The sequence below is a fragment of the Molossus molossus genome, unplaced genomic scaffold (genome assembly GCF_014108415.1).
Source record: "Molossus molossus isolate mMolMol1 unplaced genomic scaffold, mMolMol1.p scaffold_m16_p_8, whole genome shotgun sequence".
In the NCBI taxonomy this organism is placed as follows: Eukaryota; Metazoa; Chordata; class Mammalia; order Chiroptera; family Molossidae; genus Molossus; species Molossus molossus.
In genome coordinates, this window is record NW_023425402.1 from 49,242,074 (window position 1) to 49,530,431 (window position 288,358).

At 40.6% G+C, this 288,358-nt stretch overlaps 3 protein-coding genes, 1 non-coding gene and 2 pseudogenes across 7 annotated transcripts; 1 reads left to right on the top strand and 5 right to left on the bottom strand.

Moving 5' to 3' along the window:
* Nucleotides 1-31,181: 31,181 nt before the first annotated feature.
* Nucleotides 31,182-31,244, bottom strand: LOC118622097. Its single transcript, XR_004957924.1, has one exon. It is a non-coding gene; the product is annotated as a U7 small nuclear RNA (small nuclear RNA).
* Nucleotides 31,245-37,847: 6,603 nt separating this feature from the next.
* Nucleotides 37,848-37,906, bottom strand: LOC118622098 (annotated as a pseudogene).
* Nucleotides 37,907-43,140: 5,234 nt separating this feature from the next.
* Nucleotides 43,141-175,923, top strand: ATG5 (autophagy related 5). 3 transcript variants are annotated; one of them, XM_036248391.1, is made up of 8 exons: nt 43,146-43,396; nt 49,514-49,679; nt 58,639-58,766; nt 75,287-75,365; nt 91,755-91,917; nt 116,270-116,364; nt 156,705-156,822; nt 173,707-175,923. In XM_036248391.1, the coding sequence occupies exons 2-8, from the start codon at nt 49,572-49,574 to the stop codon at nt 173,841-173,843; spliced, it is 828 nt and encodes a 275-aa protein (XP_036104284.1). In that variant the 5' UTR covers nt 43,146-43,396; nt 49,514-49,571; the 3' UTR covers nt 173,844-175,923. The 3 variants fall into 3 exon arrangements, with proteins under 3 accessions (XP_036104286.1, XP_036104284.1, XP_036104285.1); XM_036248392.1 differs by lacking the exon at nt 43,146-43,396 and adding an exon at nt 43,643-43,664; XM_036248393.1 differs by lacking the exon at nt 173,707-175,923 and having other exon boundaries at nt 43,141-43,396; nt 116,274-116,364; nt 156,705-156,777.
* Nucleotides 67,017-67,583, bottom strand: LOC118621104 (annotated as a pseudogene).
* Nucleotides 175,924-195,560: 19,637 nt separating the features above from the next.
* Nucleotides 195,561-196,125, bottom strand: LOC118621995 (adrenodoxin-like). Its single transcript, XM_036249446.1, is given in 2 exon segments — nt 195,561-196,067; nt 196,069-196,125. Coding segments are annotated over 2 exon segments (564 nt in total).
* Nucleotides 196,126-254,642: 58,517 nt separating this feature from the next.
* On the bottom strand, nt 254,643-276,313 carry PRDM1 (PR/SET domain 1). 2 transcript variants are annotated; one of them, XM_036249207.1, is made up of 7 exons: nt 276,226-276,313; nt 274,448-274,693; nt 267,896-268,015; nt 263,862-264,114; nt 258,001-259,088; nt 257,435-257,563; nt 254,643-257,042 (listed from the first exon to the last, which is right to left on the bottom strand). In XM_036249207.1, exons 1-7 carry the CDS (start codon nt 276,265-276,267, stop codon nt 256,473-256,475), a joined length of 2,448 nt encoding a protein of 815 aa, XP_036105100.1. In that variant the 5' UTR covers nt 276,268-276,313; the 3' UTR covers nt 254,643-256,472. The 2 variants fall into 2 exon arrangements, with proteins under 2 accessions (XP_036105100.1, XP_036105101.1); XM_036249208.1 differs by lacking the exons at nt 267,896-268,015; nt 274,448-274,693; nt 276,226-276,313 and adding an exon at nt 265,168-265,470.
* Between the last annotated feature and the right edge of the window lie 12,045 nt (nt 276,314-288,358).

Genomic DNA, 288,358 nt, shown 5'->3' on the forward strand with positions numbered 1-288,358 from the left:
TGCCTTTGTGCAATGCCCATGGTCTACCTCCCAGATCTAAGACTAATAGGCACTCAGGAGCCTGCCCCTCCCTGGCTGCCGCACGTCATTGTGTTTAGAAGCAGACGGGAAATTGCTACAGCCAAGGAGGACTGCCCATTGCTCCCTGGTGTCCTGCTTCGGTCCCTTCGCAGTGCTCCTGCTTATCTACCTTCGCCGGTGCCCCCGCGCAGCAGTGTGGACGCACTCCTCTGGGCCCTGCCCCCAGACGACGACAGGCACTGGGGCCGCCCACACCCCTTCGGTGGTGCAGTCTGGGGCTAGAGGCCGTCCAGCCCCCTGGGGGTTTCCGCACCCCCCCCCCCCCGGGAGGAAGTGCCAGGGAAGCAGTGCCCCCTCAACAATGACTGGCAGGACTTGGAGTTCTAGGACCCCAATATCTTTCCCCCAGGGTGACACAGCTCTGACCGCCACACTGACAATCGGAATTTCCCAGGGGATTAACCTTCATTTACTGACAGTGGAGATGAGCACAGTAATTTCCCCTTTATTGGCTGGCTTCCCTTTCCGGCTCACCTCGTCACTCCCTACGGGTATTTCCTGAATTCCATCTGTACCTGAATCCTTGCCACGGGGTCTGCTTTCGGGAGAACCCGCTAAGACACCATCTCCCAGGGAACCTCCCTTCAGTAACACTGCCTTTTACCAGATACGGTTTGTAACAGTTAGAATTGGCTGTCATGTAACTGTTGGGGATAACGTGTGTCTTTGTTCATATTTTTCAGTCTCCCCAGCAGCAAGTTGGACTCTCTACACAAGTAGAACATAAAACCTGGAAAGAGATTGATAAAGCTCACTTTATCCTTCCACTGGGTTGTGCTATTTAAGGAAACAGCTGCACAGACTAAATGACTTACCTAAGGTAACACAGCCAGCCAATGGCTGAACCAGGAGCAGAACTGAGATATTTTGGCCTCAAGCCCAAGCCTCATGACAACTACGCCTCAGACCTGTAGAGAAAGCAGTGTGCCATCTCATTAAGTCAAAGACACATTGTGACTACACAGGAGCCAGACGTGGAAAACTTCTAAGTCTTTGTTTTGTCCTGAGTTTTTGTCATTAGTAAGGCCTCCTAGGCTACACATAGGGCTGTCTTCAGATTCTCAGTTTACATTTCATAATTCTATGCTGAGTTAGTAAAATGATGACCGACCAGACAGATGTATACATCTTAAGAGAATCCCCAAAACAGTATTTATGATTCACGCTTCATGCTTTGTGTAAATTAAATGCATGACTATTGCCATTTCCTTTTTTTTTTAAATTTTATTTTTATCCTCACCTGAGGACACTTTTGCATCTATCTTCAGATAGAGCAGGAAGGAGAGATGGGGAAGAGAGAGAGAGAGAAACATCGATGTGACAGAGACACATTGGTTGCCACCTACACGACCCCAATCGGGATCGGGGACAAACTGCAACCAAGGTGCATGCCCTTAGCGGGAACCAAACCCGAGACTCTCTGGTCCACAGGCCAACGCTCTAACCACTGAGCCAAACTGGCCAGGGCGACTATTGTCGTTTCCTTCATTTCTCTTTTGCAACTGCTCAGGATGCACCAAGTTTTTACTCAGAGGGGTTTAGAAACTCTATGTTTGCCAACCTACCTTGTGACTTTGAGGGCTCTCCACTTTTCACCAAGGGACAGTCCTACTGAAAAGGGTGGACATGATGACTTATCATTAGAACAAATTCAGTTTCATATGTATTAGGCATTGTTGTTTATTGTATTTACACCTTGACCAACTTTCCTGAAAAAAATTATAAACTCAAACATGTGATTCAGAGGACTTAGTCAAGAACAAACCTTATGAGGGGAGACAAATTCACTCCTTCTATAAACTAGGATTCTAACTAAGCCCCAGGAGAAGTCAAATGGTTTTACTGAATAACATAGCTAATAAGTAGAGATCCAAGTCTTCAGATTTCTGGTTCAGTTCTTTCCCTAAATTGTTATTATTTATCTTCTTTAAAAATACGGTTTTTTCTTTATTGATTTTAGAGAGAGAAAGGAAGGGAGAGGGAGAGAGAGATGGAAACATCGATGAGAGAGAACAATAACTGGCTGCCTCCTGCATGCCCCCCACTGGGGATTTGGCCCACAGCCTAGACATGTGCCCTGACCAGGAATCAAACTGGCGACTACTTGGTGCATGGGTTGACACTCAACCACTGAGCCATACACACATCTTCTTTCCTGAATTCATCTATATTATTGGTACAAACATCCAAAGGCTGTGATAGAAACAGCTACATTGCCTGATTACAGTCTCCTCTGTGCTAATAAACCATCAGATGCCTTTGGGTGGCAGTCCATCAGCCCTCTGACCACCATCACCAAGCTCTGATGCCTCGGGGGACTTGGTGTGGCCGCCCTGGGTTCCTGTCCTGTGCCCTAGCTCTGGCTTTGGGGTTCCAAAATCTCTTGAGAATTCAATCACAGACTTTTTCAAATCACATGTTCCCAACAGAAATTCCTCTAAGGAGATTTTAAATTGTTCAATACTTGAATTTTCTAAGTGCATTGTGTTTAATGCTATTCAAATTTCCACCTAAGAGAGAAATTGAAGATGCATGTTAGGACCTGAACATGAGGAGCTCGGTCTCGCGGGGAAACAACTTCTGGGCTTTTGTGCCACTGAAGTCGTACAAGTCAGAACAGTGTCTTTGGTTATCAAACTCCAAACATTAAAATGCCCTGGAGACAACAGTCTTTCAAAAGAGCATAGAGTAGGCTAAGAGTCAAACTTCAGGATTCAACAGTCAACCATTTGCTACTTTCAAAATTCCATTATTTTCTACATGTAAAATTTTCTTTAAAATATTATGTTAAGCCCTGGCCAGTTTGGCTCAGTGGTAGTGCGTTGGCCCATGGACCAAAGAGTGTCGGATTCGATTCCAGTCAAGTGCAGGTACCTCGGTTACAGTTTGTCCCCAGCCCTGCTAAGGGTCGTGCGGGAGGCAGCCAATTGATGTGTCTCTCTCATGTCAATGTTTCTCTCTCTCTCCCTCCCACTTTATCTGAAGATTTTAAAATGATAACTAAATAAATAAAATGTTATGTTAAAATTTTAATGTTCATTGCACATCAATGTTTCTTTTTCTTTCTCTCTCTCTCCCCTCCCCCCACCCCTACCGCTCTCTCTAAAATCAATGAAAATATCCTCAGGTGAGGATTTTTTTAAAAATTTAATATCCATAATAGTGTTGTCTTGAACTAGAATGCAAAAATCAGTACCCTACTCAACTAATGAAACAAATATTTTTCAGTCTCCTCTTCCACTTCAATATCGTTTTGCTCCGTAAACTTTACCCATGTTAAATTTTAAAAAGGAAAGAAGAAAGAACACCGCAATAAGCCAGGAAAACTACAAAACGTATTTTTCTCTATCTACTCTGCTGGGATATTTGTGGTGCTGGAGTTGAGAGAGCATCTGCTAAATCCTGGAGTCCTGGAATATAGTCCTAACTCTCATTAAACAATTTCTTGCCTCAACTGGTTAATCTGCATAATGGAGACGACCAATCCTAACTACTTCTCTGAATTACCTGGGAGGCCCATAGGAGCTTCCTCAGGGAAATATGTTGTGTTATAAGAGAAAGACAACCTGGCAGCAGTAGCTGAGAAGGAAATGTGGGCATGTAAGTCCAGCTGCAACAATTCCCCCGGGCGTGGAGGTGGCAGAAGACTCTGAGAAGGAGGCCGTGCAGGGCAGCAGCAACAGGATTCATAGAGCCCCCCACTTTCACCCTGTCACTTTGCAGAGGGACGTGGATGGAGTGCCCCATGCCAGCTTCCGAGCAGAATGCCAGAGACGGAGAGGAATGGACAGAAGAGATAAAGATCACGCAAATGGAATGCTGCCATGTATCTACCCATTTCGGAAAAGACCACAGGGAAAGAGAAGAGAATGTACAGGGCTTCCAGAAAACAGTGGTGAGAACCAGGGGATAAGTCACGGGGTGACGGTGCTTCCCTGCCCGAGGCCTCCCAGTTCCCAGGGCACTTTCACACACCTTTTCAAAGGAGCCTCTCAGCTGCCTGGTTGGGGGCCAGGCGGGTTGCATCATCCCCATTTTATTGGTGAGTAAATTCCCTAAAGAGCAATAAATTTAGATTATTTGCCCAAAGTCACCTCGTTGGCAACTGAGAAATCTAGGAATAAAACCCAAGACTTCTCATTTCTGTATCAGTGGGGTTTTATTATTTTAATATGTTTGTATTGATTTCAGAGAGTGAGGAAAGGGAAGAGAGGGAAACATCAGCTGACTGCTTCCTGCACGCCCCCTACTGGTATTGAGCTTGCAACCTGACCACGAATTGAACCTGGCAACCTCTTGGTGCACAAGACGACACTCAACCAACTGAGCCAACTGAGCCACACGGGCTGGGGGTGGAAGGGGGGGTTGTTTTTGTTTTTTCTTTTCGGTCATCATTGATAAATGGTAAGAAGTTTTTATATTGGATTTTATTTATTATTTATTTATTCATTTAATCCTCACCTGAGGACATTTTTGCATTTATCTTCAGATAGAGTGGGAGGGAGAGAGGGGGAAGAGAGAGAGAGAAACATCGATGTGAGAAAGACACATTGACTGGCTGCCACCCACACAACCCCAACCAGGGCCGGGGACAAACTGCAACCGAGGTACGTGCCTTTAGCGGGAACCGAATCCCGGACTCTCTGGTCGCAGACCGATGCTCTAACCACTGAGCCAAACCGGCCAGGGCTATAATATATTGGATTTTTAAGTACATTATCTTTATTTTACACCTGTGGTAGAATATATTCATAGTAATTCACATTTCTAAGAGCATGAAATATAATCTGAATATCAGATCAACAAAGACACTTCCTAAAACAGATAAAATTTATTTTAAAAGAAAACAGGTACTGGGACACTTGGGCAACCCAGGAGTCCTCGGACAAGCCTCGGCTCTATCAGTCAGGGACCTGTCGGTGATGACTCAGGAACCATGCAGTACATTAGCAGTTGATTTAAAAGATCTGTAAAGTATTAACAGCCCCAGTAAGTTTGCTGACTGCTTTGACATTTATTCTGAAAACGTATAGATTCTGAGATTTAGAAATGAAGCAAAAGCTCATAGTTAACTATTTGCTACATGTTTTGTTTTTCATTTAAAAACTAAGCAAGCTATCACTTATATATGGAGGAATGCTGAAAACATGAAAATAGACTGGGCACATTTCTCTGTTCCTTTACGCAGTACACATCATTCTTTCTCATGTCCTCCCAGCAGCTCTTTGAACAAAGTATAGATAGAGGTCTGTATTATGACGATTCTAACCACTAAAAAGATTCTGCTTCCCTCACCCCAATAGGTCATTCAAAATTAAAACAATTATAAACCCTAAAATGAAATCTCAATATCTTGAAATAAAATAAAATTCTAGGCATGCCCTGGCCAGCTGGTTGGAGGACTGTCCATACTCAAAAAAAAAAAAAAAAGGTTAAGGGTTCAACTCCCAGTCAGGGCACATACCTAAGGTTTCAGATTCAACCCCTGGGTGGGGTGCATATGGGAGGCAATCAATCAATGTTTCCCTCTCACATTGGTGTTTCTCTCTCTCTCTCTCCTTCCCACCCCTTCCTCTCTCTCTAAAAAATCAATTAAAACATATCTTCGGGTGAGGATTCAAAAAAATTCCAGGTATATTCTGGATTTTTTTTTCCTCTCCCTCATTTCTGCTTTGTTGACATTGTAAACACATGTTTAATTGACTAAATAATCTAACATTGAGTACATAGGTTAAGTACTTAGTGCTAGAATGTGTGTGTATGCATACATACAAGACATATCTGTAGATACAGACATAAATATAACTATCAGCCCTGGCAGGTTTGGCTCAGCAATTAGAGTGTCAGCCCTCGGACCAAAGAGTTTTGGGTTCGATTCCGCTCAAGGGCACATACCTCGGTTGTGGTTTGATCCTTGGCCCTGGTTGGGGTTGTACGGAAGGGAACAATTGATGTGTCTTTCTCATATTGATGTCTCTCTCTCTCTCTCTCTCTCTCCCTCCCATTGGAAAATCAATGGAAAAATGCCCTCCAGTGAGGATTAAAAAAAAATATATATATATATATGTATACACACACACACACACACACACACACATATGTATCAGTTTAAAGACTTTATATACATACACAACCACTGTCAGGTGTTCTTTGGAATTCCTTCATCAGTGTTAAAAGCTCTCAAGAATTATCAATCTTCTCAATTCCTTGTATCTCTCAGCCTCTGTCTCATACATGTTTGAATATTATCTCTTCTTCCTTATTATAACAGTTACTATGGAAACTTTTCAAGATTGTAATGGTGAATATTGCAGCTTCTCCAGAAGACAGGATAGTGAGACTCAGTTCCCCAACACTAGGACTTGAACTGGTTTGCCAGTCCATACCCCAGGGCTCACACACAGCAGGCGTCCATAAATGTTTGTTTAATAAATGAATGACCCTAGAACAGTTTCACTCTCACATTTACTCACTTTTCTGAGTGTGGCGGACACAGTCACTGAAGACAATATTTCATGACTGCTTTTGAGAGAGGTAGCATTTGCGCAGTTACTTGAGTTACAAATGAAAGAGGCAAACCTGATGCTTCAATCACCACTATCACTTGATCATCGTTTTTAAAATTAGAGAAAGTCAAAACATAAAAATAAGTAAATAATATTAGAGAAAGTCAATAATAAGCAGAACTGAGCAGAAAGTGTGGCTTAAGATAAAGTAGCACATTTCTAGTTGTACTTTTAGCGGCATTAATGACTATAATAATTCATGCTTTAAAATAAGTACATTAAACACCAGAGCATACAGATTTTTAGGCTAGTATAATGGAAAAAGAAATGTACTCTGCTGTGGCCTGCTGTAAGTTAGTTCTATGTATATAATAATACATATAGTAATTTCTGAGTATTCTTAAATGCAATTTATTAAATCCCTCAAATATATAGCAGTGAAAATAAAATTCAAGTTTGAGAGAAATGGGCACTAGACAAGCTTGCCATCTCCTATAAAGACAAAGATCATTTAAAAGGTTTTCACAATTCTTTTACATCCAACTCTCTAGATCCTGTTTTTCAAGCCAGCAGAATCTCCTATAAACCTGAAGTATTGGTTAGCAGCATTTTCTTTCCTCTTTAGGGCTGTGATTAATCCTTATGCAGAGTGGAAAACACTCACATTTTTCACCTTAGATTCCTTCGCATACTCTGTGAATCATCCCAACAGCATGTAGCGAGACTCTGTGGTTTTTAGAGTAGATTGGAAATCAGGTATAACAAGTTTAGTTAATACTATATGGACTGAGTCATTGATTCTCAGCAGAATGATCTCAAGTCAAGGATTTCCAAAAAATCCAGGTGCACCACGGACTTCCCCATGCACAGAAACTCTTTGATCCTGTATATTCTCCTTCTCTACAATGGGCTGAGGTAGGGTGCAGATAATCAAAAAGGATATATGCTTCCTTCCTGGTTTTTGAGGGTGATCACTCTAAGAGTAAATGGATGATCACATTTCTTTTTTATTTCCTCTCAATTTTTATTAATTTATTTTTGTTACAGATTTTCTCCTTTTTCCCCACTAGACTCCCTCCTCCCCATCCCACCCCCTTTCCCCCCAGCATTGTTGTCTATGTCATTGGTTACACATGCATGCATATAAATTCTTTGGTTTATCCCATCCATCCTGCAGTTTGTCAGTCTGAACCATACTCCTTTCTGTATCTCTGGGTCTATTTTGTTCATCAGCTTATTTTGTTCATTATATTCCACAAATAAGTGAGATCACGTGGTATCTGTCTTTCTCTGATTGGCTTATTTTGCTTAGCATAATGCTCTCTGGGTCCCTCCAGTATGTCTTAAAGGATAAGAAATCTTCCATTCTTACAGCTGCATAGTATTCCATTGTGTAAATATACCACAGCTTTTTTATCCACTCATCTATTGATGGACACTTGGGCTGTTTCCAGATCTTAGCAATTGCAAATAATGCTGCTATGAACATAGGCATACATGTATTCTTTCTGATTGGTGTTTCAGACTTCTTAGGATATATTCCTAGAAGTGGGATCACTGGGTCAAATGGCAAAGCAATTTTTAATTTTTTGAGGAAACACCATATTGTTTTTTACAGTGGTTGCATCAGTCTGCATTCTCACCAGCCCTGTACTAGAGATAAAAATCCTAGAAGAAAATCTAGGCAACAAAATTTCAGACATCATACGCAGCAGAATTTTCACTGATACAACACCTAAGGCAAGTGAAAACAAAGAAAAAATTAATGTATGGAACTATGTCAAACTAAAAAATTTCTGCACAACAAAAGAAACAAGCATCAAAACGGAAAGGGAACCCACTATATGGGAGAACTTAACTGCCAATGATACATTAGAAAGGGGTTAATTTCCAAAATACATAGAATACTCAAACAACCCAACAAAAGGAAGACAAAGAACCCAATTAAAAAATGGGCAGAGGACCTAAATAGACACCTCTCCAAACAGGACATACAAATGGCCATGAGACATATGAAAAAATGCTCAACGTCTCTAATCATCAGAGAGATGCAAATTAAAACGACTATGAAGTATCACCTCACACTTGCCAGAATAGCTGCCATCAACAAATCCTCAAACAACAAGTGCTGGCAGGGGTGTGGAGAAAAGGGGACGATCACATTTCTATTGGATGTGTCTAATATTTAGCCAGCTACCTCCCACGACACACACCCTCTACCAATGGTTCATTCAATGGCCTTCAGTTTTCTCATGGTGCAGAGAAAATATTATGAGCCTTGGGGTCAGAATCCACTCTGCCATTTATTCACTAAATCATCTTGGACAAGCTACTTTTCAGGTTGTGTTCTTTCAAGTGTAAATATGGGGAAGGCAGAGCTCCATGAAGATTAGCTCCAACAAGATAGTGTGAGGATTAAATGAGACACCCGAAAGCAACTGTCACATACTAGGTACTAGATAATTGTTCATACCCTTTATCCTGTTTATTCTTGATAAAAGTTACTTATGTTAATTTATAGAAGAGATTGGGGATTATCTGGCTGAAAAAAATCCTCCTCCTCCATGCCACACCCATTGTCCTCAGAAAACATGCCCAAGCCCAATTAACTGGCTGTCACTTTTGCTGTTTGTTGATCAGTTATCAAGTGGCATGAAGATAAAAATTGGCACTCGTCTTTGTTTAGCATCACTGGCTTTACAAATTTGTGAAATCGCAACCAGGATATGATTACACACAGAGATAAGCAGCCAGGAATCCAACAGCGAGCAAGGAAGGTGATGCATGGGTCCTGAGGAGCTGCTGTGTGGGAAGAGAGAACATGATGACGAAGGAGACAAAGTCTCCCTGCACCTTCAGCAGTATCACCTAGACCCAAGACTGGTTGTCCCCTCATGAGCATAAAAAAGATCTTTTAATAAAAGTGAAATCACAGGGAATTAAGTGCCAACAGTGCACTAGCTACTAAGACTTCTAGTTCAAAGTACTTGAAACTTCTCCCAGGGAGAGGTTAGGACAATCACGAAATGCAAATTGGTAAACGTCAAAACTTGAAACAATGGCAGACATTCAGTCGTACTTTGCCTTTCTCTTGAAAAAAATCCAAAATCTGTTTTTAGACCAGCTTGTTTAAACATGTTTACCAACTCATCTGGGGAACACCAAGGCTCTCGTACGCTCCGATGAAGGACTCCTGATCACTACCTGGGTCTAATCCAGACAAAATTGTTTCGGGTAGACTAAATACTGAAAAAGAACAGTTCTGTAATCCCACCTTGGAGCAACTCTAGTTTCTTGTTTTGCAGATAATAACCACCCAGTTCACGGGGAACCAGTGGAGAAACAAGCCAACACTGCGAGGCAGTGCAGCCGAGAGTGGCGGGCAAGGTCCGGGGAGCCCCCACTGCGCGGGCTTGGAAAGGGCAGCTCGTGGCACGGGGCACTCGTGATAAAGGACACACTGTATGTCAATGTGAATGTCCACAGTTTGCTTCGACTGTCATATCTTTTTCAAACGGCAGATGCAAAAACAATCAAGTTGTGCTTTCGTGGGATATTTATGAATCCATCAGTATTATCGAAACAATTAAATCATAGATAAAATGTATTACATGTCATAGCACCAGCATTCTTTGAAACCCTGTCAAGGGGGTTTTTACATGGGTACAATATGGATACACTCTGTAATTATAAACGACATTTTGTTGTTATGAAATAGGGCATGTGCAAGCTTTAACATTTTTTGAAAACATGAATTATTTGAAGGTGTTTTTTTTAGTTAGTAGGTGAAGTACTAATTAAGCAGACACTCTGAAAGTATTCAATACGTCATAACCAGACTATGGTGTATACATCGGCTGAATAACTAGTAACTCAACTGAGGAATCCGACAGTCTCATAGTTGTTGGTTTATGAAACTACAGGAAGATTTCCAGAGGAATAGTCATCAGGAAGTTAGATGAGTCAGTTGGGCTTCTGTCAAAGGTGGGTAGAGGCCAGGAATGGAGAGGTTACAGTCTATAATCCAAGAGAACCCCAAAGAACAGCTGACCAGAAACCAGAAAACCTGAGGTTTGGTCCTGCTTCCTCCATCTGCATTGCCTTCTTTGAACTTCAGTTTTCTTATCTATAAAATGAGGGTGTGGGCTTACCGCACAGAGCTGTTCTGAGCCTCAGGTGGGACAAAATATCAGCAGTGGTTTATAATCCTTGAAGTGTAAGGTCAACATAAGGTGAAACTTGTATTCGTTGCCAGGGAACCATCGATGATAGATCAGGAAGAAAACCCAAAAGATTCAAGCAGCAGGACTTCGAGAGACTTAAAGTTAGAGCTGCTCCTAGCCTGAGCAGAAACTATAAATTTGGAGGGCCACCTATCTGGCCACTTATCTCTGACCCTGCATTCCGCCCCATGTGCCAAGAGTGTGGGAGAGAAGGGTGTACAAAGGGGGCGCACCTCTGGGTATGCTGCTTCCTGACAAGCTTGAGCAAAAGCCCCAAACTGAGGATCTAGGCACAGTACTTTTGTATGTAACATACACTTCAGAATTTCTGCTTTAAAAGTGTTTTTCTTGCCCTGGCCAGTTTGGTTCAGCAGTTAGAGTGTCAGCCTGCGGACCAGAGAGTCCCGAGTTCGGTTCCCACTAAGGGCATGTACCTCGGTTGCAGTTTGTCCCCGGCCCCGGTCGGGGTCGTGTGAGTGGCAACCACTTGATGTGTCTGTCTCATGTCGATGTTTCTCTCTCTCTTCCCCCCACTCTCCCTCTTGCTCTATCTGAAGATAAAAGAAAAAAAAAAGTCCTCGAATGAGGATAAAATTGTTTTTCTTCCAACATTTTAATGCATTTATACTATTATGAATTTACATATTTTCTCTCCACTATTTAACATAGAAATTGTCCAGTACCCAAAATTAACTTGATGTTCTCTATATATCATAATTTCTAGTTGTCAAATCTAGAGCCTAAATATACTCAGTGTGGGACAGAGATGGCAGATTAACCACAGTGATGTCAATTTGCAGTGATTCACTGCAGGGCTGAAGACCACCAGTGGAGAATCCCAGCCCCAGCTCGTATGAGCTCGGTGATGATGGTCAAATTACCATACCTCTCTGTGCCACGTTTTCCTCAAAATTGGGACAACAATTGTATTTATTTCTTGGGATGCTATGAATGGACCGTAGTGAGTTAATTTGATAAAGCACTTAGAAGTGTCTGATATACATACACAGTGTATGTTAAGTAAACTGCATCTTCCAGTCAAATCTTGATGGGACACAAGGTTTCCATAGACATGGTCTGAAGTTCTCATTATAAACCAAATGTGTCCTCTATTTCCTCATCTTATTCCTAGCACATATTATTTTGCCTCTTGACCCCCAATTACAAGAAAAGCACTATCCAGCTACACCCCCCCCCCCAATATAGAAGCTTATACTACTGCTTATTAACTACTTTGAAAAATTAAAGAAGTAAATTTTGCACAGTGTCTGTTGGCAAAATCTCTTATATGATCTGTTGAGATGACCTTCAGGATGCCAGAACCCTAACTTCTAATAAATGAGACTCGGCTAGTGTCACTGGCTTGAATGGCACATGGCAAGAATAAATACGCCAGCAGCCAGCTCTTTCCACCGCAGAATATTGAGCCAAGCCTAACAACATGTACTTTTACTCATTTAATTGCCGTCTATGGGAAGGTAAGAAACGGAAGGCACTTGTTCATTCTGTTTCATTTCTCTGTGTTAGCTACAGGTTCTACCTGAACTCACCTTATCTATAACTTGTTGGTGAGAGAAGCTGGGGACATGGCGGGTGAACTTTGAATTCGCTGCCTCACTTGTTTGTCCCTGGGTATCCTGGACACTTGGTCAGAATGGTCCCTTGTTAGGAAGGGTCTCTGTCATTGCTTCACTTCCACTGAACAGGCCGATCCAGAAGACGCTCTGTGCTGTAAAGATAGCGCTAAGCAAGTGTTCATTCTCTAGAATGGAGCCTTCTCATAAATCTGACTCCACAGAGGGAGCTACACATGAGCCGAGACTCATAAACTAACTGACCTTTCTGGCTAAACTCCCACAAGTATCAGACATTCATACATACTTTATCTTGAAAACTCACTTCGGGACAAGATATTGAATTCCCATTTCAATCCTCTCTGGGGTAAAAGCCCAGAATTCATTTTTTTAAAGTGAATATATGGAAAGACACCTGTTGGGTGTGCCACGCAGTTCCGTATGAAACTAAAATAGGTTGTTTTTAAATAAGAACACCTCACTTTGAGAACATAGGCGAGTCTGTCTCCTTGACCCGGACTCCAAAACCATTTTGAAAAAGACTGAGTAGACACCAAGTTAGCCACATCCCTGACATAACGACCCTCTTTGGATCTTCAAATCTATCTAAGAAATGTCAAGAATCACTCTTTTTCAGTCTGTAATTTTAGAGCGCGTCGACATCATGTTTATGTATCATTTCAGCCAAGGTTTTCAAACCAGTGTGTCACATTCTATGGTGCCAAAATATGAAAAAACAATTAAACTAATATAATCTCAGGCTTTTGATATTTTAAAGAACCGAAGAAAATGATTTATGCATAATCCTGAGTAAATGATTCTTTTTATTTGTTTTAAATGGCACTTTGAAAATACAAGTTTCCATGACTTTCCTTTTGGTCTGGTATGGGGATATAGTTTTTGATGACCCTAACCTCAAGCAGATCTGGAGCCTTTGATGATTCCTTCACATCAGAGAATAAATTTTCTCATTAATTATTCAACATGAATAAAACTTCTTCATGAGAGAAAAATTTTTTCTGCTTCTTTAGGATAATCCTTCTGACCTCAGTGTATTTAGTTAAATCCTCTATTTCTGCACTGAATGCACCATATGCTCGTTTCTCCATCCTCCACTGGACTAGCTGCCTAGGGATCACCTCTGACGTCATCGTTCTCTCTCCCAGTGCTTCAGACAGAACAAGTGCTCAGGAAATGTTGGTTGAAAAAAAATTTTCTTAAAAATGTGATTGATGCTGTAGCCAGTGTGGCTGTTTGTTGGAGCATCGTCCCGTATGCCAGAAGTTGGCAGGTTCAGTTCCCAGTCACGGCACACACCCTGGTTGCAGGCTTGATCTCCAGTTGGGGTGCATATGGGAGGCAACCAATCAATGTTTCTCTCTCACATCCATGTTTCTCTCTCTTATCAATGTTTCTCTCTCTCTTTCTCTCTTCCTTCCTCTCTCTCTAAAATCAATTAAAAATAACTAACTTAAAATTTTTTAATTGATAATCATTTCAATAACATACAAAAAGGAATTTTTGCCATAGAATTATCTACCATTAATCCTAGAGATCAGATTGCATTGCTTTTCATCAACGGGATCTCTAAGTCTTCTAAATAATAAGTATAACATGAAATGAAGGTTAAGCAGTTTTTCGATAAAGTATTTGATAAAGATTATTCAAATAATCTTCTTACCAGACACAATTTTTTATTAAATAATCACTTTTTTCCTACATGGATATTCCTGAAACGCAACTGATTCCTTAGGTAAACTCAAATTTTAAGACAGATGTATATTTTTAATGTGTTTCATATAGTAAGATGGGTATTTTGAATGAATATTAGGAGTTAGAAAATGATTTTCAACAGTCAATATCTTTGCTACATTGCTTTAATCAATGACAAATAGTAAAGCAGTGATCACTATCTCACTCTTACAAACAAGATTTATAATTGAGCCTGGCTGGTGTGGCTCAGTGGATTGAGCATCATCTTATGGACTGAAAAGTCCCAGTTCAATTCCCGGTCAGGGCATATGGCCAAGTTGTGGGTTCCATCCCCGGTAGGACTCAGCCCTACTGAATCATGCAGGAGGCAGCCAATTGATGTTTCTCTCTCACATTGATGTTTCTATCTCTCCCTTCTCTCTCTCTAAAAAACCAATAAAAGCATACTTAAAGAAAAAGATTTATAAGCAAAAGATAAAGAAGGAAAAAGTAAAGCCAAGCCCAAAAGTTCCACAAATATACAAAAGCATTTACATCACATGTATATGGACTACAAGGATTGTGACTAAATGCATAAAAATAGAGGTGAATAAAGTGGTACAGTGACAGAGATAAGTGGCAAAGAATTATCCTACTTTAAACTTAGACTCCAAAATGACTTCAGGAAAAACATCTCTGGTTTCCAGTATAAAGTTCATCTTTGGCTTCCTAAGTCAGATGTATTAAGACTTGAAGTCCCTGAATGCACCAGGGCTCCCTTTATGGACTAACATGGACGTCCAGATGCTCAAAGGTACCTCAAGGCTGGTCAGACCTGATTACAACTTCTTCTGGGCTTCGGAAGTTGTGTAACTCCCCTTACAAAGTATAAACGTATTTATTAATGCTACTGCTGTTACTGTGACAACAATGACAGTTACAGCTATCACTGCCGCTCTCACTCCTGCGTCCACCTGCTCTGGGCTGGGCCCTGTGCCAGGAGTTTTACACACATAATATCAAATCCTCATAGAGCCCCGGAGGAGAAATGCAATTATTTCCCTTTTGCAGATAAGGAAGCTAAGCTAAAGACTGGGGCTTAACAAAACTTACTGAAATGGCAGAGGCAGATTTCAAACAGTCTGTCCAACACCACAGTCTATGCTTGATTTTTACCGGGTTATCAGGCCCACCCACCTCTTGAGTTTGGCTCTCTTGCAGAAAGCATTAATGTTTACTTCTAGGTTTGGGGTTCAATTCAGTTCCAGAGCGATCATGTCTAATTTATGGCAATGACCTTTGACTAAGTGCCCGTTTCTAATCAAAACAACACTGGGTGCCTTAATTAGGGAAACTAAAAAGGAAGTACCATTTCTGTCATATAGCAGAAAATAAACACAAAATTACTGCTCTAACAGAGGTATAGGCAAGGTACTAATAACAAGAAAAAAAAGAGTAACAACCCCCATTGATTGAGTGCTTCCAATATGCTAGCCACTGTTTTGAGCACTTGACATGCATTACCCTGCTTATTTTCATAACAATCTCGTATGCCCCTTTTGTGGATGAGAAAACTGAGGCACAAAAAGGTTAATAACTTGCCCAGGATGACAGGACTAAGTGTCACAGTAATTAGAAGAACGAGGACTTAAGCCCAGGTAGAGAACCCACAACTCTGAATAAATTGTTTACAAAATAGAGTATAATTCAAAACCCAATAAATGACAGTGTTGCTAATGGCTGCTAAAGAAAGTCTGGCCAGCTCGTCATGCCCTCTCCACACACACCACTGGGCCCTTTGATGGCAAGAGACCAATGAACCAGACAAGAGATGGGGCTGACCCAGGAGGGCAATGGCTCTATTTCCATGAAAAACAGCATATTAACATGTTCGCCAAAACCAAACTGAAGAAAACCTTTAAGGGTGAGCTATAGGGAGAGAGGCAGTGTGTTCAAATTATGTCATGGAAAGAAAGCAAGCAACCATCACTGATTTTTAGAACGTCCACACTAAAAGTTACAAATATTTGCAGACTACAGAAATCTAACATCAATAAACTTTGAATCATTATTGGAGTGGTAAGTTCTAGGAAGAAAAGCAAATTTTCCCCATATAATCTTATTTTTTTCATTAAATCTTTGCATGTATAATAATGATGAGGATGATGGTTTGACATTTACTGAGTTTCTACTTTGTGCCCAGAAGTGTGATAAAAGTTTTACATTAATAACATAAACACTCATTTGATATTTGCAAAAGCCCTACTGAGTCATTACTACTATTTTTCTCCATTTTCCAAATGAAGATACTGAGATTCAGAAAGATGAAACTTGCTCAAGGTCATACAGCCATTTCATTTTTGTTTGATCTAAAGGCCCGTAATATTAATTGTATATGTTCAGAAAATATGTGTGGCCACCCGAAACAAAGACCACAGTAAGCGCTATACCTTCTAGCCAAGTTCCACCACCTCCAAGGCCTGGACAGAAAGGAATGGAGTCACACTGGCCAAAGACGGACCAGCAACCTGTGCGCTTTGACCACTCTCTTTAGACTAGAAACAGGTACACTCCCTCATAAAGCTGATCTAACAAGAAAAATATCCCAAAGACAGACCTGTATGTTTAGTTTTCAGAACATTTGTTAGTACAGAGTTCATGACAGTTCTGAAGGAAAGAACAGAGTGCTTCAAGGTAGAACTATAATATAAGAGGCTCAAGGAAAGAAGCAAACGTTCCTAACTTAAGTTTCCGTCTAAATGTATTTGCATTTGAATAAATTGTCCATAGCTATGAATGATTACATTTTGATAGCCAGGAAATGATGGGATTAGGTCAGATTAAGAACAACAACCATGCAAATGTTTAAAATATTTACTGAGGCAGTATGAAAAATACTTCCAAGTTGAGTACACCATTATTAAGTAACATTTTGTTAGAAATTTCAATTCGTAATTAAGCATGAATACATAAAAATGTATACTATTACAACCAATTACTACTGTGGATGATTAAATGAGAAAAAATAAAATGCCTTCTCTTTAAGCACTTCTCTCCCTATCCCTTCACACATCCTGTACTTGGACCTCCCTGAACCACATGTGCTTCTCAGAAGTACCATGCTCTTCCCAGTGTCGGTGATGCTCATAGTTCAACCTCTGCCTGGAACACCTTGCTTCTCCCCTTTTCCCACCAGACTAAGCCATTTTAGCCATCCTCCTCCAGGAAGCCTCCATGGATTCCCTCCTCTGTGCTAACATCTATCAAAGCATTTATCCCACTGTTTACCTTTTGGTCTCCACAAGAGACCAAGAATTCTTTGATGACAGCACTTTGTTAAGGTATTTATACTAAATGAATGAAAATATATTGCGAAATTAAGACTTTATTAGAAATGAAAGGGAAAATATGTCTATAATGCAAATTTTGCGCAGTTTTATTCTTGTCCTCATTGTTCATAAGGGTGTATTTTAAAACACACACACTGAAGGATTTGCTTAACTCTTTCATTACAAATATTTTATACCTCCAAACCACACAGATATACTGTTACTCCAAACTGATTATTGTTCAACAAATGTATCAATTCAGATAGTATAACTGCATAATTATACATATAGAATAGAGCCACCACAAAATTATGATAAAAAATTTTAAAGCGTAATGACAATTACACTTTGAATAGCTAGGGGCTGCCTAGTTCTGCAGCTGATTCCAATAGAGACAAGCCATTTACCCTTTGGTCTAAGGTTCTCTACCCATAAAATGGGGGTAACCATCCCTGCCACTTCTCCATTTAGAGCTTGTAAGGACAATGGAGATACACCGTAAGAGTGGGGGGTCTTCACAATGAAGGCACCATTATCGAAGGTATTTTATAATCACAAGGTAGAGTTCCTACCATCATTCATTATGGTAACAACCCTTCACCTCTTGCTCTCTTTAGCAGGTTGATAGTGTAGGCCCTTGCGTAAATTCACTGACAGTTCAAATAAAGCCCACGTCGGCGGGCACTAGTTTTCCTCGATGGGGCTTGATCTGAACCAGGAACCGCGAGGGATCTGATCACCTGCAGAGGCCACGACTGAACCCCTCTGGACCCCGTTACACTCGAGCCAGGTGAAACGGATCCTGGGCCTTTGCCCTTCTCCGAGTGGGAGAAGGAGGAGGTGAGCCTGGAGGGCTTGGGCGAGAAGCTTACCTGGCTTCACCGAGGGGCGTCGGGAGCGGGTGTGGAATGAACACCCCACAATCAGCCTGCGGGTGCGGAACGAACACCCCACAGTCAGACGGCGGAGGCTGCTGCTTCTTCTTGGAGCGCCAGATATGGAAAGGGGTGTGCTTCTTGGAGGTCCTGGACGGACTGGATTCCCCGGGGTCGCCTTGAGGTGGCAGCGACAGTGGCATCTTCTTCTTTGCCTCCTCCACCCGCTGCTCCGACGCTGCTGTCCCCGCTGCGCGGCCCTTGTGGAAGAGTACACCTGGGCTGCGGCTCGCCTGCCTCTCCCAGAGCGCCGTTGGTCCCCGCCCCCTAGGCAGGGAGTTAGAGGATGAGGACAGACAGCAGCCTGAGCCCTCCGAGCGGAGGCGGCAGCCCGGCCGCAGCACAGCGCCCCTGCGTGGCGAGGGCGGCACAGGACGCCAGCCTAGGTGAGCCGCAGGTAAGACCCACACAGTCCCCGGCCCTCGGGCCCGCGGCGGCTGCAGGGCAGCGACACCTACTGGAATCCTTGGGAACTGCGTCTCCGGACACTGCATGCCCCTTTCTGGTTTGAGAACCAGAACTGGGTCTGATTTCAGCAACCGCCTCTGGTGCATGTGCCATCATCTGTCTCCTGCGGAGTTGTTGGCCGCCCGCGACCTGTGCCAGGCTAGCAGGATAAGTGGCTTATCCATGAGCCCCGCCTGAAGTAGGATGGGAGAGGCGCATCCCGTGGCCGGGCCACCCCACAATTAGGACGATTCCTCTCTGGCCTTTGGATGGATTGGGCAATATCATGCTGGGTGGCTTCCGTTTCTGTTTGTAAACATGGGTGCCAGCTTCTCATCTCTCCCTTCAAGTGTTCAAATAATAAATTTGTACTTGCATCTCGTTAAAGCACAAAAGGATAGAACACACACACACACACACACACACACACACACACACACACAAGGTAATTAGGTATATTCCCCAGTTCCCAAGGGACTTAATAGGTCCCTCACAGTGAATTAAATGACAGTCCCACAAGGTTATTATTATCCTCTTTACGGTTAATGATTTTCTTTATTAACTTCGCAATTGTAGTTAAATAGCAGAGGCAACTAATATTTAAGCAAAGAAAGCACACGAACAATTATTTGGGGCATTATTAAAGTATAAAGAGCTCAAGAACCAAGCACTGCTTGAAAAGTCATTGAGTACAAAGTCCCTCTCATACTGTAATACCTTCTTTCTTTTCTCTTGAAAGACCCAGCTCGTTCACTCATTGACTCATTCGTTCAAGGAACATTTATTTTTATTGAGTTATTTTCATATTTACATTTTTATCAAGAAATAACCTACCTACAGTTAAAGAAATGCACAGATCATAAGTACATAACACATTTTTACATATTTATGTGGTTGGGGGGTGTAAAATAGTTTTAATGAAGAAGGGTTGACATGTCCCAGAAAATCCACTGTATGTGGCTTTTAAATATACCATTTTAAAAATAAAGAGTATTTCCAAACTTCAGAAGTCTCTCTCCTGTCATGATTCAGTGTCCACCTCTTCTGTAAAAGTTGACCATTATTTCAACCTCTATTACCAGTAACTAATTTTGCCTCTTCTGGAAGTTCATTTAAGTGTAATCACAATATGTAATTTTTGTGTTTGGTTTCTTTTGTTCAATATTAGTCTATGAGGAAAATCCATATTATTACATGTAGTAGTTTTTCATTTTAAAGAAAAATTATTGTGTACTATTCTGTGATATGAATATACCACAATTCATCTATCCATTTTACTGTGGATGGACAATTTAGGTTTCTTCCAGTTTGGGCTATTACAAATAAAGTTGTTATGATGAACCTTCGTAGACATAAGCATTCATTTATTTTGTATATAATATAACCCAGCAGTTCCTAGAGTTCAATCTCTGGATAGTAGAATATGCATATGTTTGGCTTTGGTAAATTTTGCCAAACAATTTTCCAAAATGGTTGTATCAATTTATTCTCCTTTCAACAATGTTTGAAATTTCCAGGTTTTCTACATCTTCATTAACACTTGATGTTATCAATCCTTATCATTTTTGTCTTTCTGATGGAAGTCTAGTGGTATCTCATTGCAATTTTAATTTATGTTCCTTCAAGAAATATTTATTAAAAAACAGCACCAAAAGAAAGAAAGAAAGACAAAACATAAAAACAAACAAACAAAAAATACAAGAAAATAAAAATATGTATTGAGTGCTGATTATTTGCCAGGCCCTGACTTAGGGGAGGAGGATGCCTGACAGACACATAGGTGATATACATTAAAGGGCTGGAGCCCTGGCCAGTTTGGCTCAGCAGTTGAGCATTGGCCTGCGGACCACAGAGTCCTGGGTTCGGTTCCCACTAGGGGCACGTACCACAAACAAAAAAGGGTTGGAATATTGGTAGAGGTATGTACAAGGCATTGTGGGAGTTTGGAAACATTACTACCAGAGCCTGGGAGTTTGGGAAAGAGAAAGAGAAAGAGGAGTGGTCAGTAGGATTTATTATAAAACTGGCCCTTGATTTGAACCTTACAGGGCAAAGGGCCAGCAAGAAAAGAGGGAAGAAAAGGGGAAAGGGAAGCAAAGGGGGAAGAGGGAAGAGAAATAAAAGGAAAACTTATACACACTTGCTCAAATATTTACAAGTTCAGTTATCCAGTCTTCAATTCCTGACTCCAAGCAGAATTCTTCATGACACCTCTCCTTGTGCCACCAGTGAGTCTGGAACATATTTCCATTATCACACTGTTCACCTTGATGGGCATCATTTAGTTACATATCTGTGAGAAACTTAGCCCGTGAGAAACTTAAGGACATTTCTCTCCTTTTTTAATATATATTTTCAGGATATGAATGTCCATTAAGTGAAATAATTAATCAATGAACTGGTATACTAACTTAATTGAACACCTAGAATGTTTCAGGCACAGATCTTTTAGACTGTGCACTTTGCAAGAGCAAAGATCACATGCGTCTTTTTCACTGTATTTTCCCGATGACTAGCATAGGGCATAGCACAGAGTAGGCACTCAATACATATTTTATATGAATATATATACATATACATGTATCACATTAGAACTATTCATGAAAGAGCAGATGCAGTACTTGTGATTAATCTGGTGAGGGAAACAAACAGCCAAATATAATAGAACTTGATAGAATAAAATATTTGTATGATAAAATGTGTGTTTGAACCAAGGTGTTTCTTTTTTTCAGTCATTGCAAAAACAGACCCACTCAGGCTTGTTTAAGAAATAAATTAATTTATCCCAGCATATTAGGTATCTCATAGAATATCCCAAGGGCCAGAGAGCTAGACTTTGAAGCACAAAGAAGGCCAGCCACCCCAGAGAGCTGATCTAGCTGACACCACTCTCAACACCTCAACACTGGCTGCTACGCACCAGCAGCTCCGCCAGGCCACTCCAGAATCAAGGCCTGTCCCAACCACTCTGGACAGAACATCTCCCCGCCTCGTCCCCCGGACACACATACCACTCACTTCTGAAAGAAAAGTTCCATGCAGGTACATCTGATTGGGGAAGCCTGGATCATTTAACAGCTTCCTATCTGCAAGGGACATTGAAGTTTTCTGGGTTCTATCTCAGAGAGATGGAATTCATGTGGCTGAAAATTTGCCAAACATAGCACAGGTCCAGGCAGCCAAAAGCATGAAAGGTGGTCACTGACAAAGGTCAGGGCATAAGGCTATGAAAACAGGGAAGAAGTGATTAACTCTGGAGAAGTCATCAGCAGGGAGGTGGCAGGTCCATGAGCTATGCTGATGAATAAGAGTTTACCAGATGGAAATGAGAGGGCTGGAAATCCAGGAAGAGTAAACAACACGGTCAACCTCAGTGAGGCTGGAGAAAAGGGGGATGGGTGGGGCAGAGGGGCAGGAGATGACGTTGGTAAAATCAGGTGGAGCCAGATTGCTAAGAACTTGGTAAGCCATGCTTTTAAGGAACTGGGTCTTAGCTTTGTAGGCAATAGGGGAAGGACTTGGCTTACATTCTTAAGTAGAGGAGTGACATATGCAAACTTGGTTTTTATAAAGTGTACCCTGAATGGAGTGGAGTCAGGAAAAACTAGTAAGGTGAAACTATTTCAGTAAGTCCAGTCAAGAGGTTGCTACAGGAAGCCAGGTGAGCCCTGGCCAGGTAGTTCAGTGGGTTAAAGCATCATCCTGATATGCCAAGATTGTGGGCTTGGTCCTGGTTCAGGGCACACACAGAAGTCAACCAGTGAATGAATAAATGGGTGGAACAATGAATCAATGTTTCTCTCTCCCTTCCTCATTCTGTAAGAATCAATAAATTTTTTTAAATGTAAAAAAAAAAAAAAGATGTCAGGTGAGAGGTGATGGGAACCCATGCCATTATTATTTTTGTTGCATTTCATTTGTTCAGCACTGTATTCCATAGATCTATCGAAACAAGAGCAAATAGAAATGAATCTTTCAAAAACACCAAGAATAGAATAAATGAATTACAACATAAATTTCACGTCAAATTAGAGGTGTACACTTCCTTTATTGCACGAGATTAAAAGCAAGTACATTTTTAGTTCATTGATATGATAGTAAATATTTCAGTAGTTGTGAGTTTTTGTTTTTGTTATTTATCCTCACCTGAGCACATTTTTCCATTTTCGTTTAGATAGAGTAGGAGGGAGAGAGAGAAAGAGAGAGAGAGAAACATCGATGTGAAAGGGACACACTAAGTGGCTGCTGCCTGCACGACCCAACCAGGGCCGGGGACAAACTGCAACCGAGGTACATGCCCTTAGCGGGAACCGAACGCGGTTCTCTCTGGACCGCAGACCGACACTCTAACCGCTGAGCCAAACCGGCCAAGGCAGTAGTTGTGAGTTTTAACTTTACTTCATAATTGAGCAATTTATTAGTCACTTGAATCTAGAAATACCCTAGGATAAAATTAGGGAGTTGGTGGCTGACTGACATGTCAGAACTAGATGATTCCCATCCTTAAGTAGCTTATCTTTAAGTGTCACAGATAAAATCACTATCTACAATATGGTTTCATTTAGAGTTCAGATGTGATGGTAGCCATAGCTGGACCCTGGCTCTGCTCTGATCTCCCTGATTTCCAAAACCTCTCCACGAATTGTCACAGAACTGGAAAACCAGTGAAAGCCAGAGTCAGCCGTACAGAGCCAGTTTTATCCGACCCTTGCACGAAGTGGGCCTTAAGCCGTAGTTACCCCAATTAGTTAACAGCTAAAACCTATTCTGTTTTAGAAATATATGTTACAACCCTTAAAACATGTATTTTATCAAGGAATCTTTTAACACCAGGAGTGGACACACATTTCCATTGCATCATCTGCTATTGCTTTGAGCTAATTATATATTCATAGTCAACACATATCTTTGTACCCAGACATTTGCTTATAGTTACAAAATTTAGTTGTTCTCCTATCTACATTCAATCAAACCAAATGGCATATGATGATGCTATGATGACAAACATAATTGTCATTAACTTTGAGTCCTTGGAGACACATGCTAAAAATTCTCCCTTTTTTTGGTACATTATTGTTTGTTTGTTTGTTTTTTATCCTCACCCGAGGACATTTTTCCATTTTTTGTTCAGATAGAGTGGGAGGGAGAGAGAGGGAGAGAGAGAGAGAGAGAGAGAGAGAGAGAGAGAGAGAGAGAGAGAGAGAGAGAGAAACACCGATGTGAAAGGGACACATCGAGTGGCCGCCACCCACACAACCAACCAGGGCCGGGGACAAACCGCAGCCAAGGCATGCGCCCTTAGCGGGAACCGAACCTGGGTCTCTCTGGACTGCAGGCCGATGCTCTAACCGCTGAACCAAACCGGCCAGGGCAGGTACATTATTAATATCAGTGCAAACTTGAGAATGCCTAGACAGAGTGGTTTAAGGGTTAATAACACACAGTCTTCACTACATAAAGCCTGTGTACAGAGTTTAGGATTTTTTCATATGGAGATTTAGTGTATTAGAATGATCCTATGTTATGTTTATTTCAGTACATTTAATGGTTGCTAATTTATTCTTCGAGGACAATTGTTTTTTTAACACAGCCAAGAATCAGCTAAAGTCAAATAGGGTGAATTAAAAGTTAGCTTTATTTATAAAAGAATGTGAATTGTTTTTCTTGTGTTTCTTTAACTGGGTTTAAAAGCAATTGCAAGAGTTTTGTTGATGCTTTGATTCATTACATTACTGTTCAACAAGTGTGTAGCCTTCTGGCTTTTCAACTTTGAAGAAGGACAATATATTTTTTATTCCATTATGTTTGTTTAAAAAAGTCACCCAACTTTATAGTTATGTCTTTATGCTACTGGCCTTAATTCAAATAATTCATTTTAGCTATAAAGAGAATGTATTGATACCTTGGTCAGGTTGCTCAGTTGGTTGGAGCATCTGCCTGTACACCAAAAGACTGACCAGGGTTCAATTCCTGGTCAGGGCACATATCTAGGTTGTGGATTGCATCCCTGGTCAGGGTGTGTATGGGAGGCAACTGATTGATTTCACATTGATTTCTCTCTCACATCGATATTTCTCTCTCCCTCTCCTCCTTTCTCTCTCTCTAACGTCAATAAAAAACATATCCTTGGGTAAGGATTTAAAAGAGAGAGAGAAATAATTTACTGGTAATTGGGAGTTAATACTGGAATTTTTCATAAATACATTCTTCAGTCAATCAATAAGCATGGCTCAGGGCACTGCTAGGTGTTATGTAGGACCCAAAACATTCTTTGGGGGTTTTACAGCTAGTTTAATGCATAAGACTAATAAATATTAGATGAAAAGAGGACAAAATAAAGAAGTTGCCGCTTGCCCAGCCAGTGTGGCTCAGTTGTTGAGTCCATGCACCAAGAGGTCGCCAGTTTGATTCCTGGTCAGAGCACATGTCCAGGTTGTGGCCCAACTCCCCGGTGGGGGGCATACAGGGGGCGGCTGATCTACATCCTTGCTTATCAATGTTTCTACCTCTCTCTCCCTCTCCCTTCTTCTCTCTCTAAACTCAATAATAAAAAAAAGAAGTTGCTGCTTTAATGTGTTTTTAATCATTATTTTATCATGATATTGCTAATTTAATGTATAAAAACTAATACCTTTTACTTTGTTTCGTCTATGGCTGCACGTTAGTTCACTGTCACTCCTCTCTTCATAGCTTGTACAAAACAGCTAATCAGGACGACACCCACTCTTGATCTCCTGAAATATTCAGGTTGCTTGATGAGGTCCCATTCTACAACCAAGACATGACAGATTTACATACCACCCAAGTAAAGCATTGCCCATCCAGAGTAAACTGAGAACACTATATAACTCTTCTAGACAAGTGAGGACTTTGGAAGAGATCTCGGCATGATTATAATATAAAGAAATATCATCTGCAATGAAATATTTTCCTTGTTCTGAAAAAGAATTTAAAGCAGGTAAGTAACATATAGATAATATATAGGCAATGGGATGTGTAGGTTGATTTTCCTACTCAAAACATAGGCTACAATTTCATACACTGTAGCAATAGCATTAAAAAGTAGCTTAAATGTTTAAACAACCAGATTCAAACACTGCTTAGCTTGCTACTTATGGGTAATTTATACATGGGAAGATCTACCCCATTCGTTACTGGATTTAGTATCCAGAAAAATCCATGTCAACATGGGCTAATAGTTGTGACTAGATGGATCAATTTAATACAAAAGTTAGTATAATTGCTTTTCCTCCTACTGAAGTGACATTGACTATGATGTACCCATTACCTAAATTATTATACTCTAGATTCAGATCTTAAATACTAGATCTAGATTCAGATCTAGTACCAGATCTTAAATAGACTACCATTTTTTAAATTAGAAGTAAATGAGGAAGTCATGTAGCAGACATGGCTAGCTGTCCACCAGGTATCTATTTCCCCTTCTTCAAAACATTACCCTGATTATATTTGAGGTGAGAAATGTACCCAATTAAAAATACTTAATATCCCAGTCTCTCTTCCAGGAAGGGGTGGCCATTTGACACTATTTTGTCTAGTGAGATACAGGGATGTCCCTGGGAAAGGTTTGCCTGCTTAAATAAAATAGTAAACCTTTGAAAGACAGACGTCCTTAGCCTCCATCTTTTCCATCTTATTTTCTTCTTCCCTTCCAGGTCATAGATGTTATGCCAAAGAAGCCAAATCCATCTTTTGGCCAAAAAGATGGTGGGGTGGGAAGATAGAAGCATCCTGGGATAATAATGCTATCATGGAGTCACTACACCAGCCCTAGATACCTACCTCTGGACTTGTTCTAATATGTAAAATAATACTTCTCTATTTTGGTGGACTATTCTGCCATCTGCAGTCAAAATACCTAGACCCAACATGGTTGCTAAAAAATAATAACTATTATATATGAGATCGAGTAAATAGAAAATATTTTAGAAAAACTTTAATTAATAAATTAACATGAAAACAGGTGAGGGAATCCAATTGCAAGGAGATAAAAGCAATAATATAATAATTAACAATATAATTTTATTAATAATTATTATTGTACTGATTTTTGTTGTTGTTTTTTTATCCTCATCTGAGGACTTTTTTCCATTTTTTGTTCAGATAGAGTAGGAAGGAGAGAGAGGAAGAGAGAGAGAGAGAGAGAGAGAGAGATCGATGTGAAAGGGACACATCGAGCGGCTGCCACCCACACGACCCAACCAGGGCCGGGGACAAACTGCAACCGAGGTACGTGCCCTTAGCGGGAACCGAACCCGGGTCTCTCCAGACCGCAGGCCAACGCTCTAACCGCTGAGCCAAACCGGCCAGGGCACATTGTACTGATTTTTATTGAGTGCTTACCATAAGCTAGGTGCTGTGCTTATGAGATATATGTATGTGTGTGTAATTTATTACTTATAGCAATTCCATTGGGTAGTAACTATTGTTATCCCTATTTCACAGATGAGAAGAATTGAGCTTAGTAAAGTTTAAAACTGTGCCTTTGGTTACACAGCTCATTGGTGGTAGGGCTGAAATTCTTTCTTTCTTTTTTTCTTTTCTTTTGGCTTAGGCAATAGAAATTATTTTTTCACAGTTCTGGAGGTTAAAAGGTCCTCACATGTCACCTGTGTGTGTCTGTGTCCTCATCTCTCCTAAGGACGGTACCAGTCCTATTGGATTAGGGCCCACCTTAAAGACCTCATTTTAACCTCATCATTTATTTAAAGATCTTATATACAAATAATGTGACATTCTGAGATACTGGGGGTTAGACCTTTTACTGGCTTGGGATTCTTAACATCATGCTGTGCCTCTCCCTCACCTTCCCTCCTCCCACAACTCCACGCCCAGATGGGAAGATCATGCTCAAATGTAAAAGGACAAAATAGCAATGTGACTTAGTCTAGGAATAAATGGGCAAGGAGTAGTAGCAAATGAGGTTTGCCCAAAATGGAGTAGAGGAGCATTAGTTCACAAAACAACACCTGTTTTCTAAACGAGCCTCAGATTTTGATACGTTAGAAACAAAAAGCCAGGCAGAGGCAATACGTGATGAACAGATTTCACTGTTAATGCCTAGATGTCTAGTAAATGAGTGCCAGGAACCGAAGAAAAACCCATGGAGGAGGAACCGGAGACTGCCCTTCAGAATTTCTTGATTGAAAAGAGCAGTTCACAAAATTGGACTTTGTTCACACTGGTGTGTATGGATTTTACAAGAGTGAGTATTTGTTCATTCAAGTGTAGTGGTGACCAGGAGACTACTCCTCATAGACCTCCAAATGCTAGCGAGCAGGGCGCAGGCTGGCTCTGAAGTCCACACTTCCCCCTGGCTGCTCACGGCCAATGACGTGAGTGCTGTGCAGACTCTAAGAGGGTCCTATTCCCTGGCGGTGGGGACTCTTCTCACAACTTTGGCTCCAAGATTCTTCAAAATTCCTTGCCCCACCTTTTTTAGGCTACACTAACTGACTTATGGCTCTCCTAGCCATTCCTCTCTCCCTCCCCCTTTTCTATCACAAGGATTTCTCCAAATAACACCTTTACAAATTTAATCCATCTTGGCAGCAGCTTCTGGGAGGACCCAGACTACCACAAGTGATAACTAACTCCCTATAGAAATGCCTCCAGTCTGGACTTCTCTCTAACTCTACATCTTTTTTTATGTTACCACGTTTCCACAAAGATTCTTTGCAGGAGAGCCTTTTTCTGAATGCCTCTGTCTTGGCATGAGTATTAACTAAACATCTCAGCCCCCTCACACACCCTCCATCCAATCAGTCACGATTTCTCCTTCCCATCCCGTTTTCCACCCCACCATGATTACCTTCTCATTTCTCTGTTGACAATAGTAGCTTTTCAGTTGTTCCCATTGCCTCCGGAGACAGCTGCAGTCAAAATACCCTTCATGCAGGGTTTGAGGAAGCTTCCAAAACCACAAATTGATCATCTCACATTCTTAATGGAGATCCTTCAATGTCTCCCCTGTGGCTCCAACAGAACCTGCTTGATGTGACCCCTGGAGAAACTCTCCTGTGGCTCCAACAGAACCTGCTTGATGTGACCCCTGGAGGAATAAATTCCATACCACAACACAACATACACATACTTATACAGGACATGCATACTTATGCACAGCTGAAGTAAAAGTTTTATGAAAGAAATTTATCTTTGCTACTTGGGATGTACTCAGAGATTTTCTATTTTATTCCATTGTATTCTGTTCTGTAACATTCTATTTCACACAAAAACAATTATTGCAAACCACTAAATTGATCTCACATTCCACTAATAAATCATAACTTACAGTTTGAAAAATCCTGGTCTAGAGGAGAAAGTCTAAACTCTTTACCTTGGTTTCCAAGCCTTTTCCTGATATAAGCCCAACAACAATTTTAGCTTCATTCATTTATTCATCACACCGGTAAATAGCCTCTTATGCCCACTACCTGTCAGGCCCTAGGTGGGGGATTAAACAGGGAGTAAAGGCTCAGTGCCAACCAGAGAAGAGAGTGCAGTATTTTATGGAATACTGACCAGTAAACAGTCTATTACCATTCAGTGATAAAGTGAAGGTAAATAAAGACTGCTGAGGCAGCACATAGGAGGTGTTCTTAGGCCATTCTTGGGGGGAGTAGAAAGGACTTCACAGAAGATGAGACCTCTGAACTGATACATAACAGATAAATTGGAGTTAATCAGGAAAAAAAGAGTGGCAAGTAGTGTCCCAGGCTGTTTATAGCCACGGAGACAAAAAAGATAGAACCCTGATGATAATGAAAGTTTCAGTGAGGCTGGAGGACAGAGCTGCGAGACATATGGTAGGAGATGAGGGTGGAGAAGCATTGAACTCCCCGTGGAGGGTGTTGAAAGACACACTTGCTCTCTCAGGCCAGGGGTTTTCAGATCTGTCCCAAGAATCCCATGGGCTCCACGGCGTGGCCCCTGAGGACTGCAGGGAGAGGAGAGATGAAGGTCAAGCAGTCGGTGTTCTCCTTACCCGCTCCAACCCCAGCAGCAGGGCACGATGTTGGCACTCTACATAGAGCACTCTGGGGAGTGTGGAAATGGACTGGAGGAGGGCACCGGACAGGTGCCCCAAACTAGGGGAGTGGAAGTAAGAGGGTTTGAGGAGAGAAGTGGGGAAGAATTCAGAGTCAGGAGAAAGAAAACAGCACTGGTGGTTGAATTCTTGAACAAGTCCTCTTGTTTTACCCTTGCTGTGTCTTCTGTTCCCTTTGCCTAGAACAGGAGTTCTTAATGTTATTTACTTGTTCCTTTTTTTTTTTTTATCCTCATCCAAGAATAGTTTTTCCATTTATCTTCAGATAGAGTGTGAGGAGGAGGAGAGAGAGAAGCACCGATGTGAGCCAGACCCATCGACTGGCTGCCTCCCGCATGACTCCAACCAGGGCCGGGGACGAACCATAACCGAGGTACGTGCTCTTGACTGGAATCAAACCCACGACTCACTGGTCCACCGGCCGATGCTCTAACCGTTGAGCCAAGCCAGTCAGGGCTACATATTCCTTTTTTCGCATTAGGCTTAGATAGTCTGGTCATGGCTATGAAGGTTTTGTTAGAATAAAGTATTTATTTATTTATTTTTATCCTCACCCGAGGACATTTTTGTATTCATCTTCAGGGAGAGAGGGAGGAAGAGAGAGAGAGAGAAACATGGATGTGAAAGAGACACATCAAGTGGTTGCCACCCACACGACCCCAACCAGGGCCAGGGACAAACTGCAACCGAGGTACGTGCCCTTAGTGGGAACTGAACCCGGGCCTCTCTGGTCCGCAGGCTGACGCTCTAACCATTGAGCTAAACTGGCCAGGGCAGAATAAAGTATTTAAATGCATAAATATACATATTCTTTCAAAGAGACTCAATTATATATATATGTAATTATCAAAATATCAAAATATTAGGGAAAAGTTTGAATTGTAGTATGCTAAGTTTTTTATTGATGTAATAAATAATAAGGTCTCACAGTGGGTCTAATACCTACTGTAATTTCAAAGTAGTGATGGGTATAAATGACATTTCAAGAATCTGAGCCAAATGCGATATGAGTTGAATATATCTATATTTCTATTGGTGATAAGGTACAAGTATTGCTAATACTACTCCAGTTTAGGGCCTATATTTATAATTTTTAAAATGCTAAATTTTGAACTGAAGGTTGGTAAAAATAAGGATATAATTGTTTTCCCATTCAAATTCTGTGAACCCCTGAATTTGATCCATGTACCCCTTGGTTAAGAGCCCCTGGCTTAACAGCCCTTTCCTCCTTTGTCCATCTATTATATCCTATTTATCCTCTAAGATTTCTTTTATACATTGTTACTAGTTGCTCTTATTTATTTAATTTTTTTATTTTTTTGTTTTTGGGGCCTTCTGGTAAAGATGGGAAGACCTACTAGACAAATTCAAAAAAAGCTGTAAGCACTTATTTGCTCTTTTTTAAAAACTTATTTAATTACAGTTGATATTCAATATTATATTAGTTTCAGGTGTACAGCATTGTGGTTAGACATTTATATAACTTACAAAGAGATCATCCCATTAAGTCTAGTACCCACCTGACACCATACATAGTTATTACATTATCGACTATATTCCCTATGTTGTACTTTACATCCCTGTGACTATTTTGTTAACCACTAATTTGTACTTTATAATCCCTTCACTTTTTTCACCCAACTCTCCACCACCCTCCCATCTGGCACCTGTCAAAATGTTCTTTGCTAGTTGTTCCTGAAGCTGGGTTTCCATGGCAGCTGTACATGGTCCTACTACGGCCTCAGAGGGACTGTTGCAGTCAGTTGCTTACTTATCTGTCCTCTGACACACTGGAATGTGAGTTCCTTGAAGGAAGAGATTGCTTCTGATACATCTTAGTATCTTGAGTACCTTGCACAGCCTTGAACATAAAAGCCTATTAAGTGAATGAGCACACTGTTCTGTGAGAACACTAATCATCTTATAGATGGCTGCGGAAGGTTAGAGAGTGGGGAGAAATGATACTTTATTGTATCTGTCTTCCAGGAATACAGAAATGTCCTAGTATCGTTGGTGGATAAAAAGACTGTTAGAAAATCTGCCTTGAATAAGGCAGTGAATAAAATCAGGGTGCATAAATGGCAAACAGTAATGTGTGGCCAGCAGAACATGAAAGATTTCTATTTAATTTTGCCCTTTGCTCTAATGGCAATACGGCCGAGATAAACTGTTTTTCTATGAAGAGTAGCTCATGGGCCAGAAGCAGTCTTGGAAACTGAGACCAGTGAAGGGTCAAGCTGCCTGAAGGTTACTTCTTAACTTCAGTAGCTCAATGGTTAGAAACAGAGGCGAGTTTACTGTGCAGCTAAACTTTCAAGGCCCATCAGTAGCGTGGGCCTTTCTAAGACCACCTAATTTTGCGTTTGTAAGTGATTTGTGAGTATGTGTGCTTTCTAAAGAGGACCTCTCAAACTGCATGAGTATTGAGACTCTGGTTTAGATATTAGAAAAATGTAGAATTGTGCACAGCACATTGTATGCTGTGCATGTGTTAACTAGATAAAGAAACTGTGTATACACGGTGAACGTCCTAACCTCCTGACATATAGTATCTTACATTTTCACAATAGAACCCACTCATAACATCTGCAGCATGAACATAAGTGTTTCATCCTTGCTTTTGATTATTCTTCATTCCTTTCCTAACATATGTATGCCTTTCCTTTCTCTCTCAGCCTCTTAAATCGTGCCAGTCCTTTAAAACTCAAGGTAATGAATGCATCTTAGAAACACAGCAGTAGTTGCAGAGTTTCACTTGTAGTGTTTATAAAAACATGAAGAACAAATCATGTCATGTTTGTGGCAGGGAGAGTGCTAAAGGATAAAGATATGGGCTCACTGTGCCGTCAGATTGAGAGGTGAATGTGAAAAGATAATGATTGTAAAATGGGTTTTTCAAAAATTCAACAGTTTTTCTCTGACAGACATTTTTATTAGGTAAACTGAATACCTTAAAAATTTTTTTAAAAAAATTAGGTGTTTTAGCCCAGCCAGTGTGGCTCAGTTGGTTGTGCTGTCCCAGGCACCAAGAGGTCACTGGTTCCATTCTTGGTCAGGACATTGCCCCAGGATGCAGGCTCAATACCCAACAGGGGACATGCAAGAGGCAGCCTACGGATGTTTCTTCCTCTCTCTCTAAAATCAATAAAAACATATTTTTTTAAAAAGTTAGGTGTTTTAAACCATTCTGCTTGTTCCTAAAATTCAGGGAGCCTTTAGGAACATCCCTGGGATGGCAATTCTGACAATTGATGTATGTGGGCAAATTATCTCACAGAAAGGTTTCCCACACAGAGTTGTTGATAAAAGTCTGTATTAAATTTCAATTAGTATATTTTAAAGTAAAGAAAAAGAGAAATTAGCTGTGTAATTAAGCATTTCATTTAAAAATTTTTAATTTTCTTCAAAAAACATTGCACTCTGAAAGACATAACAGAAACTTCATACATGTTACTAGGTGAAAGAAGTAACAAAGGCTCTGCAAAGGCTACATACCTTATGATTTCAACTATATGATTCTGGAAAAGGCAAAACTATGGAGACATAAAAGGATCAGTGTTTGCCAAGGGTTTGGAGGCAGAAGAAGATGACTAAGCAGAGTGCAGACGATTTTCAGGGCATTGAAACTACTCTGTATGATTCCATAATGGTGTTTGCATATCATTGCATATTTGGCTAAACCATGGAATGTGAATCCTAATGTAAACTATAGACTTCGGGTGATTACAATGTGTCAATGTAGGTTCATAGATTGTAACAAATGTACTGATGCAATTCAGGCTTTGTGTGTGAAAACAGGGTGTATGGGAACTCTCTGTTTTGCTCAGTTTTGCTGTGAACCTAAAACTACTCTGAAAAATAAAGTTAATTGAAGTTATTGCCCCTCTCTTAAGTTTAGCATTTAATAACTTAAAAGGTATGAATTTTATTTTTAAAAAGAATCCATGGAGCTATGTATGGGTTTTGATAAACATATGGTCTATGCATAATATAGTAACTATTAATAAACTATGAAATGAAATGCTCTAAAAAAGTACTCTTTCAAATCAAAACAGTCTGGTACTGGCACAAGAACAAGCATATAGATCAATGGAACAGAACAGAGAACCCAGATATCGATCCAAAATAGTATGCACAATTAATATTTGACAAAGGTGGCAATAGCATACAATGGAGTAAAGACAGTCTCTTCAATAAATGATGTTGGGAAAATTAGACAGCTAAATGAAACTGGGCCACCAACTTATACCATACACAAGAATAAACTCAAAATGAATAAAAGATTTAAATGTAACCTGTGAAACCATAAAAATCTTAGAAGAAATGTAGGCAGAAAAATCTCAGACATCATACATAGCAGAATTTTCACTGATACCACATAGGGCAAGAGAAACAAAAGAAAAAATAAATGGGACTACATCAAACTAAAAAGCTTCTGCACAGCAAAAGAAACCAGCATCAAAATGAAAAGGAAACGCACTCTCTGGTTTGTTTGTTTTTTTTTTTTTTTGGTCTTTTTTGGGGGGAACCCACTCCCTGGAAGAACATATTTGCCAATGATACATCAGATAAGGGGTTTATATCCAAAATATATAGAATACTCATACAACTCAATAAAAGGAAGACAAACAATCCAATTAAAAAATGGGCAGAGGACCTGAATAGACACTTCTTCAAACAGGACATACAAATGGCCAGGAGACATATGAAAAAATGCTCAACATATCCAATCATCAGAGAGATGCAAATTAAAACAACTATGAGATGTCACCTCACACCTGCCAGAATGTTGGCCATTAACAAATCCTCAAACAACAAGTGCTGGCAAGGATGTGGAGAAAAGGGGACTCTAGTACACTGCTGGTGGGAATGAATGCAGACTGGTACAGCCACTATGGAAAACAATATTGTGTTTCCTCAAAAAATTAAAAATGGAACTGCCATTTGACCTAGTGATCCCACTTCTTGGAATATATCCTAAGAAGCCTGAGACACCAATCAGAAAGAATATATGCACCCCTATTTCATAGCAGCACTATTTATAATTCCTAAGATCTGGAAACAGCTCAAGTGCCCAGCAGCAGATGAGTGGATAAAAAAGCAGTGGTACATATACACAATGGAGTACTATGCAACTGTAAGAAAGAAAGATCTCTTACCCGAGGGATCTGGAGGGTATTATGGTGAACAAAATAAGCCAGCCAAAGAAGGACAAGTATCACGTGATCTCATTTATCTGTGGAACATAATGAACAAAATAAGCTGTCAACTGAAAGAGATTCAGAGTCATGGAACTAGGGAACAGACTAACACACCTCAGAGAGATGGAGAGTGGGAGGGGCGGGGAGAGATAAACCAAAGAACTTATATGCATATGTGCACAACCAAGGGACACAGACATTTAGTTGGGGAAAGGAGGGGGTGGGGAGCGGGAAGGAAGGCGTCAATGGGGAATATCTGTAATACTTTCTTTTTTTTTTTTAATCCTCACCCGAGGACATTTTTCCATTTTTTGTTCAGTGGGAGGGAGAGAGAGGAACAGAGAGAGAGAAACATCGATGTGAAGGGACACATCGAGTGGTTGCCACCCGCACAACCAACCAGGGCTGGGGACAAACTGCAACCGAGGTACGTGCCCTTAGCGGGAACCGAACCCGGGTCTCTCAGGACCGCAGGCCGACGCTCTAACCGCTGAGCCAAACCGGCCAGGGCTGTAATACTTTCAACAATAAAAAATAAATACATAAATAAAATTTAAAAAGTACTCTTTCAGTCATAACTTCTACTTCTGAACTTTCATGACATTGTTTCCCTTGATTATCCTTTTTGTCCTGATTTGAATTGTTGCAAAATCTCTGTGTAATATTGTTTCCCAGTTTAGGTTGTAAGCAACTCTTTGACTCATGTTTTCCCTACATCCCTGGGGCGAGGGCATTTCCAACAGAGGGAACAGGGTAAGCAAAGGCACAGGGTGAGTGAGGTCAGACAGAGGCCAGGGAATCAGACAGGTGATGTGTGATACAGCTGGCAAACTGGGTTAGGATTAGACCAAGAAATTTAGATTTTTTTTTTTTCTGTAGGCAGTGATGATTGGTTTTTGTAAAACCACAGCAGGGGCAAAATTAGAACTGTGCTAAAGATGATTGCTCTGGCAGCAGATCGTAAATGGGTTGGTGAGGGGGAGAGGAGGCACAGAGTGTAACAAAGGACATAAAAACAACAGCTCCCATTTATGGCACTAGGTGCCAATACTCTGATACATGCTTTATGAGCATCATCCCACATAATCTTCACAATAAGTCTGTGAAGCAGGCATTATCTTTACCTGCATTTTACCTTAAGAACAATGGAGAAGGGGAGACTTGGAGAAGCTCGTACCAGCCAGGTTCTCCGGCGAGCGACCTGTTCAATGGCACAGAGCTCGATGTAACACAGCTGTCGCCATCTTGAAATTCTCTTTCTTAACAAAGGGTCTCATTTTCATTTTGCATTGACCGTGGCGAATTATGTAGTCGGTCCTGGTTGAATGATTTTACCTGTGGCGACATAGGTAATAGATGTCAGATACGGGCCCATGTCCTCAGCTATGCTATGCTGCACTATCTTATGATTCAAGAGCAGAATGCGAAGGAGAGGAAAATGAATTTGAAAGGTATTTTATCAGCATTGAAAAGGTTTAGAAAGTGGGTTTTTGTTTGTTTTTTTTCAAATTGAGATAATTTTGTTTTAGGAAACTTTTTAGGCTTTCACAAGATCTGTTAAGGTAACCAGAGGTTTCCTATTGGGAAACCTTATTACGTCATGGAGGGTGCTGTTAACTGGCCTTGTTGGCTGGGAAGCACTGAGCTTTACATCTGGTCGTTTGTGACATCTGGTGACAACAACATGGTATTGCAAGGATTTATTTTGCTCTTTCAAGAGTGAGGCTGTTCAGGGTTTTTAAAAAAGACTTCCTCTTAACTTTTAAACTTCCTAGGCTATTTTTCTTCTGTACTCATTGAAAAAACAGATTGAAAACTGCCTGACTTATTTGTCCCAGTTTTTTTTATTAATTTATTTTTGTTACAGATGTTTCTCCTTTTTTTCCCCATTGACACCCTCTTCCCCATCCCCCCACCCCTTACCCGGCTCTGTTGTCTGTGTCCATCGGTTATGCGTACATGCATATAAGTTCTGTGGTTTATCTCTTCCCTATTTGTCCCAGCTTTTAATAAGAGCTTTTTATAGAAAAATATTCACATGGGAAGAGTCAAATCATTTTATATAGTATTTCCAAAGAATATATGTCATATTTCTTTAATCCACTCCATCTGTGTAGACAAGAAGATAAAAAGAGCTGAGTAACTATAATCATACGGGTTTATACCACAATGTTTTCAATAGGATCCCACATTTTATCTGTAGCAGTGATACAGTTACATATAGTACATGAGATGGTATTCATAAGGAAAGTGTTCCAAATTTTTACCTTAAAATACATATTCAAATTTTGGGTTTCTTTGCTGTTGTTTAAGAGCTATTTTCACTTTACTAAGCACATGATATGTGAACTCAAGAAATGTTTAAACCACTGAATGACAAAGTGAATAAAAGTCTATCATTAAAGCTCAAAAGGCTCTGACCACGTAGCTCAGTTGGTTAGACTATTGCTCCAATACATCAAGGCTGCAGGTTTGATCTCAAGTCAGGGCACATGCAAAAAGCAATCAATGAATGCATAAATAAGTGGAACAACAAACTGATGTCTCTCTCCCTTTATCACTCTCAAATCGATAATAAAAATATAAAAGCTAAAGGAGTCTATCAAGCTCCTGGATTGACTGCAGAATGCCAATTAAATAAATACAAATGAAATTGTATGACTGTTGAGCATGGAAAGTCTCAAAATAATATTTGAATCCTCCAAATGGTCTCTCACCTCATAGGAGAAAACACTAATAATGTTATAGTATATAATGATCCTATCCCAACTTTCTTTTCTTTTCTTTTTTTAAGGACCTTCTGGTAAAAACCAGAACTGCTAGACAAATTCAAAAGAGCTGTAAGCACTACTATCCCAACTTTCAACCATGTGTTCTTAGAATTGCTTAAAAGTAAAATCTTAGAAGCATAAATATGATCAATTAAATGTGTGTTATGAGCAATTATGTGTTAAATATGAGCAATTAAAATGTGTGTTAAGTTTGTCAGTATAATGCTTCCTGGACTAGTTGTTTTGGTCTTTGTTCAACATTAATATCTACCTATGTGCAAAAAACTGAGGTAGGTAGTGCCTTAGAAATATGAAGAGCTATACAGGAGTGTTAAGTCCAATACCTCTAGTGTCCAGGCAAGTAATTTTATGTCCAAATAAGTGATCGTGTGGGGACAGCAGTAAGGTATAGGGCATGCCCAACATAAACAGGCAGTGGCTGCTCCACTCCAGTGCCAGGTGGTCTTGTGAGCCCAAGATTGTCAGACTCTCAGCATAAGCCAGAAATCTAAATTTTGTGAAATCTGTTACCATTACATTTTTTTAAAGAGTTTTAAAAATATTTTAAGGAGCAAAGAGAATACAGTTGACCCTTGAATGATACAGGTTGGAACTTTGGGTCTATTTATATGTGGATTTTTTCAACAAATATTCTAAATGTATTTTATTTACCTTATGATTTTCTTAACATTTTCTTTTCTCTAGCGTACTTTATTTATTGTAAGAATACAGCATATACTACATTTAACATACAAAATATGTGTTAATGAACTGTTTATGTTTTCTACAAGGCTTCCAGTCAATAGTAGGCTATTAACAGTTAAGTTTTGAGGGAAGTCAAAAGTTATATGCAGATTCTCAACTGCACAAGGGTTGGCACCCCTAACCCTTGTATTATAAAAGGATCAACTGTATACCCACCAATTTTGATAACTCACCAAGACTAATTTCGTCAGGTCTAACTCTCAGGGTCTTTTCAATAGATAGCCACAGCCACAAAGAAATTGAGGTGAGTGAGGATTAATTACTTCCCCATAATCTGGATATGAGATTATAATGGAAGCCAACCTCAAACCAAATTCTGATGCACATAGACATTTATCAAACAAAACAGTTCATCCAACCTCTTATGTAAGCTTGATAAGACCCCCGACCCTCTGCCCTTAAAAGGTGCTCTCACTACCTTCTTGCAAGAAAAGTTCTCTTAAAGCAGATGTAACACCATTCCTGAGGCTGAATTCTATAACACTTATAGAACACAAGAAAATTTAGGGATTGAGTTGCAGGCTTCATGAATTCCTCTACTCTACTCATCAAGGGTGGCAAGAATTTCTAAAATGTTTTATTCAATCCACATATCTTAAATATTGTACTGATAATTTCACAAATTAAATCCCATTTCTAACAGTTATCATACGTTAGAGCAAGCCAAAAAATAAAAACCAATTCCTGACATTTGCTACGCTAACTAGCAAACCATGTGGTGTGGATCAAGATAGTGATAATATACATCCTTGTGATAGCTGCTTCTGGAGTGTGGTCTTTCTGATGCTGGTACCTGATCACGTCTGGAGCATGGAATTCTCAGTCTGGGCAACCAGAACTGAAGCTTAAACTAGTATGTGCCTAATATCACAGTGTGTATGCCAAAGTAGGTTCAAGTGCATTACAGTGTCATTCCAACAGTCCAGTTCTGGCCTGGTAGAACTCCAGTTTACAGCCTCTTATATATAGAAATTTATCCTTGCTTCCTAGGAGTTTCCATTCTAGAATGGAATTATGTGAGAGGAGTAATTTCAGTAAGAATAAAAGGATAGAAGAACAGAAATGTGGTTGTGGTCTGGGAATACAATGCAGAGTGCGCAGCCAGATGGAAGAAGCAACAATGCCTTCCCCGTGCAGATCACAAAACTGGCTTGGAGACAGAATGTAGTAGTGGTGGAGATCCTTGACTGCCAGGCAGGCGACTGTGGGACTCCCACCCTGCTAATGGTAGTTACCTCAATGACTTTCAACTTCCCTTGCTGATAACTCTGAAATTGATGAAGTAGGAAAGGAAACCACTACTTTCTACTTAAACTCTAAGCTATGAGGAAGAATTTGGTTCATAAAGTGAAAGTCTTAGGAACCATAGAAGAAAGCTAATGTTCAGTTTAGTTTATTTCAACATTTACTGAATCCCAGACATTGCGCTGGCATGGGGGATTCAACAAATGATTGAGGGAGCTATGAAGAGCACCTAACCCAAATGGGTTGGATCCGGGCAAACATTCCAACACCTGAAATGAGTCATGAAGAATGAGTGGTATATGTCAAATGAGGAAGAAGGATTGTAGTGATGGGTCTGGTGGGCATGTTAGGCAGCAAGGAGAGTAGGAGCAACGGCATAGAAGCGACACAGCCTGAGTGCACAGAACTACAAAACGTTTTCTACTATTGCTGTTCAAAGTGTAAGGCAGGAGTACCGGGAAATGAGGCTTTAGAAGGAAGAAACCGGTTGATTATGCTAAGAAACTAGGAATTTTCCCAGAAGGAATCACTAAAAGGTTGAAAGTGTCAGAGTGACATGGTTAGAGTGCATTTTAGCTAATCCACTGTGATTGACATTGAAGTCAAATATAGACAGCGCCTGGGGCAAGTGGAGCAAGACTGGGGCAAGAAGACCAGTTAGGAGGTCATCCTACTGGTTTAGAGTGCAGTCAGAGGAGCTAGAGCTGATGTAGTAGAGTTACATTTGATTTAACTAACTCATCCTCTAAAACCAGCAGATTGGAGATAAGAGAGTGGATGGGAGAGTAAGGGCCAGGAGGTAATGGCATTTTAGACTTCATGGGGGTGATAGAGACACAGAGTTTAGGAAAGCAGATTTAAATAAATTTAGAGCAAAAAAATGTTATAGTTCCCATGGCTTTGAGTCTTACAGGTTGTGAAGCATACGAAACTGCAAACTTACACTGAGAAGAAAGCATATTATTAACAGAGACTTTTCTGGAGTCTTTCCTTTGAATCCAGAATTTTGGTGAAAGGAGGACTTTATACGCAAGTTCATACAAGTCAAACAGCTGCCCGAGAGTACCCCAGAATGAGTTACAGCTTGGGGGAAATGGTAAATCCAATGTAAAAGAACTCTTTAAAAGTTATTTTCATTTAAAAAAAAATTGAAAATATGCAGTGCCATTGATTGAGAAAAAATAATGTTAACAATTGGAAATGACAGAGAACAAATATAGAATTCTTATTTCCAAAGTTTTGCTGTAGGAGCATAATCATGAGACGGGCAAGAGTACAACTATTTAAAACTCGACCATATCCAGAGAAGAGATGTAATGTGAGGAATGGCTGAAAAAAGCTGACAGTGCTTATCCCTGAGTGGGTTATGGGGCATGAGAACTACTTTTCATATATGAAGTACTGTCTATTAGAATTGAGGTTAAATATTTCTATTGTACGTTCTAGTCACAGGGTGGGACAGGAACAAGGGGAGGAAGGAAGAGAATGAGGTCAGTTCTTAAAAGTCACATGAAGCTGGATTTCAGTTCAATATAATCATGTTCTTCCTATTAGGTTCTCCATACATAGTTTCCTCCCAACATTTAATTAGAAAAATTTTCAAACATACAGTACAGCAAAGTAGAAAGCATTTTACAGCGAATGCCCATATACTCACCACCTCGATTCTACCATTAACATTTTACTGTACTTGTATTATCACATATTTATCTATCTATCCATCCATCAATCCATCTAATTTTTAGGATACATTTCAGAGTAAATTCCATATAATTTGGGATATCTTTGGAAATCTAGGGCATGTTAATCCCAAGAGCTTTTTTACAGAGGCTAATGGCTACGCGTTGGGGATGCTGTAGAGGGGAATTCTGCATTGAGTCAGTAGAGTGGACCAAACTATTTTTCAAACTTTTGACTGCTACCCACACCAAGAAATTTATTTCACACTCCTAACAAGTGTGTACCACTTACATACTTAAATAATAACTTCAGGAAACATTTTTTTACCCTTAACATGAGTGAAGCATGCCAATATTTTATATTTTATTTATTTTAAAAAGTGCTAGTCATGGCCCTGGCCAGGTAGCTCAATTGGTTAGAGCATCTTCCTAATAAGCCAAGGTTTCAGGTTTGGTCCCCGGTCAGAGCACATACAAGAAGCAATCAATGAATGCATAAATAAGTGGATCAAGCCCTGGCCCATTTGGCTCAGCAGTTAGAGTGTTGGCCTGTGGACCAAGGGTTGTGGGTTCAATTTCCTGGTCAAGGGTTTGTACCTGGGTTGCAGACTAGATCCCTGGTTTTGGGCCGGGTTGTGTGGGAAGTAACCAATCCAACAGAAGTGTCTCTCTCACCTGGATGCTGGCCCTCCCCCCTCTGGAAATTAATGGAAAAGTGTCCTCTGGTGAGGATTGACAAAATAATTAAAAAAATAAAAAATAAAGTTGGGCACTTTATAAAAAACATAAGTGGATCAACAAATTGATGTTTCTCTTTCTCTCTCAAAAAAAAAATTAATTAAAAACAAATTTTTAAAGTGCTAATCATGACCTCCTAACTTGATTTGATGACCCACCACCATTAGGTTGTGATTTGCCATTTGAAAATTATTGGACTAGTCAACCTCCAAGAAGAGTAGTTTTTTAAAAAGAATCCTATGGCTACAACTAGGATTTCTCTAATCTTTCCAATCATCAGGAAGCTGTTTTGAGTCTCAGCACTGTATTTACCTAGCCATAGCTTTACGTTGTATGGCAAGCTTAATGAAGGGAAAACCATTAAATGCCCAGTAAGGCTTCTGGATAGATCTAATTCACTCTTTAGGAGTTAAGTTTACTAATTGCCTGTTTTCACAAACAGGAATTTAGATACTATTGGATGGATGGGAAGACTTCAGTACTCACGTATTTTAGTCTGTTAAATGCGGCTATTTATCTCTGCTGTGGCTCTGTCATAGTTTAGAACAATGAGAAAACAGATATAAAAACACTTTGTAAACCAACGTTTTATTAAAATTCTTCGGCGAAGGCAGGAAAGGGATGCTGCAATCAAGCTCCAAAACTCTCTGCTCTTACAGAACTGTTACATTAACCTCCCCAAATGGCGATGACAACGCCAAAGGGGAGAGACTCTGAGGCACAAGCTGTGAACTCGCCAGGGCTTTGCCCCCACACTCCTGCGCTCCGCTGCGTCCGCGCATGCTCAAGCGCGGCTCCGGCCTCCTCCCGGGGCTGGGTCGAACTCGGAGGGCGGAGTGCGGGCCACGTGGGGTCTCGTGACGTCATCTCCGGGCGCCGAGGGTAACTGGACTTGGGGTGGGCTTCCAGGGCTCTGCGGCGCTGCGGGTTGTTATTTGCTGGATCTCGGAGGGCGGAAGTGCAGCGGGGCTCGGCTCCGACCACCTCGCCGGTGCCTTCAGCAGCTGCGCGGGCTCCGGGGACTCCTGGCTCGCGCCTCTGCGGGGCTGTGTGTCAAGCATCCTGCGCCGCCGCCGGGCCAGAGCTGGGGACCCCATCATCCTCACCGGTGCGGGAAGCCAGAGGAGGAGCCGGCGCTTCTGGTAGGGTGTGTGTGTGTGTCACCCCCACCCCCACCCCCAGAATGAGGAAATGCCCGAAGGAGGAGGGTAGGGAGATGCCAGGTAGGTGTGGTAAGAAGGAGGGGCGAATGGCAGGCTAGAGGAACGCTCCCCCGGGCGGCGGTGGCGGGGAAGGGTGGCTCCTCCGGGGGAGGTGGGGCTGGCCAGACGTCGCCCCCGGATCCCGCGGGTGGCCGGAGGGTGTAGTGTGTGCGGTCTCTCTCGGGGAATACGGCTGTGCCTTACTAAGGTAGGAAGCCCAGGCTCTAGAGTTTAGTTCAAAACCTGCACTTTTCGTGGAACAGTTATTTAAATCATTTATTTCACAGGCAGTTCAATTCTGTCCGAATTCGGTATTTCCTCCCATTTATTTTTTCAACGGCATTTATTCAGTCTCATTTTAATAATGTTTAGTGCTAACAAAGCCATTTTCTGTTGGCAAAGTATTTTCACGTACTTTAATTATACTTAGGATTATTTTCGAATCATACATGAAGAACTTGAGGGACCGAGGGAAACTGGATTGGTTCCAGATTTTTCTGAGGGATGGGAAGGCACAGCAGGTCTTCAGCAAGAGTCCTAATCCAGAGACCATCATACAGCACTGAACTTCCAAGGCCTTTCAGAATTCACTTGATAAATCTCAGAGTTTTGGGGACTGTGGGTACTTTGAACTGAATTATTTGTGATTTCCATAGAAGGACTTATTGGTTGAATTTGAAAGTAAAGATGTTGGGCTGAGGGTAGTATTGGAGGGGAATTTTAGCATTTTGCACTAGATTTAAGTTTGTGCTTTGATCCTCAAAAATGTTCCATGTTAAAATTGGGTAAAATGAACAAAATGGTATTAGATGGATAGAAGTTTTTAGAATAATGCATACACTTCAGGTGTTGGTCAGCTTTATTAATTTAACAAATATGGAGTGCCTGTTATGTAACAGGCACTAAGCAAAAAGTAAACAAAACAATAAAAATCCCTGCCATCATGAAGTTCACCTTGGGGGTAGGAGGGAAGATAACATAAACATTAATTAAAATATGTGTATCAGGTGGTGGGAAGTGCTAGAGAAAAAAAATATAAAGCAATGAAAGGGAATGCTGGTGGCATGCATGGGAAATTGCAGTGGTAGCCTTAGAAGAGGTGATATTTGAGCAGAGACCTAAAAGTGATAAAGAAGTGTGCCTATGAATGTAATGGAAAGAGCCATTAGAGCAGCCACAAAGGCTGGAGTATTCCAGCTAGTTTGGCTGGAACTGAGTGAACAAGTGGGGAGAGAAGTAAAGAATCAAGTCAGAATTGGGTCAGGTCCTGTATAGCCTTGTAGGACTTGTAAGAGCTTTGAATAAAGAGTAAACTGATCTTACTTGTGTTTAAAAGGATCTTTCTGATTGTTATGTTGTCTGTTTACAGCAGGGCAGAAATGAGACCTATTTGTAGGCTGTTGCATATTTCCAGGTTAAAGGTCATGGTGACTTGGATTGGTGGTAATAGTGGAGGTGGTGAGAAATGCAGAGTTTTTTTTGTGTGTTTTTTTTTGACTAGTGTCTAAGCTAGAGTCATCAGATGTGAAGAGGGGTCAAGGATGACCCCAAAATTTAGAGCCTGATCACTAAAGAATAGAGTTAGCACTAAGTAATTTCAGGAAGACCACAGAGTAAATAGGGAGGGGAAGGAGGAAGATCTGAAATCATTAAGTTTTGCAACATGCTACATTTTCAAATGAAATGTCAATATGCAGTAGCTGTTAACGAAACTGGAGTTCAAAATATAAATGTGGGAATTGTTCATGTATAAGTGTCATTTAAAGTCATGGGAGAGCTCCAAAGGGGTGGTTTAAGAACTGAGCCTCGGGGCCTTCCACTTTTGGAGTAGGTGAGTTTTTTTTTTTTTTTTTTACTACTCCTCCAGGGTAGGGTGGGACTGTTCATTAAAACCCTTGTTTAGAATCACTGATATTTAGATACAATGTAGAAGGAAATACAAACCAGGGCCTGAGCTGGGTGAAAGTAGATGTGAAAATTTGAGGAGAGCTGTGATATGAAATGGTGCTATAGGACAGTGGAAGAATAAAAGTGTAATTGTACTGGTTTGGAAAATTTTTTAATTAAAAAACATTTATTTTTCCTTTATTGATTTTTTTTTTTTTTTTTTAGGAAGAGAGAAAGGGAGAAGGAGAGAGAGAAACATCAATGAGAGAGAACATTGATTGACTACCTCCTGCATGCCCATCACTGGGGATCAGGTCCACAACCTGGGCATGTGTTCTGACTGGGAATTGAACCGGCAACCTCTTGGTGCATGGGTCGACCCTCAACCACTGAGCCACACCTGGACTGGAAAAGCTTTTGAAGTAGCTAGTATAACTTTATTTTTATATATTTCTCTATATTTTCCAGTTCAACAAAAATTCCAGAGCCTGCTATGTGCTAATTATGCTAATATTGTGAATAAAAAGGTATCTAGTTTCTGCTGTCAGGGAACTCTCAGTTCAGTATAAGGAGAGGCAAGAGACAGATAAGATAAACATATCTGCAATGCATGGTTATAACATGCTATTATAGAAGTAATTAGATTAGAAGTTGCTTAGCTGAAAGCTTCCCAAGGAGCTGGTGTTAAACCGACTCTTAAAAGAGGATTGAGAGTTTGGCAAAAGAAGAGGGAAAGGATGTTCAAGCAGAGGGGCCATGGAAGCACAAAGAAACCATATATTAAATACATATACCATTTATTAAGTGGCAACCAGATGCTAAACACTAAGAGCTCTCTGAAATTAGAATTATCTTCCATTTACAGATATGAAGTTCAGAGATGTCAGATTTGTTGTCCAAGGACCACACAGCTTATAGATGGAAGTCAGGGTTTAAACCCATGTTAATCTGATATCAAAACCCCTTAACCTACCTACCTTTATAGCCTGCTTTCAGCAATCAAATCTCTTCTGTCCTGTACTTTGTTCCTCAGCCAGTTTTTCACCAACTTCTGTTCTTTCTTGGAAAGACCTCATATCTGTCTCTCATTCCACTGCTACCATTCTAAGTTAGGCACTCATTATTATATGCCCTAGCTGCTAAAATTGCATCCTGGTTATATTTTCTCTGACTTGGGATCTCCTTTTGTGCACTGCTACCAGTTAGTTGTTTTTATTTCATTATAAAACTATGCAGACTCTCTACACTTACTGGATGAAATTGAGAACCCACAGTATTCCATTTAGTATCCTTCATGATCTAGTCTCAGTTTACATTCATAGATTTGACATTAAAAGAATAGTAATTTATTTCTCAGTACTTCATATGTGTTCAGTACTGTGTCAAACACTGTAGTCTCCCCCAGCCCCCAAGAATAGCTTGATGAATTTTACAGGTAAGGAAATTGAGACTTAGTGAAGTGAATTGACTTGCCCAGGACCTTTGTGTGATATTAAGACGTTTCACAATGTCAACTTTTTTAAGTCTACTTCTCCCAACCTAGAGCTTCCAAAAATGTTTGCACATGTACTGCTTCTGCTCATTTGCTGCCTTTGTCGATGCCAGTTTGTCTGCCTAGAATATTTTTCTTCTTCTCTTTGCCTGTCCATATTCTACCCATTTGTCAATTTCCGTGTCTTTTAAAACTCTTCCCTGAACACTATATTAATATTAATACATTAATATTTTACTTCCCCTCCCTCCTTTTTTATGAAAACTCTCTGAAAGTAACATTTCATTTATAACCTTGGACATTGTGGGATTGGAAAACATGTTGGCAATCAGTATGGTGTGATGGAAAGAATATGACATTAGGAATCAGAGACAAAAAATCTTTACTATAAGCTTATAAGTGCTGTAATAGAGGAAAAGAAAGGTGCAGTGAGGAAACAGGTTCTACCTGAGTCATGCATGGAAAGGGTATTTGAGCTGGGTACTGAAGGATGTCTAAGTTGGAAAGAAACAGTGGAGAAGGCTACATTAGGATAAGTAACCACCAGCATGAGCAGAGCCATGGAAAGGACATGAAAGTGCATTGTATGTTTAGTATATTTAGATGTATTACCTTCTGGGCAATGCCTAAGGTTTTAAAAAAGTTGTTATTATCACCATCATTATCATCTTATATGCCCTTGGCATCTGCCACAAAGCTGGGCATATCAAATGATCAAATATTTATTGACTTTATATTGAAGATTATTATCAATGTTCAATGCATAATTTTTAGTTATTTTCCTTTACTTTTATAATTCCTGCTTATATTATATAATGCTTTTTATTATTCTTAGTTCTTGGAGTCTTTAGGACTTTTAAACATTTTTTTGAGATATGCTCTTGTTGGATCTGTAAATTATGATAGATATACTTTATAGAACTATGTATAGGCATTGGTCCAAGTACTTTATATGTATTAATGTAATTTTTATATATTTTATGTGGTAAGCACTGCAATTTTTATTTTATAGATGAGAAAACAGAGAGAAGTTAAGTGACTTAGTTGAGGTCACATAGTAAGTGGTGGAGCTAGGTTTTGAGTCCCAGTGATTTGGTTTCATATTCTACATTTTGAGCCTCCACATCATACCGCCTCTCAAGAGTTCAGTTTTGTTAATGGATATATTTTCATAAAAGTTAAAACACTGGTATGCTGGAAAGAGCACTGGGCTCAGTTCAAGTGAGCAGAGTTCTTATGGTTTGAGTGTTCATTAGTGCTCTTGTTGGGCAGATTTTTTTCACCTCTTTCAGTTTATTTACCTGTAGGTGACATTGCATCCAATTGACCTCCAAGGTATACTTAAGTATAGTGATACAAATTTAGAACCGTAGCCTGGCTGGTGTGGCTCAGTGGTCGAGCGTCGACCCATGCACCAGGAGGTCGCCAGTTTGATTCTTAGGGCACATGCCCAGGTTGTGGACCAAATCCCCAGTGGGGGTATGCTGGAGGGAGCCAGTCAGTGTTCTCTCTCATCGATATTTCTGTCTTCTCTCTCCTTTCCTCTCTCTAAAAAAATAAATAAATAAAAAATAAAGGAAAAAAAAACAAAACAAATTTAGACTCTACTTGAATTTGAATTTTTTTCTCTCCCTGACTAATTTATGGCATTCTTGATGTACTTGGCATTGGTCAGTGGGCAAGAAGAGGGAAAAACTCCTTGAATAATTCAGTAGTAATAGTTGATATTTGGCTAAACAATACAGTTATTTAAAGTGATTGTACAGGATACAGTATGATAAATTATAAATTAGCTAGCTTGTGAAAGATAGAATGTGTGTGTGTGTGTGTGTGTGTGTGTGTGTTTATATGTAGAAGGCTGTTGAATCTCAGTAGTCAGATACCAGCAGTATTTATTTCAGCAGTTACTCAAACAGTATATTGTAGTGTTACCTAGTTGTAGAATATTAGTGCTGGAAGACACTTGGATATTACAGAGGTCAAAAGCTGTATCCTTTTACCATATTCAGAAATTTCTGTTTGCAGATGTAGTGCTGTATTTGTGGTATGGGGAATATTCTGAATTCAGAGTAGAACTTTCACTGTTTCATTGGGTCATAGGATTGTGAGCTAGATTTTCAGAGCAGGTAGGATTTGAACAGATGAGAGAACATACTAGTCAAGGGAGGTGGTAGGGCAGAGAGCAATGTTTTAAGGGACCAGTTTTGTTAGAGGGTTTAAAAAGAAATACAGTAAATAAGATTGGAAATATTGGTGAAACCAAATTATGGGCAGGATGAAATTTAGAATAGGATTAGGTTTGCCAAAGATTTTTTTTTTAAGATCAGAGATGTAGTTTTTTTTGTTTTTTGTTTTCGCCAGAAGGAGAGTCTGAACTATCTGGAATAGAAGTTAAAATATGGGGCAGGAATAATTGTGGATGATATTTTGGAGAGGGCTTAAGTAAAGGGTTCACTTTAGATAAATAAGGCTTGAGAGAATGATGCATCTTATAGTTTCACTTTGGCTGTCGTAATTTTGAACTGGTTACATCTATGAGCCCTTTAAAACAAATTGTATCTGCATTTAGAATTTGTACTGATTTTGGCATTTAGTTTTTCCTATAATCTTTCTTGATTTCAGAGCAGTTTCATTCATCCTTGTAAGGGTCTGATTAATGTTTCTCATTTTATTTTCAGTTTAGCTTTGGTTGAAAAAAGAATTTAGCCTATATGTACTGCTTTAACCACTGGAAGAATGACAGATGACAAAGATGTGCTTCGAGATGTGTGGTTTGGAAGAATTCCAACGTGCTTCACCCTGTATCAGGATGAGATAACTGAACGGGAGGCAGAACCATATTATGTAAGTATGTGGATGGTGTCACATGGGATATCTAACTTTGTTTATTTTTATAAATAAAGCTCTAAGAGCCTGGAGGCTGTTATTCAAGATTTTTTATTCAATTAGTACATGATTATTATGGAAAATTAGAAAACAGATCAGCAAAAAGAATGAAATTAAAATTACCCTAGTCTTGTCACACAAAGGGAAAAACCACTGTTGATATTTGATATGAGACCTTTTTGACTTTCTTTTTTTATGCACATATGCTTAGATATAATGATGGAGTCATAATTTGCTGTTTTTTTATAGGAAGCTATTTTGAAAATAATATGTTCAGATTTGATTTTTTGTCTTTAGGTTGTTCTAAGCAACTATTTGACAATTTATTATAGCTCAGTGAACATACGAACATATGTATGTGATTTCATATGTTGATGAGCTAATATGTAAAATATATTATTTAATAACAAATTGTTGTATATAGACTTGTGGTTTGAGTTAATAATATAAATTATTGTATATAGACTTGTGGTTTGAGTTAGTATATTATCTTTTCTATAAAAGAATGTCAGCTCAGCTGGTGTGGCTCAGTGGTTCAGCATCGACCCATACACCAAGAGGTCACCAGTTCAATTCCCGGTCAGGGCACATGCCCAGGTTGTGGGCCTGATCTGCAGTGTGGGGCATGCAGGAGGCGGCCAATCCATGTTCTCTCTCATCGATGTTTCTGTCTCTCCCTCTCCTTTTCTCTCTCTCTAAAATCAATAAAGAAAACAAAAATTATGAAGAATGTCAAATATCTTCTGAATTTAGCCTGTTTTTTTTTTTGTTTTTTTTCTGAGTGCCCATATAATCAGAACTTAAACATCTGTCAGAAATAATAGTATCCCGCCTGTTTCCTGAATAGCCCCTAATAGACATTGACATTCTTGGTTGTCATTATTTGAGTTTTTTCTTTTCCTATTTCAGGTATACATAATATCGTTCACCCAGGGGGATCTGGAAAAGTGGGAAATGTATTTGTGGTTCTAGACTATTTCTGTTTTGTTTTGTTTTAAGTTGATTTTAGAGAGAGAAGAAGGGAGAGGGAGGGAGAGATAGAAACATCGATGAGAGAGAACATTGATTGGCTGCCTCCTGCATGCCCCCCAATGGGGATGTGGCCCATAACCTGGGCATGTGCCCTGACTGGGAATCAAAACAGTGACCTCTTGGTGCATGGGTTGACATTCAACCACTGAGCCACACCAGCCAGGTGGTTCTGGACTATTTCTTGTTTTACCTTAATAAAGCTTTCCCTTTGCTGTCTCCCTTGCCTGTTTGGAAGGCAGTATTGCTCCTGAGCCTGTTCCAGCTGTGGCAAGTCAGACTGCTGGAAATCTCACCAGTTTCCTTTTCTGCTTTTAGAAAAACTTACGTAAAAACAAAATATAGCTCTGGTTGGTTTGGCTCAGCGATTAGAGCATCGGCCTGCGGTCTGGAGAGACCCGGGTTCAGTTCCTGCTATGGGCACGTACCTCGGTTGCAGTGTGTCCCCGGCCCTGGTTGGGTCGTGTGGATGGTGACCACTCGATGTGTCCCTTTCACATTGACGTTTCTCTCTCTCTCTCTCTCTCTCTCTCTCTCTCTCTCCCTCCCACTCTATCTGAACAAAATATCAAAAAATGTCCTCGGGGGAGGATAAAACAAAACAAAACAAAAAAACAAAATATAGCCATAGTTTGTTTTTAGAAGAATTTTATTTGTTAGATGTATTTTTCTTCTAATTCTTTAATAATATGGATATCATTTATGTTTTGTTTGCAAACTAGAATTTTTTATTTTAATGAAAACTTTTAACCTTGGGTAGCTTTCTAATAGTATATACACAAAGGAATATATGTGTCTAGTTGGTCAAAGTGGCAAAAACTGAGAAATATATAATTTAAGTCTGTTTACTTTTGAATCAGTACAATGTTTGACACACTGCAGTTAAAAATTTCAAGAAAAGAATGCAGTATTCTTTATATGTAAATCTGTTTAAGTATGAAAAGACTGTTGCGAGAACAGTTGTGAGAACTAGAATGTAAGTTGTTTTCTAGTATTTCTGATCGAATTCAAAGTGACAAAAGGTAAGAGGAAGAGGATTGTTTTATCTAATAGGTAATTTTTAAAAAATTCTTCCTAATTTTTCATCCAAAAGAAACTTTGAGTCATTATGATTATATTTTTGAAGAGTATTGGGTCCTATTATTTAATATTACATATTTTTAAAAACTAGGGTTTAACATTATGTAGCACAATCCAGATTTTGCTCTTTAAGTGTACATATACTTAAGTGTGTAAGTTGATAGATACAGGAAGAAAATATACAAAAACATTAGTGGTTAGTCTTACAATTATAGGTGAGCATTTTAGTGCCCACATGGTTTTAGTTCACATGTGTCTGGATATGTAAATTAAGCTTGAAAGTACCTTGAATTGCTTTGGTTTATAATGATAATGGTTTAAAGATTCTGAATGAACTGAGGTAAAAATATGGCCTGAGAACTGGTGTACCTCTTTCCCAGACATTCTCAAAGCTCAGGGTTGTCGCCATGACTTGAAAAGTATGCTTATGGCTCTGGCCGGTTTTGCTCAGTGGTCGGAGCTCCGGCCTTCGGTCCAGAGAGACCTGGGTTTGGTTCCTGCTAGGGGCGCATACCTCAGGGTTGCAGTTTGTCCCTGGCTCTAGTTGGTTTCTCTCTCTCTTCCTTTCTCTCCCTCCTACTCTATCTGAACAAAAAATGGAAAAATGTCCTCAGGTGAGGATTTAAAAAAGAAAAGTATTATGTTTATGTTCACGTGCAATAAGGATAGGGGAGTTGGAATATAGTTTACTTTTATAATGCTTTTTGCTTATTTCTTAGAAAGTAGATTTAATTTAAAATGCCCATTCATACCAAATCTACAAATTAAATAATTATTATTCATAGTCTTCTGTTTCCATTGGAAAAGCATATTAGTGTTAATTTCTTATTTCTGCATTTTGATTTGTTGTCTTCCCATAAATCTTTCAGCTTATGGTCATCCTATCATTAAGAATTATATTCTGTCTTGCCGAGAATGTTAGGAAGAAAGTTTGTTAGAAACTAGGCAGCTTTTCAGTTTTTCTTTTTTCAGTTGTATTCATTTAAACTGTTGCTTTTCATTTAGATAATCTAAGGTAAAAACATACTAATTTGGATTCATATTTTGTGACTTTTACCAGAAGAAATCACACAGTCAGACACATGGCATCATTCTGAGTCCTTTTATCTTTCCTTAGTCAGGTGTCTCTGTTCTTCTCCATTATAACTATTCTCTAAGCCCTGATCTCAACTTTCACCCTTAATAGTGACCTCATTTCCTACTTCACAAACAAAATAGAAACCATGTGATAGGACCTCCTTTAATTTTCTGCCATCAAGTCTGCAAGTCCTATTTGCACTCACACATGTTTATTTCACCTTTTCTCCTGTTACTGGAAGAGGTATCCTTCCTCCTAGGCAAGGTCCAGTCTTGCATCTGTGTTCTGGATCCATCTCCTGCCTTCTTAGAAAGCTGGTGGTTTCTGAGATTCTTCCGTCCCCACTGCTGGCTTCTCTGTTTATTTTACTTTCAACTTCTATCTACAGGCTTCTTCTTTACAGCATTTATATTGTTTTAAATCTTTCCTATTCTAAAACAACCCTCTGTTGACTCATCTGTCTTTCAACCTCTTGATTTCCCTTCACAGCCAAACTTTAAAAAGGTTGTCTATATTTATTGTCTCCTCACCTCCCACCACTTCACTGTAATCACATTTTCACTACTATAGTAGAACTATTCTTGCCAAAATCACTAATGACACCTTTTGTGCCAAACCTAGTTTGGTTTTTATATATATATTTTTTATTGATTTTAGAGAGAAAGGAAGAGGGTGTGAGAGAGAGAAAAACATTGATGAGAGAGAAACATTGATTGGCTGCCTCCTGCACGCCCCCTACTGGGGATGGAGCCCGAATCCCAGGTGTGTGCCCTAAGCAGGAATTGAACTAGCACCCGCTAGGTGCACAGGACAGCTTTCAACCATCTGAGCCACACGGACCAGGGCTCGAGTTTTTGAATTTTCATTTTCTTGAATGAATTGTTGACAGTGTTCTCCATTTTGTGGTACAGTACTGTTCTCTCTTGTCTTATATTCCTGGTTTTGCTTCTACCTTTCTGGGCTTTTTTGTGGTCTTCTTTGCTAGGTTTCCCTCTGCTTGTTCCTCAGTGTTGGCATTCTAGGAGCTTTATCTTTATTATTTTTCACTTTGCTTTTCCCCCTATACCTCTTAATCTACTTTTATGTCTTGAGTATTTTTGTCTTAACAACTCCCAAGATTTTACTGTCTGTCTGGTGGATATCCTCACTTAGATATCTTGAAGGAATTCAAACTGAGTGTGTTTGAAAGTGGACTCATCTTTTACCCACAACAACCTGGTCATCTGCCATATTTCCTTCCTATTTTGGCAAGCAGACCTATCATCTGACTAGTTAATTACTCCTACTAGTGATTAACATGGGATTCATCCTTTGATGCTTCCTTCTCCCATATCCCTGATATTTGGTCACTAAATTAGTCCATCTGATTTACATCTGAAATATCTCAGATTTACTAATCCCTTTCATACCCACTGCTGCCAGCCTACTTCAAACCACTGTTTAAACACTGATGGATTGTGCCTGGCCGGTGTGGCTCAGTGGTTGAGCATTGACCCATGCACCAAGAGGTCGTTGGTTCAATTCCCGGGCAGGGCACATGCCCAGGTTGTGGGCCCAATCCCCAGTTGGGGGCATGCAGGAGGCAGCCAGTCGATGTTCTCTCCCATCGATGTTTCTCTCTCTCTCTTTCCCTCTCTTCCTCTCTCTCTAAAATCAATAAAGAAAAAAACATTTTTTTTAAAACTGATGGATTGCATAGTACTAATTTTCCTGGTAGTCTTGTCCTCTTTCCATTTTCCAGTCTGCAGTTTGTGTAATCTTTTCAAAAAACACATCTGATTTTGCCACCTACCTGTTTAATACCTTTCGTGGCTTTTCGTCATCTTTTAGGATCCTTGATGTAGGTTCTTCATAATTTGGTCCCTTGCTTCTTTAGTACTGTTCTGTCCCAACCCTCCACACTCCTGTCATACTCAACTTCTTATAGTTCCTCAAATGTGCCAGTCTATCTTTTTTATTCACTCCATGCCTTCTTCCAGTTTCCTCTGTCTGGAATGAGTTAGCAGCAGTATCTCTCATCCCAACTCATACTCAACACCCCCCCCACCCCCACCCCCGCCATGTTTGGTTTACTCTTGTTTGCCTTTTGGCTGTTGCCTCAAAACAGACTTCCTATCAAGGCCTTTCCTGAGCCCCTAGATTAGGTTAAATTCCTTTGCTACTTGTTCTTATAACATTCTTTACTTCCTCCTTGAATTAATCACATTTATAATTTTGTTTTTACTGTCTGTCTTCCCTTCTAGCCTGTAAGTTTTATGAGAGGAAGAACTTTCTGTTTCATTCAGTGCTCTATCCTTATTGCTTGGTATGATGCCTCACACATTGAAATGGAACATAATTCTAGTAGATTTTAATTCTAGTTTTGTTATAAATAAGTAAATCTTTAATTTTATAATTGAAAATTGTTAAACAAAATAGGATTTAGCATGAACAAGTAATATTACAGACACCTTTTTCTGAAACATGGTAGATTATACAACTATATAAAACATGTATTCCTTACAAGCTATATAGAAGACAAGGAGTCACTTGTGTCACACTCACTGAGTACTTGACAGTGCTGAGTGAGCAATAAGAGAACACTGAGGGGGCTTAATCCTTTTCATATTAAAAGAACTTAAAGAATCTTGAAGACATTAATGGAAATGAAATAAACCAGGCACAAAAGGACAGATATTTATGATCCATTTATATGAGGTATCTAGAGTAGTTTAAAAGACAGAAAGTAAAAAAGTGATTACCTAGGGCCAGGGGACGAGAAAAATGGGGGAATTATTGTTTAATAGGTATAGAATTTGAGTTTGAGATGATGAAAAGCTCTGGAGATGGATAGTGTTGATGGATGCCACTGACTATACACTTAAAAAATGGTTAAAAGGGTAAATTTTATGCTAGGTATAATTTATCAGGATTAAAAAAAAGAACTTAAAGTGAACCAATGAGATACATTTAAGAAAAACGACTGGTACAACCAGGATGTATAAGGCAGAATGATGTTTTCTTCTTCTTATTTTCTTTTCATTTTTGCCTATTTACATATTTATGAGATACTTTACCTATTTAAAATTTATTAGATAAATTGTATCTGACTTCTCAGAGTTACTATAGATATTTATAACAGTTACAAATTACTCCCATAGGCCAATTTGGAACAGAAGATTCCAACTACATTTCACTGTAGATTCTGTCTGAAGGAGGGGCATTCTTTATTAGTTATTGTTTTTGGCCTTTTGCCCCACTTGAACCATTGGCATCTCTGATTCATTCAGCAAGTATTTGTTGTGTGCCTGCCATAATTTGAGGAGGCACTGGGAATGTAGCAGTGAACAAAACACAAATACTCCTGTCTTAATGGAGCTTACCTTCTAATGTTCCTCATTTCCTTATTGTAAAGAAGTTTTTGTTTTGTGAAAATCATTTGTGAATTTTTCAGCTGCTGTGATCAAACCCTAGGCACGTAGTATAATACTCTCCAAAAACAAGAGCTGATGTCCATACTCATTAGTCCTAATGTGTCTTTCTTCTTACAATCTCTGTAGGTTAAAGGTTAATATCATTGTCTGCAGAACCGATGATGATGATTAAATGCCCAACAGACATTTTAAGTTAAAGTTCTAGGCTCATAATATAGAATTTACTTGACTGATAGATTATATGTATTTATTTTTTAAAAGCTAATTTACCATGCTGTTTTAACTTCTGAGAAACTGTCCATGTTATGTTTGTATTTGATGCTGTTGTTTCTGACTCAAAGGAATCTTTTCTTTGCCATTTATGTAATAGAATATGATTTTGGAAAGTTATTTAAGCTGTATATAAAATACAAGTGATAGTATTTCCTACAAAACAACTAGTGCTTTTTCTTATACTAGCATTAGTTCCTTTTTTCTTTTCCTTCCTAATCACATTTTAGTTGTTTCTTTATAAAAGAGCACCCTATATTCTGTTGACTGCACAATATTATCTGACAGTTTGTTCATAATATTAGTAATGTATGTTCCATGTTGGAGCATGTCTGCCACACTCTCGTACTCTGTAGCCCCTAGGATCACTGTTTTGTTCTCTTTCCTACTTGGAGCCTGTTATCTTGAGCTTTAGTGATTAAATATCATTTCCTTTAACCATAATATTTCTCTTTGTATATATTCCCCAGCCTAGTAATTTTACTAGATTCACTGATCAGAAGACATACATTGAAAAAGCAGCATGAGAAATGATGCAGAGTTAGATGCACAAAAGCAGCTGAAAGAGAACACCAAAACAGTTTTACCAGCAAAAGAAAAAACTTAAGAAAGCAAGAATGGCTAGAGTGACTACTGCGAAGGAGGAAAAGACATGAGTTCTCACCAGTTTTCTCCTTTTATCTGCGATCTTATGTTCTGAGTAACTTTCCTGGGGGAAACCAATGACAGCTTTCACATTAATGCAGTTGAGGCTTTACGTAGCCCAACATTCCCTCCCAGATTTCTCTCTCCAAAGTCCAGGCCCAGCTTCTATAAGGACAGGTTGAGGAAGTTAATTGACAGTGGCAGGATCACCGGTCTACTAGCATTAAACCTTAAGCTTATGCTTTATTGCACTTTAAAGATTTACATGTATAGCTCAAAATCCAGTCATTTTAAACATCTCTCTTTGATTTCTTCATTAGTAATTACCAAAATCTGTTGACAGATCTCCAGACCTTCCACACTTTTCCATTTCTTGATCCCAGTCTCCTCATATAATATTTCCTTAACAGATTTCTTGTCTGTAATCTTACAATCTTTTATGACCAGCTGCTGAAACGTTCCTCACATACTGTTTCTCTTCATGCCATTCTTTTATTCATGGTATCCTTGTTCATCAGATGAAAATTTCTGTTTGACTTTTATTTTTTTATTTTTTTAACTCCTCATCCGAGGACATTTTTCCATTTATCTTTAGATAGAATGGGAGGGAGGGAGGAAGAGAGAGAGAGAAATATTAATGTGAGAGAGACACATTGATTGGTTGCCTCCTGCACAACCCAGACCAGGGCTGGGGACCAAACTACAATCGAGCCTTGACCGGAATGATACCCATGACTCTTTGGTCCGCAGGTCGACACTCTAAACACTGAACCAAACTGGCCAGGGCCTGTTTGACTTTTAAAGATCTGTTGCTGCCATGAATATTTTTAAGCACTTATATTCATTTTTTAAACCTTTATTTTAGCCTCATATTGAGGAGGACAGATCATGTTTTTGTCTTTACATTCTGCATTGCAACTAATCTAATACATGGTAGATTATCAAAACATGAGAAACCAATTGAGAAGTCCTGATTGGTCAATCAAGATATACATTAGAACTGAGTTGATTATCCTCTCAGAACAGTTTAATAATTAACTCGAGTGATTCATATGTTTTAAGTTAAATTTGATAGAAATACTAAGTATCTAAATAGTATGACGTTTGGTTACATTGTTCCTTTATTTGGAGAAAATTATGGAAAGTGTACTTAGATTTGTGTTGCTTATTCTAGGCATTTATGCTATAAGTTGTATTTAAAGTAATGATCTCATAAGAAATTTTAAAACATCTTAACCTTTAGCCTTTGATATGTTATAAAAAACAGTTGACTTTGTGTGGAATATTCAGAATAATGCAAAGAACATGATTGTTTTATCTTAAAATTCAAAAATCTATTTAGGGAGTAATACACATATTTTTAAATAATAAATAAATTTGGTTTTACACATTTTCATTTCAGTTGCTTTTGCCAAGAGTAAGTTATTTGACGTTGGTAACTGACAAAGTGAAAAAGCACTTTCAGAAGGTTATGAGACAAGAAGACATTAGTGAGATATGGTTTGAACATGAAGGTACACCACTGAAATGGTGAGTGCATTTTTCTGTATTACTAAGCATTGAGTATGTTAACCTTAAGAAGGTATAGTGCCCTGAAAGAATTTTTTATTTAAGTTCTATAAAGAAAGAAATCATTGGTCTAGCTCATATAATAGAGTAAATTTTAAACTATTGTTAGATTATTTGATTGAAAATATTTCTGCCTTCCATTTGGATGCATGGGAGACTGGACAGATTTGTATATTTTCAATAGATTTTTATATGGCATAATAATATATTTGTTTAGGTGTTGTTTATTTGCAGATATATTTAAAACCACTTTATAAATAAGTCACTGTGACACTATTCAATTTTGTTTCTCTCTCCAGAAACTTGACAGATCTTTATGCACACACGATTGTACCTTCAGTGTCATCTTTCAAAGTTATGGCCACATTTAGTTGGTCACTGTGCGTAAGCACATCTTATCTAGCCTTGGTTTAGTGTTTAAAATATATTGACTTCCTTTTTATGTGAAAAATTTTGATATATTATTTTTAAGAACTGTATTGAAAATAAACCCTAAATTTGGGTTTATCCATATACAGCTGATATACTTTGTACTTTATTATTGGGAGTTTTATTTGTTGTGCTTCCAAAAGTATTTAATGAAACTGAAGAAATTACAGAGAAAAGAATCTGAAAAAATGGTTATAATTGTTGAAATTCTGCCAAATGGATACAGACTGACTCAAAATTTAAATGAAATATGAAGACTAGAAATAGGTTAAAATGGATTTGCTCTCTGAATCTGGGAATATTAAAATGAGTTTTAAAAGAGACTTAAAGAAAACTAGTAGTAGGTGTTTAATAAAGTGTGGCTGAATCCAAGGATTATTTAGAAATGAGTGAACTTTTGGAACTCACCTTGTGCTGATGAATGAGTAAACTTTTCATGATGGTATAGAAATATACAGGATGATATTTCATATTGTTATGGGTCACATCTATACTCTTTTGAGGTAGTTCTGGGAAGGGATGACAAAGTTCTCTTTAAATTTTTTAATCAAAACAACACTGAGCTTGCCCTGACCAGTGTGGCTCAGTTGATTGGAACATCATCCTGTGCACTGAAGGGACTTGGGTTTGATTCCTGGTCAGGACACATACCCGGGTTGTGTGTTCGATTGCTGGTTGAGGCACCTATGGGAGGCAACTGATGCATGTTTCTCTCTCTCCCCCTCCCCTTCCCCCTCCTCCCCTTCTTTCCTCCTTTTCCTCCCTGCCTCTCTTTATCTTTCCCTCTCTCTCTAAAATCAGTGGAAACATATCCTCAGGTGAGGATTAAAACAAATAGAATACTGAGCTTCATGGTCATGTCATACTCATGGTTTTTGTTTAGTTCTAGACCTCAGTAAAAATAGATAAGTTAGTGTTTTTCTGTATCTTTTTATTTTTCAAAGGAATTGGAGGATTTGGAATGGGAAGGTGGCTTAAAATAAGTATAAAGAGGAGCAAAGATGAGAGTAGTAGGAAAGGAAGGAGGGGGGAAAGATTGTGAGTCAGTAGTAACAGGACATAGCTATCTATATTCTTGACAGATCTATCTATATTATAGTTGGATATTGTAATTATTGATTTATGTGTATTTGTTATAGATTGTTGTAAGAATCTGTGGGACTGACACCAGGCTTTGCTATTTTACCATTGTAAAGCAGGGTTTCCCAACAAGGCTCCTATTGACACTTTGACCTGGATAATTCTTTACTGTGGGGGGGCCACCCTATACATCGTAGGATTTTTAGTGGTAGCCCTGGCCTCTACCCACTAGCACCAGTAAACGTTCCCTCTAGTTATGATGTTTTGTGTGGGGTGCAAAAACACCCCCAGTTGAGAAACTCTAGAAAAGATGAGAAACCTCAATTTAGCTTTTATTGTAAATGATTAAGTTATCATCCTTTAGCTGCTGTTTTAATTTGTCCTGTGTGCAGGTTATTTTTGTATTTGATACGGTTTGTTTTCTGTAGGTTTGTAGTCTACATATGGTATCAATAAATAATGTTTGGACCCATATATCCCTTTTACTACATAGTAATATTTTTGGCTTACATATTTCATATTCCTACTTTGTCAGTATTTATCCCTTGGAATGTCTTTTATTAAAGAGTGAAATTATTTTCCCTTTTAAAGAGCTTATATGAGAGTGATTTGTTCACAGATCTTTGTTTATTTTAGCTTTTGGGTGTTAACTTTTTATACATAGTATCACTTGCATAGTTATGTCTCAATATAAACTTACTGTATTTAATGGCTTTGGGTACAACTTTCCTTTAGTATTGCTAGGTACTCCATATATAAGGAATGAATAACTTCCGGAGGCATGAGTGTAATCCAGGACCTCTGAGCTAAATCTTGATCTTTTCTTTCTTTGCTCCCAATAATAGCAATGTTCTGCTATGTTAAAATAATTATCTTCCTGGTATTTAATTAATTTGTAGCCTGATAGGATAGGATAATCATTTTGGCAGCTACCACTGAAGCGTTGTAGGACTTGGGCTTTTGAGACAAGAGTAGAGGAGCATTATTTTGAGTAGGATGATAACATCTGTCTTACACTTGATTCTTTGGAGTTTTAAATAAATTCCACTGAGAAAGGAAATCAGACAACAGTTGAGACAGTTTATTTAAAGAAAGAAAGTGCATGTATTGATATGCTTTTTCCTATTTATATTTATTGTTATTATAATTGTTTAAATATCTGCCTGGGATGCTTAAGCTGGGGCTTTGTACCTTAAGCTGTAGCATGTAAGAGGTTTTAAGTCATTGATCAAGGAATGGATGACTCTAAATTAGCATCTTTTATTGAGAAAACCAAGGCTAAAATAAATAAAATAACTTGTTCAGATAAGCAAGTAGGACCAGACTTCGAGAGTCTTAGTTCAGGGCTTTTTCCACCACACCTGCTGATATTCTATTTGTCATTTGTTGTTTTCCCCAATTCTATATTTTCTTTCTAATTGCTTATGTTAATTTGTCCATATTAGAATAGAAAACCATTTAAGAGCAGTGTAATACACATAATGAATGCTTAATATATTATTGATTTGTAGAGTGATTCCAAGGAGGTTTTATTTGATTAGTGCTTTATCCTCTACAGTCCTTTAACTTTTTAAAATTACCTGGGAAAGGGAAGGGCTGATCTAACCCAGATGTAAGTATCTCTTTTTTTTAAAAGAGTGATTTGAGTTGATTAGTCAGCAGAGGGTGCTCTAACATTGCATTTTAAGGAGTGAAGTTTCTTGCTACCATAACTCTAGTGTTCAAATTTGTATTTGTTACTTTTATATTAGACTTATTTTAAGGGAACAGTTCATGGTTCTTTTAAAGAATACTTTGGTAGTATGCCTTAATAGTGGTTTAGATCTTAGGCCTTCAGGTACAAAACTTAGAAAAGCTTCCCTTTTTGTCAATTTATATATAAAACAATTCTCTCTAATGGAATATTATTTTGTGTAAATTGGTTTATTTTCAGGACTTGCTGAAAGTAAGAAGTAGAAACTACCTTTTGAATTAAAAAAAAAAAAAAAGCAAATAGTGATGTTGACTTTTCAACAGACCTAGTAGAATAATTCAGAATTTAATACTGTACCTATGTGATTTCAAAAGTAAATTTTAACAAAATAACTTTAACATTTTTTTTTATCCTCACTCGAGGACATTTTTCTGTTTATCTTCAGATAGAGTGGGAGGGAGGGAAGGAGGGAGAGAGAGAGAGAGAGAGAGAGAGAAAGAAAGAGAGAGAGAAAGAAACATCTACTGGTTGCCTCCCACATGACCCTGACCAGGGCTGGGGATGAACTGCAATTGAAGTACATGGCTTTGACTGCAATCGAACCTGTGACTCTGGTATACAGGCCGAAGCTCTAACCGCCGAGCCAAACCAGCCAGGACAATTTTTAACATTTGAATTATAAATAGTATGCAAGCTCTACTCTCTTTAGTCTAATCATTTCTATGAAGTGGTAAATTTCTAGAATTTTTAAAATTATTCTGTAAAGTAGATTTTTGAAATGTAGTTTATTTAACATTTCATACATGTAATAGTCTATTGGTTATTGGTTATTTTTGTACTTTTTTTGTACATAAGTATAGGTTTAGAAAGCTGTAAAACACAGTGCTAGTCTATAGTTTGTACCATAGATAAAGGCAAAATTGCTGCTAATAGTTAAATTACTTTGGTTTACATTTGAGTTACAGCTTTTTCTATTCAATGAATGCAATGAACTTATGAATAGGATGCATTTATTTCAGTGAAATGGAGTGGGACAATAGTTCTCTAGTATATGGGAAAGATTCCTGTCAATGCTGATCTTAGAATACTGGTTTGCTGTCTGACTGTAGATGTTTAGACTAGAACAAGCACCCTTGGCTGACTTCAGAACATATCCATTATTCCAGGCTGAGTGCCAGTTGTGTATATGTATTTTAGCACTAATGAAGGATAAAAAGGAAATAACCTTATGAAAATATTACTCATTTTTTTGAGAATTGAATTTAGAAAAGACTAGAGCAGTTTAAGGGAAAAAAAGAAAATTAATAAAATGAGAAAATAGACCTGACACTAAATATTCTGCTACAGTTTTTTTAGGGCAATCGATTTAACCTTTAGCTAGTTGGATCCTCTCCTGGTATATATTTCAGGTTCAAATCCTCACCATTCCCTTTGCTATTAAATTTAGGTTAGATTGGCAGGAGTAACAATGGCTACAATATGCTTTACTTATAGTTACAGCTTATGTGGTTTCTATGCTGTGGGTTAGGAGCCTCCTTACAAAACTATCTAGAATATCTGTTTAGAGGAGTTGTACAAGTTACTACTTTTTTTTTTTTTTCCCTCACCCGAGGACATTTTTTCATTTTTTGTTCAGATAGAGCAGGAGGAAGAGAGAGAGAGAGAGAAGCATCGACGTGAAAGGGACACATCGAGTGGCTGCCACCCACATGACCCAACCAGGGCCGGGGACAAACTGCAACCAAGGTACGTGCCCTTAGCGGGAACCGAACCAGGGTCTCTCTGGACCGCAGGCTGACGCTCCAACCGCTGAGCCAAACCGGCCAGACAAGTTACTACTTTTTAAATCAGATTATTGTGTAAGAGAAATTTAGTATCTTTAGTTTTTGCTAGTTTTGTTTTCTTTTTAGAGATTTTCTTGCATATTAATAGGTTTATTAGAAACAAGCAATCTTAGAACCAATTAATTAGGATCGTATATTGCTTTGGAGTTAGTATTCTTGCATCAAAATTATTCTGACATAAACTTCTGCATTGAGCCACATATGAGCCATAGGTTAACAATAAAAATAAGTAGAGTTATTTTACGCCTAAGTTTTTATATTTTTAGAATGCTTTTTTATATTAATAATTTGTATTTAAATATAAGTTTTAGAAATGGTAATATTTAAATTTCCATCGTAATTCTTAGTATATCAGGAAAAAGAGCCATAATCATTCACTACTTGACATAAAGGAACTTTAAAATATATGTCATTTTGTAAAAAGCTTAGAGAAGTAAGAATAAAGGAATAGTGTATAACAACTTAATTAGAAATTTTAGTAAGCATTTAAATACAGCAAATTTATATTTTCACTCCATGTTTTCCTAGTTTTGATTTATATAATACCTGAAATGGGCAACATCCTCTGAATAAAACTGACTGTTCATTAGTTGTCATACATTCAAATAGACCTTTCTGTTGAATGACTAAGAGGTTAAGAATGACACATATTCTTAGAAATATGTTTATTCATTCGTTCTTGAGTTCTGTAAAATTATCATCATCTAAAGACACATAGTCGGAGATTTCACGTAAACGATCAATTTTACCATTGTCATTAATATGTCTGCAAAAAAAAATCTTCTTATTTATCTAATGAGTGTGGAATATCTTCCTCTCAAATTTCTTCTCTCTTCTGTTGTAGGTGGAAAATATGACATTTTAAGTTTTCAGCTGTATTAGTGATGGCTAAAAGCGGGCCCAAAGATGGAATCTGCATCCTTTTTTAAACTTTATTTAAGTGTAATGTAATATCTAGGTGACACTGTAAGAAAATGGAAAAAGGATATATTATTGTATCATCCTTCCAGTCTTTATTAGCATTAATTGGAAATAATTGCTAAGTAATGATGAAATAATTCCAAGAAGGTTGAAATAGCAAAATGTTTAGAGGAAAAAACAAGATCAACAAGATCCCATAAAACATTGTAGATTTATAAAAGGGTCTAGTAGATCCATATGGAAATTACTAGATAGAGTAAGTTTTTCATCTTTTTTTTAAAGTGAATTTTCTCTGTGGTGTTTGGAAACCTTTAAGAAAGAATGAAAGTTATAAAGTGTCAAATCTAAAATAAAACTGCTCAGAAGAGAAATTCAGAACCTAAAATTAGGACCATTGGATCTTCATGGTATACTGAGGGTTACTTTGTGGCTGTTTAATTTATGCATTCACAGCTATTACCTACTTTGTTCAAATTCTGTGCACTTAATATTGAGGGTAAAAATCATTGATTGTGTCTTAATGTTTAACTTGTATTCTGACCCAAATAATTATTATTTATTTTTAAAATTGTTTGATTTTCTATGACAAGGATTGCTTTTAAAATAATATTTGATTTAAGTTTAGAATTTCCATACAGTTTCATTGTGTGGCAGAGAATGTGCACAACAGTGCACTGCTAGCTATTTTATGGGATCACTGGTGAATTCATCTAATAGGTCAACTGCTTAATTTGTTAAAGAGATTCCATAATTATATGTGGAGGACTGTATGGAGTTTGGAAAGAAATAGTCTGTTAGTATAAACGGCCACATTGACTCTTAACTTTGTTGTGGAAACCTAAAGGAAACGTTCTTTTTTTTTTTTTTTTTTTTTTTTTTGTAAGTGCCCCTAGCCGCTAGGGCCTAACGGGAACTGAACCCGGGACTCTCTGGTACACAGGCCGATGCTCCAACCGCTGAGCCAAACCAGCCAGGGCGGAACATTCTTTTTGGGTTTGTTTAGTTAATTTTTTATTGTTCACATTATTACAGATGGCCCCTATTTCCCCCCACTTTCCTCCTCCACCCATCATCCCCACTCCACCTCAGGCCTTCACCATACTATTGTCTGTGTCCTTGGGTTATCATATATACATATAAGTTCTCTGGTTAATCTCTTCCCTCCCTCCCATCCCTCCTCCCCTTTGAGATCTGTCAGTTTGTTCCATGCCTCCATGCCTCTGGACCTATTTTGTTCTTTAGTTAATTTTGTTCATTAGATTCCACGCGTAAATGAGATCATGTGATACTTGTCTTTCTCTGACTGGCTTACTTTGTTCAGCATAATACTCTCCAGGTCCCTCCATGTTGTCTCAAAGGGTAAGAGATATTTCTTTCTTATAGCTGCATAGTACTCTATTGTGTAATTGTACCAGTTTTTTTATCCATTCATCTGATGGACACCTGGGCTGTTTCCAGATCTTAGCGATTGTAAATAGTGCTTCTATGAACATAGAGATGCATATATTCTTTCTGATTGGTGTTTTGGGATTCTTAGGCTGTATTTCCAGAAGTGGGATCAGTGGATCAAATGACAGTTCCATTTTTAATTTTTTGAGGAAACTCCATATTGTTTTCCATAGTGGATGCACCAATCTGCATTTCCACCAGCGGTGTACTAGAGTCCCCTTTTCTCCACACCCTCGCCAGCACTTGTTGTTTGTTGATTTATTTATTTATTTATCTTATTATTATTTTTCTAATCCTCACCCGAAGACATTTTTTCCATTTTTTGTTCAGACAGAGTTGGAGGGAGAGAGAGGACGAGAGAGAGAGAGAAACATCGATGTGAAAGGAACACATCGAGTGGCTGCCACCTGCACGACCGACCAGGGCCGGGGACAAACTGCAACCGAGGTACGTGCCCTTAGTGGGAACCGAACCCGGGTCTCTCTCGACCTCAGGTCGACGCTCTAACCGCTGACCCAAACCGGCCAGGGCTGTTGATTTATTTTTAAATACGTTTTTATTGATTTTTAGAGAGGAAGGGAGAGAGAGATAGAAACATCAATGTGAGAGATATATCGATCGACTCCCTCCTACATGCCCTCTACTGGGAATCAAGCCTGCAATCTGGGCACATACCCTGACTGGGAATCAAAACAGGACCTCTCAGACCATGGGATGAGGCTCAGTCCATGGAGCCACACCAGCTGGGCTGTTGATTTTTTTTTAACTAATGTTAGTCTTTATTTTATGCTGAATTTACTCCCAGGCCATAAGTTTTTGTTTCTTTAGTTTCTTCTGGGATCTTTTTCTTCTGTGCAACCTCTTCTTCTGGTTTAGGAACAATCTGCTCTTTCTCAGTGAGGATCATCTCAATGTGGCAGGGAGAACTCATGTATGGGTTAATCCGCCCATGAGCTCTGTAAGTTCTACGGCGCATCTTGGGAGCTTTGTTTACCTAGATGTGCTCAATAACCAGAGAATCTACATCTAAACCCTTAAGTTCAGCATTGCTCTCTGCATTTTTAAGCTTGTGCAGCAAAAACTCAGCACTCTTTTTGGGCCACTGACCCTGTGTCCAGCCCCACTGTTTCACCTGGGCACACCTACCAACTCCACCATTGTAATGAGGGAAAGGTACACACTGCTTCTGTAATGTGACATCCTTCAGATACTTGATGGCTTTTCGAATATGCATACCTTTGATGGCCTGGGTAGTTTCCCGAGTGTTCTTAAAGTGAACACGAAGATTTGAACCTCTTGACTTGCATGATTTTGTGGGGTTTTCTGGGTCAAGTGAATAGCGAACCATTTTCAGAGGTCACCTCTGGCCTCTTTCAGGAAAAGCTGTTTGTTGATTTTTTTTTCTTAATCCTCACCCGAGGACATTTTTCCGTTTTTTGTTCAGGTAGAGTGGGAGGGAGAGAGAGGAACAGAGAGAGAGAGAAACATCGATGTGAAAGGAACACATCCAGTGGCTGCCACCCGCACAACCAACCAGGGCTGGGGACAAACTGCAACCAAGGTACATGCCCTTAGTGGGAACCGAACCTGGGTCTCTCTGGACCGCAGGCCGATGCTCTAACTGCTGAGCCAAACCGGCCAGGGCAGTTTGTTGATTTTTTGATGGTAGCCATCCTAGTAGGTGTCAGGTAATACCTCGGTGTAATTTTAATTTGCATCTCTCTGATGATTAGTGATGTTGAGCATTTTTCCATATGTCTGTTGGCCATCTGTATGTCCTAATTGGAGAAGTGTCTATTCAGGTCCTTTGCCTCACCCCTCCTTTTTTTTTTTTTAGATAGTGGAAGGGAGGAAGTGGGGGGGGGGCATTGATGTGAAAGAGACACATCGATTGGTTGCCTTCTGCACAACCCTGACTGGGGCCAGTAATTGAACCTGCAGCCCAGGTTATGTGCCCCTGAGCGGGAATCAGACCCTCAAACCCTTCAGTCCATGGACCGATGCTCTAATCGCTGAGCCAAACCAGTTAGGGCCCTTTGCCCATTTTTTATTTGGATTGTTTGTGTACCTTTTGTTGAGTTGTATGAGTTCTTTATATAATTTTGGAAATTAACTTGTTGTCAGATGTATCATTGGTGAATATGTTCTCCTATACAGTCGGTACCCTTTTCATTTTTTTGATGGTTTCTTTTGCAATGCATAGCTTTTTAGTGTGGTGTAGTACCATTTGTTTGTTTTTTTCTTTTCTTTCTCTTGACCTAGATGTGTTGGCAAAAATTCTGCTATGTGAGATGTCTGTTTTCTTCCAGGACTTTTATGTTTTCGTGACTTACTTTTAAGTTTTTAATTCACTTTGAGTTTATTCTTCTATATGATGTAAGTTGGTGGTCTAGTTTCATTTTTTTTTTTTTTTTTTTTTGCACATATCTTTCTGATTTTCCCAGCATATTTATCAATGAGACTGTCTTTAAAGAGACCATCTATAAAGAACTCATAAAACTCCATTGTATGCTCTTGCTTCCTTTGTCAAAAATTAATTGACGATAATGATGTGGGTAGATTTCTGGGGTCTCTATTCTGTTTCATTGAATCTATGTGCCTGTTCTTGTGCTAGTACCAGACTGTTTTGATTACAGTGGCTTTGTAGTATAATTTCATAACTGGTATTGTGATCCCTCCAACTTTGCTCTTCATTCTCAAGATTGCTGTGGCTATTCAGGTTCCTTTTAGGTTCCATATACATTTTTGAAATATTTGTTCTAGATCTGTGAAATATGCTGATGGTATTTTAACAGGGATTACATTGAACCTATAGATTATTTTGGGTGGTATGGACATTTTAATGATGTTAATCCAGTCCATGAACATGGTATATGCTTCCACTTGTTTGTATCTTTCTCTATTTCTTTTTTAATGTCCTGTAGTTTTCTAAGTATAGGTCTTTTATCTTTTTGGTTAAATTTATTCCTAGCTATCTTATTTTTCTGTTGTTGCAATGGTGAATGGAATTTTTTGTTTGTTTGTTTCTCTTTCTGAGAGTTTATTATTGGTGTATAAAAAAAGCCATTTCTAGGTATTAATTTTGTATCCTGCTACTTTGCTGAATTTTTAATTAAATTTAGTAGTAATGTGGTGGAGTCTTAGGAATTGACAGTTTTACCTACTCCTTTCCAATTTGAATGTCTTTTATTTATTTTTTTATTTTCTGATCTCTGTGGCTAGGACTTTCAGTATTATGTTGAATAAGAGTGGTAAAAGCAGACAGCCCTGTCTTGTTCTGTTCTTAAGGGAAATGTCTTTAGTTTTTGCTCATAGAATATGATGCTGGCTGTAGGTTTGTCATATATGGCCTTTATTATGTTGAGGTATGATACTTCTATTTCCACTTTGCTGAGAGTTTTTATCAAAAACATGCTGGATTTTGTTGAATGCTTTTTTGCGTCTATTGATATGATCATGTGATTTTTATCCTTCATTTTATTTATGCTATGTATCACATTTATTGATTTGTGAATATTGTACCAGCCTTGTATCCCAAACAAACCTCACTGAATCATGGTGTATGATCTTTTGAATGTATTGCTGAATCCAATTTGCTAATACTTTGTTGAGGATTTTAGCATCTTTGTTCATCAGAGATGTTGGCCTGTAATTTTCTCTGTCTTTTTTGTAGTGTCTGTATCTGGTTTTAGAATTAGGATAATGCTGGCCTCATAAAAAGAGCTTGGAAGTCTTCCCTCCTCTTGAATTTTTTGGAATAGTTTGAGGAAGGTATGTGTTAGTTCATCTTTGAATGTTTGGTAAAACTCATCTGTGAAGTGATCTGGTCTAGGACTTTTGTTTGCTGAGAGTTTTTTGATTACTGCTTCAATTTCATCAATTGTTATGGGCCTATTTTGGTTTTCTAATTCTTCCTGATTGAGTTTGGAAGATTATATGTTTCTAGGAATTTGTCCATTTTGCCCATGTTGTCCATTTGGTTGGCATATAGTTGTCCATAGTATTTTCTCAAAATCCTTTATATTTCTGTTGTGTTCATTGTTACTTCACCTCTTTTATTTGTGGTTTTATTTATTTGGGTCCTCTCTCTTTTTTTCTTGATGAGACTGGCTAAAAGCTCATCAATTTGTTTATCTTTTCAAAGAACCAGCTCTTGGTTTCATTGATCTTTTGTATTGTTTTCTTGTTTTGTGTTATTTTGTGTTTTAGTCTCTATGTCATGTATTTCTGCTCTGATCCTTATTATTTCCTTCCTTCTACTTTGTACTTTTCTCGTTGTTCTCTTTCTAATTCTTTTAGTTGTAGGGTTAGATAGTTTATTTGAGTTTTTTTTTTGTTTTTTGTTTTGAGGTAGGCCTGTAGTGCTATGAACTTCCCTCTCAGGACTGCTTTCACTATGTCCCATAGATTTTGTGTTGTTGTGTGTTCATTTTCATTTGTTTCCAGGTAGTTTTTTTATTTCTTCCTTGATCTCATTAGTAACGCATGCATTGTTTGATAAGATGCTATTTAGCCTCCATGTATTTGAATTTTTTGTATTTTTTTGTTGTAGTTGATTTCTAGTTTCATGTCATTGTGATCTGAGATGCTTGATATGATTTCAGTCTTCTAGAACTTGAAGACTTATTTTGTGGCCTACCATGTGGTCTGTCTTTGAGAATGTTCGATGTGCACTTGAGAAGAATGCATATTCTGCAGCATTTGGATGAAATGTTCTGTGGATATCAATTAAATTTATCTGATATATTGTGTTGTTTAAGGTTGCTGTTTACTTGCTGATTTTCTTGTCTGGATTTATCCAGTGATGTCAGTGGGCGTTCAAGTCTCCTACTATGACTGCATTGCTGTCGATCTCTTCCTATATTGGGTGCATATATGTTTACCAGGATTATATCCTCTTTTTGGAGCGATCCTTTTAGTATTATGTAGTAATCTTATTTGTCTCTTGTTATGAAGCCTATTTTGTCAGATATAAGTATTGCTACCCCTGTTTTTTTTTGTTTCCATTTGCATGGAATATTTTTTTCTATCCCTTCACTTTCATTCTGTGTAAGTTTTTTGTTCTCAGGTGGATTTTTTGTAGACAGCATATATATGGGTGATAGTTTTTTTTGTTTGTTTCTTTCACTTTTATTTTTATTTTTTATTTTTATCTGAATGTATTACAGATGTTCCTCACTTTTTCCCCCATTGAACCCCTCCTCCCCACTCCCGCCCCCCTCCTGCCTTTCCTCACACTGTTGTCCGTGTCCATTGGTTATGCATATATGCATGTAAGTTCTTTGGTTTATTTCTTCCCACCCCCAACCCCCTTCCCTTTGAGGTTTGGCAGTCTAGCAACCAATTTGTACTTCTTAATCCATTCACCTTTTTCACCCATTCCCCCAACACCCCTCTCATCTGGCAACCAACAAAAGGTTCTCTGTATCTATGAGAATGTTTCTGTTCTGCCTGTTCATTTTGTTTGTAGATTCAATTGTCAATAGATATGTATTCATTCCCATTTTGTTTGTTCATATTTTTTATCTTTTTCTTCAAGAAGACCCTTCAACATTTCATATAATAATGGTTTGGTGGTGATGAACTCCTTTAGCTTTTCCTTGTCTGGGAAAGTCTTTATATGGCCATCGATTGTAGATGACGGCTTTGCAGGATAGAGTAATCTTGGTTGTAGGTTCTTGCTTTTCATCACTCTGAATATTTTTGCCACTCCCTTCTGGCCTGCAAAGTTTCTTTTGAGAAATCAGCTGACAGCCTTATGGGAACTCCCTTGTAGGTAATTAACTGCTTTTCTCTTGCTGCTTTTAAGATTCTCTCTTTGTCTTGAACCCTTTGCATTTTGATGATGATGTGTCTTGGTGTGGGCCTCTTGGGGTTCATCTTGTTTGGGACTCTCTGTGCTTCCTGGACTTGTATGATTGTTTCCTTCACCAAGTTAGGGAAGTTTTCTGCTATTATTGTTTCAAATAGGTTTTCAATTTCTTGTTCTCTCTCTTCTCCTTCTGGCACCCCCAAGATGCGAATGTTGGCACGCTTGAAGTTGTTCCAGAGGCTCCTTACACTATCCTCATTGTTTTGGATTCTTTTTTCTTTTTGTTGTTCTGATTGGGTGTTTTTTGCTACCTTATATTCCAAATCAATGGTTTGCTTCTTGGCTTTACCTACTCTACTATTGAATCTGTGTAACTTATTCTTTATTTTAGTTAGTGCATCCTTAACTTCTGACTGCATCCTTCATTTCTGACTGGTCCTTTTTTATGCTCTTGAGGCCCTCCCTAAGTTCTCTGAGGTTCTCACTAAGTTCATTGAGCATCCTTATAAGCAGCATTTTGAACTCAGTATCTGTTAGGTTGCTTATCTCCATTTCTCTTAGTTCTTTCTTGTCCTGGAGTTTTGTTCTGTTCTTTCATTTGGGACCTGTTTCTTTGTCTCCTCATTTTGGCTGCCTCCCTGTGTTTGTTTCTGTGTATTACTTAATGAGAGGTATGGGGCTATCTGAGACCCGATGCTGCTTGTTTAAAAGAATTTAGGAAAACCTGAAGCAGGATCCAAGACAGGCCAATCCTATGGTTAAGCAACTGGCAACAGCTTGGGTGGGCCTGAAAGTTGGGTGGGGCGGGGCCTCAGGGAATCACCAGGGCGGGGCTACCAGTGTGAGCCAGGTTGAGGGAGTCCCAGATATGGTGGCTATTTGCCGCCCCAAGGAAGGGCTCACCAAAGGAACAAAGGCCTCTGACTGCATATCTGTCCAGGAGAAAGCCCCCTCTCCAGCCCTTGCCCCAGTGCCAAACAGCTCGGTTCTTCCCTGTATGTCTCTGGTGCTCCTCGAGCTGCCTCCCCTCCAAGCTTAGAGGGAGTGAGTCCGGTAAGTCCGTGCGCGGGCCCTTTGAGAAGCTGCCTGGGGCTCCAGCCGCGTCAGCCTCCCTGAGCCTCAGTTCCCGCTGGTTTTTCCAGCCAGAAGTTATGGGGACTTCTCTTCCTGGCACTGGAGCCCTGAGCGGGGCACCTAGTGTGGGATGGGGACCCCTCAGTCCTCAGGGAGGACCTTCCCAGCCCTGGTAACCTCCTAATTTTTATCCGCTACATGTGGGTGTGGGACCAGCCCCTCCGCCTCTGCCCCTCCTACCATTCTTGATGTGGCTGCTTCTTTAATTCTGTAGTTGTAGGACTTCCATTCAGTTTGATTTCAGGCAGTTTTGAATGATGGTTGTTCTGTAGTTTAGTTGTAACTTTGTGGTTTGGGGAGGATGCAATACCACGTTTACCTACACCTTCATCTTGACCGGAAGTCATGATGATGTCTTCTTATCCATTTAGCTACCCCATGTCTTTTGATGGGAACATTTAATCCATTTACGTTTCAGGTTATTATTTATAGGTACTTTTTTGTTGCCATTTTAATTTTTTATGTCTATGTTCCTCTCTCTATATATATTTCTTCTTATAACAGTCTTAGCGTTTCTTGCAGTGCTGGTTTGGTGGAATAAACTTCTCTAACTTTGTTTTTTTGGTCTGGGAAGCTCTTTATTTCATTTTCAATTTTTAATGATAGCCTTGCTGGATAGAGTAGTCTTGGTTTCAGATCCTTGATTTTCATTATTTTGAATGCTTCATGCCATTTCTTTCTGGCCTTCTGAGAAACATTCTTTAAAAAAATAAATGAATGATGAGTAAAAATGGTCTATTTTGTATAAGTACAAGACATTATGTAGATCTCGTACAATTTTTAGAGTTCACAGAGAGGGACCAGAATTGAATAAAATCTGTAACTTGTCTCTAGTGAATATTTTTGTTTCTTTATTGTTTTTATTGAGGCCAGAGTTTTCTCTGGTTTTAGAATATCCTGAAGGAAATGTTTTATTATTTAGGTAATCCAAAATTTCCTTCAGTATTCATTTCTATTTATGAAAGACTCGTAATAAATGCTGACTTTTGACTAGAGAGAAGTTTAAGGGTTATTATTAAGAAATACAGTTCATAAGACTAAAGCTCCCTACTATTTTATTTCACTAGCAGGGCGCTCATCCTAAATTCATTCTAAATAAATACATGATCTCTAATGACTGATGACTTTTCCATGGTATATTATATATACATAAGCAAACAAACAGTATTAGTTAATATTTGATTCTTGGTAAGATAATGTTTGGGTCACTTGTTTTGAGGGAAATAAGATGTATTTTCAAATTTTTTTAGTACTTAAATCTAGGAGTAATTCACTGATATATGGGAAGCAACACGGCTGTATAAAACACCAAGCAGTTCTTTTTTGCCTTTTTTGGAATATTATTCAATTATGATCTACTGATTAAGCTAGTTCAGGTTTTTAAAAAGTGGATTTAAAAAATAAGGTTTGTCCATTGAAATCTGCAAGGTTTGTATTATTTTGCTTGTTGCTAAATAATTTGCTTCACTGTGAGTAATGATTATCTTAGGAAATATTCTTTTATTTAAGAAGTGTAAATTTTAAAAAATTTCAGAATTATATTGCAAAAAATATTCAATCATTTTTGAAAAATTTGACCTATTTATTATTCTATGAAAAAAGCAGGTTACAACAGTTTGGAAAAGAAAAGCCTAATTTATATTTAGATATGTATGCATAAGTAAAAGACTAGAAATTTATATATTATAATAATAACCACTAAATATGCAATTGCATGCTCTTGTAGCTGCTCTTCTCAATTCCTAAAATTTTAGATTGTTTTAAAAATAAAAATTTTTAAGCTTTGTAAAACTGGCTGCCCAATATGAATACTAAGATGATAATTAGGTGTTGCAGTAGTGTAACATAACAGTGCTCGTGGCTGATAAAAGGTGCCTTAGCACAATCCCATTATGTACATTGAGGCTGTCCTGGGAAATGAAATTATTAGAAGAAAAACCACCTGGAAATTATACGATATTAGCCCAGGCAAGTTAACAGTATAAAATGTCACCTTTCTGTGCTATGTTGTTAAAGTCCCCTGATACTTGATGTCAAAACGTACTGGAAATTTATTTTGGAGTTGTAGCTATAACTTTAAATATTTATTCTTTCTTAAAATATACTCTTTCATTTTTAGGCATTATCCAATTGGTTTGCTATTTGATCTTCTTGCATCAAGTTCAGCTCTTCCTTGGAACATCACAGTACATTTTAAGGTATAGTTTAAATAGCATTTCCCATTTGTCCCAGTTGTGGTACTTAGTAAGGAGACTTAGAATAGCATTTTTTTTTTCTTTATTGATTTTAGAGAGAGAGGAAGGGTGAGGGAGAGATAGAAACATCAATGAGAGAGAACATCGATTGGATGCCTCCTGCATGTCCCCCACTGGGGATTTGGTCCACAACCTGGGCATGTGCCCTGACCGAGAATTGAACCGGCGACCTCTTGGTGCATGGGTTGATGCTCAGCCCCTGAGCCACACCGGCCAGGCTAGAAGAGCATTTTTTTAAACAAAGTTGTTTTTTGCTTTTCCCATGGCACTTTTTAATTGGTAAGCTGCCATCAGTATTTATCTAGAAAATACTTTTCAATTTCTTCCTAACTCTTGGCAGAACCATTTAAACATTTAATGTATAAATACCTATTTTTTGTTTGAGCTAGATACACTTTAAAATTAAAATATTTTGGGATATTTATATTCATTAAAAAATAAATCTCAAACAGGAAGAACAAAATTCTCATTGTAGATGATGGCATGGAAGTAGGGAAGGAGAAAACTTAAAACTGGGTAACTCTAAGGCCTTTTTGATTGAGAGAAAGGTTAAGAGACAGAAGTCCCAAGAATTGATCTAATTCTGTTTTGAGAAATATTAAATCCCATAGTTTTAAAGAGACAAGGCTAGATTTATTGTATTTTGTCTCAATATTTTATAAAGTGCTGGTCCCTCTTTCCCCTTTTCCTGTCCTGATTCTCCCATCTCCTACCCCTCAAGCAATTTACGAACACCTGAAAGATTGAACTACCTCCACTGTTTGATCATTAGGCATTGATTCTGAAATGGCAATGGATAGTGGGAGGGAGACACATTAAGAGTTTGAAAAGTCATTTAGGTGTTTGATTTGCTTTTCCGTGAGGGACACATTCAAAATCACTGCCCAAAGGAAGTTCACTCATTCTTCCTAAGGTGCTTTCCTCCTTGTCTTCCTGAAATTGAATTTGTGAGTCACTGGAATTTGTTTCTCTATTGTTTGCACTAATGTGCTTTGCACAGTACAGTGTTACCAAAGATTTTACTTACCACAGAACCATACAGAGTGAGGACATGGTTCTGATATACGTGAGTTTCATTTTCCATGGTACCATGCAAAGCAAGGATTATCTGTGGTATAATAATTAAAGTTTAGAATGGTGTGAAGATAAAACTACTTCAAGCATAATAACAGTAGAGGGCCTATATTTCCAATCAAGTCTTTTCCATTATGTTGAAAAATAATTCCAGTAATTAATGTGTTTGTGTGTGTATAATGCTCTCTAAAAGACTGAAGTGTTTGTTAAATATATAATGGCTATGCATTTATTCATTCATTCAACAAATATTGAGAGTCTGCTGTGTGCCAGCCAGGCACTGTTCTAAAGCTTGGGATATATGAGTGAATGACACAAAAGACACTCAGACACTTTATGGTACTTACGTGCTAAGCCCTCTGTAATTATTGATTGAATGAGTTGATGGTTTGTAATAATGATAGGAAAGGCTTAGAATTATTAGGCTTGGTATAGTGTCATGTTCTCAAAGGGACCTATGGACCCATGGGAGTTTCCAAAATCCTGTCAAGGGATTCATGAGGTCAAATCTATTTCCTTAATAATATTAAGATGCCGTTTGCCCTTTCCACCGTGTTTACATTTGTACTGATCTGCAAAAGTGTTGGTGGGTAAAACTTTTGGCACCTTAGCACAAAGCAAGGCAATGCACCAAACTACTGGTATTCTCTACCACCACACACTGACTATTCTGGCTAAAGCAGTACAAATTATTAATTATTATTAATCTTGACTTTTAAATACATGTGTTTTTAAATTTCCTGTGCAGTGAAATAGGAAGTACATATAAAACACCTTTTCTGTATGGCAAATACTGTAGTTGTCCTAAGGAAAAGCATTTGTGCCCTTATTTGAATTGTAAGTTGAACAAGTCACTGTTTTCATGATACATCAATTTTTATTTAAAAGAGACTGATAGACAAACTGTGGTTATTTAGACTTGCGTATTTGCTAGAGAGTTTCTTGAAAATAAACAGTGAGCCTCTCCCTGCAAGTAAAACAACTGACAGTATTTGTTGCCAATGACAAAATTTGAACTTTTAAGGAAAATTAGAATTTTGGAAAACATGTATTTGCTACCATGAGCTTGATAGTTTTATTATTATTAAAATAATTTTTTATAAGATTTATGGTCATTTTAATGAATTCAATTTTTAAGAAATTTTATATAATGAAATGTGTCAACATTTAGAGATTTACATTAACTCAATAAACAAGCATTTTTCCAAATGATTGATACATGATGTTACAAAATCATGTACATGTATAAAGATCCATTCAAAGTACCAGGTTAGGTTTTTGGAAGGCACTCTGTCTTTCTTACAGTGCTTGGGAAGGCACTACCACTGGTCCTGACTGGTACTTGTTCTTTAAGTATACTTGTTTAACTGACAATGCCCATTTCTGATGGGCAGTTTTTTAAATTTTTTTTTGTTTGTTTGTTTGTTTGTTTTAATTTTAAAATTTTTTTTTGGCTTGCTCACAAGCTAATCAAGGTTATTTACCCCAGGGTCTATTATACTTTCAAAGTAGTGTTCAAGCCAATTTGCTCTGGAGGAAGTTAGCTGTCTAATATGAAAGCATTCTAACCTCTAATAACCTAGCTAAACTCTTCTACTGGAATTTTAAAAAAATGTTTAATCCTCACCCAACAATATTTTTCTATTTATCTTCAGTTAGAGTGGGAGGGAGAGAAAGGGAGAGAGAAAACATCAACGTGAGAGGGACACATTGGCTGATTGCCTACCGCATGACCCCGACCAAGGCCGGGGATGAACTGTAGCCTTGGCTGGAATCAAACCTGAGACTCATGGGTCCATGGGCCAGCGCTCTACTGCTGAACCAAACCGGCCAGGACTCTACTGGAATTTTTATATAGATTAAATCTCTTCCTGGTATTTTCTGATAGCTATGCATTTTATGTTTCAGGTAAATTCATCTTTATTTCCATGTCTGCCTCTTGCCTTGATAGCTACATGTCATAGTGTGGCATTCAAATTGGTGGGTTTAAAAATGAGGGTGGGGCCCTGGCTGGTTTGGCTCAGCAGTAGACTGTTGGCCTGCGGACTGGAGAGACCCAGGTTCAGTTCCTGCTAAGGACACATACCTTGATTGCGGTTTGTCCCCAGCCCAGGTTGGGATTGTGTAGGTGGCAACCATTCGATGTGCTTCTCACATCGATGTTTCTCTCTCTCTCTTCCTCCCTCTCTCCCTCCCGCTCTGTCTGAAGATAAATGCAAAAATGTCCTCGGGTGAGGAATAAAAACGAATGAGGGGGGGAGGTAAAGTAATGGTTAAGAACCTGTGCTGAAGGATCAAGTTTAACTTCATTTATGGATAACTGGTGGGGTTCCAGAAACAGACTTGGGTTTTCCAGTGAGAATGGAAACATAGGGAGGTTTTGCTCCTAGTCTCCAACCCCAACTCTGTGATTAGTGTTTATTCTGGTTTGAGGACTGCCTAAAGCCAGACAGTTTTTTCTTGCTAGGCCAAGAGCACTGTTTCTCTCGGGCAGTTCACCATATCCCAGCTTCTTCCACAGTGTGTTGATGACATAGGTCTAAGGTAGCTTTCCTTGTTCTTGAGTACACTTTATAGTCTCTCCCATGCTTCTGCTAGCTGTACTTCCTAGCTATAAATGTTGGTTTTATAGTATCAATCATACAATATTAGTTATCTGTTGCTATGTGACAGATCATCACACATGTAGCGGTTTAAGACAATAAACATCTCAAAGTTTTTGTGGCTCAGGCTTACCTGGACCTTCTTAGGATCTCGCAAGACTACAGTGCAAGTGTTAGCTGAGCTACATTATTGCCTGGAGATTTGAGAACCTGTTTTCAAACTCACTCGGGTTGCTGGCAGAATTCATTTCTTTGTGATTGTAGGACTGAGGGCTGCCAGGTCTTGTGACTGAGCTAGAGGCTGTACTTAGCACCTAAAAGCTGCCTGAGTTACTTGCCATGTGAACTTAACCCAGCATTTCAGCTTATTTCATTTAGTCAACAAAACGAGCCTCTAGAGCTAGTCGGTTAGCAAGACTGGAGTTTTATATAACATGACTTAATCATAGGAGTGATATATGACCTTTACCACATTCTTTTGGTAAATTCAAGTCACAGGCCCTGCTCATACCCAGGAGATAGAGATAATGGAAGGTCACACATACTCAAAGTTTTATGAAATATGGTTTTAGTCATTAACTTATTTATCAAATATTTATTGAGATAATATCTGTTTTCAGCTATGATAGAGTAACTGGACTGGACTTTGTTTTCCAGCCATAAACCCCTATGAAACTTGACAAAATATATGAAGTAGAACTGTTTTAGGCACTGGACATTAGAAAGAAAGAGAAAACAAGGTGAGCTCCATATTCAGTTCATCTGTACTTCAGGGCAGTTTCCCGGCCATATTTTGGGGAGTTGGACTCAGGCAGAGCAAGGAAGTTCTTTTGAGTTGATCATGGAGAGATTGGAGTTCTGGGCTGCTGAAGCAACTAGAACTTGCTAGACAGGTTATCAGAGAAGAGGGACAGACTTATAAGCATGAGTTCCTCAAGAGTACTTGACTGAGGGCTGGGCTACACATGAATAGGTGATATTTCTCAAGGCCAGTGCAGAGTATATGTTAGGGGATTAAGAGTGGGACAGGGCCCTTGATGCCTGGAGATGTTGGATCCCACCTCATCCACAGTAGAGAGAGACATAGTTAACATACTGAGCATTTATCTGAGACATCAGAAAGAACATGCTGTAGGAATAAGGAGCATACTTCAGAGTAGTGTTGGCAAATAATGGCCTGTGTGCTGACTCTGGCCCAGAACTGTTTTTGTATGGCCTGAGATCTAAGGTTGGTTTTTATACTTTATAGTGGCTGAAAAAAATCAATAGAAAAATTATATGTATGGCATGAGAATTTTGTGGAATATATATTCTAGTGACCATAAATAAAAGTTGTAGTGAAATTCAGCCATCTTTGCTAATTCATTTAGATACAGCTTTTGAGCTACAATTGCAGAGTTGAGCACTTGATATAGATGCTTTATATCCCACAGGTACATTTACCACCTGGCCCTTTACAGAAACAGTTTGGCAACTCATAGTATAGGATAAAGATTGGTCAGGATCTGCCCTAATACAGACTAAAAGTTAAGCCTTTTTAGGATCACCAGCTAGAACAAAACTCAACATGAAAGACAGTATAATCTGGAATCCTTACACCATATTCACAATGTCCAGCATATAGTCAACTATTACTAGAGTGTAAATAAGCAGGAAAACTTGAACCATATCTGGGGGAAGAAGTTCTGTTAATAGAAATCGACCCTGAGATAACCCACATTTGGAATTATCTAAAAGTGAATTTAAACAGCTATTAAAAACTCAGTGGCTTAAAGGAAGATCATAAAATTGTGGAGCTGAAAAGAACAATACGTGAAATGAAAAATTCACTGGATGGGCTTAATAGTGAATTGGAGATGGCACGAGAAAGGTTCTGTGAACTTGTAGAAACATACATAGAAACTATTTGATGTGAAGAGCTGAAAGAAGAAGATGGGGGTGAGGGACGGACAGAGTTCCAGCGCCCTCTAGGATAATATCAAGCAGTCTAACATACATGTAATTGGATTCCTAGAAGGAGCAGAAAGAGGGAATAGGCTAGAAAAAATATTTTTAACAAACAGCGATTTAGACTCAACATTTCTTGTTTCAAAGCTACAATAACCAAAACTGTGTGGGATAGACATATAGATTTAGAATATAAGTGAGAGTTCAGATATAAATACATGCATTTATGGGCAGTTGACTTTGTATGTGTGTGGGTGTCAAAACAATTTAGTGAGGGGAAGGAAAGTTTTTCAACAGATGGTACTGGGCCAGCTGGATATCCACATGCAAAAGAATGAAATTGACACCAGAAAAAATAAGTATAAATGGATCAGACGTAAGTGTAAGTCCTAAAGTTTAAAAAATAGTAAATTTTGTAATCTTTGATTAGGCAGTGATTTTTTAGGTAACACTTAAAGCACAAGCAACCAAACAAAAAATAGATAAATTGACTTCAAAATGAAAAACGTGTGTGCCTCAAAAGAAGGGAAATATTTCTCCACAGAATAGGAGAAATATTTGCAAACTCATAAAGGTCTAGTATCCAGGCTATACCAAAAATTTCACTGAATTCAATAATAAAAAGGTAAATGGCCCAATTAAAAATGGGCAAAGGATTTAAATAAACATTGCTCCAAAGAAGATACATAAATGGCCAGTAGGCACAAGAAAGGTGCTCAGCATAATTAGTAATTAGGGAAATACAAAGGAAGACTAGTGAATTACGCCTTCATGCCCACTAAGATAGCTGTAATAAAAAAGTTGGACAATTGTGGACTAATTGGAACTCATATGTTACATGTTACTATTGGGAATGTAAAATGATGCAGCTGCTTTGTAGAACAGTCTGGCAGTTCTGCAAATGATTAAACATAGACTTGTGGTATGACCCACTTATTATACTCATAGTTATAAACCCAAGGGAATTCAAAACATATGTCCACCCAAAAACTGATACATGATGTTCATAGCAGCATTAGTCATAGTACCCCAAAAGTGGAAGCAACCCAAATGCTCATCAACTGATGAATGTATAAATAAAATGTGTATTCATACAACGGAATATAATTTGATCATGAAAAGGAATGAAGTATTGATACATCCTATAGCATAGATAAACTTTGAAACATCATGCTTAGAGAAAGAGAGCAGACACAAAGGCTGCATATTATATGATTTATATATGAAATGTTCAGAATATGCAAATCTGTAGAGACAGTCTATTAGTGGTTTTCAAGGGCTGAAGAGAGGACAGAATGAGGATTGACTGCTTACAGATATAAGGTTTCTAGAGTGATGAAAATATGTAATTAGATAGTGATGTTGCACAACCTTGTAAATATACTAAAAACCACTGAATTGTACTCCTTAAAGTGGTGAATTTTAAGTGAATTGTATATGAATTATATCTCAATTATAAAATAATGGTTGCTAATTTTCCAAATTTGGGAGAGAGAAAAAAAAATCAGTGTGTCTCACAGAAGCGCAGCAAATCTCAAGCAAATAAATATGTAGAAAACTACACCCAGGCAACATCATAATTAAACTGCTGAAAACCAGTTTTAAACAGAAAGTCTTGAAAGCAGCCATAAAAAAATAGGTGAGGGAACAATAAGGTGAATGATGGCTATCTTCGCATCAAACAGTGAAGCAAAAGAGTGAATGGAATGACATCTTAAAGGACTGAAAGACGCTGTAGGCAGGAATGAAGAGTGCTGGCAAATAGTAAATAAATGGTAAATATAAAAAATCACCCCTTTTTACTTTAAAAGAGAAATAACTGTTTAAAACAAGCATAATACAGTTTTAAGGAAGGGTTAATAATGTTGTGTTGTGATTCATCTAAAGCAGTGCTTAGAAGGAATTTAAAACTTTTTCTATAGTAGGAAAACATACTTGACTGATATCAGGAAGGAAAAATGGGATATTGCTACAGATCCAAAGCCATTTTAAGGATAGTAACGGAATATTATGAACAGCTTTATGCCAGCAAATTTGACAAATGGACAAATTCAGTGAAAATGCAGTTTACCAAAACTGACCCAAGAAGTAGCAGATATGAATAGCCCCCTACTGTATAAAGTTGGATTTCTAAAAACAAATTTCTCACAAAGTAAAATTGCTTGCCTAGTTTCATTGGTGAATTCAAATATTTAAGGAATAAATAATATCAGTCTTGACAGACTTTTTATTTTTTATTTATTGATTTTTTGAGAGAGAGGGGAAAGGAGTGGGAGAAAGATGTAGAAACATCGATAAGAGAGTACCGATTGGTCGTCCTCCGCACGTCCCCCACTGGGGACCGGATGCACAACCTGGGCATGTGCCCTGACCAAGAATCAAACCAGCGACCTCCTGGTGCGTGGGTCGACGCTCAACCACTGAGCCACATTGAGTGGGCGATTTTGACAGACTTTTTACAGCCAATAGAAAGGAGGGGAATGTTTTCCAATTTGTTTTACAGGCCAGAATAACTCTGATACCAAAATATTTAAAGATGTTTTTTAAAAAAATTACTCACCAGTATTCTCATGAACATAGATGCAGACACTCTCAGGAAAATACGAGCAGATCAAATCCAGCAATACATGTAAAGGACAATACACCATGACCATGTTGAGATTGTCCCAGGAATACAGGTTGATCAGCTTTTCAAATCTCAGTGAATATAATTCAGCACATTAACAGAAGAAAAGTAGAAAATTTGTATGATCAGATTAAATAAATGCAGAAAACGTTTTTGACAAAATTCAGTATCCATTTGCTATCCAAACGCTTCAGCAAGTTTTTGAATAGACAGACATTTTCTCAATTTGTCAGAGTAAATATGAAAAGCCTACAACCAAAAAATCATGGTAAATGATGCTTTATAAAACTGTTTCCCTCTCAGATCTGGAAATAGGCAAAGTTATCTGCCCCTACCACTTTGATAGGGAGTTTTGCTCTACCGTAAAATAAGAATTTCTAAAAAGGACTGTGTTGTTGAAAAATCACAGAACTTATGGGGAAAAAAAAACCCCAAAACTTCTTTAGTAACAGATGAAAAGATAGGAACCTAATAAAAGGACAATTTTATACATGTTAAATGGTTAAGAAATGCATAAATACGACAAAAAATATGGCACTTTATGTTGAAAAGGACTAGAAATATCCTTGCAGAAATGATTTTTGGAAGGGTTTGCTGTCTGTCATTTGTTGTGAAGTGGTGAAGGGAAGATATCTGAAATTACACAAAAGTGGAACATAGGCTGTGGATAGCTCATAATGTTAATTGAGGTAGCAGGTCCATTTCTGAGGTGTGTCTGTTCTGTGTATTCCTATGTGGCTTGGTTTACCTGAGTGCAGTTTTCTGTGTTCACCTAGTATTTCTTGTGGACAATATTTACGAAAGTAAACATGAAATTCACATTGTTCTAATTGTCCCTTAATATATTTTTCACTTAAACAGACAATTCATATATATAGATATGAACATTTAATATGCATAATAATATACGTTCAGATGGGAATAACCAATTGCACATGAAAACGTGCTCAACATCTTTAGTCCTCAGGGCAGTGTGTATTAAAATCACAGTGAGATATTGCTTCACACTCTAGTGTGACTAAATTTTAAACACTCACAGTCCAGTCCAGCCGGTGTGGCTCAGTAAATTGAGCATCGTCCCATGCATGACTGAGAAGTCGCAGTTCCATTCCCGGTTCAATTCCCAGTCGGGTCACATGCCCGGGTTGTGGGCTTGACCCCCTGTAGGAGGCGGGAGCGTAAATTGTACTATCACTTTAGAGAACAGTTTGGCAGTTTTTAAATAAAGTTAAACATAAACTTACTGTATGACCCACCATGCTTTAAGGTGTATACCAAGAAAAATGAAAACATATTCACAAAAAACTTGAACACTAATGTCATAGCAGTTATCTTAGCCCAAATCAGGATACAATCTTAATGTCTGACAGGTTTTGAGATTAACAGATTGTGGTGTATTCAATCAGTGGTATACTACTTAGCAACAAAAAGGAACTAACTACTGATACTTGCAGTAACAGATGAATTTCAAAAGTGTGATGCTAAGTGGAAGATGTTAGATTACGCGATACTATGGAATATGTTATTCTATTTATATGCAACTATAGGCAAAACTAGTTTCTGGTGATAGATTAGTGATCAGCTGGGTTTAAAATGAGGGAACTGATTGCGAAGGGCACTGAGCAACTTTTGAGGGGTGATAGTATTGTTCTATACCTTGTATGGGCTGGCAGTTGTGCAGTGTCAAATTCATCTAACTGTGCACTTAAAATTTTTGCATTTCACTGCTTGTGAATCATATCTCAGTGAATTTAACTTATTTTTAAGAGTTTATTGAGATAGGACAGAGAGGTGAGAACAGTCATTGTCTCTGCCTTGCGGAGCTTCAAGAGTAGTATGACAGATGAATATAAATGATATTATAAAGTCAAATATAAGGGCTTTGTGAGTTTAACCTAGACTTGGGGTATAAGAGAAACTTCCTGAAGAAAGTGATATTAAAAAGAACTTGAAGATTGAGGAGGATTGGGAGTGAGTGGGTAGGCGTGTAAGTGGTCAAGAGATAGGCAAGTACAAAGAGTTCCAGGTAGAGGAAATAGTTTGTACAAAGGCACAGAAATGAGAGTGTATGGCTGAAAGATTGTTTGAGCAGATGACATATTCAAGAGCTTTGGAGTAGAGAATGGGAGGAGTGGGAAAAGAGAATGGAGTATATGAAATGGGAGTGAGAGATAATTATGCTGGAGAGATTAGCAGAGATGCAGGTCATTCAGAAAACTGAAGTCTTTAGAAGAAGTTTGATTTTAATCCTAAAAGTAACAGAGCAGCTGAAGTGACAAGGTCAGTTTTCATTTTAGGAAGATCACCATGACTTCAAATGTGAGGAATGAATTAAAGGGTGTAAGACTGTGCATGGGAGCCAATTAAGAGGTTTTCAAAAAAGTCAGATAGTTTGTACTGGGAAAGTGGCACTGGGAATGTTGAATGTGAATGGCTTCAGATCTGCTTAGGGTGTTGACTCAACAGAACTTGAGTTGATGTGGAGATGGGGAGAAGGAAGAGTCAAGGGAGGAGATAATTTTACTTTTGAATTTGTTTAAGTTTCATATGCCTACCAAACATATCTACTAGATTAGTGGATATATGGGTTCTAGGGTCATGAGAAGGATCTTGACTAGAGACAGATATTGAGGCTCATTAGTTAACAGATGGTTTGGAAGTAAGTAGGCGTAATGTAACGTGGGTATATGGAATTAAAAAAAGCAAAGAGATCCTAGGTCAGAAACTTGAAAATCAACATTTCAGGAATGGGGCAGAAACAGGCTCTTACATGAGGGTGAGAAAAAATGAGAGGAGAATGAGAAGTGTGGTGACACAGATTTGAGGAAGACTGCTTCAAGAATAGTCAAAGATGTTATTTGATGTTTGGCAAGAGCTTAAAACAGTTAAGGACTGAAAGGTGTGATTGTTGACCTTGAAGATAGCCATTTCAGTGGATTGATAAAGGGTAGCAGACAGAATGCAAGGATAAGTAAGAGCCCAATGCACTGAGTTTAACAGTTGACTCTGAAGGGGAGAAGAGAGAGAGGGCTCTAGCCAGAGGGAAGTTGAGGGTGAGGGAAAGGTTTTGTTTTTTGCTTTGAGGGTTAGTTTTACTTTAAGAACAACTAATAGGTAATGGGAATTACAGAAAAAATGGTAAAGATAATTTACTGAAAGAGTGGGAAGGGTTAATTGGGCTGAGTTTCAAAGATACAAAAAAGTGGGATCTAGAAAACAGGATGGAAGATAGACCTTGCAGCGGTTCTCAACCTGTGGGTCGCGACCTCTTTGGGGGTCGAACGGCCCTTTCACAGGGGTCGCCTAAGACATAACAGTAGCAAAATTACAGTTATGAAGTAGCAACAAAAATAATTTTATGTTTGGGGGTCACCAGAACATGAGGAAGTGTATTAAAGGGTCACAGCTTTAGGAAGGTTGAAAACCACTGCTTAGAATGTACCAGGAAAGGAGGAGGTGATTGGTTGCAGGTAAGTTTGTAGATTGGATTGTGGTAAAATTAGGAGATTTCAGAAAATCAAGGAAGTTTTAACACATTTTAGTGCTGATTTTAGCATTAATACAGTTAACTTCTATTAGCATCTTTTTCATAGTATATTCTTTTCTCATCCTGAAAATGATACTTTGGGAGAAATATTTGAAAATTCTTCTCCCTTTCCATTTCCACATGCACACACACCAAAGTGATTTTGGAAATAACATTTTAGATTTTATAACAGTAAGCCTTTAAACTATTGCCTCATATTTTTCCTGTCAGAATGTTGAATCTACTATTAGAGGTGAGTCAGCAATAAAATCACATTGCTGTGCGTGTTTGCTTGAACTGCCATAACAAAATACTATAGATTGGGTGGTTTAAACAACAGAAACGTATTTTCTCATAGTTTAGGAGGCTGGAAAGTCCAAAATCAAGTCAAGGTCCAGCAGGATTTCGTTTCTCGTGAACACTCTCTTCCTGGTGTTTGTATGGCTGCCTTCTCACTGTGCCCTCACAAAAGACCTTTTCTACTTACTATGTGAAGAGACTGAGCTCTCTATCTTCTCTTTTAAGGACACTAATCCTATTGTGTCAGGGCCTCACCCTTAGAACCTCGTTTAAACTTAATTGCTTCCGCAGGGGGTCCCATCTCCAAATACAGCCACACTTTTTTGAGGGTTAGGACTTCAGTACGTGAATACAAACACTGAGTCCATGATACTGTGTATTGGCAACTTTTGTATTTTCAATGTGAAATTACATTCTTTATTAATCATATGGAAAATGTTTTTTCTGGTTTTCTTTTGTTTTGCTCAATTGTCTTAACCAAGTTTGCAGTATTATTAAAAGATTAAAAGGCTTTTTTTCTCCCCACTTACCTGTTAGGTAGTTTTAGTTTAGTGTTATTTGGTTGTCTCTAATATGTCTGGACATATTCCAAACTGTCTAGGTTAATATTTTAATTAAAGGACACAGGTAATAATATCTAAGTAAATGGAACCTTCCAGGTGATTTTTATAAAAGTAAAATTAGCTTTAGTTTATCAGGCATTCTGACATGGAAGATTAATGAAAGCAAGTAAACCTGGTGTCAAACTCACATTTATTTGCAAGAGTTTGGACTGAAAAGGTAAGCACTTATACACAATTGCTAATATATGTAAGAAGAGATTAGAAATGTAGTGAATTGAGAGTCTGCTTATAATTTTGTTGTAAAACTAGGAAAAAAAGACTTTCCACTCCCATCTCAAGCTACTCATGGAAAAGAGAAACATTTCATGAGTAGGAGCTAAGGGGGCTTTGGCTGAGACATCTGTTACTTTATTCATTGTCACAATTCAGCTGCTGTGGCTGCTTAAACAGATACAGTCGGCCCTCGTTGATCGCGGTTAATCAGTTCCAGACTCTACCACGATAAATGAATTTCCGCGAAGTAGGATTCTTTATTTATATACAGTTGGCCCTCATTTATCGTGGTTAATCAGTTCCAGACTTTACTGCAATAAATGAAATTCTGCGAAGTGGGATTCTTTCTTTATAAGCCGCGATAGAGTGAAGCCACAGTCAAAGCGCATTGAAGCGTGAAGTGGCGAGAGACAACTGTACCTCCTTTTTCTGTTTTCCCTGAGTTCATTTGATGAAAGAATTCAACTCCTTCCTGAATAGAGTTAGAGCATTCTCTGTTGACGGCTAGGTATGCAAATAACTCTTGATAGATTCCCCCTCTTTTGCTGTAAAGACTATTCATTTGTAATTTTCAACTGTCAATTATAGGTGTCAGCATTGGTTAAGTTTAGAAACCTGTAAAGCAAAGGAAGTCTGGGAAAAGCAAAACTTTAGTACTTCCTCTGGTTACAGGAGCCATTGAGGGGTTTAGCCTACTCTGAAGCAATACTAAAAAAAGGTAGGATATTTCTCACTCCCCAACTTCTCAAACAACTGTTTTGAGAGATCCTAATTCCTATTTTCCATAGTCAGCTAATATACAGCTTTAACAAATTCTAACTGTAAATTAAGCTTAATAGGTTTAAATTTAAACTACATGAAAATAATATTTTCTTTAGAATATGAACTTTCCTATTTTCTGCCACTCATTCATAACAGACATGGATAATTAGCAGTGCAGAGAACTGTACAATATCTTGAAGTAGTCTAAATTTATAGATCACATATAACAAAGTCAAAATGTTCTTACACAACTGGTATAATGCTAATTCATTTTAATAGAATTGATATGATATAGATTTAATTCTTTGTTTTGGTCAGGAAGCCAGGGCAGATCCCCTTAATCTAGCTGAATCAAAGCAAATATAGCTGATTATCGAGTTTATTGAGTCAGGGACCCTCTCTCTCAGCCACCCATATCCTTTCCCAGCTTTTACTTTTGCATTTCTCTCTCTCATATTCTCCTTTGCCTTTTCATTTTTATGAAATTTTACAATTTTTAAAATGTTTTAATTGATTTTTTTAGAAAGAGAGAGAGCTAGAACATCAATGTGAGAGAAAAACATCCATCAGCTGCCTTCTGCACGCCCCCTGCTGGAGATCCAGCCTGCAACCTGGGCACTCTGACTCGGAATCAAACCAGGATCTCTCGGTCCATGGGGCCATGCCCAATCCACTGAGCCACACCGGCTGGATGGAAATTTTACATTTTCTTACATTCTTTGCCTTTGTATTCATGTGTCTGAAAACATCCACCTTAGTTTTTTATGGACCTCTAGTTCAAGAACACCACAAGACTGGAATCCCTTTGTACCTAGAGAAACAATATAGTTGTCTCAGCTGTTTCCTTCTGCTCCAGGCAACTTTGACTAGTGGGTGGTTTATGTAGTGGCTTACCTTTTACTCAGCAGAAACTGTGAAATCAGACTCTATGAGAGTAGAAGGAGATGTGACTATTTACTTTTATGTAAAGAATACACTGTAGGAAATAGCTATAGGTTATCAAGTGCCTTTTCTCTTGGTAGGAGGGCATCTACTATAAGTTTTTTAAATTATGAGCTTTCTATGACTTAGGTAATTGAATGTTTTTTATTAATATAGTAATACGAGTAGGCTATGACTAAATGTTATTTTTTCCCACTATTATTTGACTCTTTATTGAAGGACTTACAGAACAAACTCTTTTCCTGTAAAATAACACTCAGATATAATCATTAAGTATTTAGGTGTTATGGAGGAAGTGGTATTGCATAGTGGTTAAGAGGTGGGACTCTGAGTCACCCTAATCCTAGCTCTACCACTTGCAAGTTATATGACTATCCACTCTCTGAGCTTTAATTTTTTAAAAATCTGTAAAATAGCAATGACATTAGTGTTTACCTCAAGGGTTATTATAAAGTTTAAATTATAATCATATAAAAAGTCTTAGCACAATGTCACATATGTGTTCAGTTAGAGTTAGCTATTGTTTTCTTCTTTTCAGTGAAAAGTTCATTAGTCATCTCATTTGCATAACTGCTTATCTGACTTATGATCATTGTCTCAATTGCCTGAAAAATTCACTAAAGGTATATCAAACTGTTTTCCAAAGTAGTTGTAACATTTTACATTCCCACAACGGTATGGGATTACATAATGGTATAAATTTAGCTATTTAACCTTAAAAGTTGCATTTTAACAGATTCTTAAGCTCTAATTGACCTGTAGCAAACTATACATATTAAAAGTGTATACTTTGATAACTTTACACCACAATTTATGTATTTGTATTCATATACATAAATGTTGACATTTAGGTTGTTTCCTATTTTTTGGATGTTGCCAGTATAACTGCTGTGCACATTCATGATCAAGTGTTTTTGTTGTTTTTTTTTTTTTTTTATCCTCACCCGAGGATTTTTTTCCATTTTTTGTACAGATAGAGTGGGAGGGAGAGAGAGGAAGGGAGAGAGAGAGAGAAACATCGACGTGGACACATCGAGTGGCTGCCACCCGCACAACCAACCAGGGCTGGGGACAAATTGCAACCGACGTACGTGCCCTTAGCGGGAACCGAACCCGGGTCTCTCCAGACCGCAGGCCGACGCTCTAACCGCTGAGCCAAACTGGCCAGGGCCATGATCAAGTGTTTATGTGGAGATACATTTTTTGTATCTTGGGTAAATGCCTAGTTGTAGAATAACTGGATTGGCCCACAACCTGGGCATGTGCCCTGACTGGGAATCGAACTGGCAGCCTTTTGGTGCATGGATTGACACTCAACCACTGAGCCACACTGGCCGGGCTTTGTTTACTTTTCTTAAACTATCAAACTGTTTTCCAAAGTAGTTGTAACATTTTACATTCCCACCAACAGTATGTGAGTGTTCCAATCCACATTCTTGCCAATACTAGGTATGGTCAGTTAGAAAGCTACTTTTAAAATTGTAACTCATATATTTTTTTTCATGTTGTTATAAGCATGTCATGTAAGAATAGGAAGAGGTATAAAATACACCTTTATACATGTAAATCTTTAGTTGTACTGAAGTCTCTGTTGGGAAGGTAAGAGATGGTTTACTAAAAATATTGGAAAATATGATAAGCTAATTTTATACTGTTTTATGTATATATATATATATATATATATATATATTTTTTTTTTTTTTTTCCCTTTGATAGAGTTTTCCAGAAAAGGACCTTCTTCACTGTCCATCAAAGGATGTAATTGAAGCTCATTTTATGTCTTGTGTGAAAGAAGCTGATGCTTTAAAGCACAAAAGTCAAGTAATCAATGAAATGCAGAAAAAAGATCACAAACAGCTCTGGATGGGATTACATAATGGTAAATATAGCACGGTTTAATTTTAGAATATCCCTTTATAAAGTATGAAGTAACTATAATTCTATGAGTAATTGGTATATCTTAGTATTGGTGGTACAAGTTCAGGTTCCAGTCTCTAAGCACAAAATTTTGCAAAAATGTTACCTATAGTCATCCCTTGCATTGTACCCTTCCAACATCCCTCTCTTCCTGGATTCCCCAGGGCTAAACTGATTGCTTTGCCCATAACGTATGACAGTAGGAGAAAAAATAACAGTGTCCCAAGAATATGGTTCTAATTTTATTTGCCATGGTATGTAGTAACTGAATAATTACAAAAAGTACAAACTTTATTGCCAGCTCTTCAGTCCACAACTTATTATGCAACGATATATATACATCATGATCAATGATCAGTCACTTCATTTCTTTCAGTGTTTATCATTGAATTGTCATTAATGCATCTGTTTTCATCCACAGACAGCAAAGCATGTAGTTTTGTTACCTCTGTGTCTCCAGTGATAAACCCATAGAACATTTTAGAACACTAAATAATAAACTAAGAAAGGTAAAAATGAAGCAAAAAAAAAGAAAAAGTGATAATTCTGGGAGTGAAATTTAACAGAACATAATGGAATTATAGAAGACACAGCTGAGTGAGAATGTGGAACACTATTGGCATTTGAGAGAGTTTAGATAGCAGCCAGTGGAAATTAGAGAAGGTGAACTTTTCCACATAAATGTGGAAAGTGGTTGTAATGAAAAGAATGACGTTATCCCAGAGGAAGTGATGCTGGCAAAATCTCATTAAAGGGACAGCTATTTCATGGCATTGAAAGTGCAAATGGTACTATGTTAGAAATGGATCCAAACTTGGAGATGAGTATGACAATTTACCACAGTTTATGAAAGTTGCTTGCTGGTTAAGTTACATGTCCAGGAAGCAAGCACTATTCAAACATGCTTAAGGCGTTTTGTTTTGTTTTGTTTTGTTTTTACAGAGAAGTAAAACACTTTAAATCTCCATGTTTCTAATGTTTTAAATTACTGTGCATTAAATAAATACTCGTCATACTTACTTTTTTCATTTTTCTGTACAGTTATAACCATCAGAAATTTTTTTAAATTAATTATTTTATTTATTTTATTTTTGTTACAGATGTTTCTCCTTTTTATCCCCATTAACACCCTCCTCCCCATCCCCTCCACCCTGTCCCTGGCTTTGTTGTCCGTGTTCATTGGTTATGTGTACATGAATATAAGTTCTATGGTTCATCTCTTTCCTCCCCCCAACACCCCCTCTTCTGAGGGTTGTCAGTCTATACCCTACTTCCACGTCTCTGGGTCTACCCTAGCCTATTTCTCAGACTGTATGTTTATTATATTCCACAAATAAGTGCGATCATGTGGTATTTGTCTTTTTCTGCTTGGCTTGTTTTGCTTAGGATAATACTTTCCAGGTCCCTTCATGTCATCTCAAAGGATAAGAGATCTTTCTTACAGCTGCGTAGTACTCCATTGTGTATATGTACTACAACTCTTTTATCCATTCGTCTACTGATGGACACTTGGGTTGTTTCCAGATCTTAGCTATTGTAAATAGTGCTGCTATGAACATAGGGGTACATATATGCTTTCTGATTGGTATTTCAGGCTTCTTAGGGTATATTCCTAGAAGTGGGATCACTGGGTCTTGTTTTGACAATTTTGTAAAAATCACAGAACAGTCATAATTTTCCCAGTAACTGCTAAGATCACTTTGCATGTTTACATCTTGCATGGTCACATTTCCAGTCCCATACTAGCATGCAAAGCAAGGACTGCCTACATTCTGTCCACCTTTCATAGTTGTTTTTGGATAGGGAGTTAGTCCAATATAAAGTACTCTTCCATAGCAACTGTTAGAATAGAAAAGAAGTGTCTCTTCCCCACCTCTCCCAAAAAAGTATAATTTTTAAAAAATGTAATCCAGTTTTATCCTCTGGACTATATTATTACCATGTCAAAAAGGGATTCATAGTTATTTAGTTTTACACTTTCATTATGCAAAGTACAGAGTATTGTTCGACTTCAGTATACAAAAGGCACATATTTTATGACACTGTGTACTGATTTCTTTTAAGTTTCTTAGATTTGACCAGAGTTACATGGAGTTGCTCCTTAGTTTCATATTTGTACCTCTGGTATTTATCAGCTAGATTATTGCAGAGGCAGGGACCAGGCCTTTTTACCTCATTTATATTACGGAATATACACATTTTTATTAAATGATTACGAATTTACAATCCCATAAGGTATACTGTTCCCTTTTCCTTGCTGGCTATTTGAAGATGAAGTGGCATTTTAGGAGACTTATGAATCAGAAGATTGGCTGAATGGAAGAAGACAGGAATCTTCTAAAGAGAAAAGGGATCTGAGAATAATTTTGCTTCAGAATTGAAGTAAATAATTTAAATAGACATTTAAGTAGATGTTCGTAAACTCTATTGTCAATGTGATGCGTCAGCTATAGAGAGCTTCTCCATAAGCAGAGGATTCCAAAGAAAGATGGGAAATGTTTCATTTGGGTTATTAGAAGATTGGGTGTGGAGGGTGATGGTTAAGAGTTGTGAAAGCAAAGGCCTGGTTTTTAGTTATTCGCTCTGCTAGTAGCTTCTTAGGGCAAGTCACTCAGTTTTTAGCTTTTGTTTGTTTATCTGTAAATCAAGAGAATACCTATTTCTCTTATAGGAATCTTTAGAGGCTTTAGTGAAATACTAGTACAGTTTACGTGAAAGTGTTTGAAAGGAAGCAAAGCTGTGTTGATAAAAAGAATTATCAAGAAGTCACTTTGAGACTAGAACTGGGGGCTAGCTACCTGTTTCCATAAATAAAAATTAGAACCCTGTCATACCCATTCATTCAGGTATTGTCTATGCCACTTTCATGCCACAGTGACAATTAAATAGTCAAGACAGAGACTATGTGGCCCACAGCCTAACACATTTGCTACTTTTGTTGACCCTTTTAGAAAATAATTGTCAGCTAATAGAAGGTTGACCAAACCAACATCTCATATTTATCATTGATCTAAAACATGACTCAAAATGTCATTATAATGTTATGTATCATACTTAGTCTAATAAACTGCCTTCATTGTTGTTTTTTAGAACAAATTTTTTTTCCTGGCCAGGTGGCTCAATTGATTGGAGCGTCATCCTGTATACCAAAAGGTTTCAGGTTCCATTACTGGTCAGGGCATGTACCTAGGTTTCAGGTTCAATTCCCAGTCGGCATGTGGGAGGCAACCGATAGATGTCCCCCCTTCTTCTCTTTCCTTCTCTCTCCCCCTTCTTCCCTCTCCCTGTTCCCCCAAAAATCAATAAAAACATATCCTTGGGTGAGGATTTAAAAAATCTCCCTCCCCTGTTTTTGTTTTAGCTCATATTATTTATTAAATTAAATTTTATAAATTGAGTTTTATTAAATTCAGCTTAACATGGTATGTGGTTAAGTAGATTTTATTCCATTTTTATATTAGCTATAAAGTATTTTTGTAGCTATTATGTTCAGTTTTGTTTGTACTGGTATTGGGCTTACTCAAAATTGTATGTCCAGTATCCTGATACTGGAGACCTTGATAGTTTATTTTCTATTTTTTTAAAATGAAAATATTTAGGACATTTTTAAATGGGTAAAGGTTGCTTGTAGAAAATGTTATTATCACGCGGCCATTGTGGCTCAGTGGATTAAACGTCGTCCCATGGACTGAGAGATCCCGGTTCAATTCCTGGTCAGGGCACATGCCCAGGTTGCAGGCTCGATCCCCAGTAGGGTGTGTGCAGGAGGCAGCTAATCAGTGTTTCTCTCTCGCATTGATATTTCTCTCTCTCTCCCCCTTCCTTTCTCTCTAAAAAATCAGTTAAAAAAAGAAAAGAAAATGTTATTATCTACATTAAAGTAAATTGGTGAAAGGTGGGTGTAGTAATTAATTTGTTCCTCTGTGTAGAATACTCTTTTCCAACTTTTTTGTCTATGTAACTTCTAATGTTTTATTTATTTGTTTTTATCCTCACCCGAGGACATTTTTCCATTGTTCAGACAGAGTGGGAAGGAGAGAGAGAGAGAGAGAAACATCAACGTGAAAGGGACACATTGAGTGGCTGCCACCCACACCCCCAACCAGGGCCGGGTACAAAGTGCAACCGAGGTACATGCCCTTAGCAGGAACTGAACCCAGGTCTCTCTGGACCACGACGCTCTAACCGCTGAGCCAAACCAGCCAGGCTCTACAAATGTTTTAATGCTCATCTTTTTTGTCACCTTCTTTGTGAAGCCTTTCCTCTTTTGTTAGCCAACAAATATTTACTGAGCATCTGACATGTGTCTGACACTGCTAGGAGCTAGTAATCACCCAGTAGTGAACAAACACGAACCCTGCCTTCGTGGAGCTTACAGCCAGCCAGTGGAGGCAGAACTGTTGTTTTCTTACTGTCGTGGCTCCTTGTCTATTTATATGCACTTTGCTCTCATATTTCATCACACTCTGGAATAGTCATAGTTTATGTATTCTGCTAGAATATAAATTTCTCTTGGTTAGACTACATTACATATTTTGATATCCCCAGCACCTACTCTAATCTTAGGCATAGAGTAGACAAAATAAATACTGACTGGATGACTCCCTTTATTTTATTCCTTTCTCATACTATAAGGAAGTTATATTAACAGCTTTGAAAAAAATAGTTTAATAGTAATATCAAATAGTGAAAGTACCTTGTTTGAATTTATTTACTGAAATAGATTTTATGTTTCAGATTTTTTTCCATCTAAAAGAAAGTCCTATTAATTTGTGAAGTCAGAGATATTTCACCTTTTGTTTAGTATAATTGCAAATTGGTCAGGATTGAGACATATGAGATGGTAAATTTATTTATTGAGAACTGCACCTGTAGAGCATAACAACTAAACAACGATTTAAACAATTTTTGAATACTTTCAAATGCTAATTTTAATTTTTCAGATCTCTGTGAAAGAGAAATAAGAAAAGCTTTTGAAACCAAGAAAACTCATTTAAGACATACTTTGCCTTTCAGTGTTTTTCATGGGTTTTCATTTTAGATAAAGAAGTATTTAGCTTCCCTGTCTAACAGAATTAGTGACCACCAAAAAAGAAAGAAAAGAAAGTGCCATTTTTATTACTTATGAGGCAGTTGTCACATGTGCAGGCCGTTTTCTATTAAATGTCAAGTTGTTTTTCTTATCAGCTAGAGATTTGAGGAAATCTTAAAAATATTTTTAGTATGAGTTAGTTTTCAATCTTAATTTTCTGTATTTACTAAAAAAGAAAAGATGGTATTAAATAAATTCCATAGACCTTCAAATAAATGCTAGCTTTGACTGCTAAATATGTTGAATATATACATTTTTTTAAAAATGTGGTTAATCTCTTTGAGCCAAGTAATGGTTTAAAGAAATTAATTATTTTGTAGTATATCATTCTAACTTAATGGTTTTTAAGAGGAAATAGTGATTAGCTAAAGATCATTTTTATAACAGGTTATAACATTTTGAAAGTACTTTTGCTTGGTAGGTGATGTAAAAGATAAATGGAGTGGTTCTAGGTCTTTGGAAGCTTGTCTGATAGAGACAGTTGGCTTATAATTAGATTACTTTGTTTTTATCAGTGGCATATAATAGAATAAATATTTGACTGGGAATCTTGCTCAGAGGAGCATTGGACCTGATCTTGACTATCTCTTTATCATTTGTGTGGCCATGGTAAGTCACTTTTCTCTGCAAGCCGGAGTTTCCTTATAAATGCAAAGGTGTTAAAACCACGCAAGACTTAAAATTCAAGGACTATAAAGTGGTGATCACATATATCTGAATTCTGATGATTAGATATTCTCATTGGATTCCAGAAGGACTTCTTGGAAGTATAATTAGTGTCCATAATTTCTTGTTTTCCCTTTCTCTCTTTCTCCCCCTCTCTCTTTTTCCCTTTCCTTCTCACCCTTTTTTCCTTCTCACCCTTTTTTCCTTCTCACCCTTTTTTCCTTATCCCTTTTAAATAGGACGTAGGTGAAAAGTAATAGATAATTTGCCAGAAATACGTGGTGTCATAGTAAAAAGACTACTAAAACAGACATGAGATTTTTGGACTCAACTCTCTAAGAGTGATGATGTAGAATATGATGTAAGAACTCATCTTGGCTGCTGAATGAAGAAAGGGAAACAAGTGGAAATGAACAGGCTAGTAGTTCCAGGAATAAGATGATGTGGTCTTTAGTGTAACAGTGAAATGCTCTGCCTCTCTTACTCCCACCTTGTTCAAGCCTGCTTTGTTCCCATGGCCTTCAGGCTGATAGCTTCTGCTTAGTCTTGCATATAGACACGGTAATCATGAGAGGAATTCTCTTTGTGGCTTGAGTTTTACAAAAACAGTCCCTTACCAGAGGTTTCCTCCACTGAGGAGATAAGGGAAGTATGTACAAAAAAATAATGATTGTTTATCAAAGATTTGCAGGAACCTCCTGCAAAATCTTCCTCAGACCCCAGATATCTGTGGTTGTCAGTCACCTCTTGCCCTCTCATTTCCCCTTCCCTTGACATAAAAGAAGCCTGAACTCTGTGCTTTTGGGAGATGGACTTGAGGATTAGGTCTCCCATCTTCTCAGTTGATGACTTCTCAATCAATAAACCTTTCCTTACTCCAAACTCTGATATTTTAAGTTTTGGCCTTTTGAAGCACCGGGGTATAGGAACTTTGGACTAATAATAATAGTAGAGATGGAGAAAAGTCAATAAATTGGGCTACTTTTGGAGGTGGAGTTGACAAAACCTATTGTTGGATTGTATGTAAGTTTAGGGTGAAAGAGGAAAGAATCATTCCTAGGTTCTGATTTGGGCAGCTAGTTGGATAGTGATGTTTTATACTGGGACATGAAATAACTAGACAGAGAATAGGTTTGGGATGGGGAAAAAAGCCTAATCGACAACGACAGCTTTGAGGTCAAAAGTTTGAAATGTTTCTGAGACATTCATGTGGAGATGTTACTGAGTTATGTGCTAAGTATTGTGTGTGCCAATAGATGGAGAAGGCTTAATAGATTTGAAGCAAATGCTGCAGCTTCTAATTTCATAGTTGTTTACTTTCACAGCAAGTGCCATCTTGATTTCATCTTTAAGGTACGACAGTTACTCTTAGTGATACAAGGCAGTGAAACATGGATCAGCCTCTTATATCCTGGTTGTTTGGCAATTCTTTATATCCACTAACCATCATGTGCTTTTCTTTCTGCATATGTGTGGCATCAGGAATCTACAACTTTGAGAAATTTGCTTAAGCAAATTTGTAACCTACTTGAGCATTCGATTAAGTTCTACTGTGGAACAAACAAGCATTTTGCTATATTACATGTTTTAAATCAATGTCTCAGTATTCCACTTTCTGTAATTACAAATAATGATAGAAATCTAAAAAGTTTCTACATTGGCATTTCAATATAAAGCCATAAAGATACTTTGTCAGGCTTCTGGAGAAATATTGCTCTTGGAAATTACATGATTTAAGTTAATAAATTTGTTAATAATTTGGATCATAGTCTCTTCTTACAGTGCTTTGGGTATAGTTGTCAGTGAACGTCATAAATGATAAAATTTGCTGAAAACATTTTAGATAGTATTTCATAATATACTGCAAATTATACTAACATAAGTTTATTGGAAAGAGTCCATTAATAACAGTGAATGGTCACATGTTCCAGAGTTCATCATTGATAGGGAATACATTTTGTATGTGAGATTCACTTGATATATGTATAAATCTATATGACTAGATTGATACTTCAGTCTGAACCCTGATTAGTAATTGAAAATACTTTCAATGAACTCATCTTGCAGCAATACAAAGGTTTAGTTGGTAATGTCCTTTTCAACAAAATTTCAAACCACCTATAGTAAAAGGACTATATTATATCTTTTATTTATATTTGATCCAGTTAAAAAACTTTTCAAAAATGTATACTTTCTAACATGCTGTCTTTTTTTGTTTGTTTTTTCTAAGTTTGAGAGGGTTCAAGAAGCTTTCGCTTGTGAATATTGGTATACTATGTAGAGGAAATGCAAAAAAATATATCTGATCAATGATTTTCACTCTTGGAGTCATGAACATCATTACTATATGAATTTACAGCAGGAGTCCTCCTTTTCGCCTTAAAAAAAGCATAGGCATATGTATATATGCAAAAATAGTTTAACTTGTTTTTAACTTTTTTAAATTTAAGTATAATTGACATTTAACAGTATATTAGTTTCAGGTGTGCAACGTGATTCACTATTTGTATACATTGCAGAAATGATCACCAGAATAAGTTTAGCTAACATTCCTCGCCTTACATAGTTAGAAAAAAATTTTTTTTTGTAATGAGAACTTTAAAGATCTACTCTCAGCAACTTTCAAATATGCAATACAGTATCATTAACTATAGTTAGCATATGATACATTATGTTCCCGGGACTTATTTTGTTACTGGAAATTTGTACCTTTTGACCCACTTTACCCATTTCTTTCACTCCCCCACCCCACCCCTGACAACCAACCACCATCTGTTCTCTGTATCTATGAGCTTGTTCTTTTGTTTTGTTTCTTAGATTCCACATATAAGTGAGATCATACAATATTTGACTTTGATTCATTTCACTTAGCATAATGCCCCCCGAGGTCCATTTATGTTGTTGCAAATGGCAAGATTTCTTTTTTTTATTGGCTGAATAATATTCCTGTGTGTGTGTGTGTGTGTGTGTGTGTGAACACACATACATACCACACTTTCTTTATTCATTTATTGATGGACACTTAGATTGTTTCCATATCTTGAATATTGTAAATAATGCTGCAATGAACATATATCTTTTCACATTAGTGTTTTTGTTTTCTATTTCCGATAAATACCCAGAAGTGAAATTGCTGAATCATATGGTAGTTTTGTTTTTAATTTTTAGAAGAACCGCCATACTGTTCTCCCTGGTGTCTGCACCAGTTTACATTCCCACCAACAGTGCATAAGGGTTTTCTTTTCTCCACATTCTCTCCAACACTTTTTATTTCTTATCTTTTTGGTAATAGCCATTCTGACAGGTGTGAGGTTATAGTTCATTGTGATTTCAGTCTGCATTTCCTTGATGATCAGTGATATTGAGCATCTTTTCATGTACCTGTTGGTCTTCTGTATGTCATCTTTGGGAAAATGTCTCTTCAGATCTTCTGCTCATTTTAATCAGATCAGGTGTTTTGTTTTTGCTTTTGAGTTATATTAGTTCTTTATCTGTTTTGAATATTAACCCTTATCAGAAATACCGTTTGCAAAATATTTTGTCCCATTTGGTTGGTTGCTTTTTTGTTTTGTTGATGGTTTCTTTTGCTGTGCAGAAGCTTTTTAGTTTATTTTTGTACTTTTATTGCTTCAGCTTTTGGTGTCAAATCCAAAAAATCATTGCCAAGACCTATGCTGATATATACATATATGTATATATAATTTAACTTATTTTGTTTTGAATGTTTTGTTTCAAAACTTAATTTCATGTTTCTCCTTAACAGAACAGAAAGCCAAGATGTATTTATTTTCCTAATATTCTTTTGTTTTTTCCTCTAACTCCTCATCACTTTTCTCTAGACCATTGTTTCTCAGAGTGTAGACATCAGGCCAGAAGCATCAGCATTACCTAGGAACTAATTAGAAATGCATTCTCACCCTGGCTGGTGTGGCTCAGTTGGTTGAGCATCATCCTGTGCACCAAAAGGTCCCTGGTTCAGTTCCTGGTCAGGGCACATGCCCACATTGCTGGCTCAATTCCCAGTATGGGATATGCAAGAGGCAGCCAATTGATGTTTCTCTCACATCGATGTTTCTCTTTCTCTCCCTCTCCCTTTCTTTCTCTGAAATCAGTAAAGACATACTAAGAGAGAGAGCATGAAATGCACTCTTGACCAACTTAATCAAACTCTGGGGTAGAACTCAGCAGCCTGTGGTTCAACAAGCCCTCCTCCAGGTGATTGCAATGCACTAAATTTAGTTTGAGAACCACTGCCCTGGAGCCATATTTCTCAACCTTGGCATTATAGATATTTTGGACTGGATAATTCCTTGATGTTGGAGTGGGGATGGGGCTGTCCTATGCACTGCTGGATATTTGAGAGCATCCCTATCCTCCACCCACTCACTAGAGGCCAGTAGCACACAACTCCACACTCTCAATTATGATGTTAAAAATGTCTCTAGACATTGCCAAATATCCCCTCAGTGGCAGAATCACCCCGTTTGAGAACCACTGCTCTGGAGAGAGGTGCTGTAGAATTAATGGATAAAACCGCCTCTCCTTTGGAGTAGCAGTGACCAGTTATTGGATCCCCACATTCTGTCCTAGGCATTTTTCATGAATTACTACTGTCATCACAACAGCCTTGCAAGATATGTTTGAAAGTGTAAAGCCTGGGGCAACCCATTTATGAAGTTTCTCATCTGTTCACCCGCTCAGGCCTTGAGAACTAGTATGTTCAGTTGTTATAATGACTCATTTAGACCATATTTGGAGCTAAATTGTTTAAACAAAAGGAATTTGGCATATAAACAAATTGATGTTATTTTAACCAGTTAACTCTTTCTTATATGTAAACTTAGCCATAATTGTTTCTGGATGGTGGGGTTTATTTTGTTTTGTTTTTTTCTGAGGTGACTGTTAAATGACAAATGAATCAATAGTCTGCTGTTGTTTCAGTAAGACTAACTGTGCTTACATTTTTGAAGCAACATGTGTCTTCTATATTTTTCCTTTTCCTTCTTTTGCTTCCTTTCATCTTCCCTCTCCAGCTTTCCTTGTGGCACTTGATCTAGTTCTACATATGTTAATAACACGTATTCTGTCTCTTACCTCATTTAAATTTACCTAGTCTCTCACCCATTCATTTATTATCTTTCTGGGGTCTGGATGGCCAAATAAACATTTTAACTCAACAATCTGTAACCAATGCTGGCCAGCATATGACGTTTTCCCAGGTACCTATGTAATGTGCTTTTTAACAAAGACATGGAAATTACTTTATTGAGAATTTCAGAATTCAAAGCTTCTCCTCTCCTACCCCACCCCTGTGACATTCTGTTTATTCCATCTCTGCTTAGGCAGACTGACTTAGTTACTGTGAAAATGAGTTCTGGATGTCAGAATTCTCTATATTAGTGATGTCTTTTCCTGAATCAAAGAAGTAAGTGCAGTTCTATAATAGTGTTAATTTCTTGTTATTCATTGCCTGTCTCTTACTGCTTTAAAAACTAGAATATTCAGAAATTCTTTGATGTGAAAATCACACTTAAATATTATTAAATTGTGCCAGTGTTTTAATTAACATTCAGAGAGCTGCAAGATTTTAATCCAAACACTAGAAAAGAAGCAGCCCATTAAAAAAATGAGTACAAAATAAACAAATTTGTTCATCTAAGATGTAGCGTGTTCAGTCAAGTTCTGATTATTATCTTCAAAGTGGCTTTCTACTTAAGCATTTCTTCCCACAGGGTCCATTTAGGATTCAGACTACTCTTGATTCCCTGGCTTTTTTTTTTTTTTATCTAGCTTATTTCTATCAACAGTAGACAGATATCAATAAAATATTTCAAAGTATTTTTTTAAATATGTTTTATTGATTTTTTTAGATAGAGAGGAAGGGAGAGAGAAGATAGAAACATCAGTGTGGGAGAGAAACATTGATTGGCCACCTCCTGCACACCCCCTACTGGGGATGGAGCCCAAAACCTGGGCATATACCCTAACTGGAAATCGAACTGGGAGCTCTCTCAATTCATGGGACGATGCTCAATCCACTGAGCCACGCCAGTTAGGCTCTCAAAGTATTATTAATTGGAATTAATTTCCATAAAAGATTTAAGCAACAAAATTTCCATTTATTTCAAATTACTGTAAGCCATACTTAAAACTAAACCTAACAATTTTGTGGCTGTTTTTCTTTAGCTTCTTGTTTTTATTAAAATACTACTTAATTTTTCTCGTAGGCTTGTTAATGGGAAAAGCTTTACATTTAGAAGTTCTCCCCACCCCCAATATTTTTATCTACCAGTTACACTCAAAGAATGTTTTACTACACACAAAAGAACACTATGTGAGATTCAGATATTTGAGTTGTAAATGAGTAAGTTAAGAAATCCAGGTAGAATAATTTCAAATTTTAATAACTTTGTTCTTGATTTTACTGTTAGAATTCTTAGAAATCCTGATTAACTTTTTTGTACCTTATTGAATCCATGATGTATATCACGTATTACTAAAAGCTATTTAATACATTTACAATACTGTTTAACCCAAAATAAATTTATTATGGGGAACAATAATATATATGCCTATTTTTTTGAGGTGTGTAGAATTTATGTATCAATTTTGTTTTGGCAGTGAATGAGTTGTTAAGACACATTAATTTTGTAGTAAATGTCACTTGAATAATCCTAATGGCTAAAATTTGAACTATGATTTTTCAGTTTCACTCATCATTATCCTTGTCTGTTTTTTAAAATCCTCACCCGAGGATATTTTCTCATTTATCTTCAGACAGAGTGGGAGGGAGAGAGAGAGAGAAACATCAGTGTGAGAGAGACACATCAACTGGTTGCCTCTTGCATGACCCAGACCAGGGCCAGGGATTGAACCACAACCAAGGTACGTGCCCTTGTCCGGAATTGAACCTGTGACTCTTTGGTCCGAAGGCCAGTGCTCCAACCGCTAAGCCAAACTGGCCAGGGCTATCCTTGTCTTCTTTTAGAAGGTAGTTCCTAACTGAGGGATGTTTTCACTTGATTATCCCTGGTTTGAATGAACCTGTTGAAGCAAATCATATTTCTGCAGCAATGACTACTAACAGTTCAGTTTTGTCATCTGTAACTGCCAAAAGAGATAAAATTAATTAAACTACTGTGGTGGCTAAAAAAAGTTACTTTGCCCTCCACTTTAAGTTCTTCTACCTGGGCTAGTAACCAAATTAACAGGAGAAAATGTACAAAGTGTATTACTATATGAATGCACATTTGGGGGTACCATATAAAAATGAGACCGCAGCCTGGCTGATGTGGCTCACTGGATTGAGCATAGTCCCATGCACCAAGAAGTTGCTGGTTTGATTCCTAGTCAGGGCACATGCCTAGCTTTCAGGGTTGACCCCCAGCAGGGGCATGCAGCCAATCAATGTTTCTCTCTCATTGATGTTTTTCTCTCTCTCCCTTTCCCTTCCCCTCTCTCTAAAAATCAATAAAAACATTTTCTTAAAAAGACCCCAAATGCTTTGGGCAGTTGAGGTTTATATGCCATTATGGACAAAGGAGAAAGGGGGCAAGGGGTCTGAGATTTCAAAGAAATAGGCAATTTATGAGTACCTGAGGCAGAACACAGGTGGCAGGCAAATTCTTGCTAGGCCACCCTGAAACAATGGACATGGCGCATCTAGCTACTAGGCCACTACCTGGAGACTGCCTATCTAATGGTGTAAGGTGGATATGCTGTTCCCATTCCTGGAGCAGGCCTTTCCATCTGAATCTCTTGGGCAGGAAAAGGGGTAGAGGAAGGGGGTTAAAGAGTCATGCTGAGTCTTGTTTCTTAATAACCAGCTTAAATTACTATCACAAAAGGCAAAGTTTTGGGGTGGCAAAACTTTAGTCCCCTTCATTATACCTGACACTACCATGAATTTTGAAGTATAGAACTTGGGAATATTGATAATATGAACATTCCATTCATGGTTTCCCAGATTCTTGTTAATCATAAGTTATTGAATTGACTTAACTTGGAGTTTTATCAAGCTAATAGTGTTTTTATTTATAAATGTAACTGGAAGTTTTCTGTGTTATGGTAGCATTCCTAAGAGTCTACGGCTCGATGATTTCAGGCAAATCATTTATCTGCTTTGAACCACAGTTTCCTCCTATGTAAAATGCTGTGAAAAATCAATGTAAAAACCATACTGTGTTTTTAAAATGTCTAAATTCTGTTCAGATGTGGTATTAATAAAATGATCTCTGAGGTCCTATTACGATCAGAGCCCACAACATTTTACTCTAGCATCACTTTAGCCTTGTTTTGTTTAGTGCCTTTTTTTTTTTTTTTTTTTTTACCTGCCTAAACCTTTAACTTGCTTTCTGGCATCTGTCATTTGGTCATCTGCCTTTGAGGAGATGTGGGTGGGGTGGAGAGGACTTGAACCATCAAGCTCTATTAATTTCAAAATGAAGGACCAATCAGACCTATTAAAATTTGTGATAACTTTATGTATATCAATTTGGCTTTCCCAACTACATATTAAGTGAAGATAAAAGCCTATTGTATGTGTGTTCTATTTTGTTTGTTTTTGTTTTTTAATTCTCTAGAGCTCCCAGTACTCAATTAGGTACATAATTTGAGCAAATAAAGTTTGATAGATTTAACTCTGTGCAAATCTACAAAGTAAAAACTGGTTTAAGCACACTTTTCCTTCTGTCAGCTGTTTTTCTTTTCTTTGCCTAGAATTAAGCTAAATATTCATACTATGAACTATTTGCAAATTGGGAGCATTTTTTTGTTGGTTTGATTGGTTTAAAAAATTTTTTTTATTCTTCACTCGAGGATATTTTTCTGTTTATCATCAAATAGAGTGGGAGGGACAGAGAGAGAGAGACAGAAACAGTGATGTGATAGAGCCACATCAACTAGTTGCCTCCTGCATGACCCGACCAGGGCTGGAGATGAACTGCAACCAAGGTATGTGCCCTTGACCAAATTGAACCTATGACTCATTAGTCCGCAGGCTGACACTCTAACTGCTGAGCCAAACCAGCCAGGGCTGGGAATGTTTTTTAAAGAGATATTTTTCAGCCTTGGCTGGTTTGGCTCAGCGGTTGGAGCATCGGCCTGTGGTCCTGAGAGACCCGGGTTCGGTTCCCGCTAAGGGCATGTACCTCGGTTGCAGTTTGTCCCCGGCTCTGGTCAGTCAGTCGTGCAGGTGGCAGCCACTCGATGTGTTTCTTTCACATCGATGTTTCTCTCTCTCTCTCTCTCTCTCCCTCCCACTCTACCTGAACAAAAAATGGAAAAATGTCCTTGGGTGAGGATAAAAAAAAGAGAGAGAGAGAGATATTTTTCATGTAACCACCATGGATAGATTAGGTGAATTTGAAATAGAACAGAATTTACCTGGAATTACATATTTACTAAATTCTTGCGGTGTCCCAGGCCTGTATACTTTCATATGTGTTATATCAGTGATTCCTCAGAAGAATTAAATAAACATTATCAACTTTGAAAATGAGGAAATGAGCTTACAGAGCTAGTAAGAGGTGGATCAGGATTTGAACCTAGATCTCTGATTCTAAAGTGAGAGTATTTTTCATTGCACCTGCAGGTTGTTAACTCTGGCTACATATTAGAGTCATCTTAGAGCTTCCCAAAAGTATAGTTGCAGGGAATCTGAAATAATTGGTCTAGGGTGGGAACCTGACATTAGTGTTTTTTAAAGCTCCTCAGATAATCAAAATGAGCACCTAATGCTGAGAAATGTTGCATTACTTACTGCATCTCTAGTGAGTAATTATTAATAGGACTTTCTCCTTTACATTTTCTCATCAGAAGCTTGAGGGATTTGTATTAGAAATGACAATATCCTGCATAATAAACTGCAGAGAGACAGTGAATATAATGGAGTATCTATTTCTGTGTCCATCTTTAAAAAATTATAATAGATTTTTATTTTTGTCTTATGACTTTGGAGTACTCTCTGAGTGAGTGAAAATGAGCTTGATTATTCCTTAAATTTATTTCTGGCCCTCTGAATTTAGGAAAGTGATAAGCTGTAATTTAGCCTAAGAGGAAAAAAATTTTCTCAATTTATAGTAGTTTTGAAAGGTAATAAATCAGATTATTGGTTATAAAGCTGTAGGTGATTTACACAGGAATACATTTAGTTAATTAGTCTTGGCTTGCCACTGTACTATATATAACTCTGTAAGTCACTTTGGCAAATAAGATACTTTTTAAAGATTGTCTTTTAGAGCAAGTGAAGACTACAGTATAATTGAAGATTAGTTTTCTTGTTTATTTTTAACATGAACACATAGAATAAGTTGAATTTTTGTGTGTTTTTTTTTACATTGTGAAATTTTTGAATTTTGGATTTTTTATGTTGTTACTGGCCCTATTTCAAAATAAGTTTGAAATAAACTTTACTTAATTAGTTGGAATACTGTAATTGAATTCTGTCTACTTAAAAATAAAGTCAATTACTGAATTGACTTGGAATACATTAAAGATGTTATAACTCGCAGTAATGGTTTATTGGCTTGTGTTGTTGAAATTGAAATTTACAGCCTGTTCTTTTTTTTTTTTTCCCCCAATACTTGATGAGATTAATTTTCTTTAAGTTTCCAGTGGTATTTTTTTTAACCATTTTATTATTTTTTTTAATCCTCATCCGAGGACATTTTTCCATTTTTTGTTCAGGGGGGGAGAGAGAGAGAGAAAGAAACATTGACATGAAAGGGACACATCGAGCGGCTGCCACCCGCATGACCAACCAGGGCCGGGGACAAACTGCAACCGAGACACGCGCCCTTAGCGGGAAACGAACCCGGGTCTCTCTGGACTACAGACCGACGCTCTAACCGCTGAGCCAAACCGGCCAGGGCTTTTTTAACCATTTTAAAGTAACTGGTTTTGACCGGCTCCATTCATAGACTGATGCTATAAAGGTATAACAATTGTGAGTCTCTTCCCAGATGAATAAGAAACTTCATTTTTTGAACTCTGCTCTTCCCTAATATTTTAAGACATGTTAGGGGAGAGAAGGGTTGAGAAGGAGTGATCATTAGATCTGAAAGGTAGTAGAGGTGGAACTCAGACTAGCCTGCCAAGACTGGAGGATTCCTCAGATGTTAACTTAGATGTTCTTGGATCATCATTCCTGCCCCCACTACTATTTCATAATATGGCTGGAGATTGATGCAGTTGAAATTGATAGAAGGTAAAGGGCAACTAAATTGTTCCCACAGAGTGACAAAATAGGGTCCTGTATATAGTTGAAAGGGGTGGAGGAAGCAAAATGGAACCTGAAGGGAATTTGGTGTTGTCAAGTTTTGCAGCTGGATTGAGCTATGGCTCTTACACATCCCACCATGACTGGCAAAGGCCATTCCATTGCATTACTCCAGGAGGCAGCATTCACATAGAATTTGATGTGAATGGTGCAAACTCCCTGGCCCAGAGCCAGACTGAACACTTCAGCAGTCTTGTGATGATGGGGTTTTAGCAGATTTCCATGCTGATTTTGACCTTTCATTTACCTTGTTGCTAATTCTAGAAGCTCAGTATCTTCGACAGCCTGAGAGATACTGAGACACTTAATTGTAGTAGTACTTTGTGCCAGGTACCATTGTAAGTATTTTGCATATATTCATTAATTTTTTTTTATGACTTTATGAATATATATATTATTCTTCATTTTACAGATAACAAAATTGATACACACATTTTAAAAGTAGCTTGCTGAAACTCAGATATTAACAAATGGCAAATTTAGGACACAAACTCAGGCATTGTGGCTCCAGAGTGTCTGCTTTTTCCACCGTGCTATGTTACATTTGGGGCTCCTTTTTGTTTTTCCCCATTTGCTAAACCAATCATTAATTTAGTTATAGAATTGTTTAACAAAAGTTCATTAGCATGTACTTTGTGCCTGGAACTTTATAGAGCTGAAAACAAAGACCTTGCCCTCATGAAACTTATATTTTAGTTTGGGGAGAGACAATTAGGGTAATTTCAAGTAACTATAAGTTTTTAGAAGAAAACAGAATAATGCTTTAGCTGCAATTATGAGGGAATCTCTGAAGATATGACACTTCTTTGAGACTTGAATGGTGAGAAAGAAGCAGCTGTGTGAAAATTAGAAAAGTGGGAACTCCAAGCTACTAAAACTGTGATGGGGAAGAGCTTGGTGTTTTCTATGGACAGAAAAGAAAAATAGAGTGACCTGGAGTTTAGTGAGTAAGCAGATTAGTAGGCAGTGAGATCTGAGATGAATGCAGGAAATACTGCATTCCAAGGAGATGAGAGGCAACTGAAAAGAACCTGCTTCCTGGGATGAAAATATTTTATTACTGACATTATGATTGCTTGCATGCTGAGTTTGGGCAGGGACCAATTTGCCCCAGTTGCAGGCAATAAGAAGATGCAGTGGATTGTTTTTTAAAGTAATGATTCTTGTACTAAACTTGAAATAACCATATTATTAAAGTACATCATAAAGTATAATTCCTTATGATTCATTAGAAAAGTGTTTGGAAATTTATTCATTAATGATATGATTCAGTTTATATTTTAAAAGCACATTGTTGGTGCTACGTAGCGGAGATACAACTGGAAGGGCAGAAACCAGTTAGGAGGCTGTACAATGGTTCAGTTGAGAGATCATAGTGATTTAGATGAAAGTTGTAGCAGTGAATACAAAGAGCCTCAATTGCACTCTAATATATATATATATCGATTACTCTCTTTGACGCCAATTTTCCATGCTGTAGCACTTCTTCTTCTTTTTTTTTTTTTTAGAGCAAAAAAGTAAATAAATGTCTTAATTCTGAGACAGTGATAGTTCAGGTCAAAATTTTACTGGAATGCATGGTTTTTGTTTTTGTTTTTTTCTTTATTGATGTTAGAGAAAGAGAGAGGAAGGGAGAGGGGGAGAGAGAGAGAAACATCAATGAGAGAGAACAGCAATTGGCTACCTCCTGCATGCCCTCTACTGGGGATCAGGCCCACATCCTGGGCATGTGCCCTGACCAGGAATTGAACTGGAGACCTCTTGGTACATGGGCCGATGCTCAACCACTGAGCCACACCGGCAGGGCAGGGATGCACGTTTTATTACTCTTTTGATTCACTCAAACAACCAATTCCCAGGGACACAATCCTACGCCAAGATGAATGTTTATGTACAGGATTTAAGGATTAGCCTTCTCCAGGATTAGCACTCCTCTCAACCGAATGTAGAGTCCAGCTGCTGGTCCTGCCTACTTCTGTCTTCATGATGAATTTTCAGTGGGCCTTTGAAGCCTTTCAAGGCTTCTTTGCTCCAGTTAGGGCCTCCCCACGGCTATATCTCAGTAACTTTAAACCTCAAACAGAAGGGTCTATACAGATGTATAGTGTAGTTCTGTTGAGCAGCATCTAAGCACCAAGGGGTGTGCTGCCAGAGAGAGGGTTCAGCCTAACTGTCCTATTAACATAAGATTCTCGAATTTGATTTGACTCAGAAGACAAATGATTTTGAAATTACAGGTCACCTTTGTAATGCACCTGCATTAGGTACCCTATCAGTGACTGCTGTTTCTTTTTTTCCTTTCTAGTTTGCTTTTCAAAGGTGTCTAACATTTAGCATATGAAGAAATTAATTCAATAGATCTATAATTGGATATGCTGTCTGTTACATATTTTGAAAGCTTCAAAATATGTATATGTAATATACAAAATATGTATATTACACAGTCACATGTAGTGATGTAAGTAGTAATGTTGATAAATGCAAATTTTGTGAAGAGTGGGTTCCCTTCATAGTGATTTTCAACCATTTGCTTTTCTCTTCAAAGAAAAGCTTAAACTTTGTGTTTTATGTGCAGTCATGTTCTGATACTTATTTGGGATGCTGTAAATCTGTTCATTAGACATTAAAGAGCAGGAAGTAGATAGTGTGTGCATGTGAAAGCCATTTTACCCCTTGTCTATAGTTGGAAGGTTTCAGCCAACTTCACCACATTAGTGAATGAGGCTGAGTAGCAGTCCCGTAGATGTCCTCCGTGTCTCTTGTGGGGGCTTTTAAATACATGTATTATTTGTGATGTGAGAATGTTAAAAACTCTTCAGTTCTTAACTCTCATAAAGTTCAAGTGAAAGAATAGATGCATCCTTTAAAATTGCCACTTTTTTTCTTCAGTTTTTTCTAGGTGAGGAACAAAGAATAACATGTGATTGACCTTATTTCTAATATGCTTCTTAAGGAGATCTTTGATTTAAAAAATTTTTTTCTGACCCTGGTCAGGTGGCTCAGTTGTTTGCAGCATCATCCCATACACTAAAAGGTTGTGGATTTGGTCCCCGGTCCGGGGCACGTCCGGGAGGCAACCACTCAATGTTTCTGTCTTTCTCTCTCTCTCTCTCTCCCTCTCCCCCTTCCCTTCCTAGCTCTAAATATATCCCTGGGTAAGGATTGAAAAAAAATTTTTTTTTCTGGATTTTTAAAAATTTCCAGCACCAGTATAAAAGCTTAATTCAACAGAGTGAGAAAAATTTGGTGGCCACCAGGGTTTTGAAGAGTTTTCTTTTTAATATCTTTAAAAAAAAAAGATTGACTTTTTACAGGTCAGTCCTTCAGTTTTGTGATCCTTGATTTGGTAGCTTTCCTAACAAATGTTAAGTGTAAAAAACAAAAACCATTTCATCAGTCACATTGCTAATAGCTCTGGCAAGAAGTGTGTAAGTTCTCTTCTCCCATTCTTTGAATAGGTTAAGTTACTGATAGTTGTGATTTTCTCCTCCTTAGTGGTTTACTTTATTGTTTTAGAATTAGGACTAATTTAATTTGACAGTTGTTGAAATTGATGTACATTACTTACAGTTATAGTTTAAAAAATGAACAACTAAAACCATCATGCTTCTTTTACTTATAAGTACTGTTTTATGGCTAGTAAGATAAATAATTAATTTTACTACTTAATTAAAATAGCATAGTTTTGATTTTCAAAGTATTGCTTAGTAACAAATCAGTATATTCTTGATTCATTAATATCTAGGAAGGTAGCAATGTGTTTTTCCATTTATCTTCAGATAGAGTGTGATGGAAGGAGAGAGACACATCGATTAGTTGCCTCCTGCACCACCCCAACCAGGGCCAGGATCAAACTGCCGCCGAGGTATGTGCCCTTGACTGGAATTGAACCCAAGAGTGTTTGGTCTGTGGGCCGTTGCTCTAACCACCAAGCCAGACTGGCCAGGGCACCTTTCTGTACTTTTTGTTGTATATTTGTATTTGCTTTCCTTCCTTTAGTCCTATTGACATTTTAAGTCAGACAATTTTTGGTTGTAGGGAGCTGCCCTGCGCATTCTGTGGTGGTTAGCAGCATCCCTGGCCTCTACCCACTGGATGCTTGTAGCACACACATACAGTTTCGACAACCAAAAATGTCTCCAGACCTACGGGAAGCAAAATCTTCTCTGATTAAGAATGACTGCTTTAGCCCGTGTTTATTTGCTGTTTTTTCCTGTTAGAAACAGTGTAAGACTTTTATTTTACTATAAAGTTTTTCTTGTGCTTTTTAACAAGTTCTGTCTTAATAAAAGAGGGTGTCTTAAATAATTATAAAATTTTGTGTTTAGAAGAGGCATTAGAAGCTCTTTCATCTAACTCCTTACTTTCATCTCTTAGGAAATTAGGGTAGACTTTTCAGTTGATTTGTTTCTGATCACTTAGCTGCTTATTTGCAGACCCAGAATTAGAACCCCAAATTTTCAATGAAAAGTTCTGTACGTAGTATTCTGTTATTCATTCTTTGACTCAAGGGCATATATATGCATGCATTGTAGGTAGGTGCTAGAGATCATTAATGATGAGCCAGTGAGTAAAATTTCAGGACTGCATGAAGAATCATTTTATTCAGCTGTCACATTTTTGCTTAATACTTAATGGAAGGAGGTACTTTTTAAAAAACGTTGATAGAATAATTGATTAAAAAATGAAAGTACTGTGGTCAGAGGGGCTCCTTTTAACATTAAGTTACAGTTTTGTGGTTGCAGCTATTGAAACGGTTATAGACTGAGTCAGAAACCAAGTGTCTGGTCTTAGTTCTGAATTAAAATCATAACAACCTGAAACTTCGCTGTCATTTGTGAAATTGCTCCAAAATAACTGGATTCTAAATTCCATGACCTACCAGATTTGACTTGGAGATGAGAGTAGAGAAAGCCCAGAGTCTTCTAGGACGGGGGTATAAGAAGAAAAAACTAAACTTTATTTTTTAAAATAATTTTGATGGCCTAAGCAGAATGAATAGACTCCCAGTAAACTGGATTGAGACGAATCTAATAGTAGAGAATATGCTTTGGTACCAAACTGATCTGAAAATCTGGGACTATTATGTGCTTTACAGAGATTTGATTTTGAGAGAAATTTCTGAGGAAAAAATAGTTTATTTTAATACCTAAACTATTCTTCGTGAGTTAAGAGTTTACAAAACAATGCACAAGCCCAGCCAGTGTGGCTCAGTGGATTGAGCATTGTCCCATGGACGGAGGGGTCCTAGTTTGATTACCGGTGATGGCACATGTGTGGGTTGTGGACTCGATCCCCAGTAGGGGGCGTGTAGGAGGCAGCTGATCAATGTTTCTCACATCGATGTTTCTCTCTCTCTGTAAGAAATCAATAAAAACATCTTATAAAAAACAAAACAACAAAAAATAACAATGCATAGGATGAGGAAAAATTATTTGCTTATCCTTTATCAGATAAGGAACTTGTATTCTGAATACATAAGGAGCTCTTATAATACACAACAAGCAAACAAAATTTTAAAAAGGGACAAAAGATTTGATAGACACACCTCCAAAGAAGATATATAAATGGCCAGTAAACAAATGAAAAGATGCTCAGCATAAATTGTCCTTAGGGAAATAAAATCAAAATTATAAGGAGATACCACTTTGCACTAGGATGACTATAATAGAAAAGATAGACAATAACAAGTATTGGCATGGATGAGGACAAATTGAAACCCTTATACATTCTGCCAGGAATGTAAATTGGTGCTGCCTCTTTGGAAAACAGTTGGAAAATTCCTCAAGACATAGGTACCACATGGCAGATATATACATAAGAAAACTGAAAACATGCATCCACACAAGAACTTGTACATGAATGTTCATAGTAGCCAAAAAGTGGTAGTAACAACCCAAATGTCCCATGAACTGATGAATGGATAAACAAAATGTGATATTTCCATACAATGAAATATTATTTGGCCATAAAAGCAAATGAGGTTCTGGTACATGCTATAGCATGAACCTTGAAAGCATAGTCTGGAAAAAAAGAGAGAGAGAGAGAACAGATGTAAGAGACTATATATTATATGATTCCATTTATATAAAATTTCTGGAATAGAATAGAAATTAGTTTTTTCCAGGGGATGGAGGAGAGGGAAAGGGAATAACTATTAATGGATATGGATTTTTGTGGGGGATGATGAAAATTTTGTGAAATTAGATATTGGCAATGGTTGCTTAACGCTGAATATACTAAAAAATACTCAGTTGTACACTTCAAAAAGATTACTTTTATGGTATGTGAATTATAGCTCAGTAAAGTGGGTTTTTAAAAAAATTGAACCTGAAAATTTAAAAAGCTATTGTTTAATCAGATCATGTTTCTTTAAATATTTCCTATAATTTTCTCTTTTTTTGGTATTTAATGTTCACTGTGTTTGGTATTTTGACTTTATTTCTTTAAGCATGTGCTAGTAAAAATTTAGGTCACTTGAAGCTGTTGCCTTTATAGTTTAAAATATGTTTTTATTGATTTTTTTTTTTTTTTTAGGGAGAGAGAGAGAGAAACATCACTGTGAGAGGGAAACATCTATCGGCTGCCTCCTGCACACTCCCTACTAGGGATCGAGCCTACAACCCTGGGCATGTGCCCTGATCGGGAATTGAACCAGGACCTCTCAGTCCATGGGAGATGCTCAATCCACTGAGCCACATCAGCTAGCCTGTTGCATTTATAATTTAGACAGTAGGAGTAGAACAGAGAAAATCAAGACATTCATCCCTCTCTGATGTTTTTTGCCTTGGTAACATGGGCAGTCATAATCTGTTTAGGACTTCTCTTAAGAGAAAAAATATCTGTGTGAATTATCTAGGAAAAGGAAGCAATAATGTAGAAAATTAAATTTATAGCTTGCTTTATATTTAGTTCCAGAAACATAAGCTTAAGAAAAAAATAATATATCAATGATTCCCTAGCCTGGCCGGTGTGGCTCAGTGGTTGAGCATCGACCCATGCTCCAGTTCAATTCCCAGTCAGGGCACATGCCCAAGTTATGGGCCTGATCCCCAGTCGGGCATGCAGTAGGTAGTCAATCAATGTTCTGTCTTGTCGATGTTTCTCTCTCTCTCTCCTTCTCCCTTCCTCTCGTTCTAAAATCATTAAAGAAAAAAATGTTAAAAAAAAGATGACGCCCTTTCAGAAACTTCTAAGAGGTAGAAATCGAACAGTTTTCATCTCTTCATGTGAGGTATTAAATTATAATGTTCATTTTTAATGAATTTATCTTTACAGACAGATTTGATCAGTTTTGGGCCATCAATCGGAAACTTATGGAATATCCTGCAGAAGAAAATGGATTTCGTTACATCCCTTTTAGAATATATCAGGTATGAAGTTACGTTTTAACTTATGAAAGTCTCAGACGTCTTACTTCTTGAAGCACTCTAGTCCAAAACTCTGTATAGTAACCGAATAGTATTTCTTAGGGCTTTCCAGATTTCTTTCTTTTGGTGACAATCAGATGAGAGACTGCACTGAAATATTTGACTCATACATAGTTGATCTTCGATATTCACAGATTCTGTATTTGCAGATTTGCCTGCTTGCTACAATACTCAACAGTGCTGTCCTAGACATGTGCAGAGGGACGAAAAACTTGATTTGCCCAGTGCACACATTCTCAGTATTACTCTGTCTTCTTGTATCTGCTCTCATATTGAGAACAATTTTCCTAATCTGTTTAGTGCCACATTTTTTACATTTTGTGCTTTTTTGTTGGTTATTTTGATATTAAAAAATAGCTTCCAAGCATAGTGCTGAAGTGCTGTCTTTTTACAGAAACACACAGAAAACAAGGTTATATATTGATTAGTTGAAGAACATGTGACCAGAGGTTTGCAGTAACCCAACCCTGTATTTCCCCTTGGAGCAGTGATTCAGTATTGCTAATTCAATGTTTCTGGTGACTTTGTAAATAGCTACCACACATAAGAAGAATCAAGCCTGGCCGGTGTGGTTTAGTGGTTGAACATTGACCCATGCACCAAGAGGTTGCTGGTTCAATTACCGGTCAGGGCACATGCCCAGTTTAGGGGCCCAGTCCTCAGTGTGGGACATGCAGAAGGCGGCCAATTCATGTTCTCTCTCATCTGTGTTTCTATCTCTCTCTCCCTAAAATCAATAAAGAAAATTTAAAAAAACAAAAAGAAGAAGAATCAAGTGTATTTGTTTTAGAAAGTGAGTCTTCATTGTTGTTTAACAAAATAGATGGTGAACGCTCCTTACAGCAGCACATTGTCATGAGGTAAAGAAACTGTTTCTGTAGAGTACTTTAAAACTCCTGTGTGTTCCCCAGGTAGCAAATAGTAAAAATTTGTTGAATGAATGATATTCCAGAAAGCATTACCTATATGAAAAAGCAGTTAAGAATAGGAATTGAAAACATATTATCAAAGGCATAGGCTCTAATCTAGCAGAACTTCCATTCAAACTCCAAGAGGTGGTGTCATAATGTCTCTTTGTAGCCATTTTCAGTATCCACAGTCTTTGTTCCTAGTTACTTTGATAGCTATTTTAAAATATTTTATAGAGCCATCATGATATAGCTGTGTGTTCAAAGAGGAAACAAGTTGTCTAGCTGAAAATAAGTAAACAAAAATTCCAGTATAATCAAATAATGAAAAATCTTTCTGCCTTAAATAAGGTTACTTTTCATTGATTTTGTTAACATAAGGACAAATAGACTATATTTAAATCATAGATTCAAAGTTTGTACGATAGGAATAAAGTGAGAAAAATGTTCAATGGAATAAGACCAGGTTATCTAATTAGCCACACTGCTTCTTTTTTTAAAATAGGAAAATAAAATTTAATTCTGCAAGTCTTTGTTAAGCAATTATTACACAGTGGGTCTGGAAATACTATAGTTTGTCTGTTTATCTTGTATCATGAAGAATCTGAGGCAGTGTACAAGAGTATATGATCACAACATAGAAAAAAATTCAAGTTTAAAATCAAAGCTACAGAAAATATAAAATGGAAACTTGACATAAAATTACATAAGCTATGAATAAATGAGACCCTCAAATTTATTAAAATTGACCTGCAGACTTGACCTCGAGCTTTTTTGTGACCAGATCAAGGGGGGGAAATTTGATGAGGTACAATGTACCACCCTCCACTCCCCCCTTTCCCAGTGAAAACCTACTAGGTTGTCAGGGAAGCAAAGAAATTTTATTTAGAAGAGATGGGGCAATATCCTTTGTATCTTACCTACAGTAAATAAAAAATAATAATAATAGTTTTCATAAAGCTATTTCCTAAAGTGTCACTCAGTGATAAATAAGGACAATGTATCTATCATAAGCCATGGATCATCCATAGTGTAATAAAGAATTGGTGAAGTAATGAGATGGCTAAGACAGAAAAGGTTTTTAGGTTATTTTATGGAAGAATCTATCAATCAAATAAGAAGGAAAATAACTGATGGAGCATGACAGTTGAGGATTGGAATTAACTAGTAAAGGTTAACCCAACAGAGGAGGGGTTTGCAGAGAAGTTTTAAGGAAAAGGAGGGGAAAAATTGTTGCTGGTCATATGGGAAAGTCTGTCTTCTCTGTAGAGCAAGGAGTAAACCATCTGCTGAGAAGAGGGGTCTAACAGTTTTGGCAACTGTTCTGTTCCAGTGGCCAAGTAGAACAGTTCCTATATTTGCTTTAAAAGCACTCAAGAAAGACTGCAGGAAGCCTAGTTGTATTGAGAGAAAAAAAATATCTCACATTAGATGAACCTGTACTCATCACCTAGGTATTCCTTAAAAGAAGCTTTAGGAGTTATTTTACAGAACTGGATTCAGTAGTAATATTCTTTAGTTATTCCACAGAGAAAGGCCAAAATAAGGTCAGATTTTATGAACCAAGTATAATATTTATAGTGTGCAAGATTCTTTATATAGTCTATAAATCTCATAAGGATTTCTTCACCATCACTGACATAAATATTGGTGACTAAAATATGGATTGAAAACAATAACAGGTTATCATAGAATTTTAGAGTAGTTCTTAAATTTTCTGAGTGTCCCTGGCCGGTTTGGCTCAGCGGTTAGAGTGTCGGCCTGCGGTCCAGAGAGACCCGGGTTTGGTTCCTGCTAAGGGCACATACCTTGGTTGCAGTTTGTCCCTGGCCCTGGTTGGTCGTGCGGGTGGCAGCCACTCGATGTGTCCCTTTCACGTCGATGTTTCTCTTTCCCCCTCTTCCCCCCTTCCCCCCTCCCCCTTTCCCTCCCACTCTATCTGAACAAAAAATGGAAAAAAATGTCCTTGGGTGAGGATAAAAAGAAAAAAAAATTTCTGAGTGGATTTCAGTTTTTTTTTAAAGCAGCAGTCCACTTTGGTTCTGAGCCCCAGCCAGGTGGCTTAAGTTGGTTGGAGTGTTGTCCCATACACCAAAAAGGTTGTGAGTCGATCCCCAGTTGGAACACCTGTGGGAGGCAACCGATTAATGTTTCTCTCTCTTCTCTCTCTCTCAAATCAGTAAACGTATCATATTCTCGGGTGAGGATTAAAAAAGGGGGGAGATGGATGGGGACCAGTGGGGTTGACTTGGGTGGCTAGACTATCCTGTGGCCAGTAGTTGTAGCATCAAATATTTATGGAAATTATGAAGCACAGTGTGAAAATGACCTCTCTCTAGGCCTATGCAAGTTCAGTACATTGCCTAAATTAGATCGTCCTTGATTTAGTTAGCCCCTAGGATACACTAATAGTCTCAACATGCTAGTAATATCTTTGAGGTAAAGTCAGATTAAAAAAAAAACAACCTATGTAGTAGGGTCCTGGCTCAGTTGGTTGGGCACTGTCCTGTGCACTGAAAGATTGCTGGTTCGATTCCCAGTCAGGGCCCATGCCCCATTGCTGGCTTGATCCCCCAGGGGACAGCTTATCAGTGTTTTGCTCTCACATTGATGCTTCTCCCTGTCTCTTCTTCTCTCTAAAAATATTGAAAAAAGAAAATCTATGTAGTAGGATTTAGCATAGGGTTTTGTACACTGTAAGTGCTTCATAAGTACTTATTTAATTGAACCCTGAGGTATTAAAAGCATCTAGGATCACATAATTTTAAGGCTGAAAAGGACTTTATAATTCAAAACTGAAAATGCAGAATTTCCTTGATTTTAGATGTATGGTGATTTTAACAAGGGCAGTACCATTGTAGCAGTTGAAGAACATAAAACACTTCATTTATTTACTTAAATATGTTTTTATTAATTTTTTTTTTTTTAGAGAGGGAGAAGGAAGAAAGAGATTGAAACATCGATCAGCTGCCTCCTGCACGCCCCCTACTGGGGATTGAGCAAGCAACCTGGGCATGTGCCCTGGCTGGGAATTGAACCAGGACCTCTCAGTCGGTGGGACAACACTCAGTCCACTGAACCACACTGACCGGGCCACAAAACACTTTGCAAACTAACTAAAATGATGAGAGAAGTATAGGAACAAGTGGGAAAGGTTGGAAGGATTGCATAAAAAAACATGCATGATCAGGATCCCAATTTTGCTTATTCACTTAATAGAAAATTATATTGACCACGTTTTGATTCACTTTCCTAGTCTGACAGTTTGTGCCTACATGTAAAACCTCACTGAGTTCAGAAAGTTGTACAATACTTGAGACAAAACAATAAAGTAGCCCTGGCCGTTTTTTTTCAGTGGTTAGAGCTTCGGCCCGTGGACTGGAGAGTCCTGGGTTTGGTTCCCACTAGGGGCACGTACCTTGGTTGCAGTTTGTCCCTGGCCCCAGTTGGGGTCGTGTGGGTGGTGACCACTCGGGTGTGTCTCTCTCACGTCAATGTTTCTCTCTTCCTCCCTCTCTCCCTCCCAGTCTATCTGAAAATAAATGCAAAAAAAAAAAAAAAAGTCCTTGGGTGAGGATAAAAATAAAAAGAATAAAGCAGTTGCCCTTGGGGGGTAAAAAAGAGTTGTTTCCTAGAAAGAGCACTGAACTAGAAGGGAGGCTTCTAAGGCTCTGTGGGAGGCATGACACTGCACCTGTGTATCCATAGGAGGTTACTCAGCCTTGCTAGGCCTTTGTTTCCTCATCCATAAAACGAAGGGGGCATGACGGAGTGGAGTCATACATCTGGTTGCAGTTGTTCTTTAAAGAAGCCATATGACCGTTTATATAATTATATCAGTGATGCTCTTGTTTAAAACATTTAAACTCCTGGCTTCAGAGCAGATTGATCATTTTTATAACAAACAGTCCTTTTCTTTATGGCACTGTTTGACTCAAGTCCTTATGTTGCTGTATGACTTATTAAATCACTTCTAAAAATGAAATTTATACTTTTCAGTGGTTCATCTTGTGAAGGCAGAGTAATTGTTTTGTTCATGCTGTGTGTCGAGGGTCTGAAAAGTCCCTGGCATGTAGTAGACATGTGTAAATATTTGTTAATTCAGCCCTGGCCGGTTTGGCTCAGCGGTTAGAGAGTCGGCCTGCGGTCCGGAGAGACCCGGGTTCGGTTCCCACTAAGGGCACGTGCTTCGGTTGCAGTTTGTCCCCGGCCCTGGTTGGTCGTGCGGGTGGCAGCCACTCGATGTGTCCCTTTCACGTCAATGTTTCTCTCTCTCTCTGTTCCTCTCTCTCCCTCCCACTCTACCTGAACAAAAAAATGGAAAGATGTCCTCGGGTGAGGATAAAAAAATATATATATATTTGTTAATTCATTAAATTGTTCATTAATAATTAATAGTTAATTTGGGGCTATTCTATTATACCATGACCTCCATAGTAATGTGCTGTAATGCATTCCCAGAGTTTAGCAAAGTACAGTGGGTCCTCGTTTATTGCGGTTAATAAATTCCAGACTCTACCGCGATAAATGAATTTCCGCGAAGTAGGGTTCCTTACTTATACAAACCGCGATAGAGTGAAGCCGCAAACATTGAAGCGCAAAGTGGCAAAGGATGACTGTATCTTATTTGCGGAATAGTTGAATAAAATATATCACTGACTCTGAAGACATCACCAAAAGGGAACGTTCCAAAACTGATTTGAGATATATACCTCCCAGCACTTATTTGGATGGTTAGATTCTGGCATTTATATTTAACTATACTGTGGTTTCTATATTGTAAATACTTCAAGTTGCTATAGGAAAAGTGTGTTATACCATTACTTAATATAGGAATTATTATTAGAATAATAGTGTAGATGTACAGAATGTAGGTCTTCTTTTTCACATCATTCTTTTCTGGGGAAAATTGTCAGCTGTACTATACCTCTTACTGTGTGGTGTCATAACACAGAGGATTGAGAAAGAATGTGACAGAGAGGGAGGGGGGAGAAAGAGAATGTGTATAAGAGAGAGGATGGTTTTTTAAAGTTCTATAATTAGATAGAAAGTGGGAGCTAGAGAGTTCTTAAAATTTGCTTGACAAAACGTGGCTGCCAGGTGGGTTAGGGCAGAGCTTGCCTGAACTGTGTCAGGATAGTATTTTTTCCTCAAATAGGAGGAGACAGAGCCTGAAGTTTTCAATTGACTTATATAACTTTCTTGTTGGCTTTACCCCTTTCCACTTTGGTTCTTTCTTAAATTTGTTTACATTTTAGAAATGAGATATGTAAGTGAATATAAAAATTTAGAAGCCTTAGTTTTTGCCATGGTTCATTTCCTAGCCTTTTCAATTCCCTATTTTGTATTTTCAGTTGTTCATCCTTGCCTTAACCAAAGGAAGGGGGCTCTGCTTTCCATTCTCCTAATTATATGATCTAAATGCAATACAGAGTTCTGATGCTGGCTCCTTTACAGCTGATTTGTTTGTATGTTGACAGATTCCATTGATTTATGTAGCTTTTACTTAAGCTGCATTTTGATTAATCTGTACCTTTTTAACATACTGTACATAAATCTCTGTACTATTTGAGACCTTAAATTAGTAAGTAAGTTTAAATAGGACGTGAAAATGCAGGTTTTTTTAATAAGATAAATGAGGGGCATAATTTTGATAAAGTACTAATTTTTTCTTTGCAGAATCCTAATAGAATTCCTCTGTGGCAAGGGGTAAAAAGGAAGGGCACTGAGCATGCTAGAGTGAGGCCCATTTTATCTTTTGAAGCCTCGAAACTATCTGTTATGATGATACAGGATCATTATCTTATTTGATATAGAAGGAAACTGCAGCTCAGGGACTTTTAAGTCACTTGCTCAGGAGCACACAAATGAAAAATGGAAGAGCTAGAATTCAGACACAGGTGAGACAAAGTATGATTTTATTTATAAAAATTAAGTGTATGGGCCCTGGCTGGTTTGGCTCAGTGGTTAGAGTGTTGGCCTGCGGACCAGAGAATCCCGGGTTTGATTCCTGCTAAGGGCACGTACCTCAGTTGCAGTTCGTCCCCGGCCCTGGTTGGTCATGCAGGTGGCAACCAGTTGATGTGCCTCTCTCACATTGATGTTTCTTTTTCTTCCTCCCCTCTCCCTCCTGCTCTATCCGAAGATAAATGCAAAAGTGTCCTCGGGTAAAGATTAAAAAAAAAAGTGAAGTATAACTTGACCAAATAAAGTTGATAGAAACCTAGAAAATCTCTAATTGGTGATACTATTTAAAGGCTCACATTGGTACAGATTGTTAGAAAACGTTAGTTCTTTTTCATCTTAATTCAATTATCTTGGGCTCAAAATGACTATAATCTAGTGCAGAATTTTAGTGGTAAAAGTAAAATAAATTCAAAAGTAGTCTAGTGGCCCATTACAGACCAAAACGTGTCATTTACATAACAGTTTAGTTTGGTGTGTGAGTTTCGGGTCTGTGTTCCTGAAATCCAGGTGCTTCATATTAGCCAGTATTCTAGAGATGAGGTTAATGGCAGGGAGTGTTTCAGAAATGGAACTAAAATGTTATTTAGAATAGTATGTGTAAACAGATGGTGATTAATGAAGATATCTGTTAAAAAGAGTGTACAATGACTGTGAATGAATATTTGGCACATTATTTATGTTTTCCAAGAAGCAATGAATTTATAAATGTTAACCTGCCAATGTACTTTATGTAAGAAAAGTTTGTCTTATCCATTCATTAACTCAACAAGTGCATTTACTCACAAATATTTGCATGCTCTGCCCTGTGGCCTACAGCTGGTGATTAATATCATATATCACCCCATAGAGTTTATAATCTAGAGGTAGAAAGCAGCTAATCAAATTAGGTATATAAACAAATGTAAAATCACGGCTGTGATTGGTGCTGTGAAGAAGAGGCATATAGTGCAGTGAAAACCTACTTCCACCAAGGGGAATTTGATCTGGTTTCGGAGGGCTCTTAATGAAGTGTTATATCTCTTGAGATGTGGTAAACAGGTGGAATTAAAGGTAGTCAAAGAGTGATGAAGACCTCTGGGCATGTTGTAAATATGAGGACAACCTGTTGGTCTTGAGCACAGAGTTTGGGGATGGGAATAAGGCTGCAGAAGTAAAGGCCAGACCATATTAAGAATGTTTTCTTTATCCTGTAAATATATTTTAATAATTTGAATATCTGTTTGTATTGATGCAGTAAAGAATATTTAATCATCTACTTTGTTCTGTATATTATTCTAGAGGTTAGAATTAAATTCAGAGAATGCTTTTAGGAACAATATACCAATATTTTTAGTTTAAACAAAAACATGAAGCTGATAAACAGTGCTTGTTTTCTGGTAAAGTTAAAGTGAGGGCAGTAGAAATGTGTGGCAAATTATGGCATTGTTTGTTAGGGTTCCTCCTCCCTTTCATTGTTTTCCATTTTAGTTAATATCTTGCAATATCATCTAACAGAAAGGCCAGAAGACAAGAGGAGGGACTTAAATTGGGCAGTAAACAGAATATTATTGCTTTTAATTTTATTTTTTGGTCATTTCAAAAATAAACATTTAGTAGTTTGTAATATATTTTGAACTGTGCAGAGATACTTAATATCTTTAGCAGATTAGAATGTAAATATTCTGTTCCACAGCTTATTATATGTTAATTATTTTGAGAGTTGTTTAATAATATCTTTCTTTAAAATAAAAAATATTGTTGTAAAGTACATATAACATAAAATTTACTTTTTTAGCCATTTATAGGTGCACACTTCAGTAATGGTAAATACAGTGACATTTATTTATTATTATAAATACAGTTGTGCGTCCACTTTCTAAAAACACTTCTCACCTTGCAAACCAAAACTATACCCTTGAAACAACTATGAATTTGAGTACTTTACTTCATATAAAAGTTAAATCATGAAGTTACTTTGTGTGATTTGCTTATTTAACATGTTGTCAAGGTTCGTCCATGTTGTAGCAAGTATATATACATATCTGTATATATATACATACATACATACACACACACACACACACCACATTTATTCATCAGTCAGTGAACAGACACTAGGGTTGCTTCTACCTGCTGTAAACTTTTTATATTAGTCAGGATTGTCCAGAAAACAGAACTAGCAGGATATGGAGAGAGATTTATTTTAAAGAATTGGTTCACATGATTGTGGAGGCTTGGTGAACCCCAAAGCTGATGGGCGAGGTCAGCAAGGTGGAGACTCAGTGAAGAGTTGCAATTTGAAATGAAAGGCAATTTGCTGGCAGAATTTCTTCTTGCTCAAAGGAGGTCCATCTTTGCGTTATTAAGGCCTTCAACTGATTGGATGCGGCTCATCTATATTATGGAGGGTAATCTGCTTTATTCAAACCAAGTTCACCAGTTTAAATATTAATCTCATCCAAAACACATCTTCATAGAAACATCCAGAATAATATTTTACCAAGTGTCTGGATACCATGCCCAACCAAGTTGATATAAAAGTAACCATTACAATGGTGCACAAATATTTCTTTGAGATCCTGCTTTCAGTTCTTTAGAGTAGAATTCTATATCATGTGGCAATTTTATTTTTAAGTTTTTGAGGAACTGCCATGCTGTTCTCTATAGCGGCTTCACCATTTTACAGTTCTACCAACATTGCACAAGGGTTCCATTTTCTGTGCATTTTCACCAACATTTGTTATTTACCTTTTTTCTCTTTTTATAGTAGCCATCCTAATGGGTGGGAAATAGTATCTTATTGTAGTATCGATTTGCATTTCCCTACTATTAGTGATGTTCAGTATCTTTTTATGTGTTTTTGGATATTTATCTTTGAAGAAATACATACAAAGGCTCTTTTTTATATGTAAGTCTTTAATTTATCTGGAACGTATTCAAGTCTTTTACCCATTTTTAAAATTGGATTGGGTTCTTTTGTTTTTGGATTGTAGGACCCAGTTTCTTATTTTTTAAATATGTTTTTATTGATTTTTTTTTTTTTTTTTTAAGGGAAAGAGAGAGAGAAACTTTGATGAGAGAGAGAAACACTGATTGGCTGCCTCCTGCACGCCCCCTACTGGGGATCAAGCCCACAACCTGAGTATGTGCTCTGACAAGGAATTGAACCAGGACCTCTCAGTCCATGGGACAACACTCAATCCATTGAGCCACACCTGTTGGGCCCGGTTTCTTATTTATTTATTTATTTTTAATCCTTACCTGACAATATTTTTATATTTATCTTCAGACAGAGTGGGAGGGGGAGAGAGAGAGAGAGAGAGAAACATCGATGTGAGAGAGACACATCAATTGGTTGCCACAGCTACATTATATTCAGTCAGTGGTATACTACAACATGTTCAGTATGCCCTATTGATAAATTAATTTCCAGTTTTCCATTTGTTTCCAGTTTTTGTCACCACAAAAGTACTGCAGTAAACAGCATTATATATGTATTCTTTTAGGTCTATAGATAGATACCCAAGAATGGATTTTTGAGTCAAAAGGTAGAGATTATATAAATTTTGAAAAAGACAAAAGTTTGTCAGGTTACTTCCCAAAAATGGGTGAATCAGATTTCTACCAACAGGATATGAAAATATGTTTCTCTCCTTATATCTCTACCAGCAACAGGTGTTATAAGTCTGACATATAAAGAGACAATCTCATTGTTACTTTAGTTAGTATCTCTCACACCTAGTAAGTTTACACATCCAGTCACCTTTGTTGTCCGTGTGGATTTGTTTTCCTGTAAATTGTCCCAGGTTTTGTATTTTCTTTGGGGTTATTAATATTGTTTTATAAAAGATTATTTTTTTATATACAGGGTGGGGAAAAAGAAGGTTTATAGTTACAATACAAATAAATAATACAATAATTAATAATACAAGAATAAACTGTTTCATGTACTCACAACTGTAGACCTACTTTTGCTACTCCTGGAATATTAACCATTTTTCTTTAAATCACTTTGTAAGAATAATCACAAGAAAAATCAAGATTTGTCTTGATTTTTATAGTATCTTTATTTAAAAAGGTTTTAAACTCTTTATATAGCCACTTATATCTTTTTCTTCATTGTGTATGGATTTCTTTCTTTGTTAAGAAGGTCTCTCTCCCCATATAGCTAGCTGCAGGTTATACATAGTTTTCTTACCTAGATTTTCTTGGAAGATTTATTTATTTTTATATATATATATCTATCTTTAATTCATCTGGAACTTATTTTTTAAAACTGTGTGAGATATATAAGGATACAGCTTTATTTTCTTCCAGGTGATAGCTGGCTGTAATAAGATCATTTATTATATAAACTAAAGGTTGGCAAACTTTTTCTTTAAAGAGCCAGATAGTAAATATTTTCAGCTTTGCAGGCCAGATGGTCTCTGTCGCAACTGCATAACTGTAGCTTGAAAGCAGCCATAGACAATTTGCAGATGATGGGCATGGCTGTGTTCCAATAAAACTTGATTTACAAAAACAGGCAAGGGGCACAATTTGGCTTTCAGGCCATAGTGTATTGACTCCTGATATAAACTATTCTTTTCCTATTTGATAAAAATGCCACCTCTGCTTTACATTAAAATAGTTTTGACTACTGGGATCTGTTTCTGGACTATGTGTTTATTCTTATGCCAGCATTATTTTTATGTGATTTAAGTCTTCTGATATATGCCGGGGAAATTCACCCCCTTTTTTCACCCTTTTCATATTTATTCCTTTTTTTTTTTAATCCTCACCCAAGGACATGCTTAGAGAGATGAAGGGAGAAAGAGAAAAACATCGATGTGAGAGAGAAGCATCGATTAGTTGCCTTCCATACGCTTCCTGACTAGGGATGGAACCAGCAACCTTTCGGTGCGTGAGACTACACTCAACTGAGTCACTCTGGCTAGGCTTCGCGTTTATTGTTCATCATTCATTTTTCCATTTTACTTTTCAAATCATTTAATTTCTCACAATGTCCTATTCCATTTTAAGTAGAAAAGCATTATATTTCTATTTAATTTTGGTAGAATTTACCTTTCTCTGTTACTAAATCTTCCCACATAAGAACATGACACATCTTTCTTATTTCCAGATTTTGTTTTACGTTCTTACAGATTTTAATGTTTTTTTCAGATCAAATCTGGAGATGTTTATAGCTCCCTCCATGTAGACCCTGCCTGCCTGCTCACCTCAACAGCTGCTGTAGCTCAGGAGAGCTGCTGTGTTAAGTGGGAGATAGAATTGGGAGTAGAGAGGAGAAGGGGAATTACTAAGCTTCCATGCTCCCAGAATCCCCTCCATATCTAATTGTTAGTGGTTTTTATATAAAGAATTATGTAACAGTAATCCTTGAAGAAAGGTGTCTAATTCTTAACTCACACCCTAGCTGTAGAGTAGGATGCTAAGATTATGTTCGACATCTGGGCTTAAAAAACAGGTCATGGAAGTTTTGCTCAGCGGTTAGACTCGGCCCTCGGACTGAAGGGTCGTGGGTTCAATTCCCAATCAAGGGCATGTACCTGGGTTGCAGATTCGATGCCTGGCCCTGGTTGTGCAGGAGGCCCAATTGATGTGTCTCTTTCCTTCCCTCCCTTCCACTCTATCTAAAAAAAACAATGGAAAAATATCCTTGAGTGAGAATTAGCAACAATATATATATATATAAATTTTATACCTTAGTAAAGTTTTTGAATTAGGTAATCAGTCAGATTATGGACTTGGGAAGAGATCTAGGAATTTCTTTTTCTTTTTTTTTTTTTTATCCTCACCCGAGGACATTTTTCCATTTTTTGTTCAGGTAGAGTGGGAGGGAGAGAGAGGAACAGAGAGAGAGAGAGAGAGAAACATCGATGTGAAAGGAACACATCGAGTGGCTGCCACCCGCACAACCGACCAGGGCCGGGGACAAACTGCAACTGAGGTACATGCCCTTAGCGGGAACCGAACCCGGGTCTCTCAGGACCGCAGGCCGATGCTCTAACCGCTGAGCCAAACCGGCCAGGGCAAGAGATCTAGGAATTTCTTACATGATGATTGCATACAAACTAAATCAGCATAAGCCTCTACTTGTTAGATTAGGTTCTTACGATATGCTTAGGTTCTGAAATTTTGTTTTTAATTGTTTTTATTGTTTATACCTTAACATTAAAAAATAATTCTCTGCTGCTTGGTTTGAGTTTATTTATTATCCTTTTTCCTAGTAGAAATTGCAGTTAACCTCTTTTATAATTTTACTTGATATTAAAAGTAATTTTACTGTACTTTGTATTTCAGTCATCAATTTCTGGTCCTAACTTGACAATAATCAGAATAGTATAAGAACAGTTCTAGTGTTATATTAGTTGTCAGACAAGCTTGTCTTAATTTTCTTGTAGTTAAACTATTAAATTGTTTTCCACAGTATAGATCTGAAATCTTAAGTACCTTCAGCGTCACAAGGTACTGATGAGGAATTGAAAAGAAGTTACTATATAGATAGCAGTAAACATCTAGAATTTTAAAAAGATATTTGACACTAGAACAAAGAATTTCCATTTAACCTTAAATGTAAAATCTTATATGAAATTTACTCAGATATTCTAATTTTTTAAGTATAATTCACATACCAGAAAATTCACCCCTTTAAAATATACAATTTTAATGTATTCACAGAAGTATGTAACCATTACTGCTATCTAATTTCAGAATATTTTCATTACCTCAAAAAGAAACCCCATCCCCATTAGTAGTCACCCCAATTCCTCCTCCCCTGCTCCCCTGGCAACTGCTAATTTACATTCTATCTCTATGTATGTGCTATTATGAACATATAAGTGGAATCATATCATATGTGTCTTTGTTTCTGCTTTTTTTTCACATACCATAATATTTTCAAGGTTCATAACATCTTTTAGCATATACCTCATTCTTTTTTTATGACTGAAAAACATTCCATTGTATGGACAGTACCACATTTTGTTTATTCGTTCTTCTGTTGATGAACATTTGGTTGGTTTCCACCTTGGAGCTATTATTAATAATGCTACTATGAACATTTGTAAATGTACAAGTTTTTGGGTGGACATGTTTACAGCTTTCCTGAGTATGTACTTAGGAGTGGAATAAGAGGGTCATATGGTAACTCTGTTTAACCTTTTGAGGAACTGCCAAACTTTTCCAAATTGGCTATGCCATTTCACATTCCCACCAACAATGTATGAGGGTTTTAGTTTCTCCGTATCCCTGCCAACACTTGTACATCTTTTTTATTATAGTCTTCCTAAGTGAATATGAAGTGGTACCACATTGTGATTTTGATTTGCATTTCCGTAATGACTAAGGATGTTGAGCATCTTTTTATGTGCTTACTGGCCATTTGTGTATTATAGAAAAAATGTGTCTTTAAAACCTTTGCTCATTTTTAAATTGGGTTGTCTTTTCATTGCTGGGTTGTAAGCGTTGTTGCTTTTTTAATATATTCTGCATACTAAACCTTTACTTGATATATGCTTTGCAAATATTTTCTTCGATTTTGTGGGCTCTTTTTACTTTCTTTTTAAAAAAATTTTTTTTTATCCTCACCCGAGGACATTTTTCCATTTTTTGTTCAGGTAGAGTGTGAGGGAGAGAGAGGAACAGAGAGAGAGAGAGAAACATCGATGTGAAAGGAACACATCGAGTGGCTGCCACCCGCACAACCAACCAGGGCTGGGGACAAACTGCAACCGAGGTACGTGCCCTTAGCAGGAACCGAACCCGGGTCTCTCAGGACCGCAGGCTGACGCTCTAACCGCTGAGCCAAACCGGCCAGGGCTCTTTTTACTTTCTTGATGGTGTCATTTGAAACACAAAAGTTTTCAGTTTTGATCAAGTGTCCTGTTCATTTTTTCTTTGGTTGCTTCTGTTTTTATGTTATCATATCTAAGAAACTATTGCCTAATACAAGGTGGTGAAATTTTTCTTCTAAAGTTTTAGTTTTAATTCTTTTGTTTAGGTCTTTGATTCATTTTGCATTAACTTTTGTATATGGTGCAAAGCAGGGTGTCCAACTTTATTCTGTTGCATGTGGATATGTATTCTAGTTCTCCCAGCGTGATTTGTTGAAAAGACTTCTTCCCTTCATTGGATTGTCTTGACACGCCTGTTGGAAGTGAATTGTCCACAAATGTATGGATTTATATCTAGACTCTCAATTTTATTCCATTGATTTTACATGTCTATTCTATGCTATTACCTCACTATCTTGAATTCTGTAGCTTTGTAGTAAGTTTTAAAATCAAAAAGTATGAGTCCTCCATGTTTGTTCTCTTTTTCAAGCTTATTTTGTCTATTCTGAATTTTTTTTTCATTTCCATATGAATTCTAGGATCGGTTTGTAAGTTTATGCAAAAAAGGCAACTGGGATTTTGATAGCAATTATATTGAATGTGTAGATCAGTTTGTGCAGTATTGCTATCTTAACAAACAATATTAAGGTCTTCCAATCCATGAACAGTTTTTTTTCCCATTTAGGTGTTCATTTAGTTTCAGTTATGTTTTATTATATTTGGATTATTCATTGCTAGTGTATATAAGTAATATTTTTGTGTATTGATCTTGTATCCTGCAGACTCATTGAGCCTGTTTATTACCTCTAATATTTTGTTTTGCTAGTTCCCTAGAATTTTCTATGTGGATCATATTACTACAAATAGAGATAGTTTTACTTCTTTCTTTTCAGTGATCTTCCTTTCCATTTTTGAATGCCTTTTATTTCTCTTTCTTGCCTCATTTTCTTGACCAGAGCCCCTAGTTATAGTGCCAAAATAGAAAGGGAAAAGGCATCCCTGTCTTTTTTATCTTAGAGGGGAAAGCTTATAATATTTTACTGTTGAGTATGATGGCAGCCTGTACCTTTCTCATTGATGCCCTTTTTAAGATTTAGTTCTCTGTTATTCCTATTTTGAGAGTTTGTGAAGATTTAACATCAATAAAAGTAATAAATCTTCAAATGATTGGTGGAATTCACCCATGAAGCCATCTGGTCCTGGGTGTTTCTTTGTGGGCAGTTTTTTTTTTATTCGTTTGCTTGGTTTTTTTCTTTATTTTCTTTTAAATTCATTTTTGTTAAAGATGTTTCTCCTTTTCCCCCCATTAACACCCTCTTCTCTGTGGGCAATTTTTTAGATTACTAATTCAATCTTTTATTTGTCATAGATATGTTCAGATTTTTTACAGCTTTTGACAGTGTTCTCATTTCTCTTATGGAAGAAGGGATATTTGAGGTTTTTACTCCACCATTTCTGATGACATCACCACTTAGAATGATTCTTAATCTTCCAATTAAGGTGGACTTTGTAGAAATTTGAGGAAGAGAATAAACACCGAGGAGTTTTCTAAAATTAAAAAAAAAAACCAAATATCTATTCTTTCTATTTCTAAATATAAGAATTCTAGCTCAGTATTTTGCTTAAGAACATGAACATTACTATAAATGAGAGATGATTACTTTTTGTAAAAGTCATATGTGTTTTTATTATTTTGGAATTTTCTTCCATATAGTTTCTCTGATAAATTGAAATTTTGAAAATTTGGAAGAGTTGAATCTATAACATTCATTGATGTAGTGAGTGTTGATTGGGGAGTTCACTGGATCTTAATTTTATCATCTGTAAAAGAGGAATAATAATATTTTATGTAGTTATGAAGGTTATATGTAATTCTTTCAATACAGTGCTGTGCCTGGTACATAGTAAATTTGCAAATTACTTGTTGTATTGTTATTAGCTGTTATTGACTTAAATCATCACAGTTTTGCTGTTAATTATATTATCAGTAACAATGATGGCTTGTCCTGTCTCCTGTAGGCTTTTATTTTTATGATTATAAAATAGTCATAAATAGCTCCCTGCACTTATCAGTGTATTTCTGATCTTAGCATATTCTTCTCTGTGAGGCTCTGTTTGGTCCCCAAAATTTGTTTCTCATCACTACCAAATACATAACCTACTCTTTCTATTTCAGTTCCCTATTTCTTTACCACTTTCCTTCAGGTTCCTAGACTCAATTAGTACCTTGGAATCATTTTTTATCGTTTCCTAGAATTGTGTGTTGTAATGTACCAAAACCATTTGTATTTATCCCTTTCTTGCCATTTGCACCTTTATTTCCTGGTACTTAGATTTTCATATAACACAGCTAGTCCCACCTAGATACCATCACATGTTGTTCCCCAAACATGCTTCATATTTCATTTTCTTAACAATGTTCACTCCTTCTAGGAATAGCCTCTACTCCCAGAATGCTTCTAAACTTACCTCAAATGTCACCTACCTCAAGAAATCTTTCTTGATTTCTTCATATGTACTCCAGCCCTTCATGTTGTATAAAAAGTATTTCTTCTTTCTCTTAACATTGTCTTAAAACATTTCTGTCTAGCTTTTATTATGGCAAATGTAATTATAGGATATTAGAACCTAAGGAAGTCTTTGGGAATTATCTAATTTGATCTCCTAATTTTAGATATAAGAACTTGCACAAAGCTCTTACCCAGTCTTCAGCTCGGTGTTTGGTAGCAGAGATGAGAGAACTTGGGTCTTGAATTTCCAGCCTAGTTATTTTTTTATGTACAGCATTGTAATATAATGTAGATATTTCTTAACCTATTCTGCAATATTTTATTGTGGATTTGTTGAAATCTATGTAGTTTCTCCGTAAGCATTAACCTATGAATTCTTGGAGAAGAAAGAATTGTTTCATTTCTCTTTATATCTTTATAGAAGTTTCTCAGACTATTTGCTGCTCGAATAAATAAATGAACTGACGGATAATACTTTGCGTTAATGTTAATATTCTCTTTTTAGTGTTTATATTCTTAATGTAAAACTCAAATGATATTCTCTACATATGCATCTTTTAAAAGAAATTGGTAAATTGAGACCTGTAGGGGGCAGCCCAACACAGCAAGTTTTGATTGCCCTGGCTAAATACAAATAAGCTGGAGCTACTACTCTCTGAGATGGTTTTAGATTTAAATCTCTTCCTGTGTGGATTTTTGAAAAATGAAAGCAACTATTAATTATTAGCTTATTTGGCAGGTATGTTTTAAAGCAGTTGTCATGTATAGAAATGGGAACTTTTTGATGCAAATAATTTGCTGATTTTAAAGTGTTGGATGAAAGCAAATAATATTTATTAGAGGTTTTAAAATTTTGCATTATTAATTTCAAAATAACACAGATAATATGATAGTAAATGTTTTCCCTAATGTAGTGCTAGAAAAATGAAAGTAATGCCAGATTATTAACCCAAACTACTTAAGTTATTATAAAATGAAATCAGTATTTTCTCATTACTATTTTATTGTACTAAGTCATTGCTTCAATTAATATTTCCAAGACAAAAAATATTGCTGCTAATTATAGACAAATCATGATAGTAACTAACATTTATTGAGTAATTTACTATGTGCCAGATACTGTTTTAAATATTTTTACATGTATTCATTTTATTCTCACTATAGGTCTCTGTGACATGTGGCTAGTACTGTCCGCATTTTATAAATGTGGTAATTGAGATAAAGGTTGGTTATGGAAACTTGCTCAGGGTCACTGAGCTTAGTAAGAAGAGCTGGGATTTGAACCCAGGCAGTATGACCCCAGAGCCCACACTCTTAATGAGTATTCTCTTTGATATATTGTTAAGTGTATTACTTTTATTTTCTTACCCTTTGTATGATAACTTTCTATACACATCAGTCTCTTTATTGTTCTACCTTTTGGGTTGCTTTCTGCCTTTAGTTCTTTTTTTCTTCTAATAGAGAAAATGCACAGACAGAAAAAAACATTAACAACCTGCCTTTAGTGTGAAGAGATTGAAACAGATAGCTAAAATTGTGGTTTTCTTTCTATTTAAATTTACAAAATATTATTTTTCTAATTACCAGTTAAGCACTTTTTAGTAACCATATAATGGTGGGGGAGGAGACATCTATAATACTTTCAACACTAAAGATAAATTAAAAAAACAAAACACATGAACTCTCCAACTTAGAAATAGAATGAATTTTACTCCCCATAGGTAAGCATGTAGTACTATGGGGTAATCTTAGAAGCCGAATTATTAAATACCTCATTTAAAAAGAGATGGATTGCCCTGACTGGTATGGCTCTGCAGTTAGAGCGTCAGCCCATGCACCAGAAGGTCTTGGTTTTGACTTCCAGTCCAGGGCACACCTGGGTTGTGGGTTCAGTTCCTGGCCCTGGTCAGGTCATGCGGGAGGCAACCAATTCATGTGTCTCTCTCACATCGATATTTCTCCCTCTCTCTCTTCCTCCCTCCTTCCCTCCCTCCTTCCCTCCCTCCTTTCCACTCTTTCTTAAAATCAATGGAAAAATATCAGGTAAGGATTAACTACCTAACTAAATAAGTAGATAAGTAAATAAATAAATAAATAGATAATAAAAAGAGATTGATTATCACAAGATGGTCTTAATTATTTCACTAAAAAAGGATTTTTTAGCTTTCTCAATTTTTGGTTATAGTGAGATGTTAGTGTGTTTTTATAGTATTCTAGCATATGTAAAAATTAACCTTACTGTTGGTTATTGGTATGTATTTTCTTTTTTATTCTCTGTTTTTGATATTTTAACCTCTCCTTATTACATCTTTGAAACTATGAGTACATATAGTAAAAATGAGTTAGACTCCAATTGGTCAGCTTGAAATTTAACAGAAGCTTGGATTAAATGTGAAGTGGCTTAAAAAGTTATAACTGTTGACATAAGTGAAAACAGAGCTGTTCATACCTAAGTACTCATCAATAGCATTTGTATTACAAAATAAGATCTTAGTATATAACTCTTTTAAGAAAATACTTTTTAGTTAAGTTCATTTCTTGGTTTATTATTTATTAAGGCACCTCAAATTACAGTTAATATTTGAGTTTTTTTGGAGGAATTGTCAACCCCAGGAATAACATGCCAGAGATAACCTATTTCTTAGGACAGTCAGCCAGTGTTTGCTGCTGCCTTAGTGATTGACTCACAGTCTTCCCATCTTTCCCTAACTTTCGCTAACCTGGATTTTAGATTCCCGGTTTACTGCTGGCCTGATGAGGTCTTGGCAGTTGCAAGCCTAAGTTTAGTTCCTGTACAAAGAATGTTTATTCCTTCAACTACTATTCAAAAAGAGCTCTAAGGCCCAAATTGGTTTGTGTCACAATCACATTTTTTTTTTTTTTCAGTCTCTTTTCACCTCAAAGAATGCCAGCATCCAGAAATGGTGCCCGTTAGGGTGGTTATTTAATCTGTTGACAATTTCATGGTGTAAGAAAATTTGCTTAATCATCTGTCTATTCCAGTAGTGAAAACTACCTTCTGATTTTTTTTTTCTGTTCTTCTCATAAATGATTTTCATATAACATGCCAGAACACACAGCACCTGTCTGTTAAGATCAGAATTACTAGGCTTTGATTCTTAGTAGTGGTTCCTTCTTTTGGGTAAATATGAGAGTTGCTTTTGATCTAGTTACTCATACTTTTAAAATAACTGCTTGCTAATAATTTCAAGTAGGTAATCTATAAGATGGTTATTTAGGAATATTAGAAGAACAAACCAATTAAATATACAAAAGCCAATAACCTATTCTTTATTTCTGACCTGATCCAGGAATATTTTGTTCGACATTCCATATTCTGGTAGCATACTCTTTGATGAAATATTTGTCTTAGTTGTTGGGCCATACTTGGTTTGTTTTGTTTTTAATTTTTAAGGTTTTGTGGGGAGTATATAATACTTTTGTTTTTGTGATCCATACAGATTGTTTATAATAATTCAAGTACTAAAGAGATTATATAAATACAGGTATATATGATATGCATAGATACATTGATGTGTATATTATCAATTATATTGATAATACATAGATACAGGTATTGATATAAATGTTTGGAACTCCTCAAATCTTTAGACAAATTGCTGCTTTTGCAGATTGTGATATATTAAAATGTTAATTCTCAGTTAAGAAATATAGCTTTGTTTAAACAATCAATTGTATTATCTTACTTTGATGCCTTGGGAGCATTTTACAGAGTACTGTATATCTTGTCTTAAACAGGATGTATCTCTCAAAGGTCTGCTTCAAAAAAGGCTATAAATTTAAAGGAGGGTCAGTGCTGGTTCAAAGAGCCACTGTTCGAGTGTATTGCTGAGGGGATAGGGGTAGAGAGAGGTCTCTATCAATGGAATGATGAGTCTGATCATAATTAAGTTCAGCAGAATCTGATCTACATTTGGAAACCATATTTGAGTAAACCATATGTCTACCTTGGGTGTGATCTTTTCATGAAAGTCACCTGTCTGCATGCATATGTTGTGACACATTTATGTATAAAACATAAATTAATTAAAATTATACTAGTTGTGAAATTATATGGCTTAGTAAGCTGAAGATTTCAAATAATGATTGAGTTCACTGATGAGTGATTTGTATATTAGATATGTGGCTGAGTTAATGTGCACAAAACTGAGAAATCAAATTAATGTATGTTACTTAGTCTTGAACTTCATTTAGCCATGTTTTTTACAACATATTAAACTTGGCCTCAGAACACTGTAAATGGAAATTATGTTTGAAATGTAGAAAGTTAACATACATTTAAAGAAATAGTGTGTTTTTAAAGCTAAAGACTCAGAATTTCAGTGTAATGCTTATTAACATTTTGTATAAAATTCTCAAAGCATAGATAAAAGGAATGTTGGTTATTTTGTGTGAAAGGAAAGAATTTCTCTTCTTTTAGTCTTCCTTCTTTTCCCTTTTTTCTTTTCCTTCTTCTTTTTTTCATCTTTCTGTCCCACCTTTCCTTCTTTACACAGTTCTTCCTTTTCCCTGCCTCACTAATCTGAAGAGTGTCTTTACTACATACTAAAGCACTTCCTATTTTAATTAAAGTTTTGAAGTTTATTTTAAAAGCAGAGCTCTGCTAAAGGAAAAATACCTCTATTAGCTTACATTTAAAATCCTTTTCATCATGATGAGGGTAATTATCTGTTACTTCTAAGAAGTAAGCCATAGCTAATTTCTAACTCTGTGTATGTACATGTTTAAAGTAACTTAGAATCAGCTTGGGACAGTTCTGACGTCTGCTTATGTAATGCATCATCTGTACTCTTCACTAGGTGTTCATTTTAGCTACAGATGCTTCATATAAAACAAGGTAGCATGGCTTTCAAAAGGATCTACACATCAAAGTGTAACTTGAACTCTGGTTTCTACATTGAGGAATCTTTAATGGAGGAGAACTAACAAATTTGCTTTTCTCCCTACCACATTATCATTTTAAAGTTTTAAAAAATTTGCACTTCCACGCTTTCCTAAGCCATAGCCATGTAAATGAATAGTTTTATTACATTGGAGTGTTTTAACAGTGCTCATACTAAATATTATTGTAATCATTCTGTGTAATAAGGAAGGTTACCTTTAATTGTACTTAATTTTGAGGAATAATGATGCTGTTTTTGGAACAGTTAATAAAACTCCTTAAATAAAGCACTGTCTTTAAGTTGGAAGAACACACTCTTGCACTCATTTTGTAGTTTGGTTAATAACCATTCATGAGGCCAAAGTTATCATGTTTTAAGACCTGATTCCTAAGAAGACTTTAAATTAAGTGTAGTGATTATAGCTTTTAGCCACACTGTATCCTCTTTTTGCTAATGAATTCTTCAGAGCAGAATGCTTCTTGTTCAACCCCCTCACCAGTCTTCCTTTTCTCAGATGGATAAACTGTCACTTAAATTACACAAGAATTAATCTTTGATATATACAATCCTCTTCATACCCTATTTAAAACTCACTACTTCATTGTACTAAATAGCAACATATTTATACTATTTTAAAACTTTCATTATCAAAAAGAAACTACTTTGACTTGATGAGTGGTGATGTTAGATTATCTTGAAATAAAATGCTGTTGAGAATATCAGCCTTCTTTGAATTCTGTAGACAGCCTTTTCTTCATATACTGTGTTCTAAAAATTTGATTTTTTTATGGAGAGACATGTATTATAAATAATAAAATTATTAGAATAGGCCATGTAATTAATAATAAAATTAAGCTATGATATTAGTACTGTAAAGCCTAACTGCATTTTAAGTATTGTTTCTGTATCATTCCACATTCTAACTCAAGAGTCGGAAAGAGGAAGAGTTCCTCTTACTGTAGAGTCTGTCCTCCCCATTTTGGTCACAGCAGTGTGGGTGGGATCAGAGCTTCCAAGCTGGTAAGGAAGGAAGTAGGACCATGAGGGGTTCCTTTGCAATACTGAGTGGTAGAGAGAGTTCTGGGAAAGCTCAGAAACAGTAGACATAATGAGCCTACAATCTGGACAGTACTTTATCAATAAAGACATTTTATTTTTATGGTCCAGACACTGCATTTGATTACTTATTATTGTTACATTCTAAATCCATTTTTGTAAACCTCCCTTTTAAACTAACATTTTATAATTTCACAACTTCTTGGCTTCATTTTAAGTGTCAGAACATGAGTTTTAAATATGTTTTGGTAAACAATTAAGGCAACGTTATTTAAATTCCCACAGACAACTTTAAAATTGCCATGATGCTATACAACTTCTTAAAGACAAACCTGTAATTTTTTTCAGTTGATGAGAACAGAAGTATTTCTCTGATTATTTTTTTTTTTTTTATCCTCACCCAAGGACATTTTTCCATTTTTTGTTCAGGTAGAGTGGGAGGGAGAGAGAGGAACAGAGAGAGAGAAACATCGATGTGAAAGGGACACATCGAGTGGCTGCCCCCGCACAACCGACCAGGGCTGGGGACAAACTGCAACCGAGGTACGTGCCCTTAGCGGAAACCGAACCCGGGTCTCTCAGGACCGCAGGCCGACGCTCTAACCGCTGAGCCAAACCGGCCAGGGCTCTCTGATTCTGATTGTTTGGGGGCTCTTGGCCTTCAATTTTTTTTTTTTTAATTTACAACTTAAAAAAAAATACATTGGGTTTTTTAAAAAAATTTATGAAACAAACACGTATAATGACTATATAAGTCAAATATGATGAATCTGGGCATATTCATCATATTTGATGAAAAGTCCCCCTATCGCCCAAATGAGGACTTTTACTTACATCTACCTTTTTTTTTTTATCCTCACCCGAGGACATTTTTTCCATTTTTTTGTTCAGATAGAGTGGGAGGGAGAGAGAGAGAAAAAAAATCGACATGAAAGAGACGCATTGAGTGGTTGCCACCTGCACAACCCAGCCAGGGCCGGGGACAAATTGCAACTGAGGTACGTGCCCTTAGCGGAAACCGAACCCAGGTCTCTCTGGACCGAAGGCCAACACTCTAACCACTGACCCAAACTGGCCAGGGTTTACATTTACTTTTTAATAACAGCTTTATTGAGATAGAAATTTGATACCATAATGCTCACCCTTTTAAAGTTTACTCTATTGAATTATTATTATTATTTTTTAGAATATTCAGAGTTGGTACAACCATCACTACTACATACAGTAGGTTCTCATTTAATGTATTTGATAGGTTCCATGAGTTTAAGCAAAACAATGTATAATGAAATCAGTTTTACCATAGGCTAATTGATATAAAGAAGAGTTAAGTTCCTCCAGCATCCCATCAGAGTTATAACAAAATGTTGTTATTCAAGGACCTACTGTAATTCCAGAACATTTTTATCACGCCAAAAAAACCCCATAACCTATTAGCTGTCATTCCCCACATGGCAATCCTGATCTACTTGCTGTGTCTATGGATTTGCCTATTCTGAACATTTTATGTAAAAAGAATCTTATAACGTGTGGCTTCTTTCACTTGTATTGCATTTCCGTGGTTCATCAGTACTGCAGCGTATTTCAGTACATTCATTTGTATGGCCAAAGAATGCTCCACTGTATGGAAACATTACATTTCCATTTATCAACTGGTGAACATTTGGATTGTTCCCACTTTTTGGTTATTATGAATAGTGCTGCTGTGAACATTAATATACAAAGTTTTATGTGGCTATACATTTTTAGTTCTCTTGGGTTGATACTTAGGAGTGGAATTATGGGGTTATTCTAAAAAAGAGTTATTGTGGTAATTCTTTGTTTAATCTTTTGAGGACCTGCCAGACTGTTTTCCAGAGTTTCTGTACCATTTTACATTCTTACTAGCGATGTATGAGGGTTCCAGTTTGTCCACATTCTTGCCAATACTCGTTATTTTCTGTCATTTTAATTATAGCCATCTTAGAGGATGTGAAGGGGCATATCATTTTGGGTTTGATTTGTACTTGCCTAATTACTAATTAAACATCGTTTCATGTGCTTACTGGCCATGTTTATATCATCTTAGGAGAAATATCTTTAAATCTTGTGCTCCATTTTTTAATTGTGTTGTCTTTTTATTGTTGAGTTGTAAGAGTTCTTTATATATTCTGGAAACAAATCCTTTATCAGATATATGATTTGCAAATATTTTCTCTCAAACTGTGGATTTTCTGTTTTTCTTGATGGTGCTCTTTGCAGAGATTTTTAGTTTTTATGAAGTCCAGCTTTTTTGTGTTACAAAGACATTTTTAAAGCTCTTAGAGCTAATGAAATTTAAACTGATTCCCTTGGTACGGTTTTGAAATCTTTTTGAGAAAGCTTAAAAGAAGTTAGATAATTATTACTAAAAATATCAATCTGGCACTTTTTTTGTTTGTTTTTATCCTCACCTGAGGACATTTTTCCATTTTTTTTGTTCAGATAGAGTAGGAGGGAAAGAGAGGAAGAAAGAGAGAAACATCGATGTGAAAGGGACACATCGAGTGGCTGCCACCTGCACAACCCAACCAGGGCCGGAGGCAAACTGCAACCGAGGTACATGCCCTTAGCGGGAACCGAACCCGGATCTCTTGGGACCGCAGGCCAACGCTCTAACCGCTGAGCCAAACCGGCCAGGGCCAATCTGGCACTTTTATAAGAAGCTTCTCATTTAGCCACTTTACTATTAATTTTATATAAAAAATTTTAAAGCAATATAACTTGTTTTATAATTTATCTTATAATCAACACCAAATTGATCTCAACCTTGACCAAAATGAAAATGGTGCTTCCCTGTAACACATATTATTTAATGAAAGGAAATGAAGGTCATACAAACTGATGCCTGTATTGGAAGAAAATTTGCCTTAACTATTTATGTGACAAAATACATTTGGCATTGTCTAGACAGAATTATAATAAATATAACAATTTAAATAAGACAAAACATAAACTTCAAACCAGATGTGTGGTTATAATTCTGATGGTGCTTTCATTTAATCATAGTCTTAATTAAAACACTACTACTTTGAGGATTAAGTGTCCCTGACTATAATAATAACAGCTTTTCAAATGTTAATTATTATTTTTTAGCGTTGTCGGGAATATTAAAAATGGACTTCAGACTCTGGTAGCATAACTACAGAAAGTGCTTATTTTCAAGTCTCCTATTTCCCTACATAGAGGATAAAAGTAGTCTGATTAAGTGGCACAGACTCTCCACCCTGCTCCCCTCTGTTTCCCCACTTCCCACCACCAAAAGGACTGTTTACTGTAAAGATCTAAAAGCATTCATTTGAAAATGGTCTGTTCTTTTTACTTAATGAGGTATTGTAATTGTGTATATTCTTAAGCTGATTTTAATATGAGGCTTCTTTTAAAAAGCATGTGATGCAAAATTTGACATGCATGAATATATCTTAAGCCAAATATGCATGTGACAGTTTGAAGCACGTATCATGTGTCATTGTTGGTAAAGTCTGGGAGCATATCCTGTGTAAACCCCTGTTTTTATTTGTGCCACATATTTATTCTAATTAACAAGACTTCAAAGGGAACCGATGGTTGAATACCAATTATTTTTCATCCTCTTTGTTAGTGATCCTGGAGAGACTAAATAGTGTTACCTTTCTTTGGTTCCATGCTTAACAGTGGTTTAAGAGGGAGGAATGAATAGAACTAATCACTGTTAAGCACCTGTTGCATAAGATGTTTTATGGATTTCATCTTATTTAATTATTACAGCAGTCATTTAAAGATATATATTATTCCCATTTTTCAAATTCAGACACAGACGCCCAAAGATTGGTGTAATTTGCCGTAGGTACACATTCAGTTGTGTTGTGAGTTGGGGTTCTAACCAAGCCTTTCCTAATCCCACTGCATTTGACATTACAAGACCTACGTACTAAACTCTCGGCCCACTTTTCTTCCCTTATCCACAATTTCTCACAGGTACCATTGTATTCCAGCTGCTCTCTGAACACTTTAATGGAGAGGAGGTTTATAAAAGGAAAGGATTGGTGTTGAACTATACCTGAAAGGTTTAATTTTTTTCTCTATTTTAAAAAATATTAATCTAGTTCAAGTTGGAACCTTAAAGACCTTCTGTATTCCCTCCTTTGTTTTCATCCTCTTTTGAAACTCCCTACTATTTTAAAACATTACATTCTGCCACACTTAGCATATTTTACTTTGTACCTACTGGCATATCTTCCACTCTTAGAAAATGAAATTATATAACCGGTTATGGTTTAAGGGTTTTATTTTTGTTTTTGCTCTAGCTGCCAAAAATTCCAGAATTTAAATGTTGTGCTTTGGGCTTTTAAAATTTCTCTCATAGCACTTTGTACATATTTCTGTTATAACTGAACACTGTATTATAATTATTTGTTTATGTGTGTTTTATTCCTCTTTGTGTCCCCTAGCATAGTGATACCCTAGAAGGTGCTCTATACACGTATAATGAATGAAAATTTATGATATCACTGCCCTCTCTGGTCATTAGTCAGAGGCCCTAAACCAGGGTATTACTATTGCGGTAATTCTTTTTTGTTGTTGTTGTTTTTAATGACTGAACTCTCGATGCCTGGATCAGGGCTGTTTGGGGGATGGGAAGCAGCCATAAGGACTGTACCTAGTTGCCAAGACCACAGGGCTTGGCTGGACTAGGCAAGTATTTACCCAAAGCATATGGAATCAGCCCTAACCCAAAATAGGAAGTAGGAAGTGAATCTAAGAAGCGAAGCCAGAGGTAAGAGCTGGAGTGCTGCCAAGGGAGTGGGGTGGAACCATAGTCAAGAGTAAGATGTGATTAGAAACTGGGAGGTTTGAGAACAACAGGCTAGGAAGCAGAAAGAATTTAAAGGATGTGGTTCTGGATAGGGGCTGTAAACACTTAGGGAGTGGGACTAATTTTTAAGTTGCTAAAGTAAAGGAGCTACTTAGGGCTGGTCAGAGAGTATTTGCTGAATACCTCTAACAAGTACTTGATACAATAAAAGAAATGAATTAAGGTAAGAATGAAAAAAATGAATGAATCAATGATACAAAGCTGATCTATTTTCAGGTCACATTATTTATCCTCATCCCTTATATCCTCTCCATTTTCTTTGCCACCATACAAGTTCATATCCTCATTATTTCTCAAGCAAACCAAAGAGACTCCCCAAATCTCCAGTCTCTCCCCCATTCCAGTTCACATTATAGTTGTAGTAGGATTAGTCCTTTTTAAAAATATTTTCAGTTTACTGAAACAAAAACATTTCATCCATCCCTCCCCAACCACTGTTCTGTTGTCTGTATCTATGAGCTTGGTTGTGTTTTGTTTGTTTTATTTCTAGATTCCACATATAAGAGACATGGGATAATTCTCTCCAAGCTACATATGTGTTTATAGTTTTTGTTATTATATGCATGTTTTTGTTACAAGAAATCTCAAATCTTTTTTTAAAGTATAGGCAGAAAATAATAAAATGTCCTTTGTTGCAATTTATTTTTATATTCTTTATTATTATTATTTGTTACAGATGTTTCTCCTTTTTCCCCCATTGACACCCTCCTCCCACCCCAGCATTACTGTCTATGTCCATGTTTACACATACATACATATAAGTTCTGTGGTTTATCTCTTCCCTCTCTGCCCATCCCCCTCTTCTGAGGTTTGTCAGTCTATACCCTACTTCTATGTCTCTGGGTCTGTTTTGTTCACCAACTTGTTTTGTTGATTATATTCCACAAATAAGTGAGATCATGTGATATTTGTCTTTCTCTGCTTGGCTTGTTTTACTTAGGATAATACTCTCCAAGTCCCTCCATGTCATCTCAAAGGGTGAGAGATCTTTATTACAGCTGCGTAGTATTCCATTGTGTATATGTGCCACAGCTTTTTTATTCACTCACCTATTGATGGACACAATATCCTTATAATGCCTGTCACCACTATTAATCAGCAACTGTATGATTCTCAAAAATATCGTGGTTTTGTTTTTTTGAACTAAGGATCTATAAGAAAGATTTTATTGATATTCATCATTGTTGCCATTTTAGCATTAATGAAGATTTTATTGCTTATTATGTAAAGCTTTTTGAATATAGTGTATTTAGTTCGTTATTTTAAAACTGTGTCAGTTGAAAGTACACTGGTTTTCATAGCCCTAGTAATTGGGGTTTTTAATATTGGAGATAGCTTTTGTGCATGGATGGCATACTTAGTTATTTACACTTTATTAGATTTGTATATTGTAAAATCTAGTTTTCCGAATGCCTTTCAGTTCAATTTATGCTAGTTATAGATATAATAATTTTTGTATAAAAATGAGAGCAGTCTTTTTTAGTTAGTGATATTTCTTAATTCATCCCTTTTCCAGATTTAATTCTATTAAAACACATAGTACTACTTATAAAATTAGTCTATAAATCTAATTACATTCTTTTTTGATAACTGTGTATTGATAATTCCAGTTATATTTCAATATAGCTGATTTTTTTTACAAAAACACCTACAAATCTAACAAGTGAATCCTTTGATATGCTTAAGCAACTTTTGTGAATTATTTTTATCCTCACCCGAGGACATTTTTCCATTTTTTCTTCAGCTAGAGCGGGAAGGAGAGAGAGGAAGAGAGAGAGAGAGAAACATCGATGTGAAGGGACACATCGAGTGGCTGCCACCCGCACGACCAACCAGGGCCGGGGACAAACTGCAACCGAGGTACATGCCCTTAGCGGGAACCGAACCCGGGTCTCTCAGGACCGCAGGCCGACGCTCTAACCGCTGAGCCAAACTGGCCAGGGCACAACTTTTGTGAATTAAACAAATTTTATTTAGAAATGTAGTAAATCATCCTGGCTGTTTCAGAGGATTTAAAAGGCAAAGCATACACACAAAGTAGCTAATGATATCAAAACTTGTTGCTGTACCTAGAGAAATACAAATATAGATTATCAATGTAATATTTGTTTCTTCAGTCCCATCTAAGGCTCACTGGAGTAAATAATATGGATGCGGTTTACAGTGATTAGGTCATGGGTTTGAGTTCCTGAACCTAGGATGATTCTGTCAAAGCTGTTTTAACAAACGGGGCCCCTTGGTATCATCAGGTTTTTCCAGCTGTGTCTAGGATACACCAGCACCACCACCAACTCACATATACGCACACACTCTGCCCCCTGCCTTTTAATTAAGGTCACTTGTAAGTTTCACAGCCTGATGAATCATCATGCATCTACTGGACATCTTTTGAATTTTTATGTTTTTATCTTTCATAATTTTCAATCATTTTGTTTCAGTGAATAGAATTTTCTTTTACTATCTGATGTGATTCTTCCTTTTCTTTATGGTCATTGACGCCTTAGTCAGAGAGCCAGATATGTACCCTTCTAGCAGTATTTTGTCATTTTTAGAAAAAATCAAATTTCTCATTTATATTATATGTTGATAACACTATATATGAACAAAACAACAAAATTATCACTGATATTATGTAGTGACAGGGTGACTACAAGATGAGTATGTTTTCTTAAAATCATCCATGTTTGTCTAGTCACTGTGGCTTAGTGAATTGAGTGTTATCCCATGGACTGAGGTCCCGATTCAATTCCTGGTCAGGGGACATGCCCGGGTTTTGGACTCAATCCCCAGTAAGGGCCGTGCAGGAGGCAGCCCATTAATGTTTCTCTCTCTCCCTTCTTTCTCTCTGAAAAAGTCAATAAAAACATATTTAATAAATAAAATCATATGTTGTATTACAAATGAATACACAATACAGATTAGTATTTAATAAATTTTTATCGTGTCAAGTCACATTTAATAACAATAACAACACTTAGCATTTACTACATTCTAGGCATTGTTCTAAATGATTTACATTAATTAACGTATAATCTTCATGTACAAATGTAACAAATAATACAGAAAGATCTATATACACTGTGCTCAATTTCCCCCATTGGTGACATCTCCTATAACTGTAATACAATGTCATAACCAGGATATCGACATTTACACAGTCTACAAACCTTACTCGTATTTCATTGGTTTTGTTCTATCACAAAGGCTACCCTTTTATAGCCACAGCCACCTTCCTCTCCTACTTCATATCCTCCCCCACCCCAACCTCTGACAGCCACTAATTTGTCCTCCATTTCTAAAATTTTGTCATTTTACTAATGTTATATAAATGGAATCATACAGTGTGTAACCTTTCGAGTTCTGCTTTTTTTATGCAGTGTAATTCCCTTGAGCTCCATACAAGTTTTTGCATATATTAGTAAGTTTTAAAGTTATTATTGCTGAGTAGTATTCCATGGTATGACTATACCACAGATAGTTTAACCATTCACCTGTTGAATGACATTGGAATTGTTCCCAGTTTTGGGATATTATGAGTAAAACTGATATGAACATATATGTATAAGTTTTGGGGAGGTTTTTTTTTTTTTAATATAAATTTGCATTTCTTTGAGAATACTCAAGAGTACAATTGCTAGGTCATATAGTAAATGCATGTTTAGTTTTGTAAGAAAATACCCATCTTCCCAGAGGGACTGTACCATTTTACATTTACATCAGTGATGTGTGACTAAACTACTTTTTTGCACGTGCTCACCAGCATTTGGTATTACTACTGTTTTTTTATTTTAGACATACTGATAGGTGTGTAGTGATACCACATTGAGGTTTTAATTTGCATTTCCTTAATGGCTAATAATTTGTTAATAATTTTTCGTGTGCTTATTTTCCATTTGTATGTCTTAGTAAAATGTCTTTCTTTTGTCCAGTTTTTAATTTAAATCATTTTTTGTTTTTCAATTACAGTTGACATACAATGTTATATTAATTTCAGATGTACACTCCAGTGATTAGACATATAATTTACTAAGATAAATTTTGTACCCATCTGACACCGTACATATTGGAATAATATTGACTATATTTCCTGTGCTATACTTTACATCCCCATGACTATTTTTTAAACAATCAATTTGTACTTCTTAATCCCTTCACCTTTTTCACCTAGCTCCCCAAACTCCCTCCTATCTGGCAACCATCAAAATATTCTCTGTATTTTAAGTCTGTTTCTGTTCTGCTTGTTCACTTATTTTGTTTTTTTGATTCAGTTGTTGATAGATACGTATTTATTGTCATTTCATTGTTTATATTTTTTATCTTTTTTCTTCTTAAAGAAGACCGTTTAACATTTGATGTAATCCTGGTTTGGTGGTGGTGAACTATAGCTTTTTGTTGTCTGGGAAGCTCTTTATCTGTCCTTTGATTCTAAATGATAACTTTCTTGGGTAGAGTAATCTTGCTTGTAGGTCCTTGCTTTTTATCACTTTGAGTATTTCTTGTCACTCCCTTCTGGCCTACAAAGTTTATATTGAGAAATCAGCTGACAGTCTAATGGGAGCTCCCTTGTTGGTAACTAACTGCTTTTCTCTTGCTTCTTTAAGATTCTTAAGATTGTTTATCTTTAACCTTTTGCGTTTTAATTATGATGTGTCTTGGTGTGGGCTTCTTTGGGTTCATCTTGTTTGGGACTCTGTACACTTCTTGGAGTTGTCTATTTCCTTGGAGTTGTCTATTTCCTTCACCAGGTTAGTGAAGTTTTGAGTCGTTATTTTTTCAAATAAGTTTTCAATTTCTTGCTTTCTCTGTTCTCCTTCTGGCATCTCCATGGTGCAAATGTTGGTATGCTTGAAGTTGTTCCAGTGACTCCTTACACTATTATTTTTTAAATTCTTTTTTCTTTTTGCTGTTCTGATTGGGTGTTTTTCCTTCCTTATATTCCAAATCGCTAATTTGATTCTCAACTTCATCTATTCTACTGTTGATGTCCTGTAAATTATTCATTTTAATTAATGTGTCCTTTGTTTCTAACTTGTTCTTTTTTATGGTTTCCATGTCTTTTTTTTTTTTTTTCCTTTATTGATTTTTAGAGGGAAAGGAAGAGAGAGATAGAAACATCAATGAGAGAGAATATCAGTTCGTCGCCTCCTGCATTCCCCCCACTGGGGATTGGACCCACAGCCTGGGCACGTGTCCTGACTTGGAATTGAACCAGCAACCTCTTGATGCACGGGTTGACGCTCAGCCACTGAGCCACACCGACCAGGCCCGTGTCTTTTGAATTCTGTATCTAGTAGATTACTTGTTTCCATTTTGTGTAATTGTTTTTCTGGAGTTTTGTTCTGTTCTCTCATTTGGGACACATTTCTTTGTCTCCTCATTTTGGCAGCCTTCCTGTGTTTGTTTCTATGTATTAGTTAGAGTTGCTGGTCTCCCGGGCTTGGTAAAGTGGCCCAAGGTTAGTAGGTGTTCGGTAGGGTCCAGTGGTACAGTGTCCCTGATCACCCAAGCTGGGCACTCCAGGTACACCTCTTCCTTCCCATCCCCACCTATTGGGCTGTGTATACCATCCTGTTGTAGTTGAGCCTTGATTGCTGTTGGTGTATCAATGGCATGGATTTACCCCCAGGCTAATCAGTTGCAAGGACTGGCTCTGACCCCAGCCGCCATGGAGGATCAGCTGTGCAGGGGCCCATGCCACAGAGCATGACTTAACTTTAGTGGGACTCTGGTTCCTGCTGAGTCTGCCCCTTGAGTGTGGCTTTTGTGGAGGTGGTTGGGTAGTGCTTTGACATGGTCTGAAGCTGTCCACTGGTTGTGCTGGCTCTGTAGCCTACTGGGAGGTACAGGACAATGTCAGCTGTCACCTGTGTTCTGCCCATGGCTACCCAGCATGAGCTACAAAGCATTCTGCAGATGGCTGCTACTTGTGCTGGGCTTGGGAGTACCCAGGTGAGGCCAGGCTACAAACCAAAGCCAGTTGCTGTTAGTGCTGGGTTGGGGCCACTTGTCATGAAGTATGGGGCTCACTAAGGCCACATGCTGCATGTTTGAGAGATTTTAGGAAAGTCTGAAGCATAAACCAAGACAGGCCATTCATATGGAAAAGCCACTGGAAATGGCTTGGGTGGGCCCACAGGTTGGGTGGAACAAGGCTGGCCTCAGGGAATCACCAGGGCCCAGGAAACACTGTGAGCCAGGTTATGGAGACTCAGTCAGATATGCCACCTGGCTTTTGGCTTTGTTAGGGGAAGACACAGAAATGAAACAGTGGCCTCTGCCAGTACTTTTTTTCTTTTTTTTTTTTTAATGTTTTTATTGATTTTTTAGAGAGAGAGATAGAAACATCATTGTGAGAAACATCGACTGCCTCCTGCACGCCCCCTGCTGGGATTCAAGCCCGAAACCTGGACATGTGCCCTAACCTTGGATTGAACTGGGACCTCTCAGTCTGTGGGACGGTGCTCAATCCACTGAGCCACACCAGTCAGGCCAGTACTTTTGTCTGGCAGAAAGCTGCCCCTGAGCTCTTGCCCTGATGCCGACAATTCATTTCCTCCCCATATGTCCCTGGTGCCTTTTGAGCTGTTATCCCAGCACTGGAACATAGAGCAAGGGAATCCAAGTAAGTCCCTGCACAGGCCCTTAAGAGGAACTGCCTGGGACTACAGAAGCCCTCTGTCTCCCTCTACCTCAGTCCCCGCTGATTTTTACAGCCAGAAATTATGAGAACTTCTCTTCCTGACACTGGAACCCTGGGCTGGGGAGTGTGAGTGGGGCTGGGTCCCTTCACTCCTCAGAGGGGAACTCCACAGCGAAGATATCCCTCCTGACAAAAATATTTGCCCTTGTGGGTGTAGGACCATCCTCTTCTGCATCTTCACCCCTTCTACCAGTCCTGATGTGGCTTGTGCTTAAATCCCTAGTTGTAGGACTTCCATTCAGCTAGGTTTCAGGGATTCTGAATGATGCTTGTTCTATAGTTTAATTGTAATTTTGGTTGGGTTGTGGGAAGATGCAAGTATTGCATATATCTACACCACCATCTTGACTGAAAGTCCATCCTCTTTTGCCCATTTGTAATTGAATTCTTTGCCATCATCATCATTATTATTTACTGTTGCATTTTTAGAGTTCTTTTTTCTGGATATGTGGTTTATAGATATTCTCTCCCAGTCTGTGGCTTTTCATTTTATTCATGGGCTCTTTTGCAGAGCATAAGTTTTTATTTTTTATTTTAATGAGGTCCAGTTTATCAGTATTTTCTTTTATGAATCTTGCTTCAGCTGTTGATTTCTAGACTAGTTTTAAATTTAGTCCTATAATGACTACCTTCTTTTCTCTTGCCATATGAAAATACATTAGCAACATAAGCTGAATTTCTTTTTCTTTTCTTTTTTTTTGGTAAGTGCCCCTAGTGGGAACCGAACCCGGGACTCTGTGGTTCACAGGCCGACGCTCCAACCGCTGAGCCAAACCGGCCAGGGCTATAAGCTGAATTTCATACTGACAACCTGAACTTATAGAAAATAGATTAAAACTAAAAGGAAATAAAATGAGTCTGCTAAATTGGGATGGCATTACTTTAAAATATCCACTACAATATTAAAACTATTGATCATGGTGATAGTGATCCATGTTTTAGGACATGTGTTTGGGTCATGTGTAGCATGATTTTGCTATGCATGTATTTTATCTCAAAAACTCTGCATTGTGGACATTATCTCTGTTTATACTTATGCATATATGTGTCTATATATGTATATACTTATTTCTGTTTTACAGTTGAAGAAACTGAGGTTCAGGAAAGTTGGGTAATTGTGCCTATGGTCCTATAGTGTATGACGAGACCTGGGCTTGAATCCAGTTTGACGGCAAAGCCTGTGCTCTTTGATAACTGCTTTGCATTTTTTGTTGCAGTATGTACCTTATGTAACTCATAAGAATCAAATTTGATCTTAGTGATGTGGTTGTGCCTGTTACTCTTAAAGTGCATACACCGTGTGCTATGATAAGTCTGTATTTCTTGTTTTATCAATTTTAATGTTAATCTATATGGCAAATCTATTTGGCTGTATTAGAAACAGGCCTTTTCTATTTATTTCTTAGATATAAAATTGATAACATCATGATTAACCTACAGTGATGTGTACTTGTAACACACATCATATATAAGAATTTGTGTCACTCTCAAACTGTCAGTTTAAAAATATATAAGTAGAGTTTACTGAATGTTACACATTTGACTTAAAATTTTTACAAATGTGGCCCTGGCTGGGTTGCTCACTTGGTTGGAACATTGTCCCATGCATGAAAAGGTTACTGGTTCAATTCCCAGTAAGGGCACGTACCTAGGTTGTGGGGTAGACCCCTGGTTGGGGTACATATGGGAGGTGACTGATCAGTATTTCTCACATGGGTGTTTCTTCCCGTCTCCCTCTTCCACTCTCTTTCAAATCAATAAAAACATGTCTTTGGGCGAATATTAAATTTTTTTTTTTACAAATTTGGTTTTCCAGTATCAACAATATGACTTTTCTATATAGCAAGAAATTATTTTATTGGTGAGGGTGCATGACTAAGGAAGAGATGGAGAACAGTCAGCTAGTAGCACCTCAATATTATATTCCATTTGGTATATTTAAGAAAAGACTAACATACATATTTTTTAAAGTAACAAGGACAGTTTCAAAGATGACTTTACCAAGTCATATTATTTCTAATGAGAGAGTAATACTGTTTCTTGGAGTCACTGAAATAGTTTGCATATTTATAAGTACATGTCTAGATTTAAGTAAGTATTGGCTGTATTCCTGTTATAGTGGCTTTCTCGTCTGCTAGACTAAGATTCACATTACCATGGATATTGTTAGCATTGTCTGGTTTCATGTATACTAAATCAGACTTTAAAGAATTCATGTTCTTTTTTTATTTTTAAAATTCTTGCTATATTCAAAAAGAAGACAACTTTCAAATACTTCCTAGCATAATTTAGTCTTCTATGCCAACTCCAATTTAGGTTCAATGAGATTTATTAAGAAATTTGCCTGAATTTACCCTGCATTCCCATTGCCTTTCAGAATCTCTGTATTTGAACATATGATCTGTCTATAGAAGGCTTTTGCTTTAAGGGTAACTCTCGAAATTTCCATATTTGGTGTGACTTACTCAGACACTTAATTGCTCTTTCTAACGTAATACATGTTTAAGAATATAAGTTTTTAAAGGCAATGAGTATTAAACAAAAATGTTTATTAGATTTTTGATTGGGGTATTTACTCTTCAGCTTTAAGTATGTTTTTATTAATTTTAGAGAAAGAGGAGGGGTGAGAGAGAAACATCAATTGGTTGTCTTCCGCACGCACCCTGACCAGTAACAGAAACCTGAGCATGTGCCCTGCCTGAAAATCAAACTGGTGACCTTTTGGTGCATGGAACTGACAGAGCTCAGTCAGCTGAGCCGCACTGGCCAGGGCTGCATCTTCATCTTTTAAAATGTGGTTTTTATTATATGAGAAACAGCACTTTACGTTCATGAGAGTTTTCTTGGTTACCATTCTACAGCATTTACTTAGAATGTGTTAATAGTTCTGGAGCTTCCCTGCTCCCCTCAAGTAAATAACATCATTATAAAGATTGCTATTCCTTTATTATAACTGCTCAGATTTGGGAGAGAGTAGAAAAAGAATTACAAAGAAATTACAGGTCATTTTTCTAGGAGTAGGGGTAGAGGAGGATTTCTGCATTTTAATAATATAACTAAGACTACTTGGCTTTTCCTGTTTGGCATATTGTTTTTTGTTTTTTTAAATAGGGGCTACAGTCCTGCTCCTCCTTTTCTACTGACCCAGTCCTACTTGTCATCGCATAGCTTGCGCTATTGAAACAGCCTCTCACTGTCATCCTGAGGTTACCTCTGAAGTCACTGTACACAGTGCTGCTCTCCATTAGCCTTCAGAAAAAGCCTCTTTCATCACGTCACTTCCGTTGCTAAAGTCTTAAAAGCCTCTCATTGCTTGGATGATAGAAAGTCCTAAGTGGGTGGTGGCTATTTTAAAGTATTACTTCAGTCCCCTATTCATTTCTTTCTTCTCTGAATTCCCTTAACCTTTATTATTTTCACATTGTTAATCCTTGTTTGTGCATGATATTGTTTTCAATTTCATGTTGTGTGAAAAGTATGAACTTCCTAAATTGAAGGATATCAGTCATACTTTTTATTTATTATTATTATTATTTTTATCCTCACCTGAGGACATTTTTCCTTTTTTTTTTGTTCAGGTAGAGTGGGAGGGGAGAGAGGAACAGAGAGAAACATTGACGTGAAAGGGACACATCGAGTGGCTGCCACCCGCACGACCAACCAGGGCCCGGGGACAAACTGCAACCGAAGTACGTGCCCTTAGTGGGAACCAAACCGTGGTCTCTCGGGACCGTAGGCCTACGCTCTAACCACTGAGAAAAACTGTCCAGGGCATACGTTTTAAAAATAGAGTTCAGTTATTGCAATGAATTGTATTATATTGAGTGCATGTTAATTATCAAGGGTTTTGTTTTCTAAATTTTTTTTATACTTGCTACACTCAACTGTATTATTGGAATATTATTTTTAACATTATGTACCCACTGGATGCACAGTGTGAAGCTGGGAAAGGTAGCTCACATGCTTGCACTATAGTTCTTTCGCCTTACATTTTAGTTCACATCCGCACTTAAGACCAGACTGTTTTTACCAGGTCTGTAACAGTTATGTCAAAGAAATTGAGGTATACCTCTGTGATAAAACAAAACAAAAAATTATCTTTAATGACTAGATAATTGAGATCATTTTCTTATATAATATAAGGCATTACTCTGTACTTGTAGGTTTTCATAATTTTTCACTCCAGAAAGAATAAAAATAAAAACTACCGTCCCAAAATAAAATAACAGTTAAGAGGAAGAGGGTATTTTTATTCTCTTTACCATTTATTTATTTATTTACTTAGTTATTTACTTACTTACTTTGTGCTTGGCACAGTTCTTTAATTATTCCCACAGCAAACTTAAGAAATAGAAATGTCCCAAATTTCCTTTTTTTTAAATCCTCACCCGAGGACTTTTTTTTTTTTTTTGATATTTTGTTCAGATAGAGTGGGAGGGAGAGAGAGACATCGACGTGAAAGGGACACATCGAATGGTTGCCACCCACAGGACTTAACCAGGGCCAGGGACAAACCGCAACCGAGGTACGCTCCTTTATCGGGAACTGAACCCGGGTCTCTCCAGACTGCAGGCCAACGCTTTAACTGCTGAGCCAAACCGGCCAGGGCAGAAATGTCCCAAATTTCCAAAGAAACTGGGTGCAAGATCATAGAGCTTATAAACAGTACTTCTGCTCATAGACTGGCTGATTCCAGCGCTTCTGCACTCTGTGTCAACATGAGACTTCTGTTGTCATTGACATACTCCTGTAGAGGGAGTTCAGGAAAATGAGAATTAATTTTTATTTTATTTATTTTTTTAATCCTCACCTGAGGACATTTTTTTGTTCTTTGTTCAAATAGAGTGGGAGGGAGAGAGAAGCGGGGAGAGAGAGAGAGAAACATCGAAGTGAAAGGGACACATTGAGAGGCTGCCACCCACACGACCCAACCAGGGCCGGGGACAAACTGTAACAGAGGTACATGCTCCTAGCGGGAACCAAACCCGGGTCTCTCTGGACCGCAGGCCAACGCTCTAACCACTGAGCCAAACCTGCCAGGGCGAGACTTAATTTTTAAAGTGAGTAAAACATTGAAATTATTATCAGTAAGTTATAACATAATACTAAAAAGAGTTGTCAGTAGAAATGCTGTATCTGCTATTTAAAATTTTTTAAACATTAGAGAAGTTAAAATAATAAAACGAAGACCATTTGTGTGTGTGTGTGTGTGTATCCCTTACCTAGATTCACCAATAGTTAACATTTTATTTGTTATATCGTCTCAATCTCTTTTAATGTTTTTGGTTCGGTTTGGTTTGTTTTCTTTTGTCTTTGGAAACTTTACTTAGAGAGTCCAGGCCAGTTCTGGATTTGTCTGATTGTTTCCTCATTGCTAGATTTACTTGACTTTATGTTAAGTATTCTGGGCAATAATACCACATTTGTGATGTGTGCATCTGATCACACTATGTCCAAAGGCATCTAATGCCAGCTTTAAATTTCTGATCTATTAATCTGTAATTCATAGCAACAAAACTTAATTGTTTGAATTCTTTCTTCATTTCTCAAATAGACAACAACTGAACGACCTTTCATTCAGAAGCTTTTTCGTCCTGTGGCTACAGATGGACAATTGCATACATTAGGAGATCTCCTCAAAGAAGTTTGTCCTTCTGCAGTTGCTCCTGAAGGTAATGTCATTAACAACCGTAAAACATTTCTTTCATTTCTCTTTGTTACTGAGGTAATGTAAGCATTCTGCATTTATAAATAACTTTTATTAGTTACTTCAGGAAGAAATTTCTATTATCTTGTAAGGAAAATCTTTTGAAACAAGCACTTAATATTTAATTTATTATTTTATAAATTATTGACACTGGCAAAATAATATACACTGTTTTTAAATTATCCTTTTTATCACATCTTTGGTATCCTGAATCTCTCTCATTTGTGAGTTCAGTTTTGGAAGATATTTATTTTTAACCTTCCAATGTGTTTCTTTATTCTAAAGGAGTAAGAGTTAGTAAAACATAAAATACATTTGTTTTTCTTAATCAGATTTGCTTGCCTTTCCTGGTATTCCTGTGTATATCTAGCACTTCTAAATTACACAAAGGCTAAATCGGGGGTGGTGGGGGGGGATGGTGCACATCTAAAATATTAACAGAACCAATAACAGAAGAGATTGCTTTTAAAAAATTATTGAAATGAAACAAATTTTATTGGTTTAAGAGTTTATAAATATATTATTAGGTCTTACTGGCCTTTGTCATCAGTGTACTCTATTAGACCTTATAGTCAAGAACTATCACATCTTCACATTTCTAATGCTAGGGGTAAGTGTTTACTAAAAATTACAGTTGTTGATTCTTTCTTTGTGCCATTTCCTAAAATATTATTTATGATAATTAAATAATGGCTTAAGTTGATTATAATACTCCTTTTGAATCTTAACCTATTTTTGTTGCTGTATAGTTTTAGTTTTCAGTAAGAGTTTCAATTAAATAGTTTCTTGGCAATTTAATGATTTTTATTTTTATTTTTTTTATCCTCATCTGAAGACACCTTTCCATTTTTTGTTCAGATAGAGTGGGAGGGAGAGAGAGGAAGAGAGAGAAACATTGACATGAAAGGGACACATCGAGTGGCTGCCTCCTGCACGACCCAAACAGGGCTAGGGACAAACTGCAACCGAGGTACATGCCCTTAGCGGGAACTGAACCTGGGTCTCTGTGGACCGCAGGCCAATGCTCTAACCACTCAGCCATACCTGCCAGGGCATGATTTTTATTTTTAGTAACTTTATTGAGTTCAGTCATCACTGCAAAACATTCCTATCACCTCAGTAGTTCTGCTGTGCTTGTTTGCAGCTGATCTGTGCTCCCACTGCCAATTGTAGACCACTGCCGGTCTTCTTGTCTGTAATTTATGGATATTTCACATAAATGGAATCATACAAAATTGCAACTGTTTTTTTTTTTTTTTCCACATAACAATGTTTTTAGTTACATCCAATTTATAGCATGGTTCAGTGGTTTCCCCCTCTCCCATGGACTACTATTCAGCAATAAAAAGGAAGAAACTGTGTGTGTGTGTGTGTGTCTATAATTTATTCATTCACCAATTAATGGGCATTCAGAGTGTTTCTACCTTTTCACTTTTATGCATAATGCTACTATGGTCACCTGCACACAGATCATTATGTGGGCATATGTGTTCAGTTTTCTTGGGTTGATAGATTCCTAGGAGTGGAATGGCTGGGTAGTGTGGTAAGTTTGTGTTAAACCTTTTAAGAAACTGCTGAACTGTTCCAAAGTGGCTGCACCGTTTTACAATTTTGCCGTTAATGTATGGGGGTTCCAGTTTCTTCACATTCTCACCAACTTATACTTTTTGTCTCATTATAACCATCCTAGTGTATGTATAGTGGTATATCATGGTGGTTTTAGTTTTTATTTTCCTGGTGACTAATGATGTTGAGTGTGTTTTCATGTGCCTTGGTATTATTCATGGATCTATTTAATGAAATGTCTATTTAAACCCTTTTCTCGATTTTTTTATAGATTATTTGTATTATTACTGAGTTTTGAGAGTTATTTACATATTCTGGATTTAAGTCATTTGTCACACATGATTTGCAATTATTTTCTCCTAGTCTGGGTCTTGTTTTTTTTTGTTGTTTTTTTTTTAAAGAGTAAAGTATTTTCTTTTTTTTTTTTTTAATCCTCACCCAAGGACATTTTTTCATTTTTTGTTCAGACAGAGTGAGAGAGAGAGAGAGGAAAAGGAAGAGAGAGAGAAACATTGACATGAAAGGCACACATCAGTGGCTGCCACCCACACGACCCAACCAGAGCTGGGTACAAACTGCAACCGAGATACGTACCCCCAGCGGGAACCGAACCTGGGTCTCTCTGGACTGCAGAGCGACGCTCCAACTGCTGAGCCAAACCTGCCAGGGCTAAAGTATTTACATTTGATGAAATCCTATTTATCAAAGTTTTTATGAATTATATTCAGTTAATACTTTCCAATAAATAAAACATTTATATAGTTCTAAAGTCAAAACATATTTAAGGGAATTTAGAGGAGAGTTTCTTGCCCAGCTTTTATTCACCAAACCCTAACCCAGTTTCCCTCTGTAGAGATAATCAGTATTGCCATTTTCCTGTATATTCTTACAGGGAAAATTAAACAGACTTTTATTTTTTAAAGTCATGCTACAGAAATTTTGCTGTAAGGGTTTATTTAAAACACACACACACAAACCCTATTTCATGTCTATTTTGCTACTTTCTTGAAGATTTGAGAATATAGACTAGTTTTTCCATTTGAAGTATAATTAAGAGATTAATCATTTTTATTGCTAACAGAGATGGGACATGAGCCTCATACTTACTCCCACTGCAAGCATTGGCTTTCAATCATTTATTTCTCTGCACTGTATTTTTCTCTCTTTTGAGTACTTTTTAGTAATTTAAAGAACATAAAAAATGCTTTATCAATTGAAATTTAAGCTATAACTTTTTAAATAGCTACCTTACTTTGATTTTTTATTTGACAATCTACTTTCAAAACATTATGTCATTTAAAATAATTTTTTTTATAAGAACCTTGACTATTGAGTGAGAACATCACAATGAAAGGCAAAACTTTGGATGGAAACTGTTCTACTGTAATGATCTCCCCCAATCAGTAGCACGCTTGTCAACAAATACACAGAATGATGCCAAAAAAAAAAAAAACTTACTAGAGAAGAGCAGGAAGAAATTGGTTGGTTGTTAATTTTATGTTAGACAGTTTTAAAGAACCTTAGAATTATTCATTCATTCTCTTCATTTTAGATGATTGGTAGAAGTCTCAGCTACTTAATTGCAGAAGTAGCTTCAGAACTCAAGTCTCCATCTCCTGGTTCATTGGTTTTTTTCCACTTTACCATGCTACCATTTATTTTTGTTTTCACTTTTTCAACCTTTTAACTTTTTGTTTGGTTTAAAATAACATTATGAAATGTTTGCCTTTTCCTAACTCATTATTCTGTTTGGTGTTTAGTATCTAATCTCACCTACGTGCTATTCTCTCTCATAGTATTTTCTGGTATGATCTTAGGAATCTGAACTTCTACTATATTTATTTTGTTCATTTTGTTATTTTAGAGTTCCTGTATATGATCCTGACCATTCTTGTTGGATTATTAAAATGGTGGCTGTAGCATTCAGGCATTTAAATGAAAAGTGGTCACATGCTTTGGGCTGACAGAATGCACCTTTGTGCTCTTTGCCATTCTACACTCAGATCACAATACATGCAAGATTGACATGGGCCTGCATAAGAACAGCACACAAATTTGTGAGGCTTTTTATTCTTTTAAAGATTCTTTATTCTATTCTGAATTTTTAGCATTCACTGCATGTACATCTATTCCAGAAGAATACACAATGTGACTTCCTGTGTATTTTTTTGAAGGTGGGTAGTGAGGTAGCCACTCATAACTTTAATCCACAAACTTGCCTTTTAGGTGATTTCAGATGCTGTAGCTAGATGTCTTTGTGTGACAGTCTTCTTCCAAACCCAAATTTTCAAATGCTTACATTGATGGGAACACACACACACAAGCACAAGTGTGCACACACCATACACAGACATTATTGAAATGATATAAATGGCACTTCTACTTTTGAGGTACTTTTGATTATACTTTTTATACCAGGAGAAGGCCACATTTCTAACACGAGTATCTTTGGGAAAACTTTACCTCTTCCTTTTGTCACCTCATATTGGAAAATAACTGTCATTTCAGGATCTGTGGGGAATATTCAAAACAGGTTACGATTTCAGTAAAGAATTATTTACTGTCTGGTTCAGTACGCCTGTGGCACTGTCAAATGTGAAGGATTTTGAAACATCTGTACCCAACTTAGGCTGAAAGCGAAAGACTTTAAGATTGGGTGTGTTTGGATAACAACTGGTTGTCATCACATGATAGAGAAAGTACTTTATAAAAGTTATGTGGCACCATTGTCTACTACTCCTTACAAGAAATGATTTATGCATGAAGGAATTTTGCCTTTATTTCATCACATGAAGGTAGAATGTATTATGAAGATGTGCTTTAGGTCATTGTTCTTGTGGAGTAACTAATGATGCTTTGTATGTTTCTTTTTTGTTGTTGTTTTGAAAGTGACTAGAGGCGTTAGCCAAGTTAGAGGTAACAGGAAGTAACCTAAGGTGAGCTCAGGTAAATTTTTTCTGTGGCGTCAGCTTTAGTAAAAATGACTCAGAGAGCTAAGCTTCTATACCAGACCTGAGTAAAATAATTTTTTTTTCCTTGTTCATTAAAAACAACATATCCCCCCCCCCCCAAAAAAAAAAAAACAACTAACAGAAGTTAAAACACATAACTTTTATTCTTTTACTTGGGAGAATACAGAACACCTATAAACTTTGCCCATTCATATTTTATTTCCCAGTTTTCTAATGTAATGTATAAAAAATCCTAGTAGATTAGGCTTAAGAGAATAAAAATGTCTATTCATGCTTTTATAAATTTATTTCAAAGTTCTAGTTGATGAGTTCTCTGTAGCAGTTAGACTGTTTTATTCCTAAATTCATAAGGATATTTTACAAATTGAGTGTATGTGTAAGGAAAAGCTTAGATTCCATGGCAAATGAGTAAGGAACCCCTGCCTCTCTCTCACTGACAAGTACGGTCCTGTAGCCACTTGCCTTGTTTTCATTTCTGTTTCTGCCCTGATTCCTGGGAACTTATTTACCTTGAGGGCTTTCCCAACCATTTTAATTTTTGTTTCCAATTGATATTGTGGATCTAACTATTCATCATTAAATTTTGTTGTGTCATACTGTCTTCTGGCACTGGGGATACTAAGATGTGTAAGACATAGTCCCTGCTTTTATGAAACTTTGGTCCACTTGGAGTTGATAGAAAGATGAGCAGATGTGATATGTACAGTACTAGAGATATTCAAAGAACAGTAGGAAGTACCTAGAATTGCTGTTTTATTCATTTTGGAGTAGGTAATGAAGACTGAGCTCAGTCGTAAAAGGTGAGCAGAAATTAGATGAAAGGAAAGACCAGATCAAATACCACATGACCACTGTGAGGTAGAATCCTGCAGCTACCCAGGGGTTGGTTAAAGGCAATGTTTGGTCTAAAATGTTCCCACTCTATTTACTGAGGGACTCAGTTTTCTACTTATCTCCTATAAATATGCAGAAAATTTCCAGTGAGGTCAGAAATGTGGGAAAAGTACTGAGAAACTAAGTGACTTACGTTTGATATATTTTTGTTTGATTAGTACATTGGAAGATAATTTTAAAAACTTAAGGCTAGGGGAGTCATAATACCCCGTTCAGGCATTCTAGCTTATAATTTATATTGCTTTATTTTATTTTATGCTTTATGAGAAACCACAGAATAGTTTTTACAAAAAGTAAGAAATGATAATGTATTAACATTTTTCCTCCTTTGCTCTTTAACATGATTAGATTGTGTTTATAAAAGTGAATTAATTGTTTGGGGCTATAATAACTCTTTTCAGATATAATATAATTACAGAAATATCTAAATCTCATGGTATTCATCCAAGGCAGGTCATTCTAGTTGAAGTTTGTACTAGTAAGTAGTCAACTTTTGTTAGCGTGATGCTACTGTTCCCCAAAGAGGTGGCATTTCAATTTGCAAACTCATAACACTGAAATACAAAACCTGCAGACCCCCAGACTTCATCAGAATTAGGGTTTAGGGGTAAGAATAATAATGGTTTTACAATTTCAGTAATTCATTTTTCACTCATTTAGAATTTGTTTTCATTCTAGTATTCCTTTGTACCTTTACACTTTTTGATTTGGAAGATAATTTGAGTAATTTGGTTTTTTGTTTTTTTTTCTTTAATGGATCCAGCATATTTCCTTGTCCTGCCTCATAGGATGGATTAAAATGAATAAAAGGTTTAAATGAGATATTATAATTATATTATTCCAGGGTTTTTAATATTTTTTGTTTTCTTAGGTTTTGGTTGCATTTTTTCCCAAATAAATGTTTTTTTCTTGTGGTTTTTGGTAAACCCATTCTGCAGAGACAAATACTTGTTGATGTTCAGCCTATACACAAAGGTGCAAATGCATGGTGAACTCTGGATGTAAACTGATATTGTAGCTGCTTATACCTTAGGTTATGGGGAAAAGTTGCAGGCCACTGATAGTTACTTTTTTTAGAAATTAATATCTGGACATCATTAGAAATGCCAGAAGTGTGTCTTTGTTAAGGAAGCACTAAGATAAGGCGTCTCCATAGTTACTGTGGCCAGCTTTATTATCATTTACTTGTTAAAATATATTAAAAGTAGTCTTAAGGCTAGAGGTCTGAAAATGTTGCTGCTAGTAAAGTTTTTCATTGAAGACTAAGTAACAGAATGCACATTTATTTGAAGTTTCTAGCTCTTCACAAGAAAAGTCCCTGGGAGAAGGCCCTTTTATAATTTTGAGATACTGTGAGCCCAACATGTGGGACTGGTTCACTGGACTTTGAGGGGAGCCTCCTCCTTTCAGTCTCATACTGACACTCTCTGCTCTTCCTTGTTTTTTTCTCCCTCATTGGATGCATATTTTATGTTTAAAAGACTGATGTGGTGTTATTCACAGTGGGAATTCAAAAAGTTTTTCAAATTAGCCCTCAAGAGCAAAGATCTATACTCAAGTTTGGACAAAAGCAATTTGTTAGGCTCAGTTTTAACTTGATAATTTTCTTTTCTTGAATTTATCATTATGTCACCAAATTCTAAACTGAAATGAGTCACATTCTTTGCCTTGATTGTTTTATTTTCCCTCCATCTCTGTGCTTTGTCCCAACACATGGATAACATGGACTAATGTTGGTGATCTAGAATCTGTTAGTGAGTTAACCCACTGACATATGTCTTCTAAAATCAAAGAAGTAATAAACTGATTATTTTTGTTATTCCCGTTAATGAAGATGAGATTACTGGACCTGCTAGAAGATGCCTCTGATTTCCCTCCATTATTGTTCTTTACCTAAATCTCAAGAAGTTAAATGAATTAACAGGACTATTTAGAAAGTGGGAACAGACACTTGTACAATTAATATTTCATCTTTAGCACTAGAAAACAAAGTTCCCTTAACAAAAGAATAACACATGCAGGTGATTAAAAGCTAGTCATCTCTTCATTAAAATAAGTCCTTGGTCTGGCCATACATGAACTGTGTAATTATCGCCTATATTTTCAATGAAACAATTCTGAACTGTTCTGTTATTCATACTTGACAAATATTAATGGGCCCTATTGTACCCAACTAAGATTACTGGGTCGTTTTATGAAAGCAGAAAAACATTTGAACTTGTATTTTCAAAGCTGGGATGAAGGGTGAAGGAACAAGTTTTAATTTCTAACTTTTACCACATTTTTATTTTATTGTCAGGAGGCTTTTAGTTTATTTAAATGGTCTTACAATCACTTAATTTAGTACAGTGTCCTATTTATAATTATAGCTAATTACATGTATGGGATTATTTTTAGTTTAAATTTTTGTTTATGTCCTCATTAAGAAATATAAAGATTATAAAGAAAAGTCAGTGAAATAATTAAAATGGCCATGTTTTAAAAATCCTGTATAAAAAATTAAGAGTCAAGGCTCTGGGAATATTATAGGCAGAAATAATTTTGAATAATATTTAAAGTTTATGCATCGAAAGAGATACATGGTATCGATTAACTGTGATATTATATGTTCATTAAGACCTGTACTGCTAAGTGAGTATAGATCCGGAAGAAGTTAATGTAAGTATTTTTAAATGAGTTTGTATTTCTCTGATAAACAGCACTCTCCTTCTGTTTGTGATCATAGGATAAAAGCTCTGTAAGCTTGTATATGTTCATTTTTACTGCTACATCATGTAGTGTGCTCTTAAGATTGAGATCTCATTCCCCAGGAAGCATTTCTGTCTAAGATTAATTGCCCTTTTAAAATCAGCGTTTGATGTATTCCTTTGGCTATATCCTGGCTTGGTTTAACCCTCTTTGACCTGACCTCACTGACTATTACCGCTGAGGCTGAGTCAAAATCCTTCAACATGATGTATGCACTTCAGATTTCAGCCTGTGGTTTTTCATGTCGATGGATTCAATTAGTTGGCGTTTTACTAATGAACATATCAGAGGTTAAAGAATTTGTCAGACAGAACAAAATTGTTCAAACCAGTGATAATCAAAAGGCTCATCTCTTTATTTGTTTAAAACCTTTTCAGAAGTATTCAGTATTATTTAGAACTTTTACCCTCATCACCACACATTTCAAAAGAGCAAATGAAGTCATTTTCTGCTGAATTATAAAATGTAAATGTGAAGCCACAAAGCTCAAAACATAGTTACAATGTATGGCATTTGATTTCTATTATTCCTTATTCACGAGTGTGAAGTAAAAAAGAAAGTTCTTTATTTAAACTGAAATTTTCTGATTAAAATCATTTCCCCACGAAGATACACCAGCCATTTCTTTAGCTTCCTTTAAATTCAGAGATTTCACATAGTTAGTATACTTATTAATGGTAAGAATGAAACTTGCACCTTTCTCTAGAATCTCAAGTGACCTGTTTTTAAAGACATTTAGGTCATATTACTTGTTAAAATTGGCTAAAAAATAAGGATTAAAATGTAGATTGGGATGGGAAAGGCTGTGAGCCATTGCTGATAGAAATCTCCAAAAGACAGATTCATTTTTTTAAATGTATAACAAAGATTTTGGAGGCCCCCACCCCCAGAATCATGTTTTAAAAGAATAAGAATCTTACCTGAGGCCAGCACTATACGGGCTCATTTGACTTGTCACGGTGTGCTCCACTGAATGTGCATGTTGAGAGCACTGCCAGCTTAATCCAGAGGCTTTACAGCGCTGGAGGGATTTTTGAAAGTGTCATTCATCTGTTGGTTGCATAATGATTGTGTCTTTGGATTTTTGTTGCTGTCATCTTTTTTAACACATTCATAAAATTTATGTGCCACACTACATAATAATATGCACAGTATACATTAACATGAGGCCACATTCTCATAGCCTTTTGCATGTTAGTAGTAAAACAGTTATTCTCATAACTTTGTGTTCAGGAAGAGAATTACGAGTGTTTACTTCTTGTTGCTAAACCATGGCCTTTCAAAAACTGATCTTCTGTCTTCACTATTAGTAATGTATTTGATACTTATTGTTTAGGGAATGAGCCGGAGGGAGGAATGAGGAAAAAAAGTCACTCACTTTTTTTAATACCTAGTATGTCCAAACCCTGTGTTGAGTTGTTTACTTGAATATCCCACTTAATCCCCTATGCAACCCTGAAGATTACAATTCTTTATAAGAGAAGGAAACAGACTCAGAAAGTTAAGCAATTTGCCTATTAATTTGAAACTAGTGAATTATGCCGATTTGAATTTTAAAAGAAATATGTTCCTATCTAGCCATAAAAGACTCATAGCCCTGGCCGGGTGGCACAGTTGGAGCATCATTCCATATACCAAAAGGGTTGTGAGTTCGATTTGCAGTCAGGGCACATACCTAGGTTTCAGGTTCCATCCTCAGTCATAGCGCATGCAGCAGGCAACCTATCAATGTTTATCTCGACGACCCCCCCCCCTTTCCTCTTTCTAAACATGCCCTTGGGTGAGGATTTAAGAAGGAAAAAAAAAGACTCATATGCTAGTACAGGGAGGCATGTTAGCAATCCTCTATTCTAGACCAGTGGTTTACAAACTGAACCTTGGAGTTACTTATATCAGAAACTGCAATGAAGTCAGTAGGCAGCAGGACTTAGGAGACAGCCTCAGTACCACAGCAGCCCAAGCTGCCCACCTTCACCTGTATTATATATTGGGTTTCTGCATAAGATTTTGTTTGAAGAAAAATTCTACATCCATATTATCATAAAATTTATTCAAGGGACCATTTAAAAACAGACTACCCAGGGATTGATTCAGATGTGGAGAGGGACCCAGTTTATGTATTTTTAAATTTTTCCAAATTATTCTGAACATCAGCCAGATTTTCAAACCATGCTTTAGACAGACACCTTCATTTTATATTAACACACACACATACACACCCCAAAAGAGATATGAGGCCTGCCCAAAGCCCTTCATTATCAGAATTGGAATTCAAGTTGACTGCCTTCCAGTTCGTCTGTTTTTCAATAGTACCTTGTTAACTATCAGTGCATAGCTGGCCCTTTCTCCTTTATGTCTTGTTTATATTATTATATCTATTGTAGGCATCAGTTTTTATATATACATATCAAGTCACCATTGTTTAAGTTTATAATTTTCGTTAATGACTTGCGTGGCTAATGTGAGTTTTCTTTTTGCTTTTAAGTGTATTTCTAACTATTCTAATCATGTGGCCAAAATCTTTCTGACTATATATATTTTTTAAGCTGTCCCACAACTCTAAAAATACTTTATTATTACTAATTGTTTTTAATTCTCACCCAAGAATATTTTTCTATTTATCTTCAGCTAGAGTGGGAGGAAGGGAAGGAGAGAGAGAAAGTAAGAGAGAGACATCCTGCGTGACCCCAACCAGGGCTGGGGACTGAACCATAACCGAGATACATGCCCTTGACTGGAATTGAACCTGTGACTCTTTGATCCACAGACCAGCGCTTTAACCACTGAGCCAAACTGGCCAGGGCTAAAAATACTTTAAAGTAGCATTGGCCAAGTGGCTCAGTTGGTTGGAGCGTTGTTTCATACACCAGAGGGTTTTGTGTTCCCAGTTGGGGCACTGCAGGAGGCAACTGATGAATGTTTCTCACATCGATGTTTCTCTCTTGTTTCCCCTACCCCTTCCTTTCTCTCTCTAAATATCAGTTTTTTAAAAAATATTTTTTCTTCATTGATTTTTAAAGAGAGAAAGAGATAGAAACATTGATAAGCGAAAACATCAATTGGCTGTCTCCCGCATGCCTCCTACTCGGATCGGCCCACAACCTGAGTATGTGTCCTGACCAGGGATCGAACCAGCAACCTCTTGATGCTCAACTGCTGAGCCACACTGGCCAGACTAAATATCATTTTTTTTGTTGTTGTTCTATCCTCACCTGAGGACATTTTTGCATTTATCTTCAGATAGAGCAGGAGGGAGAGAGAGAGGAAGAAAGAGAGAGAAACATCAATGTGAGAGAGACACATTGAGTGGTCGCCATCCACACAACCCCAGGCTGGGCCGGGGACAAACTGCAACTGAGGTACGTGCTCTTAGCAGGAACCAAAGCCAGGACTCCCCGGTCCATGGGCCAACGCTCCAAACGCTGAGCCAAACTGGCCAGGGCTAAATACCAATTTTTTAAAAAACATTATTTGATGAGGATTAAAAATAATAATAAAAATAATTTAAAGTAGATGTAGTTCAAAATTAAATTTGTTTTTATTAGGTTGTTTTGATGATAATACAGAACTATGCATTTATATTTTATCTTATTTCATAATACTTGGACTTATAAGTGAGACACATATAAGACATGAAATTTTATTGTGAAAGATCTCTTTAAGTGAATTGAATTTCATCTCTACCTAAGGAAAATGCATCTTTGATATTTGTTTCTGTCCTTTTCCTTCAATCACAAACCCAAAGGATTTATGAATGACTATATTTATATTTACAAAATGAATTAAGATAATTAGTCTTAAAATTACTATGTGGAGCCTGGCTAGGTGGCTCAGCTTGTTGGAGCATCATCCTGTACATCAAAAGCTTGCAAGTTCAACCCCTGGTCAGGGCATGTACAGGAGGCAGCCGATTGATGTTTCTCTCTCACATCTTTCTCTCTGTCTCTCTAAAAATTAATAAAAATATATCTTCAGGTGAGAATTTAAAAAAATATTTGCTATGTGGACATTTTAGAAAATAGTGACATATACTCTTCAAAATTGTCATGGTTAAGAAAGGTTAAAAACTGTCCAGAGTATAGAGAAGTGAAGTGAAAATTAAATGCAATGTGTGATTCCTGGACTAGATTCTAGACTGAAGTTAAAATAATTGGGATCCTTGATAAAATTTATATTGTGGGGGCTACAAAAAGTACTTTTCCTCTCACCTTAGAAGTTCTTCTAGCTAGGCTAGTAATTCAAATGACATTCAGCAGATTAACAGGAGAAAGTTAAAATTTAATACATGCTCACGGAAATTCACATACGCATGAAAATTCCAAAGACAGGGAGGCAGATTTGGGTATATGTTATTTTCAACAAAAGAGAAAAGGGGGAAATTTTGGCCTTAGACTTTAAGTGAAAATGAGCAATTTACAGGTAGCAAGAGAGTGCCATTTCCTGCTAGGCAACTCAGAAAACAGTAGGACCATGGAGGGTAGGGGAGGTCTCTGATTGGAATCTTGCTATCTGTCATACTTAAATTAGGCTAAAGTAAATATGCTAAGATTTCCTTTCTGGTACAGGTCTTTTCATCTGAATCTTTTGAGCTGGATAGGAGAAGGTCAGACGTTCTTTCTGAGTCTTGTTTATTTTCTTTTTTAAAAATATTTTTATTGGCTTTTAGAAAGAAAAGAAGGGAGAGGGAGAGAGAAAGAGAAACATTGATGTTGAGTGGAACATCGTTCTGGCTGCCTCTTGCATGCCCCCTATCTGAAGCCTGGGCAAGTGCCCTGATCAGGAATCGAACCTGACCAATACCCAACCAAACTGAGCCATACCAGCCAGGATCCGAGTCTTGCTTCTTAATAACCAGCTTAAAAATCAATATCCCAAAAGGCAGTATTAGGATAGCAAAAAGCTCTTCCCCTTCAGTATCAATTTAAATTTTTTTTTATTTTGATAATAGAAAGTATACATTAAAATATTTATGAGTAAAGGGCTCAGTGTTTCTAATTTACTCTCAAGTGATTCAGAAAATAAGTATGCATACACAGAATGATAAAACAAATAGGGGCAAAATGTAAACAATTGATGAATCTGGGTAAATGGGGAATTTCTTATACTATTTTTGCATCTTTTCTATATGTTTGAAATTATATCAAAATCAAAGTTACCCCCAAAAAGAGTCCTGTATGAGAGAATTTCATAGAACTAATTAACTTAATTACTGTCTCAGTGTTTGCCTACTTTAAAGTATCAAACGAACTTTTAAAAAATCTGAGTGGGTGAAGTGTGGAGTAACATTTTTCTCCTGAGTCATTTGCTTTGTAGTGACATATTTCTTATCGCCGAGTATTAAATTCTAGATTCGCATTTTGAAGCACAAAGACATATTTACCAAAAACATGATTTACTTTAGCAATATCATCAAGTGTTTTCTACTCTTAGGAAAAAAGAAACATCTGCTGATTTTTCACTGCTCTATTTTGTTCTTTCTGATATTACCAGAATGTATCGTGTGAGTCGGGAGCGTGCATCCCCGAAATGTGCCACCCTGGCATACAGATTATATCAAACTGGAATTTGTTAAAGGCCAACAAACTTAAAAAAAAGAGTTTTTTTTAAAATTTCCCCCTTGTCTTAGATTCCTGCTTTAGAAAGAGAGCCGTTGACTTAATCACCTTAAGAATTTACACCCTAGCAGTAGTCAAAAAGACCATGCCGGCTAGTGCCCTCCCCCCATTGTTCGTAGTTGCCTGGCAAGAGTGCTGCCCTGTGCTTCCTCAGCTACCTCTGAATCGCCCAGTCTCGCTTCTGAAATCTAACATCCCACCCACCTTTTCTCTTTTGTCCAAAAATGTCATGTATACCCATTGCCTTACTGTCTTTGGAGTTTTCATGCTTATGTGAATTCCCCATGTGCACATACTACAATTTTTTATTTTTTCCTGTTAGTCTGCTGTATGTTGTTTGAATTAGTAAACCAGCCAGAAGAACTGAAGAGGTAAGGGGACCTTTCCCCTGCCCCAGCGGTACAGTCATGCTTTGTTGTTATTTATGGCAGCACGAGTTTGGGTGATAGCATATATACTTCATCCCTTAGCTGGAAACATTTTGACTTTTTGTTTTAATAACCGAAACAGTCTTTATAGGTAGGGCTCTTCTGTATAGTCGTGCTAGCCCTCAAAAGCTATTCGCAAAAAATAATTTTGGCAGTGTATTTTACCAGCAGCAAAGTTATCCAAGCCCTGAAAACACTTACTGACTAAAGTTAAAAAGTGTCGGGCACTGTGCTAGGCACTGGAGATGCAGTGATGAATGAGAGGATCTAGTTACTATTCCCAGGGAGAATTGCTGCACCATTCTAAGAATCCCTCTGATAACATTGTCTTGTTGGAGGAAGTCAGAAAACTAAAAAGATTCTACACAGGTGAAATATTTGGACTAATGTAGGCTGTGGCAGAAAATATATTTAAATTTTTAAATTGTTGTGTTGAGGGATATGACAGTCCTAGATCCACTTCCTTTGTTGTCTAGATTTAGTTAGTGATACTTTTATGTTGCAGATTAAAAGTGGCCCCAATTTAAAGCAGAATCAGTGCTGCCTATTCAGGTTTGTGATAATGTGATTTATTTGGTTTGTTATACGTACAGAGTGTTTGAATCGTGCTTCTGTTCTACAACTTCAACTCCAAGTATCCTTTTGTGTAACAGGGTTGGTGTTTTGCCTTTCAAACACACTGTGTGTATCTGTAATATTTGCTCCCACATTTAAATGCTTTAGGCACAGTATTTTGATACTGAGTTCTGACTTGTTTCTTCTCGGTTTCAGAATATCCAAAAGTGACTCTGGCTTAAGGAAAAACTTTACAAATAAAGAACTTTTACTCTTACACCACTGCCCTTTCATTTTTTGACTCAGTGCTAAGTAGGAGGAAGATTCTGAGAATATTAAAATATTTCAAAGAAATATATAATAAGAATATAAAGAGAACTACACCGGAAATGTTTTCAAATATTCTAAGAAAGATTTAATACAGTAAAGTTTGACAATCTAGAATTTACGAAGACTGAATCATTCCAGATGGCAGAGGGTTTATCCACTTGAATACCAACATTTTTTAATCTTCTCAGTACTAATACCTTGCTTTGTATAGTATTCTGTATATAGCTTAGTCTTTTATTTATAGATAATAATTACTCATTATTACAAAACAATCATTGTGTTAACACTGTGATTACAACTGTGAAAAAGCCTGTATAGATGCAACAAAGATTGGCAGACAAAACAATGAAAGCATGTTTTATGTTAGTAGTATTATGAGGTGAAGTCTTTTTTTTCCAGAATTGTTTTAAACTGTGACAGTGATTCAGGGGTTTGTTTGGAACTCTTATTTGGCTGTTTTGGGGCTTGATGGTGTATTGATTAAGTTTTTACTTTTGGCATTACTTTAGTAATTCTCTGTTGTATTTTTGTGTCCTCTCTTATTGTCAGTCTGTTGACTATCACCTCTCAGGACTGTGCTGCCTCCAACAGGAAGTTTAAATATTTCTTTAAAAGGGTCTCTTGTTTCAGGTGCCAGCCAAGCCATTATCACCATACATCATCAGCACATTTTACCTAGACATTAGAGCACTAGAGATGCAAAAGTCATTTTGAACAGAGCAAAAAGGAGGGAAAGTAGGGTGTTTCCCTCTCGTGTGGTTCCATGAATTCCCTGTTTTCTTGTCTTCCTTCTCCAGTAAGCTGAGAGGTTTAGACATTGTATTTATTTTAAAGAGACTAAAAGAGACAAACCAAGAATTGTGCTAAAGGTGTGACACAAAGTTTCTTTCTCTTTTCTTCTAAAAGAGAAGTTTGGTTTTGCTTTCTTTGTTTTCCTAGGTACTTCTGTTTGCTTAAAAGATTGTCAGCACATCATACCAAAATCATAAAAGAAGTAAAACTAACCTTAAATTTAATGTGTAATGAAATTTGAATTTAAAAGAAAAGTGTGAATTGCAGCACCCTTTTAATTAGAAAATGGGTGTTAACAAAAGTCAATCAGGTTTCATGACTCTGAAACAGAAATCCCTGAGTCAGACTCTTAGTTCCTTCTCATTAAAACTTGATCTCTTATTCTAATCATGTCTCTAAAACTTTCTGATACATATTTGAACTTAACTGAGAATTAACCTATAGCTCCCCATGTGGTTTTACTAAACAGCTTCCCAAACACATCTTTTTCTTGATGATTTCTTCTCTCATATCTAATTAATTTGTTTTATATATGTATTGACCTACTTCATATACTCACCATTTGCAATTGCCATATAGTACAGTTTTTAATGTATAGCTAAAATAAATTTTGGTCAGTGGGTACAGTGGGCTGTTTTCTCCACTGTAGTTTCACTAACGTCAATCTTAGGTAAGCACAGTAATTAAGAAAGAATGAATACTTTCACATATAGCAACAGAATTTTTATCAGAATTCATTGTAACCCTCAGGTTTCTGTTTTGGGTGATACATATTGCAACATGTGAACTTTCTCCATGTCCACATTTCCTGTTTAGGAGACAGACCAGGTTTAATCTGTTGAAGCTGTAACATCCATCTAATTCACTAAGGACTCTTAAAAGACAGATTAATTTTTCTTCAACTGTTTTGAGTCATATTGATTATTATTGGATTTCTTTCTTGGAATAGATGGGGGAAAAAAGAATCAAGTGATGATTCACGGAATTGAGCCAATGTTGGAAACACCTCTCCAGTGGCTGAGTGAACATCTGAGCTACCCGGATAATTTTCTCCATATTAGTATCATCCCACAACCAGTAGATTGAAGGATCAACTATTTGCTTGAACAGAATCCCCCGTAAACAGGATCTACCAGAGCATGTCACCCTTCTGCTTCAGTCAGGTTCGGTGGAGGCAACCTGACCAGAAACACTGCTGCAAGCCAAACAGGAAAAAGATTCCATGTGTGATAAGGGCACTGGGGCTGGTCTTGCTTTGCATCACCACTGCTTTCCTCCACTGCCGTCATTAAACCTCAGCTGCGACATGAAAGACTTTACAGGACCACTGCAAGTCTTCTTTTTTCTTGTAAAATATAATGAAGCCGAAACCTTTGGCCTAAGAAGAAAATGGAAATATGTGCCACTCAATTTGTAGTTCTGATTAACAAATAAACAGGGGTATTTCCTAAGGTGACCATGGTTGAACTTTAGCTCAAGGGAGTGGAAACATTGGTTTAATTTTCGAGAGAATTAGACTTAAGAAAGTAAAAGAGAAATTCTGTTATCAATGACTTGCAGCAGTTTTTTGTAAAAGATCAAATTACAGTAAACCCATCTTTCCTTAATGAAAATTTCCTATGTTTACAGTCTGTCTATTGGTATGCAAACAATCTTGTAACTTTGATAATGAACAGTGAGAGATTTTTAAATAAAGCTTCTAAATATGTTTTGTCATTTAATAACATACAATTTTGTCACTTTTGCAGTACTTTCTGACTCTCATACAGTAGATCACTGTTTGTACTCTTATGTGTTACCATTCAGACTGGTCGTCATCGGCATGGAATGAATGTAGGGCATAGGATAATGTGTCTCAGGAGCTGTCATAGAATTTCTAGCTGCCGATTTTTAAATCTGTTCTTTACACGCTAAAGGTATAAATAATGTTATCATTTAGCTTTGCTATTTTACCACTGTACACTGTCAAGTCATAATATACTAAGCATCTGTATAGGATACATTAGTATACTATGTATTTTGCATTTTTGGAAAAACCAATTTCTTTCCAACCTAGTATTTTTCATGGCTTCAGATCTATTATTTCACTGTGGTCCCTGGCAGCCAGTCTTTGAAGTCTAAAGATTACCAATCTCCTGAATGCAGTAGCTTTTCCTTAACTTTACCAAAAATATTCAGAGGTTACTGAATTCTTATTCAGTATAAAGACATTTTTGCTGCACTTTATTACCACGCCGCTAGAACTCTGCCAGCTGAAAGTATCTGCGTCACACTTCGTTTCTTGTGAACTAGCTTGCTGTCCATATTGAATGTTGACCATTTGGGTATGCTAAAAGACAGAGTACCATACAATAATGGTTTTAGATTGCACAATAAAAATGAATGTTTTTGTTATAAAAGTTATGAATATTGAAGTGAGAGCCTGCTGGTGCTCACTGCTTCTTTTTTTCTTCTGTGATTTTCACTGATTAATAGTAGACTCGTTCACAAAATGAGGTAAAGCTAGGCGAAGATCCGATACTCTGGAATGGGTGGTGTAAGGCTCAAATAGGAAAACAGGGCTGCAAGTGATCAGAGGAAATAGAAGCAAGTAGCAAATAACTGGCTAATGTCCATAAAATGAAAAGTGCCATTTTAGTACACGCAGGAAAAATACAATATTTGAGTTACTTAAGGATAAAAAATCCACTGACTTGTATTTTTCCGAAAGAGATTGATCTGAATATGATTGTTCACATTAAAAGTGTTTATTCGTCTATTCAGTTTGGGGATTTTCCCCCTTGATGTTTTGACAGACTGAAGTGAGCATCAGTGAACAAAAGGATCAAATTGCCAGGGAGTACTAAGCTGTGAAGAAGCAAGTGTGGTAAGAACAGTAAGACGTACTTTTCCACAGACAAGACCTCTGCAGCGGACTCATGCGAGCTAATAATGATCTTTACTTGCAGATCGGAAAGTGAATTTTATCAAGCCATCGCCCATTTTTACTTACTTGTTCTAATGATTTGTACCAGCATCATAACTGTATTACTCTAGTCCCAGGTAAGTCAAGCCTCGGATACCCAGAGGGAGTATAGAAACACAAATTAGTGCCAGCTTAAATATCTATTTTTGTTTTTTTTTTTAATTTGAATATTTAAATTTTATGGTTTATTAAAAAATTAAACAAATCCTCTGTCTGTCTTTATTTCTAGAAGTTGGGAATTAAATTTATATAAAGCAAGTTACCCATTAGGAACTCATTAAAATCTCCTTAGTCTTATATCAATCTAAAAAGTGCCTCTAAGAAATAAAAGCTATGAGGGATAAAGGAGAACATAGGAAAGAAAATTGAGGGAAGGCCACAAATCTCTATATGCTCGTTTAACTCATCCTTGGTAGTGAACCCCCTTAGAAAATGAAAATGTGTTTTTTAAAGTTACTGGCATTGCTAACCAGGAAGGAATAAGTTGAGCCTAAATAAAGTAAATACTTCTCTTTTATAATGTTGCTTTGGCCCTGGTGAGTTATGCTCAGCAGTTAGAGCACTGGCCTGCAGACAAAGGGTCTTGGGTTTGCTTCCTGGTCAGGGCATATACCTGGGTTGCAGATTTGATCCTGGCCCTGATTGGAGTCGTGCGGGAAGCAACCAGTCAATGTGTCTCTCTCACATTGATGTCTCTCTCCTTCCCTCCCTCCCTCCCACCCTATCTTTAAAAAAAAAAACAACAAATAAACAAAAACAGTATAATGTTGCTTTGCATTCAGATAATCTTAGTTCTAATCATGGATAGAGTTGAATTGATAAGCACCTTATATGTCTAGAGACCCAAAGTAGCTGGATCATAATTGAATGAAATTGACCTACTAGTCTTTACAAAATGGACTAGTCCTGTTATGTTTATTCCTCCCCAAACCCCTTCACTGGAAACTAGATAGGAATTGATAAGAAAACAGTATACAAGATTTGATGTTGAGTGACAATGACTTTAAAATTTTGGTTAATCCTCAGGATATTTTTACATTGCTTTATAGATAGAAGTGGGGGGGTGAGAAACAATATGAGAGAGGCATATCGATTGGTTTCCTCTCGCATGACCCTAGCTGGGGCCAGGGATCGAACCTGCAGCCCAGGTCTGGACATACCTTTGACTGGGAATCGAACCCATGATGCTCTAACTGCTAAGCCAAACCAGTCAGAGCGTGACAGTAACTTTTTTTTTTTTTTAATGGGGATAGTAGGATGTATGTATGTATGTATGTATGTATTCTTTGTTGATTTTATTTTTTTTTTGCAATTTTTATTAATTTATTTTTGTTACAGATGTTTCTCCTCCCCCCCCCCCAGATACCCTCCTCCCAATCCCTCCCCGCCCCCCAGCATTGTTGTCTGTGTCCATTGGTTTCATATACATGCATATAAGTAACTTCTAGTGGTTATTTTTCTGGAGTATGTTTATTTTTTTCATAGGCTATATTAGGTAACCTTTAACATTTTAGGAAAATTTAAAGGATTATGTGGGTCATGCCAAAGAATGATTCTCACTTTTATTTGTCATATTATTGATATTTAGGTCTGAGGTAAGTTGGTTTCCTATTAGATGTGCAAACATTGTTGGAGTAGAAGTGTAGAATCTTGGGGTATGGTGGGGGGGAAAGCAAGTGTAACAATATTTATAGCCCTGGCCAGTTTCTCAGTGGTTAGCACATCGGCCTGTGGTCTGGAGAGACCTGGGTTCAGTTCCCACTAAGGGCATGTACCTTGGTTGCAGTTTGTCCCCGGCCCTGGTTGGGTCATGCGGGTGGCAGCCACTCCATGTGTCCCTTTCATGTCGATGTTTCTGTCTCTCTCCCTCCCGCTCTGTCCAAAACAAAAAATGGAAAAATGTCCTCGGGTGAGGATAAAAAAAACAAACAAAACAACATTTATAGTGTGGGAGCTAAAAAGAATACTTTTCCTTCTGTTGGCAGTGGCCAAAATGCCACCAGATGTTAGACTGGTAGAGTCAGACAGGACCTGGGTTCAGCAGCCTCTGTACTTGAGTTCTGGCTAAGAAAGAATTTAGTGTCAAGACTCAAACCATAAGAGAACATTTACTTAGAAAGTCATAGAGGTAGAAGAAGTGAGCTGTAGAAGTTAGGGATTTAGGAAAGAAGTTACAGAGGCAAAAGAAGGGGCCTTGGAGCTTAGGAAAGGAAAAGGTAAAAGTAAGAGCCTCGGGAAGAGGAGGGGGACAGGAAAGGCAGGGGCATGCTCCAGAGAGGGAGAGTCCTCTGGGTCCTCTGTCCTACGTGTTTTTAAGGGTGGGTGTTTTAGAGTATGTCCCAGGGGAGAATCTCAATAGAATATTCATCAGCTTTCCAGGTGTGTCCTTTCAGGGTCTTGTTCTCTACTGATTGGTTGGCACCAGGGCAGGGTCATTAGTTGTTGTAGCTGGTCCTGATGTTAGCCATGGCATCGCTTGTCTGGTTCTGCTGCCTTTCGGGGCCTGGAGCTGGAACAGCTGAGAACTAGAAGTACCCCTAGAGGTTAGTGCTTAAGGGAGTGGTTGTGCAAGGTCCCACGTGCGAGTTGCACGCGGCCACTCTTTAGCCCCCTGTTCTGACAGTGAAATGCCAGGGAAGACACGGGCAGGGCAGGGTCTGAACCACATGACCAGCAATGTGAAAGGTCAGGGAGTTTACGCCCGGTGACCAGCGCTCTATGCCGGGCGGAGGATTGCCCTGGGGCGGGTCCTTGTTTTCCCAGTTGCTAGGCTCCTGGGGCTTTCCTCCCTGGTGGCCTGCCCTGGCTCTTTATTCTTGCTCTGTTCGCGTCTGTCTGCCTACCACACTGTCACCTAGGTTATTCTAGCTGGGCTAATAAAATTAACAAAGATTAATGGGAGAAAATAAAATTTTTAGTACATGTGTACAGGGAACTCACATAAGCATGAAAATTCCAGAGAGTGAGGCAAAATTGGGTATATATGTCATTTTGGACAAAAAGAAAGGGTGGGGTAGTGGTCAGATTTTGAGGGAAGGGGGTAATTTACAGGCAGTTGAGGAAGAGGGGATCATGCTTGGAAGGCAAATTTTTGCTCAGCAACCCAGAAACAATCAAACAGCAGGGCATCCAGTAAACAGGCCCCTCTTGGATCCTTCCTGTCTAATGCTTGAGGTGATTATGCTAAGTAAGGTTCCCTTCCTGAAGCAGGTCTTTCTGTCTGAATGTCTTAGACAGGAAAGACATGAGGGTCAAAGGTTATTTCTGAGATTTGTCTCTTAGTAACCAGCTTAAAATCAGTATCCCAAAAGTCAGCTTTAGGCTGCAAAACTTGGGTCCCTTCAATAGTCAGTTCCATTCATAGTTAATCACTAGGATGGAATCAGTCAAAATATTTAATTTTTTTGAGTTCTATCATCCTCTTCAGTGTTTTCTGTATATTATCATCTCCTGGTCTGAAAATAGTAAAACTTACCAATAGGGGTACTGGGAAGAAGAGAAGAATGACATGCCTCTTTTCAGACGGTTTGAGAGTGACACTTTGTAATGTTAAAATGTTATTTACAAAACTATTTGACAGAAGAATCTTTTAAATTCTCTCAAACGTGAATTACAAATGTGGTTCTTAACCATCACTGACAAACATAATACTGTGGAGTCTAGTAAGCATAATACAGGGTGGGGCCAAAGTAGGTTTACAGTTGTGAGTACAAAAACAGCTCATTCTTGCATTATTATTTATTAATTATTCTATCATTTTCCATACAAAGAACTGTAAACCAGCTTTTGCCCCACCCTGTATAGTAACCATACAGTGAAAAAGGACTCACTTCTAAGGTCATTTAGGAGGTTCATTAAATATGTAGGTCTTTAAATACTTAGTTTTTGTTAACTGATAATGTGCTGGAATGACCAACAGTGAGGTAAAGACAAATCTAAGGTTAGACATGTCAGCGTGCTGTCACATACCAGTTGATTTTTTCTGAAAGTGGTTAATTTGGCTCCCCTCCTCCCCTCTCCCCTCATCACAAGTATAACTAAAACACAACAGGCTTTCTCCTCTTTGTTTTCTCCGGTTATTTGTGGCATGTCTAGTACATAGTTCATGCTTTGCAAATGTTCATAAAAAGAAGAAAAACTCGAGTATTCAATGACACATTAAAATTGTTGTATTTTTCTGTTAAACATACCATCTATAAAAATAAGAACTTTGTCATTTAGAAATCAATATACCAAGGACTGTTGGTTCCGGTTTGCATTACTGATGAGGACTTGCTTACTCAAACCTGCTACTTTCAGTAGGAACCACTGTGGATTGGATCCTTGCGTCAGTCCACATTCATTTTAGTTGCAGCATAGACCGCAGTACATATTTTATGTTTCAACAGCACTCTAATTTAAGCAACTCCTAAAGTTGGGGCTATTCTCATCAAGCATCTGGAGGTATTTATTAATTCTGATCTTTTCATAAATGAGTGGTTTGTCTTGCTTTTGCCTCTAGACTTTGCTTCTGAAAATGTAATGCATTTTTAGCAACGGAAATATTTTAGCCTGTGAGCAAGGTGATTCAGATGAAGGCAGACTATTAGAGCCATGCGCGTGAAAAGCTTTAAGAGGAATATTTGGGTTTCAATCTTTTATATTAAGTGGAGGAGGTATCTGTTTCGCATTATTATTTAGATAATGCTGATGAACTTTTCCTGTATATCATTTACTGTATTTATAATAAATATTTGTGTGGTATTTGTTTCTCACACTGAGCGTAAACTCCGTAAGAGCGGAGAGGAGATCTGTGTGACTCAGTATTGTATTCCCATGACCTAGCACTGTGCCCAGAACATAGTGGACTGTCCAAAATATTTCCTGAATAAAAATTTGGAAAAAGCTATGCAATATATCTCCCTCTTAGAGTCCAAAGCTCATTGACATAGTAAAGGCTTTGAGAAGTTTTAAAGTAAACTGAAACATTTGACCCAGTAAGCTTTCTTGATTATAGGAATCCCCCACCCCCCCCCAGTACCGCATCATATTGAAGTGTAGTTTGGGAAATGCTGCATTAAATCACTAGATCCTAATGACCTGGAATGTATAGCATAAGGTTTAATCCCAACTTTTCTGACAACTATTTGAAAGAAGCTCTCAAGCTTCTGACTCCAAAAAATATATATATATCTCCAGCCCATTCATTCCATCCTCCAGTTCTGTCCTATTTTCTGTGTCACCCCTGAAATTCATTCGCCAAGTGCATAGTGAGTGAGTATCTAATCCAACGTCAAGCTACCTGCAGGGGATGCAGTGGCAGAGCTCATAATGCCAGTGTTGGGAGGATGGTCTGGCTGTTGAACTGTGCTGTAGTTAGGACACATGCTGCGTAAGATTTAGTAAAAGGACTGGGAACCATAAGTTCCTACAAAACATCTATCCGAATATAAAAACTAAGTTAAGTGGTCAGTGGAGAGGAGAAAACCCCTTCTCAGTCCTTAGGTATGAGAGTCAATAGGAATCAAAGATGAGTAATTGTTCTCAGGGAGCCACCATAAGTGAACTAGCCTGGACAGCCCTGAAGCTGAATGTGGCATTCTAGGAAAAGAAGCCCCAGGAGCCCCCGGCGAAGTGCCCAAGGCCCAGCCGAGAGAGGCTGGCTTCACAGATGGGTGGTTTTTTGTGGCACATGTGGCAGGTGTTTCTGATCTCTAGGCAGATGCTGTACTTGTTTTGGATGTGATTACTTTGTCTTTTTCTGTTGTCCAGTGCACATTTTCCAAATAACAAATTATGTTGTTGAAAGCTTACGTCTACAACTTGGATACTGATACTCTTGTTGCTCAAAACTGATGGTTTTTAGCTTTCTTTTCCAGAGCAGTAACTCTGACCTAATAATTGTATCCGATCCATTTTGTGCAGGCCCAGGGAAAAATGGCATGCCCTTTTCCTGGGCAGGGCATCTCAACCACACCTCCCTTAGGAATTTGGTCATTCCTAGTACCTATATTTCTATAGCTCCTTTTGTCATGGTTTTGAAATTAATTACCATGTAATATGAAATATTTAGCCTGATATACCACAGTGATGCTACTATTCAAGTGTGACAGAAAGTTACTGATGACCTCTGAAGGTATATGTGTATGGAAATCAGGTAAAAAGCTATTTTGCACTACATCATGCATGAAACAGAGTAAAACAACAGAAACACCAGGTAGATTGTGATGAGCAGCAGTCTGAGATGTATGGTAGATATCTTTCATTCTAGGCAGAACAAAGCCCACATGTTAGTATTCAAGGAAAACATTTAGGACATCTCAGTCAAACTGGCTCTAATTACTAATTCTGTGTTAGGCATATTCTTCCAGATTTTATAGCATTCTACATGATTCACCTATTCAAACATTTATTGAGCAAAGAGGGTAGTAGATGTTCTGAGAGGAACAACACATGTTCTCTGATCTTGAGGACCCTCTATAAGAAGAAAGACAAAAATAACTATATAATATAATAGTTGAAATGAGAAAGGTACAAATAAAGCACTAAGAGAAAATAGAGCTAAGTGAATGATTACTTTGAGCTAAGTGGTATCTGGCTTGACCTCTCAGAAGCATTTGACAGTTGATTACACCTTCATTCATGAAACACTTTCATCACAAGAGACCACACCCTCTGGTTTTCCTCCTACCTCAGCCTCTTAGTTTTCGTTAATTGTTCTCTTGTTGACTGGTAAATGTTGAACTGTCCCAGGGCTCAGACTTTGATCCTTTTCTCTAACTACACTCAATATGGGTGCTCATCCATGTCTTTTAACACAATTTGTATGTTACCTTCAATACTAACTTCTCTCCTGAGCTCCAGACTTATACCCAACTACCTGCTTGACATCCATTCTAGATGTCTAATAGTTCAGATTTTATTTGGTTAAAACAGAACTTGGCTTTCCATTCAAAACCACACCTCTCCCACTCTTTCCTATCTCAAATGCTACCTAGCCCCAAAATCTACTGTTTATTTCTAACCTGATTATTTTTAATTCCTCTCTTCACAACAGCAAATCCTAGTGATTCTCTCTTAAAATATATCCTGAATATATTTACTTCTAAGACTAAGCAACCATGATCTCACCCGAACAATAATAGTGGCCTCTCATCTGGTCTCTCTGCTTCCATGTTTGTTCTCCTTCATGCTTCAAAGTATAGTGTTCTTAAAGCATGACTGGCACCATGGCAGTCCTTTGATCACAACTTTCCAGTGTCTTTCCAGCCCACCCAAGGTAGATCTAAAATCCCAGTTTCTGTTCCATCTGGTTCCTACTTCTGACTGCATCACTCTCTGCTTTTGCTGTTTTATTATGTCTACACTAGCCTCCTTGCTCATACTGTCCCTCAAATATGCCAAGATCATTATCTCTCCTGGGATTCTGCACTATAATGAACAGTTATTGGATGTTTACAATGTCCCAGGCACTGCTCTAAATGGTTTCAAATATTAACTTGCTTTAGGCATTGGGGTTCTTGGGTTTCCCAAGATAGAAATTGAGAGGGAACCCCAGGGAGATTTCATTAAGCTTATGTCAGAACACAAGGGAGACGGCACAAAGATAAGAAAGGTCTCTCAACTGGCTTGGGAACGGGCTCTGCTTGTCTGCTTTTATAAGCTGCAGACAAAGTGGGCTTGCAAGGAAAGACGGGCCTTTGGGAAAAGGAGGGCTTGTGGAATTTCTTATGTCAGGATAAGAAAAATAAGCAGAAGGAAGATAAAATTCTGCAATTTTTTTGAGCAGGGTGTGGAGGAGTGGTGACATTCTTGCAGTCAGCTTATTCAGTGTTCCTTCTAGCCACCTGGTCTTAACTTGGCTTTCTGGCCACCCAGTATTTTTCCATTCCCAGACCCAAGCCCCTATACTGTCTTATTTCCCCCAGAGAGATTTTATTCTCATTCTTAAGGGATTAGAGTTGGAGGTCTCTTCTTCTGTAACTACTTCCTGCAGAACAAGAGTGTTGTCCCTATACTTGGGAGAAATAAAATTTTCTCATCTGATCTAGAAAGAGGTAAGGGCATGGGTCGTCTTTGTCCAGTAGAGGCTGGAAGCCTTGCATGACCATCAACTTGACATAGAATTGCCACAATCTGAAAGAAACAAATGTTACAAGAATGTTAAAGAGGCAAGGGCCCAAAAAATCATAAAAAATAAGATGGTGACCTGGGTTCCAGGTGGAAGGAGCCAAATGATATTTAGTAGGTACCCCTTAATGGAGTTCCATATAGTTTGAGCAGTGCGATTATTAAGATTGTGTAGCCATTTCACCTGGTTTTGAATCTTCTTTGTTCTTTCTTCAATCTGTCCATTGGTATTTACATATATACAGGAGGAAGTATTTGCTATAATACAAACCCCTCTCTGTTCAGCCAATAAATAATCTAGGACTACTCGGTTATCTTGTACAAATTTGGCGAGGGAGTCTAAGGGCTTTTGGAGGAGCTGGAAATTGTGTCCAGTCCTCTCAGCTGCTGTTTCAAGAGCAGTAGTACAGTTGTGGGCAGTTGCAGTATCATAGCTCAGTCTTCCCCGCCAGCCCGAGAAGCAAGCCAAGCAGAGCAACTATCCCTGTTACTTTTAATCCAGTTCCTCTTTTCCTGCAGTGATGCTTTAAAAGCTGGATTCCATTTGTAAAGGCTTGATTGAAGAATGTTCTTTTCAGGTTCTACATATCCTACCATCCAGACCACCATAATTTTAGTGCAGTTGAGATATTGTAAGGCTGTCCCCTCCTCCTTTTCAAAGGTTCCCAGGAACATCACTCCTGGAGGTAAGCAGAGTAATCCACCATCTGGTTGATCATTAGAGACATTTAAACAACTATCTAGAAGCCACTTCCTAAGCTGGGGTTGGACCTGGTTAGTGGAGTATGGGGAAATGGGGAAATTGCAACCTGATGGTTACTTAATAGACTTCTGTGTGTCCCATCAGGGGTGCCCCAAAATTTTACCAGTGTTGGGGTTCTTAGGTTCCCAAGATAGAAATTGAGAGGAAAACCCAGAAAAATTTCCAGACAGATTTTATTAAGCTTATTCTCAAGCACAAGGGAGAGAGCACAAAGGAATGTCCTTTGACCTGACTGAAGGCTGCCTCTGCTTGGCTGTTTTTATAAGCTGGTGACAAATAGGGCTTGTACAAAAAGATGGGATTTTAGAATTTTCCATGTCAGGGTAGGAAAAGGAAGCAGTTAGAAGGGAGATCAATTTCTGAATTTTTTTTGAGGAGGGAGTGGAGGGTCGGTGGCATTCTTGCAGTCAGCTTATCCATATTCCTTCTGGCCATCTGGTCTTAATTGGCTTTCTGCCCACCCGGTATTTTTTCATTCCTATGTCCAAGCCCCTATGCTGTCTTACACTCATTTAATTTCAGAGCTATATGAGATAGATACTGATATCCTCATGGGGAAACTGAGGCATAGGACAATTAAGTAGCTTTACTAGCATCGTAAGGTGAATGATAGAGCCGGGATTTAAATCCAGACAGAATGAGCTCAGGGCACACTCTTACCCTGTCCTGCAGTCTTAATAGAATGTAAGCTCCATGAGAGAACAGAGACATTCTTCTCTTTATCCCTATACTTCTAACAGTGCCTGACACATCACGGGATCTTATTAAATGCTTGTTGAATGCATATGTTTGTATTAACTACTGAGTAGGCTTGGAAAAGCATCTTTGAAGAGGCTTTTGAACTGGAGCTTGAACAAAGGGAAATTTTAAAAACTGAGAAAAGAGGGAAGGAAAGTGAGTGACAGTGAGCCAGGTAGAGCCGTATGAATAAAAGCTCAAAGGTTTGACTAGTTCAGCTGGAACTTAAGTCACTGCAGGAGAAAGGGAAAAGATAATGCAAGAAGAATAGATTTTGTTCTGACAAGATTTTTGAAAGCCTTGAGTACCAGGCTAAGGAGATGAGATCTTGTTTGGTGTGCAGTAAGAGCCACTGAATATTTGTAGTAGTTAGATCATATGTTCAGAGCAACCTTTTGAGATGATGAGAGTGTCATGCTGCACGTACGAAGGTTTAAAACAGGCTGAGTCTGGGAGACTCACATCTCTCGCTTTATCACAGTAGCCTCAGAAATGGAGCTCCTACTTACACTCCTGCCCCTTCAGTTCCTTCTCCATCTGGCAGCCAGAAAGATCGTTTAAAACTTAAGCTCGGATCCTGTGATATCGTGCTTTATAATAAGAAATATGTATCTTCACCCTCTTTCCCGGCACAGAGCTCCTAAAACCCTTGGAATTTTCTTGTGATGGAGCAATCAACGTGTCTTTTGTTATGTGAATGGGGTGACTTTTGGAAAGCACCTAAGGATTGGGGCTGGTTGCCTGGAGAACCAGCCATGTGATTAGAGGGTTGGAACTTTTGGTCCCCCCACCCCAACTTCTGGGGAGAGGAGAGGGGCTGGAGGTTGAATCAATCAAGAATGGCCAATGATTTAATTGGTCATGCCTCAATTGAAGCCTCAGTAAAACCCCAAAAGGATGGGGTTCAGAAAGTTTCTGGGTGAGCAATTTCATGGAGATGGGTGAGAGGATGCCCCTGCTCTAACAAATTAATTAAACCCAAGGAGAAAATGGGTCATGGGAGCTCCCATTCTGTAACTAGTCAATCAGAAGCACAGGCAACAATCCGGGCTTACAGTGGGCTGGGTGGGGGGTTGCAGTCTTTTGACCTCCAAAGAACTGCTTGTTGGTGGTGTGTGCAGTCACCCCTCCACATTGAAATTGGTACCAGCATCATTTGAGGTCCATTTTTTCCTCTACTTGGAATCAGTGAATGGCTTCCAATTGGCTTCAGGGTACTCCAAATCATAATACAAACTTGATCATAATACAATCCTTATCATAATACAAACTTTGCAAGGTCTGACCCCCCCCCCAGATTTATTTCCCAATACTCTTCCTTTTTTTTTATGATCCAACTGAACAGTACCTCCTTCAGATTCTCAAAAGCATGACATTCTCAGTATACATTCTTGCCTCTACTTTTATGTCTCCTGTAATGTCTTTCCACTCCTACCTCCCCCTTCTGTTTGCTAATACCTATGCATCCTTTCTGTTTCTTGGGACTTGCCTCTTCTACTGACCAGTCCCTTCCTGGTGGGGTTGCCAGATGTAGCAACTAAAAATGCAAGACTCCCAGTTAAACAGAATTTCAGATAAATAAGATGATTCCTTTTTAGTATAAGTATATCCCATACAATATTTGGGGCATAGTTATACAAAAAAGAATGTATTGTATATATGAAATGTAACTTTAACTGGATGTCTTGTATTCTATCTGGAAATCCTACTTCCTGAACTAGATTCAGTTCTACCTGTCCCTAGTTCACTCTGGCCTTGTCCATAGTATCTATCTCACTAGCATCTGTTACCTGGTAGGCGTTCAGTTCCATAAGGTTAGGGATGGGTCTGGTCTGCTTTACTCACCAATGCCAAATATAGTGCAATGGCATGCTATAGGCTCTCATTAAATATTAAATAAAAATAATACAAGACCACTGGAATTCTAGAGAGGCTAGTGTTATCAGTGGGGAGAGGTCCTGGGGGCACCACTGGAAGGCCCCACGGGAGGAGGAGGTTTGTAGAAAGCTTTATTTCTGGGGAATTACACCCTTGAGATTTCAAGGTCCCATTTCCCCTTGTCCCACCAAGGAAGAAATGTAGTTTCAGCTTCAGCAGAGCTAGAATCAGAGCTGTTGTCCAAAGTTTTCGTTCCATGTTAGGGCATAGTCCAATCCAGCATCAGGCTAGTTTAGTTTGTGTTTGCTGCTGCAGCCCATCAGTCCATTGCATCTGGGGTCTGCATGGCCGTGGGACATATGGGCAAATGCAAGAGAGCCCAGAGCCACAAGAGAGCCAAGAGATTAAATTCCTTTCTTCAGGAAAGTATGTATCCCCAAACTTTTGTGGGCTTGCATTGGCTGCACCCCTTCTCTGGCCAATGATCACTGTTCCCAGGTTTGATTGACAGGTGCCTCCCCTAGTCACCCCAACTTCACTGCCTATGCATCTATCTCCCCTTTGTTAGATCCCTTCCCACAGTGATCTGTTGGGAATGGGCCGGTGGTTCCCAGTGAAGCTGCTCGAATGGCGTGCCTGTGATGTCTGCCTTTCCCTTCCTCCTTTCCTTTCATTAGTCACTAGCTAATTACAACAATATCACCAGTGCTGAAGATACTGTCTGGTAATTTACTGCATGGAGGTGACCTTTGAAGCAGGAGTGGGTGGAAGAGGGGAGAGAATACACAGCAGAAGTGTAGAGCAGTGAAGGGAACCAGTTTTGCCACCCCAGCGCTGCCTTTCTGGGATACTGCTTTTAGACTCAGAAAGAAACTTTGACTCTCCCGCTTTCCTGCCCAGGAGACTCTGACAGAAAAACCTGCTCCAGGATGGAGATTTTAGAATACTGCCTTAGCCTAATTTGAATTAAGTATGGTAAATAAGAGGGCTTCAAGCAGGGGCCTGTTAGCTAGATACCCATTGTTTCTGAGTTGCTTAGCAAGAATTTTTCTTCCACTCTTCCTCATCTACCAGTAAATCACCCATTCTCACTTCTGAAATCAAATACCCTGTCCCCTCCCCCTTCTTCTTTGTCTAAAAATGTCAGATACACCCAATGTTGCCTCATAGTCTGGAATTTTCATGGTTATGTGAATTACCCATGCACATGTATTAAAATTTTTGCTCCTTCCTTCCTTCCTTCCTTCCTTCCTTCCTTCCTTCCTCCCTCCCTCCCTCCCTCCCTCCCTCCCTCCCTCCCTCCCTCCCTCCCTTTCCTTTCTTTCCTTTCTTTCTACCAAACCCAGGACTCTCTGGTCCACAGGCTGACACTCAACTGCTGAGCCAAACTGGCCAGGGACGTATTAAAATTTTTATCTTCTCCTGTTAATCTGCCTCTGTTAATTGGATTATTAGCCCAGCCATAAAGATAAGGTAGGAGGAAAGGTATTCATTTTCTGTTTAGCCCCACAGTAGGAAGAGAAGACCTTGGGCTAGGCTGAGGGGAATGTGTGCGTGGGGGCAAAAGAGGAAGAGCCTGCGCCACAGACGAGGGTGCTGAAGAGAGAATTCATGAACTGCGGAGGGATCTAGGGGGAAACAGAGACCCAGCCTTTGGATCTGGCAGTTAGACACTTGGGCTTTCAAGAGAACTGATTTGGGTCAATAGCTGTCAGGTTGCATGCAGACTACTCTTGAGAAATTTAGCAATGGAAAAAAGAGCAAGAGAGAGAGAAGTGGAGCCGCCAGCATGGCGGAGAGAAGATGTGTGTACATGCTTGTTGGATGCATAAAGGAGACCTCTGTGTGTTCATTGGTGAAAGGGGGGAGCCAGTGGAAAAAGAGATCCGATCGTCCTGAGGGAAGGGGTAATAGATGATCTGGGAAGACGGAGAGGGGATGGATTCAGAAAAGAGGAAGGATGTTTCACAAGAGGAGCAGGGTGGGGACAAGGATTATTGTGGTCATTTCTGATAAGTGTGACTCTGGTTGGTCTCAAAAATATAAGTCACATTGTTTTTGTTACTAAAGATTATACACAGTGGTCATTAAGCAGTATATCCTAAATTTGAACATAATTAAGGTTTCTTAGCCCAGAACTTCTCGAACTTTTAACAGGCATAAGAATCACCACCTGGACTGTTGCTTCAATGCAGATTGTCATGAGTAGGTGGACAAGGCCTGAAATGCTGCATTTCCAATAAACATCCAGAGGATGCTGTTGCTGCTGGTCTTAGGTTTTCCACCCTTGCTTCTGTGACACTTTTTTTTTTTTTTTTTGGTTTTTAATGGCAGCTGGGTATAAATTTTTACATTTGGCATAACCTTGTAGTGAATCTATGCAAGAAAAATTGAGCATCTTTTCTCCTGAAGTTAGCTGAAACGTGATTGAATATATCTTCTCGCAAATGCAATCTAATTTGAAATAATTCAAAATATGTGTATCTCAAACATTAATTCCCTCAGAACTAAGGAGTTATCCTTGGAATTTGAAACCATATTGCTTTGGAATGTAAGAAAACAGAAATTACTTAAAAGCAGAATGTGATCTTGATGAAATATTTATAGTGTTGATCAGTAATTTATTTGAGGGATCTATTTTGTGTTCATTTAAAAGGACTTGAGAAATCTTTTCTACAAACCCTTTTTGGTATGATTCATTATCGATAGTCTAAAGATGATTTTTAAATGTTTACATACAACAAAGTAATTCTTTTTAATGAAACCACATTGTAATATAAGTGATATTTATTCCATCCATGTATTTTTGTCACTTCATGTAGAGCCTCATTTGATGATGCTGTTTAAAGCAAGGACTTGTCGGTAGAATCATTTGCCTATCACCCAACCTGTTATAGATCCTGCAGAAAGCAAAATGCTTGAAGTTATTCCAAGCAAAAATCAGAAAAAGAGAGTATTATAACTTGTAGCCAAGAATTTTCTTCCTCTGGAATCATTTTAAAAAGATGGTTTGATTTTTTTTTTTTTTAGTCTCAAATATGTTGTAAATGTACAAATTTCCAATCTCTAAGAGTGTGCAGTGAAAGTCTCCTCCTGTGCCTCCATCACAGACCTCCCTCTGTGCAGTTCCTGTGCATGTTTTGGAGAGCAGCTAGGCATGTGAAACACTTGTGTGATGTGCACACATCCCACCTACAGTATAGTGACATACTTTATGCTGTTGTGTAAGTCCCGTTTTCATTTTATACATTTTGGAGATTATTTTATATTAATAGCACATATTAACATAGTCTACCCTATTTTTGTTAATAGGTACATAATTGGGTATGATTTTCCTGAAATTTGAATTTGTTTCATAAACAAGGTTATAAGCAAGTGTGGGTGCTAAAAAATAATAATAGTAATACTGTCTCTTCCACCTTCTAAGTTATTCTCGATGGGCCAGTAACCAAATTAACAGACATACTAACAGGAGAAAATTAAGTTTTAATACATGTGCATAGGAAATGCACATAGGTATGATAATTCCAAGGACAGTGAGGCAACATTGGATATATATGACATTTTGGACAAAGGAGAAAAGAAGGAGAGGACTGGGTTTTCGATTTCAGAGGGGAGAATGGGCTGTTTACAGGTAGTTGAGGAAGAGCAGAACATCCATGGCAGGAAAATTCTTGCTAGTTTTGTGGCAGCAATTTGGTCAGCGGGAAAAGACAGAGTGCACATACTCGGAGGATTAGAAAAGGACCGTTCATTGCACACCAGTGCTGGCCCAGCGGAGTCACCTCCAAAGGCTGAGCCCGAGCCCAGGTTTCAGTCGCCTTTTATACATGATAAGCCTCCAGGTATTTGGGAGCTTTCTAGTTCCGCTGTAGTTTAGGCGGTTGGCAGATGTAAGGGGATTACAAAAGCCAGGGGCGGGGTCTCTGCACTGCCTGAGGGGGTTGTCTGCAGAAGGCTTGCCTTCTCAGTAGTAGACTCAGAACAATGGGACATGGGTATCTAGCTAACAGACCCATGACTGAATCCTCCCATTTTCTACACTTAATTCAAAGTAGGCTCAGGTGAACATCATAAGATCATCTTCCTGAAACAGGTTTTTCTGTCTGAATCTCTTGAGCAGGAAAGTGGGCAGGGTCAGAAGTTCTGAGTTTTGTTTCTTTTTTTTTTTTTGTATTATTATCTATTTTTAATTTTTCTTTTTTTTTTTAATTAATTTATTTTTGTTACAAATTTTTCTCCTTTTTCCTCCATTGACCCCCTCCTCCCAATCCTGCCCCTACACCCATCCCCAGCATTGTTGTCCATGTTCATGGTTATGCATACCTGCATGTAAGTTCTGTTTTATCCCTTCCCTCCCCTCCCCCCTAACCCCCTTCTGAGGTTTGTCAGTCTGTACCCTACTACTATGTCTCTGAGTCTGTTTTGTTCATCAGTTTGTTTTGTTCATTATATACCACAAATAAGTGAGATTATGTGATATTTGTCTTTCTCTGATTAGCTTGTTTTGCTTAGGATAATACTCTCCAGTCCCTCCATGTTGTCTCAAAGGATACAATATCTTTCTTTCTTACAGTCGCATAGTATTCCATTGTGTATATGTACCACAGCTTTCTTATCCATTCATCTATTGATGGACACTTGGGCTATTTTCCCAGATCTTAGCTATTATAAATAGTACTGCTATAAACATAGGGGTACATATATATACAATTTTTTTTGCCTCATAGTGGGAACCAAACCTGGGACTCTCTGGTCCACAGGCCAATGCTCCAACCACTGAGCCAAACCAGCCAGGGCCATATATTCTTTTTGATTGGTGTTTCAGGCTTCTTAGGATATATTCCTAGAAGTGGGATCACTGGGTCAACTGGCAGTTCAATTTTTAACTTTTTTTCTTTTTTTATCCTCACCCGAGGACATTTTTACATTTATCTTCAGACAGAGTGGGAGGGAGAGAGGGGGAAGAGAGAGAGAAACATTGACATGAGAGAAACACATCAACTGGTTGCCACCCACACGACCCCAACCAGGGCTGGGAACAAACTGCAACCGAGGTACGTGCCCTTGGCGGGAACCAAACCTGGGACTCTCTGGTCTGTGGGCCAACACTCTAACCACTGAGCCAAACTGGCCAGAGCTCAATTTTTAACATTTTGAGGAAACACCATAGTGTTTTCCATAGTGGCTGCACCAGTCTGCATTCCCACCAGCAGTGTACTAGAGTCCCCTTTTCTCCACACCCTCACCAGCACTTGTTGTTTGATGATTTGTTTTTTTTTTGTTTTTTTTTTTTTTTTATCCTCACCCGAGGATATTTTTCCATTTTTTTTTGTACAGATAGAGTGGGAGGGAGAGAGAGGAAGGGAGAGAGAGTGAGAAACATCGATGTGAAGGGACACATCAAGTGGCTGCCACCCGCACGACCAACCAGGGCCGGGGACAAACTGCAACCGAAGTACGTGCCCTTAGCGGGAACCGAACCCGGGTCTCTCCGGACCGCAGGCCAATGCTCTAACTGCTGAGCCAAACTGGCCAGGGCTGATGATTTGTTGATGGCAGCCATTCTGACAGGTGTGAAGTGATACCTCATTGTTGTTTTAATTTGCGTCTCTCTAATGATTAGCGACATTGAACCTTTTTTATATGCTGGGTCTTGTTTCTTGATAAACAGCTTAAGATGACTATCCCAAAAAGGCAGCTTCAGGGTGGCAAAATTTTGGTTCCCTTCACAAGTGAATATATTGAGCATTTAAGACCAGTAAGGAGGAATGTCAGTAGATGCCTGCAGGAAAATTCAGCATCCTCTAACACAGTGGTTCTCAACCTTCCTAATGCTGCGACCCTTTAATACAGTTCCTCATGTTGTGGTGACCCCCAACCATAAAATTATTTTCGTTGCTACTTCATAACTGTAATTTTGCTACTGTTATGTTTTAGGCAACCCCTGTGAAAGGGTCGTTCGACCCCCAAAGAGGTCGCGACCCACAGGTTGAGAACCGCTGCAAGTCTAACCTATCTCCTTACACTCTGGAGATCCTGTTGAGATCATGTGGAAAGCTTGAAGCCCCCATTCCCACAGTGCTGTAGCCCCTGCTGGGTTTAATGGGACAGTAGAATAGAGCGAGAAGATGCTGTTCACTCCTGCTTGTCAGCAGACCTACCCATTAACAACATCAAGAAATTCTTCAAGGAGCTAAGCTTACGTCCAAGCATTTCAGTACCTGTGGGTGAACATTAGGGCCATTCAAAGACAGTGCTGACATGCGGATGCCTTTCAGGGGACCCCTGATGACCCAAACATAGTCACTGCCATGTACAAAAATGCACCAGTAGGCACCTGGGAGACCCAGTGGTTCTGGAGTTCAGGTGGACTTCTAGTAGTGTCACTGGTTTTTGGGGTACCACGAGGAAAATAATTTCCTGAGGTCCCCATGGGAAGATGCGGTTTCATGGAAAGCTTTATTGATGTACATTTAAGGGGGTTTCCCTTCAAGGTCCCATCTCTGTCTCACCATGGAAGAAGTCCTGTCCAGTCCAGCATCTGGCTAGCTGAGCTTATGTTTCCAGCTGCAGTTCATTGCGTGTGGGGTCCACACGGCCATGGGCCATGGGGCTGCTGAAGACCACATGGCTATGGAGAGAGAACAGGTGAGTGCCCGGGTGAGGGCGGGTCACAGAGTAAGAACAAAAGCAAGCAAGTGCAAAGGAACTCTTTGTGGATTTTAACCAGGAGCTTCTTCAAACTAACCAATTAACTTTTCAAGATTTTGTATGTTTCTGATGGAGTCCACCTCCTAGCCAGTTCATTGTTCCCCAGGCTAGATTGACAAGCCAGCACCTCCCCTGTGCCACTCCGATTTCTATTGCGCATGTGCCTACCACCCCCTTCTCCCCCGCAACAATCCAGTTCTGGATGGGGGAAGAGAGGGGTGTTAATCCCTTTGGAAGAACACTGCTGTGTGAAGCTGTAGCTTCCTGGTGAAGCTTCCCAAGGTGACCATGCTCACAGTGTCTGGCTTCCCTTTGCTTTCTTTTCTCTATGAATATGAACTAATTATGACAATAAGTGTAGGATCTTGTTCATTTATACTGTCACTTGTCTGTCACGCGTTTCTGAACATTTACTGTGACCCAGGCACAGTTCTAGTACTAGGGATATAATGAAAAGACAGACGAGTTCCCTGGGGAATATCTGAGTCTGCCTTACCAAAGCCAACTGGGCCTCGTCTTACTTCCTCACTCTTACCACCCTCTCCTCAAGGGGGTGGGGTGCAGTGGAGAGAATTAACCTCCTGGAGGGTAGTCTCTATAAAAATTATTTGAAATTCTTCTGTAAGGAACATTTATCTCTTCTCCCCTGTAGACATAAGAAATATTCAAAGCTATAGAGACTTTTTATGAGTGTATTCGAGCCAAACTGATGACACTTGCCGGGAAACAAAATCTCAAAGGACTGAAAAAATGCTCCAGAAAATGGCAGTTTTACCACTTATTTTATACATCAGAATCATGAAGGGAGTTACATAAAATTCACTGGTGATAGATTAGGGAGCAGGAGAAAGCAAAGGTGGGGTGTGGAATCTCCGGGATGGAATACAGAGTAAACCAAATAGACACATCCTTCTTTTACATTGGTGGCTACAAGATAGTGAACAGTTAACAGTTGACATGGTAACAGTAACCATGACGGGCTCTGCGTCTCTGCTCTGGCTGGAGATTGTGTCCTGAAGGGTCTGGAAAAGAAATTAGCCTGACATTTCAAAGGTATGTTATCATGGATGCAACAGATAGTAGACAGGCTCAGTTAAGGTAAAGATTCACCTTTATCAAGGAGGACTCCAGCCTAGGACACAGCTACCTTCCAGGACTTGGTTTTAGCTAAAATGTTTTCATTTCAGACCATCCTATGTGGTTACTTTTAGTATTTGAGTTTGTAAGGCCACCATACAAACCTCCTCTTGTTAGGTTCAGCATATGGCCCTTTTCCTTCCACACCCCCATGTACTTTTTTTTTCTTTATTAACTTTAGAGAGAGAGGAAGGAAAAGGGAGAGAGAGATAGAAACATCGATGAGAAATAACATCGATTGGCCACCTCCTTCATGTCCCCTACTGGGGATCGGGCCCACAACCTGGGCATGTGCCCCAATAGGGAACCGGAGCAATGACCCCTTGGTGCATGGGTCAACACTCAACCACTGAGCCACACCAGCCGGGCCCCCATGTATTTTTTATTTTTATTTATTTTATTTTTTTTCCATTAATCCATGTTCTCATTTAATTACATTAAGAAATAGCAATTATAAAAATAGGTAAAATTTTGTGAAATTATTCCTATTTATTCTATCTTAGGAGTTCTTGCCCACATCAGTGGACTGTCTGGCATCAGCCATGGCATCGGGCGCTTGAATAGTCATTTTGTCCATAGACTTTGTCAAGCAGACTTGGCAGCCCAACCGGGATCTATCTGTTAACCCATATGCCAGATCAAGCATGTCATTCTCCTCATCAGTGATTGCTTCTAACTTGTCGTATATGTGCTTTTCAAAGATGAGGTGGCAGGTAGAGCAAGCCAAGGTTCCCTCGCAGGCACCCAAACCATCAATATCTAGATTATTTTCAATCACAACATCTAGCAGAGAGTCACCGACTTTTCCTTTGGTTGTTAGTGTTTCACCTTCGCGGTTTAGAAAGTGGACTGTAATTTTATCTTCTGAGCTGCAACAGCGGACATGCTCAGTGGCCACGTTGCCACCACCCAGGCCCGGCTGGGCACCCCCGCCTGTCCCCTGGCTTCCTGAGAGGCCTCCGGCTCCTGCACAGGCTCTGGCGAGAAGCAGCCACCGACGGGCCCCCGCCACCGAGGGCCAGGGAAGAGGCACGCAGAAGCCAGGCGCCTCCCACGGCGGCCATGGCCGGTGGTCCAGTAACTACCGGATGCTATTTTTTATTTATTTTTAAATGGTTTTAATTAATTTATTTTTGTTACAGATGTTTCTCCCCCCCCCCCCACTGATTTCTCCCTCCCCACCCAGTCCCCAGCTTTGTTGTCCATGTCCATTGTTCATGCACACATGCATATAAGTTCTGTGGTTTATCTCTCCCCCACCACCCCCTCTTCTGGGGATTGTCAGTCTGTACCCCACTTCCACGTCTCTGGGACTATCCCATTCCTCAGACTGTTATGTTCATTATATTCCACAAATAAGTGAGATCATGTGATGCTTGTCTTTCTCTGCTTGGCTTGTTTTGCTTGATCCCTCCCCCCATGTATTTTTTATGGGCCCAGCACGCTTCCGCTCCCCCCATGTATTTTTTAAACAAGCCAGTATTTATGTCAGTATGGACTCTCATGGATATTTATTTAATGCTTTGGTTAATAATCTGATAGTAGATTATGTATTTTGTTGCTCGGATTGTTTCAGCTTTGGACATTGGAAGCTCTTCCAGGCTGGCTCTTGTGTCCCTTTGCCATCCCACCCTTGGGTTTCTGAGCACGTCCTTACTTTCTGGCACCACTTGTATATTTCCTGCCCCAGCCCTAGAACCAGCCATCTCTCCAAGCAGCCCTGCTTCCTTTTTTTTTTTTAATTAATTAATTTATTTTTGTTACAGATGTTTCTCCTTTTCCCCCCACTGATTCCCCCTTCCCCTCCCTCCCCACCCTGTCCCCAGCTTTGTTGTCCATGTCCACTGTTCATGCATACATGCATATAAGTTCTGTGGTTTATCTCTCCCCCACCACCCCCTCTTCTGGGGATTGTCAGTCTGTACCCCACTTCCACATCTCTGGGACTACCCCATTCCTCAGACTGTTATGTTCATTATATTCCACAAATAAGTGAGATCATATGATATTTGTCTTTCTCTGTTTGGCTTGTTTCACTTAGGATGACACTTTCCAGGACCCTCCATGTTGTCTCAAAGGATAAGAGATCTTTATTTCTTACAGCTGCATAATACTCCATTGTGTATATGTACCACTGCTTTTTTATCCATTTGTCTACTGATGGACATTTGGGCTGTTTCCAGATCTTAGCTATTGTAAGTAGTGCTGCTACAAACATGGGGGTACATATATTCTTTCTGCCTGCTTCCTTTTTGGAGAGATTTCCTTTAAAATCCAAATCTCAACATCAGTCAGTCAGGCAGTGAATATTTATGTATATTCTACTCTAATGCTAATCACTGAACCAGACACTAGACATACAATGGGGAACAAAGCAGACCAAGTCCCTGCCTTCAAAGCCAGAGATGTGGTGTGCTAGGCAATGAGCAAATCTCATAGGAGAAATATGTAATTATAACTGATAAATGTTGTGAAGGGAAGCAACCAGACTCACATGAGAAGTCACCTAAATCAGAGGCCTGGTTCAGATCAGGTGGCCTGAGGGGCCTCCTCTGAGTGGCTCATATTGAGGTTGAAAGTCAGAGAAAGATTCAGCCATTTAAAGAGCAGAGGAGAAGTGTTTTCAAACTGCGGCTTAGTTGGGCCTTGACTAGCATTTTCAATAAATAAAAGGCATAGAAATGCCAGAAGTATTATTATATAAAACTAATTTTACCTGTATGTATAGGTTGATGTGTTTTGATATAAAATGCATTATTGGCTTAGCAGTTGGAGCATCAGCCCATAGACCAAAGAGTCACGGGTTTGATTCTGGTCACAGGCATGTACCTCGGTTGTGGCTTAGTCCCCAGCCCTGGTTGGGGTCCTGCGGGAGGCAATCAGATGATGTCTCTCTCACATCAATGTTTCTCTCTCTCTTTCTCCCAAGCCCTCCCACCCCCCACACTCTACCTGAGTATAAATAAAAAAATATCCTTGGGTGAGGATTTTTTTTTTTTAAATGTATTATTGTGAAAAAAAAAAAAGGTGTGAAAGGCACTGTCTTTGGAGGAAATAAGAGCAGACTGCGAGCTCTGGAGACAGAACGCAGTTGCGGGTCTGAAAGGAGGCCAGTGGAGAAACACCTGAGTGGGAGGCGGGGACAGCGATGCGAGGCCCGCGTGCTCATTGTGGATGCCAAGGCCGGCAAGCAGCACATCAAACAGGCTGTGAAGAAGCTCTGTGACATTGACGCAGCGAAGGTCAACACCCTGATCAGGCCCAATGGAAAGAAGAAGGCGTGAGTTCAACTGGCCCCTCACTATGATGCTTTGGATGTTGCCAACAAAATTGGGGTCATCTAAACTGAGTCCAGCCCTGGCCGGTTTGGCTCAGCAGTTAGAGCATAAGCCTGCGGTCCAGAGAGACCCGGGTTCGGTTCCCGCTAAGGGCATGTACCTCGGTTGCAGTTTGTCCCCGGCCCTGGCTGGGTCGTGCGGGTGGCAACCACTCGATGTGTCCCTTTCACATCGATGTTTTTTTCTCTCTCTCTCCCTCCCACTCTATCTGAACAAAAAAAATGAAAATAAAAAAAATAAACTGAGTCCAACTGGCTGATTCTAAGTATAAACATGTTTACATTGTAAAGAAAAGCGATCCTCTAGGCTACTGTGTGGAGACCGGAAGGGAAGAGCAAAAGAGGAAGCAGGGGCAGTCAGCGAGAAGGCTCTTACAAGTGGCCAAAGCAAGGCAGGCTCTGGAAGGGTGGTGCCCATTTCGTTGTCCATCTCGTTCTCCCAGCCACGAGAGCAGTCCTGGACCACAGCAGACCTTCCGTGCATGCTTGTTGAGTGAATAAGTCACAGTTGTAGTCCCAATGGAGAGGAATGGATGGTCAGTCACAACATGTATGAAGAAGGGCAAGTCTTGCTGATCGATTGGGGGAGAGGGAGAGCCCTCCTCCACACGTCCAACTCTACTGATACTTGCTTTCTTTTTTTTTTTTTAAATCCTCACCCGAGGATATTTTTACATTTATCTTCAGACAGCAGGAGGGAGAGAGGGGGAAAGCGAGAGAGAGAAACATTGATGTGAGAGAGACACACTGACTGGTTGCCACCCACACGACCCCAACCAGGGCCGGGGACAAACTGCAACCGAGGTACATGCCCTTAGTGGGAACTGAACCCAGGACTCTCTGGTCCACTCAGCCAAACCAGCCAGGGCGACACTTGCTTTCTTTCTCTGCATAGGGCAGTTACGGGATTATTTTAACTGTTTAGCCTGTGTTTCTACCTCTGTGCTTAGTCATATTGGCCAGAAGTGGAAATGACAGAATTTTTTAAGAGAAACTGAGATTGAGTAGAATTGCAAAAACCAGTTATCACAGATTTTTGGACCCATGGGACTTTATAATCTTTGCTGCCAAATCTTTGAACCTCCATGAGAGTCACCCACTAGCAAATAAAGCCCTAAGAGGGACAACAAAATTCCTCGAGGTCCACATTGACAGGGAGCTGGTGAGGTAATGATTTATATAGCTAACTTCCAAGAACCTTCCCCTTCCTGATTTTATGCCGAATTAAAAATATATTGTGGCAAAACCCTTTCTTGACAGTGCCGATGTCTGAGATCTGCGGCTGGCTGCCGCGTCCCTCTGGCTTCCTCAGCAGAGTGCGGCCAGCTCCCGCCACTGTGGGGGACTTGGAAGGAGCTGGGTCTAGACTGATTCCGCCTGGAGCAGAAAAATGAGGGAGCCGGATCCCAGGAACAGAAAAACGTGAGTCCTCTCTAGAGAGTCGGGTGCCGGCCAGAGGTGTGCTCCAGAAAGGCTGATTCATTTGGAAGGGTTGGTCATTTTGGTCACATGGGTTTTGTTGAAGCCAAAGCCACAATCTGATGCTATTGGTAGCGAAGCCAGTGGTGTTGGCATTGGGTAAGAATTCCCGCGTGACAGGGTCGCAAGCTCAGTCTGGCCTCGGCGCGCAGAGGGTGCACGCTCCAGAGCACGTCTCGAACTCACACCTCCCCAGAGGGCCGGCTCCACTCCGCATTGTGCACAGCGCTGCCTCTTGGCGCTCTGGCTTCGTCCTCCGGCTGGCACCTCTTTTGGAAACACAGAGGCTGAGGGAATTTGGGACTTTGTATTCTCTGATATACCATCCAGGAAAAGAGGGATTGTCCCCTATGGTGACCCAAGAGAGGACTGAGGGAGCTTTTTCCCAGAAGCCCTAGCAAACATTTCCTCGAACCTCGTTGTCCTGAATTGGGCCATAAGCCCACCCCTGAGCCCATCCCCTCGGTCAGGCGATGGGTGCTGTGACTGGCTTCTCAAAGCAGGGCACTCCCTGGAAGCTGGGGGCGTGACCACTGTCAGAAAGGGGCAGAGGCGGAGGGCGTGGGTCCCCAGGCACAGTGCGGGTGCCGTGGCAGGAGAGGACGCTGGACGCTGGGGAGGCCAGCTATGTGTGTTGACTACATCAGCATCATCATCATTGTGTTGAAGGCCAACCTTTGTGTAGAACCCAGTCTGCCTGCTTCTAGGTAAGTCACTTAACCTTTCAAGTCCCGTTTCCTTTATCTGAAACGATGTGGACGACAATATCTCAGGAAAGGTCAAATCCGTGTATCTAGATAGGTCATTTGTGTATACAAAATATACAAGCTTACATAGTTGAAAAAATGAGACTCCAACATGAGGTATTTTTTCTTTTTTCTTAAAGTGCCAAGTACAGTCAGTCCTGTCACAGCCCAGACTGAGCTGAGCCCCCAGCAGGCAGGGCAGCAGATGGCGGAGGACTTCCCTGCCACTGGGCGCTGGGCAGGTCGGGGCCCATTGCATGTCTTCATCACAAGAAAGAGGTTTCACTGGCTCAGAACCAAACTCAAGCAGCAGGTGTGCAGGACTGGGGTGTTGAAGTTTCAGCTTTGATTTTTCTATGAAATCGTTCAGGCTATTAAAATGTCGACCCTATTCTCTTGTATAAGAACTGGTTTCATTTCTAATGACACAGCACCATCATGCCATTCCTTGATTTAGTCACGAGAACCAAAACTAATGTGTGGCTAGTTTCATGTCGTTTTTTATAGCAGTTAGTACAGAGAACAACAGGCTCTTGTGAAAACAGATGTATTTGCTATCTATTTCTCTATCTGCTACTTCTCAGACTCAAAACCTGATTTCTGAGATGGCTTGGTCCCCTGATGTGGTCCTTGTGAGAGAGGCCCCGGGGAGGACAAGAAGCTGGCTCCTCTCAGTGGAGAACCTTTGTGTAAGAAAGAAGAGGGCCATTTCCCCAGCCTGTAAGAGTTGTGAAGGGATGTCAGAAAGAGACCGTTCTTCTCTTGAGAGACGTTTCCCGTGGCGTTACCTCTTGTGAACACAGAGGAGGGTTCTGTACTTGATGGGCCTCTGGACATTTCTTAGGGGCCTTGTGGTGTTGCATGAGAAAGTGAGCAGTATTTAGTATTTCTGGAAAAAGCACTGCCTCGATAATGCTAATACTCTCATAATGACAACACAGCCAGTCGCGTCACAAATGCCTTATCATTTATAATGTCTCTCTAAACAGGTTAAAAGTTAAAGAACAAATATTTACAGATGAAGGAACAGAGACGTTGAATTTTCCATGGCTTCAGAGAGAATGTTGTAGAATTTAATTAGAGTCCTGGGCTAACCTCTGCTGTGTAATTGCTTGATCTCTGTATGAGTTTCCTCATGTAGAAAATGCAAATGGTCATGATAAGTATTGAGTAGAGTGGTAGTGAGGGTTATGTGGACCAACGTGTGCGAAGTGCTGAGAACCGCACCTGGCACACAGTTTGCACTCAATAAATGTGAGTTGTAATTATTATCACCTTCACTATCCATTTTCTTCAACTGCAGGTTGGATGCCCTTGGCTCTTTGACTCACATGTATACAACCAACCTTTCCCCCTACCGGCCTCCCTCCAAGCTCAGTTATTCATCTGATCTTTGATCTCAAGTTGTCTTCCAACATTTGTCTTTCTTCCATGTTAGCAAGCTGGCTTCCTCCAGGACCACCTAGCCCAGCTTTCCTTGTTGTCTTTTAATGCTAAACATGACCTCTAGGGGCACTGATTTAAAAATAGATGTCGAATTGCATATCAGGTCCAGGTATATCCAACTCCCCGGGAGACGGGACCTGGCGGCGAGGCCTCCTGAGCTTAGTTGAGCTGGGACTGATGGGCCCAGTTTAACAGTGTGGATCCTGTTCAGTCAATTTGCTGCATTTTTTTTCTTCCACAAGAAAGCCTTTCTGTGCTTCATGTCTTTAATTATTTTATTCATTCATTCTTTCAACCATCTGAGCAATCCCAGTACTGTCGCTGCTGTTTATTGCTCTGCGTATCCATCTTGTCCCTTTTTCGAGGCTGAGTTTCTTGAGGCGCCAGAAGCCACAGCTTCTTTTCTTGGAGTCGCCCCCAAGACAATGAGCAGGCCTGCGTGAGGGTCAACTCGTGGAGGGCTGGGGCCACACATGCCCCTCTCTGCATTTCCCCTCTGCTTACACCCCGCATGTCCCACAGGCCCTTTCTGCCTGCATGTAGTTGGGTCTTGAGCAACCAGAGACAGAGATTTCATTGTCGGGGCTGATCTGTCCTGTGCTGGGAGGTTTGAAGGGGACGCACCCAGGGTGTCCTTGGATTTGGCCTCCAACACTCTCGGTTGCGGTATGTGTTGGCAGAATACCTGCCGTGTCCTCAAACACATGGTCGTGCGCGTTGTGTTTTCCTAGTCTAATTTCTCTTTCCCTCCCACAGTCTCCCTCACCGGCCTTGCCCTGCTTCTGCTCCAGGCCCATGCCATCCCCGGCCTCGGCTCACGAGTTGGCCGTTGCTGTCGTTTGATCTTACTACATCTCACTTTGGTTTCTGTTCCCCTGTTCTTTTTCTTTCACTTTCCTCCGCCCACCAGCCATTTTTAACAGTGTCATCATGGCTTACAGTGTGGGAACATGGCCCTCGCCGTCTCCCACATCACACAGCTGGCCCTGGCTTTCATGTGACCACACTCCTCTCCTGGCCATCGGCGGGATGGACGCTCCCTGCCGCTGGGTGCCAGAGCCCAGCTCCGCAGTGAGTGCCGCCTCCTGCCCACCTCAGGAAGCACGGCCAGGGTGGATGGGGACACGGGGACGTGCCCAGGCCTCCTCTCGTCCTCCGCCGGGCAGTGCGAACTGGCTGTGACCAGGACACCACTCAGGACAGCTTCACTCTGAAAGCGTGAAACAGGGAGGGTTCTCTTAAAGGAACGGCATGGGCTGCGGGGAAAAGGTGGGGTAGCACGTATGACTGAGTCCAGAGAGGTTTCTGGTGCTGACATGACTTGGCCTCCTAATCCACAGAACTCAGCTGAAACACCCAAGCTGATGAATAACAGGGTCCCAGTCATAAGCAGAAAACGCTCTTCCCTTTTTCTTCCCTCAACCTCACACATGTAGACTTGTGCAATTTGTCCTCATGCAAAGGTTTCCAAAACTGCCCGAGCAGAGGACAGCTCCCTTCCCAGGGCTCAGCCGGGACAGCTGCAGCAACCGGGAGGGCGAGAGGAGGAGGAGAAGGAAGGGGCCTTCTAGGACTCGGTTTAGAGATCGAAAACGGTCTTATCTCAAACATGCAAACCAGATTTGGTCAAACACTCTCCCTGTGAGGCAGCTGCCCTTTGAAGCTGTGGACCAGGGTGGAAATAAAGCTCCTGTCTGAGAAAGAATAGCTTCCTTTCTGACCCTTTCTGCTGACAGTTCTATTTCCTGCCGGTTTGTTGCACTGACCCCCGGGCAGCAGCCAGAGCAGCAGCAGAAAGTGATGAACACCCTGAGCTCCACCTGCGCTGGGCTCTGCAGGCGCCTTTCTCCAGCAGGACTCCCCTCGCGGTCGTTCTGCTGCTGCTCTGGGAGCCCAGCTCAGGGCCAGGTGAACAGGCTGGTGAGGAAAGGAGCAGGCCAGGTCTCTTGACGTCTTCTCTCGTCTCACAAAGGAAACGCAGGCCAATCCTGGTGCCCAATCTCTTGTTTTCAGGTGCAAGCCGTTAAAGCCCACCTACGGGTGCATCTCACCCATGGCACAGACAGGATGCAAATATAGCTGAACTCAAGATGGGCATTTGTATTCAAAGATCTTTTCCATCCACCCACACGACCTAATATAGTGCTGAGAATGCATTTCATACTTATGGAGCTTTTTGATATTTAAATAAGGCCTGACCAAGGTACAGAGAAAAGATCATGGGAGTTTTGCCAAACGGGAGCAAGAATGAAATGTTTTCAAAGTCTGTTTTTGAAGAACCATTTCTATAGAATCAGCCAGTGTGTCGGCCTCTCATTTCTGTCTCATTTCAGAGCTGAATGTGTAATGTTACCCAGAGCAAGTGTTTTGCATAGCTTTCTCAATTTAATTTGTAAGTTCACAGAGCTGGACTTCTGAGGTCTTCTGCTCTGGGCCTGTGGAGTGCACAGGTGATCCAATGAATGCAAGAAGAAAATATTTTAACTTCTTTTATATCTGTTGTAATCTACAAATGAAGAAAGATATTAAGCTTTACTATTACCAGTGGTAACAACAATAAACATGACTGGTATTTACTACATATATTCACAAGTATATGTACGTATAATTTACAAATAAATAGCAACATGGGGATGCAGGTTCTAGTATTTTATTGGATTATAGGATCAAAACAATTTGGTGGGACTTCTGTTTCTTACCAATATGGATGCAAATACAGCTAAAGTCAAGGTAGGAGACTGACTCACTGGCTGGAGCTACATAAATAAAGCGAAGGTTCTGTAGAAATGGTTCTGCAAAAACAGAGACTGACTTTATCCTCTGGTCCGAAACAAGCTCCACCAAAGAAAACAGACAAAATATATGAAACAACAGTTTTCAAGACTCTGGATGTCAGGCAATGAGGAGATCCTTGAGCGTGAGGAAACTAATGAGGTGAACCCTGCAATTGTCTCCATGTCTGTGTGTACTGGACTGTAAACTCCTCGAGGACAATGGCCACATCTTGTCCACAGGACAACTCAGCAGCTGTCACGTGACAGAGGCCGGACAGGCTGCCGAGTGGATGAGTGAAGCTCCCCAGGGAAGCCCCAGGATGGTTAGATCACAGATGATGGGACGTTAGGGCCGCAGTGCACCTTGGAGCCAAGCTCATTCAGTAACTTCACTATCTAGATGAGGAAGTTGAGGCCCAAAGCAACACAGTGACTTGCCCAAAGTCACTCAGTTCCTTCGTGGTGACTTCCCTGGAATATTCTTTCCCATAAACCAACACTTGAGTTAAGCAAACTGCAAAAATGTTTTTCTTTAGAAGGCTAATTCCTGCTCCTCACAGAGCAGAGGCATGATGGAGTTCTTGATGTTAAATGGAGTGAGTTCAGAAGTAAAACTTGGCACCGAGAATGGCCATGTTGGCAAAGCCATTGGAACTGAAGCTATAGCCAGACACTGCTCAATTCTAGGAAAATGCTGAAAGAGACGTCCAGGTTGGGCAGCGAGGCCAGAGGAGGGTCATTTCTAACAAGAGCTCTGGCTGTCACCAGACATTCCTTGAGACTCTGCAGGTGACCCTGGGCTCTGAGTCAAGACAAACCTATCATCCTGGAACCTCTACAAGATTCTGGACCTGATCCAGGCCACTCCAGGTGGGGGTCACCGGGCTCAGGGACCTATCCCAGGCCAATCAGTACTTCCCAGGACAGCCCTACAAGCCCTGGGCTGTCGTGGGAGTGGAGGGGCCGTGTGCTCACAGAGGGCTCCTCATGTTGGGACCTCACTGCCCAACTGCTTGGCCCAGTTGTGCTTTGGGACCCCACGTGGAGAAGACCAGTCCTTGGGGATGCTTGTCAGTGGAGCACCTTCAGGTCATGAGATGTGCTCTGCCACAGAAGGATCTTTCTGCTCAGGACTTGCAGGAACCCGATACCCATGGGGTTGGAGCAGAATCCCATGGGCTGCTTTTGAGTGGTCTGAAGTTGGCGCATTGCCAGGGAGCCTTGGCCACATCACTTCTCTTCAGGGTGTGCCCTGAGTTCCGCTGGGAAGTGGCAGCTGCCATAGGACCCTTTCACTTTGGGTTTCTCAGTTCAAATCATTGCCCGCACCTCAAAGTCCTTGAAGAGGCAGCCCAGCTCTTCTTTTTTTAAAAAATTTTTTTTCTTTATTGATTTTAGAGAATAGAAAGGGAGAGGTAGAAAGATGGAAACATCGATGAGAGAGAACATCAACTGGCCGCCTCCTGCATGCCCCGCACCGGGGATCGGGCCCACAACCTGGGCATGTGCCCTGACCGGGAATCAAACCTGCGACCTCTTGGTGCCTGGGTCGATGCTCAACCATGAGCCACACCGGCTGGGCAGCCCACCTCTTCTTAAGCATTTTGTTAGGGACTGGAAAATGTTAGGACACATCAATGACTGCCTGATACTGTCCTGAGGATTTGAAGACAACCTGAGCCCAGTGTAGGAATGGACTTCTGCCTGTTTGCTGTCTCCTACGTCAGCGTCGTCTGTGGAGTATACAGGATGGTAGCTACTGCCTGGCTCTGGTTTCAAGACTTTATATTAGCCTCACAGCTTGACAGTTTTCAACAGTGACATTTGGGCTTCACCTGATACAATGAAAGTAAATGGTGATTTAAATGTGACTTGTGAAGCCTTCACCCTGGAAACCCCAGGAGAGTTCCTTCAGAACCTAACAGATGATCTTGTTCTCCTGAACAAGAATTGCTATGTGATTGACACCGTTTGGATGCGACTTTCCTGGACCAAGCCCAGGGAGAGGCCTCTGAGCAGGCCTGCGGCACCTGTGCATCCCCCCCCCCCCCCCCAGCAGTGGGAAAAGGCGTGGTCCTGGCGCGCGGGCCGCGAAGTGTTTTCCGCACACTAAGTACCCCACACAGCCAGCAGGGCTGTCCGTCCCTCTTTTATATCAAGAAACAAAAGCATTGAAAGGTCAAGGAAGGAGCCCCGTGTCACAGAGCAGGTCAGCAGTCAACTGGGACCAGACATGGTTTGTGCCTCCTGGGCCAGCGTTTGTCTCTGCCTTGGACTCTGATCTCAGGAAGACGCTTCTTGCTTTACTCACAGCGAAGGTCTTTGTGAGGCACTGGGTGGGTCTCGCCCGAACACTGGCTGTTCTGTGCCCACCTGCTCGACGGCAGAGGCCGTCCCTCCCTCAGTCTCCCTTCACGGCGTCCCCTGGCCATCTTGGGGGCTGTCCAACTCCAGATGGCCTCTCGTAAACGCGTCCCACTCACTCCCACCCATCCAACAGACTGGCTCCTGTGCCCTTAGCTTGGCCCTGCCGGCAACTTGCCCACACAGTGCCGGTCCGAAACAGCCGCGGGCACGGCTCGGGCTCCCAGGCAGTTTCCTTCCGCTGCTTCGCCCCGCCCACACTGGTCTCTCCGGTTCCTTCAGGTGCAGCAGCTCCTGCCGCATCTCCAGTCTGTCTTCCTATGCATTCAGGATCCTGCAAGAATTCCACGTCCCTCCCAACTTTTCAAAAACTCCTGAGTTTTCCCTTCCCCACAAGTCTCGTCTAACACTCATTGAAGGAACGTGGTGGTCTCCAGGCGCCGCTGGCCCACTCAGGTGATGAGCCCCGTGCTCTCTGACGCCTCAGGTTGACACTTACGGTGATGTGGTAGGCACTGGACCCACAATTTCCTCTTTTTCTTGTGTGCACACACTGTGACTACGATGTGTGGGGGTTCAGAATAAGCCACCCCAAGAGGTACCTCAGGGGTATGCAGATTATTTTGAGATAAAGACAGTTGAGACCCTGTGGGCTCAAGAGAAACTTCTGTCCCCCGCCCACACCTTAACTAGAGGAATTCAAATGAGAAGCCTTGCCCATAGAAGAGATGGCCAGAGATCACCGTTTCTGACCTGTCTCTGTGGCAGCACAGGCTCGTTACAGATGCGCTCTCGGCAGAGCCGTTCTGCGGTCCCACGGGGCCTTGCTCCCTCCCGAGCTCGGGGCACAGAGCCCGTTTCCTCTGTCTTTGAACGGCTCGTGTGCGGGGTCCCTGGCTCTCTTGGTGTATGTCGGCCCCCGTGTGCACAAAATTCAATGTGATTTTCTCATGTCAAGCTGGCTCTTGTTGATTTGATTATTCAATCAGCCAAAAAAACTAGAGGAGGAGGAGGGGGATTTTTCCCCTTCCTACAGATGGATTTTACTCCCATGATTACATCATGACCTTCAAAAATAAGTGATTATCCTGGTGGGCCTGATCGAATCATAACAGGACCTCTGTCCTATGTCTACAAGGAACAGACTTCTACCACTGACAAGAGCTAAATGTGGAAAATGTCCCCAGAGTCCCTAGACAAGAACTCGGGAGGGCCAACAGCTTCATCTCAGCGTGCGTCACCCTGAGCAGAGAACAGGCCTGCCGCTCTGGGCGTCTGACTTTTGGACTGTGAGGGAACACCTGGGCACGGCTCTAAGGCGCTAAGTTGGTGGTGATCTGTCATGCAGCAGTAGGAAAATAATATAGCCGAGTACTGAATTGTTCTGGAGGCGTGGGTCTTCCAAGCTGTCCTGGCACCTGTCAGCCTTAGATTGCAGACTCCCAGCAGGCGAGCCAGGCCACCTGGTTCCCTCTGAGTGTCATTCGGCAGCAAGTGGGCTTTCCTGGTTCCCAGCCCTGTGCTGCGGACTCTGAGGCAAAGATGAACTTGGCCTTCCCGCCCTTAAGAATTAGAGATATAGCCCTGGCCGGTTTGGCTCAGTGGTTAGAGCATCGGCCTGCGGTCCAGAGAGACCCAGGTTCGGTTCCCACTAAGGGCACGTACCTCGGTTGCAGTTTGTCACCGGCCCTGGATGGGTCGTGCGGGTGGCAGCCACTTAATGTGTCCCTTTTACATCAATGTTTCTCTCTCTCTCTTTCCCTCCCAGCCTATCTGAAGAAAAAAATGGAAAAATGTCCTCGGGTGAGGATTAAAAAAAAAAAGAATTAGAAATATAGCCTGGCCGGTGTGGCTCAGTGGTTGGGCATCGACCCCATGCACCAAGAGGTCTCTGGTTCAATTCCTGGTCAGGGCACATGCCCAGGTTGTGGGCCCAATCCCAAGTGGGGGGCATGCAGGAGGCAGCCAATCGATGTTCTCTTTCATCGATATTTCTATGTCTCTTTCCCTCTCCCTTCCTGGCTTTCTAAAATCAATAAAGGAAAAAATTTAAAAAAAAAGAATTAGAAATATAGTAACTAGACCAGTACCCAAAGAGTCTAATGCCAAGGGCAGAGACGACTTGGTGCAGATGCTGGGAAAAGAGAGAGAAATCACATCCACCAAGTGAAATCGATAACTGCATAGAGGAAGTGGCCTCTGACCTGAGCCCCGAAGACTGAGTTGGGTCGTCCTTCGGGAGGGAGGCAGGACGTCGAGTGAATTTTTAAAGAAACAGTGTGTTGGATATTTGACACCTCAGGTGGTATGAGGTAGAGTGGAAACAGTATTCTGGATCCACAGCGTGAAGGTTCTTGAATTGTTCAGAGTAGTGTGCTTGGGTTACGTGGCAGGAATGAAGGGCCACGGAGAGCTGGGAGGCTGGAGCGGTCTCGAACCAAGGGGGATGAATGTGTCGGGCGGATTAAAGCAGAGGCAGGTAGGAGAAGGGGATTATTTGCAGACCACGAGAGTAGAAACAGTGACAGTTCATCGAAGCCCGCATCCTGGCTCTGGCAGTAGGGACAGAGAGAGGGAGGGAAATGTCATGGTCACTAGGGAAGATAGAACTTCCACTACGGAGCCACAAATGAACATAGCAGCCAGCAAGGCCCATCCCTCAGTCCCTCCGTCCTGTGCTGTGTGCTCCTCAGCCAGTAACCTGTGCCAGGCGCTGCCACAACGAGGAGCCGTCACTGCACGGAGGGATGAGAGTGACTGTGAGGCCAGTCGACAGATGGTAAGTCCCATCAGAGGAGCACAGCTGAGGAACTACAGGCTCGGGCCTGGCCGGATGGCTCCGTTGGTGGAGCATTTTCCGGTACACCAAAACGGTTGTGGGTTCGATTCCCAGTCAGGGCACATGCCTAGGTTGTGGGTTTGATCCCTGGCTGGGGCACTTACAGGAGGTAACCGATCGATGGGTCTCTCTCACATGGACGTTTCTCTCTTTCTCTCCCCTCCTCTCTCTCTAAAATCAATAAACATATCTGTGGGTGAGGATTAAAGAAAACAAAAAATCTACAGGCTGGGGGGAGAAAGATGGCCGGCTGCAGCCATGGAATCTTCCAGAAAGAATGGCATTGAGTCATTGTCTTGCGTATAGGTGGAAAGTTTAAAAAGGAGAGTGGTCTGTGCATCCCCCTCTAAACCAGCAGTAGCACTTCACTCGGCCCAGACACACCCTCCCGCACGCACTCTGCCGGAACCTCCCGGCTCACGTTGCATGACTTTCACAATGACAGAGAGAGTCACTCCTGCAAATGCTCTGTTGGGTTGTTCTAGAAGAAAACTCGGTAGCCATAAAAGGTCCTTTGGGCGTTCTGTAGACACTGGCTCCCCTCCCCTCCCTGCCTCCCGGCCGCCCGAGCGGCGGCTGTATGATCACACAGGGTAAGACGTTCTCCCCGTCTTGCTCAGCGCCAGGCCCGGCCAGGGCAGACCAGGCCAGCGGCTCTTCCCCCTTCCCCGCGGTTCCGGGGAAGCACACATCTTCCACCCTTACTTTAAAGGCAGACAATTTGTTTTTATCATTTGCCAACACAGCTGAGGATGATTATTAATTAATCAAAAACACTGACTTTTAACTTCCCACGCTCTCTGCAGAGATGCTCCAGTGACAGCTTGCATCTGGACTTCAGGACTGTTTAGATAGAAGTGGGCACCACGCAGCAGAGACGTGTTTTTTCTGGTTTGTTCTTTTCAAAACACAGCTCTAGCTAAGTCCTGTGTAGTCAGTAAACTGGATGTTAAGGTGGTCTCATTTTGTGGGGTTCCTGTCGGTCTTTGTGTATAGCTGCCTTTGAAACCAGAAATGCTGTGTCAGGATGTCACAGAGAGGAAAAGACGTTCAGAGCACGCTCTCTGTTCATCAAAAGCTCAGCCCGAAGCGCCCCAGCGGCTTGTCTCCACCAATAATGAAACGGCACGGCCTTCCTCTGCTGCAAGCACGTCTGGCAGTGCCTGCCACGCTGCAGGTCTCGGCCCTGAGCACCTCAGTCCCTGAGAGCAGGTTTGAAATGTTGCACCTGAAGCATCATGACAAAGGATGATCTGATTCCGTTGGCTGAGGTTTAAGCAACTGAAGCGTCCCCCGCCCCGTTCTAAGATGGCTGAGCAGCCATCTCCCTGTACTTTGTGGCTGTAGCGTGGTTTTTGATGAAAAAAGAAAGGAGCGGCAGAAGATCGCTGGCCTCAAATTACACATCAAAGCCCACGGCTGCCTCTAAAGTGAGCCGAGGGTGCGGCCAGGCTTCACCACTAGGCAGAGGCTAGAATAAAAACTCTGATGCCACCCCGGCCGGTTTGGCTCAGCAGTTAGAGCGTCGGCCCGCAAACTGGAGAGTCCCGGGTTCGGTTCCCGCTACGGGCAGTACCTCGGTTGCAATTTGTCCCCACCCGGTTGGGGTTGTGTGGGTGGCAGCCACTCGATGTTCCTCTCTCACATCGATGCCCCCCCCCACCCCACTCTGTCTGAAGATAAATGCAAAAGTGTCCTTGGGTGAGGATTAAAAAACAAACAAAAAACTCTGATGCCTTTGGGGGCTGCACAGACTGATAAAAAAAAGTTTAAGCAGCTCTGGCCAGTGTGGCTCAGTTGGTTGGAATGTCTGGTACACCAAAAAGTTGCAAGTTCGATCCTCGGTCAGGACACGTACCTCGGTTGCGGGTTTGATCCTCAGTCGAGGCACGTCTGGGAGGCAACTGAGATGTTTCTCTCACACATCGATGTTTCTCTTGCTCTCACTTTCCCTCTTCCTTTCTTTCTCCCTAAAAATCAATAAAACATAGATGCTTGAGTGAGAATTAGAAACATTTTTTAAAGCAAAACCAAACTTAGGAGGAAAGTTTGCTTCCCTTCCATTTAGTGAGGACCACATCTTCAGGGTCTCAGATGCCTGGAAGAAAGCATGTGGCCTGTGAATGCAGTGGTCCGAACTCGACAAGTGTTTCTGTGAACCGTGCAGCCGGGTGTGCAGGACTGGGCTCAGGCTCCGCAGCCCTCCCCATTGTTCTGCCCCTCCTCAGTGATAGAGTTCCCCTGACACCTCCGCCGTCACACCGCCCCTGTCTTGCTAGTGCTTTAACCATCCAAGCTCTTGTGTGTGCTCTTTGTCCTTCTGCTACCTGTGTCCCCCAACCCCATGTCATTGTTCACTGGCATCCCCACTGGAGGTGTGAGGGAAATAAAAGGAGATAAACTCAGATTCTCGCAGTCCATTTGTTTCCTATCAACAACTCTGGTAAAAGGCAGAGAAGAAGCTATTGGCCAAAAGTTTGGATAAGGTTTGAGGACCCACCTGAAGATAAAGGGGTGTGGGTGGGTGGGTATCTTTATCATGTACCTTTTTTTTTAGGAAGTTGAGGGCAAAATTATTCAGTAATTTCTAGGAACTGGTCAAAATAACTGGATGAGCTAAACCTGGTGTAGCTACTTTATACCTTGGTGATATCAGACTAGCACAACAGCTGAAATTCCACTCCACTGCTCAACTCTCCGAAGTCAAGCGCCTCTGGGAGCAAAGACTTGACTATCTTTAGGTGGGGGGAAATTTAACTTATTCTTGGGTTGATAGGGGTCTCTGGATAGCTCTGCAGTGATTTTGAATGGCTGGGGAGAAGCAAATTGAATAGATAAGTGAAGGCCTTTGACTGCAAGTCAGAAAACAACCGAAACTAATTTAAACCAAAAAGGTCGAGTTATTATAGAGAGTCAGCAGGGGGATCTCATGGGACCCAAGGGCCAGTCTTCTGCAAAGAGCTGGGGTGAGGCCTGGAAGGCTTTAGGGCTCTTAACTACCCCCACCCCTGTTAAAAAAAAAACCTATCCATCTTCTCAGTCTTCATCTATGCTCTAGCCTGCCCCCGCCACACCCGCCTTGCCATGTACAGGGTAAGAACAGCTGACTCAGGCTCCAGAATCTCCACTTTTACCTGGCCAGCCACAAAGGAACAGACACCACTCTTTTGACACCAGTTTACAATTCTCAAGAGAGTATCTTACTGGCCCAGTGTGACTCAAGTATCTGCCTCTGGGCCAGTCTGCTCTGGTCAGACGGTGGGGTCATGAGTGTACACTTGGCTGCTGCGCCCCAGAGAGCCAGTGCTCAGAATAAAGCGTGGGTGCTGATGCAGGACCTGTGTGCCAGTCTGACAAAAGAAAAGGGACATGGTAAGTGCCCTCATTCTCACAATCATGCAGGAAGACAATTAAAATCATTTAATGCCAATAGCCCTGAGGAGAAAACCCAGGTTAGAATAAACTCTTAACAAATAACCAAAATAGCCCATCTTCAATAGAATAGATAAATACATTAAGGATATGCATATAATAGAACCCACTGTACAGTGGTACAAGTCAGTTAGCTATAGCTACGCATTTCAGTGTGGATGAATCTCCAAAGTAAAATGATGCATGAAAAAAGCAAGTCACAGAAAATACATTCCAGATGATTTTACTTATGGGAGCTTCAAAAAAATGTGAAATTGGACAATATGTTATGTAGGGTTATATGTGTACATGTAAACCAGAAAGAAAGAAAATGACAGACCAAATTGTGAGGCGGAGAATGAAAATGTGCTCAGGAAGAGACACACAGACCTTCAGACAGGTTGGTCATGTTCCAGTTCTTAAGCTGAGTGGTAGATTTGCTGGCATTCATTTTATTATTATTTAATCTCAACTTATGTACTCTTTGTTGATATATTTCATAATTTAAAAATATGTAAATGAAAGCCATTAAGGAGGAGTTCTAAGGAAGCCATTGCCCTGTCCTGGATGATGCCAACCATGTTGTGCGCTCCGGCCAGGGGACGGCAGGCATTCTGTTCGTCAGGTGATTTTCTGGTTTCTATCCATGTGACAACCACCTGACAAGGAAGGGGTCTGGTGGCCTGTCAGCACTGCGGCCCGGAGAAGGCCGGAGCCACAGCCACGCTTTTCTCAGGTCCTCTGGCCTGATGCAAGATGCTCAGTTCATCTTTACTCCGAGCTCAAACGTCCACGCATCCCCACCCAAGACAGCTCTAATGCTGAGCGTCCTCTCAAAACACAATTACACACTGTTTGGCAGTTTCTTAGAAGGTTAACACTTCTAGTATATATCCAAAAGAATCGAAAGCAGAGGCTCGAACACATACTTGCACACCAGTGTTCACAGCAGCGTTGTTCGCAGCAGCGGAAAGGTGGAAACCACCAGGGACCAGTAGAGGAGCGGATAGACAATGCGCGGGACGGCCGTGCAGCGGGATATTCCGCCACACGGAGGAGCGAGGTTCTGACGCATGCTACCCACGGGTGAACCCTGAGAAATCATGCTTAGTGAAGTATGTCAGAAGTATAAATAGATGATGCCACTTGTATGAGAGGCCTAGAATAGGCCACTTCACAGGTATACCGGTAGAATCAGGGTTACCAAGGGCTGGGAGGAGAGGGGGAAGGGAGCTAGTGTCTAATGGGTACAGAGTTTTTGTTGGGGATGATAAAAAAGTTTTGGGTATGGAAGCGTGGTAGTTACACAACTCTGTGTGTATTTAATACCACTGAACTGTACACTAACAAACAGTTACAATGATAACTATGTAGATTTACCACAATTAAAAAGAAGCGTAATTACAGAGCACTGGGAAGGATGTACATCAGGAAGGAGGTAGATGAGTGCGTAGCATCTTTTTCCTTTCTGAGATTTCGTCCTAAGTTATCCTAATTCCCTGCAGAGTATCTGAACATCAGTTCACCTCCAGTGCAGTCCTGCGGTCCAGGACCATCACTTTCAGCAACATTTTCGATGCAATAAAATGAGGCCAAGCGGTCGCCTCTTACATGGAGAATGTTCCTCTTTTTTTAAACAGGCAAAGATCATCCCAGATCCACAGAGTGGCGGGAGGGAAGGGTCGTGACTGGGTGGGTTAGGAATCGGGCTGCAAGTGACAGTGCACAGCTGGAGCCACCCTGGCCCAGGACTTCTCCGGGGAGTCAGGGCTTGAAGGCACCCCAGCCTTCCGCAGAAGCCAGCGCCACAGTATGGTCTTCGAGGACCCCGGTCACTATTGCTTTGTGTGCGCCCCCTCCAAATAATATAAATATAAAAATTATTTTTAATGTAACTTTAAATACGTCAACGTTTTGTCTCTTTTAGGCAAAATTTAATTGGCCTTTGTGGACCCTAAAATTTTTTCTGATGTAAAAATAAAAATTAAAACAGCTTCCTAGACCCCTGTAAGTATTTCTCCCCTAGCACTGTGCCTCCTGTACATGCCTGGTACATGCCTCTTATGTTTCTTCCTACAGACTCATTCTCCTGAGGTAGGAAGGGACTTTGAGGTCGTCTCTGACACCTCCCGTGCGGCAGGAATCTTAGAGGCATCTGCAACGTGCGACCAGGCAGTGCCTGCCTCCAGCATGGGGTCCAAGCATCCCCCCAAGTATAAGCAGTTCTTGATATTGAGCTTTTGAGCAAATATCCGCATCCCTGTAACTTTCACCAACTGCTACTAATTTCTCCCAACTGGAACAACATGGAGCAAGTCTTAAGTCCTTTAAACATTTGAAGACAAACTTCTATGAGTCCTCCCTACCCCTCAACCCAAGTTCTCTGCTCCAGGCTAAGCACCCTGAGATCTATGTGACAGGATGCGTGCACGTCATCCGCCCAGCGTCCTCCTCCGGACAACGGCCAGTGATCTGACCACACCTGTTCCCTCTGCTACAGCATCGCCTTTCTTCCTCTGTCACGGAGACCCCATAATTCTGTTTCCCTCCCATACTGGAGCTAAGCCCATCTCTCCCGATCTCTACTCAGGTAGCTGAGCCTCTCAGGGTGGAGACCTGCAGTTTCTCTGTCTCGGTTCATGGCAATCCTATCAGGATCTTCATCCTGTCGTCCAGCACAGCGGTGGACCTTTCTGTGCTTGGCTATCCACAGATTCGACAAACACACTTTTTTGGACTTCATCCTAATCTGGCAGGGACCAAAAAGTCTATTTTTAAATTTGCCAGCACTTTTTCCTGTTGCTGAAGGTTGGGTCTGCCCTCTGACATGGTTGAAACCGAGAAGCTTCCATTTTTTATTTGAGTGAGTTTTTGCATTCTGGGAGAAAAAGGAAATTCGCCCTTAGAATTCTCTTGTGCTTTTATTCTACAAGAAATCCTTTTGATCAGAGTTTTCATTTTTTTAAGTCATCAGGCATAAGTAGAGATGTTCTATCCTGGCCACACGGTGGTGGACCAGTGCTTTGGTGAGAAGTAGCTAAGAAAAGATAAGGGTGATAAGGAAGGCCCGTGGGGCAGCTGTGTCCTTGAAGTTTCTTTCTCTGCTCTGTAATTCCCTTATTTTACACGGGTGCCTCGGGGAAACAGTCAGCTTGAGTTGACCAGGAGGAGCAGAAGTGAAGACAATGAGGAACAAGCAGGATGGATTTGGAGAACAAAGACATTCTCCCAAGGAGTCCCGGGAAAGTGAGAGAGGGCTGGGGACCTCCTGGACTCTGTCATGGGTTCCTCAGGCAAGGTCAGCTTGTGAGGGGTGGGGAACAGAGGATGTCCAGGTACAGGGACATTGCGAACAGTGAGAAGGCAGGGATTCAGGGGCTCAGCCACAGAGGATCTCCTTCAGATGCTGTCAGTTTAACATTCGTTTTTAAGTCACGTGCTTTGGGTGTGGATTCATTCCTGGGGTATTCCACCAGCCCAACACCCCACTAACATCCTACCCATTTGGCCACATCTTTATTTTCTGTGGATTGTTTTTGGTTTCTTTTTAATTGCAAAAGTAATCGGTGCTCTGCAGGAAAACCCAAATGATGCAGAAATATATTGGAAAACATTTTGTCAAATGTTATGTTAAAATCAGGGCTTGTGGCATTTGCCAGATTCTTTCGACAGTGAGGCGCTTGTTGACTTGGCGAGCTGTCTGCTGTGTCTGCCCTGGCTCCCTCTCCCAGCCCGGTCCTGGGGTCCGTGCCCATAGCATCCCGGAGAGCTGGGGACACTCAAACTAGTCAGAGACTCACATTTGCTGTTAAGTTCCTTAAGGCGGTGTTGTCACTTAGCAATAAGTAGTATCTGAGGGCCAAGCTAAAGTTTTATGAGTGGGAATAGAAACATATTCTGTTAGTGCACATGGTAAAATGTTGACTTTTCATTTCTACACATCTTTGGGTAGAGACCGATTGCTTTGATCTGCTGTACATCCTTTCCCTCATTTGCAAATAGCACCCCAGTTTTCCTTTGGGGAACCACTCTTCCCCCATACTTGACCCCTGTGGTCTGTGAGGGGCCACACCCAGCCTGACTTTATGGACAAGCACGTAACCTAGGCCTAGACAACAAGCATGACGCATGCCACTGTCCCAGTGACCTCAGAGAGGGACGTGGGGTCCCGGGGCCAGCCACAGTCACCCCTGGACTTCCTGCCGGTGCTGTCAGGAAAGGCTTCTCCACCCGCAGGGCTGCTCCTCCAGAGGACGTCAGCCTGAGCTCAAGTGGCTGCTTTGCCCTCACACAGGACCCTGAGCGAGGTCAGTGCCAGGCAGACAGGGAGACACTCAGGAGCCCATGATGCCACTCGCTCACAGGAGCACCTCCACCTGAAGCCGTCCCTGGGCTCCCTCGTCAAAGCCAGTTTGAACGGAGATCCTGCCGCTGGCAACTGAGAGGCCAGCATTCTTTTTTTTTTTTTTTTTATCTTCACCCAAGGATATTTTTCCATTTATCTTCAGATAGAGTGATAGAGTAGGAGGGAGGGAGAGAGAGAGAGAAACATAGACATGAGAGAGACACATCGATTGATTGCTTCCTGCACAACCCCAAACAGGCCTGGGACCGAACCACAACCGAGGTACGTGCCCTTGACCGGGATCAAACCCACGACTCTTGGTCCGCAGGACGACGTTCTAACCGCTGAGCCAAATCGGCCAGGGCAGAGGCCAGTATTCTCTTAGCAGCTGCGGTCAAAGTGATCTTCCCAGGAACAGTAATTGGCGTGGCAGTTCTATGTTGTATATTCTGTGTTGAATTTATCAAGATATATGAATGTATGAGTGGGATAGTTCTAAGGAGCCTGAATGATTGACTGTATAAGCAGTGTGTGTAATTTTTAAGCCAACAGTTAGGCAAGGTAATTAGGAGGAAAGGCAATTTCCATGTAGTGTCTTCAGCTCTTTAGACAATTAACTAACCCTCTCAACTCTTGAGACCCAAGTACAGACATAAAGGTGGCAAAGGAAGGAAGTCTAGCAGACTGATGGCTGGACCTGAAGCTGCAGGAGGCTGCCTCTCCCCACGTGGAGTGGACTCCGCGCCGCCGCCTCTCACGGTTCCGAGGCTGTCCACCCGCAGCAGGTCGCTCGGTCTGGCCTGGTCAGCACCACACGCCACCTGTCATTCTTCCTAAACTCCTGGAGAAATGTCTTTCCTGGTGTGTGCGTGTGGGTATGATGTTGTTCTTAGGTCTTTGTTGATGGACACGTGTGACCCAAGCCTCAGACCAGGAGACAGGGAAGCCCAAATTTAATTTCAGGTGTGATACTGAAAAAGCCACTTAACCTCCTGGCCTCAGTTTCCCTGTCTGCAAACTAAGGCTCATAATCCAAACTTAGATGCCTCACCGGGCTGCTGTGTGCATTAATTATTGTTTATAGTGCAAGTGGAAGTTGAGCTGTGTTAATTATTATTATCATTTCTGGGTCTTACAGCCAAGTTCAAGCCAAACCCTTGTCTTGCTTTCAGTTCCTGAGATCTGACAAGATACAGCCCCAGGCTGTGCGGAGGGCCATAAATCCAGGCTAATCAGCAGATTATGCATATCTCACCACAAGGGACTGGCCCAGAGGACTCCACCAGCGCAGGCCGTGGGTTCTGGGGTTCAGGGCAGCCCAGGGATGCACCAGCTTCATTGCAACTTCATTCTAACAGCTGGACTTGGGAAGCTGCTGCCACACTCCTGTCCCTTGCTCCTTTGTGTACCTGCCATTTAATTTACTAAGAAGTCTGGAGATCAATAAGAGGAGCTCACCCTGTCATTAGACAAGGCCCTAAATTGCAAGTTACAGGTGGAGAAGCTTCAAAAGTATTGTGATCACTCATGAAGAAAGATGACTAATCGCTTTCTTCTGGTCACTTGTTTGGCTTATGACTTTGGTTTCTACTCTCTAAGTACAACAGTTATCAGATTTCCATGTAAGTGGGTAGCTCACAATTGATACATCAGCTTCACTGAAAACACTTGTGGGTTCTGCCACTTCACCTCGTCCAAACTGCTTAGTTGTACTTCCCCCACTGTCACACAGAGTTCAGGAGATAGGAAGGAGAGAAAGCTCACCTCCCCTGTTGCCATCTCCATCTCCATCAGCATCGCTGTTGCATCCGGGAGACACCATGTGTTTAACCCTTTGCAGGGAGGTCAATCACGTATCCAGTGCAAGTTGGATAAACAGTTCCAGAAAGTTTGGATCTTGGCCGTGTGCAGAAGCCTGGAGTTTAGAAAACAATGTGCACACATTCGGAAGAGCAGGAAGGTCCATATTTTGCAGAAGGTTTCAAGCAGACTTCCCAGGGCACAGAGGCAGCTTATTTCCTGTATTGGCTCACTTGGCAAGGTCTGAAGCCATACGATTTTAGGGACATTGTAAGGCACCTTGTGAGGCACCTTCCTCACCTACCCAGAACTTGAGCCTGTTCAGTGATCAGGTCTGTCTGTGTGCTTGACATCCTTGTCCAGGAATATCCTCACTTCTGTTTGCACAGATTCATTATATCTCCTTCCGAATTTAGTCCTTGACATTAATATCCCCCACCAACACACACACGTACACACACGCGTGCACACAGGCACGTACACACATGCACACACACACACACTGTCCTCAACCCACACACCCCAGCCCTCACTTTCCCCAGCTCTGCAATCCCCTGGCAAACAGTCAGGTCCCGCCTGGCTCTTTTGTCTGCTCAGCACAGCAGGCAGACGGCGGCGGGGTGTCGGTGAGTGCTAGTTAACTAATTAATGATTGTAAAGCACTTTGAAAACATAAAGAACTCGATAAATGCCAAGTATTATTGTTATTAATGATGAGGAGGCTGTTTAGTCATCCTCTGCTGTGAACCCAGCTTGCTGCCTCCACTGTGGCCGCAGGCTGGTCTGTGAAGGAGGATGAGAACTCTCCTCCTCCCTGCAGGCGCTGTTTCACACTGAGTCAGTGACCAAGGTGAAGGCCAGGGGCCAGGAAACCTCCCCGTCTCCCACCTGCTCTCGAAGCACGGCCTGCTTTGTGGCTGTAATGCTAGCATTTACCGAAAGCCAGGCTCTGAAACCGCCCATTTCCCATTCACCTGTTCAGTAAGTTCGCTGATGTTTGAGTTCTTAATTATGGGGATTACTGTCCCTATCTGAGCACAGGACGGAGCCCGCAGTGAGCCCCACTTTTCATTTAGCGGATGGGCTCACTCACACACGTGATCATTATCTCTCTTACATGTTTTTAGCACCCTCTTCCCCCACCCCACCCCCGCCCATGCTGCTATTCACATTTGCTCACTTGAGAGAGTAATTCTGTTGGCTTAGGGAAGGCAGATGTATTTTTCCCCATTTTACAGATGGGAAACCTGAGAGTTAGGGACATTAGAGGCCTTGCCTAAGGCCCCAGGGCATCTAGAATCTGGCCACAGGGCCATAGTTCACCCCAGTTCCCCTGAGCCTAGGCTGAGTGGAGCCCTCCGACACATGAGGTGATTGCAACAGACTCCAGACACCTGGCAGGATGTGCTTCCGGAAATGTTAAAGAGGCTCCAAGAGATTCAAGCAGCGGTTCTCAACCTGTGGGTCGCGACCCCTTTGGAGGTCGAATGACCCTTTCACAGGGGTCACCTAAGACCACAGTAACAAAATTACAGTTATGAAGTAGCAACGAAAGTAATTTTATGGCTGGGGGTCACCACATGAGGAGCTGTATTAAAGGGCCCGGCATCAGGAAGGTGGAGAACCACTGGGTTCAAGTGCAGCGAACACTCTCGGGCACCTGGTCTCTGCACAGGCGTCTGACCTGAGCCCCAGCCAGTGGCTGGCATCGAGGTCTCTGTGTCCTGCTTGAGGCGTGCCCTTCTCGAATCCGACGTCCTGTCAGCCAGAAAGACCTCAGTATCCACCTGTGTAATGCGGTCCCTTTATAGGTGATGAAACTTCGGTCCAGAGACGTCCAGTTATTCATGCAAGATGACAGCCGTGAGGGAAGGAGGCTGAGGTGTGACTTTCCCCTTCTACGGTACGAATCTGCTCAGTAGCCATCCGTAACTCAGCGCCCGGGCCTCTGTCACGGCACAGTGAAGCTTCAGGGCGTTTCATGTTCTTGGACCTTTTCTGTGTTTTCCCAAATGCTCCCGAAATAAATGATAGCACTAGTCAGAAGACAAAGGCTTGTTCTACACGTGCCGAGATGCGTGCCGGTGTGGAGCTCTGCATTTCTCTTTCCCGAACACACAGCTCTTCTTGTACTGACAGATCGTCTTTCAACGGAGGCTCCGTCTAGGGCTCATCACTGCTGGTGGTTTTAGCTGTCGGGTGGCTGTTAGAAAACCCCACAGACCGAGTGGCTTATAAACAACAGAAATCCATTGCTCAGAGCTCTGGAGGCTGGACGTCTCAGATCAGGGTGCCATACCGTCGGGTGAGGGCCCCCTTCCATTTTGCAGACTTCTCCTATCACTGTGGCGGAAGGGCTAGGCTCTGTGGAGTCTCTTATTCATGAGGACTCCACCTAAGCACCTTCATTGCCATCCTGACCATCCCATTGGGCATTAGGATTTCAACATACACATTGGGGGGGGGGGGCCTAAAAAGGAGGCATTTCAACAAATCTACAACTTGGTTCTAGGTCTGAGCCACCAAAGGTGGGGAACCTGGGGCTAGGAGGGACGCCTGATCTGAACCTCAGCCCGGGGAGCAGCCTGTCTGCCTCGGAAAACATTTCAGGGGCTCTTCAGTGGCCATGGGATCCAGCTGACAGCACCACAGGCCGTGCACTCTTGACCAGGAGCTGGGGCCTAGCGCCGTGGCCTAAGATGCGGTGGGGTTTCTTTTTTTAAGTAGTGACTTTATTCTGTAGCTACATTTTTAAACTTTGCAGCTTTAAAATATATTGAAGTTCAAACATGCATCAAGAATGCAGCCTGGGTGGAGTTAGAAAGCAGAGTGCCGCTGGGCAAAGCCACGGTTCTCTTCCCCTTCTCGGTTCAGAGCAGCCCCCTGAGCTGCCGCCGCCGCTCCACCCGCGGGGACCGAGGTCCTGCTCAGCGGGGCGGGCGGGCACCCCAGCAGAGTTCTCTTCACGCACTTTGAGCAGATGCTGAGGAATTGTGGAGTGTCTGGAGAAAGTGGAAGAGAAGCTGAATCCAGGGGAGAAACACCACCGAGGAGGCGGAGCCAGTAAGAGGCGTCAGGCCCACTAGTCAAGTGCACAGTAAGGAAAGCATGTCCCAGAAAAATCAGTACCTTCTTGGATGTTTTCTGGCATGAGTATAGCATAGTTCACGTGGCCAAGTAATAAGAAAGAAAATGAGCTTCTCGAAGTGAGAAAACCCTCCCTCACAGCCACCCCTGCCTCTTTTCCCAGCAGAGCTCACATGGCTTGGGCGCGTGCGGGGTGTCAGGCACTACACAGACAGGCTCTCGCTTAAGCCTCGTGTCTGCCTAGGAGCTTAATTTTACAGTTGAGGAAACTAAGGCGCAGAGAGGTTAAGGGGCTTACCCAAGGCCACACAGCTCATGTGTGGTAGAACTGGGATTTGAATTGTGTCACCCTGTCTCCAGAGCCCACGCTCTTCATCTTTGTGGTGTTTAGACACCATAATCGCATCACAGTCTCTAATCCAGCAGCCCTCTCCGTCTGGGAACGGAATGAGAGCGGAAAACATTCTGGGATCTCTTATAATCCTGAAAGAAAATTGCCCAAGCGATGTTGGGAAGGTAGAGGTGCTGGTTGAGTCACCCGATGGGGAACTTCTCCCCAGGGTTGGTGCTCTTGAGCCCCGCCCGGAGCGGGGGCGCCAGGCTTCCTTGCGGGGGGAAGGGGGGGGAGGCTTACACGGACTTAGTTGCCTGTCCCTTGTGGACACTGTTTTACTGAGTCTAACTTTACACGAATAAAGGCACGGATGCCGGGAAAAAGGATTTCTAAGAAGCATCCGCGTGGGCTATTGTGTTAACACGCGTGTTCTAGCAGCAGAAACTGCGGCTCCACAGCTCTACGAATTTGGACTTTGCCCTGAATATTGGTTCTAGTTCACATGTAGTCAGCAACGTGACAACACTCCTCTTCCCTGAAGAGTGACTTTGGTCGCGCGTGACTAGCAGGAAGCTGAGAGCCGAAGAGAAGAATCGTGCCCCCCGACAACACTGACCTAGAGGGGCCTCGCCTCTGCCGCTCTCGGGGCACCTGCGGCCAGTCATTCACCGGACACCACTGCGCTCGGGCAGCGTGATCGCCTCGTGTTTTATAGACCGGGACATGGAGGAACGTGGGCTAGAGCTGACTTTCTCAGGCAGCACCTTCCCCGAAGAGCTGGGACTGGTGATGGGGTAATCCTCCTGCTACTGAGAGTGACGCAGGGCTCAGTGAGTAGAAGCCAGGGCCTTGTCACCTGCCACCTTCCCCTTCCCACTGCACACAGTTCCCAGTATGCACTGAATGTGGCTACCAGCAGGGAGGGGTTCTCAGAGACCCAAGAAACCAAAGTAGGGGTGAGGGGTAGAAGAGAAAGAATGAAAAGCAATAAATAGCACAGGAGGAGGTTAGAGGTTCTCTCCGACTTCCTGTAAGTATAATCCTGCTGGCCACATGTGAGGGAAACCAAATGTCATGCAAAGCAGTGAAATTGTCACCCGGTGGTGGTGGTGGTGGTGGGGAGAGCTTGTAGGCGAAAAGGTCAGAATAATCCCTTCTCAAGCAAAGCAGAAGTCCCAATGCTATTTTTAGAAACTCCTAGAATTGGACACTTATTTTTAGAAACTCCTAGACTTGGCCACCTCAACGTGATCTGAAAGCAGCCGAAGGAGGCCACTTTACGCTCCTGGGTGCAGTGTCATGCTGTCCTCCACCGCGGCCACCAGGTTTCTGAGAAACATATGGGACAGACGTTGGTAAAGTGAATCACACCTTGAACACACTGGGCTTCCTAATGGGTAAGGGCTGGGGTGGAGGATCAGGGCAAACAGTCATCACCCCACCTGCGCAGCTGAAGTTGAACCTAGTGGTTAGGAGTGTGGGCTTTGAAGTGCCAGCCCCATGTCCTGCCGTGGCTGGGTTTCCTGGGCAAGCCTCAGTTTCCTCATCTATTCATTAGGCCTCGTTATTCCCTCCCCCTGCAGTGGTTGTAAGAGCCGTGTGAGAGGATACGAGTTCCTAATGAGCATTCAGTGAACAGCAGCTGTCATTACGTTCTGAGTTTTACACGTGGGTTTTTCTTTACTGGAAGGATATCTCCTCCTGATGGCAGGAGGGATGAGGGGGTGCCCTCCGGTTCCTCGGGGTTCTGAAACACACCCTTGCTCTAAGCTGGTCTAGTGCCTCTAAATCCAAGTCTGTGAAGCAGCTGATTTTGCTTGGCCTACAAAGCCATTGTTCTTTGCTTCCCGGGGCAGAGTACAGGTCAAGATGGCAGCCAGCGCGACCTTGGGGTGACCCGCCCAGTCACGGAGCCGCTCCCGTGGTTTGCAAGGGGACCCACATTCTTTTTCTTTTTGACGAGAACAAATCCACCTTTATTATTTACTTTTCAGCGAGTTTAAGTCCACGAGGGCTACAGCATCACACCGAGTCTGTGTCCATTGGCCCCAGCGGGAGGGTTGCTTTGGAATTCAGCGCGAACCATGCCCCCGATCGCGTAGCAGGCGTTACCCTTCCCGGCACCCCTGGTTTTGTTCTGTTTGCCACCAGGTATCCCTGTGCTGTTCTTTGCTTTGCGCACATACGCACATCCCTTGCTTAGACGGGATTCAGTTTCATCTTGAGCATAAACACCTTCAACTTTAAGAAGAGCTGTGTGAGCCCTGGCCGGTTTGGCTCAGCGGTTGGCGCGTCGGCCTGCAGACCAGAGAGTCCCGGGTTCGGTTCCCGCTAGGGGCATGTACCAAAAAAAAAAAAAAAGAAGAGCTGTGTGCTCCCTCTGGTTCTGGAGACCCTGCTTGTAGCCAGCAAAAATGGCCTTGGACCGCAGCCTTCCAGACACATCTGTCATTGTGGAAGTCCTGTTCCCAGCAGGCCTCCGCAGGCTCCAAGATGGGGGGAAAGGAAGGCGAGGCCCATTGCTTTTCTTTCTTTATTTATTAATTGTTGACATAATTACAGCTATCCCCCATTTGTCCCCCCTTAGCCTACCTCCACTGAGCCCCTGTACCCCCCTCCTGCCTCCCCAGGCCTTCACCACACTGTTGCCTGTGTCTGTGGGCTTGGCCTATAGGTTCTTTGGTTAATCCCTTCACCTTCTTTTATCCAGTCCCCCCACCCTTCTGACAGCTGTCAGTCTGTCCTTTTATTTTTCTCATAACAGAAGCAATGATAGAATTTTTTCAATGGCCCTTGAAAATTTGATAAAAGTCACGGTCCTCTCCCTGTCAAAAAATGCACGTGCGTACACAGTTGATACAGCCAGTTCTCGCCGTGGTGGTGGTGGTGTTCTAGCAGGTCTCTGGGAGCACGGGCTCACAAACACTGGGTCACTGCCCCTAGGGCAGACCCCGAGTCAGGTCCTGACAGCCTCGGGTCTCAGCAGTTCATCAGCCGCTCAGCACATCTTTGTGTTCTGTGTGTTTCTGTCTCAATACACCTTATTTAATATACACTGTTGATTCGTTAACACCGAACTCACAGCTAACAGCACTGTAATTGATGCCCAAACAAATCCTACCTAACGACGTATGTTTTCAGTGAGGCATCCCAGCCTCTTTGCACTTAGCTCTTCAGCAGGATGCTTGGGGCCGTTTTAAACAGTGGAATCACCAACAGAAAGTACACAGCGGAGAATAACAGGGGACTCTATAGACTACAAGTCACTTGTTGACAGTATGAGCTGCAGAGCGGCGCCTCCTCAGGCTCAGCGAGGGTGCGCCTTCCTGCGTGACTCGGGCTTCCCCTGCGTGTGCCTGGCCACTGCCAGAGCGCCAGGAGTACAGACCGTGGGGTTTCGCAGCAGAGTCAGCAAGTAGGTGAATCTGCAGGGACGGAACCTGCAAACGGCATTCAGAGCTTATGGGAGCCGCTCCCGTGGGAGTCGGCAGAGGGAGGTGTTTCATCTTTTGCGGCCCTTTGGGACGCGTCTAAAATGGAATAAGTGACATGTCTTTCTGTGCGCGTACCTTCTACCAGGCATTTCCATTCTTTTTTTATTATTTTATACCCCTGGACTTTGCTCAAGGCCCAGCAATTTATTTTTTTATCCTCACCTGAGGACATTTTTGCGTCTATCTTCAGATAGAGTGGGATGGAGAGAGGAGGGAAGAGAGAGAGAGAGAAACATCAATGTGAGAGAGACACATTGGCTGGCTGCCACCCGCATGACCCCAACCGGGGCCGGGGACAAACTGCAACCGAGGTACGTGTCCTTAGCGGGAACCGAACCCGCGACTCTCTTGTCCGCGGGCTGACGCTCTAACCACTGAGCCAAACTGGCCTGGGCTCAAGGCCCAGCAATTGAAAACCGAGGCATTTGGGCAAAACATGAGCCTGTTATTATAAAATCTAAGAATATTTGGTGCTTTCTTACATGTACTATTACTGGCCTTAGCAGTAAAATGTGTATCTTTCTCAAAGAAGCCCGATTATAACTGTTTCAAAGAATCTGCATATTCAGGAAGATTGGGCGGAAACATGGAGAGAAAAAAAGGAAAACAGTTGTTGGGACACAGAACGTGCAAACATTTTTTTGTTCATAATGTATCCTTCAGTGCTGGTGTTATGTGATGTCAGACATAAATAAAGTTAAGAAAAAGCTTCAATTAAGACAGTATGTCTGGGAGAAGAAAATACCAGTGGAAATCCATTTCCGCAGAGGGGACACATGGGCACACAAGACCGAGTGCGCCAGCTGAGCCGTCGTTCTGCTCTGCAGGACCCGGAGGGCCACGCTCTCCCAGGGGCGCATTGGGACGTCTAAGCCCCTTTTATGCTTCCTTTCCTGCTGACACATGATGCTGAGACAGGAAATAGCAAAGCATTATTGTGAAGATGTAAACAGCACAGGCAAGTAGCACATCATCAGGTGTTTCTGGGAAACAGGAAACTCAGCAACAGGTGATTCTGTGAAAACCACTGGGGAGAGGTCCCGAGGGGAATGGCCAGCAGGGGTACAAAGCGCCTGTAACGAAGCAGACTGAACAGAGGTGGGATTTTTAGCCTTGGAGCACCGACTTGAATCAATTCATGGGCCCAAATGTCTTGGTAAAACCCCCTCCTTGAAGACCATAGAAATCAGCCGATCCAGGTTTTGTTGAGTACATTTTATATGTCAGTCTGGGCTATATGCAGGTGCCAAGAAAAATCAGACCCAATCCTTTGCCTCAAGCTGTGGTCTGCTTGGGAGGACAGGGTTCAGTTATCAAAGAAGCCTTTGCTCTCGACGGGCACACAATGCTGAGCTCCTGCTCGTGGCAGGCCACTGTCTAGGCTCTTGGGACACACAAGTGAATAAAAAAAAGTTATTGCCCGGCCAGTGTGGCTCAGTGGCTGAGCGTCAACCCATGCACTAAGAGGTCGCCGGTTCGATTCCCAGTCAGGGCACGTGCCCAGGTTGTGGGCCCGGTCCCTAGTGGGGGCACGCAGGAGGCGGCCAATCAGTGTTCTCTTTCATCTGTGTTTCTCTCTCTCTCTCTCAAAATCAATAAAGAAAAAAAATTTTTAAAAAGAAAAAGTCCCTCTCTTCAGGTGCTCAGATTCTTGTGAGGGAGACAAACAATAAACATGGAACAAATAAGAAACCAGAACCACATCAAACAGAAGTGCTGTGAAGAAAACAAATGGTAGTGTGAGAAGGAAAGCGTGGCACTCGGGCACTGGGTGCGAAAGTAAGCCAGCTGTGGCAATACCTGGGGGGAGGTTGCTGTGGTATGTGTGGCAGATCAAGAGACTGGTCCAGAGGGAGAGAAAGGCACCTGTAAGGAGGGCACCCTATAGGGGTTAGGGGACACGAAGCAATACTTGACTTGATTCTGTAGGTCAGGGATGCAGATACTCCCACCTCTGCTCCCATAGCAGACATTGCTAATCTAACCCCGCACCGGCTCCCACCAGGCCCTGGGGGCAACCCCTCAAGCAGACACTACCAATCAACTAGAGCTGATGTGTGAGTTAAAGACTATTTGCCTCCTGTGCTATGAACAATCGGGAGCCTTTCAAAGGTTCTGAGCAAGAGACTATCAAAATAAAAGGAGTGTTTTAAAGAGATTAATCTAACCATGGTTTTAATACATTAAATAACTTTACAATTTCATTCATTTCCATCAACCTCAAAAGGTAGGTATTATTATCTCCTTTGAGCAGATGGAGATATTGGGACTCAGAGAAGGTAAGTCATCCATTGTCAACGCCCTTGCTCATTTCACTATGGAACATTGATTTTTATGTTGTGATTGTTAATCCTCACCCGAGGATATTTTTTCCATTGATTTTTAGAGAGAGTGGAAGGAAGAGAGGGAGGGAGAGAGAGAGAGAAAGAGAAACATTGATGTAAGAGAGACACATTGATTAGTTGCCTCCTGCACGTGCCTTGACAGAGGTGGATGATTGAACCTGCAACCCAGGTAGGTGCCCTTGACGAGAAATTGAACCTGTGACCCTTAGGTCCGAGGGTCGATGCTGTAACCAATGAGCAACACTGGCCAGGGCTGATTTTTGTAAGTGTAAGGCAATGGGAATTTGGATGGAAATATCAGATGTGAAAAACATAACAAAAAATTAGTGGGAATTGGTGACTAATTGGATATTAGAAGGAAGACAAGGAGTCGGGGTCAAAGATAATAATCACAACAAAAGAAAATACGTCTTGGTCGCAGAGAAAAGGCCCAGAATGCTGCACACCAGGCTGTTAGCTGGTCACCTCTGAGGAGTGAGATGTGGCGTGTTGGGGGGACCACAGTGCATTTCGTTTCTGCATTTCATAAGCTTCTGCATTTCATTTTGCAATAAGCATGTGATTTTGTTTTTAAAAAACAATTTTCAGGTTTTTTCCTCCCAGTACTGAGAGATGCATGGACAGAGCTCAGCGGACGCTCAGTTTGGGCCGAGGAGAGAGAGTGCCGCGGACAGACGTGTGGAGTGGCTGCAGCTCAGCGTTCAGCTGAAGTGCAGATCCAGGCCCGTCTGTACCTCCCTGTTCCGACTCTCCATTCTGGGCTGCCCCCGTCCACACCCTCACGCCTGTCACTGGACTGTCCCTACTAGGCAGGTCCCTCAAGCAAGGCACCAGCGACCCTTGAACCAGCTCGGCCCAGTGCACAGGGACAGGGCTGGACCTAGAGGTGGCGCTGGCACCTCTGCGGGCACACTGTTCCCCTCCATTTGCTCACAGTCCCGGAGACTGGTCCTGGCGGGGGGTGGGGGTGGGGGGGAATGCCTCTGGCATCCCTGGCCCCTGGCAAAAGGCTAGCGCCCTAGTCTAGGAGGTGAGCCCGTGCCAGGAGCGACCTTCGGGGGTGCTGACCTCTCTGTGCCCTGCATGGGCGTCACCCCATGCTGTTTACCTCAGAGCAGTGGGGTTGTGAGCCATGGCTAATAAAAAGAGTTCCTTGTCAACTGGCAGTTAACATAATCACAACCATAGCAAGAACACAAATAATAATATGTCCCGGCAAAACACCAGTTCACTAAAAACTTGAGAGTAGATTTCTGAGGCGGGAATGAGAGGCCCCCATAATCATCTTACTCAAAATGCTTTTTAATACAAGGTAATAACCAGAAATGAAACCAGCAGCGTAACGTACGCCACGTCAGAAGGCACGACGGGCCCGGGGGCCGGAGCCGGCCCCTCCGCCGCAGGCCCGCCGCGCTTTGTCTCAGCTGCGGGCTCCGTGTGACACCTCCCCGGAGGCGGCGTGCGCGCAGCTTGCAGAACTGGAGCGGAGGGAGCCCACTGGGCGACGCACATCGTCCCAGCTTCCGAGCAGGCGGGAGCTTTGAACTCCGGGAGCGGGCTGTTCCCTCTGCGGGAGAGAGGAGCGGGGCAGGCCCGGGAGGAACACATTTCCCTCCGGTTGGTGGCCATATGTGTGGCTTCTGAGCGGGCACACGGCGAGCAGCGCCCGGGTGGCCTGGCGGACCCCCAGCGCTGCAGGGTTGCAGCCTCCCCTGGGCTCCCGACCAGCCTGGAAGTGTGTAATTTCTATAGAAGTTGGCCTGAGAACAGACAGCTCAACGTACCAGCTGTCCGAAAGGGCTCCTGCTTCCCCTGGCACGGCGGGGACCGAATGAGTCATGCCCTGCCAGGCCGGAACCGCGTGTCCTCTTGACGGTTGATGGGCTGACGTTTGACCCGGGGTCCCTCTGTCCCCGTGGTCAGTGACGCGTGACCCCGGAACCCGACTTTCATTGCTAAAGGCCTGGTTCTAAAGCATCGCTTCACCCTCAGGGCCTGCGGCGGGGAAATTCCTCCGCGGTGGAAACAAATCTTGTGGTTGTGGTGCGTGAGGCAGCACTTTTACCTGCCCCGAGAGCCCTGTGGAAGCGGAGGATCTGGGAAAGGTCCCAGGTCTCTTTAGGAACCGGCAGCCGGCCCTGCCCTGTTACTCAGCCTCCGAGCTGATTCATCTCAGTGATGCACAGACCGGGGAGCTGGCACCGCGCTCACACACCTGCCGCCTTTAATCACGGAGACTCGGCGAACCTAACTGGAATGGTTTCACAGTGTGCGGTTTCACCTCGTATTTATGAAAGTCGGAGGGGAAGCGAGGGCGTCCTTGCAAGGCCTGGTCTCCGGGACAGGGCACTGGGCACGTTGAGCCCTGGTGGCCTGGCTTCGCCGGACCTGTGTGTTAAAGGAGACCTCTGGGCGCTCGGTGCTCCTTCTGTCCTGCCGGCGAGTCCCTGCGCTGTGGCCCACAGCCCCCTCCTTCCTTGGCCGGCTCCGTGAGCCCGGGGTAGACAGGAGCGTCTCCGAGGAGGCCTGGAGTGGGTCGTCCCTCCCCGCCTTACTTCCTCTTCCTCTCCGGCTCTGCCTGGGCCTGCCCCTCGTCCCGGCTGCCCCGGCGCCTGCTGCCGTCACTCACGGCCAGTCTGCGAGCTCGTGGTCGTCTTCGCCCCTCTCCCCTCCTCCCTCTGCCCCAGCACTGTTCCCTGTGGACTCTCCGCAGAGCTTGCTCTGCTCAGCGGGCGCCGGAGGGCAGGCGCTGGACATTTCCCCCTATTTTCTCCCCAGTACTGAGTCCCTGTAGCTAGTGCCAGAAGGTGTGGCCGGCCGGCCATGTTCCCAGCCCAGTGACACACCAGCCTCTTCCCAGAGCGCCCAGCGCACGCTGTCCACTCCCGGCAGCCAGGAGCCCGCTCGCGGAGCGCCTGCTCCGAAGACAAGTGTGCTGCATGTGGATAGTGCGCACCAGATTTCTAAGACGTAGAGCAGCAACGAGAGAATCTCAACTATTTCATTCATCATTTTTATAGTGATTAGATGATGAAATGATATTTTAGATATATTAGGTTAAATAGAATATTAAAAATTACGTCACCTGTTTTTATTTTACTTTTTAAAAAAATGTGCCCAGTAGACTATTTAAAATGACTGTGTGGCTCGCTGACACTTCCCTTGGACAGCACTGGGGTAGGGCGAGGCTCTGGTCAGCCCTTCCCGGGCTCCCGGGACCACGGTGCCCCGGCTTAGCCCTTCGGCAGCAGCTCCAGATCGGCCCTCAGGCCCAGCCTTCAGAGTGGGGATTTCCACCCACACAATGAAGATGGGATCAAGGGGAAAAAGAAAAGAAAAACTCTTCCTAGTTACCCGAAGAGCTTATGTATACGTTATGTTATTGCCATCCGTGTGGTGGTCCCCAAGAAACATGTTTGTTGCTGTGGCCATGGTTAGGCCGGACATTTGTAATAGTCATAATAACCATCTACTGAGCCAGAGCGAGCAGATATCCCACGAGACTGAAATGTGCACCCATGAGCTGGGCACGGAGTGTGGGAAATTAGCTCTCCTAGGGACCGAAGGGTGCCCTGCAGTACTGAAGGAGCTCTCGGGGGAGGAAGGTCCTGCTGGGTGACAGTCTTTAACACCAGGTGTCCAGGCACACCTGCATGCACACACACAGTGCTCTCGGGTATCTGTGCAGCTCTCTGGAGTCTCACAAGCAGCTCCAGCAGTGTCCCTTCTAGTGCACAAGTGGCGGCAAACCTACCCGTGTGGCTCACAACTCTAGGACAGCCCCTGGGGAGGGTCAGGCAGGAGTTCCAGGCCAGGGCCAGCCATCCGCTGGCCACTCTGTCGCAGACCCTCCTTCTTCCACCGCCAGCCTCATGGCCCTGTGGCAGGCGGAAGGCTCCGTGGGACTCCCTTGCTCGGAAACTTGTAGCGAGTTCGTTGTCTGCAGGGTAGATCCCAAAGCTAGAACACTCAAGTCCCTCAGCACTCTGGCCCCTGATTCTTTCTCTCACTTGCTTTCTCACCATTTCTACCCCTGAAGGAGAAGTCTAGGGGGCTGGAGGAGCATGTTCCAGCTTTCTTGCAGCCTTTGCTCTCTGCCTGGAGTGGCTGCTCCTTGATGAGAGTCCCCTCTCTACCTGCCCAGGAGAACGCACGTGATGGGTGCACAGGGAATTCCAGGCAGAGATGATTGTCAAAAGTGGGTGGGCTCTTTAAAGCTGCATAGGCGGTGTCCTCCAGTGCTGTGCTCAGTAGTTCAGGCCTCAGAAGTGGCTGGCAGAGCAGCAGGAGAGAGTCGGGGTGTGTGGGCTGTGCCCCCCTACCAGGCAGTCAACTTGCAGGCGCTTCCTGTGAATTCTACCCAATACTATAGAGGTGTTTTCACTCTGTACACTTTGATTGAGGAATAACAGGATTTTGTTTTGTTTTTTAATTCTTACCCAAGGATATTTTTTTATTGATTTTCAGGTGGAGAGGGGAGAGAGAGAGAGAAACATCGATGTGAGAGAGACACTTTGGTTGCCTCCCACACAACCTCAACCAGGGCCAGGGATTGACCCTGCAACCCAGGTATGTGCCCTTGACCAGAAATCAAACCCATAACTCTGGTCCACAGGCTGATGCTCTAATTGCTGAGCCAAACCAGCCAGGGCGAGAAGCAACATGTTTAAAAAATATTTTACATCTTCCTGCAAGACCCTCCCTGCAAAGGGAGGGCACCAAAAAGGAAATGATGCCGCCTTCCCTCTGCATGGCTCAGACCCCACCAGGAAGATGTCCTGACGGTGAGCACCTCACAGGGGAGCGTGGTGGGTAATACCCATCAGTGTCATGGTGTCTTGCCTTCGGGCTGTCAGCCACAGCACACGTGGAGCAGGAAACCCATGTGACACCATCGCCCATCGGGACCCAGCATTACGTCATCCGTGCTCACAGGAAGTTTCTGTGGAACCAGGAGTGAGTTTCCTGCTCGCTGCTGCGAGGTGTTTCATGAGTGGCGGTGAACAGGGGCGTGTGAAATCCTAACTGCATTTTCTTCGTGTGGACTCACCGGGCCATGCAGCAGTTTTTAAAGTGAGGCCCTCGGGTGACTTTCAGGCTTGAATCATCTGAGGATTCCTGCGCTTCACTCCAAATATCCCACACCAGGCTGGGGTGAGCCCCAGGAATCTGCACCCTGCCTCGGCTCCCCACGGGCCTCCTGTGCAAACTCACTGTGCTCGAGGCCCGCTGTGAGTGTGGCCAGCCCAGCGCCCTCAGTTCCGCCCTCTCGCTTCCCTTGCCTCCTGCTCGGCCCTGGGCACGGTGCTCTGCTTGCCCTGCTCCCCGAAGTTGTCGTCTGCCACAAAGCTGCCCACCCTGCTGTCACTCGGAACTTTCCAGAGCTGTTAAAGTTGATTGTTGGTAGGGAGCATCCACTCTGGTGGGGGCTCACCTCCGGTGTGGACCTGGAGGGAGACAGGGAGAGAAGAGGGTGCAGGTGCTATGAGGGGAGCAGCGGATTCCACGGTAGCAGGATACTTGGATTTTTTTTAAAAAGCTTCTGTTGTCCTTATATTTCCTAAATAGAAAACAATGCATTTTATTGTAGAAAAGGTACACTCAAATGGTGAACTTAAAAAAGAACCGGGAAGCTTTGGCCGGTTTGGCTCAGCGGTTAGAGCGTCAGCCTGTGGTCCAGAAGACCCGGGTTCGGTTCCTGCTAAGGGCACATACCTTGGTTGCAGTTTGTCCCCGGCCCTGGTTGGTCATGCGGGTGGCAGGCACTCGATGTGTCCCTTTCATGTCGATGTTTCTCTCTCTCTCTCCCTCCCACTCTGTCTGAACAAAAAATGGAAAAATGTCCTCGGGTGAGGATAAAAAAAAGAACAGGGAAGAAAACAAAATTTACCACAAACTCACACTGTAGATATAATAATTAACATATGAATAAACGTTCCCAGACTCTCTTTCCTTTCCATATATTTGTGACCATTATGTTCTGATTTACCAATTTGAGCTACAAAATGATCACAGATCTTTTAATATTAAAATTAGCCCTGGCTGGTGTGGATTGAGCATCATCCCATGGACTGAGAGGTCCCAGTTTGATTCCCTGTCAGGACACATGTCCGGGTTTTGGCCTTGACCCCCTGTAGGGGGCGTGCAGGAGGCAGCTGAGCGATGTTTCTCTCTCCCTTCCTCTCTCTCTCCAAAAATAATAAATACAAATATATTTTTAAAATTTAAATAAAATAAAATTAATAAGACTTCAAAAATCTGTTTCTTCCTGTGATCATTTGAAGAACCAAGGTGCTTCCATGGTTCGAATGCTCTGGTCTTGCTTGATGCAGAGCTGTTGGGACGTGTTGGTGTTGCCTGCGGTCCCTTGATTTTAAAAGGTGCTGCTGTCGCCCTGCTGGAACGAGAGCTCAGACATACCCTTTGAGGCTGGGAGATTCCATGACACCTCTGGGAAGCCGGTTACTGGTCAGTGACCCGGAGTGTTGTCAGTGATGGAACGCTCCAGGTGTCTCCCTTCCTCACCCACCCCCACACACACACGCCCGGACACAGACACGCACAAAGCACACAGTGACACATACATACCCACGCACACCCCCACACAGACGCAGACACACATACCCACATACGCTCACACACAGACATACACAAACATACACTGGCACCCCTGGAGTTCTGATGCCAGCTACAGGTTCTATCCAGACCCATTTTCCCTCCAATGAGACAGACCAAAGTTTGGGTCATTCGTTCAGACTCCTCACGCATGGGAGTTTTTATGACCAAGAGTAGGGTGGCTTGGGGCAGAACTCTGGGATCCTTTTTCACCAGCTGACCCCGGCCAGGACCACACCAGGCCCCCAGAGATGTTCTTATAATATCGAACCTCAGAGGACAGCCAAGAACTCATCCCCTTTCCTCTTCAGCAGTTCTGATGAAGTGTTGCTTCCTGCTGCTGAGACATCCTGAAATATATGCAGAGGGGCCGTGTTCGTCAAGCAACAACGACAAGAGAGGCCTACTAACTAATCCCTTCTCGCAGGGTATGTGAACGGGACCACTGGACGGGCTCTTCCGGAGGCGACCAACTAGCTGTTGCAGCTGCTTACAACAGAGGCAGCTGGGAACTTCCAAATATCATCTTCACTACAAAGTGTTAAAAATGGTATGAATTTAAACTATTTTTTTAATGATAAAAAGGACTCTCTGCCTTTTCCTTTCTACCACTTCCAAATCCTGAATATTGCTAATAAAAATGTTTCCATTATCATTTTTCCCCCCAAGGCGGCCTCTTAAAGGAATACGAGTAAGGCTAATCCTGGCCAATGTTGTGAATTCAGGTCTCCTACTCCCAATACTCTACTCCCTTCCGTGTCCCAGGGCCCTGTCCTAGGCCCTGTCCATTCCCAGGCTGTACAGATATAGGCTGTTCCTTCCAAGTTTTCTGTTCTAGAAGAAATCATTTGATAAAAATCAACTTACTCTGATGAAAACCAGCCGTCAACAAGATTTTAGGGATTTCCCAGCAGAAGAGTATTTTAAAAGAGAACGAGAGAGAGAGAAATGGTTAACACCAAGAATGAATCACGAATGACGGCATTCGTCATCTGTAGGGTAAACAGCCTTTGACATCCTTCCAATCACAACTTATGGTTAGATGCCTGGCCACTCTGCTCTGCTGGAGACCGGCCCAAACATTTCCAGCCTGCTGGAAAACCAAGCTAGGAGTTTGGTGTGGGCACACGCAAGTGCACTATTTAATATGGACAAATATTCATGGTAGTTGAGGCTGGATGGTGGGTACATGGAGATTCATTATACTGTTGTCCCTACATTTGTGGATGTTTAAAATTTTTCATAATAGAAAGTTTTAAACGCTCTTTAACCCAAAACAGGGGGTGGTAATTATGTTGGGCTTTCTACTGTGTGTAGATCGAAAGAGTGAACAAAAGGATTCTGTGGATTTTGATATATGAGTCAGCTTATAGCCAACAGGTTTGTTTTGAACATGGGGAATTAAGTTAAATCACTGCACAAAAATATACCACAAATCCAGCTTCTTCTTTAGTAATGTAATATTTTTATAATCCAGGAAGTAAAGTATCATTATGCAAAAAAGGAGGGATCTGTGCACACAGTCCAAGTGCCCCAAAAAGATTATGAGAGTCATTGTGTATGCAAAATAACCACAGTCCTAGGCTGGCTCCTGCTCTTGCCAGATCAGTCATGAAACCTGTACTAGCAGAAATTCAGGGTCTCCTGAAATAGTCATACATGTGCTAGAGATTTCATGAAGTTAAGGCTAATTAAAGCGTGTGTTGATCTGAGAAGTCACTAGGTGATATAAAATTATGGTTAGTAGAAACCAGTTTAATAGTGACAGTATGACTGATCTCTGGGACAACTTCTATGTCAATCCACAAAGTAAAACTTGGCCATTGGAAATCTTGAGGAATGAATCATTTTTGCTATCTTGGTGTTAACTGGTATCCTTCAGGCAATAAAAATCGAACCATTATTTGTAGGAATTCCTCAAAAAAAGTTGTAAAACCTCTTCATCTTGTTAGAGTTGATCGTGGTCTGTCTTTGTCTTGGTAACTTAGGGACGTGATGATGGACAGTAGCGTATTTCTCGATGTCAGGGAAGCTGCGGACAGGGCTGTCACCTCCTGCACTTCTGTTCTTGTACCTTTGTAAGGCTCCTCTTCCTTCTGTCCGGCACCCGCTACCTCTGCACCCGCTCTCCGATGAAGGCTCCAGCATCTTTTCCTTTGGCTCTGACTTTTTTTTTTTTTAATCCTCACCGGAGGACATTTTCCCATTTTTTTGTTCAGGTAGAGTGGGAGGGAGAGAGAGGAACAGAGAGAGAGAGAGAAACATCGATGTGAAAGGGACACATCGAGTGGCTGCCACCCGCACAACCGACCAGGGCCGGGGACAAACTGCAACCGAGGTATGCGCCCTTAGCGGGAACCGAACCCGGGTCTCTCAGGACCGCAGGCCGACGCTCTAACCGCTGAGCCAAACCGGCCAGGGCGGCTCTGACTTTTGATTTGTTGTCTCTAGTCTTCTGGGGACTAGAAAGATCCCTGGCCCTTTTTGAATTGTGTAGAAAGTAAGAGTAAGTAGAATTGAAATGACTAAATGAGGGGCTCAACCCTAATGAGCCAAGTATTGGGTTTCAGGACTGAACTTTTATGACACCTTTTCTGGTGGATCGGAGGCCAATGTTCTGAATGGATAAGGTCTTCATCCAAATGACTTACATGGTTTTGGTAAGTATAACATTTTCTGTGTTATGTTTTGAGCTCTATGTCCGTTTATTAAAGGGAGTTAATATTTATGGATCCAAATTATATCAGATAAATTAATTTTGAATTTAAGTGTGTGTGGTGAGAGATTGTGTGTGCGTGTGTGTTAATTGGCTAAGAAGTGATTAGGCAGCACATAGGTGGTGAGAGGCAGAGCTACAAGAAGAAGAAGGAGAAGAAGGAGGAGGAAGAGGAGGAGGAGGAGAGAAAGAAGAAGAAGGAGAAGGAGGAGGAGGAGGAGGAGGAGAGAAAGAAGAAGAAGGAGAGGGAGAAGAAAGTGAAAATGGAGAGAGAAAGAAGCCATGGAGGTACTTGGTAACTACCTTTGTCTATATGTAAAATGACCATTAACTAAAACAGAACTATAATGTAAATACAGATGGCAACTCAATGAACTGCTCATATCTGGCAAGTAAAAATGTAGACAAGACAAAGTTAGATGAGAGGATAGTGAAACCAGTTATGGGGATGAACCCACAAGGGAAGTGCTCCAAAGGTGATAGGTGCATCCGTGAGAACTTGCTGTCCCTCCTGGGGGGCCTTGTCTACAGGGACGTCCTAGAGAGAAAGAGTCTGAAATGAAAGTCATCAGGGTCAGGCCAGGGGCAAAGACTGGTGAACAGTGAGCCTGGCAGACTTCTTTAATTTTATGATCTCATGAAACACAAACTCATCTGCAAGGAAGTGCAGTTTTGAATTGTTAATTAAACACTGATTCATTAAATGAAAGGACAAAGCCTAAAGATGTGGCATAATTAATTTAGTGGCTCAGTTTTTCTCCCCCATCTGTTAGTGAGTCATTTCCAAAGGCAGATGAGCAGAACCCTTGAGCTGCGGCTGGAAATGAAGAATGAAGACTGTAGGTGCTGACACTTTTTTATTCATCAAGACCTGGGCACTGGACATAGGGCAGAACTTTCAAAGCTTTCATTTTTTTTTGATTGTTTATTATTTATCTTTACCCGAGAACTTTTTGTTGTTGTTGTTGCATTTATCTTCAGACAGAGCAGGAGGGAGAGAGGGGGGAAGAGAGAGAGAAACATCCATTGGAGAGAGACACATCGACTGGTCGCCACCGGCACAACCAACCAGGGCCGGGGACAAACTGCAACCGAGGTACGCGCCCTTAGCGGGAACCGAACCCGGGACTCTCTGGTCCGCGGGCCGACGCTCTATCCGTTGAGCCAAACCGGCCAGGGCAGACCTTTCAAAGCTTTCAATGAAAGCCAAACAATAGTCAAGAAAAGTCTCTTTCTTCTCAACAGGCATGGAGAGTCCCTTTCCCTGAAGCCCAGTCTCCAGGATGTCAAAACATGAAAAAACAAGATGGTTGGTGGTTTTCACTGTAAACAGTCAGCCCCACACAAATACCTTGATTCGTCACGCAGTCACTCAGAGGAGGAGGAGGATCCATCTGACTCAGGCTGCCTAGGAGGCGGAAGTCCCGCCGAGAACAGCGGGAGGGATTAGAGGAGACTAAATTAGCTCAGGTGTCTGTGGAAATGGGTGGGAAGAGGCAGTGATTCACGGCCAGGACAAGGATAAGCTGATTCTTGTCCTCATGAACTCCATGTCCAGAGTCCATTTTCTGAAGTCATTGTAAAAAGTCAATTCATTTTAGTAAATAGAAAGTCAAAGACGTCAGAGCCACCGAGTTGAGTCTGTCAGCAGGGCTAGAGAGCGGCGCCCAGGAGTGATGACCTCATTTGCCAGCCTGACCCAGTGAGCTGAGGCCCAGAGACTTACCGGGATCCCACACACAGAGGGGACCCCACACACAGCAGAAAGAGAAGTGGTATTGAACTGAGAAGGTCATCGGCCCTTATGTTTTTTAAAGTTAGTACAATCACTGAGGTTTTATTTTATTTTTTTCTTCCCTGCAGAAAAGAGATAGAAGTTGACTATCTTCCTTACTGCTTTAGGCCTGAAGTAGGATTTCCAGATCTGAGACGGTAGGAGGTGTTTTATAACCCATCACTGATAAAAATTGATATAAGATACATTTTGGGGTGGAATTTTTGATGCCAAAACTTCTAGGTTGGACTTGACCGGTGGTCGGGTGGGGTGGGGTCGGTATCCTGAAGATTCCTGGTCCTGGCTGTTTGCTGGGAGGCCTGTGTGATCACCCACCTTCTCTCCAGCAGGAGGAGGGAACCACCTGCTCCCCCAGGTCCCATCCCAAAACCTGTCTCAGCAGCCTGGACTTAAGGAAGCCTTGAGTCCAACTTGTTGACTTTGTCCTCACAGTGTTCAATCACTTTTGGAGGAATTAGCTGTTATAGCCTTAGCATTGCCCCTACTGAAAATCTAAGGGGACCGTGACTATGTGTAGTGTCATAAAAAGAGCACTGGACTCCGAAGACCAAGGGTGTAGTACCAGTTTCACACCTGATGCCTGATGTGTCCCTGGGCAGGTCACTCTTCCCCATGACCTGACTGTAAGATGAGGTTACCCGGAATAATTTCCAGAGTCCTTCCTATGTCTAAGATTCTACTAGTCTGTGAAGTGCTGTCATCAATGGTGACAAAGATCTGATAAGCTGCCATACCCTCTGGGAATGTACCAGGAAGAACTTAGAACTAAGAAAACATTATCCATCTTATGACAGGAGCCACGTGTCCATGTTGACAGAAGACACCCATGAGCGTGACAGAGTCAGCAAGGGATTTCAGGGGAGGAAGAATCTCATAGCACTTTTGACTTGCTCTCCTGTTTTCCCCAAATCCCCTCCCTCAACGCTGTCCCACATCCTTTTGAATTATCATGTTGAAACAGTGACCTAAGTCCAGCCAGTGTGGCTCAGTGGTTGAGCATCAACCCCTACACCAGGAGGTCGCTGGTTCCATCCTGGTCAGGGCACAAGCCCAGGTTGCAGGCTGACGTCCAGTGGGGGGCGTGCAGGAGGCAGCTGATAGATGTTCTCTCTCATCGATGTTTCTCTCTCCCTCTCCTTCCTCTCTCTCTAAAATCAATAAAGAAAAATATAAAACAAACAAACAAAAGAACAGTGACCTAGATCCCCAAGCCCAGTGTCAGGTGAGGATATAGAAACCCCTTCTTTTGCCCTGCTCCAAGTGTCAGAGCATCAGTTTGAAACTGACATGAAAGGGACGGAACAGCAGAACTTCCAGCAGAACTATTCAAAACCTCTTGCAGAGCATTTACTCCATGTTTCAGACCTCTGTGGAAAAATTCTCTATTTTTCTCTCATTTAATGTTTACTAACCCTTGCTGTGGAGAGCTAACCAGAGGATTAGGGCACATTTTATTTTTATGTAAAAATTTGATAATACATGTACCTGATACAAAATTCAAAAGAGACTGGAGAATATTAAAGGTAAAGTAAGTCTTCCACAGGAGTGGAATGGGAGCCAGGAGGAGGGGGTCGATGGGGTAAAAAGGGGAGGAATATCTGTAATACTTTCAACAATAAAGATGAAAATAAATAAATAAAGTAAAAAAATAAGCAAGTCTTCCTTCTTCCCCATTCGTTAGCCTTCCATCTCTTCCCTGCAGACATTCACTTTTTCCAGATTCTTGTGTATCTGTTGAAAGATATTCAATGTATACATAAGACTTCACATATATATTTCTTTTTTTTTTTTTTAACAAATGGTAATGCAGCACGTACTATTTATTATACACTTGCTTTTTTCTCTTAAAGCTGTATTTTAAAACTCTTCCATTTTAGGACATGCACAGCCATCCCATTCATTTTTAATAGCTGCATAGTATTCCACTGTAAACTGATCATAATGTGTGTAACTAGTCTTCTATTAATAGACATTTAGATGGTTTACAAAGTGTTGTAGCAAACAACGATGCAGTGAATATCCTTGTACACATAACATTGTCTTTTTGGCATGATCATGTATTGCTATATGCTGTTAGTTTTATTTTCACGTATATATGTCTACCTTTTCAATTAGATTGTAAATGTCTAGAGAATACAAACAGATATTGTGCTGTCCTGTGACTCTAGCAACACAAAATACAGCATGATTTGGGTTTCCTAAATAATAGATGAATGAATTAAAGATCTTTGGTTGTACTCATGATCCTTTAGAAAAAAGTAAATACCAATTAAAAGGTTAAATGACTTGCCTAAAATCACAGAGAACCAATCAGTCATCGGAAACACCAAGAAAATAAAATAGGTGAAAATAAGAGCAGATATTTAGAATATGTTCCCAAAGGAGAATGTTTTTCAAGTTTGCGTGCGCACTTAGAGGAGATAACTCCATTGGATAACTCTGCAAGGTGAGTAAACAACTCCTTTGAAAATACTGGTCATCTTGGGAGGCAGGCAGATGTCTCCAGCTATTGGAATTCCACTTGGTAAGTGTTGACTCCAGTTCACCAAACGGTGTCCCAGTGACCTGGAAAAGTTAAGCATCACCCAAAGTGCCTGACTGGTCAGTGAGGAGAAGTTTCCTCAATGAGAAAATCTAGTTCAGCCCAGAGGGAGAAAGAATAGAAGAAGAAAAATCAAGAGGAGAAAAAATGTTCTCTGACCATATGACAGCTCTGGAATAAATCAGGAAAAAAGAGCGACTGCGTGGATGACTTTAACTGTGCCACATCAGCTGTCACCAGTGATACAGGAAGAGAATGCCCCTTTGTTAGCAAACAAGGAGGGCGTTGTTATCATGATGTTTAATGAACACTCATTATAACCTGGTAGTGCGAAATGTGTGGTCTGATTGGTTGATCTCAAAACAATTATGTCGACATCTCATAGCTTAAAGATTATACAGCTTTGTAGTTTCACAACTTATTACCCCCTAAAAACAAAAGAGTTTTCCATACAAATAAGTGTTCTTTAATCTTTATGAGAGTTTTCCAGGATTACCAAGACCCCTACCTAACTAGAGTGACTCTAGTATTGACACCAGTATTTTTGAGGCAGGTAGTTTCACTTGCCCTCAAATTGAGAAGAGTGTTGGATTGCTTGTTTTCTTTGCTTTCTCTCTTTTCTCTGTAGTGACCTGAAAAAGCAGACCCACTGGGTCTGTGAAGAATATCCCAATTCACTCTTATCCCTACTCCCAACCAATAAAAGCCTTGTCATAAGTTCATGGGTTGGAAGACAACAGGCAAACTACACAACACCAGGGAATAGGAAGTATGGATGTCACACAGCACTGAAATGCAAGAATAATTTGAGAATTGCAATTATCCAAGGTGGCAGTTGATGAAGGGATGGAAGTTGACATTCCTAAGCTTGAGTAAAGTGTCTTGGAATCTGAGTGGTTTTAAATGGTCCACATTTCAAGTTCCTGCCTCACCCCAAAGTGCCGGCATCTCCCTCATAACAAGGCTTACCTGAGCACCTGCATCCCTGGTCCTCAGGGGAGAGAGCCATGTGCTGAGTCATCAATACCTCCCAAAACTCTGAGCCAAGAGCTACAGGGCAAGGCCACTCTGTTTTCCTTTGCCACCCTGATCAAAACATGTACTGCGCACGGTGGCTAGAAGGGAGCCCCACCAGCTGAGGCTTCAATAAGTCATTTTAATGCTAATACCGCCTCATTATAATGAACCACAAGCTTTTGCATTCATTGATTTGTAGAAATGGGCTTAGAGGTCATCTGGTTTAACTGCTGCATTTTACAGGTGTGGAAACAGACCTCAAGGTTGCACCTCTTGCTAAAGACACTCAGCTGGCCGAACCAGGAATAAACCCAGGTCTCTTGATGACCTGTTCCCTCAACCACCCCCCAGTAAAGTGCTCTCTCCATTTCATGACACAAACCCCTCTCCCGTCATTGCTATTGTTCTGGGAGGGCATTCTTTTGAAATAAAATAATGACCTGATATGATTTTATGAATCCTTATGAGATATTTGGATAGTTAAAAGTAAAACCTAGGACATCTTAGCATAGAGTGTTTTATACAATGTTTTTTTTTTTTTAATCTTAAAGTTCTTTTTTTTTTATGATCTTATCCAGAAATTCACATTTCTGAAGATCTAGACAGAAATAATATTGTTGTCCCATTTCAAAGAACCAACCATCTACTCCTTAATTGTCACAAATGTAAAAACTTTCCTTGTAGGTATCGCTAGACTTCGTGGTGTGTTTTATTGCTATTCTGTTCTAGCCAATGAAGCAAACGTGACAGGCGAACATGGAATTCTCTATTGGACATCTAGATCCAAATACAGTCAGAATGTACACTGCTCTTAATTAAATAATCTTTCTGAGCCAAAGGTAAATTGCATGCAGAAGAAACCCAAAATACCTGTAAAGTTAAGTGTGACAAAATGAAAGCTAGGTATTAGTGCTTCTAATTCAACTTGATCCCTCTTAGCAGATAACAGTGGAACTAATTTATTTAAAAGAGGCAAATAACACAAATCGAAATTGTGCATAGCTCTCCCTCTCTCTCCACAGGCAAGTCACTCTTTGAGAGCAGGGCCTTGGACTGATCCTCTCCCCGGCCCCGCCCAACGTGTGAAGTGTAGTAGGGAGTCAATACACGTTTGTTGAATGAACAACTGAGTGAGTGCATGAGTAAACATGCTGGTTTTATCTTTTGTTATTGGGATGCAAAAACCCCACAATCTGAGACAAAAACCCCTCACAAATCTCAGGACTCGTCTGTTGGATCTAACTATCTGATGAAGGGTTTTAAAAGTAAGAGAAGCAGTAGAGAGGACTTTCTCAGCATTTTTTTTCCTGGGGGGGTATGGCTCAAAAGAACACAAGGCTGTGTGAATTACCTTTAGTGACTCTTCAACACACTCTAATTGTACAGCTCATACGTAATAAAGTGGAGGCTCCGGAGTGAAGTTAGAACCCTTCTCTCGCACTTTGTGGACTACGGGCTGTACTGAGGTGGGGAGAGACGTTATCAGACATGGTTTGGGAAGGTTCCGGTCAGAGTTACTAGCTGGGTGACATTAAGCAAGTTACTTAAGAATCGTTACTGTTTTGGAGTACTTTCTGTATGCTCTGGGTTAAGGTTCCTTTCCTGAGTCATCTAACGTATTTGATCTTTCTGGGCCTCTGTTTCCTGGCATGTAAAATGGGGTAACAGAACCTACCTCAAAGGGTGTTTGGGAGGATAGAATGAGGAAGCACTGTGACAGATCATGGTAACTTATGCAGTATAAATCAAATGAGAGGCATTCTTTTGATAATTTTGATTGTCTTGCAGAAGCACCCAAATCAGTATTTAAGGTAGATTTTTACTTTCTGTTTCTTCTACTGGAACAATGCCATTAAAAATGAATACCGTTGAGCAAAAATAGACATGACTCATGAATCATGTTCTTTGGAACCTTTATCTGTCGCTCTCTTCAATAATCTCACGAAGGAAATGAACCAAAGAAGGGAAAAATCAAGGTAAGAGTGAGAGAAGACAGAAAGTTACTCTAAGAAATGCCCAGCTAATTTCTAGAAAGCTTATCTGCAAACAGTCTGGTCAGATCGTTCAGTGTGTTTTAAAGCGTCTGCAAGGCTATTGGCGTGTGCCTTGCAATCGAGTCCTGTATTTCTTTCTCCTGAATTTCTGTTCTCTTAGATGTCTCTACATCGTAAAAGCCTGGAGGCTTTGTTCTGGGTGGGAGAAAATGGACTCTTGAAAAACAAGGCAACCTCCTCTGGGCCTTGAAGCTTGACCGTGTCATTTATGGGGTGACACAGTCATGCTGTAAATGACCAGAGACATTCCAGAGTTCATGACTGTTGTGTAACAACACTTGAAGGGTGGCTGCAGGCAGAGGCCCCGCCCTCCCAGTGCAGTGTGTTGACTTGCAGAGGGACCACGCCCCCTGGAATGTGGCTTCCAGAAAGGCGGGCCTTCCTCCTGTCCCCACACCAAGCACTGGGGGCGGGAACTGGACAGACTGGAGGGACGACTCTATTTTCAGGGAATGACAAATTGCCCATGCTCATTGGGTGAGAGTACTTACCTGCCTGCTGCCTCTGCTCTGGGGACGGCCTACAGGGAGCCTTTGTTTAGGAGTGACTCGCAGGAGGATGTGTCGCGGAGCAACAGAATCCAAACAGCCTGCTACCAGCGGCGATTGCAACACAGGCTCCATTAGAAAATTAGAGGTGAAGGGCCTTCTCCTCCCATCGTTCTGCAGTCAGCAAGTGGCCAAGAGGCCATTCCTTTCCCCTGAGAGGGAGAGGAGACAAGATGGCAGCTCCGAATTCCTCGTGCAATAGGCCAGGCGGCTTGTAAACATCCAAGGGGTTGATTGCTATTTTCATTCCTGACTGCTTTGGTGGTGCAAATAACAACTCCATAAACTGCTGGAGGCCAGCTGGAGTGCTGAGGACATGCATTTGTAAACCAGATCATAGCAAGTGATGAATATGTATGGCCGAGTGAATCTGCTCCCCAAACAGGTCGGCTGGTGCATGAACTCGGAACAGGTCTCGGTATGGAAATCAAGTTTATAGGTTTAACCAAAGGAAAGCACGCAGGGTGTGTAGCGTGGTCAAGAAATGGCACTACACAGAGGCCAAGGTGGGCAGGGGGAGGGCAGTCAGTCAGCGGGTCTCCAGTTCAGCTTTGCACGGTGAAAACCTTGTAGAATCTGTGGAACGACAATGTGCATGTAGTTAATGCTCTTGAACAAAGTAGCATTAACTTAGCACTTTAAAATGGCTTCGATATGATAGATTATTGTTATTGTTTTAAAAATCACAGTTCAAAAAGAGAAGACTAGAAATGTCACTTCAGAGACTGCCCTACAGCAGCTCAAACCGCTCACACCAAATACATGGCTACGCTGCAACCTCTGCCTCACCCTCGCCCGCCGGCGCAGGTGCTGAGGGGTCCGGTAAAAGCTGTCTCAGGCTACACAGACGTAGCTGTGCCCACTGTTCGGGCTTCCCACAAACACAGAGCTCTTGAACTAAACGTTCTCTCCTTTGTCTAATGATCTCTCTGCACATCACCCCAAAATGATCTGGGGCACAGACAGATGCATGTTGCTGCTCTGAGGATGGGAGAGCCTGGCGGGGTGGGTGTCCTATCTAGGCCCGAGGGGAAACCATACAGATCTCTGCTCTCCCCTTGGCCCCCAACCCCCTGCCAGGTCCCCAGCACCTTCTACCCCCACAGGCACCCTCAGAAGGGACTTTCCCTCTCTAACCACCAGGGTCTCCAGTGGTGAGCAAAGATGATGACAAAAGACGTGATGTGGTTTCTGCTCAGTTAGAAGCACAGGAAAAACTTTCAAACACCCCTTAGAAGGGAGAAAAACCCAAGCACGGAAGGAAGTCTGTGCACCTTTCGTCTATTTTTTTTTCTTTCTTTCTTTCTTTTTTTTCTGTCTTGCAGAAACACATGCCTCTCCTTTGGAGAAGCCCACCAAGCGCCCGGGGCCTCGGCAGACCTCCGAGAGCTGGGGTCCGAGCGCCTGCTCGCCAACGCGGTGCTCCGCCCTCCCACGTTCAGACTCGCGTTTCTCTGATGTGAACAAGATCTGGAGATGAATTTGAGACATTTCTCTCATTTCTAAGTTATACAGCTAGTTTTAAAAGATCCCTTTCTTCCTTTTCTTTCTTTTTTTCCCCAGCCAATCCTCTTAAGAGCATATAATTCTTCAGACTATATATAGATGAACAATAATATATTATGCTGTTGCACTCAAGTTGGAGGGGGCTGAAACAGCTGTAACCTATCTAAGATGGGCTGAATGGTTTGCTTCATTAATGTACGTTTCAGTCTGGAATCCATGTGCAGGTCAAAACTGGAGAAGACAAAAACTACCAATTTGAAGCAATCTGACCATAAATCTTGCAGGGTTTCTGTTGGTTGCAAAAGCTGTATAGCAGGTGGGCATTCTGAAAGGCCACAGATAATTCTTAGAAGAATCGTGCTTTTCGGGATTACATGGCCTGGGAACAGAAAGGTAGAACAGACTGTTCTTTCTCAACTTCCATCTCTGCCTCCAGGTACACTGGTTAACTATATATGGGCAATGTTTAAAACACAGAACATACCTTCTTAAACTCAAGTAACAACGTTTTTGTTAAATGTGTACTTGAAGCAGAAAATATGTCCGTCTCTCTGCTTCCTCTCCTTCGTAGAAAACACAGCCTCCATGCTTTAAAGTCGAATGAACTTAAAGCCACTTTATCTAAAATAGCATCTGAATCTTGCCATTGCCCAATGCTTCCCGAGGATCGCTGTGCCCTTCAGCTGCGGTTGCCAGGTCTCGGAGGCATGCTCTGACCGGGCGGGGTTATCTCTGTGCCTCAGTTTCCTTTCTGGGGCACTGTTGACCTGAGGCTGACACAGAACTACTGAACTCACTCTCTTGCTAACACACACAGAAATACACAGTGTGACACTGTGCGGGGGAACTGACCACCCCCCAGAGTGGCGCACATCTGTCAATAGAGGGTCGTCTGGAAGCAGCTTGGCTTCCGAGACCTGAAAGGTGTGTGCAGTTCTAAGGGGGATTGATTCAGAATGATGGGCGATAGTGGCCACAGTTCTCCAAGGCTCCCTGTCTGCTCCTTTCTTTCTTGAAATGTCTGCAGAACTAGTTAAGAGTCAAGCTCCTGACAGCAAAGACAGTAATTTAATGCTATAAAACTCTGCTGTTTTGGCAAGCCTGCCTGAAGTACAAACATCAGTGACTCCTGTGGGCCCTGCCCAGCTCGGCAATAGCAGCACTGTCTAATCTGCTAATGTAGGAAGCAGAGCCAGGAAGCTGGGGTTCGCTTTCCAGGTCCAGCTGGAGCTCAGCAGGTGGCCTTGGCATCCGGGCATCTCTGCTGGCCTTCCATGCTTTGATATTCCCACTTCTAGGATGGAGATACTCAAAGCCCGACCCTACCTACCTCCTTCAAGAAAAAAACTCAAGGAGGAGAACATCGCCTTAACCCTTCCCCCAGCATGAGGCCGGGTACCGTTTGCAGCAACAGAAGAACAGACACCAGGGTCTGTTTTGAGGGAAATCTCAGCCCATTGGCCAGATGTACAGAACAGTCTTACCCTAGTTATTAAAAATGAAACAGAGTCATTAAAATAGAACCTCATTCTTTGTAAGCCAGCTGTGTGCATGGAGGCTAGCTGTTTCATGGGTCGCTTGGGTCAGATGTCCTCCGGTGGGCCACCTGCGTCCCTGGAGCCTGCCAGAGACAAAGGTGTGCTCAGGGAAGCTGAGGGCCGACCAACACAGCACTCCTACACCAGCTGCCTTGGAACCTGGGACCACCCATTTGCCACTTCCTTTGTGTTGAAGCAGACGACCAGGAGTTAGCTGTGCGCCAGCAGCTGACACAGAAGTATGTTCCACACTTGGAGTGGGAAGGGGAGCAACCCTGCAGCTTTGGGAATAGCTTGTTCCTCTGTACGAGCCATGCATCGTGACGCTTGGCCTGCCTTCTGGTGGGTGCCCGGGCCCTTCCGTCCCTCACCGCTCTTCCTGGAGGCTGGGAGGGCGAGGTCACACTGGCCCAGCTGATTCACTTCCCAGTGCTCCCTCAGTATGCACGGGGTGGAGGCAGTGTTGCTATGATTGGCATTTTCTTTGCCAGCCCTGAGCCCAGATGTTTTCCTGAGAAGGGTATTCTGTTGGCTTTTGGCTCAGAAGACCCTGTTTCCCTGTAGGAACATACCAGAAAGATGACAAGGAGTGCCGAGCACGAACTCACACCTCAATTTCAGGAAAAGGCCCACACAGGCTAAGGCTTCAGGCCTCATCAACTCCCCGGCTTCGCCTTCCCCGGGCCCTACTGCTCGGTTTGTCCGTCCTGTAGGTCCTCCGGAGGGTGTCACCTGCTTGCAGAGTCAGCAGGTCGGAGAGAGGACCAAGTCCTGGTTTCTATGTTCGAGGCGGCAAATGGCCCGCCTGGCCTGTGCTGGGGGGAATCACAGTGAAACTGACACTCAAGGGGAAAGGGCCCCGCCCACGGCGGCCTCGCGTGGCTGCTGCTCCCCGGCCTCGGCGCCGCGAGCTCGTGATTCAGTAATAACTGGAAGCACAATCGCCTTCTCACTCACTGTTTTTTAACGGTTTATTCATAAAGCAATTTTTCACTTTTCATTTATTTTCGGCCCCTTTCACATCTATCTACTCACAGTTTCTGTATTGGTTTAACCTTTCCCTCTCTCCTCCGCCCTCTCTCTGCTTCGTTGTTCTTTATTCCCTTTTTTAAACCTCGAACCGTTAAAAACAGTATTGAGGCCTTGAGTGCTGTGCTGACCAACGTGTTTCCTTGAAACCAAAATGTTTCCTCCTGGGTTCTCTCCATGGGGTTCCCATTCCCTTCTTTGGCTACCAGTAACATCGGCCCCTCTGCTCTCTGTGGCAGCAAACATATCTTTTCGAGGCTCCCTATAAGTAGGCCTTTCTTTAAAAAAAAGATGAAGAACCCCCTCCCCCGCCCCCTAAACTAAACATCTTAGATCACGCAGAACTCTAGTAAAGGTTTGACTTTAGCCCAACCCATTATTTCCGTTAAAAGAAACTTGATTCCTTTCAGATGAGTATAGTAATTCATGGGGAAAGTTCATAGTTCTCACAAATGAGCAGGACTTTTGTGAGCCCAATCTCATTTGCCAGAAGAAGTCACAATAGTTCTTTCCATCCAAACCTTGACCCCGTTTCCATTTTCTCTGACATCGCTCTAAATTATAAATATCTGCCCATAGCAACAACCCGAGTCCAGGGAGAACAGATGCGAGGGAAATAGAAAACGATGGGCTCTTGGCGGCTGGAAAGTTGTACTACTTTGGAAAGAGCAGGAAGACCGAAGATTGACGCCTTCGTTTTATGGATCAAGAAATGGAGGTCTGCCCTGGCGGAGTTGGCTCAGCGGTTAGAGCACTGCCCCTCCGACCTAAGGGTCTCAGGTTCAATTCCCGGTCAAGGGCACATACCTGGGTTGCAGGTTCAATCCCCAGCCCTGGTCGGGTCTGTGCGGGAGGTAACAAATCCCTGTGTCTCTTTCATATAGATATCCCCACACACACACTCTAAAAGTTAATGGATGTTTGGCTGGTGTGGCTCAGTGGTTGAACATTGACCCATGCACCAAGAAGTTGCCGGTTTGATTCCTGGTCAGGGCACATGCCCAGGTTGTGGGCCCATCCCCAGTGGGGGTCATGCAGGAGGCGGCCAATCAATGTTCTCTCTCATCGATGTTTCTATCTCTCTCTCCCTCTCACTTCCTTTCTCTCTGAAATCAATAAAAAAAAAATTTTTTTAATTAATGGAAAAATATCCTTGAGTGAGGATTAACAAAAAGAAAGAGAGAGAGAGAGAGAGAGAGAGAGAGAGAGAGAGAGAAGGAAAAGAAAAGAAAAAAGAGAAGAGAAGAGAAGAGAAGAGAAGAGAAGAGAAGAGAAGAGAAGAGAAGAGAAGAGAAGAGAAGAGAAGAGAAGGCCCAGGGAAGTTTCAGGACTGTCTTGAGAGCACACAGATAACAAGGCACTGAACCAAGACTAGAACTAAACGCCTAAAACCCTGGTTCACTGCTCTTTCCACTGCAGCGAGAGCTCAGCTCCCACCAAAGGCTGGTATATTTTGAGACTCTGGCCCCGGGAACCATGGAAGTAGTTCCATGAATGACCCTTAGTTGGTTGATCTCCCAACAACTCCACTCTCTGTCACTTGTACTAAAACTGGGGGGTAAAGGAGGGTTACGGGGAAGCAGATGCGGGTTTGTTAGTTTATAGTATTCTGTGAAGCTGGGAATGGAGAGTATTTGCATAAATCAGTTTAAAAATAACTTTTTGAAACCTTGGTATCGTTTTTTGTTTTTGGCCTAAATCACAGGATCAAGGCTACACTGAGATTGAAATCACTTCTTGTTTAAGGAGCAGGCCTCTGCAGCTCTTCGAGCAAATGGACGTGAGGGTTCTGAGGACTCGGAGCTTGAAAACAGATGTGATAGAAGGCTCATCCGTGGGTCCTGAAACAGTTCTTGCAGCCACTAAATACTCATAAATGGGCTCCAAAGAGGTAGCCTGAGTTCAGAAGGATCTGGCCAGAGGTTGATTAATGGACACCTTATGGACAAAGAACTCTGTGGTCTCCTAAAGGAAAAAGAAGGGTCTTCTGAATTGGGTCAGTGATCACATTTTATGTGACCTCTCTCTATTCATGAATTTATTTTAGCTGCCATCCTCCATGGTACAGCCTTCCTTTCTAGACCAGATTACCCCAAAGGCCTGGTTTTACATTACTTTCATTTCTCTGTTCTGGCCTTTTTAAATTATCTCCTTTTTAAAACACACACACACACACACACGCGCGCGCGAGCGCACACACACACACACACAAACACGATTAAATAAATGGATGGTTCCTAATTTTCCCCAAAGAAAAAAAAAATCTAGAAATGTGCCCATAAACTCCCATAGAACAATATATTCCACATATTCCCTTATGGTGGGGAACTGAATACATCATTCTAAACAGAGCCTTTATTTTAAGGAAAGACTCAGAAAACGATGATTTCTTCAGTCTTGTCCTCGTCCTACAAACAGCTGCATGAAGCATCGATCCAACTGTGTGGATGCTGGCTGGGTAGAGTTGTGCTTCTAGTGAATATTATCTTTTCATGTAACGTTTCATTAAACAGCCAAGTCCACAAGTGTTCCCAAGATATATAACTCTCAAAAAAAAAAAAAAAAGACATGAGTTGCCAAGTAAAGAACTATGATTTATGATAGTAACTGTTACACTCTGGATCTTATTGGGCTTTGTTTTGAAAAATTATTACCACAATGGTTCTGTAGAATTTAGTAGTGCAACCAGCACCATTTGGCACGTTTATGACAATAGGGTTCTGGTTTTCTTAACCCCACAGTTACATGTTGGCAGCATTTCAAGTTCTTGGCACAGATGTTTAAGTGAATATAAAGAAGAAACATTAAAAAAACATTGGGCAGTTTCGAGTGTTCACATGTAAGGAGCATGATTTTCAGAACATGCAGTTAGCATGGGCGTGGAACCATGGGCGTTGTGATGGATGACACGGCATGAAAACCATTTGCAAAGAGCTTTGGGTTTTTCGTTGAAGGCACTAACACGTTCCTAAAAGCATCTCCTATTCACATTTGTCAAATGAGACTCGAGTTATTTGTGCCTGGAGACAGGTTAGTTTCTGGAGCATCAAAGGACAAGCAGGTAGGTCCCTTCCCACCATGTGACCCTTGGGGTGACATGGCCACCCTACCACACCTGGGTTTCACACTAACAATGCCCAGCTTCTGATAAAACAGAAGCTTTCTTGAATTTAAATACACAAGTGGCAAGCCTACTTCCCAAGTTGTGAAGAAAACAAATACCATGAGCTGTAGGGCAGGAAGATTTTGCAGAGCACAAAAGAACTGACGCTCTGTGGGCATTCAGTGCTAGCTACTGAAACAAGTGATGGCACCAATAGGCAAAGTGTTCCTTGACTCAGCTTCTTAGGGCTTCCCCAGGGCCCCCCACCCATGAGAAGGCTGGGTCTGCGCGCGCGCACACACACACACACACACACACTGGCACTAGGCTGGGAAGGCATCTCTGGAATTAATCCAAGTCTTCCTTACTTCCCCACCACCCCATGCCCATCAGCAAAGTAAAACAAAAAAGCCCAATAAAAGCAAAGAAATCTTCCCCCACTTACTGGCTAATGTTTGAAATCTTTCCTTAGAGAACACTTTTATAGTTCATAATTAAAGAAAAAATTTACACTGTCGAGTAATGAGTGAGATAACAGATCAGCTCTTCAGGTCACTCCCAGGCTGTCCCTGATGGAAGTGGGGAGACGAGGAATCATCGCTGTGGGGGTTGGGGGCAGAACAGAGACAAACTGTGTCATGTTCGAAATCTGTCCTGGGGCCACCTTTGTAGTATGGGTAAGATACTGCTCCTGGCCCCTCACTTAAGACACTAGACAAGCATTGGTAGAGCATGAACATTTATATTTAATTTACATTTTGACAATGAGCACATAAATAACAATGTAAACCAGTACGTAAACATAAGATAGTTGGTTGTTCTAGCTAAGTAAAAAGCCAATAACTTGGGTCGGTTTTGACTTTGAGGGGAAATAACAGAACCACTGTGGATTGTGGGCGCAACATTCACATGAAAGAGGCCGAGGAGGGAAGCCAGACGCGCAGCGCCAAGCAGGCCTCACGCCACGGTGCAGGCCTTGGTGAAAATCCCACTCGAGAAAGCGCAAAGGGGAAAGAGAACGAGCGAGTGGTTGAGAACAGAATGCGTTCGGGACAATGTCAGCGTGATGCTTTGGTTTACCTATAATAAAGGACCGTGTTTGTCCAATACTAATACATAAAAAAAGGTCAGTTTTGCTACTTATAGGAACAAGTCAGTAAGGCTCTGGGTTTCCCTGGCTTATCCTGAATGTGTTGTTCTCTTCTGCTGGTTGACAGTAGTTGCCGTGAACACAACGCTGCATATATAAAAACCAGATTGATGAGTGATACATGAGCTATTTAGGAGGGGAGAGGAAGAGAGAAAAAAATTACAATAATAAAGAATAATGGAATTTTTATTTCCATGACTTGGGTATGACCACATAACCATAATGTGACAAAGGAGCAATAAAGCCATCTTAGATTGTCCTTGATAGTAAAGAGCAACGTCTCTCTTTCTCCCTGGCTATGTGGTCCTTCCCATGCACCAAGGTTGAGGGTCTCTTACAATGGTTGGGGTGCTAAGCTCATCAGTATGATTGTGAGGTCACTGAGTGCTAAACAAAGTCTCAGAGAAGGCTTTCTTTTTTTTTTGTTTTGCCCTTAGGAAAAATAAGTTCTTTTACATGGTTTGGCTCACAATTTAAAAGTGGTTATAAATATATTATATATACACAGTATAGTGGTATAAATAGATTTATAAATATACATCATTCTTTGCTACACCTTGAATGCCGACATGTCATCTTTGGGCGGCAGAGTAAGAGACAGAATGGCATCGGTCCATCTTTCTGGAGCACATTTAGTTTTGTCTGAGTAGCAAATCACTAGATAAGACATCATTTCCTGCACTACTGGACACAATCAATGAGGTAATCGTTGTTGAACAACTTTGCAATGCCCTTTCATCTTCAATTACATTAACCATAAAGTGTAAAAACACAAATACTGAGGAAAATCTGAGTTTTACAGAAAGAATACAATTGATGTGTTGGGGACAGGAATGCTCATTACCCGCCTTTACCCTAAGACAACGAGAATACCCGCTTATTGGTGGTTGGTTTTGTTTGATTGTTTTAAAGTATGGCCGGAGCCAATCTACCTCCCTGGTAGAGCACTATGCCTGTGCAATTTTTGACATAAAAAAAATCCACAACAAAAACATCACCCAGACTCAAGTCCCCAAACCTCATACACATAAAACCGTCTGTGCTTTGGGGACGCTTCGCAGTGGTTTTAAACATGGCAATTGGTCTTCTTCACATTTTCAGATAATAAGGTGGGATGCAAAAGTCACGTGGCAACCCTGCATGGTCACATGACTTTGGAGTGGGAGAGGGAGACAGGTTTTTTGGAGAGGGAAACAGGTTGGCAGGGCCTTGTCACTTTTCTCGTAAATCTGTGGCTGGGGAAAAATAACTGCACTAGCTACAGAAACATACAAGATTCCCTTTCTTGTTTATCTACTGGAGTTATTACTGGGTAATTCTGCACACATACCCCCACATTACACATAGCTGTTCAAATGATATGATCCTACAAATTAACACATCAACTGTCTGACTTTGGCAATACCAAAACCTCACTTTCAAACCATCACTGTAAAGGGAGGTTGACTGAAGTATAATGTATTTGTTTACTAAATCTTAGGTACTTAAACAGATGTGCAGAAATTGTCTACAAAGAATGGCCACAAGACAAAAATATAACCTTTATACTCAAATTAGAAGGAATTTTTCCAGTCATTGTAAACGTTTTTAATTATTGCTTCTTAAATGGTAAATTGTATAATAAATTATGAAGAATTATCATTGAAAAAATAATTATGGCTAGGCAATAGTCTTAGCAATGGGAAGGCTATGCAAACATATGCACACACAATATTCAAAATACACAGGTTCAAATATATATATATACACACACATATATATATATGGGTGTAAATAAGTATATATAATATGTATATAGATTGTCTTTGCTGCGTTTTCGCCCTGAGATTTCAGCAACTTTGGAGTTCCTTCTGTAGTTCCAGACAGGTGAGGGAGCGGCACCTGCCGTCAGGAGAGCTTTGCAGAACCGGGTCTATGTACAAGTAGTTTGCTACAGGCACCCTGACTTGCCAAGTCATTAAGTTAAACAAAACATAACACTCTGTTTTCTGAAAATCTTAAGGATCCACTGGTTCGACTGTTTCCTGTTTGACCTTGACAGGTCCCAGAGGTAGTGGGTTGCTGGGAGGCAACTTCATGAGGGACAGGTCTGATGACTCATAAAGGTTACACCCTGAGAGGAGTCCATTCCCCATGCTTCTTTGCAAAGACACTTTCAGGCCAGTTTCTTCTCTTTCCTTCCTGACCACGGCCAGGATTTCTTTCTCCACCACAGAGGTCACATCGATGTCCTCCATGTCCTCGAGCCGGTCGGCATTGTCACTGATGTCAAACTTCTCGATTTCCTCATTGATTCGGGTCAGGTCCTCCAAAGGCAGCCCCGTGGTGGGGGCCACAGGACAGTTCCCCTTCAGGTGGACCTTGAGGCTGCAGAGATGGATGTAGCTCTTGTGGCAATGGGCACACTTGTGGGGCCGCTCCCGGGTGTGTAGGCGCTTGTGGAGTTTCAGGTGCACGAACTGGGTGAACTTGGCGGGACACACCTTGCACTGGTAAGGTTTCTCTCCGGAGTGGAGTCGCAGGTGGGTCTTGAGATTGCTGGTGCTGCTGAATCGCTTGTGGCAAACCTGCAGTGTGGGGAAGAGGGCACGGAGGAGAGAGGGAAGAGCAGAGGATTAAGAGTGGCCAGTGGGAGGGGCCGCCCACAGACCCACAGACCCACGCCCAGCAGCCTGGGAGGGGAGACGCCTCCCTGTGGCACTTATGGTGTGGCGTTAGGCAAGCAGGGCGATGTGGCCACACTGTACTCGAGGTGGTGTTTGTTTCCCCTACCATTTTCCACCCACAGGACGCTGCCTGTGTTGCCATCTCCGCTCACAGCAGGGACGGGGCTGCCGGCCCGTGCTAAGGCAGAGTTCTGGTGGTGTTGGCTAATCTATGGGAGGCATGACCTGGGGAGGGCAACTCCCCAGACACTTTCTACAAAGGTCAAAAGTTCTACCCCAAAAATACTGCCCACCTGGCATTCATGTGGCTTTTCTCCCGTGTGTACCAGGTAGTGTTTCTGCAGGTGGGCGAGCTGAGTAAAGCCTTTGTTGCAAGTCTGACATTTGAAAGGCCGTTCTCCACTGTGCACTCTGAGGTGGACCTGGGAAGAACCACACGTGTTAGCTCTGCGCTCGGGTCCCAGAAGACCTAACGCATTCCTGCTCGAGGACCTAGGCACACATGATGCAAGATCTTAAGAAAAGCATCAAGATAAAGTCTGAAACAGAACAAATAAAGCCCTGAGGTTTTCAGAACACTTGGTTTGAGCTCCAGGAACAGAAGTTACAGGCTAGCAGGGACTTTCAACGGATCTTCCAGCCCAAACCCCATGTTTTTACTATTCAGAAGAAACTCAGGACTTGGAAGTACAGCCAGGGGTGGCACAGCCAGGGGTGGCAAAAGCAAAATTCAAACCTACAACGACTGTTCCTGGCCCGGGTCCCACACTACTGCAAATGAAATCGCTACCCTGCAGAAGGTGAGCTCGACACAGACACACTCACGGGCACAGACACCAGCACACACCCCGGGGCCTACCTTCAGGTTGGAGAGCTGGCCAAAGGTCTTGGAGCAGACATTGCATTCATACTTAATCTTGCCATTCTGCTTCTTCAGCGGGTAGGGGAGTGTCTTGTAGCCAGTCATGTTTCTTTTGTTTTTGATGAGATTCATGGCCTCGTCACTGCTGGGGGCCGCCATGGCTGCTGAGGTAGCTTTGGGCTGCACCACGTGTTCCGCCGAGGCCGCCGTGCCTGCAGTGGGGGACCCGCTGGTGGGGCTGCACACCTTGTCCTTCATGCTGGCGGCGGCCCCCGTGAGGGAGAAGGCACTGTGGGGCGCTGGGACCAGCACCTCTCTGGGGTGTTCAGGCTGAAGCAGCCGCCGAGCTCCTTCCGAGGGCAGCGAGCCGGGGAGGGCGGCCGGGTTGAGCATGGGGTGAGGCAGGCTGCCCCCTCCGAGGAGGTTGCTGTACACGGGGTACAACCTGGGGAAGAGGCCGAAGTTGTTCACGCCGTTGATGCTGCCCACGGTGCTCAGGCCGTTGCAGTTCATGCCGTAGGGGGGCAGGAGGAACTTGGAGTAGTGAGCGCTGTAGGAGGGGAGGAAGGCTGGGGAGAGGTGGTGTGGGGGCGCGTACCCCGGGTAGGGGCCCAGGCCTTCGGTGCCGTAGGGCGCGTTCAAGTAGGAGTAAGAGTCCCGGTGCTCCTGCGAGCCGGGGGCCAGGGGCGACACGGTGTTCCCGGGGCTGCTGTGAGGGCTGGAGCTGTGGAGGCTCCGGTCAGGGCTGCTCCTGGCCGAGGGGCTGGGCGTCGTGGAGGACGGGAGCGGGGACGGGGTGATGTACGTGGGCCTGTCCATCCCGTAGGCCAGGGACGCTTTCAGAAAGTCTTCGGGCAGCGGGGCCCGGATCGGGTACACGACCCGGGGGTAGAAAGGCATTTCGGGGCTCCCGTTTTTCCTGAAGTCGTCTGCGTCCTTTTCTGAAGCGAGGGGTGAAATGCTGGAGCGGTGGAAGTCCTTGCCTTTGGAGGGGGCGCAGTCCATGCGCAGGATTTCCTTCACGCTGTGCTCCCTCTTCGGGAGCGGCTTCTCGGGGCCCTGCCGCGGGTGGCTGGGTGTCTGCGCTGGGGGGAGGAAGGGCGATTACTCAGAGGGGTGCAGAGAACCGCAGCGAAACTGCCCACGTGGTTCCCTCCCTGAGAAAACCTGAGCGCCAGCTGCCCACAAGCGCGACACCTGGTTTCTCAACGCCCCCTGCCCGGCCCGGCCCGGAGTCCCCGACAGGCCGGATGGGCCGAGCGCAGGCCGCTGGGTCGGCTCTTTCCACCAGCGAACCGAGCCGGTGCCGGGAAAGTGCTGCTCAGGCTAGAACAGGGGCGCTTCCATCCCAACGGGGTGGACAATACCTGGGTGGGGGGTGTCAGGGGAACAAACGTCTTTCTCAGGCAATCAGCACGACCCATGTCGAGTGATAAGCAGTCATCATTTTTCACCTTCGTTCTTGTTTAATACAAATCCGCTAAGACCCTGTTCGCACCGCCTATGCCCGATGGATTGCAAGCGCGGTGCCGCCCTCGCCCTCGATGTGCTGACTCGCAAGGGTTCCACCAGGGCCTGTCTGGTCTGAGCAGCAGGGCCGTCCCTGGAATCCGCCGCACGACACAGCCACCTTTGCCAAACCACAACAGGCTCCGCCGAGCCAGTCCAATTACTTAGAGCACCAAAGCAAACAGGCAGCTAGGATGAAGGAATTTATTCCAAAAGACGGCAGATGCCTACTTGGTCAACACACTCTTTAGGAACAGCAGCGATGAGGACATTTCCAGTCTCTCCAGGGCATCACCAGCCCTGCCCCTCCCCACACACAGAACAAAGGACGCCTTCAGGAAAACACCAGCCAGAGCAGGGAAACCAAAAATTCCATGCTCAGCCTTCCTCGGAAACCAAAAGTAAAACAGATGCTGCTTAGCTGGAGCTCAGGTCACCGGAGGGCACTCACTCTAACTGAACACCTGCCCTCGCGCAGGACCAGGCTGAAGGCATCAGCCACCAGAGGCCCTTAGGAGCTCTTGGGGATGCGGCTGAAACCTCTGTAAAAGTATCACGCGTCTTAAAAAATGTCCCTGTTTCACTGAACTGAGAAGGAACTCCAGGCTTGATATCCGATAGGTCTAGAAATGAACTCTGTGGAACTCCAGATTCTGAACTCTTCAAATCCATTCTAGGTTGACAGGCCAGAGGGATTCGGTTCCAGTTTGAGAGCCCTTCAGAGAATGTTATCTGCTGCGAGCTGTTATCAGTTACTCCCGGGTGAGCCAGCAGCCCCAGAATAAACACAGCCGAGACACTATCAGGGAAGATGCTGATGGGGGCAGTGATGGAGAGCTTGTTGAGGGAGAGGGATTTCTGAAGCCACTAAACCAAAATAAATACCCCTTTATCAGGCCAATATCAGTCTTTCAGTGAGGCCCAGCAGGCAGGAAGTTCAAATTGTCACTTTTGTTTTTTAAAGCTGAAATGGTAAAGGAAGAGAGACAGCAAAGTTGGAAAGCTGATAGGCAAAGCCATCTATCTCAGAGCCACAGGAAGGAATGTCAGATGTCGACCAAGCACGATCCAGAGGTGCGCGTTCACAAAAACTGTCATCCTAACAAAATGAAAATGCAGACACTTCACCATCATAACTTTCTGCCATTTTTACGTGGCAAATCACATGTAAGTCTCTTAGTTTTTTGGTTTTTTTTTTTTTTAGTGGCTTCAGTACTCCCTTAATTCTAATACTCAACGACTTAAAGCTGAAAGCAAAACGCTCAAGTCCATCCATAGCCTTGTTCCTCCTATTTAGTTAGGTGTTCTCACTAAGCACCGCAATAATTCGTCTATTGAACCGAAACAAAGCTAACGACTGGGCCAACACACAAGGAAGCTGGAATTCATCATTTTCTGTGCAAAACACTTAGCACAGTGTCCGGCATATAGTAAATCCACAATAAATGTCTGCTATCCTTATGCCTTTGGACAAACAAACGTCCATCTTATTCCAAAACAATATCCGGAGGGAAGTGTCCGCCCTCCCGAGATGTTCGAGGTGGAAACCATGCCATCCCCATGAAGATACATTTTGAAAACCCATCCTTCAGCCGCTGAGTAATCAGGGAAGCTGGTGTCATTTCTGACTCCCACTCAGCAGCAGCTCGAGTTAACGTGAAAAGGAAAATCAAGATCTGTTTTTGTTCTTAAATCTTACATGGCTGTAGGCGGACAGAGTCATTTCAAGAGTGAACTGCTTCTGCAGGCACTGAATGGCTTAATTATGCCGACTCACATTTTCGATCTATAATAAGAACCCCAAGCCTACAAGAAAGAACCTAGAAGTTCTGCAGTAGGCAAAACAAAGTCTGTTTTCAACTGAAACTGAGAAAGCAGATTAATATTTAGAAGTCTATAACTTGGTCAACTGTTTTCTAGATGGATTAGTAAGATAGATAGAAAAAAATACCAAAAGAGAGAGAGAGAAAAAAAAAAAAACCTTGGGAGGGGTAGGAGTTAGACTAGTCCCGATTCCTTTTTTAAAAAATGTTTTTGAAAACGCCAATTCGTGATTTCTGGAAATTTTTTTCTTCGCTTCAGTTTGCTTCAAATCTCTTCTCAACTCTGCCAATTGGACCGTCACGGCCACGGACAGCCCGCACGGGGTTCCGGCGCAGTCCTACATTGTGCGTGAGGTGTGGAAACCCAACACAACTCACTTGCAGACAGTCTACCTATTAGGCCTGATGAAATAGTGGAAATTTTCCTGATCAGAGTCTCAGTCATCAGTCACCACACCTGAGACAACTGGTTTCACAATCGCAGTAGGAGTCCTGGCCCAATGTGACTGATATTGTCAACTCTCGTTCTTTAATACGAATACTGGCCAAGAAGAGGTACTTGGGAGTGTTAAATCACCATTTAGGAAAAAAGTTCTCCCTAAACAAAGAGGAATATGTGAGAGAAGAAAGGTGTCATTTCACAGAATACAAGAATGCTGCTCCTGAACACAAAGGATAAGCCCTTGAATATTAAAATACTGTGCAAAGCTTTTCATTGGGGGATACAAATGCAAGACCCTGCAAACCTTTCTTTGACAGGCAGAGAGTGAGGAAAGTACGCATAAAAGCTTTTTTTGGGGTGGTTGGTGCAAGGTCACTGGGATGCATCACATCAAATGGAGTTACTGTTTAAAAAAAAAAAAATCAAAGTCTTTCTCTGAATCCATGAATGATTAAGCTCAAGGACTGTAAGAAGACCCCCCAAGAGGAAGTGACTTGCTATGCTAAGAAAGTTAGGAAGCAGCTGCCTACCTCCCCATGAGATGCCCTATGGAATATAAGTTGTCCCTTACCACCAGGCCCTGAACACTGGCCCGGCACACACAGATGGTGAAATAGCTGAATGGCTCCTGGGATGCCTGAACCCGGGGACATGACAGAGATTCTTTGAAACAGTGAGAAGAAATGAGGGACAAGAATAGCCACCTTTGGCCAGGACCTGATTATCTCTATCATACTCATGTTGAAGCCAGTGTATTTCCAAACATTCTAAGACTTCTTCATGAAGCTCAGTGGTGCACATGTGTGTGTTCATTCTCATGTGTGTATGTGGACCGCAAATACATATCTGAAAGGAGATCCTGTAGAAGAAATCTTCAATCTTTCATAGTCACTGTTTTTTCAGAAAACTATAAATAGTCTTGAGATCATAGGAGGAGATCACAGGGAGATCAAGTCAAGTAACTCTGGGATGAGCACTAAATAGCTATCGCGTTGGATTATACCTGACTAGCATAAATTATTATTTTATTCATGGGTCCTAGAGTTGTAGTCAAAATTCTAATTTACATTACTATTAACATTATTACAAAAATCTCAAAGATGAAAGTGTGAACGAAAACAATTTAGCTTTCAGAGAAAGCATATGGGAAAACATATCAATGATTGATGAATCTGGGTAAAGGGTATTTGTACGATTCTTACAACTCCCCATTAAGTTTGAAATGATGTCAAAGCCAAGAGTTACAAAAATGTCAGCATTCAGATGCTAAAACTTTTAAACCAGAAGATTTAAAGCTTTACTTAAAAATATTTAATTAAAAAAATGGCTTTATTACTTAGCAGTGTAACAGAACACACAACATGGTTACAAGAGGTTGGGATGTTATGGTAATTCTTAAATCATTCACAGAGGTCACCTGAGAATGACTAAAATGAACTAGCCCTTTGCAGAGAGGTAAGGACAGCAACTTTCACCAAATAAAAACATTAAAGGTTATGAATCTAAGAAATTGAGAATTTAAGATAAAGTGATAGGTGGATACTATAATACTGATCAGGCGATCAGATGAAGGAAGGAAGCTAAGATATAAAATCTTGTTATTGATTAGGACAATATTTGAAAAATTATAGCTATGAGTTTTTCTGGAATCAATCTCATATGTTCCACATCGAACCATAACTTAAAAACCAAATGTGCATCTCGACACGATTTCAATACCAACAAATGACCACAAACCAGGGCAGGCGTGGGCTGTGCTTCACCTTGCAAACTTAGCACCTTAGGACTAATCTCTAGTTTACTCCTACCTGCCCCCTTTTGGATAGATTAGAACTGGAACATCCCTTTCTTCTTGTGACTTTCTGAATTAAATACTCAAAGTAGCTCCTAATATTTTTTTAAATGATCAAGTTTTATAATAGGAAACAGGCACGAAAAAGTTTCCCCCTCTCTCAGTGCCTCATTTAAGCCACCTACTTGGCCCAACAGATGAAGCCATATAATTAAACAACGTGTTATTAGCTCATAGGGGCAGAACTGACATGACTGGCATTTAAAATTTTTTTGTTCTGTAATCCACTTACTGAGATTCATCATTGTCAGCTCTCCAGGATAAGGGTAGTGAAGTCTTTCTGAAAAGTCCCGACAGTACCACACAAGAAGCTCCTGGTTGGCAGGAATGGGTTTAATGGTATAGAAGTAGATGTTCATCCCGTTCTGACACGCAGCCAGGTTCTGCTCCCGGGCATAGTGCGCCGGATTCACGTAGCGCATCCAGTTGCTTTTCTCCTCATTAAAGCCATCGATGAAGTGGAGAAGCTCCCCTCTGGAGTAGATCTGTCCAAGAGAGAAGACAGATGGGTTGAAGAGTCAGTCCCAGCACCTCTAAGAATCAACACAGCAGGCACGTGTCTGATTTCTGGTCCCCTAGTGCCTGGCTAGAAAAAGAATCAGATCGGTTTGAATAGTCTTGAATCAGCAGAAACAAGGGCGGAAATAGGCAAGGCACACTTTGTCAGTTACCTTTTCCATCTCGGTTTTACCGTCTTTGCACACGTGGGGGAAAATAACAGAATGAAACACAAAATTTCATTTAAGAAGCTGCCTCAGAAGAATGAAACCACCAGAGTCCTACTTTTGCTACAGCAGCAGATGGCAAATGGGTGATGCGAGCCTGAGTTCTGATTGTGCTGACTTTTAATGCTTTGAGTCACAGGGTAGAAGACCAAGCCGACTGAATACGTCAAACTGAGTCTCCACTTTTTCTATGGCCTCTGTACTTGCCATTTCCTACACCCCCGCCCAAGGCTTAAACTATGCAAACATCCTCCACCCCCAAGCCTGAGTCCAGAAGTAACACTTGTTCATATGAATACTTGGAACCTTGCCTTTTTGTGGAAGCACTGGGTGGGGCAAAGGTGAACTTCACCTGCCATAACAAAGTGAACACCGGGACAGAAGCCAGAACCTGACAGTCGACTGAAGAGTCACTTTTCCTCTTGATAAACATGTTCAGCCTTGCCAGAGGAGGGGAGAGGGAACCCTCTTATCTGTGAGGAGGTTGGCTGAAACACCACTCACAGAGCCATAGGCATGTGTTTTTGGAAAAAGAACAGGAAGACACCATGTCGTTCTTTTAAGGCAACGCAGAATGAAGAATTCAAAGTCTGCCTTATAGTCATACTACTTCTGGTTAACAGACGCACCCAGGCCACTCGGGAAAAAGGCAGAGAGGTAAGAACAGGAAAAACTAAAATGTATATTCTCACTGAAACTGCTTCATAAACCCCTTCCCCTTCCACAGAAAGTCTCCCTCTCTCTCCCTCTATTGAACAGGCACCACCTCCTCTTCAGACCTAAGACATTTCCTTACACATAGACGATCGATACCTGGTAATCTGCAACTCGTAGTCTCCAAGGAGCGGGGCACAGCTCGTGGCAGAGATTCTGCTCTCACCGAAGAGCAGGTTATTGCTTTGTTCTTAGTCAACATACTATGTGAGTCTACGAATTGATTCTACATTTCGCTCAAACGTTATCAGAGACGAAAAGGAACTCTGTCCCTTTAACACGGGCAGTAAACACCAGAATCACTTTCTTTTAAGAGTAACTTCCTGTAAATTGTGAAGGGGGAAATACATGTGGCTTCATCAAAGCAGCTTGTGAGAGCTTTTGCGGTGTGTTTTGTTAAGAGAAAATGGAACAAGGCTGGGTGAATTCTGCTATCAAGAGGGGTTTTCAAGTTTGTTTACTCTGATGTGCAAACTTCCAGGAACATGGGGTTCCATCGCTCTTGCTCTCTTCGTTGGGCGGAAACTGCTTTCTAAAGCTACGGGTGTGCTGATTCCAGTCAGCCTTCCACAGTCTACAATTTACTGTATCATTTAAAAACAGAAATAGTGATGCCATGAAGTCACACACACACGAAAATAAAACAATGTATATGTCAGATGAACACTGCTCCCTATCACCTCACTCCATTTCCATACATTATCAAGAAGATTAAAAACGTGCTGACTCATAGTACAGTTACAAGAAATGTCACTGGTTTCTCAACTTGAACATCCCTTCTCTTCTTTGACTGTGCAATTTGCATGGAACTTTTTCTTTCCTCAAACAGATGTTCATATTCCTGCCAGCAAAATCAGGATGCTTTGAACAACATGTGGGAAGTTATCTCCTACAATATCCTTTGCATGTTAAAGACTTATTCAAAAAGTCGTCCCAAGGACAGCATTTTAGTTACTTACAGTGAATCTCTAATGAACCAGGGAATTGGGACAGAGACAGGAGGTTCTTAGGTATTTGCCTTTGTCAAAATGACCAGACATTAATGAGACTTATGCTAGATTGTCTAAATTCAAACCTGCGACTACAGAATTACACACCTCTACAGCTCACTTCTGACAAGATTTTATTGGCAGTAAGGAAAAAAATACACTCACATTTTGCCCATTATAAGTCACATATTTTAAGCATGAGAAAGTTACTTAAAAAATTATGAGCACACAATTTTCAGAGTCCTCTTTTGCTTGGAGAATAGAATAATATATTTCTAAAAACACAAAACTTCTTGGCTTTAAAAAAAAATCTTGTTTCTTAGGAACAGCTTCTGAATGATTGCCAAATATAGCTTTTATCAAGATACTTGTCCAAAAGGTACAAACATTCTAGGTAAATACTGACCAAAGTAAGTATAATCAATTTTTGTTGTTACTATGCAGCTGGTTCTGAAAATAATGATTCCCCAATAGTTGTGTGCTTTTTATGATAGTATGTATAAAAAATGACTTTTAAATTGTGAAAGCATATCTTTATTTTTCTCCTTCATTTTTTATTAATTCTCACATGAGAATATTTTTTTCCATTGATTTTTAAATGTGTTTTTATTGATTTTTTTTAGAGAGAGAGAAAGGGTGAGAGAGAAATATCAATGTGAGAGAAACATCACTTGATTGCCTTCTGTACGCCCCCTACTGGAGATCAAGCCCACAACCTGGGCATGTGCCCAGACCCGGAATTGAACTGGGACCTCTCAGTCCATGGGCCAATGCTCAATCCACAGAACCACACTGGCTGAGTTTTTGTTTGTTTTTTTCAATCCATTGATTTTTTTTTTTTTTTTTTTTTTTTTGAGAGAGTAGAAGGGAACGAGGGATAAGGGAGGAACAGAGAGAGATTGAGAGAGACATCTATTAGTTGCCTCCTGCATGTACCCTTCTGCAACTCAGGTACATGCCCCTGACTGGGAATTGAACCAATGACCCTTAGGTGTGCAGGCCGACATTCTAACCACTGAGCCACACTGGCCAGAGCATTTTTACTTTATAAACAAGGAAACTAAATATCCCAGAGAGAGCTATGGGAAGACAAAAAGCAGTCTGATTTTTTCTCTGTTCACTCTTAATTCAGGGTCTTTTACTCATCTAATTAGTTCACTAATTAGGTGAGGTCCTTTCTAACCCTGAGATTCCAAAGGAAATTGTATTGGCCAGACTTTTTGACTGGATGTTATAAGAATGTTTATCATCTTGCATGACTGTAAGCATTTTCCCGATGCTATGGATGTAATAATAATGTACATACTGCCAAATTCGATGGTTTTATGGTGCAGACGAATTTATACAGGACTAGTCCTGAGATCCATATCCCTATTCCCCTAGTGCTACCTTCTACTTAGCCTTTCTGAATGGCACTTTTTTCTAGGTAATTCGTTTATGATTATTCTTCCATTCAATTTCAATTAAAGTTAACTCAGCAAGAAATCAAGAAGAGGTGAAATCTAAGGCTTGGTGACTCATTACTATTTCCTTGCAGAGAAATGCAAATGAGCCTACCCTTGAAGCAAGTTAACAGTTTCCTTTCATCACAAAGCTCGATGAATCGCAAAAATTAAGATTCACATCCAGTCCCTATCTCCATCCCTAACCACCTAAAGGTTGTGTTTCCAGGGTCAAACATTTAGCCAGTTTCATCACACTTGCTTACAATTCGCTATGTCCATGGGGACCCTGAACACTTGTGGCGAGGCCCAGTACTAGTTGAAAAAGGAAGTGACCCAGCAATTCTAGCTCTACTTTTTTTCCTTAATGAATCTGGAAAAACTTTCCATACTCACCCGCCAAAAATATTTTCTGTTGGCGTTCTTGGGAACTGTATCATTGGTGTAGATCTCTCCTATTAGAGGTCCAAACCGTGTTCCCTTTGGTATGTATTCTTTACTGACCACTCCAATAATCTAAAGGAGGTAAAACATATGAAACAATTACTTGGACTGTAAAATATTAACCAATCGTTTTCTTTAAGCGATTTGATTTGTCAAGTGGTAATGCAACCAACAATGACGAAATTATGATATGGCGCCTATGTAATTAACAATGAGCTTCACCTTAAGGGAAGACCATTTTTAAACTCTCAGATCATAAACAAATACTCAAACAAGCATTAAAATAGTCTAGAGGATTATTCTCCAGTGACTGAAGGTCCTTTATTTTTATTACTTCTTATGCTAGAAGAACAGAGAGGGTAACCATTCTGTTTTAGGATGAGAATCAGATACTGCAGAATTAGATAGTCAAGGTTAGACCAGTTTAGCCTGCTCCTAGTTTCCTATTTCTCCTTCTCCCTCAAACCATAAACACAGTGTGCTTGAGGGGAATAAAATAGTTTTAACCTCAGAAACCAAAATAATGTCCTTTGGTTGTTCCACAAAGCCTAAGGAACCAGAGACCAAACACATTAAATTTTTTGAACCCAGATGAGGGTGTTTGTTTTTTCATAGCTTATAAGCTCTCTTTATTAGAAGAAAGATCTTTCAAGAAACTTTTGTTCTTCTCTAGCATTTTCTACTCAACAGTGGTCAAAAGTCTTCCTTTGAAATGAAATTTATACTGAGGAGAGTTGTGGGTTCTGAGAGCTGTGGGTTCTAAGATCTGAGGAAATGACCTTCTCAGACTGGATGATCGCACATTCTGTCTTTGCAGGGCCTTACTAAAGAAACATGTTAACTATGCCAGTTCCTCCTTGATCGTAAATTTCTTTCAGGGGGAGGGTGAAAAAAAAAAATCACCAACCGCAATCAGGAAGAAATTCATCACTATTTAAAAAACTCCTCTGTATAAGTAGTCCTTTACAACATTTTGCAGTTGCAAGTTTGTTTTGGTTTTATACACTCACTCATTTTTATTTTATTCTCATCCAAAAGAGCCTACAGATTAGTTACTAAATACCATACTGAAATGGACCAAGAGGGTAGGTTTTTATTATCCCTAGTGGTTCCTGTGTAATTGTGTACCTGAAGTGAAGGCCCAAATATGTAAACCAATAAATGTTCACAGTGGAATCTAAGATTTTGGTGACAATATACACTGACATTTCATTCAATTGCATCAAGAATTCAAACCTCCGTTTAAATGTGTCTAGAATAGGTACCCTATTAAGGTAGGGACAACCCAGTCTTTCTTACATTTCTTATCAGCCAATCATTTTTTAAATTTATTTTTATTTATTTACTCAGTTATTATTTTTAATAGTTTTTATTATTCAAGATACAAGCCAGTGGAACATACCCAGACTGGAAAGACAGAAAATTTTTTTTTTTTACACCTAACACAAGTTGAAACAAAGTTGGTGAGCTAGAGCGTTATTTTTGGTCCTTTATGAATTTCTGGCAGACAGGTGAAAAAAGCAGATGTTCATTTTATCCTCTTCCTCTGCACTCATTTACATCTATCTGCCCTTTCAATAACAGGTTGTCATTATTGGCATTTGTTGGCAGTACAACTACTGGGGACAGGAGTACCTCAGAACAGTCTTGAGATAAAAATATATACTACAGCTTAAGAGGACTTACTGATTCAAAGGCTCAACGTTTATGATACATCATTGAACCTAATTGCAGAAATTCATGGAATTGACTTCTATGGCATGCAAATCATTTGGCATTCATGTCTGAGTGGTTATTCCATAATATTAAAATGACAAACAGGAAAAACAAATAATGTCATTTGTTGGTGAGCCAATAATTAGCAGTTGATATTTTCAACATATCCACTTTAAAGCAGTAATTTTAAGAAAGGTACTCAACTGGTTTATCAACTTGGTTTTAAATTATAGTCTCTGGCAGACAGTGTCTTAGGAGTCAGAGCTTGATTACCAACAAGTGGCATTACATTGAGGTCAGGGTTTTTCTTCCGAATTGCTATTCTTTTCATCATGGGCCCTTGGTTTTCAGCTACCAATGTTCCATGAGGAAAACACACATTTTCTTATGGCCAAAAGAAGTCAAGTAGAAATTTGAGGAAGATATAAGCCACCCAACACCTATTTGAGCAATATGGGCAAATCACTGGGGAAACCATAAGGCACTACTGGAAGCAACTCTTCCCATCTGTAACCTTACAAGAGCAATACAGCAGCAGGCAAGACAGAACAACTAGCAAGAGGAAGGTCTGCAGTAGAAGAGAGGTCTGTGAAAATCCTTAAGCCCCAAACAAATAAAAGAACCTCAGTATTACATTATCTTTTCACATGAGCCAATACCTTAATATTTTAATTTCCTATTATACACAAAGCTGTAGGGTACATATAGGCTCATATATATATGGGTGCAGAGAGACACAAAACCATAGAATTTTTACAAGGGAAGGAATTGTGTAGCTAATGAGCCATCTGTAGCCATCACCAATCCAGTACTCTAATACACCTTCATCTCAAATCCATGTCTGAGATTTCCAAGAGGACATAATTCCAAGAGGACCTAACAGCCGCACCTTGAAGATTACAGCACTTGGCCAGGTAACTATGAAGGGAAATAGGTACCAGAGTTGTTTTAAAATGAGAAGTGGAAGACCAGGTCATAGGTCTCCCTCTGGCCCTGGAAAGATGCAGCCAGATGTGAATCCTGGCCAACAACATTCCATCCTTGGAGCACGCACAAGGCACAGAGAAACCTGGTGTGTGGCCTGGATTTAGAAGTGCTAAAAAGACCAAGAATGTATTCACCTAGCTGAGGAAGGAAACTTCACTGGAACTGACCAGGGTCCTAAAGAATGTTTGCTGGGGACAGACTGCTGTGTGCCTTCCATAAACCTATCAGTGAGATGACACTGGCCTCGACACCTCTCGCGCCCCCCCCCCCCCCCAAGCTCTTCAATGTCATGGGTTACGTGCGGAGCCGACCCCTCTGCCACGTGAGCAGATCTGTCTCTGTCAGTGGCCTCTGTTACAGAACACTGAGAGGTCTGTGGCTTCTAGACAAAATGAAGATTTCACAACCTAGGATGGATTGGGGGAAGGGTGAAATAAAAATCTGATAGCAAGGAGAATGTAATTTCTTTGTTGTTCTTTTAAAGTAATTCCTCCTTTAGGGAGTGTACGTACACATACATATACACACACACACACACACACACACACACACGGTGGTGGATTTTAATCAGAAACAGCATTCAGGTCTAAACGTGATATGTGAGCATCCTCACCTCAGATTACATTAAGATCATTTTAATAACTAGCTATTTCTCCCCGCTCTTCACTCCTCCCCATAAAATGCCTCATTTGATGACAATTGTAAGGATTATCTGCAATGAGGTGACTAGAACTCTGTTGTAGACCAAGACTGCAGTCTGTAATGCACCCCATTTTTAAAAAAGGGGTGGAGTGAATGGAGATGTTTTGAGAAGGTTTCCTCCTTAATTATCTTTGTATTCAAGGAAATGTGGTAATGCCTCACTCAGTACATGTCTCCCAAATAAAAGGCAGCAGGAAGAAAAGGGAATTGCACCTTATGGGGAGATACTTTTTACAGATGGCTTGAGTTAATAATGGACTTCAATCAAAGTGGACACTGAGTGAGTCCCCATCATCCGTCTGATGTTTATCACCACATGGCTTTGGAAGGTCAGACTCCGAGCCCCAGCGCTTCTAGAACGCAATTTCAGTACAGGCTACTGCTTTTAAAATATAAAGGTTTAAATGGATCTTTCTGTATTCAAATAGTCACAGAAAATTATTTCAGGAGGACAAGGGGAAAATCCCCCTAAAAGAATAATGCATCGGTTCAAAAAGTTTTAAAAGTTTTGAATACTATGTCTATATTTGGTTTGAGTTCTGGAAATAGGAAGTAAGAACAGCCTCATTAAAGGTGCAGAATGATTCTAAACCAAATCTAAAAATGAGGGTCAAGATCAGAAATATGGTTTGTATGTTTTGTTTTTAAACCAAAAAAAAAAAAAAAAAAAAAAGGTGCTGACACATAGCACAAATTCATAATGAAAAATGGTCTTGTTAAAAAAAAATCCCCAAGTATGTCAGCACAACAGTACATAATGTAACATCTTCTGCTACTTAAATGAAAACATTTAAAGAAGGGCAAGTTAAATCAGTCAGATAAAAACTACACGTAGAAAAGCTTATTTTTTTGCCTGTTTCCACAGCTTGTGGGACTGAAAGGACTAAGTGAATAATGATCATGTAAACAGCTCATCGGTCCTCAAGGTCTCTGTTCGAGAACTGGTTTGCAGGTCACATCCTCAGTGGCCCCATTCCACAGTCCTCTTTCACCACCTTAAGGGAGCTGTCCTTCCCCAAAGTTCAAAAAGGAAGGGAGAAACAGAAAAACAGGTACAAATTCCAGAATAAGCTCCAGAGTACTACGTTTAAGTTGGTTTCCTGGTTGCTTTTAAGATTAGGAACAGAAGATGTACTATTTTAGTTAAGTGTTTCAGTTCAATAAAATACGGGAAAATAGAATAAGAGAACCCTGATCCCTTCTTGGGTTAGTTTTGAAGGACCCTCTTTAGGAATGTAGGCACTGCATGCTTTTTGGCGTGCTCAACATACTGAAATAGGGAGTTACACGTCTGGAGAAAACAAGAACTAAACCAGCTCAATAAAGAATCGGTCTGAAGTATGTTCATACTATAAATAAAGCCACAGTGACACCAAGAGGGGCCAGTGAAGCATAATCCAGAAAAGCACTGGCTAGGGAAGTCAGAACTTGGCTCCCTCCAAGCCTGAGGTAAGGGACTATCTCTCTGAACCTCGGACTACTCTACCTCAGGGCATTACTAAATTTAGATATAATTTTAAGTCGAATGATGGAAATTGAAACACTTAAGCTAAGCACTGAGCTGAGGATAGGAACATTGTAGAATTAAAAGGCAAAGATGACCTACAGAATGGAGATTTATTTCAGTTCCAAGGGGCTGGACAGGACAATACAGCACAAATGAACCCGGGAACAGACCAACATTTGGTCAAATCTAATATGGGGAAAAACACACTGCACCTCTTAAAGCCACAGCCAAACCTTAACAAGTCCTACATTGACTCCAGGGGCCACATAGTAAGAGACTTCCTACTGAGAACAGCAAGTAACACTGTTCTCAGTAGGAAGGGGTATAATCAAGGCTGATCTCTGGGGTTTAAGTTTTTGGTAATGTTCATGTACAGCTACAATTTAAATTTTGCTTTTTATAAAATTTGCCTCCACTCTCCCAGCAGGGGGAAAAAAAGTTGCTTTATGATGAAATTTAAAGCAGAGTCGCTCTATTTAATTTCAGACAGCTGTGTCTTCCCCTCACCAAAAACACTGAGCTCAGACACAAACAGGAAAGAGACAAACTATTTCCCAAAGAGGCTCGCTGGATCCTTCAAATGCTGTTCCTTAGAGAAGGAAGAGGGCGATCTGACGTGGCTATAATAAAGAGTCCCAATACTGAATTATGGATTCCAAAGCGAAGGATCCCCTTTTCACTACTCTCTGAAGGCAGTAATAGAATTGCCAGTGGCTTGTGGTCATGCTGGTGGTGGGAAGTCTGTTGAGCTGTCGATCACTTCAACTCAGCCCAGTAGACTAGTGAGAGCAACTGCGGTAGCCAGAACGCTCAAAACAAGAGGTGGTTCTGCAAGTTATTTCACAGCTAAACATCACGCCTAGCTATAATCGTTATATGAAAGGGTAAACACAAATCCTTTGCTCATTCCAAGTTGGGGTTGTCGGCCCCTTTGAAACAACAAAGCGTGTACCCACTTCAGAGACCAGTAAGGAATCAGCCTGCCAGCCCAGCCAGAGCCAAGGAGCTGCCTCAGATAAACAGTGGTGAGCTCTGAAGTCATCCGGACCCAGGACACTTTTACATGACCCTCTTCTAGGTTTATGCCATCACTTCAGTTCATAAACACCTCAGGGTTTTGAGAATAATTTTAGAAACCCAGCCAATAAAGCTGGCTCGTTAAAAAGAATAAAGCCATCTAATGACCCAAAGGAGACAAAAGAAACATGACAAAGTTTTTTTCTTAGAAAAAGTGTTCTCCCTCAAAAGCTACTGTACACCTGGCAGACACAGGCCAGTGAGCCCAGAGTGGCCAGCAGCTTTCTCCAAGCTCGCTGACGATTTCGTCCACTCCATGCTGCAGTTGAGCTTTGCCAAGACATGTCAACTTGCGAAAAGGTTTAACTGTTTACTAATTAGTATGGAACAGTGGAAGGCTGGAGGAAGTGAGCCAGGACAGACTTAGGGAAAGAGAAAGCAATGAAAGAAGGGAAGTAAGTGATCAATTACTTACTGGTACTTAGAGATCCTCACAGATATAGGAGGCCTCAAGGGCAAGTAGGGAGATTTGGCATCAGATGCCAGTCTTCTTCAGCAATAAACCAGCGACTTACCTCTTTGCTTGAGGCATATTTGAAAAGCAGATTCCTGGGTAAGGAGGCCTCTGCCTGAACCGAAGTCCCTCCGTCGGCTCCAGAATCCCAGGGGTGATCATTCACAATGTATGTACACTTCTCTTCAAACTCAGCCTCTGTCCACAGAGTCATATCCGCGTCCTCCATGTCCATTTTCATGGTCCCTTCGGTCCCCTCTGCCAACCCTTGAAACCTCACAGCGCTGGAGCTACACTTTGGGGCAGCCTGGAAGAGAAGGGCACGGCCTTTAATCCCCATTGTCCTGTGGCTCCCTCCGAGAGGCTATGACTAACACAGCAGTCTGAGGACTTTAAGCAGATGCGGAATGTTGGTACAGCTGAGTAAGAGCCAAAAAGCAGTATAAAGACCGCCTTGAAGAAGGGGGGTTTTAGATTGCTACTCGAATTAAAAAAAAAAAAAAAAGAGTGTAGTAACTTCATTGGGGGAAAACAAATTAAAAAAAGAACCACCTCTGAACAATCCCTGGCTTTACCTCTCACGGCAGAAAAATGTTGTGGGCGCTCAGTCCTGTGTCCCAGAACGCCTGGGGTCATGGCTGCCAGACCCTCAGCGCCGTGGAAAAGCTGCCTCAGAAAAGTGTCACAAACAAGGAGAGGAAGAGGAAGGAGCTCTGTCTGCCTGTGAATGAAGCTAAAAATGGAAAGCGCGTGTGGTGCAGGAGCGGAACCCAGCCTGCCTTTTCCAAATGGGGAAGACTGAACTTTCCCACCAGCTCCCAATGCAAAACAACTTTCAAAACAACCGCCCCCCCCCTCTGCTGCGTGCTCTTTCATCCTCTCAAGTCTGGAAAGGACTGCATCCTGCCAGCATCACCGAGGTGCAGCTTTTCAGAAATTGTTTGGACCACAGGAAAAATGGGTGAGGGGGGAGAACGCCCCACAGTGGATTTAGACGTGTGGACATCCCACGCCGAATTGAAAAAGCAAAAACAAAACATAAAACTGTTCAATAGAATTCCCGGGAGAGAATTCCTTCAGGAGCCCTCAGCTACAAATAGCACTTTCCATTTAAATCTGAAAGTGTACAAATTCCCAGAAGTCACTGATGTGCTACAGTTTACTGTAACTAAAGTTATAACGAAGAGAGAAGACTCAGAGGACTCGCTCTGCTTCCACTTGTAAATGGATAAGGAGATTCCCGCAAGCCTCTCTTCGCCCGCAGATAGTGTTTTCCAAAGAGAGAGAGAAAAAAGGTAAACGGCTTCTCCGATGTTTTCCTATATACACATATTTGATAAAAAGTAGGTACATGCGCATCATTTCCATGTAAGAGCGCGTCCTCCTTAGCATGTACACATAACACTGGATAAGTCCTTCGGGGTGGCTTCCACATTCTATCTCCTTAAAAACGATGCTTTAAAAAAAGGCAGATGCGAAGTTGTCTTTCCCTCTGTTACGATTGAAACACTCTTGCTTATTTTTATTTGGTTGCAACATGTACAGTCCTGATGCCAAATGTTAAAATAAAACAAAATTTAAAAATGAAGCCAACCCGGAATAGTTACTTTGTTTGACGGGGTTGGGCAGAAGCCACTACTGAAATTTCAAGTGAATTGACAATTACGCCTAGAACTGAAAGGGTTAATGATTCATAAGGAAAAAGTCTTATAAATGTTTGACAGTTCTAAGTGCCTTAAAGCAGAAGCCTTTCTGGTTTCTACTAAGACTACGTTAGCCAAAAAAAAAAAAAAAAAGTTTTCAGATCAATTTCAGATTTACAAAGATCAAGTTCCTTACCAAGGTCGTACCCACAAGTTTTTCCAAGCAAAAATCCAACATCGGAGATAAGTGTCGCTCATCTCTACACAGTCCACATTTCTTCCGCGTCCCCTCGCGGGCTGGGGACGGACGCGCACCGCGGCGGTTCCCTCCCGATCCGCGGCCGCGCCGGCGCCCGCGTCCCTGCTCTCGGCGGCGGACAGGTGCTGCGCGCTGCTCTGCCTCTGCGCAGCACTGGAGGGCCGAGTGTCACGGCAGCACTTTCAGTCTGTGTTAACCAGCGCGGCGGCTGCTCTCCCCTCCCAGCTGCAGATTTCCCATTTGTCTGATTGACTCAACACCAGCGCCCGAAATGGGGGCGTGGCTCACCTGCACCAGCGCAGCCTAGCCCAGCCCAGTGCTTTCCCCAGTTTCCGAGCTTCCAACAGCTTCCTCTGTTCGCTTGTGAATTTCAACATTCACTTGGAATCTTCCTTCTTCCCTTTGAAGGTTCTTAACCTCAACGTTTACTCGGGCTGTATTGTATTCTAAACACTCCAGACCGCCCTCCTTCCTGCTGCGGCTTTTTTGAGGGGCGCACAATCCTTAAATGAAGGAGAACCTAAAAATTACCTCCAAATCTGTTAGCTCCTCGACTCAAACCCACAGTTACAGATTACACGAAACTTACTTGAAAAGAGCAAGTGAAATTATTTTTTCATCTAATGTAATAAAATGTAACCGTCTAGTCCTCAAGCTATTACCTCTGAAATACATTTTTACACACACACACACACACACACACACACTCTCCACCAAACCTGTCAGCTTCCATTTCTCCTGCTAACTAAAATGCTTTCATATTTGGCAGAACTAACTTCCCCTTTTCAACTATTTAGTAAATAGGGAAATAGGAAAAAGTTATCATCCTACAGATTAATGTTTCTTTGCCTTTTCTCTCCCCCCAAAACCCACAGCCAGACTTTCGAGAAGTGTGTAAGCAGTGTAGTGCATTAATCGTTTCCCAGTTAAGGGGAATGTTGAACTGGTCACTCCAAGTGGAGGGCAGACAGAGGCAGTAATTAGTGGGGCTCATTCGGAGCCCTGTCGTTTTGAGCCCTGGCCGGCTTTTCCTCCAGCCCCAGTCAGTCCTTTGTTGAAGGAAGGACATCCTGTGATGATGGCATACAATGTCCTGTTTGTTTATTATTAAGAGCGTAGACCTTGCATTCCTGCTTCTCATTACAAAACAAACCAGATGCTTTACTTCCTTCAATGGTCTTGTGCCTTCAGCAAGGAATCCTCTAATTCAGAGCAACAATGATGCATAGGGTCCATTTACAGCAGGCACCCCTTTACAATGACTGTTTAGATCGCTGACACAAGTCTCCCACTTTTCCTGCTTGCCTCATATAGGTGGTTGTTTTTAAAACCATCTCTCTTTCCACCTTAGGCTGCAATGTCTTTTCTAACATTTTAAATACACATGTGCATACACACCCACATCTCGACACACACACACACCCCCCACGTACACACACCCTGTCTCAACATAATAATACCGACTTAGTCATACAATGAAGTGGACATCTGAGTATTTGTTTACAGGAAGAAACAAAACCAAGCAAAACAAAATCCCAACTCAATCATAAAAACATGTCTGTTTATCTTTAAAACTTCTTTTCTCTTTTTCAGGATGCTTTTCTAGAATTTTGGTGGGGGTGGGGTGGGGGGGAGGGCAAAGATTATGTGCCAGGAAATGGTTTTTTTGTGTCTAAACTCCTTCCACAATCTCTGTGGTACAGAACAATTAAATTCCCACTAGGGGACATAAGTAACACACTCTCCACTTACAGCCTGGTGACCTGTTATTGCATACTATGCCAGAGGGGACGCTAGCACCAAGAGGAAACAGGACTTTTAGTTGGCAGATGTATAAAACTGAATGAACAAGTCCTAAGAGTTCTCAGAAAGCTCCAAAATGAGAATTAAACAAGAGAAATCCAGCCTTCTTCAGAGGGTTTTTTAACAGATGCTGAGTCAGCGCCACAATGGACAGAAAAACAATGTAGTCATACTGAAGGCTGACCTGCTGCTCAAACAGTCTCGCCTGCAGATGTTACAGAGGATCTCACTTCCCTTTCAGAATCAAACTCTGTTCTTGGGCCACATATACCATGCAAGTCCCGGTGAGTCAACCATGATGGAGTAAGGGAATGGGCAAAAAGTTGGATGTTTGAGGTGGGAAGAGGCTATTTTAAGCCAAATATTTACTTTAATGACTGGAAGATGCCAGTGAATCAACTCACTGTTAATTAATCTCAGCCTGCACTCACCTTCAGAGGTGGTGAAATGGGCTTGAGTCTAGGGAGGACGCAAACTTCAAATACCAGTGTGGGGCTTAGCCAGGCAACCTAAAATTAGTTCCAGGTGCTCCAGCTGAGCTGGAGAAGGCCCCGAGTGGAAGCTTAAGGAAAGTACGTTTGGAGACACAGAGTGCTGGGGTAGAAAAGTCTTCACATGTTTGCTTCTTGTCTAAAATAATGCAAAATGCTTCCCACCAAACCAAACCATTTTTTAATTTCAATGATAGCAGTCAAGGATAGGCAATAATATAAAATTAAAAGGAAAAATGCAAAAAGGGAAGAAGGAATAAAGGAAAGGAAGCGTGTCCCATAGTAAGAAAAAGCATGTTCACATGGTCATGTTTAGGTATAGTCCAGCACAAAAATGTTAAAGGGGACCGGAAGGAGGTGGCCTTCTGAACCTCACTCAACCGTTCTAGAAGGCCCAAGCGTCACACTGACAATGCTGATTCAGGCGGGACTGGCATTGGTACAGCGGTGCAGAGAGAGCCATCTAAGGCTGCCACTGTTTGAAATCTTAAATCTCAAGATGTTTGTTTTCAAGTAATAGTTTGGTGCATTTTTGTCACTATATTATTTCCCTCCCTGTTAGAACACCAGAAGAAGAAAAAAAAAACCTCAGTTACCTTTATTAATCAGCATTTCTCAGGCAGAGTTCTCTCGTTAAGAATGTTCTTAACAGTAGCAAATCATGAATGATCCAAATAGCTGGGCTCTCAGAAACCCCCATCTGTTCCCTTTGATGGTATCATCACAACGGCTTGACAAGCCCATGTTATACTCAGTTTCAGCTACTGGCCCCGGCCCAGTACATGGGTGGGTGGAAATTGCAATGTAGGGGCCAGAAGACTGTAGAAGACCAGTGTACAATGAAAGGAGATTGAGTACCAAATCTGGAGATCGGACTTCACTTGAGGGGAAAAAAAAGATCATTTTTTCCTAAAGAAAGTAAAAGATGGGATGAAATGTGCCCAAGATGAAACGTGTTTTCATTTTCTAATTCAACTCCTGCTATAACCAAACAAGGTCAATGACAGACTAACCACATCAAGAGAACACCCCCCCACCTCTTCTCCCCACTCCCTACCCACCCACCCACCCTCACCCCCCACACCCATTTCCCACTTCCTGTAAGTTAGGCATCTTCATGCTGGTAAACATTTGGGGACCAACTGCAAGCTTGAGCTCTAAAAGAGGGGCACTGCGGCTTTGAAGCGCTCCCACATGTCTCAAAGCCAGGCTAAGAACTGGAGGGACACTTGGTTTTTAAACTTTAACAGCCTTTTGAACTCAAATCATTGGGCTCGGCTTCCTGGCTGCCTTCCTTTTCTGAAGCCGGACAAGAAGAGCGAGTATGTGTGAGTGAGAGAGAATGTATGTATGACACATGCTAGATTACAATGCAGCGTGTGTGTCATTGGTGTGATATGTGTATGATATGTTTCAGTGTGTTGCATCAATTTAAAAATAGCACAAGGCTTCCTCCTGGTGACACAGCTCACCACCCCATTACTTTGGGCATACACATTCAGGGCCTGAACCCTGGGGTGGTGATCCTGCAGGGCTGTGGATGTTCTGAAACGAGGTCAGTGTTTCGACTTCCTAAATAAAGGAAACAAAAACTGAGTAAATTAAAGAACCCACACAGAGCTTCCTTTCCTCCCTAGGAATCAAGACCCGGTGAGTGCCATCCAAGGGACTTCATAAAAGCCACACAATGTCTGAGGTCTCAGTATTTACCAGACCACCTGCTATCATCACACCTAAGTGTCTTTTTTATTTTTTTTCCTAGCCCTCTCTTCAGACAGGCAGTTGTGTTTTTACCAACTCATTTATATATTTTTAAAATTTATTGAGTTTGACATCCACCAACTTAGAAAAGAACAATGACAGTTATAATCATTTCCATATAAAGTACGGGGAAACCAAGGTAGGTTTCCAGTTTTTGTTCTTCTTCCTAATTCTGTTTTTATTTTAGTGAATATTCACAGAAGAGAGAGATTTAAATTTCTGAAAGGGCTGTGTGGGGAAGGACGTGGGAAGGCAGATCATTTCTGAACCCAGAAAACATTTCCTAATCATACATTGTTGGGATAAAGGAATGGAACTAAACTAACCAACAGAGGGCAAAACATGGACTGTAAATACAGGAATGGGGGAGAGAAAAAGGAAAGGTTTACATTCTGAAACTCAGCTTTCTCTCCCCTCTTCTCTTCACCAAGGGAAGGGGGAGCAGCCTGACTCAGCAGAGGGACCACGTGGCACAAATGTTTGTTTCTCTCACCTTTCAGTGGGAGGAGAGGCCACACTGAAAGAGGTGAGGACTCCAGGTGGAAATCAAGAGGGAGGGTGTAGATGGGAGCACTTCACTAGAGTCGGATGAGAGGGTCAAGTTGGATTAAAAACAAAGGCCGGCACGCCCTGGCCAGTTTGGCTCAGCGGTTAGAGCGTGGGCCTGCGGTCCGGAGAGACCCGGGTTCGGTTCCCGCTAAGGGCACGTACCTCGGTTGCAGTTTGTCCCCGGTCCTGGTTGGTCGTGCGGGTGGCAACCACTCGATGTGTCCCTTTCACATCGATGTTTCTCTCTCTCCCTCTCTCCCTCCCTCTCTATCTGAACAAAAAATGGAAAAATGTCCTTGGGTGAGGATGAAAAAACAAAACAAACAAACAAAAAAAACAAAGGCGGGCAGCTCAGTTGGTTAGAGCCTTGTTCTGATACACTAAAGTTGTGGGTGTGATCCCAGGTCAGGGCACAGACAAGACTCAGCCAGTAAATGCATAAATAAGTGGAACGACAAATCGATGTTCCTCTCTCGGTCTAAAAAATTAAAACGAAGGTGAGACAGCAGCCGTGGGGCCTGGAGAGACCGTGTAGGCCGAAGCATGAAAAAGGGCTCCACTGTCGGGCCTGTGCGCGTCCCTAAAATCACAGCGTGTCAAACAAAGGCTCAGGGAAGAATTATTCCTTCTTGAAACTGGGCCTGGCTTGAGAGGCCCCATTGAGAGGGAATGTGGCTCAGTTGGTTGGAGTGTCCTGAACACCCAACGGTTGTGGGTTCAATTCCCAGTCGGGGTGCGCACAGGAGGCAACTGATGAATGTTCCTTTCTCACATCGATGTTTCTCTCTCTCCCTTCCTCCCTCTCTAAAATCCATAAACATATCCTTGAATGAGGATAAAAGAAAAAAGAATGGGACTGGCAACTTCTCATTTTAAGGCAAGATTCAAGATCGCAGCAGCTTGATTTTTATGAGTTTGGAGAGAAGAGACAGAATAAAGGTTAATAGTTGAAGTCGTCTGAATGCCTCACCAAAGAGAGGGGATGGGGAGAAAAAGAACCTTAGAAACTTGTTTAAAGACAAAAAGACACTTCCCAACCCCTCCAGTCCCCAGTTCTGCTCCCAAGGACACTTCGTATGCAGCCGGAGTTGAAGACCGTGGACCTAGCCCAACACCTCCTTTTCCTGCTGAGAAACAGAGGGCCACGCAGGAAGCAGAAAGGGCGTCTCTCCTGGCCCCCTTCGGATGTTTGGATCTTGCGGACAACTGTGACCCAGGCAGATGCCAGCCCACAGACCAGCGCTGCTCGAGCAGAGGGCGAAACCAGAATTTGGCTCTCCGGATTGCCAGCTGCCAGGCCAGAGTTTTATACTGAATCTTCATGTATTATTCAGCAAGCTCCTACTGGGCCTAAGGCACAGGTGAGCTAAGAAAGGGGGAGGAGGGGACACGCCTACTGCAGAACCTTTTAAATTCGAAAAGGGGGGTGACATGAATGACATTAAACCCACCTAATTCAGTGCCAGACAGTGCCGGTCCCTTCCACGCCTGCCTCTCCACCCAAGGAATTGAGAGGTGAGAAGGCCAGAGGAGACCGCAGTAATACAATGACAAACCTCATTTAATAGACACCTTATCTTCTGAAAAACTCTCTCACATCGACTAAGAATAAGGCAGGAAACCTTTTAACATGAAGATAGTGTGAGATTCTGAAGCCCTCAGCCCCGGCTTATCCGGTCTCCATCTACTGCCCATTGTTTCCTCCAAGTACTCACCGGGGAAGCTGGGCAGAGGGGTTAATGTTCAATCGGCATCTTCCCCCTCAAGGTGCACCCCTGGGGACGGAGGGCAACCCTGTATTACCCTAGAATGGGACCAATCAAAGGGAAAAACCACAGCTTCCCAACACCTCCTTCAAAAAAAAAAAAAGAAAAGAAAAAGGCATAAATAAATGAATGAATAAATAACTAAGAAAGAACAGGCACTGTCTTTAGGAGAGATAATCCCACAGGGGCACTGCCATTAGAAGTATCAGGAGGCAGACTGCCACCGTGATCCTCGGGAGGAGAGCTCTGTCCTGACAATAGACAATTAAAGCTGATAAATCCAAGCTACTTGTTGCTGTTCTAATTCCTCCTAATTGTATGCCACTCGTCCAGGGCCTCTGCATTCAGGGACGAAGCACACGGCTCTAATCTCCAAAATACCTGACCTACTTCCTACAGGATCTTTCCAGCTTTCTTTTCTTCCCATCTGGACCCCCTTTCTTCTCCTTTTCCCTCTTCCTTAGAGCTTGGGAGGGGGAGGAGGAGGAAGAGGAGGGAGGCCGGCGGGGAGCGGGGTGGTGGGACAGAAGGTCGGTCCAAACCAATAACTCCGGGGCCTTAGACAGTTTACTAATCATAACAGCTAATCAAGTTCATGGGCACATAAGTGACTAAACTGCCCTTCGCATTAAGCTCAACAAGTGGCACGGGGCAGACTTAGCATCCAACTGTTAGATCATTGCTAGCTGCCAGACCCGCGTGTGCTATGTGTGCAGAGGACATGCCTCGGTGATTCTATTTGTAGTTGATGGCTCACTCATTATGCTGCCACCACCAGCGACTCAGAAAAGCATGTATTCTCACCCAGCACCAAACCATGTAATTCTATCTAGACAACAGAACTTCAAATGCCGGTGGGGTGCCTGCCTGCACGTATATGCTCTCCTTCCAGAATTGACCAAAAAAGCAAAATTATCTTTGCAGTTCCGTTTTGGCCCCAAGGATGTCTTTTTAATGCTAACAAAATCTTTATAGAGCCGTCCCTTCCCAGCCTTTCCCACTCAGTAGCCTAAAGAGTGTGTCCTTAAAAAAAAAACAACTTTAGAATTAACGGGAATTCCAACCGCCAGTGTTGTTGGTTGGTTGGGAAAGAAACCCTTGTATTTCAGATATACATTCTGAAATATTTATGGATAAAATTACATGCTTTCTGGGATTTGCTTCAAAATCACTAGAGGTCTTGAGATGATAAAACTGTTGAACTGGGTAATAGAGTGTGTTATACCATTCTCTTTAGTATTTTAAGAAATATTTTATAATACAAAGTTAAAAAAAAAAACAACCTTTAAATTCCACTGACCCTCTCAGAGTTCTTAAGTTATTTCATTCAAGTTGATGACCTGCCATTAGCATGAATGAGCATTGAATGGAGAAGGCACTTGCCTCTGTCAAAAGAAACAGTCTCTGGGATGGTGATCATTTTGGGAGACATGTTTTTGCAGTGCTTGGCAAATGTGAGGCCTTTTCAGTGCCCTTCAAGTGTCAGAAGTATGATCACAGCCACCAAATAGGTTTAATTTTTCTTTCTGATAAAATTGAAAATGGTGTCTCATTTGATGCCATTTTATAGTGACCTTATCAGGAAATGATTAGGAGCCTGTCTGAAAATGTGTGTGCCCCAGGAGGTAAGACTCCTCACAGCCATGTGACTCGGGCCCTGAGGGGTGCACCCCTCTCCGGCGAGGCCTGGGAACGAAGTACTGCACAGAACTCACTTTTTCCCTGCAGCGTCCGAGCAAGGGCCGGCAGCACCCAGCAGGGGCTCGACAGGTAAAGCGTGTCAAACTCAAACTATTTATCAGCTCTGAAGAGAGAAGAACAAGCTGAAAGATGGACTCGGGAAGTTAATTTATCTGGTGCGACACATTTACTAGTATAAATACCAGTGGAAAAAAGTAAACACATTTACCCAGCACGAAAGGCCCAATCACAGATACCTCGCTGCTAAACTCAATGTTCTCCCGAAGCTTTAACATTCGTCAGACAAGTGACACCAATTCGTCTTGATGTCCTACCCGGAATATATTTAAACAAATCAAAGGTTTATTTCCTTATTGACCTCTACTTCATTGACAACTAGTTTACACTAGTACAGAAAGGTCTGCCAGATTGAAGAAAAGTTTTCTCGAGCGATAATGTTCCTCCATTCCTTAGGAGTGAAGGTTTTTCCAAAATACCACTGTGAATAATATAACAGTGTGAAATTATTCTTCAAATGATTAATGCATTTAACGGGCATTAAACTTGCACACTCATTCATATGGTTTGGGGCATTCTTTGAACATTTTACATTTCAGAAGTCCCACGCAGCCAAGATCAGTCAATATGCAATACTGGGTTATTGAAGTACATGTTTTGCTAGGAAGTTGCCCCCAAATGGCAACAGTGCCAGGCATGGCCACGGGCACCTGCCCTTCAGGCCACGCTGCACTTCTGCCTTCAATTTCTTTGTGTGTACCACTTCTTTGCTCATGCTCTACCCATGAACCCATCACTCACCGGTCTGTGAGCAATCCCAGGCATCTTTGAAAACCTGGCCCTCGGCACAGTGCCTGGCGTGCATTAGATGGTTGATGAATGTGCTCTGAGTGAATGGATTGAAAATGGTTCTCAGGTCCCACCTGGGAGCGAGGCCTTGCAGTAAGCTCTGGAGACATTCTGTCTTCTTCTGGAGAAAGCATACATTGCTGCTCAGCCCTGGTTCGTGGAACTGAGGAAAATGTTCCAGGGGCAAATGCCACAGACATAAAAATGTGCTTATTTATGGAAGAAGGAGGAACCTACTTCTGATAATAGTACTTGAAAATAGATTCACCCACTAAAAACAAATGGAGCCGTTTTCCACATACAAGTGATTTACATAATTCTTGCGGGGCCTGCCTTGGTCCACTCTCCCAGGTGCCTGGCCCAGGCCTGGCCCTGTTCCTGATGTTCCCTGCCAAGTCTCCGGCCTTCCTCCTCTGCGCAGTCACTCCACCCAGCAGTCATTAGGGTTAACAAGAGCAATTAACAAAACAAACTCCTTGCTGCTTAGTGGGCTGATAATTCTGATTGCAAAATTGTTTTAGGATGTGCAAAGCAGTTTAAAACAAAGATAAATAAGTTATGCAACCACTTTGCATATAATCAATTTGTTTGTATGTAGGAAACAGAGTTCCACATCTTAAATAATGCAGTCTCAAATGACCGTACATTATAGCTACATTTTCACTGGCATTATGGTTTCCTCACATATTAATTCAGATCTAATGAATCTAATTTGGATTATTTTTTCAAGTGTTACAGAGTTTAAGTGTCTCATTTTTTCTATCAATAAGGTAATAGCTGTTATGTATTTTTAAATGAAAGATTGATATAAACATAATCGACACCATCCAATTCCCTGAATGTCTTCTGTATAAAATATATAGTTTAATTCTATATAAAATTTAAGTCTAATTTTTTCACAGTCACTATTATTGAAAATTCTTTTTTCTGTACACAAAAAAGCATAGCACAAGTCCAATGTTTTGCTTACTACTCAATACTAGTGCTACGTAAGCGTTCCAGCATATATTTGGAGTTTTATATACCTTAATCTGATTTTACCCCTAGTGATTTTTACACCAACTCCCTTGATTTTTGGAATAAGAGCACAGTGATGAAGAAAAGGAAGAGTCTACATTCAATTAAAAATCTCATCTCCTTTCCACTAGAAGTCCTCATGAGTATCTGACAGTAATACAATTCTCAGTGTGTTGAAACTGGCATAATCTTACTGGAAAACAAACACAATAATAGCCTCTGAGGGCTGGGGAAGAGACTTGTCAGAACTAGGGATATTTAATGGTTTGTATCAGGCTATGTAAAGCTTTTTATCATCTGGATTTCCTAAAAGCCATTGCTGTTAAGTATTATGTCTTAGGTTTTATGTCTTTATTGTGTCTTTATTCTGAATGACACAGTTCACTGGAAATAAAAGCCCAATTGTCTCAAAATATATAGAACCAGTGAAGAGCCAGAGCCAAAACTGTGGCTGGAATATGACTGTAGCTTCTAGAAATCTAAATTAGTATTAGAAATGAGGACTTCTGAAAATTGTTTGCCTTAGAAATGAAGCTACTGAAGGATCCCTTTAGTAGCAAACTCTCCTTGCCCCAAAAATTTGATTTTAGAGAACTTTTCTAAAAATGAGATTTGTTGGTGTATTAAGAGGTATTGGTTATGAAAATCAAGTTCTCTTACGATGGTCATACAATTAAATTATTTTTCAGTTTGCTCAGTAGTCAATGTAGTTGATGCTTTCTTATTTAGTGCAGTTGGGACCAGCAGTTTTTTAGTTCTACAAACAGTTAAATCTGAGACTCATAAAAAAATGATAAATACTAACCTTAAATATTGTATTTGAAATGTACACTACATCAGTGAATATCAATGTCTCTGTCTCTCTCTGATACAGGGCCAAGGCCTCTGTTTGAGGACAAACCCCTTCTTCTGCAGCCCACAGCGCCTGTTCTGCAAAACCCTCCTGTGATGCACCGTCCTTCCGCCTGAGTAACCTGATTGCAAAATCCTCATAGATTCCTATCATGCCCCCCACCCCACAATATTTCATACTTGTTTCACTCACACCTATGTCCATTACAGGATTTTTCCAACTAGTATTTATCAAGTATTTTGAGTTTTAATAAACAAAAATCTTTTAATATTTCTATTTCATTGGTTTACATAATATTTAATTAAACGACATAGTTACAACTGCATCATCAAGCTTGGGAACAAATACAAACAACTCTTGCTAAACATACAAATCAGAAACTACAAAGCAGAAATGCCATGGACATTAGTGAGTAGCCAACGAGGGAGGCAAGGGGAGAACAGCCAGTGTGTTACACAGGGGACAGTGAATGTAAAGACATCCAGCCAGCTGGTGAGGCAGCATTAGTTAAAAGCTCTTGTAGATGATCAGCCAATAACTGAGGATGTAAAGAACCAAGAAGTTCTTCAATTTAAAAATATTATTTAATTTTTTCTTATTGTTCACATTCTGAACTATTAAAAAATGATTTTTTAATAATTTAGTAAACTTGAAAGATTGATTCTACAAAAGTAACCATTCTGATCTAAAAGGTAAAGGAATATAATACAAATCTATAAAATCCAAGCTCGGTTCAGAGAATATCTTACAAAAGGACGTACTTTTTTCATATGTAGAGTTATCTGAGACTCATCTATTAAACTTAACAACAAATAGTTACTAGGAGAACTCAAATTAGAAGCAAGATATTTCTTAAATTTCGACTTAGAAAGTGAATCAATGGCGATGATCATGAAAGAAATATTCAGTTAGTTTTTGAAAACTTACATCTAAAAATAAATTGGTTTTATTTTAATACATAAGTAATCACTGCTCATGGTTAAGTAAGGAAGAAATGAATATTTCCTAAAATACCACAGCAGCTCCATCGCCTCTAGATGTCCTCAAGATCACCTGCTCTGCCAGTTTACAAATCCTCAACGGAAGGCTTTCTACCTGAGATGGTTTAATGGATCGATTCTTTCTTGCCACCAACTGAACCACAAGAGAACAATCATTGTTAACCATTTCATTCTTGAGTCTATCCAAGTATCATTTTTAAAACAGAATGACATTTATAAATAGTGTCTATAACCCATTTTTTTCCACTTCCTATTATGACCGTCTTCCCATGTGTGTATCAT

Coding starts and splice junctions, on each gene's coding strand:
- ATG5 (XM_036248391.1), top strand. CDS start 49,572: ATGACAGATGACAAAGATGTGCTTCGAGATGTGTGGTTTGGAAGAATT. Junction 49,680..58,638: donor GGGAGGCAGAACCATATTAT/GTAAGTATGTGG, acceptor TTTTCATTTCAG/TTGCTTTTGCCAAGAGTAAG. Junction 156,823..173,706: donor TTCTGCAGTTGCTCCTGAAG/GTAATGTCATTA, acceptor TTCTTGGAATAG/ATGGGGGAAAAAAGAATCAA.
- PRDM1 (XM_036249207.1), bottom strand. CDS start 276,267: ATGTTGGATTTTTGCTTGGAAAAACTTGTGGGTACGACCTTG. Junction 274,694..276,225: donor AACTTGTGGGTACGACCTTG/GTAAGGAACTTG, acceptor CTTCTCTTCCAG/GCTGCCCCAAAGTGTAGCTC. Junction 264,115..267,895: donor ACAGAAAATATTTTTGGCGG/GTGAGTATGGAA, acceptor TCTCTTGGACAG/ATCTACTCCAGAGGGGAGCT.